Consider the following 288,358-nt stretch of genomic DNA (forward strand, 5'->3'; position numbering starts at 1 on the left):
TCCAGCTCCAGCTCCAGCTCCAGCGCAGCCAGCTGAGACTGGACAAAGCCAGAAAACAAAGAGCAAATGGAGAAATGGCCTCTTCAGCATCTTTCAAGTATGTTTGACAGAACCAGTCACAGCTCTGCGTTTCAATTATGTTGCAACTTTTGTGGTTGACAGTGTTTTCTTATCATATTCATTTTCTTTTTACTCCACAGAAAAAGAAGAAGCCAGAGGAGACCCCCCCAGCTCCATTAGAGAGGTAAGACACTGCATACTGAATATCTTTTGAAACTTTCTACGGCCATTTTAGCATCATTCATGGTCACATAACAGTGAAGCTCAAGAAAATACCAAACCGGGTTTCTCTTTGTCATTAGCGACACCTCCTCGGACCGCCAAACTCCAACCGGACTGGCCAAGGAGTCATCTTGCGGGTTTTTCAGATGCTGCTGGGTATGTGTCACATAAGTAACCAGATATTTAACAGCCATGACTAAATGAGAACACAAATCATGAAGACCACTGTCCTCTTTGTGTTTTACTGAACCATGAAAATTTGTCTTTCCTTCAAACAGAGAAGAAATCGGGTTGCTCCAGCTCCTGAACCCAAACCAGAACCAGAACCCAAACCTTTCGTACAGAAGGAACCTCAAGGATGGTAATTAAACTGTCAAAGACTGTTTTCTTGTTTATATTAAATTCTCATGTCATCATTATCCCTCTGACGGCTTGTTTCTTCTTTCAGTAGCAGGGCTGTCAAAGCAGACACGAAAAAGAAAGACTGCACGGGGGGATTCAGCTCTGTATCACGTCCAGTAGAGTTCGTGCCCCTTGACGTTCCCGACTACGACTCCTATCTGATGGAGCCTTTTGAGATTATGGACGAGTCGGTGCCGTCTGACTTCACCACCATCATGGAGCAGTTCTTACTGCAAAAAATACTCGAGGACTCCTTTAACACGTAAGTACAAAACTACCTCCATACTTTTAACTCTCATTCTTAGATTCCCAAAGCTCCGCATTTAAGGCCAATAATTAGTTAGTTCAATTATTACATGTTTTACTGACTGTTGTTAACTGTGTTTTTTATCGCTCTGTAGGAAGAAAACCAACACCAGGGATGCCAAGAATTGCTCAAAGGGTACCATCGCCAAATTTGGGTCAGTACATTACAAGAACCATAGCAAGACGAGAATTCATCAAATCACTGTTAGAGAATAGGAGCTCTGTAGTGATGAAGTTGACACAGGCACTGACCCGTTTCATTTCTTATTTCAGATTTCCAAACATCGGGCAGACATGCTACCTCAACTCCAGCCTGCAGAGCCTCCTGATCCTAAAAGACTTCTTGGCAAGCATCAGGTCTACGGAGCCGATCTGGAGCTCAGTCCCTGCAGCTCAGCTACTGAGGTACAACAACCATGTCACACTCATGTTTCATCTCAAACCTAGAAAACCAAATGAACAAACGTTTCTTAACAGCAAAAACTGTATTGTGTTTGCTTTCCAGACAACTGTGCCTGATAAAAGATATGCACGCATCCCCTAACGCAACAGACAAACACCAACTCCTGCGCAAGTTTAAGGAGACAGTGGCGCTTCAGGCTCCCGATTTCAAGGATCATCAACAGAAAGTGAGTCATCTGACCTTGTTTTGTTATTTTACCCTGTCATGATGGTGTGCTCAGTTTATAAACTCCTCTGTGTGTTTCTTTTCAATTCAGGATGCTCACGAGTTCCTGACATCAGTCCTGAACCAGATTCAGGATCTGTCCCCTCTGTTAAAGGAGGAGGCAGCACGGTTAGGGACATCATACACCTGCCCCGTGGAAGAGAACTTAGTGTTCTGGATGGAGAACACCAGGACATGCAAGACGTAAGACTACACTGTTCAACACACATTTACTCTGTTAGAGAGTCACATACAAAGATGCATTTTTTGTATTTTAAATGTATTGTTCCTTTAACATGCAGGTGTGGAGACCAAACTACAGGACGTGAAAAGTTCACCAATATTTCACTGGGCGTGATTCCTGAGGGCTCCATTGAGGAAATGCTGCAGGCCTACCAGAGGGTAAGATCCACCAGTCCTCATTCACTCACATCGTCAGTGATCTCAGGCCTCGTGACCCACACACCACTTCGATTTGTGTGTGGGCATGTGGTGTTATTGCAGTTTCTAACACCTGTCTCGTTCTTTTCTGGGATGTCCTGTAGGAGGAAGACTTAGAGTGCAGCTGCGAATGTGGAGGGAGGATTTCTAGCCGAAAATCCCGCCTGGACACCCTGCCAGGGTAAGAGACACTATTCATCATAAAATAACCTTCCCACAAAAGACGCTCCCAAACAGCGGTCCCATAATAATCGAGCAATCTTCGTAACTGCCTACTCCTTTTTAAACATTCAGCCTTTTTCTTGTCTTGCTACAGAGTCTTCATCATGCAACTGAAGCGCTTCCACGGCATGGAGAAGGTGTCTGATCCCGTCCAGATTCAGAGGGACGTGGTGGTGTCCTCTAACGAAGTAAGGAAACACAGAACGTACCAGATAACTAACCGAAACGTCAGGATGGTGTGTGAAAGTAAACTTTTGTTTTATGTGTGTTCATCAATCTAACCGTCATTTATTTCTTCTCAGGGTGGAGGCTGCTACAGTCTGGTCAGCGCCATCAGCCACTTCGGCAGCATACAAGGAGGTAAGAAAATCACACAGTGACACTTCAGTTGGAACTTAACACATATTTTTTTGCTGAACAGATCGTTGGGTTTATACAGAAACTAATTATTATATATTATTATATTGATTTTTGTTGTTTTCCTGGACTATTTTAGTGACTAGTAGCCTTTGCCTTGAGCTTCAATAATGTCTTGCTTTCAATTTCTTAGACTTAACTGTTTTAACAAACTCATGAATCATGAATGAATCAAATTTTGCGTTGTTCTGGTTCCGACAAACACCGCAATCACTATTTTGTCAGTCTGTCTTCGTAACTTGAAGCATATGTCTTAAGATATGAACAAGGATCTCTCTTCTTGTAGGACACTACATCGCTGACGCTGTTCATCCGGACAACTGCCCGGAGAAGCCCACTGACCGCTGGATCACACTAAGCGACTTAAACGTCACTGAGACTGTGGGCTCATCTGTGTGTAAACAGCTAAAGAAGTCGGCATTCATACTCTTTTATAAGAGACAAGTAAGTATACGACACCATCACATCTTGAACTGAGGTTCAGAAGGATAGAAAGAGAGGCACAGTGTTTACTGGAAGTGTTTTCTTCTTTGTCTTTAGGTCTAGAGCTAGATGGATACGGGGGGAGTGGAAGTGATTAGCAAGAGGAGCCCCAGGATCCCTCTGATGACGAAGGAGCAGCCGCTCTCGCTCTTGTCATCAATCCAAACTTCAGGAGGAGGGACCTGAAGGAGCCCCAGAAAAGACACCTTTATTCCTGGCATCCTTGTGGCCAGCAGAGCAGCCACAGGGACAGGGTAAGTAGGTTGTTAATTCTCTCATCTTCAAGGGAGACTCCAGGACCTGAATCCACCAGGACCTGAATCCACCATGTGGAGCGGAGGACCACCTGGAGGACACTGCAAGCCCACTGCCACCACCATCGCACCCCCTGAGGGGAACACACACCGATGGCCAGGAGCAGCTGCAGGCCCCACCCCCCCACCCTCAGGAGGAAGGGTCCCACCAGAGAGCCTGGTTCCTCCCAAGGTTTCTTCCTCTTAGAGGGAGTTTTTCCTTGCCACTGTTGCCCCATAAAAGCTGGACGATGAACGACCCAACCCATTGATTTGTTAAAAGAAAATTCATGAATTAATTTGAAATCTAATTTTTAAAAATCGAATTATACATATTCAATAGGGACGCACTGAATATTCGGCCACCGAAAAAGTGCATTTTCGGTTTTTGGCCGAAAGACTTTTATCACCGAAACAACGCGGCCGAGACAGGATGTTGTGATAACGCAAGCAACAATCGCAGCCAGCACAGGCATGTCTGCTGTGTGGATGTATTTCAATATATAAAGTATTATATAAATATTATATAAAGACCCACTGATAGCAATTTGCAAAACATGTTATACTGAAATTTTAAGAGGGGTGCATCTGCAAAGAATTTCTCCATGTGGGGTTTAATTTATCACATGAAATCCAGACATCTAAGCAAGAAAGTTTCCTGGTGATGATGCCAAGGCAGGGGTGCACAGTACGTCGATCGCAATCGACCGCAGGCAGCGCGGGTAGATCGCGTGTCATTGGAAAAATGAATGGGCTAATTAATACTTGAAAACTGTGTGTATATTTTTAACTCACCTGTAATGGGAACTGTCAGTGGGAGCAGTGATGCTGCGCTTTATTCTGGAGAATAGCTGGCAGATCAGGAGTAAGTTTAGTGGTCGAGATGTGAAGGACATCACAGAGATGGCTGTCGGCCATTCTGGTTCTCAATCTGCTCTTGTTCAGAGTTAACGGAAAGAATGTCTGCTCACATATGTATGTTGATCAGAACAGACTCATCATTTTTTTTGCATGACGTCTCATCAGAGGAAACTTGGCTCTGTCCAAGCTCCGGTAGAAAGCAGGTAGCTGATGTTGATTCTTCGGGGAATCATAACACTGCATTTCGATCAGTTCATGTCCCCTTGAGACTCCTGAGATCAAGCAGTTCCTCCGTAATGCAAAAATGCATCTGCGCTCTCATCACATGTCATAGAGTGGGATGAAACAAGATGGCGCCGCGGATGGACGCCTCGGTACTGTTGTACTCAGGGCTCGACAGTGCGAGCACCTCGTCGCAAATGCTAGTAAAAAATAGTTCAGTGCGAATTGTGAAATGCAATTAGTAGCACGTGTGCGACTACCGAATTTTACCGTTCAATAAATGTTTTATGATGTGTTTACACGTAGACAAATGTTCATCTTTATTTATTTTTACTTTATATTTGCAACATACCCTCAGTTCGGCGGCATAAATCCACAGCCACGCACAACTTCAACAACAATCAACAATCAAGACTACCGTGTTTCTTAAAGACACAGCGCTATTTTTCTAAAGGTGCAGTGCACCAATTTTTCTTGATAAAAATAAAAGCAAAGATGGATAGGGCTTTTAACACTGTAGCAACAATTAATATGACAATTAATGTGAAAGTACAGGTTTAATGCTGACTGGCAGAAAACATTCCCGTAGGGAAGCAAGCAGCTGGAAAGTCCGTTTATGTCACAGGCGAACTTCAAACAAGATAATTTAGTGAAACACAGTAAATCACATAGGCATTGTGAACCCTGCCTGTTGGATGAATGTTCAATGTGATAACACAGGCCAAATAAGCTTAGGTCTGTTGTCAGTACTTGTTACAGTATTATTCTCTGCACTTTTTGGAGAATTTTACTTGCTGTTTTGATACTGTCTCAGTTACACTGTGCACATTTGCACCTATAAATAACTGACAATACATGAGTTGTTATAGTATTATTCTCTCTGCACTCTTTAGAGAATATAACCAAAACTTAAAAAGCTATGAATTTAATTGTTTTGCTTATAAATGCCTCCTTGTTGACCTCATATCACTTTATTAAAGAAAAACACATTATTTGGTAACTTTTCATCGTGCCCCTAAAATTGTTTGTGTGCTACTAGATTTTTCAACTTAGTAGCACACGTGCTACTTGGGAAAATGCTAAGCGTCAAGCCCTGGTTGTACTAGAGAGAAAAGTTGCCGTAGTCAAATTCCTTGTATGTGTACATACTTGGCCATTAAAGCTGATTCTGATTCTGATTCTGAGTAAAAATCGAGAGAACAAGCTTTATCTGACACTTGATGTTTTAAGTTAGCCGACAATTCTTCAATTCACCGCAACTGTGTCTTTGGACATGCTAACACTGCTGAAATCCTGCATTTTCTCCGGGGACATTATTCCCACGACTTTAGTGAGGTACTGTTTTATGAAGTCGCCATCTGAGAAAGGTTTCCCATGTAGGGCGATGAGTTGCGCTACTTAATAGCTGGCTATTGTGACATTTTCATGACTTTTGTTAGCACTGAAAAAAATGCTGTTGCTGGGCTCACAGGCTAGCTGTGATTTGCCCCACATTCTCTTCCTGCTCGGCGCTAGTGTGGGACGTGAAGGTCTGATGTTTAGTTTCGTGATGTCTTCTTGCATTGTACGCTTTTACCACGGCAGCAGTTTCGTTGTAAATCAAACAGACACATTTTCCCTTGGTTTCTATGAAGAAATGTTAATTTATCTACCGAGTCTGAAATTTTCGGCATTTACTTGCGATCTTGTGTCTCTTCATTTCCGCCATTTCTGGTGACCCTGAGCATTTTTTTTTTTTCATTGATTGCTGGCTTTGTAGATACGCTGCCTTGTTCAAGACAGTGGCTCCACCTGGTGTTAAGACTAAGAAGTGCAACACACTTACACGCAAATATTATGTGCGGGCAGTAATCTATTGTATTTTTAGACTTTGATACGGGCCAGTGACAAACGGATGGCAGGCCGCAGTTGGCCCGCGGGCCATAGTTTGGACATCGCTGTTTTAGATGTTAGTCTAATAATTTATCTGCTCTGCCTCCAAAACAAACAATTTGTAAATTGTTTTGTTTTTTCACGTCACCTTATTTTCGGTTTTTGGTTTCGGCCAAAAACTTTCATTTCGGTGCGTCCCTAATATTCAATAAACCAAATTTACCAAAAACCAAACTAAATTAAACTAAATTTATATTTTCGGGTCAGAGGTCCTCAGCTTTTTCGGCTTGCTCTCTGGGGAAGGTCTTTATATGGAAGGAACAAAAAATAAAGACCTAACAATTAAAAATGTTGTTTTGAGATCATTTACTGTTTTGAATGTTCAGACATTTTAGGCTTTCTACAACTTTACAGGAAGAAAATATAATGTTTTAGACAAACGTCTCTTCTATTTTGATTATAAACAAAATATTCACAGTTTTGTTTTGGTTTAACTATGGGTCCTGCTTCAGTGGTAACGGTATTAATAAAGATATTCAACTTTACTTAGAGAAGACTTCCCCGATGCAAGACGTCAGAAGGACTGTATTTCTACACATGCATCCCAAGTGTTTATGTAATAATTCTCATGGTCAGAAACAGAAGACAAATGTTCTGCACTGCTGCTTTAAATTGGGTCTCTGTAATTGAGAGAGGCATCTAGTTTTCCACAGAGAGACATGAGTCTGAGGTAAATTCCCAAGGACAATTTGTGGCGTTTATTAAAAGCCAGACATCAACAACAAGCTACCTTGTATACTCTTCCTGCTACATGTGATTAACAAGCACCCTAACCCTGATCCAAAAATGTTTACATTCTCTATAATGTGCACCCCCTTATATTGCAATGATTATCTCAAAGGAGCCTTTAAGCAGGTGATTGGGCCTACCTCCCACTTTTGCATCATGCCTGGGAGGATAACCAGGAAGAGGTGAGTACTGACTTCATTTTAATTTGCTGAGCATGCGATGATGTCAATTTTGGTCAAATTGTCAAAAGAAAATTGTTTTAAACTAATAAACGAAATACTGGTGAGAAACTGTCAACGGTCCTGATTAAGACTTTTTTTTCACACACAGAGGATGACCTGTTCATCACAGAAACACCATCTTTTCATAGATCCCAAGTCATAGGGATATGTGGCAAACTTTCTGGTGTGACAGAGGCTTTATTAAAAGCCACTGACAAACGTGGACACTTTCTAAAGTCTTACGGTCGCAGCTTCCATTTCCTCAATATGTTGAGGAAATATGCTCATAAGCTATGGCGTACACAATAACAGGAGGTTTTTCTTCCCAACGCAGACCCTAACGCCGTAACCTGACATGCACATCCCCAGAAATGTACCTATGTGTAAGAGCTGTGATTGGTCCGCTTGGTTGTAGCGTATCGAGGAAAGGTTACCTGAGGGGGTTTGGTGATACAAACATTAGTTTGACTAGTCTTTGGCAAAATTTGGCGACCTGACTGCCAAATAAACACAGCACCAGCTAGCATTTAGGTGGCGTTTAAACAGAGCGAGCCAGACTGGTGGCCACACATTTATAAACGGCCTGGTGTCGGTTACGTGCGTAGGTTACGGCATCTATGTCCCACAGAGGCATAAACTCCACTTCAGCCTACGCCTGGAACTGGCAACTTTAACATAGCCCTTCAATGCATAGCTATGTCATCTGTTTGGAGCATGCCTAACTACATCGCAGACATTAATTGCATCAGTTTAGCTATTTGTTGTTAGTTTTTCACAAATTTCTTGAGAAAACTGGCAGGAACCCACGTGTTCTTCATACATTATATATAGCATGCAACTGGATCTGTGCTCTATAAAAGCTCATCAAAAATATTGTTTTCTCTCTATGCAACATCTTGACCTGGGGCTACACTCTGCCTTCCACTCTTCCTTTATAACAAATATTTGTCAACCCCCCCTCCCTTTTCATTATTTCCATAGTTTGGAATCTAGAGGATAGGAATCTAGAGGATAGTCAGCAGGATCCCCCTGACAAAGACAGAAGCTGCTATTTCCAACTGTATCTTATTGATTCTATTTGATGAGCACACATGTAGGTCCTGAGCAGGATGCTGCCGCCTGGGGACAAACACTCACACAGAGAGATAGAGAAGAGTCAGAGCGAGATATGAGAGTCTATATGTCCGTTCATGCACAAACACGATGCACAACAGGAACACACTGAGCCTTAATTTCCATGTAATTGGATATAGGCCTCTCCTGCAGATTAGCTTTACAGTAATTAGTCTTCTCATGTGGAGGGAACACAGCCAGCGTCTCTACATTGCATTATTAAGCCTCCCCCTTATTAACACTGGTAAACAATAAGGAGAACCACAACAAACACACACAACACGCGCTCGTCACACAGTCAAACTGCTCTTTCTATATTTATTTATTTTTTATTATTAGGGATAATCTGCAGTTTCCTCTCACGCCACAGGTATGCAGTTTGTTTGGGGATTAAAATAGCTTGCGAAAGAGACAAGGTATACAATGGCAGCAGGTCTGCTTGTGGTTCGAGCTGTTCTCTGTCATTGGAAGCGTTGTTCCAGAGATAAGCTCTTGGCTATTATAGCCCAGGCCTGCATCCAGCCTGTCTGCCTTATCTGGTCCTGCTATAATAACCAAGCCACATCGTCAGCCTGGACATGGATAAGGGTGTGAGTACGACAATGAATGTGTGTATATGTGTGTGTTCAACCAGTATAGCATTGAAACTATTTATAATGTTGTTTTTTCCACTACCTACAATATTGATCATTTCAATGCCTACAGCAGTTCCTGTTTTCTTTAAGTTACAACTGCTGGAAAAATAAAATTTGGTTTGGTGTGAACTGGGACACAGTGCTCTGGTAGCCACGGGTTTTTGATATCAACAATTACCCATAATGTCTCTGACATTTGTCTGACTTTTAGAGCATGAAATGCTCATAAGATAAATATAAACTCTGATGAGGTGGACCCAACAAACGGTAACCCAGTCACAAGACAACAAGAGTGTCAGCATTACACTAGGGAGCAGCTAGAACAGTGTGTTTATGGCAAATAAAGAAAAAAATGAAACACTTGGGTAAAGTTAGAGAGGTAGTACTGAGTCATTTTGAAGATGTCACCCAGCATGGCAAAACTGATTCCTCAAAAAAGTTCAAAATGGAGAGGCCACTTAGAACTAATGTGACTGAAGCAGACACTGCACTGTAGTGATTAAATTACATTGCATCAAATGTATGAGATCGATTACAGCGTTTAGAACAAGTTCAGTCTGCTGACTCATCATCATAAAAGGTATTATTTACTGCAGAAGTAAAAATGTTCTCCAAGTTTTTCTAATCTCAGCCTGGCCTGGTGATGGGGATGAGGCTCAGCCATCATGGTGTCCCGGATACATTCAAGACTTACCAACCTACTCATCCATCACACACTATGGGCCTGTTCAGACTTTAATTTAACATTAAGATCAGATCTGGGCAATCCGAAAGCAAATGACCAGAGTGAAATACAAGTGTGAATGCCCCCATTGAGGTTGCATTTGAGAGATCCAATCTCTGACCACATTTTGAGGAGGTCTCGGTTGTGTTTGTGTGAACACACAATGCGTCTTGAGTCACATTAAAGACCTCCTACTCAACAGGGATAACCAGTACTGCTGAGGTCTAATAATAGTAGAATCATGCAGTGTGCAGTTTAATAGGCTACTGAGCAGTACAGCCTCCAGGGATCATGAGTTGGGTTTTAACTTTTAAATTTGCAAATTATAGCAACAAGGCAACATATGCTAGCATGTGTCTGTGTGTTTCTTTAATCTTTGTGCAAAGTTTTTCCTCTGCTCCACTTTCAATTAGAAGTCCTGTCTAATCAGTTTGCAGCTGGAGTCGCTCATAATTGCCAAACACGGGACTTGTAAAATGGAAGCTGCAAAAACAGATGTCCTCATGAATTAGTGAGGCACCCATGAAAAATTAACAGACGACCTAGGACATAAAGCCAGGGGGGCTTATGCTCATTTAATTCTTCCTTCAACATGCAATATGCTGCCTCCAGTCATTGTTTTCACTGTCTGTCCCCGTCCAGCTGCAGCAGGCCTGCTTTTAGATGTGACAAATTAATAGTGACAGAAATGTGTCTGTGGAATAAATAACAACATAGGCTCTGGGGTAACTGGCTCTATCAGACTCACTGCTAAATGGCACAAAAGTAGTTTTGGACAAGTTATCTGGAGAAGTGCTTGTTAACTATTTGACTACTTGTCTTACATCCCTCAACTCCACATAGTTCACTCCACCTGTACATCTACAAAGCCTTATTCAACTCATTTAGTCTGTACACTGTGGCAGAAATACACCATTCAGGCATAACATTATGACCACTGACAGGAGAAGTAAATAACGTTGACAATCTTGTGACAATTCATTGTTCTGCTAGGAAACTTTTGGACCTGGCATTTTTTTTTATGGGATGTTACTTAGACATGTAGCACCCACCTAAACCAGACCAGTCACCCCACCCCATAGCAATGATACTCCTTGATGGTAGCAGCCATCCCCAGCAGGATGCAGAACGACCCAGACACACAACACTTTAGGAGCAACTCAAAAAAACATGAACAGCACAAGGTGTTGACCTGGCCTCCAAATTCACTGGATCCCAAACTGATCAAGTATCTGTGGAATGATCCACAGAGGCCCCTGCCCTCAACCCTCAGAACCCAAAGGATCCCCACTAACAACATTCTGTTACCAGACACCACAGGACACCCTCAGAAGGCCCGTGTCCATTCTCTGATGAGTCACAACTATTTTGGAGGCACAAGGGAGACCTGCACAATATAAGGAAGGTGGTCATAATGAAACTATTTTACTTAAAACTAAAACTTAATGTTGTCATTGGAAATTTATGGTCAGTATATCACAATATTTTACCTCTAGTTTGCACATGGCTTCGCTTTTGTGCAACCATCATTAAATCCAATAAGCTTTCAGGCCTGACGGTGCTCTCACAGCTGCAGCTTCTGTCACATTATGGATCTCCCTCACAAGTGGACTAATCCTGTTTGACAATCACACTGTATTTGTGTGTGTTACATCCCCAGCTTGACCAAGTCGAATTTAGGGACAAACACATGAAAACCAAGGAAGTCAAGTCAGGATGTTAGTGCAAACTTAAAACACTAAAATAAAAGTAACAGAAAACTGCCCAAAGCACACACAGTGGGGAAGGATTGGACCACGCAGCTGTGCCAAGTAAATGAAAGCAACACAACAACACAAGACCTGACTATCAAACGTCTCAAAGTTGAAAGCAACAAACGAAAGGCCCCAACTAAAACAAGGTGTACTCAAAAATACATGACGGAGCGCATAAGTCTACACATCTCAATAACCAACAAGGCAGGTAACAGAAATAAAAGTAAGCAGTCGAGAAATAAAGCAGTAGAGAAGCAGAAAGAAGAGCAAGCAGCAGGAGCAGAGAGGAGAGAGTGGATCCTCCGGCTGAGTCCCTTTTCATGTAGGACCATGGTTGGGATTGGACAATCTGGCGCCGAATCAACCAATCATCAGGCACCGCCAGACTTCCCAGGTGGAAATCAATTGCGGAATTAACCCTACAGAAACAGACAGGGGAGGGGAGAGAGACAGAGAGAGTGAGAGAGAGAGAGAGCGAGCATACGTTGCCCCATGCCGAGCGCACCACAGTGGGCAAAACCAGTCGAGTGAGACCACAACGATATCTCTAACGAGTGGATGCAGGAACTGACGTGATTTTTTTATTTATTTATTTTTTAAATCCATCCAGGGAGTATCTGTATTGATTAATGGGTGGATGGATTTAAATCAGATCTTTTCTTTAATCCAGTCGTAACTGTTACAGGGGGAGACCAGTAGAAGTCCAGAGACAGATAAAATACCTCTAAATCTGAAAGCTCAGACACTGGAGGTTTGAAGCTTCTCTTGGGAAACGTTGCTGCATCCAGTCGACACAATTTCTTTCTGTGACACTTCTCAGTGCCCGAGCACATATATGACAGAACCAATGCACTTCAGTTGAAAGCCAACAGCCTTGTGGATGACCCCACACAGCCCTCACACACACTCTTCATCCTCCTTCCATCTAGGATAGGGTAGCAGAGCACTCAGGCCCACGCAACCAGACTGTGTAACCGTTTCATCTCTTGAACTCCCTGAAACTGGACTGAACACACACAAAGCACACCCCCACTCACAATCAAATCATAACCTAAGCTCAGCCCTTTGCCCGTATCTTTGCACACACGAAACTGCCAATCAGTCAAAATGTTTAAAATCACCCTAAAATGTCTCACACCTAATTTAATGTCTTTGAATACACATATTTTATGTTTTCTCCATGTTCAATGTCACAGTCAATAGATTTCCTTTCAGAGTGCCTTTCAGAATCACCAGTAAAAAAGGCTTATAGAAAACTACTACTACTATTGAGTTGTATTAAATCTCCATTTTAAACAGTTCAAAGGAGGCCAGTGTTGTTGGTGTCACAACACATTTGAGCTCTGAAGGCTAAAAGCCTTGTTCTCAAGCCAAAACAGCTCAGCAGCTTCAGTAAATGCAGTGGCACGTCATGTCTGTATTTGATGATTCTATTGGGTGTCTCACGCGATTAGCTAGCTTAAATCTTATTAAAGTATATCTGAAAGGCATTTAAAATGTGTGTGTATATGTGTTGTGTACATGTTAGTCAGGAGGTTCAGAAGGGAGTTTTATTTTGATGCGTCTGCACGTGTATTCAAGATACATTTAGAGGCTTTAATGCCTTGAGAAATGAAAACTGAACACATGAACTGTACATGCATGTACAGGCACATGGGATATAGTTACTGTATGTCAGCCCAAAGTCATAATAATCCTCCCATATGTGATTACTGCACATGTAAGTCAGATATCATAGACGTGTGGTGCTCTAAAAGCCTCAGGCCTGAGCCTTTCCACCGGTCATTTCACCTGGATGCAGGGAGTTGCTCTAATTCAGTACCATTCGCGTTGGGTCATATGATCTGGATCACAGTCTCCATTACACATCATTCTAAGGGTGGGCTTGAGGTCAGGGCTCTGTGCAGGCCACTAACGGGACAATAAATAAAACTAAAAACATTTCTTTATGAAACGCCTCTGACGGCTTTGTGCACAGGAACATTCCTACACTGACACAGAGGAGAAACCACACAGACACACTACTGTTCAAAATGTCATGTTGTGTTCTTAAGATAATATTTTTGGGGGACGGAGCTAATTTGGAATAATCTGAACCTGTGATAATAACTAAAGGTTTTTAACGTGTGCAAAACCCTATTCACTGGTTATTAAGTACTACATGAGGATGTCATGTGATTTAGAAAATAACACCCCCCTTGTCTGAGTTTCATGTGACGTATTCGCACATAAAATACGATGTGAGAGAATTAAGGAACTACCTGGCAGTATTTACATCAGCTACACTTGTACCGATGTGATGAACACATTAATGGACTGCTAAATAAAATCCAACACATCTAAATATGCTGCCACCTAATCATCCTTCACTTCATTGGATGAACCTGCATGCATCTTGACTTTACACCCACACAACTGTCTCAACTTTAACTTATACATAGCCTTCCTAACGAGTTGGCTGTGGCTCAGCAGGTAGAGTGGGTTATCCACAAACCAGAGGGTTAGCAGTTAGCAAAAGATGCTACAGATTTACCTTGAGCAAGACCATGGACACTATTAAGATGGACGGTGGAACTGCTCCTCAAAAGTGAAGCCAAACCAAGCAGAGCTCCCCCTGGTGACTGGCTGCAGTAATAGCGTGGTGTAGCCTCAATAAGTAGTTCCCAGACAGATCAATGAGGTCAAGCTGGACTGATGGAACATCAGCTGCAAAGTGCGATTATTGGGTTGGAGATAATAACTCTCTGGCACAGACAGGAACGTATTTCTTCTAAGAGGACGTTTTACCACTGGGAATGGGCACCTGAAAAATGGCTCTGGCATATTAGAAATAATGCCATAATGCTATGACACGGACAAAATGAAAAAGAAGAGTAAATCTTGCTGTTGTATCATGTAACAACCTTGTTATTATGAATCTTATCGTATAGGAGCCCTGCCTATAATTTCCTGGCTTTCAAATACAGTCTTTGTTGTCTGCACATACTCTGGCTTCAGCGTAGTGACGCACGGGTTTTTGCAATTTCTTCCAACATTAACCCACATGCAGCAATTTAACACTCCACGGGACGGCGGCCAAATGTTCTGTGCTGCTCTTATGACCTGTTCAGGCAGCGACGAGCTTATGGTCTATTTTAAGCAAAAATCGTGACCCAAAATCAAGTTATTTTGGGGCCTAAACCCAATCTAACACTCATTCATGAATTTCTATAACCGCTTGTCCTCTGGAGGGTTGTGGGGTGGGGGTTGGCGCCTATCCCAGCAGGGTACACCCTGGACAGGTTGCCAGTCTATCGCAGGACTAACACCAGAAGAAGGTGAAGGGATGGTGAAGGGCAGCCCTGGCTGGGTGGGATGAAGAACAAGGACAGGGGGCACAGGTCCAGGTCAGCCAGGATGAAACCCAACGAGTCCGGTTGTTCTTGTTTCTGCTTCTTCTGTTGTTCCTGTTACTTTGGAAACCAGTATAGGCATCAGATTGATAGGAGGGTCAGAGAGGGTTAACCCAGAAAGAGGAGGTGCAAGGCCACCGCATGCAGGTTAAATCAGGTGTATGTGGAGGAATGACACTGTTTGTACAATAAGTCTAAGCCTGGGGCTGCAGGAAATGCAATTATTGACTTCAGAGACAACACTGAGCATAAAAGCGATGTTATCACAGCAAGGCCGTTCAGCCTGAAGAGCCTCACAGAGATCTTGGATTAGTGTTTGACTGTCATCTTAAATGTGATAATAACACTGAGACTATCGACAGACAGGGACAACAGAGAATCCATTCGAGGAGGAGGCTGAACTCTTCTAACACTAGTAAGAGCGTTTTAAGTCACTTTTATTGTTTGCTTATCAAACGTATTTTTCTTTTATCTGTTGGTTCAATTGATTATCCATTAGGGACAAGAAACTGAACATCATCAACATCTGCTCCAAGATCACTGGAGTCACACAAAGAGACTTGAGTTTCCTCTGAGAGAATCAGGTCAAATAGAAGGCAAAGAGTGTTATCAGCCAGCCTCACCTTGTTCTGTCATGCGAGTTCATGATGATGCCTTCAGGCCCCCACAGAAGAACTAATAATGACCCTGCAGCACCTTCTCAGCAGCTGTCCTAAGGCCCTGGCTGATGGGCGCTACCACTGGCTCCACGACCAGGTGCTTAAGGCAGTTGAGCAATCAGATCCAGCAAACTGAACTCTGAGAATAATTTCATCTTCGTCCTCAAAGCTGGGGAGAATCCCTCCACAATGTCAGACAAGACAAAGTGTCTGTACCTCGCTCCGCCCCAACATGGTCATCTGTTTGGACTCCACCAAGCATGTGATCATGTGGAAACTTGTGGGGATATGGAGAGAAAATACGGTGGAGGCAAGTATCAGGAACTTGTGGAAGAGTGCAGAAGCGGAGGCTGGCGGGCTCGCTGCGACCCCATCAAGGTTGGCTGCCAAGTCTTCTTGGGTTGCTCTCTCTGAAAGGTGTTGGGAGCGACCTGAGCAGAAAAAAGGGGAGCATTATTGATGCTCTGGATTATAAGAGGAGAACCTTGGCTTGTTGCTGCTGGGATGCAAGCCTGGATCTGATCAACCCTGATTGGGTCACCTGGGTGAGGAGTCCGAAACCCCTGATGACACCAGGAACATCACAGATGATGCATCTCAGTAGGGCTGCAACAACGAATCGATAAAATTCGATTATTAAAAGAGTTGGTAATGAATTTCATTATCGATTCGTTGTGTCGCACGATTATTATGCCACGGAGATGTTTGTTGCATAAAAAAAAGTTGAGTTGAGCGCGGAGCGGACGTAGAGGAAAGACCATCGGAGAGACCGTTGTTTTGAAACATGGCGGAGGCGGAGAAATCAGTACAACCTAAGTCATCCAAGGTGCAGTACGCCGAAATTAAACTACAAATGAGACCTGGAAGTGGAATCCAGTGTTCAGCCTGGTTTGTAATGTGTTGCTGCACCGGGTATGGTACAGTTGTACGGCGCAGGCGAAGCGGGGAGATTTTTTTTGTCACGTAGCGTTTGTTAGCGATATGGATTTATGCCTTTTGGATTCGAGACTTCTCCTGTCACATGAACCTCGTTGTCAACTTGGGAAATGGGCAAGATGTAAGTTTAATGATTGCTGGCTTTGTAACGTGAAGTTGGAGAGAAACTTAGCCACGTTTGCTAGTAGTATGCTTCATCATGAAGTAGCAAGGCGTCTCACGGCATATTACAAAATATAATAACAGATAATAAAACGTTCGTGGCTTGTAGCCTTCACCAGCATCCACATTACGGAGATGGAGGAAGTCAAAAAAAAGAGACGGATGCAACAAGAGTGACACCTGCTGAACTAATCGATGAAAACAAAGGAGGCGCCGCCGTGTGGCGTAAACTGGTACTGCCCCATGTAAAACACTGGCTGTTACAGCTTGAATGAAGTGATTTCGTTGATTAGCTGAAACATGCTGAACAATCCTTATGAGGCGAACTGCAGACTCTACCGATTTTTTAAAAATGATTGAATGAATAATTTTTTAAATGATTACTTTAACAGCTCAGAGATGTTCAAGGAGCAACCTGTTTATGCACTTTCTGCTCTGTCAGCTCTGTTTTTGAATAAAGGGTTGGAAATTAATGCTTTTTCTTTTGTCCGATTCATCGGTTAATCGAAAAAATAATCGACAGATTAATCGATTATTAAAATAATAATAATAATAATCGTTTTTTCGATTTTTCTGTATGTTGCAAACGTATTGAGAAATTGACAATAAAGAAATCTTGAATCTTGAATCTTGAAATAATCGTTAGTTGCAGCCCTACATCTCAGCGTATCAAACAGATTCCCTTATGTATTTCAACTTCTTACTTCATTAGTTTTCATCTTACTGTCCTTTACTGATATCTGTATGTCTGTCTGTGACTTGTTAGGTTGACTTGTTACTTACTGGATGTGGTGTGATTGTGGACAGATTATGCTGCGAATAAATCACCCTCCCTCAGTTCAATAAAACTGTTAAAATCTAAAAAGTAGCATATTTGAAATAAAAATATTTGTGGGGTCTTCAGGGGTTTAATGGGCCACAGAGCACGTAATGCCTCTTTGAAAAGCTCATTTGGTGTTTGGGTGGTACGACTCTGTGGGAAAGGTTAGGCTTCAGTGGACTGTGCAGCTGCTGCTGGTCATCGGCCTCCTCCATCACCCACGGCCACAGAAACACGACAACCAGTTGAAGAAATCAGCGAAATGTCATCAGAGAGCCAGTCCATTAATGGCTATTGTCAGGCCTTTGGAGGACGAGGGACAAGTGGAGACTAATGCCGGGTGATGGTCTAATTAACGGCATGAGGTTAATGTGTCCGGATGGATACTAAATGATGTTACAGGCCACTTTTTTTTTTTTTTTTTCCTCACTCTACTTCACTGCACCACTGAAAGCACTGCAGCTGAAAAAAAAAATGAACCTCTGGAGCGAGGAAATTCAAAGTGAAGTCATCGAAGTCCGAACAGTTATTACACCACGAGTCAGGAGTTCGTGAGCGGTAAGAGAATACGTGGGCGTGTTTGACACAGCGGTCATGACAGGCGCTGCTGTCCTAAACAGAGCGCTGTGAAATCTCTAAAGGTCAAACTGCCCTCATCTCCCAGCTGAGTCTGTCACGAATAGACGGTGAGACAGTGATGAGAGTGTCAAATAAATCGTTTCAACGGCGTCTTTAGTCAGCCAAAGTTACTTTCAGGTTTTTCTGAAAGCTGCATGGGAGTAGTGAGCCAAGTGTTAATGTATAATATGGTGTAATTTATTATTTTAAAGCATCTGAAGCAGGTACAGGGGGTTATTAGTGGAGCAAAAGAATTGGCGAATGTGCTGTGTGCGGATATGAAAATACCTGAATGAAGTGTAAGTGAGCTTTGTGAATGTGTGCATGTATCTGGAAATCTGTATTGAGATTTGTCAATGACACAGATTTTTTTTCATCAGATCAATAAAGAATCAGTAAAGTCGACTGAGGAGGTTTGGAGATACAGACATTTGTATGACTCGTGTTTCGAAATTACGGCAAAAGTTTCAGTCTCCGTTGTTGAAAGTAAAGCAGGACTGGCAAAAAATATGAAAAGAATGATTGGATAGGGTATGTGCATGAGGACTGCCCCGTGTCTGACCGATGGGGGGGGGGGGATTCCTAAAGGGATTTCCTAATTCCTAAAGGTTAATAATTAAAAAAACAGTTAATAATTGGTTACACAGAACTTTATTACATTAATTTTAACACCCTATACAACAATATACACACATACACCCTATACACACACCGTACCAACAAAAACAGCCTACTTGTATCAAAAACTGCCTTGTATAAACAGCCTACTTGCTGCACAGTCTGCAACTTTTGTTAGGGCACCTCATTTTGCGGGGCTTCCTAAAAAAAGATTCTAAAGCCCTATCATATGGAAAGGCCTCAAGACAGGGTCCATTGATAGAGATCCTCAGGCAAGTTGCCAGGTGTTCTCCTTGGAGTTTGTTCCTGAGGTCTGTTTTTACCTGAAGATAAAGCAAAATGCTATCAATAAAAAATGCACCAATATAAAGGCATTGGGGATTTCAATGTATTGTAATTACCCTGTTCATTGTTGAAAAATCCCGTTCACAGTTTACAGAGGAAACCAGAGCAATGCTTGCAAGAAGGCTGCTATAGTGTTTTGACCTCGACAACCCAACTAGGCTAGCCTACATTTTACCGCAAACTTGCGACTAGTTAACTTTCTAAAGAAGGCGCAATCGCTGGTTTGCTAAGGGTCGGGACCTACAGTAACATCAACACACTGAAACTTTTGTATTCAGAATATAAAATATTTTATAGCACTTTTTAATCTGTGATTGTGTGTTAAAAGTGTTCACGAGATACCAACCTTTCGCCAGCCGTCTTCTCTGCACCAAATAGGCCACGTCTTCCACGGATGATCCAGACAGACGTGGTGTGCACGGAGGGGAGGGGCTGTGTGTGTGTGTGTGTGTGTGAGAGAGAGAGAGAGAGAGACGTGTGAGTGACAGAGAGACGAAGAGAGAGCAAGGAAAGGAAATGCAGCTGAACGAATATGCTGCGTGTTTTAAATAGCGTAAAAAAAGAATAACGAAACGCAGTATGTGACGGTCGGTGTTGAATCTTTTTTCTTTTTTTTTTGGTCGGTGTTGATTCGTCTATGTGTGGGAAACACTGACATTATTTAACCTGTGTGCTGAAGTTACCAAATATGGTCCCTCGCCACATAAAGGGTTAACCTTTAAGACTTATGGATTATACATAAACTCCTACTCAGTATATTCACATCACTCCAGTATGACAATCGTATGAACTCATCTTCGTATTGTTTTTAAACCAGTTTCTAAACCTCCATGAATATATAATATGCTTATAAACTCACTTATCTTACTTAACCTGTCTTTAAACCAAAATATCTGTTATATCTACCTCACAGTATTCTCATACAAATGATAATAAATTAACACAGAGCTCGGATATTGGGATATTTAAATTAAAGTGTCTGAGAGATTAGCGTTGGCTATGGTATTAGCATGCTAATGGAGTTAGCCGTATCAGCACGTATTTGTCAGTTAGCCAGCTAACCAGAGCTAGCTACACTCAGCTAGTTCATGTTGCTAAACTATTTATTAATTTCATCTTATCTTCCACAGTCTGTTTCGAAAAACAACGAAATATACCTCTGGTAACTTATCTCCCTCATGCTAATTTTACAAAGACAGTTACTAGCTTTTACCGAACGTATTTCTATGACGGCCCGCCATCTTGCTCACTTAGCGTCAGGCAACCGTTACTTAATCATAGACACATCCAACGGCTATGTTTAATTTTCCCGCTAAAGCTCTACAGAGATATTCAACTGTTGTCTGTTATTAAGAGTTGATTATTGTCAGCTTACCTGTAGAAAACATTAAATAGACACTGTTAGCATCAGGAGCGCTCTCTGTAGAGTTACTCATCAGTACTGACGACTTCTTCACACTCAACTAGCGTCAGTTACTGATGTGAGACTTGGAGCGTCCTAACACATCGACTGTAGATAAATATGGACGCCACAGAAAGTAGCGCTCCCCCTGGTGGCTGGCTGCAGTATAGGTCATAAGGCTCCACCCCTCCAAACTAAAACATTAAAATGCACATCAAGTAAATGTTTGTCAAGGATGTTTTTTGACATTTTAGTTAATATAATGTTGATGTATAGTTCAAGTGTCAATTTTTTGGATACGTTTTTTTATGCTATAGAAACAGGATGTTGCATAATGGTAAATACTAGTTGCCACGCCAACCGCTCCATAAAGCTGTTCCGTGGGCCCGTGAGAGAAAAAAAATATTTTTTAAAAAAAAAATAAGTATAACCCAACATTTCCTTGTAACTGTAACTCGAGCAGAGCGTAGTATTTTAACAAAAAGACGAGTGAGTCTGGTGGAAGTGTGGTTGGGTCATCAATATTATGGCTCCACTCTCGGACTGTACTGCGCAGACTCTGGCTCCAAACTCGCAAGATGGCGCCGCCCATATCTCCAGGAAAATAGCGTCAGTTTGGCCAATGCAAGCAAGTGGCAAGACGTTGTTTATATTTATATACAGTCTATGGCTTAACAGGGTAACACTCACTCAGAACATCTTAGGAGTCTATGCTATTTTCCTTGTTTTCAGACTTCAGCTTTAACTCAATAAAAGAAGTTCCTCTACGTTCTCAACAAGAACAGAGTTGGATGAACAAGGTCATCAAAGGCCTGTTGAACAGGTAGAGGAGAACATGCTCAGTGTCTCTTTCGCCTCCCCTCCCTCTCCATCCCCTCCGAAGCAAGCTGAGAGGGCAGCTCACCAGGCCCTGGAACAACAAGAGGTCCTGTCAACATCAGCCTGAGGGTGCTGAAAGTTTCTGACCTCTCCTTGAGAGTGACCTTTAAAAGTGCCATTATGTTTTCCTTCCCAATCATCTAAATAGGGCCCCGGGTCTTGTTAGTCCATAATAACTGCCTAGGGACATTACCAAGATGGATGCCAAGTGGCGAGACGTGCCTTTAATGACTTTGACCTGGTTCTTGGCCCAATCTGTCACCTCATGTACTGCGAACATTAACATCACAGGCCGTACTATTGGCGAACAAATTTTTATTGGAATTTTGGCATAAACGTTCTCCTGGACTCAGGCACAATCTGATTTTGGTGGTCAAATGTGGAGGTCACCTCACCCTCATGCCTGCCCCACTCTTGTGAATGCGATCAATACCTGAAGAGCACCTTGAAATTTCCTCTTCAAATTTGCCACAGGTATCCACTCAGACAAGGTCTGGTCAAGGTCAAAGGTCACTTGACCCCATAAACCATGTGTATGGGCTTAACCCTCCTGTTATGGTGCGGGTCAAATTGACAATAAAAATTGTTAAAAGTATTTTTTCTGGTATGAAACTTCTTCTTGGTTTAATTAGTGTAGTCAACATATGACATGGATGTTTATATTATACAGATGCATGTTTTTTTATGAAAAACAAGTAAATTATCTTCATTAAGCCATAATCTGTGAGAGGTACAGAACACCATTGCACTAAATATTAACTGCAATGCTTGGTAATTGAGTTATTAATGAGATAAGCAGTGTTTCATGAGATTTTTCTGTTTCTGACACTTTTAGATAATTAAACATGCCCAGAGAAACGAATATAACAGGAGGGTTAACTGAACTTGGCTCTGGTTGTCTGCCACCCACGCCATGACAGCAATACTCAGCGTCACTTTATTTTTGGACAGGACTGAGTTTGCTATTTTCACCTGCTTCCTGCCTTTTTGTTTTTTATTGAATTTGCACACAAGGTCCAGTAATTAACAGAAATAATAGAATCCTCTAAGCACTGATGCCTCACAGGAAGAAGGTTCTGGGTTCGACTCCCATCGGTCGACTGGGGCCTTTCTGTGTGGAGTTTGCATGTTCTCCCTGTGTGGGTTCTCTCCAGGTACTCCAGCTTCCTGGAGCCGTCCAAAGACATGCTGGTTAGGTTCATTGGTGATTCTAAATTGGCCGTAGGTGTGAGTGTGAATGGTTGTCTGTCTCTCTGTGTCAGCCCTGAGATAGACTGGAGACCTGTCCAGGATGTACCCCGCCTCTCGCCCGATGATAGCTGGGATAGGCTCCAGCCCCCCCGAGACCCTTCACAGGACAAGCGGTTACAGAAAATGAATGAATGAATGAAATCCACAACTCTTAATATATCATACGTTGTGCAAATCAAACGTGAGAAAACAAGTGGTGCTGTTTTATTATATAGATATGCTTTTATTAGAAATAAGACACATTCATTTTGTGCTCTGAAAACTGTACATTAACAAAGAGGCGACCCCAGTAAAATAAAAAGGGAAGTGGTGGTGGTGGTGGGGGGAGGGGGAGGGGGAGGGTATGTGTGTGGATCAGTGGTCGAAGGGGTTTGGAGGTCAGGTCAGGTCAGGGGTCGGCGGTCAGGGTTTTTGACAAATACAGAGCTGCAGGAGTGACTGGCGGTGATATCAAAACACACACTGTTACATTGCGATACAGAACACTCGTATAGTCCAGTACCCTGAAAGGACAGGGGGGTGGGGGTTGGGGGGGGTGGGGAAGGGGAAGGGGGGGTGTGAGGATAATCATGTATTAGAATAATCATGTTCATATTTATAATAATGATAACAACTATCCCCAAGCACAGTAAGAAAGATATTTATAGGCTAAAATCCATTCTGTAGAACTCTGTTGAAATAATTACAATGCTGTACATCAGGACTCCAAGTGAGCCTTGTGCTTTCTCTGTGTGCAACCACCGTACCTCACACCTGCCACCTCTGCCTGTAATATCACCTTTAATCATCATATATTTATAGATCTATTCATTTACCCATCTTCCATTATTCAACATACGCAGATACAGGTACCGTTTTTATCCTTAGCGTCTCTGAAACACAGCATTTACTGCACCAAGCCTGCTCGTACGTCGACAAACTTGACCCACGTGTTTGTTTCTGTGTCCACGGTTGACGGCCGATCAGAGCGCAGAGCTCGGCAGCCAGCGTCTTTTTGAGGTGTCTGTCAGTGAGAAGGCAACCTGCCATTTTGGCTCAGGGTGATCAGGTCTTCATTTTTCTGCCCCAACTCAACCCCTCCCCCGTTTGTTTAGTCACTGCAGGGGCACCCTTGCCCCGCTGGGATCGAGGGGGGCGGGGGATGGGGGGGAGGTTGGTGATATGAAGTTGCAGCCAAAGTGATTGGGGTGAGTTGCTGAGGAGGGGGGGAGGGGAGGAGGGAGCAGCACGGAGCGGCACATGGATGTATGTCTGGAGTTCTGCCTCCTTGAACACTTTTAACTTTTTCCTCCCGCGGCTGATTTTGAGAAAGAAAGAAAGAAATCCAGAGGCCTCTTGAGCTGAGCCGCGTGAAATATCAGCGTTCGTCGGGGAAAGAGAGAGAGCGGGACAACAACGCAACAATACTCTGAACAATGAAAAACAAAAAAAGGAGACATAATCATGATTATTACACGGTAACCATTTAATACAGGGGTAAACACTGGCATGGATACCTATGCTGTTTAATACATGACCGTATGATGCACACGTAGTAGCTCAACGCGCCACCATGGCGACCAGTCTCCCGTGTGAGTCAGCAGACCATATACAAGAAGATGACGGCATTTTGCTGACATCGAAACATCAAACGAAACGACACAGAAAGGGGGGGACACGATGTTCCCGGTCTCTCTCCTCGCGTCACTGCGGCGGGCTTGATCCAGTCTTTGAGTAGAAGTTCAGAGCAGGGCAGTGTGTGTGTGTGTTTGTTTGCGTGTGTGTGTGTTTGCGTGGCGAGTCTGAGAGCAAGAAAAAAAAAAAAAACAGGGAGGAGGTTGTGGGGTGTGAGGTAGGAATCACACCTCCGTCTGCAGGTCCATGATCTCCTGGCCCACCAGAGGAATGGTAGCGCTGTTCTTTTCCCACTCCACCGTTTGCAGCTCCAGGGGGGAGGCCGCCACCGTCTCCAGGTCCTTTCTCACCCAGGACGGTGGGGAGTGGGTCTTCCGGATGCCCTCCCACGCCCTCTTACTCGGGGTCTGCTGCTTGTCCTAAAGGGAACGGTAGAGAAGGAAAAAGCTCGTTTGTCTCAGACTTTTGTTTTGTTAAATCTTTGTCTTACAAGTTTCTGAAGAGATGTTTCGATCATCTAAAACATAGATATGGTGGAGAGAAGATCACTCTCATGTCTGTTGAGATCTTTGTAATTAGCTTAGCTCTGCAAAAGCTATGTTTTACACATTTACTACTATTAACTAAATGGAATACATTAACGGTTTACTAATTATTCTCTGAGCATGAAATGCACAATTTACGTTGAAAAAAATTTTTTTTTTCTTTCTTTTAGGTTCTAGAGGTCTCACCAAAATATGAATAAAACAAGATTTTTTAAAGTACTGCATTTAGTTTGACTTGACGCACACAGAGTGAACTTTGGAATGGACATAAATGGGAGGATAGGAGGACACTGTAAAAACCTAATTTCAGACATCTGGGTCTTACTGAGACGTGCATAGTTCTGGTTACTGATCAGGTTGTTTCATGTGAGCGCAAACTGTAGCCGCCTGCATCCACGCACCAAAGGGCTAAGTCCACACAGAGCTGACAGAACCAAATTTTAGTTATGCAGGAAGTTACGAACTTGAATTATTTGGCCTCAGTGAAACTCTTGCCCCAGTTTCACTCATCAAACTAAGCTAAGTTAATCACTCCAGCTGTCAGCTTAAAGGACCAGTGTGTTGGTGTTGGTGAATTTTGCAACCCCTCCGCTTTTAAACGTGTAGGAACTACGGCAGTCATGAGTTTGATGTTAAAACGTGAAAGTCCCTCCTTAGAGGGACTGTCAAAGAAGGGACCGAGAAGCGACGTCAGCCCAGCCGTTTTAAAAAATTACAGTCCCTCAAATGGCTACTTGAGTCAAAATCCCTTGACGTTAATCTTCAAATGGCTACGATTACAGCAGAAATAAAAGTGATTACATGTCTGGTACAAAGGGTTACGGTTCATGTCAACTCTACAGGAGGTGAATTTTAGTTTCTACTTCCTGCTTCACTTCCAACAATGGCGACTGAAACTTTCGCCGGAAATACTAAAGTGGACCAATCACAGCTCTTGCAGTCTGTGTCGCCGTAACGCGTAGTTACATTTCAGGTGCACGTCAGGCTGTGGCGTTAGGGTCTGGGTTGTCGTCATAGCTACGGCGTCAAATTGACGCAGGAGCCTAAACCTCCTATAAGGCTTAAAGTTTACCACACAAGCTTCAAAACTGCTCATCAGGAAACTTTGGGTGATGCCATGGAGTGTTTGTCCATCTTTATATACAGTCCATGAAGAGGACCTACTCTCTATGTGGCTTAAATGGCTAATTTGAGGAGTTTCAGTTGCTGGATAGTCTGCAGAACTTCCACACACTGGTCCCTTAGCACACAGCCTTCTAACAGAGTTCTAATCTGTTTTTCAGCAAGAAAGCAAACTTCAAAACCTCTTAGAACCCCATAAATAGCTGTAGGCTTGGGGATTCAGTGTAAAGTAGATATACTGCGTGCACAAACTAACTATATGTACTAACAAGCACTGGGATGCATGTACAGTTGTGGCTAAAGTTCATACACCAAACACATCTTGTGCCACCGGTGGAGAAGCAGACCTCTCCGCCTCTTCCACGGTTACATGATCATTATATCAGAATGTTTGCTGGTGCGCTCGCGTCTGACCAGTGAAGTTGGACTTTGACCTGACTCCGAAGCTGTGAAACAAACAAGAGCTCGGAGGCTTTGGAAGATGAAAGGAGATGGAAATAATCAGCTGTCATGAGATGAATGCAGCTACAAAGCCGACATGGGTTCTCTTCTGTGCCTGAATTTGTTCGACGATAGCTACAAACCAACCCAAGTACGTAGCTAGCTGATATCTCTGCTAAGAAAACCACTGAGTAAAATCTTTACCCCTACATAGCTAATAACAATACCTTGAAACCCAACCTGGAGAGTTATCGTTGGAGATTTTGGAGGCTTGGGTGGTATGAAACCAATAACAACCAATGAGACAAGCAACTGGGTTGGATGCATAATGTAGGATGTACATTATGTATTATGTATGAAATAAAGGCTCTTTAATTCTCCGATTCTCTGGCTCTGTAGCCACCATCAATAAGGTTACTGGGTAAGTCGCCTTAAATTTCATCTTAAGACAAGCTAAATGTTTAACAGTATGGTACAGTTTACTTTAAGGCATGTTTAAGGTTTATGTTTTGAGGAGCACTGAGGATAGCGTTAATGTAAGACTTTTAAATGGGAAATTAGGGTTTTCTAATCCAAGAGGTGTTACAAGATTATAGTCTTGGTCGTCTGGAGCAAAACCAATGGAGTTCTGTGATTCCCCAACATCATATGTAACACAAAAACAGTTAATTTACGTATGAATCAATGTATTTTGGCATAAATTGAGTTTGCTTTAATGACTTTTGTTCCAAATGAGCTCTGTCCCATATCTCCTATACCATCTATGCTACCTTCGCTAACCAAGGTACCATAGAAAAGCAAGCCCTGTCACTTTTTCAGCATTTTGGAATCGTCTTTGCTAGTGACTAGATCAACATTTGCAGTGACAATTTATTTTCCTCAAAGTATGTAATTGTAGTTCATTTGTTGAACCGCAAACGCCCCTGCATGCTACTGCGGTTTGTTCTGGGGCCGACACTGTGAGCAGATTAAATATGCAGCACGCCGTAAACCGGCAACTCCAACCGAGTGTTGTGCTCAACTAGGGGAGGAAAGCGGGAACATTACGATAGTTGGGGAGGGGGAGGGGCAAAACAGAATAAAGTTAAACTCTTTACACTCATGTTGGTCTTGTCGCTGCTGGCTGAGGACACGCTCCATCTTTTGGCAGCTTTGGCATCAACAGGTGGAGATTCTCTATCCTTGTCTGCATTGTGAATCTTCCTGTTCAGGTCCTGAAACATGTCCTGGTGGCGTTTCCGGGTGTGCATTATTTTCTACACAGGGACATTGCACGTTACGGACAGGGTAAACAGCACAGGCTACCATCAATCCTCCTACTTTACCCCTTTCACATTGAATGCCTCTAACACTACATGCTACACGCAAATTTGAAAAAGAAATGTATGCTAGCATCTAGAGGTCTGAGCTAAGAGACATAGCAGCTTTTTTTGGCAAACTCTAAAAACCTCTGTAGGAATCAAAGAGACTAAAATTACCTCAAAGTCAAGCTCTGCATAGCGTGATTTTCGTCTCTGGGGGGGGGAGATGAGACAGAGAGATTAAAGATGTGCCTTGATATCGTGTGCCTTGTGAGCAGAAATGCTCAAGAGTTTCTTAATTATTTCATTGTGTATCTCCACATCAGCCAGCTTCGAGAAAAAGCGTGTTCCTAGGACTCAGTGGAGAGGAGTGAGTCATGAGGGAGGAGACGAGATTTGCTGCTGGTCATTCTGACCCCGTTGGCACAAGTTTGGAGTTAACAGATTGTGACCGAACGACCTTTAAGCCCTTCGTCACGGAGCGGCGAAGGAAAACCTGACCTTCAGGCCGCTCGGTTGCCGTGGCAGCTGCCGCCTCGCACGGCATCGTGGAAGTGTGTTTTGCCCCGAAGTGAAAAGACACCAGCAGGCAGATGTCTGGGCCGCTGTGCGCCGATCGCCGTGTCGTCTCATTCTGTCTGCGCTAGGAGCTGAGTGAAAACTAACCTTTTCAAAGATGCTGTCCCTATTACACGGGGCCAGAAACTACTGTGATGCAACGTTTGTTGTTGGTAATAATAAGGCGGGAGGAGGTGGTGGGGGGCTTGGTGATGTTATGTTTAGCGTATGACATGAGCAATGAAGAAATGTAGGCCAGCAGTGCTTCTCTGTGGAGTCCTAATGAATCTTTTTCCTCATATCCAGTTTATTCATGTACGCCTCCCTGCTTGATCATAGCGGTTATTAATCCCGTCGTCTAATGCTGCCTCGGTCTAACATCGTCCGTTATCTTACTGCGTGGATGGCTGCGGTCCATGCAAAATAAATAGACAGCAAGATGTCATGATATGAGGCAGAAACACAGCAGCAAATTGATGTCCCTGTATTGAGAGAGTGACAATAAAGAGGAGCTATGACTTAAAGAGAGCGATGTTTACCACGGTGATACCACTACCATAAATTCTCAAACAAAAACCTGAGATTACCTGAATTACAACATCACACCTGAGGAATTCGGCATAATGTCCAATTCCAGAGCACTAAATCCATCAGAGCAGCAAGAGTCGTGTTGTTCTCACCACCCTGCTGTTTAACAGAAATAGTCTTTCATTCAGTAATTTATTTTTTCTGCACTGTTGATAAAAGCCACCACGTCCTGCAGATGTTTTACATTAAAAGCCTTCCAGCCTATAAGCTGCTTAAAGTTCAAGAAGAAACTGCAAGTATTTATTTATTTTTTTAAATAAATTACTCATTTGGAACGGGATTTTAATTACAAACTCTAAATCGTGTTCTGCTGGGACTGGCAGCTGAATTGGTATTAACAGCAAATACCAGCAGGAGCAGGAGATACGTACAGGAGCAGGTTGGAAAATGGACGATAATCAGGTCAACTGAAAATAAAAGGCCAGTCTCTGCTAGAAACCACACCAGACGTTTGAGAATTTATGATAAGTAGCACAAAGCACAACTCTGCATGCATGTCTCGTTTTTAAATGTGAGATATGAGGCTTATAATGCATTTCAGTAACAGTAATATGCTAATCGGTTTCTTTCGGCCTTACCTCCAGTGAGCTCATGGACAGTGTGGAGACGGTCTCACTCTTGGACATCACGCCGGAGTTTCCAGACTCTCCTCCGTCGCACATGCTGTTGACCACCTGGGAGTCTCTGGGCATGTTCTGCAGGTTGTGTGCAGGCGAGTCTCTGTCAGAGCATGACACACTGACCTGGTCAGCAGGCAGGCTCTTCAGCCCAAAGCCAGGCACTGGCTCTCCACTGGGAGGGTTAGCCAGGTGGATGAGCCTAGTCTGAGGCAGCTGCTCAATGCTGATGTTATACTTGGCCGCCTGCTCGTCTTTCCCCTTGGCTGGTTTCAGGGTGCCCGTGCTGTTTGTGGGTAGAATGACATACCCCGCGCCTTTGCCAGGGCCTTCGTTGCTGCTGCCTTCGCCATTCCCCCGGGGCAGATCTCCATCCAGCTGCTTGAAGAGTTCGCCGTCGCAGATGTAGATGGACTTGGCGCCAGGCAGCTCGGTGCTGATTCCCTTGGCGGCACCTTTCTCCCTGCGCAGCGTCAAAGTATGGCTGGTGTAGTCGGCCACGTTCTGGAGGTGAACCTTGGCCATGCTGGCCGGCATGGTGTTGAAGTTCGAGCCCTTCTGAAGGGTGAGGGTCCCAGATGAGGCCTTCTCCTCCCCCTGGAGGGATGAGCGCTTCATTGTGCCTGGATCAGAGAGACAGAGAAGTCATGTGAAGTGAAGCGTCAAACCCACCGCAGAAATCTACACCGATCAGCCACAATATTATGACCAGACAGGAGACGTGAAGAACATTGACCATCTTGTGACAATTCAGTGTTCTGCTGGGAAACTTCTGGACCTGGCATTCATTCATGTGGATGTTACCAGACCAGGCACCCCCCACCCCATAGCAATGACACTCCTTGATGGCAGCAGCCATCCCCAGCAGGATGCAGCCTGACACAGGCACACACACAAAAATGCTTTAGGAACAACTCAAGGAGCACAAGGTGTTGACCTGGCCTCCAAATTCACTAGATCCCAAACTGATCAAGTATCTGTCAGAGGCCCCTCCCCTCAAAGGCCCCCAAACTTCTGTTGCCAGTCACCACAGGACACCCTCAGAAGGCCCATGTCCATTCTCTGATGAGTCTCAACTGTTTTGGAGGCACAAGGGAGACCTACACAATATTAGGAAGGTGGTCTTACACACACAAAGTAGTCTTTAAAGATCTGCATGAGTTAAACTTTGATGACTGGTCAGACAAATCTCCAACAGTGAGCTCTTGTTGTGAGAAAAATATCTAAAACTTTGCAGATGGCATGGATGACATTAGGGCTCGTTGCTCAGACTCATTTCACCACAACAACTGTTGGCTTATGGCAGCATGCGGATCCCATAGCATGTTCAATCTGTGAAACAACCACAAACAACGCTCCAACTAAATATCCAACCCTTGTTTTCTCAGGTTCCTCCTCTTATTTGACATACACAAAGACAAAAAAAACAATAATCTCTCTCTCTGTTATTTTCTTGCCGTCTGTCTATGTTTCAATAGCTCTCCTGCTCTAGATGCTTTTCTTGATATCCTGTCTCGAGAGATAATCAGATTGTCACTCCCAGCAGATTTGAGAACAGAGCCAGGATCTGATGCAGCACTGTCGAGAGGGACTTAATTATACAGCAGCGGCAGGAGAGAAGGAGCAGGAGAGACTCAGACAGCCCTATTTGTCAGCGTATAACTGTTCAGCGCACGTTCATCCCAGTCCCACCAAAACCGAGTTATGCCCTAGTAACGTGCTGCATCTCCTGTCAAACCAGCTCCTTCAGCGAAAAGAGGCTGCTGTGATGCTGACTGTATGATCCAACAGCAGAGAAACATTCCTCACATCTGTTCTGACGATGCTGAGGAATCTGAAGCAGTCAAAATACAGACAGGACGCACAAAGAGTCAGAATCTGCAGCTTCTGAGCAAACACAAAATCAGACAACCTACCTGATCTGCAAGCCATATCCACGTCTTTCTCAAAGTCAGTCTGAGGACATAAAATGAGAAATATTATATTATGTGTGCACATGCTGCCAGTTTGTAATAGTGATTGCCGAGAGGTGAAAATAAACGCATATGGCTGTTCATACCATGAGCTGAGCGTGGCCATTCTGGAAAGATCCTCCTGAGTCTCCGTTAGTATCTTCCTGCCGGTCAACCACACGACACTTGACTGCTTCCTGAACCTGCACAAAACCATGAGAGCACAGATACTGATACTGACTGAGTGGCCAATGTTCATTCATTCATTCATCTTCTAACCACTTGGCCTGTGAAGGGTCGCGGGGGGGCTGGAGCCTATCCCAGCTGTCATTGGACAAGAGGTGGGGTACACCCTGGACAGGTCACCAGTCTATCACAGGGCTAACCCATGGTCAACGTTGACAATGGGTTGCGTTGTCTCAAATGTATTAGACCTGCCTACAAGGTGGCCGATAGCCGAGACATTCTTTTTGGACATCCACGCTTCCTTTGGGGTGAAGTATTTTGATTTTAATGACCAACCAGATCATAGATGTGTAGTGATGCCACTGCGACAAACTTGTTACACCGATTTGCCACTTTTTTTTTTTCTGGTATGATGAACATTGTAGGCGGCACAGTGTCGTGGTGGTTAGCACTGATGCCTCACAGCAAGAAGGTTTCGGGTTCGACTCCAGGCCGACCTTCTGTGTGGAGTTTGCATGTTCTCCCTGTGTCTGCGTGGGTTCTCTCCAGGTACTCCAGCTTCCTCCCACCGTCCAAAGACATGCTGGTTAGGTTCATTGGTGATTCTAAATTGGCCGTAGGTGTGAGTGTGAATGGTTGTCTGTCTCTCTGTGTTAGCCCTGTGATAGACTGGAGACCTGTCCCACCTCTCGTCCAGTCACAGCTGGGATAGTCTCCAGCCCCCCCAAGTTCTAGGTCTCTAATCCTTTAAGTTATGACACTTTGTCCAGCAGTTGTCAAGATATATTGCTGGGGACCAAAGTATTTAACATACCAAGCAACTGACATAGCTACTTCTTACACTGTGGGTAAAAATTTGATTCAGGTCTCTGCCAAGTTCTTTTAAACTGAATTCCACATCGTGATACTAAGAATCTCAATGGGAACGGCTACACAGCATTTACAGCCTTGAACAGATCCCAGAGGAGGTAAGTCGTTAAGGGTTGACATAAAGTACCTCTCTGCGTAGGATGCAGTGGACCATGACTATGACAAAGCCTTCCAGTGAATCAAATACAGCAAAAAGGATCTGGAAAAGCGCAGAACGCCGGTCGGTGATGGCCAGGACAGCTGACATCCATGTGAGGGCCAGAAGTGGCAAAACCACACAGGAGCTCCACAGTGACGCCCTGCAGGACGGGAGGGGAACCACAGTCAAAGGAGAGCACCAAAAAAACCTTCAACATAACACAGAGGGCAGGAGTACGACTATGCTGTAAGACATAATTCTTTCATTAGCTAGGGTTATTAGATGTTTTGACATCTAAGGCATTCTTCTACACAAAAACTACATTACTTTATAGCTTAAAATCAGCCCTCTTAATGCCCATCATTAACCCTGTTAGCATAGTGTTAGCAACCTTCAAGTCTTACCATGCATAAGTAACGTAAACGTCACAACGAATAACTATGTTACTATCACGGACAGGAAAAAACATACATCCATTATCTGCAGATATATATGTTTGTAGTTCACATATATTACATGCATGTATGTTTAAAGATGGTTCAGTCAAACCATAGAGGATCTAGCGCCACAGGAAAGAGAGGGAGGGAGCGAGGGTGAGCAGTGAGGAAAAAAAAACAAAGTGTAATGAGGCTGAAACAGAATGCAAAGACAAACAGGAGAGGTAGAGCAGAGGAAGTCAGACAGCGAGAAAGAAAGAGAGAGTCTGTCATTCCAGCCATTTGTGCCCCCACTCTCCTTTCTTACTTTTTACTCATTCATTCCATTCGTTCTAATGTGGGTGTTAAGGATCCTGCAGTTATATTTCAATCAAATCCTCTAGCTAAACACATTTTAAGGGTTTTATTCACAGAATATACCAGAGGTGGAAAAAGTACGCAAGAAGTAAAACATCGTACGCAGTTTTTTCTCCAGCTGATTTAACGTTGCTGTTCTTTTCTTTTTACAGTGTAAAATTGTTTTTTTTGTCAACAAAACAAGCAGAAAGAGACGGCTTACGGCCACAGCGCTGCTAGAAAACTTCCAGTGTTTATGATTGTTGCAGATCACTGACGAAAGCTTAAAAACACCAGCGACGAAAAAACAACCCAGCAAAGTAAAAACGAATTAGTTGCTGAGTGAGAACAATTAACACGTTTGTGTGGAAAAAAAACTCTCCACTTGAAAAAAGGACTTACAACACTACTCATAAATCAAATCAAACGTGTTTAATCCTTTTGTTTGTTCTTCTGTTTACTGCCGGGACTGAAAGAGAAACAAATAAAACGGAGACGCGGCGCTTCATATTAGATTAGAGCCAGAAGTGCCAGGAAACACAATTTTCTGCCTTGAACTGTCTCTACATCATCATCATCCAGTAATTATGACTAATGTCTAAAGCACGTGGGCACGCGCCTCCTGCAACACGCTGCTTATTAAGCCACGATGACACAATCACTATAAAGATTTAATGCAGCAATTCACTGCTGTCTATCAAGCTGCAAAGACAATTTTCTCATCAACAGGACAAAGAGAGTTTCATGAATCTATTTTTAATCAAAAACCTTTGAAGGAAATCACTTACATTTTATAATATAGTCTGTTGTGACGCTGTTTTGTTCAATGCATCGCATTTTCTAAAGCGTTTTTATCTAGTGTGCATTTAATTAGCTATTCTGCTGAGTAAAATGTGAATCATACATATTTACCTCCAGAATATAAAAGAATAAAGTGTAACAAAAAAAGAAATTCTGCAGTACTTAACTGAAAGTAGTACTTTCCACCTCTGGTATTGGGCTATCATTGGGCCTACACTATTTGGGTTTTCAGCGGTTGTTGGGAAGAATAGTGATGAAATCAAGACGGGATGAGCTTGGCAACTACGAAAGGAACTTGCACCGTATAGAACCAGAAGGAACTATATTAAACCATTTAAAACGTTGCCTGATGTATTAGGATTTACCCATTAAATCTAGAAAGTGAGTCTGTAGTCAGCACAGGAAGTATGTAGGGATAATATCCAGGAATAGGTGGTGCAATCAGTATTTATATGAGATAATATAAGATTTTTCAGTTCTATTAGAGCTACTCAAAGAAACTGTATTAGTCAATTTTTTAGAAACTGTTGCATGTTATACAGTAGATCTACCCAGAATATAAAGATACAGATACACAATAAAAAACATATAATAGACATCCAGAGTTAAGAGTCAAGACAGGCTGACGCTGGCAACGAGAGAAGCCACAAGACCGTGATTAATTAAACCAGATACATATTTTGCATACTGTACATATTCAGTCAGTCAGTCAGTACTGGTAACACATATAATGTATATGAATAAGAGTAACTGCGATAGAGTCAAGATACGTACGACACATCTGTTTCTTCAAGGGTTTTTCTTAATTTTTTTGTATTTTACACTGTAAAAAATGCTACATAAATGGAATTATCTAGTCAGACAAAAGGGTAAAGAAAACATATATGATATTAATTATAGGCTTTATAGTAGGCTTTACTTGCCTTGATCAAAGCTTTGCAGTATCTGAAGACCAACTGATCAATGGTTCCTAGGGTTCAAGTAGCAGAAAACTCCAAAATAAACACAAGCACTGGACATTAGGCCAGTGGAAATCTGCACTTTATCTTGAGGGACGGATGCGTCCACATGCAAGATTTTAATTCCCATCTTTTGCATCTTTGTGAAACTCAGAGAAGGTTAACTGGCAAATCACTAAGTCGGAAATGTTTGGCTTAGAAGCAAAGTAATAGGAAGTTGCATCAGATAACCTGGCCTAACCCCAGCTGAGATGAGTCCTGAACGAGTTGAGTAAGTGAAAAGCTGAACAACAAACACATATAAGAACTCCTTCAAGACTGTTGGAACGTATCCAGGAGTCACCTGAAGAATGAGTCGAGAAAGTTTGCTAAGCTTTTATCAAAGCAAAAGCAGAAATAAATCACTATGTGTATTTTTAATCACTTACTTGGTTGCAGATAAAGACAGAATCTATTTCTCTTTTCTATCGACATTAAAAATACAAATAAAACCCCTTGAACGAGCAGGTCTGCCCATACTTTTTAAAAGTACTGTCACAGTGCCAAACCCCGTTGTGAATATACTGTGTACCACAGTGCTAGATAGTGGTTGATTAGGTTTTACCAACAGCAATAGTGTGGTCGTATTGTACTTCATTCGCGACATGCTTCTGTCTGTTGGACAGATGTTGATGTTGTCAACATGATAGCATCCCGACCTTGCAAGATGCAGCAGGAAAACTTTACAGGTGTGTGGTTGAAATCTAAACGAAGGACTCTGAAGATGGTCCGACTACTAACTGAGCTATTCAGTGTTTTTTTTTTTGTGCAGGCAGCAAAACAAATAGATAAATAAAGAACTAACTTCTACAGCTCTAATGAGATTATCTGAGATTAACACAGTACTGCAGCAGCTAGAAGTAGAAAACGATGGCCCAGATTGAATACAATGGTAATTAAAGCCAGGTACCCACAGATCACGGCTAAGCACACTAAAACCGACACAGTAAATGTGTATTCCTCTAGTCTGTGAAGTCCTCCAGGTCCTGGTATATCCAGTAGCGCTAAAGAACGACAGCTGGACTTCAAGAGTTTTTTTAAGACGTTTTATCACTTATCAAAGTAGCTTCTTCAGTTCTAAAGGAACTGGTGGGGAGTTGGCGTTTAAATAGGCACATATGTGGGTGTTACCCATCAGAAAATCACTGAGTTGGATGAGTGGCGAAACGTCTTCAAGAAACTCTACAAGTTCAATTGCCTTTTTTACTTTTAAACACTTTTCTATATTCCTCTAGTCCTTACTGCATACATCATATGTGTTCTAACCCTTTATGTGACTCTTTGTAACATAGACTGTATATAAATATGGACAACACATCCCCACTTCCTTGCACTGGCTAAACTGACGCTATTTTCCCGGGGATACGGGCGGCGGCATCTTGCGACTTTGTAGCCAGAGTTTGATCAGAGTGGAGCCATGTGGAGCCACGATATCGATGACCTGACCACACTTCCAACAGACTCACTCGCATTTTTATTTAATTAATACTACGCTCTGCTCTACCTCCACCAGTTGCAAAGAAATGTTGGATTATTCACTGTACTTGTTTTTTAAATATTAAATTTTTTTTACAACTCTCACGGTGTAGTCGCCGTTAACGAAAACAAAACTTACCCTTGAGCATGCATCAGCATATTAACTACCTAAAATGACGGAAACCATCCTTGAAAAAAGTACCTGACCGTATTTTAATGTTTAGTTTGGCCCAAGTCCCATCCACTAACATGGAGGGGGCGGAGCTTATGACCTATACTGCAGCCAGACACCAGGGGGAGCTCTACTTGCTTTGACTTCACTTTTGAGGAGCAGTTCTGCCGTCCATCTTTATACAGTCTATGCTTTGTATCCTAAGACACAGACACAGCCACACATCCACTCTCATTCACTCACCAAGGACATATGTAAAATTATTTACACAGATACAGTTGTTGTTTTTTTCTCAAAAGCTTGCAGAGTCTTTTAAGACTAGAGAGTAAAATGCTCCCTGCCAGGGCATCAATGAGAAGAAAATATGACAGTGGGATAAAGGACAGAGAACCAATCAAGTGAGGGAGAGGAACAGTAGAGGAGAGAACAGAGGTAAGAAGAAGAGTTAAGGAAAAATAATTAGCGGGACTAACATGGCGTTACTGGTAGCTGTGGTGGAAACGTCAGCCGAAGAGATAACTCCGCACTTGGCACATTTGAGCGTCATATTGTACAGTGGCACTGTCATCTGACTGCAAAGTCAAATTAACACGCTGTAACATTCACAAACAGATACAAATGCACCTACACACAGACTCACGCCAATGCATGTGCTCACATGAGCGCATACAAAACAGTCATCCGTACACAGAGTCACAGTGTTCTCGCACAATCTCTCTCTCAGGGCTATGGTCCGGCTAGGAGCTCGGTGTGCGTTCATTTTGGGGTTCACCTGTGTGTGACTTGGGGGGGACAGGGGGAGTGAGGACAATATTTAGTGATTGTGAAGTATTTCCTACAACAAATGGTGTCTGATTCTCCTGACGCGTGACTGGTTTGACGGCTTGAAGGAACTGTAACTTATCTGCTTTGATGATGATGTACGTGCTGGTTGAGCATCACCACCGGTCATCTATATTCAATGCCAAGCTCTAATTACACAGGTTTACACGCACATTTCAAAAAGCTCCACTCTCACAAATTCACATACACATGTGGGGATTTCAATATGTGCCATTTAAGTCAGCATTCACAACTAGTCGTGATTAAAGTGTTAGTGATAAAATACATGCATTCAGTTTATGACAAGAGTTACTATATCACTAGGCATTAAGTCTTTAGTAAACTGTGCTCTCTCTCTGTGAGACGGCCAATCTGTCCAAAATAAAACTGCAGAGTTGATACTAAACCCAAGGTCCTTAAAGTAAAAGACCTGATCTTTTCACATGTTCCACACAGGCACCGAGAGTGACTAAGAGTTGCTCGATGTGAGAATATTCGTGCCAAGGTAAAAGCCGGTTTGGAACTCTATTCGTCGAGACAATAACGCATTTACCAAAGTAACTGCTGAGATATCACGATGGGGCAATGACTCCGGCCAGGCGTTCTATTCCAGATCAGTTTGACTGATGCGGTTTTGGATCAAAATCTGAATTCTTTATCTACCCTGTCTACCTTTTATAGAGCTACCACAAGACGTCAGCAATTACAAATATGCTGTTATCATGAGTAATAGAACAAAAAGTCGAAATACTTAGAAAATATAGATCCTGCCTGGTACAACTATGACTGGCGCTTCTCTTATTTTTGGTTACGTTCCATTTAATTGCAGTTCACTTATTTTAGATCAGGTTAAAGTGTGTTTTTAAGAAATACAATGACTAAATATTCAGTTTTGAGCACTTTTAAAACTGAATGAAAGCTTAAATGCTACTAAAACATTTTTTACAGTGCTGGAAAGAGGACGCACTAGATTCTGGCTACATTTTGAGTTCTGGCAACTATGGCGCAATGATTTGACTGCTGTATTTTTTAATATCCTGATTTGCATCATAGACTGTATAAATATAGACAATGTGTCGCCACTTCCTTGCATTGGTCAAACTGACGCTATTTTACCGGGGATATGGGCACCGCCATCTTTAGTTTGACCCAAGTCCCATCCACTAACATGGAGGAGGCGGAGCTTATGACCTATACTGCAGGCAGCCACCAGGGGGAGCTCTACTTGCTTTGGCTTCACTGTTGAGGAGCTGTACCGCCGTCCATCTTTATACAGTCTATGGTTTGCATGCATAACAGGCATCTTCTCCTTAACCAAAGTAGCTGACACACAGGGTTAAATATTGTTGAGGGCCAATTTTATTAAAAGAAAACTTCCAGAGATGGATCTTAGAGAGGATGGCACTAGTGGGCTCCGCACTTTGTAACTGCTGAAATTGAAGTGAAGGCACTATAACTCCCAGAGTGTTTATCTTGATTCAGCCTTTATGCATTCTGAAAGGCAGTCTCAAGCAAAGAAATGTATGTGTGTGTGTATATATATATATATAGGGAGCCTGACAACAAAGCCCAGTGTTTACTATTGATTTTCTAGATCGGTGAAGCATTTTCTGTTTTCAAATTCCATTATCGCTCCAAGAAATATCACAGTGGGATGCCGCATTGTCTGTGCCAGAGAAATAAAAAAACAAACAAACAAACAAAAAGCTAAAATGCGTCTAATGATGATTATCAAACCACTAAAGGATACAGTATTGACTGTTTGCATATTTTTCTATAGGTATATACTTAATCCAAAAAGCACCAGGTGATTTCTTGCTAAACTAAATCAGTTTAAATTCCCCAAACCTCCACACACACACCATTTACAATTCTATATATCTCTCCACCACTGCTGCAAGACAAAGACCGACGACAACGCCAGAGATATTGACAAGTAATAACAAACTAATCTGTTACCGTACGGGCCTCCTGCTAAACAACAATTAGAGCCGAGGAGCTGAGGGAATCGATTTTTGTAGCCTCTGGACAACCGGATTAAAAATCACATAATGGAAGAAATTCAATTTCAAGTAAAAGGGCAATACAGCTGCTAAATGTACTGCTGCGGGCAGTGATATTAAAAAGCAATCAACACGTTTTGAAATACACCATTTCCCCGGACTTAAGGATCAAGAGGCAAAAGGTGGGAAGGGGGTGGGTGGGGGTTGAGGGGTTGCAAGATGCATCAAGCTAAGTTAATGGATAAATATCCAATATGGACAAACATCACACCGAAAAGGTCTCCTTCGGGTTAAAATAAACTTTCACCAATAAACTTTGAAAGATATCAAATGGAACGCTGGGCTAAGGTAAACAGATAAAACACTTAACACCTGAAACCCACTATGGCAGCTTGTACATACACAGGCTTCTTGATGATTGAATCCAGTGCTGGTTTTATTTGGCCTCCCTTGTCTGTTTCAATTTTCTCACAGAATTAGCTTTTAATTTTTGAGCGAAATGAAACGCAGCGGCGAGAATGGACTCTGAGCCAACCTGCCTTGTGGAGGTGCTGCTGTGCATTTAACTAGACTGCGCATAAATGAATCTTCTTCCTTATTAAAAAATGATGTTGCATTTGCACCCTTGAGGAACACACGTGGATAGAGGTTGGTGTGGCGTCAGGAAATGTCTAAAACTCTAAGGTCTAAGGCTCTAAAAGTTTAGACTAAAGTCTTTTCCTTTGTTTTCAAAACACAGATAAAGGAGATATTTAGATCCAGCGGAGCGCCGCGTATATCCGTATAGTGGGAGTGACTGGGGCACCGAAACGGGGCCTCTAAATAACACATTATCTACCACGAAACTCATTCATTTCGCCAATATTTTGTTATGATACGCTAATGCTGTTCCCCGTTGAGTCAGGAGTTACCCGTTATCATCATCCGGGGTCTTTAGATTAATTACTATTGATATAAATTACAGGTAAACAAGCTGACCATCACGGGTGCTTGCGGCGCTCAGAGATGACATCATCCAGGTCAGAGGTTAGTAGGTCAATCTACAGACCTCGGATGATGATAACAGCTAACTCTGGACTCAACGGGGAATAGCACTAACGTATCATAACAAGATATTGGTGAAATGAACGAGTTTCGTGGCAGTGTTATTTAGACGCTGCATTTCGGTGCCCCAGTCACTCCCACTATATGGATATACGCGGTGCTCCGCTGGACCTAAATATCTCCCGAAGGACTTCAAATAACACCAAAGTTATATAGGTGAGTAAACGTCCAAAATAAGTAAATAAGGTCCGGGTTGTAAAAAACGGTAGTTCCCCTTTAAGTTGTTTGATTCAAAGCAGGAAAAAACAGTCATATCATAACCTTCTAATTTGCACTGCTGTGGGTATTTATGAGTTACAGGCCACTGCCTTCGCCTATTGCACTGATGACGTATCTACAGCATTCTTGCAGGAAGTAATCACACACGGGGTGATGGCCCCCATGTGTGTTTACTGACAGGACCCAATGGCCGGAGGTCAAACCACCAAGCGCTTGTCATATGCCATGACCCCTGCTAACTCCCGGTGAACCGACTCCTTCCTTTCAAAGCTAGTTTATAAAGGTCTTAAAATCCCGCTGGCACTGGGGGACAATTTACCCAACGAGCAGACGATTCTCCAAATGTGGAAATTCACAGAGAGGCAAGCAAAGCAGCTCAGAAAGGATGCCGTGGTGGAATAGCCGCTCTGTAATATGCTTGAGATTGTATGATCCGTTAGACCTGTCTGACAATACCCGTCACTGTTGTCAGTTCTGCTGTTGTACCATTGATGTCAGTCGGGTCTGTTTTCGACACCATCATGCCAGATGTGAGTAATCGTTTCAAAGCTTTTGCCAAGGCAGAGACTAAGCTTGTTGTGATGGTACTATCTCTGTTGCGCTGCTCCGTCCCAAAAATTGGGACACACATTCAACACACATAGAATACATCAATGGCCGTCTGTCAGCGACTCTAAAAGCGGCGTACAGTAAATGACAGTTTGGAGATACGACGAGTATGACCGTTAACAAATTTGAAGCCAGGCAAGGTAGTGTAAAGACGATCGTTGGTGCTGTAAGTCAAAGTGTTGGACCATTGTTTCTGGAAGTGTCCAGTGTCGGATCATTACTTTTTGTTGGGTTAAGGCACCAAAAATCTTTGATAAGAGTTTAAGAAGGGGTCAGGGTTTGTGCCCTGTCACCATGATTAACATACACTGATCAGCCACAACATTAAAACCACCTTCCTAATATTGTGTAGGTCTTCCTTGCACCTTTAAAACAGTTGTGACTCATCAGAGAATGGACATGGACCTTCTGAGGGTGTCCTGTGGTGTCTGGCAACAGGATGTTATTAGTGGGGAGGCCTTCAAAGAGTGTCATTGCTATGGGGTGGGGGTACCTGGTCTGGTCTAGGTGGGTGCTACATGTCTAAGTAACATCCACATGAATGAATGTCAAGTCCAAAAGTTTCCCAGCAGAACACTGGACTGTCACAAGATGGTGAATGTTATTCACTTTTCCTGTCAGTGGTCATAATGCTGTGGCTGATCGGTGTATGTTACAATGCAAACAAGCATCTCCACCTTTTTTTCTTGCCTACAATGGTCTCGAGTCCTGCTTCCACCAGGAGATTTTACAGTGCATGCACGACCGCAGGAGATCACATTCAGCTTTTTAATAAAATTACAACTACTATTGTTTTTCTGATGATGTCTGGTTATAGGATGGATATAGAGTAAAGTTTTCAAGAGTTGAAAGGTGATTCAAGTCAAACTGATGGATTAGCGGTCACTGCGGCCATAAATGCTCACTCCAGTGCAACCTTTAATATCAACACGTGACATAATAATCTAAATACGGCCATGTCATAGCACGTAGAAGGGCAATGGTTAACCCTGTCACTGTCGCTGATGGTCTGCCTCATGTGAATGTTCTCCTTGATACTTCTCAGGCCTGACACTGACTCAACACATCCTCGTACATAAATGAGGAAAGGTGGATTAACAATAACTAACATGAAATAAACTTGCAGGAAGGCGAGGTAGTGAAATGAAAAACCACATTCAGAGGTGTGGTGTGCAGAGATATTAATTATTTTACTATTATGCTCATTTTCAGTCAAGCACCTGAAACATGGTTAACGAACCCAACACTAGTACTTCAGGTGACTAAAACTACTAGTTTGGTTTAGTAGCCGGTGGTTTGGGATATAACAATAGACCCTTTCACACCATGTGGTACAAGGGACACGTCTCCCATCACCAAGAAGCTCATCAGTTTTTATTTTCTTGGCTACCTCTCTCGGACGGGAGATTTTATATGTACTGTTTGACCTTTTAGTCTGGTCTACAAATGAGTACATCTGTGAGCTAATGCTCTTACTTGGTCTTCTTACTTAGTGGGGACCACCTGGATAATGGAGTCACGCTTTAGATGGCCGGGCAAGAACAGGCCATATAGGCTGTTTGTGAACACCAGACCAAATGGTGAATGGTTGCAGAAGTCGGTTTGAGAGGCAAACTGGACTGGGAGGTCGTTCTGGTCCTATAGGGCAGCGTTCAATGACAATAACTCAAATTTTCACCGAATAGACTGGAACAGTAACATTTTTCTTTTTTAAATCTCATTTTTATATGATTATTAAACAGGAAGTTAGTCAGCTGGGGGAGTCTAGGATGCACACACACATTAAACTGGATCGGCTTTAAAGGGACTCTAGTGAACATGCTGTACGGGCCGAAACGTGTAAACGTGTGAAGGAATCTAATGGGACCTCTTAGCTTAAGTGTACAGTGAACAAGTTTCACAGGAATGAAGGGTGAGGTGTCTTGGTATGTGGCATTTATTTAGATGTCCTTGATATATATATATATATATATATTGGGATTGTTGTTTGTGTGTCACTTTTAAATTACCGATTGAATTGAATATACTGTATATCAATGTTGGACAGCCAGAGAACGATCAATGAGTACATTCACATTCAAAAGCCGGAGATCATCTTTGTGATGGTTTCTTTCCAATTAGTGCCACTTGTCATATAAATACATGGTTAAAAGCTCAATTACACCTAGCAAGAGGACCTGCAATTGAGATAACTCTGTCAAAAGTAAATAGCTAAAATAGATATTATTTTTCTTACATTCATATTCAGAGGAGGAAAGGTTAATAAATTTAACCTGCAATCTTACCGGTTCTTCTTTAAGAGTTAATCACTTGCAGAATACAAAAAGCAAAGACGCAATCATGACTACCACACTGGCACACATGCATACCATTTAAAGTTAATAATAATAAAAAAATATTAATATTACTGTGCTGCAACTAGAATGTGTTACTGAGAAGTGATGGGTTCTCTAAAAGCATTCCAGAAATTGTCGTAATCGGAGGCAGTACTGTGTTATTTTCTAGCCAGCTAACAGGAGGAAGCATAAATTGATAGATAGTGAAATAGTAAAGGGAATAGGCAGGAAGTAAGAGTAAGCCAATCGGAAGGGGCTTGCTAGAGGATTCGGCAGGTTTGGCGATGGGTAGGGCTGGTAGCCATACATTAAGAAGAGGGTGGGATGGGCAGGTATTTTTTTACCCAATCACTGATGACATGGGAGGGGGCTTCTGAGACTGATGTGTTCCTGATTGGAGAGCCCTGAGTGAGAGAGAGGGGATTCTGTGCAAACTCAAACATGACATTTCAGACAGCAAAAACAGGTACAGTTGAACAGAGAGATCATTGAAGAAAGCAAACATCTTTTCAGAGAGAGAAAGAAAATAACATTTGAATGCACCAACAATGCCGATGGAGACAGAACAGCCTGCAGGGTAAAGGGGAGCAGAGGGCTTGTGTGATAAATGGATTTTTGGCAGCCATACCTACACCAAGTGACAAATGCTGCAAATTCTATGTACTCTTTGAATATGCATATTCGTTTAAAAACACTATAGAAGTGTGCCATGTGCAAAGCATGTTTCTGGGTTGTTGTAGCTGTTGTAGTTATAATAAATTAACACTCCAGCACATTGTAAATCATGTTTGTTTACGTAACAAAGTTATTATAACTTAAGTTCGGCAACTAGACGATTGTATTTCCCGCACTTACCTATAAAAGTGTATCCTAACCCTCTTTTCATCCCATCCCCACGACCCCATTTCATCAATTTTCATCCTATCCCCTCTGACCTTTTCATCCCATCCCCTCAACCCCATTTCATCCATTTCATCCCATCCCCTCCTACTCTTTTCATCCCGTACACTCGACCCCTTTTCATCCCATCCCCTCGACCCCTTTTCATCTCATACCCTTCGATCCTTCTCATCCCTTATTTGCATAAATTAAGGCGTGATAACTTGTTAGTGAAACAGCTAATGAGCCGCTGAGAGGACCGATCCAATTTTTGGTAAAAATTTAAAGAATCTGCACCTTCGAGCAAATCCAAAATGCCACATTAACTCATTAAATCCTGTTAGCAAGAAAGATAATCACTTAAATCCAAGAGTTTTCCCAGAGTCCAAGAGTACAACTGTTGTTAAATGCATTTAACCTAGTGATAGTTAGATATATAGATAGAAATAAACCCTGCTAAATTTCTAGCCCAGTGCAAGTAATTCAAAGTTGTACAGATCTTGGTCTTATTCTGGGTATTTCTCAAGGAGGGAACCCTTTATTAAAGTTTCTAGTTGAAGTTAATTTAAAGCATGTCAAAGTCGCCCTGCAATAATCCAACTCTGCTAACTCCTGATGTTCTCCTCTTTTAGAGGGCAGTCACGCGTAAGTGGGTGTTGCATTATTAGACACAAATCAAATGGTACCTGAAACATTTTACAGATGTGTCAAACCTTAACTAATACAGTAGGCAGAAGCAGTCAATGCAGAGAGCTCTGATATGTAAGAGAAAAAAACGAGGGGAGGTATACTGGAAAGTAAATTTCCCCTAAGCCTCTGGTATTTTCTGCAACAATACCAAATAATGTGCTGGAGTGTTTCTTAAAGATAATTTAAATATTACCTGCATGCTATACAGCTAAAATCGGGTTAACTCTACATATACTTTTTTTATTTCTGTAACTCTGGACATGGGTTTTATTGGTTATGATGGTTGTGCTCTCAAAAGTAATTGATGAAAATAGTCAATGACAATCCGACAAGCTTAAAATATCAGCATTCACTTGGATGAATCAATGCTATCATAACCAAAAGAAGCCATGGCTAGACTAGTGAAGTAATTCTATTTTTTTAAATGTGTTTAAAGCCTTGCTTCCCTTTACTAGAATCAACCAAACAGGAGAAAAAAAGGACATGGATGGATTTACAGAATTTTACATCGAGAGCAACACCTGCAAACGAAGAGCAGCTGGAGGAAAATGCAACACTTTTGAAACTTAAAAGGAAGCAATGAGATGAGTCATCGTCTTGCTCAGTCTGTGCAGGACCAGTAACCAGATGGCCTTCAATGTGTGTTTTTTCTTTTTGTTCTTTGTACCAATTTTCTGACCCGCATTTAGTTCAAAGTCAGAAGCAGTGATTGTAAAAATAGAACAGGCTACGATTGAACATTCATTTCCTTTTGGTGTCTTGTTTCAGAATAATAGTTCAAATTTAGAGTCATCTTAAACCAATTTGCCAATACGTCGAATGATGGCCTGGTGTAATTTCAGGCCAGGAGCCAATCACTACAGTAGCCTCAGCCCCTGTCTGAGCCATCAGCTGGTTAGAGGTCACTGTGTAAAATGGATGTGTGGTATAAGGCATACCCCGCCCTCTCCTTTAGTTTCATATCAGTAATGCCGTCTTTGGACACCAGTTTGTTAAAAACGAGAATCCCAATAACCATGTTAACCTGTCAAAGAGAGAAGAGGGACAAGATTAAAGAGGAGCAAATACAAGTTTGTTTTCTTCTGAACATGCAGCACTACTCTGGTGATGATGTGGATGGATGGCGAACCGGTGACGACGACGACGATGATGATGTTCACCCTGACGCTAAGACGACTGCGGCATGCACATCAGTGAGTCACTGTACTTACGGTAAGCTCTGCACTGCATTTTAAATATTAGTGACTGGCAGCAAATAAAGCACGAGATGTAAAAAAATAAAATAAAATACTTGAAACGATGGATTGCTGTAGACCAGGGGTGTCAAACTCATTTTAGTTTGAGACCGGATAGTGTATTAACCTATGAATAACTCCAAATGTTGTCCTTGCTTTTAGTGCAAAGAAGTGCAAGTATGTTATGACATTTAATGAACAATCGGACATTTCTTAAGAAAAAGTGGAATTTCTGTTTAGTTCTAGCTCTCAGTTTTGTGTTATGGACTCAACTCTTACTAAAACTACGTGAACCCTAGGAATAGCAGTTAATTGTATTGGAAAAATTGCAGTCAACGTCTTCATTGTAATTTTAACTGTTTGCAAATTCATCCGGCGGACCAGATTAGACCCATTGGCGGGCTGCTTTTTGCCCGCGGGCCATATGTTTGACACCTGTCCTGCAGACTGTAGTAAGTTCCACAAATTTACTAGTTTGCGGATTCGCAGTCGCATTAAAAAAATAACTCGTACAATCCGCTGTGGTGGTGCTGGAGCAGAGTGAACTGGGCCCCAAATGTGAATACCGAAAACAGTGATAGCTCTTTATTAGAGAACCAGCTTGGGCTAAAGATGAATCTGTGACTAATGGATTTCATTAGCAAATTAAGGACACTGTGTCAGTGCAGCGTGTATTCTGCCAGGATTTACTGTACGTCTGTGATTTAGCTCTGATTCAGGCTGAATGCGAGGAGAGTTAGATGACAATTAAATAGGAAATAACCTCTACATGATTTTTATGGTTTATATAAGGCTGCCTTAATCAAACAGTATCCGTGCGTTGGTCGAACATTTATGATGCTATATGAAACCTCTCCAGGAGTATATCTGAGTATCAGTGCTGCGAGGTGTGTTGTTTAACAACTTGGGAGCCTGTTTTTAATATTATTCAATGGACACTTACCAAAGCATTTAAAAGACCATTATCTAATGTTTGCTCCAGTGCAGATTCTTAACCGCCTCCTTAAGGGGACAGAATTATGGCTGTTTCCTAATAATGAGTTTAACCCTTTAAAACCGAACATGTTGCCGGCGGCACGTTTGGGCAAGTGCACTTTGGATTACCATAATTATATCACAGTTTGCACTATTGGAAAAATTCCAACACTGAGACGTTGCTCTTTAGAGCCAATCTGGTGTCATTACGGTAATTTCACTTGCACCTCCAGTAAATTGTAAAATACTGCCTGATATTGAAAGTTGCAGGTATTCTGGAAAATTGTGCAAATGCACTTACTCACAGGACATTTTCTGACCTTTTTATAGTCCAAATAAGTAAAAAAGAGGCTTAGGTGTTGAAGGGTTAAAGGGGAACTACTGTTTTTTACAACCTGGACCATATTTTTGGCATAAAATACAAATTTTTAGTCACACATATAACTTTTGTGTAATTTTTAGTCTTTTGGGAGATATTTAGATCTGCGTATATCCATATAGTGGGAGTGACTGGGGCACTGAAACGGAGCCTCTAAATAACGCATTATCTGCCGCGAAGCTCGTTATCGTATGTTAGTGCTATTCCCCGTTGAGTCTGGAGTTACCTGTTATCATCATCAGGGGTTTGTAGGTCAATCTACAGACTGCTAGTTTTCAGGCAACATGGTTTAATATTTTTCCGATTCTGAGGTTGTGGACGAACCACAGCAGTAGCAAATTACAGGTAAACAAGCCGAGAGCAGAGATGACATCATCCAGGTCAGAAGACATCATGATAACAGGTAACTCCGGACTCAACGGGGAATAGCACTAGCGTATGATATCAAAATATTGGTGAAATGAACGAGTTTCGCGGCAGATAATGCGTTATTTAGAGGCTGCATTTCTGTGCCCCATTCACTCCCACTATATGGATATACGCAGATCTAAATATCTTCTGAAAGACTACAAATTACACAAAAGTTATATAGGTGTGTAAACAATTGTATTTTATGTCAGAAATAAGGTTCAGGTTGTAAAAAACGGTAGTTCCCCTTTAACATTTTCCATCCAATCAAAGGCTACTTTTTAAGTAATTACTGACAGCCTGTGTTGTAAAAGACAGGCTGCCTTAATGAATTATTATTATTAATTGCACTGTGATATCAATATTATTAACAGCTACTTAAAAGCATAGCGCCCAGACATTAACGCAAAGTTAGAAGTGCAAAAAAAAGCAAAAGAAGTTGGGAAGTCTAAAAGAAGTAAATGAAAACAATTAAAAAGGAAAACTTGGGGGAAGTGGTGTTTAATGAGAAAATGAAAAAAAGCTGCAAGAAAAAAGGGATGAGTGAGGAAGAGACGGAGGAAGTGGAGACAGAAAAGAAGAGTGAAGAAGAAAATGAGGTAGGTTAACGAGAAGAAAATCACAAAGCAAATGGGGAAGAAAGCAATATATTGAATAGAAATGGAAGGGTAAAAAAAGAGAAGGAAGCGGGTGGGAAAATAACGAAAAAGGAAATATCAGCGAGGGGAAGGAAAGAAAGAAGGCAAGGTAGAAAATTAAGTAAATAGGAAAAACGGGAAGAAGCGAGTAAGGGAATGAGGGCTAGGAAAGAAGGGAGAAGGGAAAGGGAAAAGGAATGAGGCAACATATACAACATGAGCAAGGAAAGTAAGGGACGGGGGAGAAAATAGAGACATAGGGAAGGAAATAAGCGAGGAAGGGACGGAGACAAGAGAGAGAAAAGAGAGGTAAGGTAAAAAGATGAATTGGGAGTTGAAAAGAGAAAGAGGCAGGGGATGAATGTATGAGATGTGGGCTGTTAGTGGACTTTGTATCGCTCTTATTTATTTATACCATGACAATGGTGCACTATTTTTGCACTATTTATATAACGGCATCTTACATAATTGTATTGTAGTGACAGTGATGGTGAAACTAACACAACTACATTTAGAAAACCTCTGATGGATACACATCTGCTTTTCAGAAGGGACACTTACACGACGGAGGGGGGGAGGAGGGGAGGCGTTTTTTTTTTTTGGCTATTTTGGATTTAGTGCAGAGCTTTTGAAAGCAAGCAAACACAGACTAAAGAGGAAAGAAGAAATACCAAGACTACAGCCGCGGCAGGTCCGACAAATGCATAGAGAAGACCTCCTTCCAGAGACAGCCAGCAGCTACGGGAGGAAAAAAAGCAGGAAAATACAGATGTTGAGAGATATAATTAGAAAAAAAGAAAGAAATAGATAGTGGGGGAGGGGATGTGAGGTGAGGAAAAAGGGGAGTATCGTGGAGGGTTGTAAAGAGGAGGGATGGAACGAGGTGAGAAGAAGAAGAGGAGTGTGACAATAATGAGGATGGTAAAAGATGGATGAGACAGAGGAACAGATAGGTTAATTATACTGCAAACATAAACCTGCGGCCATTTGTAATATCCCGGCATGAATAGTTAAAGAGGAGGAGGTATACAATGATCAAGAGGAAAAGGGAAAATACTTACTAGCTTGGTGTTCCATATCCCTTTGCCTTGGTGAATCCCACAGAGATCGCCACAACTAGAGCAGGGAGACCTGGGAAGAAAATATAAACTGATGTTAACACGAGGGGAAGAGAGAAAGAACAAGAAAGAGAGAGAGAGAGAGAGCAGATGGACGGAAAAAAAAGATAAATTTAAAAAACGACTGATAACAGAGTGAAGGCCCACCCCAGCCAAGGCACAGGAAACGCTTGCGTATGATACGATTTCTGAGGCGACCCGTCACCGCCATGTATGACTGCCACGCCTCCGTCAGCACCCAGCAGAACGAGGACAGGAAGAAGAAATGGAGGAAGGCAGCGATCAGAGTACATAAGACCTGGGATGTCAGAAAAAAACAAAAAAGGAAAAGAAAACGAGTGAGAATAGGGTTATTAAAGTGCATCGCTGCAGCCACGTGGCAGAGATCGGTTCTTACTTTATTCCTCGTCTGCGTCTGTCCGATGAGAATAAGGGCATTGGAAGAGATGATGGAGAGGCAGAAGTTGATGAGGATCACTGAGCGCTCCGACCGAATGTACCTGCAGAAAGATGAGAGAAACCTTTACTATGACTGAAACTAGCAGTTGGACCAGCAGCCAAGCTTCAGTTTTAAGCCTTTCTCCAGATGCTACCAGTGACTTGGCTTCAGAGAACCATGCATTTTTTCATATTTCAGGTGTTATACGACAGTCGTTGTCGTAGGACTTCAAGTGCAACACAGAGCCACGTCATAGGCAGAAGTTCTCAGATGTAGACAACTTCGTCTCATGGTGCAGAGCGAACCATCTTCTGATCAATACAGCTAAAACCAAGGAGATGGTAGTGGATTTCTGTAGGTCATGGGCCCCACCTGCATCCAGTAACCATCAACTGGTAGAGGTGGTTCAGACCTATAAGCACCTGGGTCTACATCTGGATCACAAACAGGACTGGTTGACTAACATAGACTCAGTATACAAAAAAGATCAGAGCCGTCTCTATTTCCTCCGGAGGCTAAGGTTGTTTATTATCTGCAGGAAGCTGTTGGACATGTTCTACCAGACTATCGCTGCCAGTGTCCTCTTCTACGCTGTGGTGTGCTGGGGAGGCAGCACTATGAAGAAGGTTCACCTCACAGATGGACAAGCTGATACAGAAGGTGGACTCTTTGGTAGAAGCAGAGCTGGAATCCCTGACATCAGTGGCAGATGGAAGGACCTTGATCAAACTCCGGTCCATCATGAACAATGTCCAACACCCTCTACAGGACATCATTTGTCCCTCAGGCCATACGACTCTACAATGTCACCCTGTGGTCATGTTGCAAGCTTCTGTAGAGCCAGGCATCAGTCACCTTAGACATGAACTCTAGCATTCACCCAGGCAGTCAGTTTGCAGCCAACTTCTGTTTGTAGGGTTTGTGCATTTTTTATTTTAAAGACATATTTTAGCTTTAGCTAGCTAGCACAGTTAAATTCGTTAAACCTTAAGCTCAGTATTTAATCTTGCATACATTTGTCCATAGAAAGCCACGTCTCAACAGCATTATGTTTAGTATTCATGTATATAAACTGTACAGGCTGCTGCTAATTGTCGCTAAAGCCAATATTAGCGTCATTACGGTAATTTGATGACGGACTGACAAAAAAAGCGTGCTCTGAGGTGCCAGCAGCTTTGAAATTTTGATGTCAACTTATTTATATCTGGAGACCAAACTATTAAGAGTTGTTGTTTATATTCTTAATGTTGCTAGGCTTTTTCTTAAGGAAATCAAATTCAATGTTTTATAAGACTTTTTAACATCAAACCAGAGCCTCAGGAGGTAGAATCATGTTGTTGTTGTTTTTTTTGCCTTGTATTAATCAGAGCTACATTATCTCACCTCCAGACAGACACATAGATGATGATGAGTAGCAGCAATGTCAGCGAAGACACTCCACAGCCCACGATCAGCGTCACAGACGGGAGCTGTGTCTTATCCATGTTCTGAAAATAAATGGAAACAAGTAAAATAATTACACACACCAGTATGTTTATCATAAGGGGGGAAAAAAATCAAACCCATCGCTGCAAATGAAGTCGGTGAGAACTTTGGTTGTGGTCTTGCAGATCTGTGGTGTGTGCATGTCTTTGACAAGAGCTGTCAGGACATGAAAAAAAAAATCCCTGTTGGCTTTATTTGTTGAGAGCTCACCTCCTAACTGGGTCATTCGTGGGTCAAAAGCAGTGGACTACATTTACGTCACCGTCGTTTCTGTCTCTTTTCCTCAAACATTCAGTCAAACTCAAGGGAACATTGCTGCCACTATAACAACAAGTACCTCTGTACACCTCGAATTATTGCAAGGGTGGAGGTTCCCCAGTAGTGTCTTATACTGGAGGTGCCCCACTTCACCTGAAATACCACACATATATTCCAATCAGGCATAACATTATGACCACCTTCCTTATATTGTGTAGGACTCCCTTGTGGTGACTCATCAGAGAATGGACATGCGCCATCTGAGGGTGTCCTGTGGTGTCTGGTAACAGAATGTTGTTAGTGGGGGGCCTTTGAGGGGAGGGGCCTCTGTGGATCATCCCACAGAAACTTGATCAGTTTGGGATCTAGTGAATTTGGAGGCCAGGTCAACACCTTGTGATGTTCTTCATGATTATTTTTTTTTTTAGTTGTTCCTAAAGCGTTTTTGTGTGTGTGTCTGTGTCAGGCTGCATCCTGCTGGGGATGGCTGCTGCCATCAAGGAGTGTCATTGCTATGGGGTGGGGGTGCCTGGTCTGGTCTAGGTGGGTGCTACGTGTCTAAGTAACATCCACACCAATGAATGCCAGGTCCAGAAGTTTCCCAGCAGAACAATGAATTGTCACAAGATGGTTCACTTCTCCTGTCAGTGGTCATAATGTTATGGCTGGTCGGTGTAAGTGATCCACTGTATATTCCGATCCACAGACCTATATGGCAAAATCATTACCCGTTTTACATCGTTATTGCTGTTAAACCTGAGAGTGTGATGAGGTTGTTTGCTAAATGTGTTTTTCTGACCCATCCATCCACCCCAACATTCATCCACTTGGACATCTTGGGCTTCATCTTTTCCAGCAACTGATGTTGCCCCCGTCTAGTGCAACACGGTGAATCTAAGCAGTGACATCATGCCGTTCATGTCTTGCAGCAAGGTGAAGAGTTTAACAACTAGTGTTTAACCACTAGCATTTAACACACTCTCTCTCTCTCTGTAGAAAAACACCCACTCAACAAACCCACTGCAGACTTGTTTATTATGTCTCGTCGACTATAATTTTTGTGGTTCTGGGGACAATGAAACAGGCCACCAAACAACAAGACTGATAATTTGACTAGAGACTCACAGATATGTGATTGTAGTCTGTGAATTTAAGAAGGTAGCCAACTAGGTAGCTTGTTGTAAAAAATGTATTTAAGGTGGTAAGTGGAGATGTAAAGGTTAGCAGGATGACTTCACACACCTACAGACCCACCAGAGAAAGCCCAGAATTGGCTTTGAGGGGTTGGGAAATTCGCTGTTATCGCATGTGAGGCTTTTATTTATACCCTGACAAGAACAGCATTACACACATATACACTCACACTCACACACACACACACACACACACACACACCGGTATCTGGTATCTATGGCCTGAGAGAGGTTGACAGGCAGCTGCTTTTTGGCCTCGCCTCCCGAGCAAGGAGACTTGAAGGTGATGTGCAATACTTTGAATCAGCAGAAACACACACACACACACAGACCTAGTGATGCATACAAAGTCAACATCACCCAGTAAACCTGCACACCTCAAAGAACTGACATCCTGGTTTGATTTTTAAATAAATAAATAAATAAAAATCTAAGGTGGCTAAGGTTTTGGTAAGAGTCAGCATGTCATCGCCTTGCAATGAAGAACGTGGGTATATAATATACATATACAGATAATATAACTGATAAGGCCGTGTCCTGGTGCAGCATTCTGCAGGGAGGACAGGGTTAAATTATAGCAGCTGTATGTGGAGCCGTAACAGCTCATCCTTAAAGCTATTTTGCGTCCAGGTGAAGAAAGTTAAGGTGAGAAGAGGGGGTAGTAGTAATCAAATAAGCTTTGTCTCTTTTGTGGGTGGAGGAGGGTGGGTGGACATGAGGGGACCGGGACATGAGGGAGTCCCTTCCACCCACCCACCTCCCCCTTTCCCACACCTCTAGCAGGAGATAATTGGCTGAGTTTATAGCCTGTCTTGTCTCCAGGTCTGATGTGTGTGCTGGGGCCAAGTTAATTAAATCCCTCTGATTAATCTGCACTGCAGTGAGTTCCTTCTCTAAAAGCAAAGGGTGGGGGATAAAAAAAAAAAAGATTACGAGTGCAGCGGCATGGAAAGGCGTCCGCTGAGACAGACAAACTTTTACTTCCTCTTCAGCCAATGATGGAGCTTGGCTGGAAGTCTCACGCAGCGTCCAAAAGAGAACATTACTATCCACGAGAAAGTGACCAGACTGCATTATTCCACATGAGCAGAGACGGTTACGGCCACTGAGGAGGTCCACGGGACGTCACTCCTCCAAGAAATCTAACACATGATTCTGCTGCCAATAACAGCAACGTGATGTGCCAGATTAAAAAAGCCGCAGTGGGATAAATTTACAGAGCAGTTAAGAAAATTGTTTTTGATCTATATTCTTATCAAAAAAAAAAGTCATTTGTGCCCTCTAATAAGAAGCTGTATATACTGTATAATGAATCAAATCAAATAATAGCTAGGTCTGATTCATATCGTCCTACCTTGACGATTCATCATAGAAAATAGCAAATGAATATTTAACTGCAAGCTGACAAATGCAACCAAACTATTCACAATGAGCAATGTTCAGAGCACACATCAGGAGAAGTCAAAAAATCAGAGTAGCAGAGGTCGATTTGTGAGCGAATGGGAAAATTATACATTAGCATTTCCTGATCTTGTGGAGTCAGATTAAGGCTTTACTCACAATAGGCAGGATTGTGAAAGACAGTTGTCTCCAATCCCTTCCCCCCTGCTGGCCTGTTCTCTACCAGTGGAGTTTCACATCATCACGATTCAACTGGCACAATCCTAGCACAATAGAGTCCATGATACCATTTACCTTGTCGCTTATCAGCGTCCTAGTTTCACGCTTGTGCACGATTAGTGACGACACCACGTGCAAGCCTTGCCGGAGTCCAACTGAACTGTGTCCACCAAACCTAACATCCAGACATTTGTCATATGTCCGCAATGGTTTACCTCGAGTTGTTGCATATGGCTTTACTTTTGTGCAGCTCTTCTCTGTCGTTACACTTTTTCAGTCCAGTCCAATTCAGGCCTGACTGCGCTCTCAAGGCTGCAGCTTCTGCCGCGTTTTGGATCTCCCTCACAACTGGACTCGTTGCACAACCTTGTGAGATTTGGGTGTGAAACCAATATTGCGAGACCGCAGCCAGATGACTAATTCCTTCTATTAAGAGATGCCCATTTAAAAGCTAATTTACTTATGTGCCACCTGTATCAATAAAAGATGGGAAAACATCTTATTCAATTCGTTTCAATTCAATTTTATTTACATAGCATCAACAACTCGACGAATTGTCTCAAGACGCTTTGCAAAACCTGGCCTGAAATACCCAGAGCAAGCATGAAGGCGGGTAATGTAATAAGCAGAATTGCAGCATATAGCACAAGGAAGTAAACAAACACAGTCAGCCTGCTAGAAATATGAAACTATGCACACAACATTGCCCGACTGACTGGCAAAAAACATTCTTATTTTTCATATGAAAGAGTCACATCTGTCTCATATCAGAGCGACTCAGAACCACCGTCACCAAAAGCAAAAGCGAGCATTCAGGTCCAGGACCGGATGATACTCGTAAGGATGCCCGACCACAGAACACAGCCATCACACGACTCAAACGAACTAGACTTTGGGTACAGATCGCAGAGCGTGAATACAGTATGGCATAAGTCCGGATGTGATTAGCCTAGCTTTGCATAAAGACTGCATACAAGAGCAACCGCTTCTATGGCTGCTCTTTCTGGGAGTTAACAGGAGAAAGGTGGGTCCAGCACTGCTTGCTAGCGTTGCCAGCACCCTCTTCTACGCTGTGGTGTGCTGGGGAGGCAGAACTAAGAAGGAGGACACCTCACGGGTGGAGAAACTGATCCAGAAGGCGGGCTCTGTGGTAGGGCAAGAGCTGGAGTCCCTGACATCAGTGGCAGTTGCAAGGACCTTGAACAAAATCCATCTAATAGCAGAAATATTCCTGAAAATATCCCAGAAAAAAACAAAAACAAAACTAGAAACTGACAGATGTGAAGTTGTAAATTAGTGAGATTTAATAGTGACGGGATTTGGAAAGAGACAGGCTAGTTGATTCGCCTTGTTTCTACACTGTATTTGTGCTAAGCTAAGCTAACTGCTGACTATGTTTTGCCTGTGAAATCAAGCAACGGTGTATTTTTTTAGGTGTAAACGAGGTTTTATATAATTCAGCAGATCCACAGAGGTGCCCCCGCATAAATTAAAAATGACTGCATAAATGACAGAATGCAGCCCTGTTTAAACATCTGTTCCTACACTGGTGTGGGTTAAAAGGCCAAGAAGGCCTGTTACTGCAGCTACAGGCTCCTGACAGCACATTCAATGAGAAGAAAAGGCTAATGCGGGCTTAGATATCCACAACGATTCAAGCACATTCATTCTTCCACTTTCCCTTCACCACTCGCAGGTCTAGCAGTGTAAGTAAACCGGGTTCAGGGGGCTTTTGCCTCTGAACGCAGGGCATCACTTCCCCCCCGTGTTTTATCCTCTAAATGTCTGCAACGAAGCCAGACTAAACAAAATGGACACACGAGGTGGCAGTGAGCGAGTAAATGATGTAGCAAGGCGAGGGGGAGAGAGGGAGAGCTAAATGATAATGCTGCATCAGAGCATGAAAAATGGTGTGAGGAAATGACAGAGGGGTAGAGAGTAGCGAGGGATAGGAGGACGACAGAGGCAAAGGGAAAGACGGACAGGAAAACAGACGTCCGGGTGTTTGTCATGCTGGGGCTGTAGGAGGCTAGCTGCAGACAGAGTGGCTGGGCCATTTAGAAGCTACTATGTGCTGCAGCAGGAATAATTAGCATGGTGGCCATGGCTGTCTCGCAAAATAATAGAACTGGGGGGGAGGGAAGGCAGAAGCAGGAAGGAGAATAGCTGCCTTTTCCTCCGTTTCTGGCAGGAGAGGCAGCCACAATTTAGCTTCCCTCAGGGGGCATGAAGCTTCCAGGCTGCAACAGAGCAGCAAACAGGCTGTCGTCTGTACAGGTGGAGGCAGGCTGCAGGGAGGATGGCGTGCAGAGGAGGTCCCCTTTATTAATTCACTCACAGTTATTTGTTGATATTCACGTGACTACACCACGACTAAGACGGTATTTATGCCAGCAGCAGTATGAGGCGCCATACACCGTAGGCAGAGCAGTGCTAAGCTAAACGCTAATGCTACTGCAGGGTGGCAACATGCTCACCATGATAATGTGAGGTTTACCAACGTCATGTTAGCATGGCAACGCTTGCTAATTAAAGTACTGAGCAAATGGACCACATTTCATAGCAACCTATTGAATACATCAAGACATTTAATTCAAAACCACAAATTGCACCAAAGAAATGTCAGAAGATTACTGACGCCACCAGTCAAGCAGAGGCTTCGCCCTCTGTTAATCTTTGCTTGTCAGTAGCTGGCCATAAGAAAAGCGCTATCGGGGCTGAACCAGGCATTTTTAAAATGATCAAATTGAGCACAAAGCCAGCCCCAGTCTTCTGATTTTGTTTTTCACTTGCCCTAAACAAAAGCCAAACTTAATTTCCAGGGCCTTTCCCTTTAAGCACAAAGGGTAATGTCTGCACAAAGGGTCATGTTTATGTGCCAAAAACCAGTGACATTGTTTTATACTGATGTCCACTTAACTTTTCCAAAGACAGTGTGCTAATCTGTCTTGGTCAAAGAAAAGTAAAGAGTCCAGTCTCCCTCCTAGCCTCATCACTGCTGAGTTTTGTCCACATCAAAAGCTAGTTACCAGCAATGAGCCAGGTTAAAAAAGTGGAGCTAGCCTAAAAAGCAGAGGAATCCCTACAACGCTACGGAGGCAGCAACTGGAAAACGAAGGCAGCCAAACAGCGGTTAGTAAATTGTGTGAGAGAGGTAGTAATTGTGAAGCAGAACATCCACAGTAGATGCTTAAGAGTTCCATTGGTCTTTTACAGCTATTAATACCTTCACATTAAGCTGCACATCATAAAGGTATTTTCCTAATGCACTGCAGAGCTATTCAGCTGTCAACCATATCGGCCTACATGAGATTTATTGACATGCAATCAGGATGTACCTAATAAAAAGTAAAAGTCTATACTAAAGTGGTGGACCAAGAGAAAAAGACCAACTTTGCCATCCTTAAGGCTCATTTAAGGTACGCCGTAACCTATGTATGTAGCCAACGCTGGTACGAGCCATTTATACTTGTGCGCTCATCAGTCTGGCTCACTCTGTTAAAACGCCACCCAAACACTAGTCAACTCTGAACCTCCTCAGTTAACCTTTCCTCGAAGTGTTCCATCTTTATTGATCCAAAACAATCTAAAAATTGCAGAGATGGAGAAGCAGCCGGAAATACTAAAGCGGAAACACGCTACTACCAAGCGGACCAATCACAGCTCTTGTGGTCTGTGTCGCCTCTGGGGAGGTCAAATTGGCGCAGAAGCCTAAACCGGCTATTAGAGTCATACTGAACAACAAATACGGGTGGCTATAACTCAGTAAGTAGATCAGGTTGTCCACAAACCTAAGGTTAGAGGTTTGATTCCTTGTACATGGACCACATGCGTTGCGTAAGAGTATGTGCTCTTATGTGAACAAATGATTGGATGTGTCATTGTGACTGTAAAATGCTTGGAGCACCAACAGGTAGAAAACCACGATATCATAAAACAAGACCGTTTACCATTCTGCTTCCACAAGTTTAGATGTTTGTTTCTTTTTTTCTTCAGCTGCAAGCTAAAGCACAACTTAGCGGAGCGTAACCTCCGTTATCCGCCTGTCAACATTTATATGGAACGCTATTTTCCTGCCCAGTAACATTTCTTTAATAGCAGTGATTCTTTTCTAAATGGATTATTTCATCAATAAAATGCCATAAAGAGAAAAAGAAATGTCTGAACCTGGTTTTGCAAAGCCCAAGGTGATCCGTCCAACAATTGCGGATTTACACCGACATGTGACCTGAAACCCTTTTAAAAAAGTAAACAAACAAATGACAGTATTTTATTCTGTGTATAAATGAAAGATCAGGGACTGATTGTTGCTCTACTGCCTTTACCCACAGACACACAAGTTCATTCTGGCAGAGTTCGATGCCCCTGCTGCTGATGCTAGTAGAAGTGTGCAGCGTGTCAGCTTGTGGCCCGTCAAGGTGTGACCTCCTGCCTCCTGCTCGCCCTCAGCACAGACCCTGCCTCGATGACTGAACGCCAGCTCTGGGACGGATCAGTTTGGGCTGTGATTAAGGGTCATTGTGAATTTGGACTGATCTACTGATTTGGGGGTTGATTTATCACGCCTACATATCGTACAATGTCAAATATCCACCACAGTACAACAATGTCTGGCATTTTGATGGCTTTTGCAACACCAGTGCGTGACTTCAGGGGACGCTCCATAGTCTAACCAACTTTTAGCAGACGATAGCTCAGTGTGGCACCACCGCTACCTTATCGTATATTTATCTACTCCACCTGGAACGTTTTAGCAGTGCACCAGTTGTTATCTGTCATCTGTTTTAGCATACGACCCATTCTGCTGACTCTATACAATCAACCAGCCTCCATGTGGAGCACATACGTACTGTATGTAAGCATAAATGTCCTGCTCTTTGTACTCAGCACTAACGAAATTAGAAAACACATACATGCACTTCTAAAGCTAATGAACATTATATTCTGCGTTGCAGTTTATGTATTCAATGCATACATCAGAGTCCTTTATTATTAACAATATGCATCATTTATGTTCTTTAACTGCATTGTTATCCAATAAAAATACTATTTTTTGCATATATTTTGTTTTTTTCTCAAAAATCATAGCCTAAAACCGCTGTACTTACTATCTACCATTGCACCGCTTGTACCCCTCAGCGTCTTCACTTGCATACCTTCACCAGTTCACTCCAAACCACACAAGCATTCAAACATTCTTGAATCAAGGTGGCACAGCCAAGCCGTTCTATCATTTCTCCCCTACCCCCCCCCCCCCCCCACCACCACCCCCCGCTGCCCCGGCCTAGCCTCATCCTCTGGGCCATGCAGGGCGGCAGAATGAATAGCACACTGCCTCCTATGTCTTTAAGAAAGCCTCAGTGCCCATGCTGTTACCAGGGCAACTAGTGTACAAACTGCTTCCGAGGCAATTTCCAGTCTAATAATAACTAATCGCGCTGAATGAAAATTCCCCACAAAGACGCTGCCCTGTCCCCAATGAAACTGGGGCACGTTTGAGTCACTGGGATTCTGCTGTGGTTTATTATTATTTATTTTTTAGATTTTTTTTTTTGGTCATTATTTCACACACTGCTGGCTCTCTTGTGTCCAGCTGCAGCCACGGTGTAAGGGCATTGTATTCCGTATCCTGCGGAATACCTCCAAAATTGGTCTTTTCCCTTTCGTACATTGTGCAGATTATTGAATTGCCATGCAGCACCTTCTCCGCGGGGCCTGGTAACCATGGAGACACCATCGACAGTCCATGTTAAAATATGCTAATATGAACATCAATTGTTGGGTGTTCACGTGAAATAGGAGAAATAGAAGGGAGGGGGGGTGCATGCAGGTATGATCATCGGCTACAGCCTTAACACCATTTTAAATCCCACTCACCATGTGATGTGTGCGAATATCAGTGCATCTGACAGTTTAATGCACAGGTTAGCACAGTGGTGCCCTTCCTGTGAGCATTTCCTCTTGGAACACACACACACACACACACATGTAAAGACTCCCCTCCCACAATAAAATCCTTTCCCTTGTCAAACCTATAATAACCTTTTTGCAGCATGGCTTTGGCATGTCGAGACATAGAGAAGGAAAGGAAGGAGGGGGTGGAGGGGGTGGAGAGGGAGGATCTGTTGATATGTAATGACAATGACGCCCTTTGGAGAAAAAAAAAAAAAAGGCTGATGCATTCACATAAAAAAAAAAAAAAACACAAAAAACACAGCGTCTCCGATACCCTTAGCGTCAAGGAAGTCAAGGGAGGTTGTCGGGACTTACCATTTCGGGATTTAGCCGTGCTAAAATGGCGAAGGTGGACAGTCTGTCACACACGCATTTGGTTCTGAATGAGTCGACTAGCACGGCTTTGCAGCCCCTGGCAGACCAGGATCCCAGCAGAGAGGAGCTGCACGGGAGAAAAACACACGCACACGCACAGACACGCACCGACACACACAGACACAGGGCAGGCAGACAGACACAGAAAGAGAGAGAGAGAGAGAGAAAGAAAAGCGATGCGGTGAATATTCAGACTTCCCCGGCAAAAAAACAAAAAAGGCAAAAAGGAAAGCGGTTCAAATCCCACCGCGTTACACCTGCTATTTAATCCACTTTACATCTCCGCCGGCTGCGGCAGGCGAGGGCGCAGCGAGGGGAGAGGACGCGGTGATGAGGCGGCTGTGAGGCGGCGTGCTGCAGGTCTCTGCCTGGATACATTATAGCAACACACTGCAAACACCGAGAGCAGCCCCACACATTTATATTATTATTATTATTATTATTATTATTTTTATTATTGAGGAGCTATTTATTGTATTTATTATATAGTTAACCTACTATAATTAGTTTATCGTATATATTATTAATACTTGTGTTCGCTAATTAAACTATAATTACGGATGCAAGGTGTTCGTAAGGTGAAGATGATAAAAACAGCCTCTGGTCAAGTTTTTTTTTTTAAATTATTATTATTATTATTTTTTCTGTTAAATGCTAAACGAATCCAATCCCAACTAAATGGATCATATCCACACAGAAAACAGATGTGTAACGCTAACGATGGCTGCATTTTCACAAGTTGTCCGAACATATCTGAGCAAACAAAAAAAAAGAAAAAAAAGAAAAAAAAAGAAACTGTTCAACTATAGGCTATAGTATAATCTAAAAAAGTGGGCGTGTCTTGGAAATCCTAGGGAACCAGTCAGCGTGCTGCCTCAAGTCACCTGCTTTCCAGCGGTGGATGGACATGGCTGTATAAGGTATATGTGATTTTGGAATTTCATTTGGATTGACTGCCAGGGTCATAACATGTTTTTTTAAAAATATATTTATCTCTATTTATTTCAATTCTTCACTGAAAAAACTTTTAAAGTAAGTAGCCTTTTTTCGATAGTGGCTAACGCACAAATACATAAAAACAGTAGTACAGATAAGCTAAATGAACATATAATGTGTTAAAATCGATCTGAGGCGTTAGCTAACATTAGCGCAGAGTTATGTGGGTGTGTCTCGACAACCAGAATGTACAGCCAAGATGGCGGCCACCATGCCTGCACGCTTTGGGCTTCATAGCCGCTCTACAGAAATCCTGTGGGTAACATCACGGTGGGCTTGTCCACTCAGATCATTTGGACGGGCTTTACGTGGCGATGGACAGAAGAGTCACAGTCATACACGTCATCTGAGCACCGCAGATTTGAATTAGTTTACGACAAAATGGCGACACAGGTATTTTTCTCTTTGTATCAGTTGAAACTCAACCCATAATGAAATTCAAATGGAGTGTTACCAGACTCGTATCCTACGCCAGGCTATTGTTCATATGTAATTTAGCATTTTCCAAAGGATGAATTAGCTTGACATTTGTTTAACACTTTATTTCCTATCAAAAATGTACATCAACATGTGTGTTAATTTATTGTATAACAATCACAGTTATTTCACAGTGTATGCATTATCATATTACTAGATGGAGTAGCCTAGAGGCATTGCTCATTTTTCAACAGCCAATCAAGCAAATGTTGTCACAATGCAGCTGAAAACAACGCAGCAATACATTAAAAAATCATTTTGTACACGTTTGTTGATGTAATCAAAGCAGTCGGACGTACTGTGGCTTCAGGGTTTGATAACGTGACACCTCTGACAATCAGACATCGCGTTCGTCTGGGCTCCTGACTCGGACCGACCTTACATTAGTCTGCTTCAGTGCGCCGAGAAAATAAGCAGATAAGTCAAACTGATGAAAACAGGGCTGAGTGTTATGAATCAAACAACAGGCAACAACGGGCAGTTGACCCAAAGTCTCCTCGTACAAAATTTACTTCCACTTGATTAAGTTGAATCTAGAATCGAGTTGATTGAGCAGCAGTACGCAGTACTCGGGCCATGGAACCCAAATTCATTTGTCAGGCACTGACAATAGTGGGCACTTGAAATGTCAATCATCAAAGGTTTATTTTTATTTCTTTTGAAAGAAGCTCTGGGAAATCTATAGTCTTATGTATTCTAATCAAATAAGGAATAAAGAATGAGCCAGTTAATTATGTTAATTTTGTAGATGCATGTGTCTGACTCACAAACGTCTTTCTGTACCTGTCCTCAAAGAGGTCTGAGTCGTCATCGCTTCGTTCTCCCCATAATAGGTTAGGTTTTGAACATTGGAGAGTGTTTTAGGAAACTAATGCGTGAAAATGTGACTTTAACCACTGACTGATTGTCAGAACATAATCTGAAAGAATAAAAAAAACACTGTTCTGCCTCATATTAGACACCATTAAGTCCAATTTAACACCCAAAGCAGTATTGCCAAATATACGATAATTATCGTATTTATACGATAGTTTCGGGGCCTATACGATATAAACGGGTAAATATACGATAGTTTGCCATTTGACTGACAATGAATAAAGTAGTTGTTTCATTCAAATGGATGTAGAATGCATGTAGAATAGCTTTGACTTTAAATGCACTGTCCTAGCGTGTGATTTTTTTCAAGTTGTTTAGCACGTACGATAGTTTGCAGCAACATACGATCATTTCAAAGCAACATATTTCTTGGTTTCCCATCCAACACCACTGCCCCAATGACCAGCAGTCCTCCGACTCAAGTCATGAAGCGAACGGCTGCATTAACCTCCTAATAGGTCCTCAGGGCTCAAAAAATTAGTTCCAGGGTGCTAGCTGACCACTAAAACACTTTGTCTTTTTTATTATTATTATTTCCCCAGACACCCACAAACCAACCAGTCCTCTAGAGACGACATTATCAAGACGCTCGTGGTCTGACGGAAGATTTTTTTAATAATTTATAAAATGGTTGCAGTCACTTTTTTTAAGCAGAGCTGCCAAATATCTAAATTAAAAAGACATTAGAAGGTATTGTAATAGAATACAACATGGGCTTCATGATTAATTGTGCAATAATTTTTCCACTCAATAAATGAATCAATTATTAAAGAGAAATAACTACTGAGACAGTAAATGATGGTTGCAACCTTGCGGTGTCGTTTCTGTGTGTTAATTACTTGAAACACAAACTTCGCAAAGAGTGAGCTCAATGAAAAGGGGTCTTTGAAGTTTCACACTGAAATACAAATCTTCAAAAATAAGATAACAGTAATGAATAGCATTCTGTCAAAAGGAACACTAGTTGTCTGTGTGGAAGACTCTCAAGGTGTTCCATTAATTTGTCATCCGTTGTGTATAATGCCCCCAAGAACAGCAACAATACCAGCAACTTCCCAGCAGGTTTGTCATGGTTTTGAATCTTGACTAGTTCCTGTGTACCTGTTCTTCTTCATGTTTCCTGTTGTTGTCTCGTAAACCCTCTCCACGTGTGTCTATATAGTCCTGCCTTTACCTTTGTTATCTGTCGCCTCGTCTGCAATCCTTCCCCATGTCCTGCAATGCTTGTCTTTGATTTGTTTGTCTTTAGTTCCCTGTTTTTTGTAAGTTTTCATTAAATACATTCTGCTTCCAACTCCTTCCTCATCCCTGTGTCTTGCGTTTGGGTCCCACCTCACTGGAAATCGTGAAAATATTAGAATATTTAAGGCGCACAAACACTCATCTAAGTTTATACTCAGAAGTATTTTCTTTGTGTGTGTGTGTTAGAACCCGGGAGGTGACTCGGTGCTGACATTAGCACATCACCTCAAACAGAAATCCAATATATTACACCTCACTGCTGTTTCTCTGCTACGGCTGACGGGATTAAGCCTCTCGGCGAGCCACACTGTGGCCTGAAGACAGTCTTGCCCTGCCATCTAATCGGATAGTTTAGGTGCTGGTCCAGCAGTCCTGCACGGGAAAAAGTCCTCTGCCAAGATCGAGGCCGCGTGGATAAAGCCAGCACAGAAGAGACGAAATAACGTAGAAAACACCAGCTTTTACACCGGAGTTTAGCATAGATTGCCTAGGATGTAAAATGACATCATTTCCGCCCCCTTCCTCAGTCCTCACAACCTATCATGAAGCAACGTCACCTGAAACTGGCTCTGCTCAACACCCGCTCACTTAACAATAAAGGTCTCATTCTGAACGAATTCATAACTGACAATAACCTGGATTTCCTCTGCATCACTGAAACTTGGCACAAACCTCTGGACTACTTTTCTCTCAACCAGACCACACCGACCGGATACACCTACATGGACAAACCCCGATCTGAGGGGCGGGGAGGTGGTGTAGCAGCATTCTACAGGAAGGACATTAAAACATCCACCATCTCCATCCCTGCTGCTCGCTCCTTTGAACACCTCACATTCAAACTCTCTGGTCCCACTCCTCTGGTCACTGCCATCATCTACCGCCCTCCCAAACCAAACCCCTCCTTCCTCTCTGACTTTTCTGACTTCCTCACCCAGTTATCGGCCATCTCACCTTCCGTTCTTCTTCTGGGGGACTTCAACATCCACATTGACACTGACTGCAAATCTGCCACTGAATTCCTGGAACTGCTACACTGCTTCGACTTCACTCAACACGTCAACTTTGCCACCCACAGCCGTGGTCACATCCTGGACCTGGTCTGCTCCACTGGTCTCACCTTACATCACCTCTCCAGCGTCAACCTCAACATCTCTGACCACTTGGCAATTATCATGGACATCAACATCCCCATTCCCACCGCTAAGGACAAACGGACAATATCTTTCAGAAACCTCAAATCCATCTCCCCTTCAGCCCTTTCTGCCTCTCTTGCTAGTAAAATATCTGCTTCCCCCCCTCCGTTAACTGACAATCCCTCTGACCTCACCAAATTCTACAACGTAACACTCTCCTCCTGTCTCAACCAGCTAGCCCCCATCAAAACTAAAACTGTCTCCTTCACCCACTCTGCCCCCTGGTACACTCCTGAACTACACAAAATGAAATCACAAAAACGACAGCTTGAAAGACTTCACAAGAAAACCGGTTTAACTGTCCATCTACAAGCCTATACAGATTACCTTCAGCAGTACAAGGATGCTCTCAGTACTGCCCGATCCACCTACTACTCTCACCTCATTCACTCTGGCTCCACCAACCCCAAGGCTCTGTTTTCTACAGTAAATAAACTCCTCAAGCCCAGCGACAATACCTCCAACTCATTCACCACTGACAAATGCAACTCCTTTCTCTCATTCTTCCAAACAAAAATCGACACCATTTACAACAACTTGTCCTCCTCTCCTGCCCCCACGGCCTGCACTCCCACTCCCTCACCTGCTCCTCCCCTCCTCACCTCTCAGCCTCTGTCTCAGTTCTCCCCCGTGTCACCAGGGGAGCTGCCCAAAATTATGATAGGCATGAAAACCTCTACATGTGTTCTGGATCCCATCCCATCTCACCTCATTAAGGACTCTTTACCAGCCATCTCCACACTCATCACAGAAATCATCAACTCCTCCCTCAGGTCTGGCTCAGTCCCCCGTTCACTCAAACTGGCTGCTATCACCCCCATCCTCAAAAAACCTGGACTCAACCCTGACATCTTGTCGAACTTCCGGCCCATCTCCAATCTCCCCTTTCTGTCCAAAATACTGGAGCGTATTGTCGCCACACAACTCAAAGCCCACCTCTGCTCAAATGACCTGTTCGAACCATTTCAATCCGGTTTCCGTTCCCAACACAGCACCGAAACAGCCCTCCTGAAAGTCACCAATGACATCCTCCTCTCCGCAGACTCCGGCCAGCTCACCATCCTCATCCTCCTGGACCTCACTGCAGCTTTCGACACCATAAATCACACCATTCTCCTCTCCCGCCTTGAGTCCTCCCTCGGCATCACTGGCACTGCACTCTCCTGGCTCAAATCATACCTCTCAGACCGACAACAATTCATCCACATCAACAACTGCACCTCCTCCACTGTTCCTCTGTCCCAAGGTGTCCCCCAGGGATCGGTGCTTGGTCCTCTCCTCTTCATACTTTACCTGCTCCCCCTTGGCAACATCATTCGCCACCACGGTCTCCATTTCCACTGTTATGCTGATGACGTCCAGCTTTATATCTCCACCAACTCCATCACTCCCGCCACTCTTTCCACTCTCTCCAATTGCCTCGCTGACATCAAATCCTGGATGCAGATCAACTTCCTCAAACTAAATTGTGACAAATCAGACCTAATCATTATCGGCCCCAAATCCCTCAACAACACCACAGACAGTTTCCGCCTCACCATCGACAACTCCACCTTGTCTCCATCCCCCAACAGCCGCAACCTCGGAGTCATCTTTGACAGTAACCTCTCCTTTGATCATCACATCAATCAAATCACCAGAACTGCCTTCTTCCACCTCAAGAACATTGCCCGACTCCGTCCATCACTCTCCTTCTCTGCTGCTGAAACCCTCATTCACGCCTTCATCACTTCCAGAATTGACTACTGCAACAGCATCCTCTATGGCACACCATCCAAAACTTTAAATAAACTTCAGTACATCCAAAATTCTGCTGCACGTCTGCTCACCCACACCCGCTCCCGTGATCACATCACTCCTGTCCTCCAGAAACTCCACTGGCTCCCAGTTCCACAGCGTATTCAGTTCAAAATCCTCCTCCTCACACACAAAGCCCTCCATAACCAGGCCCCTTCCTATCTCACTGACCTGCTCCATCGCCACAATCCATCCCGCAGCCTCCGTTCATGTGACGCAAACCTCCTTACTCCACCACTCAAGACCAAGCATCGAACCTGGGGCGACAGAGCCTTCTCTGCAGCTGCCCCCTCCCTCTGGAACTCTCTCCCCAAACACATCCGCGACTGTACCGACCTTCCTACCTTCAAATCTCTGACAAAAACACACCTTTTTAAAATTGCTTTTAATGTTTAGCTCAGTTTATTGTGTTTTTAATGTTATATTTCACATTGTTTTGCTAATTTGATGTCCTTTTTATGTAAAGTGTCTTTGAGTATCTTGAAAAGCGCTTTTAAATAAAATGTATTATAGTCAATGTCCTGTGAATTCAAGCAACTGGTGAGCTAGCTGGCACGTGATGCAGATTAAATTGTCCTGAATGTAAACGGCAGCAGAGCCTGTGCAGTCTGTTCCTCTATTCAGAAACACTCCATGCCTACTGATCTCCATCCCCTCCTTCTACAATTGTATTACAGTAATTGATGAAAACTCAAGCCCGCTGATCACTTCCAACATCTCTGATGAGCTGAGGCAGCTCCTCGACATCAGCACGGACTCCGTAAACTGACTGAGACAGCAAGGGGTTGATTTGTATGGTCAGAAGGAAAGTTAGCAGTTAGCAGACTGCAGTCTGGTAAACAATGTTTAGCCAATGAGGCTTTCTCTGAAGAATAAAAATGAAAAAAGAAAAGAAAAAAATCACCCGTCTTGGAGTAAATGTCTGAAGTAATGAAAGATCTATTTGTTTCTGACTAAAGAGCGCTGGGCCAAAGTTTTAGGAACTTTAGATTCCTACAATCAGACGTCAAATTGGTCCCGAATTCATTCTTCAACTGAGCGACGGGCCTTCTTAAACAAAAACAAGAACAAGAATTCCCGCATTAAATCCGTAGACTGTATATAAATATGGACAATGTTTCGCCACTTCCACTTCCTCCTGAGTGGAGCCACGATATCGATGACCCGACCACACTTCCTCCAGACTTACTCGCGTTTTCATTTAATTAATACGACGCTCTGCTCTACCTCCACCAGTTACAAGGAAATGTTGGATTATACTTTGTACATGGCAACTGGTGGTTGCCGTTATGTCACATCCTGTTTCTATTACGTCAAATAATTAACTAAAACAAAACTTATCCAAAAAACTGACACTTGAACATGCATCAACATTATATTAACTACCTAAAATGACAGAAACCATCCTAGAATAAAAAATACACTGCAGCCAGACACCAGGGGGAGCTCTACTTGCTTTGGCTTCACTTTTGAGGAGCAGTTCTGCCATCTTTCTTTATACAGTCTATGGGATAATCAGACAGGCTGACTCCCACTGACACTTAAAACTCCATATCCATACCCAAATCTGGATCGGTTGACAGTTTTGCTCTTATGACAGAACTGGGCTGTTGTCTGCAAGCACCACTCATAACAGGGAATGGACGTATGATGGAAGTTGACTGATGGAGGTCTTGAAAAAGAGGGATCAACATCGCAAATACTGACTCTTAGCATAAACTTAATGTAAATGTCAATAAAAGCCTTTGACACTTAAGAAATGCTTGTAACTACACTTCAGTACACCACCTGACAAAAAAAAGACCCAAAAACCCTGAAGCAGCAAAGTTTGTGGGAAACAATCCTTGTGTCATTCTCCAAACTTCCGGCCACGGCAGTACGCTGCACACTGAGTAATGACCTACCATAAAGCTACCCAACAGGACAATATGCAGCATGTGGTGCAGCATGTGGTGTGTTGCTGTAAGAGTGTAAAACTGTCAGATGCTCTTCACACCAACATTAGACCAAAGCCATGAACATTCGTTTGTGTATTTATAGTACATCAGATAAGACGTACTGTAAACAAAAGTAAGTAACAATGTCAGAGTGAGTGACGCTGACAGAAAGAGGTTGCTGGTGTTCTTCTTATTGATTTCAGGAGAGAGAGGAAGTTCCCAGGCAGCTTCACGGCTCTTATCAAGATGACAAGGACGGCTCCTCAGATTTCAATTTCTCAACCAAATATTAACTCATTAATCATAGCTGCTGTCCAAGACAGATTTTAATTTTGCATAGGACATGTCTCCCTCAGCCCCCAGCCCCCAACCCTCCACAGAACCACCACAAGATTGGATTATTTGTCCTTTATTCGTTCCTGTCCTTGTCTCTCCTACTGTGTTGTCTCCCATGCCTGTCAACTTTCTTGACATCTAGAAGGCGACGGTTGTCACAGATAAAACTGCTTGAGACGCAGTTTTCAACTGATATTAGACAAATATATACCATCATGTGTCAAATAAAATCTAGGATTCACATAAGGTCTAATATTCACTCATTATTCAGTGACATGCAGTACACGCCACATGTACACCGATCAGCCATAACATTAAAACTGCTGACAGGAGAAGTAAATAACACTGACCATCTTGTGACAATTCAATGTTCTGCTGGGAAACTTTAAAATCTAATGCTTTAATTTAAGAAGTTCTCTTTTTAATATATAAATATTGTATTTATGCATTGATGATTTATGTTTAAATATTGAGAAGTAAATTTAAATCAAATTTTTTTATTTTATTTCTTCAGGAATCACACTCAACTCTCTGCTGTTCGGGTTATCTTTTTAATATATAAATATTGTATTCATGTTCCTTGTTTAAATATTGAAAAATAAACGAAAATCTAATCATTTTATTTTATTTTATTTTATTTCTCCAGAAAGAACCAGCACTCAAGTCTCTGTTCTTTGGGTTCTCTTTTTTAATATATAAATATTGTATTTATGCTCCTTGATTAAATATTGAAAAATAAAGTAAAATCAAATAATTTTATTTAATTTTATTTTTCCTGCGACAGACTGGCGACCTGTCCAGGGTGTACCCCACCTCTCGCCCGATGACAGCTGGGATAGGCTCCAGCAGACCCCTGCGACCCTTAACAGGAATAAGCGGGTACAGAAGATGAATGAATGAATGCATCATTTTATTTTATTTTATTTTATTTTATTTTATTTTATTTTATTTTATTTTATTCCTCCAGAAAGAACCAGCACTCAACTCTCTGCTCTTTGGGTTCTCTTTTTAATATGCAAATATCGTATTTATGCTCCTTGTTTAAATATTAAATCTAATCCTTTATTTTATTTTATTTCATTTGAACCAAATCAACTCTGTCCCTCACTTTTCTGCTAAGCTCCAGGTCTATAACTTCTTTTAATCCCTAGGCTGAGTTGCGCTGAATGTTCTGCTCTCCGTTTCTGTAACACAAGTGTGCGCACCCATCTAAATGCAAATGTCCAAACCTGCATCGCAATAAGGCTGCAAAATGTTTGCCTCTCCTCCTCCCTCTCCCTCGCTCGGCGGCTGCACTCTCAACATGTTCGCACCCACATTTTTTCGCCTTAAACAAATAGGGTGGTTAAGAAGAGGGCACAAATGAGGAGCGCTTTGAATCTGCTCAAAGAAGCATTAAACTCGAACTGTTCTTCTTCTCGCTGCTCTCTCCCTTTCTCTCTCCCTCAGTAGACTCTGAACTGGTCTCTGTCGTACACATTGATGTGGGTGCGTGGGTTGGCTGGCAGAGGGGGAGGAAAGTGGTGAGCGACACTTTTAATTTTCCACATGCTGCATCAGTGTCGTAGCGGTGATAGCGCTGGGGTTAGTGTTGTACCAGACGAGAACTGCCAAGCTGTCCGGCGCACTCAGCACCTTTCACTAGAGAGCAGCTCACTGATTTTGTCGAGATTAAAAACGCCGCAGCCAGCCGGGTAACTTCCAGAGAGAACACGGCGTCTTAAAATGTCCACTTAGAGGACTTAGAGGAACTGTCTGGTGCTACAATACAAGTGGGTACGCCGGTGTTTAGATCTGGCAGACCATTTGAGAAGCAGATCAAACTAATACTGCACTTTTGGAAATTTAAACAATTCACAAAAGATGGGAGTAAATGGGGTCAATGTCTGAAGTAATGTAAGTTCTATTTGTTTCTGACTAAACAGCGCTGGGCCAAAGTTTTAGGAACTTTAGATTCCTGCAATCAGACGTCAGATTGGTCCTGAATTCATTCTTCAACTGGGCAATGGGCCTTCTTAAGCAACAACAAGAACAAGGAGTCGTGCAGATTACCCATAGACTGTATATAAATATGGACAATGCGTCGCCACTTCCTTGCATTGGCCAAACAGACGCCATTTTCCCAGGGATACGGCGGGCACCGTCATACGAGTTTGGAGCCAGAGTCTGTTATTCAACAGATTGAACATGCATCAACATTATTTTAACTACCAAAAATGACAGAAAGCATCCTTAAAAATATTATTTGTTGTGTACTTTAGTGTTATAGTTTGGCCCAAGTCCCATCCACTAACATGGAGGAGGTAGAGCAGCAGGGTGCAGACAAGTTAAGCAAGCGGGTCTTACCTGTCGCTCTCGTCCCAGGAAATACACGTCTGGTTGGTGGTGCCCTAATGGACGGAGAACAGAGAACACACCGGTATGATCACAGTGAAAGAGTACGTGTTGTCGGTCAGCAGCTTGATATCTGGACGTGGCCTTAAAAGTGAAAAGGGAACCGCGTCACTCACGTTGTAAAGATGAGAGAACTCGACCACAACGGGAGCGGTGAGGGAAGAAGCGGGGCTGGGCTTGATGGTCACTGACAAGACTTTGGAGTTCAGGACGGTGCTGTTTCTAAAAAAGAAAAAAAAAACATTTTCACAGGTCATATACAAATCCTACTTCCTATGATACTGTGACCAAGCAATTTCCCTTATGGATGAATAAAGTCTGTCTAAGTCTAAGTCTAGAAGCAGCAGAGGAATCCAAAATCAACAAAAGGATCACCAACGTTATTATTAACTCCAAACATCTGTTCCAAATCATCTGCCATCAGGACAATGAATTGCTATGCCACATTTACTGGTAATCTATCTTGGGGTGGTCGAGACATTTCAGCGATTACCAGATACATTAGGGTTCGATCAGCTGGGACCATAACACATCTGTTAACCGTCACCTCCATCCAATAGCTGCTCAGATATCTATTCTGGATCACAGCAGTGGAACGAATGAACCAGAGTGCTCAAAAAGTGCGGACTTGAGCTTTCTAGAGTTAAAATAATAACAATAATAAAAACAAATCCACTACCCTCCTCAGTAACACCAACTTTTACTTTTCTACAGTGAATGCTAGTTGAATCCACCCATTCTTTCCATTGCATGCATCACCAAATCTCCTCTGTTTTCCCAACACTCTCTTTTTCTGTCTCTACATGGCTTTCTTTCAAGCGGATGGGCCCCCCCAATATAAGTTGGGTTTTGCTAAAAGGGTTAGGGTTAGGGTTCTTGTCGAAGGCTTTGTGTTTGAATCCAGTCGGTCGATTAGTGGCCTTTCCGGTACTCCGGCTTCCTCCAACCGTCCAAAGAGGTTCATTGGTTTGTTCTAAATTGGCCGTAGGTTTCTGTGTTAGCCCTGTGATAGACTGGCGACCTGTCCAGAGTGTACCCCGCCTCTTGCCCACTGACAGCTGGGATAGGCTCCAGCCCTCCCCCCGACCCTCCATCAGAGGACAATCGGTTACAGAAAATGAATGAATAAATGAAGGGATTGAGCTGAGCCGAATCAACTGACAAACTTGCCCTTGTCACAATTAGTATTGCAAAATAATTTGCAATAATAGCTCCAGGGAACAATGTGACTGCCAGCGACGACATCCATAGATGACACAAGGCAATACAAAAAGGCAACACGTTGCAGAAGGCTTCGCTGACATTGCTCGTCGTTTAGTAAAGGTCATGCAGCTGTCACCAAATGATAAACCCTTTAAATGCTGACAGCTCGTGTCCAGTGCTCTTAGAAGTCAGGCCTGAGCTACATGAACCATGACTGCTTAATTAACTGTGTAATTCGTAACAGATTAGCGGCTCGGCTCTCCCCGAGGAACTTGCCGGAATCTTTTCCAGAGCAAACATACAATCCTAAAACATAAGGCCGTCACAGCACCCGAAGCGGCTTATTTTATAATATTTTGGGGCATTTTATTTTGCACTCTTGCTGCCTGCTTAGTATGCATTGTAATTTCATCTTTTTTTATAGGTGCTATCAATCATGTGGAATGAGCCTATCGGGTGGGAAAAAGTGAATTGCCACTGGAGGTAGTGACACTGAAAGCTTCCAGTCGGCCGAGCATGCTCAGCGGCCCATGCTCCGCTCCCTGGTTACTCCCATCATCACTGTATCTTCTATGCGCAGTTGTCCTCTCGCCAATCCAAAACACAATCAGTCAACTTAAACCTTTGTGTCACCTAGTCTCCTGCCTCGAACTCGTCTCATTTTCCACGAGAGGAGCGTCAAATGCAGACAAGGAGAAGACACGAGGATGAAAGGGAAAAACACAAAGAGCGAAGAGGAGCTAAAGGAATTCAGCAGAACGGCAGCGATCCACGTATTCATGTGGGTCGATTAGACTGGAGAAAGCGAGGGTCTGCTTCATTTCCCTGTTTTCATGTGTCACCAGTTCATTATGTGCGTTCGCCACATTATCATAATGGAACCACTGTAACCACAGCCATAGATAACAGGCTCTTACATATAATTACACAGAGCTATGCTGTGTTAAAATATATGTTAATCATCGTGCTAGCAGCAACGGCAACTTCTTCCAAGAAAATCCTTCTACTGTAGGAGATGAAAGACGAACACGAGGACACCCACTGTTGGTTTACTACTGCTTCTGCATTAAATCCTTGTTTTCATTTAGCTGGGAATATTCATTCCAGCAGCTGATGTAAAATGGCCTGACTGTACCGTGATAATCCACAACACCCACTTTGTAGCGCATCCAGAAACACGGTTTGACTACTTCAGTGGCTACAGTGTACTGTATGTCAGCATGTCTCTGGTTGTGTGTAGTATTTTGATCCATTGGCGTGCAGTGGAGGAGGTTTATGGCTTGTCAGATCATACAATGGTAACTGCAATCCTTCTGAGATTGTGACCTGGAAAGGGACTTTGGTTCTTGTCAAGTACACTAAGCTGATCAGGCATACCATTGTGACCACCTTCCTATGTCTGTGAAGGTTCTCAGTCATCCAGGTCATGGTATATCCAACAGAGGTTCAAAAAAGGCAACTGGACTTGTAGAGTTTTTTGAGAAAAACTCTACAAGTCCAGTTGCCTTTTTTGAACCTTTGTTGGACCACCTTCCTAATATTGTGTAGGTCTCCAAAACAGTCGTGACTCATCGGAGAATGGACATGGGCCTTCTGAGGGTGTCCTGTGGTGTCTGGCAACAAGATGTTGTTAGTGGGGGGCCTTTTTTTTTTTGAGTTGTTCCTAAAGCGTTTTTTGGCTGCATCCTGCTGGGGATGGCTGCTGTCATCAAGGAGTGTCATTGCTATGGGGTGGGGGTGCCTGTAGCACCGCATTATGTAATAACACCGCATTATGTGACAATGTAATAAATTTGCACGCCATTATGTAATAACTGCCGCATTTTGTAATGATTTGTCACATTATGTAATAAACTTCTTGAACGCAATAAGTAATACATTTTGCCGCATTATGTAATACGTTATTACATATTGCGGTTGTTACTGCATAATGCGGGTGTTGTGTTTTTTTTTTTTGCAAAATGTAACAATTGGTGCATTATGTAATAACCAAGCAAAATTGACATTAAAATAGCAAAACAATGTGTATTTTACTCAAAATTAATGCTTACAAATAAGTATTAATATAACGAGGCAATTAAGTATTTAATCAACTAAATGAAAAACTATTCAGCTGCAACATACAGCCTAACACACTGATCACACAATGGAACTGCAGAATAATAAAGTGAATTTTAACACTGTTCTTTACCTACAGTAAAACAGGCCATGACTCACATTTCACACACATATAGCCAAACTAGCAGTATATGGAGGGAACTGCCTATCAGAATTCTGTTTGATTTATGCTGTTCAGGCACTTAGCCTAAGCCACTACTTGACATTGCTCCTCGTGCAAGGTACTGATTGGGACTCATGGTGTCTATTCTGGCTAGGCTAGGCCTGCTAGTGGAAAGGCAATGTTTAAACGTAAGTTATTATCTATGATTTTTTTATTTATTTATTGTACTACAAACTAAGCAGGATTTAGACTGAGATACTGTGTCCTCAATGAACTTGAAAAGAAAACCTTTTATGCTAGTACTGTATGTGTTAGCTTAGCTTATGTTTGGCTATGTCAACACCAGCTAACTAATATAATATAATATCTGACAGTCTCTGTTTCCTTCTCTCTCACACATTTGAATCTATTGATAGGAATAATGCAAAAATATTTTTAAAAGGTCCATGTTTATTGAGTTTATTGAGTCATTTATGCGTAAGTTGACAGGATGCTACGCTACCTTTTTGAATATTTGAGCATTTTAAAGAATTAGCAGTAGGCTAACAGACTAGTAGCCTAGACTAAAGCATCAGTATTACTATAGACATTCATAGTGCTCCACTTTGCTCAAAATGGCTGGTTTTGTTAGCTGTATATAAATCCATATAATCGCAACAAATGCTAAGAACATACTAAGGCTAACTTGCTGTGTTAGCCTCAAAATATATTATCGTTATTATTATTAATAATAATAATAATAATAATAATAATATTATTATTGTTATTTTTATGTTCGTCTACTATTGTTATTTTCTTCTATTATTGTGTTAAATGTTCCAAATGTAAAGCACTTTGAGCTGCATTCTATGCATTATTATTATTATTATTATTAACAAAACAGAAATCATAAGTTAATAGGGCACATTCCCACATTGGTAATGCCATATTAGAGTTTATTAAGAATTAGCATTACCATGGAATATACTGAATATTCAGTAGAACATTCCCTATTTAATTATGACTTCCTCCCCCCACAGATCTTCTATTTACCACTCTGCTGACCTGCACCCTTTGGGTCTCATCTGATGGGTACGGGCAGCAGCAGACTATGAGTGAGGATGTCTACAAGGTCATTGTTAGTAAGCTAAGGGGAGAGTTCAATGTACCTGTAGCTGAACGGACAAGAGCTCAAAAAAATGCTTTAGTGAGGCTGTGTAATAGTTCTAGAACACTGTTCAATTTTACGTTTCCACTTTATTATCCACTACAGTTCCATTGTGTGTGTGACGTGTTAGGCTGTATGCTGTGGCTGGATTGTTTTTCATTTAGTTGATTGAGATATTAGGCCTATTATCAAAGATTGCCATAATATTTGCTGTTCATTACACATTGTTCATCCATGATGTCTGTACCTCTACAGGATGGTATCTGTTCTTTGTCTAAACAAGGCATTATTGGGCATTTAGAGAATAAATCATTTGAAATAATGAACTGTTCGACATCAGTCATTTGTTCTGCAACTATTTTTTGTCTCTTACTCTGGGTTTGCATAATATAGGCTATCCTACATTTTTGTGTCAGAATAATACTTAGTACCATTTTGTGACACTGCCAGTGCTACATTAATGCAGGTACTATTACTGTAGGTGGAAATATGCATTATGAAGGAATGTTAAGGTTACATGGAACATGACATTTATTGAATAGGCGAGACTACATGGTGCTGCTGTGCACAGCCCATGTTTAATTATTTGGTGCTGTATGTCTTTTCTTTACTGCTGCTTGAGCATAGACAGAGATTTAGTTGACAATTTTATAAATTGGTTAACTATCAGAAGCACTTACCTCCAAACTTGATCTCATGACTAATCTGACTGCAAATATTAATTGAAAAGAACCCCTTGTGCATTTAAATGAGCACAACCAAAGTTAAAAGGTGGATTGTTACAATGTAAGCTGAGCAATAGTTGACATACTGTCCTCTTAATTTTCATTTTTGAGTAAAATACACATTATCATGCTGTTTTTAATCAATGAAAATGTCAATTTCGGTTGGTTTTTACATAATACACCAATTGTTACATTTTGCTAAAAAAAAAATGGCAACACCCGCATTATGTAGTAACAACCGCAATATGTAATAACTTATTACATAATGCAGCAAAATGTATTACATATTGCGTTCAAGAAGTTTATTACATAATGCGGCAGATTATTACAAAATGCGGCAATTATTACATAATGGTGTGCAAATTTATTACATTATTACATAATGTGGTGTTATTACATAATGCGGTGTTACAGTGCCTGGTCTGCTCTAGGTGGGTGCTACATGTCTAAGTAACATCCACACCAATAAATGCCAGGTCCAAAAGTTTCCCAGCAGAACTTTGAATTGTCATAAGATGGTCAACGTTCTCCCATCAGTGGTTTTAATGTTGTGGCTGATGGGTGTAAGAGGATGCAACACTATTTTTCTGAGGTCTAATGGACATAGGGTAGGTACTTAAACAGGTTTTACTTGCTCCCAATTCCTCCATTTCATTCTGGCCATTAAAAGATCCCCTCCTAATGCACTCTCAGTGTAAGGACCAGTTTACTGCACATTGGAGCTTCTTCTTAAGACGTATTGTTAGACCCTGTTAGACATAAAGTGCCGTTCCAAACAGAAACACTGGAAGGCGGAATTAAAAACCTGTCCTCACAAGGACACTGGAGAGGTGATAACGTTTAAAAGGAGAGATGACGGGGCATATTTTGGGCCCAGTCCTTCCCTTTTCTTTTCCATTCTCTACGCATAGCGTTGCACTGGGTTATACTTAATGAAATGTTCCACAAACAGCCGCATAAAAAGTGAAGAAAATAAAAGATGAGCGGGCTCCTTTCTCATCTCCACACAGCCGGCAAATCACAGCATGACGCAGAGAGAATGTCAGCGGCTTCAAAAAGGTATGAGGTACAGAGAATGGTCAACGCAGGCACACCTTATCCTATCCAAAAAGTATGAGGGTGCTATCAGGCCATACAACAAAAAGTATAAAAGTGAGCATAAATCCCACTGATGAGATATGTGAAAAAATTCACATACGTACCTCCCTCTGGGACAGAAATGTCATCCAAAATGTATCTGAAGCTATTATGAGGTTTCAGATTAGGGGAGAAGGAGGCAACTTTGGGCTAAAAAGACTTTGGAAGTTATTCACTCAAGCTGACAAACTGAAAGAGACTTGGAAATGTTTAGTATACCCATCCACAAAGCCTCCAAGTGATGGAGGGAAAAGGCAGGGGAATGCCAAATCAGTGTCAACCCACTCATCACTGGGATGGCATGAATGTGTATAAGTCCATTGTAAACCATAAAATAGCTTGTTGAGATATTTAAGACTGACTGATCAACCGACCAACTTCACCCTCCCTAGATCTATAAGAGTAATGGATGAAACACATTCGGTTATATATAATCTCTCTACAAATTACTCCGCTTTCGGGACCTAACCATAACTATACATTTGAGATCACACCAGCCATAACGGCCATCACCATGTTAATGTTCCCTCCCATGAGGAATCGCCAGAGGACACTCCAACCACACCCATCTCCAAACTTCATTTTGACCAAACCTGCACACCTGTAAAGTTGACTGCATCTCACACAGAGACACACAAGCCTAACACCTGACAAGGTGCATGCAATATCCCTGTTCTTTTAAGAGCTCCATGCATATAAATTAATTACAAACTAAGTATCCTAGACCTAAAGCCAGATCTGGTGGGACACATAAAACATTCGCTTTACAATACCAACCAACCTTGGTGCTTGTGTCCAAACATTTTACGACTCACTTTGACATTCTGATGTTGGTGGAGTTTCAAGAAGAAACCCTGCTTTAGCAGACAACGAAGCTTCTAATCCATGGGTGTCCAAACTACGGCCTGCGTGCCAACTACGGCCCGGAGTCCATTTTTAATTGGCCTGCAGTAAATTCTAAACATATAAAGAAATATAACCCACAAATAGAACTTGCGCTTGGCTGTAGCGTACTATTTAGTTTTAACAGAAGGCGGCGCTAGCATCTTTAGCGCTGCAGCTTCTCCACAAAACAAGATTAATCGAAGAAGACTTTTGCTACAGGTGACCAAAAATGGCAGAACCAACGAAATGCAAGATTGTAAGTGAATGCAGAACATTTCAGACACGGGAAACGAGGGGAAGTGTGTCTGTTTGATATGAAACGAAACTGATGCTGTGAAGAAAGAGTTTAATATACGACAACACCGTGAAACCAAACGTCAGACCTACACTGGTGCAGAACGAGAGCAGAAAGTTAAGCTAATGGCAGCTAGTCTGAAGCTATACTATAATTTTTTATCCATGCCAACAAAACACAGGAAAATGACCAACAGCTACCTCTGTGATGTCCTTCACATCTCAACCACCAAACTTCCTCCTGCCCTGCCAACCACCTTCAGTCCCACTGGAGTTCAACAATGAGTTAAAAATATATAATCCACAATATTCAGGTGTTAATAAGTCCAATTACTTACTTGAATAACAAGCTTGAAATATACCATTTCCACCCTTCCCCAACCCATCATCCTGACTAAGAAGCAATCTGAAACTACTACCACAATGGCCATCACTCACATGTATTTATTTGCCAATAAATACCTCACCTGAGTGGCCCAGCCCTTGGTATACTTGTCCCTATGTGGGCCTCAGTGAAAAAACAAAGTTTGCCACCCCTGTTCTAATCTGTCAGATGCAGCCACGAAGCCTTCAGCGGTCTTACCTCTGCAGAGTCAGAATGCTGCCCAGGTTCCTGTACAAAACGATGCCGGTTACGAACGTCGAGGAGTCTTCGGAATCTGTGATGGGGAGGAAGCAGAGGTACGGACACACTGAGCAGGAAGGTCAAAGTCAAATAAGGCAGCCGTGTCGAGAGGTGTGTTCACAGAGACTGACTGTTTCATTCTCTGTCAGTACAGTGGCCTTCCTTCCATTGAGGAGAATGCAGGTCAGCCATGCGGCTTCCACTCCTCCAGCCCCCGAGAGCTCTTTACATTGGAGGTGGCCTACATGACTACTCAGCTATAAACGTTGCCTCTTACACTGCTGTACAGTCACACACACACGGACAGACAGTGCACTTTCACCACATAACTCTGGCACATGCTGACATTTACACGGACAGATATGAAAAGCTAAAAGGAAATTCTCTTTCACAGCGTTATACACTGATCAGGCATAACATTATGACCACCTTCTGAATATTGTGTAGGTCTCTCTTGTGCCTCCAAAACAGTTGGGACTCATCAGAGAATGGACATGGACCTTCTGAGGATGTCCTGTGGTGTCTGGCAGCAGAAAGTTGTTAGTGGGGGGGGCTTTGAGGGGAGGGGCCTCTGTGGATCATCCCACAGATACTTAATCAGTTTGGGATCTAGTGAATGTGAAGGCCAGGTCAACGTTTTTGTGTGCGTGCCTGTGTCAGGCTGCATCCTGCTGGGGATGGCTGCTGCCATCAAGGAGTGTCATTGCTATGGGGTGGGGGTGCCTGGTCTGGTCTAGGTGGGTGCTACATGTCTAAGTAACATCCACACCAATGAATGCCAGGTCCAAAAGTTTCCCAGCAGAACGTTGAATTGTCAAAAGATGGTCAGTGTTATTTACTTCTCCTGTCAGTGGTTTTAATGTTGTGGCAGATCAGTGTAAACCAGGAAATAACAGAGATAGCCCAAAGCTAGCATCACAACAAGTACTACCACTACTTCTGAAGCTGTTCCAACCTGGTATGTGCCCTGGGTGATCTGATTACAAATGCGCAGTTCAAGTGTCATCAAACCCAAGATCCAATGTCTTTGACCATGCTTGGAGTTCATCTGACACGGCAACTTATTTTCAGGTCATCTGGCTGCCTCAGTCTCTTGAGCAGCACCTGAGCAACAAGCACTGTCATTTGAAATCAGCCAATCACAAAACAGCTACACTTCTTATCTATGGGGTTATATTGATGTGTGCATATGTACATTTGGCTCCAGCGCTCTGTAGGTGAGCTCCCCCTGTTGGAGATAAAGGAGGGCGTAAGCAGGGTTGTGCCAGCATGGGAAGAATCTTGTCAAAATCAGACTGCTGGACTACATGAAGGCACAGATAGGCCCGGGGCGAGGAGAAGCCTTCTCTTTCTGGCTGCAATGTCAAAAAGCAAAAATAAATAAATAAATAAAAAAACTACTCCATCTGCACAGCCATCTGAAGACATCCAGCTCTTCTGCTCCAGCACACTGCATAGCAGCCTGAGAGCACACAGCAGTGTGCCAGGCAGCAGGCAGAGGCTGTAGCTCCCGGGCAACAGCTGAGCTCCCATGGGCATCAGGGGGGAACCGAGCAAGACATGTGCATGTGTGAGGGGGATGAAGTATTATGTGTCCCGCTCATGCACTCCTTGGCTTGCCCGTCCAATATGCTCAGCCAGATTGTCCGTGCCCAACAAGAGCTAGCCTGGGGGGGGCTTTAACCAGTGATTCAATAAGTTATGTGTCTGTGTGCGGGAGCTGAAGCAAGTTCAGAGCCAAGTATCTGTCCATAAACATTTGCTTATTTGATGTATGTGCAGAATATTTGTTTGCAAATGTTGAAGCGTGAATACGCACATGTGTGCAGTCGCATGCAAGCTTCGTTACACGCGTGCCTGGGTACGTGAAGTGGTGAAGAAAGGCTAAACGTCAAGTGCAAACTCTGAAACACACTCTATGGCTCAGACTATTTCCTGCACCTTCACCAAAACATGCTCAGCACACCTTAGTTTGCAGGTAGAGTTTCAGGAATATATTAAGGGGCTGCTCTGAAGTGGTTAGTGGTGACAGGAAGCGAACTAGAAAAGCTGTTAACAGTGAATGTGCACTTGCGCTTACTTAATATATTCCTCTCAACAGAAGCACGCTCGTCAAGAATGGAGTAAACATCATACAAATTTAACTACCTACTTTCTGCTCCATCAGATATTGTTATCACATGAACGCACCTTTTGCTGTTCTGTGCTCACACTGACCTTTTAATAGTTTTGCACAACAAGAGAATTTGAGGTCAAGTGCCTACAAAATAAAGAATGTTTATTTTTTTCATTGCAATAACATTATAACCACCTTTCTAACATTGTGTAGCTCTCCCTTGCACCTTGAAAACAGCTCTGACTCATCAGAGAATAGACATGGGCCTTCTGAGGGTGCCCTGTGGGGGCCTTTGGGTCCTGTGGTTTGAGGGGAGGGGCCTTTGTGGATCATCCCACAGATGCTTGATCAGTTTGGGATCTAGTGAATTTGGAGGGCCAGGTCAAGACCTTGTGCTGTCCGTCATGTTGTTCCTAAAGCGTTTTTGTGTGTGCCTGTGTCAGGCTGCATTCTGCTGGGTATGGCTGCCTGATGGGGTGGGAGTGCCGGTCTGGTCTAGGTTTCTCAGTAACATCTGCATGAATGCCAGGTCCAAACGTTTCCCAGCAAAACTTTGAATTGTCACAACATGGTCAATACTTTTTACTTCACCTGTCAGTGGTCATAATGTTGTGGCTAATCGGTGCATGTTCCTTCCTATGCACTTGTATGTGTTAAAACACAACACTTCAGAGTGAGTAAAAAAAAAAAACAGTGTCTGTTGGCTTCCTGCTTGTGGAGAATTCAAAGTGTGTCCCACAGTTTACTCGTTACCCCTTTAATACTGAGAGCCCTCCACTGCTGTGAGTGTGACTCCATGTGGAGAGGCGCTGTAGTGAATGGCAAGTGCAGAGAGACTCCATGTTGTGGACCTGATTAATGTGACAATTAACCCTCTAGGGTTTCTCAGTTTGTACTTGTTTGTTATCTGTTTGTTACATTTTAATTAAATTTTACCTTTTAACTATGTACATTAATATGAGGCATTGCAGCAGCTCATCCTGATAAAAAAACAAACATGTTACTGTCTTGTGTTTTCTAGTATTTAAACTCAAGTTCTGAAAGGATATGAAACCTGTCTTTCCTTTTTACATTTCCAAGAAACTGTTTAGCTAGTTTAGCCAAGTAACAGTATAAGAGAATACATGCCGTTAAGCTTTAGCCTGGAAATCTGAAACCTGAAAGTTTGGACTGGAGCGCCTCTGTTGGGAACTGATTATACGCCAGCAGCAAAGATCTGCCAGGCCAGTGAAATTCTTTGGACGGCGATGGAAAGAAGAGCGACGCCAACGCAGTCATACACGTTGTCTTGGCACCAAAATGGCTCCCAAGTAAGTGTTGAAGAAAAATATTCAATGTGCTTGTTTCAAAGTTTGCTATAGTGGGGTGTTTATTGGTTACAGACACAGAGTGTGGGTCTGGGAAGGTGAGTCGACCCAGAACACTGGCAACGCAACACATTTATACAGATCGACCAAAGGATAGGGGTGCAGTTATGGATGGGGTATGGATTCATATGTAAATGGTAAGGTCTTGAAAGAGAGTCTCAAAAGGCCATGAGACTCCAGGTCAGGTAACAATAGCAAAAGGTAACAAGAACAAAGGGCTAAAACTCCAGGGGGTAGAAGACAGCCCAGACATTACTAAGTTACTTTGTGACCCTCTGGGCAACAGCAACAGTGAATCAAAGCATGTGTATTCTTCATTCGAAACGGATGGGGTCAAAGAATAATGAGCCAAAATTGGTATTCTTCAACAATCCACATAAGCAAACAGTTTAGAGTCAGCTATTGCATCTGAAAGACGTTGGCATTTGTCAAGAGTGCCTTAATTGCTTAATGTCACATGCTTTGTTGCTCTGATTGGTTGTAAAACTATCCAATTTGCGTGTGGAGGTATTGTTTTTTTTCTGCAAATACACCCCATAAATCAAATCCAAACGCCTAGTTAAGCTTACTTTCAAATACGGATGTGTAACAGGAAAGGAGAAATGCTATATTTATACAAAACGCAGCCTTGTTCGATTCAGAATACATACCATACAGGCCTATGCTGCAGCCTTAGCATTGGCTAATGTTAGCTGCAGAACAACTAGCAGAAATCATGTGTTTTCTTTAATACTACTACTACAGTTTATGAAGGTCGGGGTAAAGTCTGAGTCATATGTTCACAGACACATCTACGCAAGTTAAAAATATTTGAATCTAAGTGAGTTTGCACTTACCCTGAACTTTGGAGTTAAAAGCATGCAGTCAAGCATCAGTAAGGCCTTATGTTTCATCAGTAACTGACTGTATATATCCTCAAATGCATCGTACAGTATTTTAAAATACTTTAAATAAAGACTGGATTTCAACCAACATATTCGGTTAAACATGTCTGATTCAGTTTAACTTAGAGTTTAATTAGCCGTGGTTGTTGTCGTGAGCAGGCAAATCCAATTCTGCCCCAATGCTTCCGTTTTATGTTCAGAAAACGCAATCCTCTCTGTTCTTCTGCAGCCTACAGAGCTGGTGCATTTTCTTTGGGCTTATGTGAGAACACGTCCATAGAAATGTGACAATGGACCAATCAATCAGCGTGAACAAGGCATCAAACAGGCGTTTTAATGCGAGCGGGTCCAAGCTGTATGCGCAAAGAGCCGCTGGTATGACATTGCCACCGTGGAGACACTTCTCCCAGCTGGGTAGGGAACTGTCTCTAATTGCTCGTGATTGGCTCCTGTTGACTCCTGATTAGGAGTGACGGCCTCATTAGCATGGTAGCGGGTACGGAGTCAGCTTTAATGGTCGAAAACATTGCGGCTGACAAATAACCCTACTGCTTCGGAAAACTGTGCACCTAGCACCTGCCTGCAGACAGAAGTCAAGCTCAGCTGGTTCTGTCAGCAATAACTGTTAAGAGTGACACAGGGCCTGGATCCAGCATGAAGCCATTTTACTCAGATCCACCAATAGACCAGAGAGGTGGCCAGTAGTATTGCTTTTCCTGGGGAAGCTCGAGCAAATTACAACAGCTTATCGTGTCAACTCTACTGCCAGAGGTTTCGGGTTATGGCTTTGAAATGTCTGCCATCATTGCAATAAAACCAAAGTTTGATGTTGGTGCTGAAAAGTTTGATTTCGGTGGTGAAAAATAGGCAGATTGGTAAGCAGTAATTTAGACAAGATGCCAGAGTCAAAAACTAGCTGAGCTTGAAGTTAATTGTCGCTCGATTTACGCCTTCATCTACATTCCAGACCTCAGCAGTGCTCACGAGCCTTTGGGGACCGACTTTTACAGAACTTCCCAGTGACGCCGACGCTGCCAGAGAAAATGACAATTCAGCCACGGCAGCTATTGGCACCGCTGATGTCAGTTCACATGAACATTTGCAAGAGTAAGACAGAGCAAGACAGGATCCGACTGAACACAATCCCCCGTTGTTTTGCAAACTGCGCCCGCTGGGTTCTTAAATAACAAGCGCAAACATCAGCAACTAATTTGAAAGAACACGTCGAGCTGAAGCCTTCCACCTGTCTTTGGCAATATCTGCGAGTGAATGATGATGACTGGAAATCATTAACAAAAGGTAAGACCATGAGCCAACACCACATCAGAGTCGACTGTTATGAGATGAAAGTCAAATCGACACCGATTAGTCCAAACTCGACCTGAATACATATGCTGAGAACAGACAGCTCATGTGCTACATGCTGTGTGCTGCAGATATGTATAGCCTGTATAAAAACAGGCAGCAACTCAGCACCATCAATAGCATTTAATAGTACTCCACAGCCTGTTGTAAGATGGGATAGTGTAGCCATGTACTGCAGCTAAAAATCAAATAACTTTAGACGATAGTTGATGTGCAGCCTCCTTCTCTCTGTTACCACAGGACGTTTGGTGAAGTTGTTAACTGACTGCCTTCCAGAGGATTTGGATCGTTCCTCTGCTAGCGTTAGCAGATGCCTTTTCAGATGAGTGTGCATTGCAGTAGTACTTTTGTTGTACTCTACGACTGACTTACATATCTTGCATTTTCCTGTTAAAAATGTAAAATTCACAATTTACAAGCAAAGTAAGTGCAGCCTGATTTAATTCAGAACACTCATAGGCCTATGCTGCAGCCTTAGCTTAAGGTGGCTAATGTTAGCTACTCAGCAGCTAGCAGAAATCGGGTGTTTTCTTCAATACTACTAGAGTTTGCTACTAAAATAAAGACATCATCTGTAGTGAAGTATTTCCACACACTTGATGAACCACTGCTAGTTTGCTGCAACGACCCACTCAGCTCCTCACCTGTCTTCTAGGAGGAGGAGTCCATGTTGTTGAAGCTGACAAAATGATGAGTCGACTAGTCTGTACAGCCCCTAGAGTCAACAGTCTTGAGTTTCCAGTACACAGTAATTAATTTAGCTTTGGAAGTGGTAATGTTTGGGAGCTAGGGATGGATGGCGAGGAGGAGGTTATATAGATATATGGTTATGCTTAATTTAAAATGAGTACAAATGGAGCGGAACAGAGTTTGCATGTTCCCCCTGCGCCTGAGTGGGTTCTCTCCGGGTACTCCGTCTTCCTCCCACCGTCCAAAGACATGCTCGTTAGGTTAATTGGTGATTCTAAATTGGCTGTAGATATGCATGTGAGTGTGAATAGTTGTTTGTCTTTCCTGTTTTAGTCCCGTGATAGACTGGCGACCCACGCCTGTAGCGCAGTGATAGCTGAGATAGGCTCAGACCATGGCTTTAAGACCATGGTGTCAAACATGTAAATGCTGCTGTCATCAAACTGTCATCATTTTATGAAACTTATCCTGGCCTTGTTGACGTGCCTTTTTTGTCGTACAGCTGCTGAACAGCGGACGACGTAAAACGATTTTTTGTTATTCTCTCTGCATGTTTTATTTGCAACATTAAATACAAGCTTCTCCGCGTGTACGTGTCTGAGCAGGGTGCTTGGCTTTGCAGATTAATGGCAGTAAACACTGTTTTATAAATCAACTGCTGTTCTCTGTTTCTGCTTTTTTGTTTTGACGGCCCCCTCCCAGCCACACACACACACAGATTCAAGCAAATGCGGGAAGACAGGCCTGCAGCAAGCAGTATTTGAGGAATATGTTCCAGAGATTGCATTAATTTAATATCCACAGAGGCATGCAGCTCTCACCTGGTTTGCCAGTGGACAGGATGTTCTTAGGAATGGTGACTCTGTCCTCAGAGCTTCGAGCCCAGTCCACCATGCCCCTCCAGCCCTTCATAGGGAAGTTGATGTCGGCATGACCCGCCACTGGACGCTTGTGGATGCTCAAAACTGTAACAGAAAGAAACGGACACATTACTCCAGAGTAATACACTTTACAGAGTGTTTTTAAATGTTGTTTACCATGCTGTCCCCACCAAGCTCGGTTGGAACAGTCACTTAAGGTCATTCTTGCAGGAGTTGCTGCTTTTCTTCACAACCTCTGCCAGTCAAATCCGTTTTCAGAGATTGGGTCATGCTAACTTTGCACTCACCACCTCACTGAAAGGGGAACTACTGTTTTTTACAACCTGCATAAAATACGATTGTTTACTCACCCATATAACTATTAGATATTTAGATCTGCGTATATCCGTATAGTGGGAGTGAATGGGGCACCGAAACACGGCCTAAATATCACATTATTTGCTGCGATACTCGTTCATTTCACCAATATTTTGTTATGATACTATAAGTGCTATAGTGCTATTCCCAGTTGAGTCCGGAGTTATCTGTTATCATCATCCGGGGTCTGTAGATTGACCTACAAACCCCAGACGATGTCTTCTGACCTGGATGATGTTTACCTGTAATGTGCTACTGCTAGTTTTTTGCAACATGGCTGAATATTTTTCCAATTCTGAGGTTGTGGACAAGACTCACTAGAATAGCATTAACATAACATAACAAAATATTGGTGAAATGAACGAGTTTTGCGGCAGATAATGCGTTATTTAGAGGCTGTGTTTCGGTGCCCCAGTCACTCCCACTATATGGATATACGCGGATCTAAATATCTCCTGAAAGACTACAAATAACACAAAAGTTATATGGGTGAGTAAATGATCGTGTTTTATGCCAGAAATAAGGTCCAGGTTGTAAAAAAGAGTAGTTTCCCTTTAATAACTTCAGCAGATCTAACTGCTTCTCCCTTCTTTCTTTCTGTTTTCCAGATGACACTGGCCAAACTGTTGTGCATGCATAAAAACAAAAAAACAGTGAATGGAGGTGTAATAAGTGCAGGCTTGAAAAAAAAATAATGTTACTGATTCTAATCTTGGTCCTATGGGAGTTAGGATAAAATAAAAGAATAGCTACACAATCAAACAGAAACCAGATCAATAGCAGTTCAAATCTGGCATCTTCCCACCTCCTATACAACTTGACCACTTTTAAGAGTTTGGAAGGGATGTATGTTGTGAGTTGATGGAGCGTTCTTTGCATGGCCTTGCTCATGTTTGAGGTGTGGGAGGCAAAGAGGAGGTCGGCCTCCCCAGGGGAGGCGCGCTGCTGCTGTGGGCGGCTACTTGGCTCCAGACAGCAAGGTGGCACCGCTATAAACAAGACCTCTCATATGGCCTCAATTCCCACATATTCTCCCTCGACTCAGCTCAAACTCTGCCTTGTTTTTATGTGTAGGTCACGGAGAGCAACGGAGCCGCTGTGATGACTATACCATGTTGTTTTTCCCCTTTGTAAAAATATAGAATACCCACAGTCTCTCTGGGCGATGGAGAGAGGCAGCGGGTGGTTGTGAATGTGGATTTAGAATCTCATGAGACACGTTCTAAAACCCTGCTGCCTTGGGGAGTGCTAATATCCACTGTGGGTTTTTATCTTCATGTAAATACCGGGGAACAGAAATAGAAATGCTATAGAAAGAGAGTTTTGCTGTGCCTCAGTACCATAACAGAGGGAAAATGGAGAGATTTACAGCATAGCATGATTAGCAAATCCCGATTTGAAAAACAAAAACTAGTCTTGAGTGCATATCTTCTCATCTCTGACTTCAGATCAGGTGCAGTTTAACTCCCTACGTCTAAATTGTTGCATGTGGCCATGTATACTAGGGGTTGCACAGACTAGTCAACTTCTCTGCGACTACTCACTGGTCACATGACAACAACATGGATGCTTCCTAGAAGACAGGTGAGGAGCCCAGTGGGTCACTGCAGTAAACTAGCAGCGGTTCATCAAGTGTGTGGAAACACTTCACTAAAAACGAAGCCCATACTACGGTGACATGTCAGTCCTGAAATGCAATGCACACTCATCTTAAAGGGCATCCGTTAAATGCTACTGATGGTGCTGAGTTGCTGCCTGTTTTTATACAGGCTATACATACTTGCAGCTCACAGTATGTAGCACATGAGCTGTCTGTTCTCAGAATATGTATTCAGGTCAAGAATATAGATTTCATTGCTGCTAAGCATCATTTTCTACTTTGACGTCATCAGCAACCAGTCGGTGTGATTTTCATCACATAACAGCCGACTTAAAAAATCTGAAGTCGTGCAACCCCCCATGTATACCATGTATAAAACATGCAAGACTGATATTTATAGCAGTAGGGCCGTACCTAGACCAAATAAGAGAAAGTATTAAAGTATATAAAATAAGCATGGTCATGATACACCAATGGACAGGACTATTATTTCATTATCTGACCTCTTAGAGTCACCTAAAGCCCAAACCGTTTGTATTTTCTATGCATTTTTGACAACCAAATTACAGATTACAGATCTGAGGGTGTCCTGTGGTGTCTGGAAGCAGGATGTTGTTAGTGGGGGGGGGCCTCTGTGGATCATCCCACAGATACTTGATCAGTTTGGGATCTAGTGAATTTGGAGGCCAGGGCAACACCTTGTGCTGTTCTTCATGTTTTTTTTTAGTTGTTCCTAAAGTGTTTTTGTGTGTGTGTCTGTGTCAGGCTGCATCCTGCTGGGGATGGCTGCTGCCATCAAGGAGCGTCATTGCTATGGGGTGGGGGTGCCTGGTCTGGTCTAGGTGGGTGCTACATGTCTAAGTAACATCCACACCAATGAATGCCAGGTCCAAAAGTTTCCCAGCAGAACATTGAATTGTCACAAGATGGTCAATGTTATTTACTTCTCCTGTCAGAGGTTTTAATGTTGTGGCTGATGGGTGTATGTGCTACCATGCGCCCCAACACTGACGCTGATAAGCCAAAATCAATAATAATATGATTGAAACTTGTCACTCTGCTAACAGGACATATAGATTTCAGCGTTGGTTTCTGGATCTGATTTCAGACACCATCGGGTCACCGTCCTCTCTCCTCTCTTTCATGGACAGATATCGTACTTATGGAGATCAATCTTCAGTGAAAGAAAAGCCGTGATAAGAGAGTTTCTTTAATGCGCGGTGATAGCCGTGGAGAACCCCTGCAGATGGAGAGAAGGCTGACCTAGGTTATCGGTGACTTCATACATGTCTTGAAAGTCTTTCATCCTCAGGCCAATGACATCCACAAAGTCCTCCAGCAGACGGAACAGCTCTTTGATGTTCGGCCCCAGCTGAGGAAACAGTGACAACGACAGAAAAAAAAAGGATTATAGATTTATCATAATCTGATCTGCTGTTCAAACCCTTCACGCAAAAAAAAGGGCCTCATTTTTTGTTTTTATGACAAGAACGTACAACATACGAAACGCAGAGGCAATAATAAACAAATAAAAAGACATAAGGGAAGACATAAATAAATAAAAAAGCCACCCAAAGACAAAACCTAGCACTGTCATTTCTTATAATATTCTTCAGCTTTGTGATTTCGTGGGATTTTTAAATTGAATGCATAGAACAGATCATTACAGGAAGACTGGTCTTATCATCCGGAGAGAGAGTCAGGGCTTATGTCAAGGAAATGGTTCAGTGGAGACCAGAGAATCTCAGATCTGTTTTTCAAAGGAAGAAGGGTAGAGATCAACATGGCGACCCCAGGGACTTGAGGAGGAGACCACCTCAGTAAGATATATTCTTTAGCAAGAAATAAAAGAATAGTTAGCAGATGTACAGTACAACGCATAGACTGTAAGTGACAGTGAAACCTGTTTTCTAATGTACCCTACTTGTCAATTCAGTGCCACAGTGGCTCATATTCCACACAGCTATGACCAGAATTATCATGTAAACTTTGTGCATCATGGTCTTCCTGCAAAACCTTAATTCTGGTTGAGCTTGAGCTTTCGCAGTCGAAGGTATTAACAGTCAAATACAGTCAAACAGTCAATAGCCGCATCTCCTTCACGTAACCACAGATTACATACAGTACTGGAAGGAACAAACTTCTAGGTTGGATTATTTAGCCGTGTACTTCTGCCTGCATTGTGATGCTCATGACAAACAGGCGGATGGCTGGATGGCGGCGGGAACAGTGATGCACAAGCGGATGAGTGCAGCAGATGGACGAGTGGGTGTTTGCATTGACTTGGTTACTCATTAGCTAGAGTTATTTCTGTCCCTTCGGCAGTCCTCGTCTCTTTCCTTCCTCTTCTGCCGCTGTCTGTCTGAAAAGACACAGGTGGGCTGCGGGTCCACCTGTGTCTTTGTCGCAGCGGTCCTGCAGCAGGCTCATTATTATTACTGTACATAAAGTTCAACGGAACATATAATTAGCGGTGAGGGGAACTGTGGGAGTTTTGTTATTTAGGAGGAGGGGGTGATACTAACCAGTTGTGCTTCCTCCCATCGTTCCCTGTTCTCCTCCATCAACAGATTGCTGACTGACTGCACAAAGTTCTGTAAAACAAAGAGAAAATTGTTTAATGTTCTACACCATTAAGTATTTTCAGACTAAGGATAGTTATAGTCTCTAGTTTTTTTTATTGTTCTGTGTGTGCATCAAAGTCTTATTTCTATAGTTTTGTGTTTTTGTGCAAAAAATGCATTCTTTGCACCTTCTAGCCTGATGATCGCTAACGTTAGTCAGTTCTTTTTTCCCTCCTACCCCTAAACTGTAAGTGCACCACTAAAAACATATATCAATCACCCTCATGTCCGCGCTGCTGGGGCTGTAGTACGCCCTCCTGAAGATCTCCGTCATGTTCTTCAACACGTCCACAATGGCCAGCAGATCGCCGCTGTAGCTGGTCCCGTCACTGGACGTCACCCTCAGCTTGGTCATCACCTCCGAAACGCCGTCTCCAACAAGGCCGCGTTGTGCTTTGGACAAATGTTCCCGAGTCTAGAAGTCAAGAAAAGAGTAGCTCCTGTTAATTTTCATGTCATTTCTTTACCGAAATCTACGTCCTAATTCTAGTTAAGGGCTTTGAGAAATTTGAGATCACACTGAGGCTTCTAGATATGTGAAAGAAGATTGATGCTCACTAAAGTTTGTATACTGCGATAGTCATTGGAAATACACTTCATGTAGGTGGGATTCTCCCAGTAGGCGATGCCCTCCTCATCCAGGGTGCAGCGGCGCAGGATAAGCCCTGTGGAATAAGAGTTCACCAAAGTATAAGTGGCTGTTTCTCACAGAAAACTTTTAATGGACGTGGGATATGTGTGAGCAAGCGCACCCATGGCATTGGGAGGACAGCGTACTGCTGCGGTATCCCCAGCTGGAGTCATCTTCCACACCACGTTGGAGAAGTTGTCCTCACCACAGATTTCGTGAGGTTCTGTTTTCGGAGGAGTAGATACACATGAGCAATACAGGAAGTCAAACATTGTTTTTAAGCAACGTGGACTGAAGTGTTCCCGTCCTCTGACCTGGGCATCTCTTTTCGTTACAGCGGCGGACCTCTTCTCGTTCTCCGGGACAAGGCTGCCCTCCAAAAAAGGGCCCATAGCAAACCCTGTTTCTCTGCTGACTTCCCCCTCCACAGGTTTTAGAACAACCCGACCACAGGGACCACGGCTGCCACTTGCCATCCACTGGGGGAACGGATGCAACACGAGAATGTCATATGTAAGAAAAATGAAACTTGTTAATGAAGACGACACTGACCTACACAAGTCTCGTCAACTTTCGGTCAAAGGTCAAAGTTTTATTCTCATTTCAACCACATTCCTCCAAGACTATGGAGCTACACAAAGACTTAGGACTAAGTACAATTTCTGACAGTTAAGTGAGTGATCGGAGTGATCGGAGAACCCTGATGGTAAAACCAGTCCTTCATGGTGTTGTGTGAAGGAGCATTACCGCCTTCCTTCCTTCCTGCTGCTGTGAGGCTGTACTACCAAGCCTGCTCCCCGTAGATCACACACACCGGACAACCTCAACACAATCACAACACATTTAAAATCTGTGCAATACATGCAATAGTGCAGGAGAAATAAGGGATTATCTTATCGTATCTGAAAAAGACCAGTGTTGCTCCATGACACATTGAGAAATATGAATGTGTGCACGGTTTTCGTACCTGGACACTCTCCAAGGAAGCAGTCGACGGTCTCCAGCCACTCTCCTCTGCACTCAGAGCCCCCGTACGAGGGGCCGTTACACTCCCTGGTTCTCTGCATGGTGCCATTTGAACAGGAGGTGGAGCAGGTGCTCCAGCTGGACCACTCGTTCCAGACTCCATCCACTGACGGCAATCAGGGTCAGCAACGTCAACATCGGCGATAGAAAGACAGAACGCTACGTCAGCTATCTGAGGCAGTTTACTGATTCAAAGAATCGTACAACTTAGTCCATGCCCACCATAATCCCCCACCCCCCATCCCCCCAAACCCTCTCTGCAGTTTCTTCTTCTTTACAATCTCAATGCAGTAACCAGGAGCCGGAAGATATGGAGCTGAAACTTGCGCAGATATGTCCCCACCTTGAATCTCACTCCCTAGGGGTTCTTCCATCCAAACATGAGAGGACCATCATCAGTCTCTTTTTTTTTAATCCTATACCCTCGACCCCTTTCATCCCTTCCTTTCTCATCTCATCCAATCCAATACCTTTCCCTCCTCTTTACCTGGTCAAAATAAATCTCCTCTTACCTACTGAGGTGTGGTCTTGTCAATGAAATATTATTAAATGAAGGGAACAAGACCACGCCTTGCATGTGCTTACCTACAAAGGTGTGTCCTAACCCTCTCTCTCTCTGTTCGTCTCAGTTTTAGACCCCCACCCTCCACATCCCTCTCTTTTCTTTTCCTTTCTTCCTCTTCCACCTTTCACTACAGGAACCAGGAGGACAACGAGCCAAAGCTTCCTGAGATGTGTCCCCTGGGTTCCTTTACCCTCATCCACCCTTCCATTCATTTCCCTCATGTCCTGTCTACCAATAAACTGCTTTGCATCAACTGAGGCGTCGTCTTGAACAGTTGTCGTGAACAACGTGTTGCATTTCTTGAGTGCACTTGAGCGCTCCATATCCACGTGGTGCTCCCAGCTTTCATATCTCCACTTGAACATTAGTTCTTGGGTTATGAAATGGACACGTTTAAGTGTGCTTCAAATAAATTAGTATTATTAATGCTGAAGAGGTGCTTCTGGATCCAAATGGTAACGCAGCAAGGTATCATGAATGAACAAGATGTCACGACTGTTTTAAAAGGTATTCCTGATGGTCCTACAGTTTACGTACTCAAACCACAGACTGTATAAAGATGGACGGTGGAACAGCTCCTCTAAAGTGAAGCCAAAGAAAGTAGTGCTCCCCCTGGTGGCTGGTTGCAGTATAGGTCATAAGCTCCACCCAAACAGGGTTGTTACAGTCACGAATTTTGGGTTACAACATTCAAAACCTGGCAGACATGGGAAGATCTACAAAAAGTATATTAAATTTAAAGAATAGAAAAAGAGAAAAGTTGAATCCTACTACTTTCCCACCCTCCCGCTATTGGCTAATCGCTGTGTGAAGTGGGTGTGATTGTCAAATTGTTGGTGTAGGTAACAACAATCGCTGGACGCGGCCAATAACCCACAAGTATTGCCCCTGTAAAAGCCATGACTGGCAGTATTCTGTAATGCACTGTGAAAACCTCGGAGCAGGAACAGTAGAGCTAAGTGGTGCCTTGAGATTTTTCCTCACCTGGACAAACAGCTATGTTGCAGAATTTGGTCTGTTTCTCAGGGCCCTCACAGGCATCTCCCCCAAACTGTGGGGGGGCGCAGGTTCGCGTTCGGGACCTGTAACCTCGGCCACAGGTCGATGAACACAAACTCCACGGTGACCACTCGTCCCACGCGCCATGAACTGCAATCAGAGCAGCTAGGGTATGATTTATAGACACACAAACACGTATAACCCTTCAACGCACGTCAACAACACAATAAAACCACTGTAAGCCAGTTATGAGTTAGTCTGCTGTTTTTATTTTTTTCCAGGGATCATCTGTTTGTTAAGTTAATACTGGGTTGAGGAGCCTCCCTGCCTGCCTGCTTGTGCGAAAGCCTGAGGAACATCTTGAGAGAGTAAACTGTAGGCAAAGCTCTATCTGTGAGGCGGGCATAGAAATCATTCTTGGTGCAACGGGTTAGATAAAGTCAGGTGGGTCTTGTGTGGGTGAAGCTGGGTCCAGGAGAGGGCTGGGCGAGCGCAGGGAGGTGGCAGGAGGGGGTGAATGGGGTTGGCGGGGTGGGGCACCGGCTTACCTGGACAAACAGCAGAGTTGTTGCAAGGTCTCTGCTCTCTCAGTGGCCCACTACACTGGGTGCTGTAGGAGGAGGACACACAGAAACGAGTGCGACTCTGCCAGCCCTCCCCACATGTGGCAGAACACACACTCCACGCTGACCACTCCTCACCTGAAGCTGAGTCTACTGAGGAGGAAGGATGGGTAAAAGGATGGGAGGATAGGGGAGAAATAGGAGGAAAAGGAAAGGAGAGGGCCATAACTAATTATCATGCAGGATGCTGCCGCTCTGGCCAACAGAGGAAGGGCTGTGGTGTGCGTAAAAGGTAGATTCAAGCTGTGCCGCATTTTAGGAGCCGCCTCCGTCAAAGGCCTAATGCAGCGATTCCCAATGGATAAAGATGTTCAGTTCAAAAGGTTCCTTCAAATGCGTCATGGGCATGATTCGTTGCAGACACATCCACTGCAACCAGAACCTGCATCACCCTGTACGGAAAGAATCAACCTTCTAACGCGTCTTTCAACTTTGTACACCGCGTGCTTCAAAGGAGGCGGCCCCTGAAATGGACCCCAGCTTTGGGTCTGCTTGTCCTTCGTCATCTGTGAGGTTTCTGATGGCATATCCTTCACATTGACTTCCAGGGGAAGTGAATGCCACTGGCTCAGGATATGTCAGTCATCTCTCCACTGGCCACGACTGCCGATCTGATGGGTCGTCGGTGGACCAATAAGGGAAACTTGGGCAGTCTCAGCTGGGGGTAGCAGGACGAGGAGGAACTAAACAGGAAGTCGGGAATCGTTCAGCAAGTTAAAGTGATACTTCGCCAAAAATCTGACAGGAAGTTGGAGGGTTGTGCACTTTGACTTTTTCCAAAAACCAATAGCCGTGGTCAGCTTGGATTCTATTTAGTCCTATGGATTTGTGTAATACGATTCATTTACAATTTTGTTGCAGGTCAATGTTCCTAAGAATGGCTTCTTGGAAACACTGGCATGAATTCAGACTAGGCAAACCACAAACTGTCTGCAGCCATCCTTTCTAGGAAAGCCTAAAAATTTGCTTGTTTTTGCAAGAGAGGGATAAAAACACTGATACCTCTGATTAGCCTAGCTTAGCACTGACCCTGGAGACTGTAATGTGTCCTTTGAAGGACAGTTAGACACTCTTTTCAGACCATTGTGCCTTTGCAAGTCAAACACTGGGCAGAGGAATAATTATTTGTGAAGAAATAGGTCCAGCAGGTACTCTTCGTTGTGTGCAGCCTAAACAAATGAGACGCAGACTACTTCCAAGGCTGCATGCTAATCTAAAGCGAACCAAACTCCAGCTCCACACTTACCGTACAGACATTACACTTACATCTATCTAATCATCTAATTCTTGGAAAGAGATTGCATAGTTGGACAGAGGATTTGGTTGCTACTGCTGCTGATTTTGGGTAGAGTATCACTTTAACGGAGAGGGAGGACTCCATATATATATATATTGTGTTTTACAGACAGGGCGCAGTGTCCTGTTATAACCTCACATAAAATACAGTTCCACTATGTTCAGGTAGGGTCCATGTTGGAATCAGTCCACTGTGGACGAGGCACTATCATGGGAGATTTTGATAGATGTGCATATTTTAAGTGAGTGCGTCTGTCTAGGTTGCGGGTGTCCTATTTTTTTAATATATTTTTTTAATACTTTATATGTTGTACGAGTGGTCACCCAAGCTGCCACAGTGACTGATGCGAGGGATCCCTCTGCGTCCCGTTGTCTTACCTGTCTGAGGGCTCTGCTGTCCGCCGCGGGCCTTGTCTACGTCGTCGCGCTTGCGGCTGTCCACTGAGCGAAGCGATTGGCTGCGAGAGAGGTGGCGACCTTTGCCTAAAGGAGGGTGAGGCAAGGCCGGGGGGAGGAGGAGGGGGAAGGGGAGTGGGGGGGTCGGGGGTTAGCAACCAGAGCTCCGTCATTAATAGCTTATATTTGGGACACAACCGTGACGTGATTGGTCACCCAGAATAGCATCAGCCAAACTTGGGACTTGTGTTGTGGTGTTTGTGTTAATGTGCTGTGCATTTTTTTTTTGTGTTATATAATGCTGTTTATCTGAGTCTTCAAATGTCTCTGACGGCCTGAATAGCTTGTAAAAACACATAAACACATCCACAGTTATGACTTCCCGCTGTTCAGGAAGAAATGTCTAGTGCTGCACAAATTAAGCAATCTTTAAGAAGTGAAACAATTCGGCGAAGGCGCAAACACTTCTTGGTGAACAGCCTCTACATAATAGTTGTTGATTTCCCGTGTCCCTTTAGCCATTGTGGGTTTTAACGATTTTGGCAAACTGTGCATGCATGGTCTTCAAAAAGGTTGACCATGTTTTTTTTTTTTTTTTTTCTCATCGATCAAAGTCCCCTTTCCAACATGCACTCCTTAAGTCAATACACTGACTTATAGAGGATGGATACGCCAGCAGATGAACAAGATGTAAGAAAAGGAAAGCCAAAGAAAGAGAAAATAGCTGTAAAAAAAGACACTTTGGACACATCACACACACTCGTTTCTTTTTTTTTTTTTTTTAAACCACAGAGCTGAAAAACAGATCCGTCACTGACTGACAGACATGGATGAGGAGCTCACCGGTGCAGGACTGCGAGTTGCAGGGACGGCCCTCCTCCACTACACCCTCGCACAGGAATGACTCCTCCGGGGGTGACTGACAGGTCCGAGTCCGTGATTGGATCCCGCCTCCGCATTCACTGCTGCACTGAGCCCACTGGCCCCACACACTCCAGCCCCCTAGAAAGACACACACAAACAATAACGGTAAGTTAGATAGGGCTGCGTTACTGTCAGCAATTGTGTGAAACATAAGTTCATTTTCGGCTGAAAGAAAAACAAAAGCAGCGTTTTTACTAATGATGATTGCTGGGCTGTGCATTGTGTTTACATGAATGAAAGAAATAAAAAAAAATATATATATTATTTGCCCTCAGTGGGTTAAACGATGTAGCGCCATCGTCTGCAACCGCACATTGTTCAAACCTGCACATTTCCATATTTAAATTGAACCAAATATCTCAAGGCTTGTTTAGCTGTATAGTTTAAATAAAGAGCAGCATCAACCTAATACAACAATGCAAAGATTAGATATTGTCAGAGTTTAAAAAGATGATTCTACCAAAAATAAAAACTACAATAGTGGAGTTATACCATATTCACCAGCAAGCCTTTACTTCTGTTATCGTTGCTGACCACAGCTGTTTTTGTTTTTGTTTGCTATAACATAATGTACAGTGTGCAAAGTTTCTATTTTAATCTGATTTTAGTGTTGGCATTACCACATACGGTATTTGATGCCATTCAACACAATATGTTTAACGGCTGTCTGGGGGATCATAGGTTATGTGTGTCGTGGTCAATATACTCAATACAGTCAAGTTTAATTTTGCAGAGAGTATGATGGTACAGTGTGTTGGTGGTTAGCACTGATGCCTCACAGCAAGGAGGTTCTGGTACCGACTGGGGCCTTTCTGTGTGGATGTTGCATGTTGTCCTGCTTCCTCCCACCATCCAAAGACATGCTCATTACATGCATTTCAGATACGGTGGAAATATGAATGTTTCTTCACAGAAAACCAGGGGAAGTGTGTCTGTTTGAAATGAAATGAATCTGTTGCCCGCCTTTAGGAGTATAATATACGACGACACCATGAAACCAAACATCAAACACCTACACTGGTGCAGAACGAGAGCAGAAAGTTAAGCTAATGGCAGCTAGCCTGAAGCTATACAACTGGTTTTATCCATGCTAACAAAACACAGGAAAATGACACAACAGCCAGATCTGAGGTCCTCAGCTCATTGCCCAACATGAGAAACCTTTCTCAGATGGTGACCGTTGCAGATGTCTAGAAACACAAGTTGTGTGTTGATTAGATGTGATGAGATTTTCCACAGAAACCTCACAGCCATAAACTCTTTGTCAGGAAGTTGACGATAACTTTACTTTGTATTATAGAAAAGCAAACTGAGAACCAGAATGACCAACAGCTACCTCTGTGATGTCCTTCACATCTCAACCACCAAACTTCCTCCTGCCCTGCCAACCATCCTCCCACTAGAGATCAACAATGAGTTAAAAATTTATAACCCACGGTATTCAGGTGTTAATATGTCCAATTTCTTATTGAGCTTGCTAGTTTTCCCTTTCAAAGCAAATGCACAGCGGATGAGACAAGCAACAACCTGCAACACCGCTCCTGCAAAGAACCCAACAGACTGATGGTATCTAGCAGTGAAAGAGGATCTGAGGGGAGATTTTTCCTCTAAAACAGAGGTGTGATGAATGCCATTGTCATTGTGAGACTCCCTGTTCGACCATTCTGATTTAATGCGCTCCATTAAGATGTGTGCTGATAGAGGAGGAGCGAGTGAAGTGCTGCCAAATCTCTCTCCCTCTCTGTCTCTCTCTCTCTCCCGCTCTCTGTGTCCTGCATGCTCATAAATGTTTAATAGCACAGACAGATGCCTTTCAGCCCCCACAGGCGACAACAAATATGTATTAATCTGCATGAATAGAACATGAAGTTGGCCAGCATCCAGACACACACGTTTTTTTTAATTACTCGCAAGTCAGTGTCCTTTGGGGTGAGTCCCGGGATGTGGGAGGGCGCCGTGGAGAGCCCTTGAGTCAGTCAAGAGAGTCAGACATGCACACACAAACACACATCCACAGTTCCTTTCTACAGCTGTGCGTAATCCCGCATGTGTCGGTGCGATGAGTCAAACTTTATGGATAGAAGGAGACGGATCGTTGCGCAAAAAGAAGCGCAAATCTGTAAATGATTTCCCTTTCCTTTTAGAGATGGAATTAACGGGACCCGGCGACCACGGTCAGTATCTGTTTGTTGTCAGCAGGCTGGCCGAGTGTCGTCCGAGTGTTTACTTATGGCCGTGAAATTGGATTTGCCCACGTCACTGCGACCGCGCTCATTCAGCACATAACCAGTACAGAGCAGGAAGAAACCACAGGATCATGGTATGTTCTGGAAGACCGGTCTCCAACAAAAGGACACAACACTGGACCTGTAATGTAGTAATCCCAGCATAAAGCTATGTCTGCTAAGGTGAATTCCAATCAGAGGATTAAATACTGCTTGCATACACCGATCAGGTGTAACATTATGACCACCTTTCTAATATTGTGCAGGTCTCCCTTGTGGTGACTCTTCAGAGAATGGACATGGGCCTTCTGAGGGTGTCCTGTGGTGTCTGGCAACACAATGTTGTCTCATCACAGCTGCTATAATGACTGAATATAAGAGGCATCATAGACAGGTTGGAGAATTATGCATTCAGGTAGGAGTGGATACCTGCAGACCAGGAAGACTGAGCTGGTTGACAAGGACCACAAATGAGTAGTAATGCAGCTCCACAGGTCAGAAACACACAGCTCTGGGCCATGTATGAAACCAGTGAAGTAACATAATGGTGACTGGGCCTATGATAAATTGTAAATTGCACTGACAGTGTTAAACTGGTTGCCTGTGGTGACGTCACCCTGCAAAATCCCCAAAGCGTGCACGGTTAGTGAAGTGCATTAAATCACTCGCAGCCGAGAGGGCAGGCGGAACAATTGCAGCAGACTCGCTTGTCGGCTCACCTGTGCATGAAGCGGTTTTTAAACCCTCTGATAGACCTGCAAGTAAATATCACCTGACGGAATGGGGAAAAAACAAACAAACAAACAAAAAAAAAAAATAGGAGGGGCGACCAAACAGCTCTCCTGGTTGGGAGGGCTCCCTGTGAACTGATTCTGTACATCCCACTGCAGTGATGCAGGTTTGATTTCCTCCCTCCTGCCCCATTATTTCCTGTTTTTCTCCAGTACCACGCATCAAATGAAGTCATAAAAGGCCAATGAAAATGTACTGGTTTGTTACGGAGGGGTCAGGTAACGGACAGGTAGCATGACGTCATCTTCAAGGTTGTCACTTCAGTGTGTCACGGCTAATTTGCACATAGATTTGTAGAAAAGGCTGCACTGTCTTGAAATGTCAAGAGACTAAGACGCATTGTATTGAATTAGTATTACCTGCGTGTGTACACCAGGTGATTTAGAAATGACCCCCTTTGAGATCTGATAGTTTTGAGCTTGTTTTTTCTTTGCGTCTCTTCTGTGAATGGGTCTCCGTGCTGTGTATGCATGCCAACACAGCTTCCAAAAGCAAAGAGGGAAACAAAAAAATAAATAAAAACCAACCGCAAATCACAGAGACACTGGTTTGAAGCTGACGTGTAACTAGTAACTTCCATAGAAAAAGGGGAGGTCTTCTGCAGTGTACTTTTTACCTGACAAATTACAGAGAAGTACGCCAGTATTACATATAACTGGGGGTCTCTAGGAGACAATAATCCTCTGAGAAAATGTGACTTTAAGCACCAAATATAGATTAATATAGATTAATATGGCCCAACAAATGCAATGATAAATGTGACCAAGTCAGTTAAGGTCACTGACTGTGGTACGGGAGGGCGGGGTTCGACTCCCACCAAGGGTGTGGAGCAAGTACAGCAGGGGGCGGGGCTTGAATTCCACCCAAGAGACGTAGATAGAATGGGAAGGTCGGGGGTTCGAGTCCCGCCCAGGAACGGATCCGGAGACAACGTCCGAGATCTCTGTCCAGAGGAGTGCACTACCAGGAACAGCTAAAGCCCGATTCACACGGGATTACCTGGACAATGCCAGCCACCCTCTGCACACGACCTTCAGCAGCCAGAGAAGCACCTTCAGTGAGAGGCTGCTCCTCCCAAAGTGCAGGACAAATAGACTGAGGAACTCCTTTGTCCCCCGTGCCATCAAATTGTTTAACCACCACTCAGGACAAAAAGGAAAGGGACTGAATGACGGGTGGGGCAGCCAGTTTTCCTGATTTCCTGTTTTCCTTATATCCTGATTCTCCGACCCTTCCAACTAATCTGCAATAACATGAGTGCAATAACAATATGCAGCTAGTATTTTTCTATTTATGCAATAGCCATGTATGTACAGTCACAATAATAATAATTATTATTATTATTATTCTCTGGGTGTTGGGTAAATGGGGTTAATTTACTGCTTTCTATTCGTGTACATGTATGTCTGACAGTGCTGTATGCGATGGAGATGTCAATTTCCCTGTGAGAACCTCCCAAAGGGATCAATAAAGTTGTCTATCTATCTATCTATCTATCTATCTATCTATCTATCTCTACCTGGGGACGTCATGTGATTCAGAAATGACTCCCCCTACGTCATGTGATGCATTTGCACAGGACAAGCAAACTCTGTGTATAGTTATGTGCTACTTTCACTCCTCTGAGTGTGAGAGGACATTTTACACTTTTTGACAGCTTCTAATGGATGATAAAAAATGTATGTAATATATACTTTGATACTACTACGAACGACCTGGCAGTATTTAAATCAGCCCCACCTTTGCCGATGAACATATTAATGCTTGATTTAATGACTTCATCTGCCTAAATGGGTTAATGGGTCCACGACATCTCCGCTTTGCACCCTAACATCTGTCCAAACGTTGATTTACAGCACATCCTTCATGATTTTTAAGTGACAAGAGGCAGAAAAAAGGCGGGACGCAAACAAAAGTCTTGGAAAATGTGAACACCCACCCCCCCAAAATCACAGAGATGTCGATTTGCACTGGATTAGTTTTATCACAGGACCTCTGTGTTACGAGTAACAAATCACAGACGTGACCGACGGGATTAAGATCACAGACGGCCTCAGCAATTATTACAAATTACCAGAGGTCTCCAGATAAAACTAGACCTGTGCGAATAGGGCTTACGCTCCCAGACCTCTGGTAGAGGGCCTGAGCTGAGTGGATGATATAGAGTGTTGAGTTTCTAAAGATCATTCAGCACCATCCATTACTTTGAGATCAGTTTTGCTAGTTTCCTGGAAATACTCAAATATTTTTTGCAAACCAATTCAGGGGTTGAACATTTTCAATTCTCCTTTGTGTTTTCGTCCTTGCCGTTTGCTTTCCCTAAATAAGGTCACCACTAGAGCCCTTCTTTCAAATTCTGATGGGTGTTTTTCTAAGTAGGCGCGTATACCGTGTATTGCAGTAAACATTAGTTTAATTAAATAATACAGAGTAGTCATGCCAAGTGTTTTTTTTTGTTTTTTTTTTTGTTTTGTTTTTTTTACCGCTTCTGTTTTTTGGGAACTAGCGTGAGCCCGATGCATCGGTATAACCTTCAGCTGCTCTCCTGAATCATCCTGGCTTTATTGTGAACAAATACGCTTTATGAATACAGAGAAAGATTAAGAGCAGTTTGGAGCAAAGGACAGAAGCTCCCTCTGTCAAATGAAGGCTTTGGCGAGGCGAGAAAGGGACGGAGGCGGGTCCATTTACAGATAAGATTCATTCTTCTGCAGAATGAAAAAAAAAAAAAGGATAGAACTTTTTTCATTTTATTTCCTGCCCAATAATCAGGGTCGACGAGGGAGGGAGGGAGGGGGTGAGGGGGAGGCGAGACGATGTGGGAGGGAGTGATGCGGTGTTGTCTTTCTCCCTCTGCAAGGACATTTCATTATGTTCTTAATAATTCAGAGGGGGGTCTTTTGTCAGAACACCCCTGGTAGCAGGAGCGGCCGCAGCAGATTCCAAGGAGCCACAATAAGCCTTAAACCCTTCCTCCTTCAACGCCCACCCCCCCACCCCCACAAAAAAACCCTCCCGATTTACTTCGACCTTCAGATTTCTTCAAAACACACATTTTCCCCTTCAATTACCCCTGTATGAGCTGCACAAGTGGCTTCACGGCTCACTGAGTGCATACATGTGTGTGTCATGCATATTTTTTTTCCGTCAGTAATGAACTTTCTGAAAGTCACCTTTGCCTCCTATTCGGAGTACGGGGTGAGAGGATGGAAATCTCCTCTTACAGCTCCTCTTCTGCACCACTGAAATTGTCAATAGCTGCCACTAACCGCGCACTCACGGGCACATACCTCTTATAGATAGGGTTACTGCAGATTTATTGATTCAAGTGTGTGTGTGCGCGTGTGTGTGTGTGCGCAAGGAGCAGCGATGGGACCCGGGAACGGGTGAAATATGACGTTGACAGCTGTTGTGGAAACAAGCAGGCACTTTAGGAGGGGAGGACGGGAGGGAGGGAGGCGTTAAGAGAGACGGAGACAAGAGGATGAGAGGGAAAATAATCACGAAAACATGAAACGCAGGCAGAAAACGGGGTGACTGGTTCACACAAAGCCGCACAGCCGAATGAAGGATAAGGAGGCGAGTGCTGACACCCAGAGGACAGAAGCAGTCAACTGCACGGCGGAGATAACGGGCGGTGAAAGGAGAGAGAGCGGAGGGAGAGAGGGGGGAGGGGGATGGAGAGAGATGAAGGCAGACAGGAACAGAAAGAGAAGGGGGGGGAAAAAACGTTAGGACAGATAAGAGGAGGGGGGAGATGAGAAGAGGGGTAAAAAAAAATGGTTGGCTTATGTCAAACGGAAGGGAATGTGGAGGAATCCGCGTGAAAGAAGGAATTATGTTTGATTTATTTTTTAGTAGCAGGAAATCATGTTCACTGCAGGATGCTTTTATGGAGACAGTTTGTTGTGTGCTCTGAATGGCTTATGTGAGAAATGCAAAATTTCAGTGTAACTGCTAATACACAATGTATTCTAATAAATTAGGGCTCCTTGTGTTTTGTACACTTGTGGCTGACAGACCTTGTACGGAAATCAGCCTCTTCTAAGTTTCGCTGATGTCGTGGCATAGACTGTAAATAAAGATGGACGGTGGAACAGCTCCTTAAAAGTGAAGCCAAAGCAAGTAGAGCTCCCCCTGGTGGCTGGCTGCAGTATAGGTCATAAGCTCCACCCCCTCCATATTAGTGGATGCGACTAAAATACTAAAATGCACCTCAAATAATTTTTTTTCAAGGATTGTTTCTGTCATTTTAGGTAGTTAATATAATTTTTTGGATTAGTTTAGTTTTAGTTGGTTATTTGACGCTATAGAAACAGGATGTGACATAATGGCGACCACCAGTTGCCATGCCAATCCTGTAGGACTGTAAGAATTAAATAAGTAGCTTACAGTGTATAATCCAACTTTTCTTCGTAACTGGTGGCGAGCGCTTTATTAATTAAACGAAAACGCGAGTGAGTCTGGAGGAACTGTGGTCAGGTCAATGATATCACAGCTCCACGTGGCTCCACTCTCAGACCGTACTGATCAGACTCTGGCTCCAAAGTCGTATTCCCGGGAAAATAGCGTCAGTTTGGCCAACGCAAGGAAGTGGGGACGCATTGTCCATATTTATATACAGTCTATGGTTGTGCTTTTATGTGAACACAGGCAAGGTCTTTGTGTCATGGTGTCGTCGGTCACATCTTCATCTTTACGTTAGCAAAGAACACGACTGTTGACTTCAGGTAACGCCTTCCTTTGTCCATCATCAACTGTTATACGGTGGTTCCAAAAACACATGGTAAATAATTACAATTTCTGCTTATTTAAAGACGCATGGAGATAAAATAAGGTTTCAAATAAGATTTGATCTGTTTCAGCCTGTGATTATAAATATAATAGTTGAGAAACACTAAAACAGAGAATGAAGAGAATCAATTAGAGGCGAAAGTATAATGTTCAAGATCCACAAATGAACTAATTACTATAGATTTCAGGAGTTTCCTCCACTGCTCAAAATATTGTGACCATAAGTAGATGTATATGTTTAACCAGCTGTATTGACATTAATACCAAGTACCCTATATTTAGTATCATTATGTGTCATCTAAAGTAATGAACTAAACGATGAATGAATTAGATACGAAGCGGCTACAAAACAGCTGCGACAAACTATGAACACGCTGGATTAAACATTAAAATTACTTTCGGTCGGATATCGTTCACGTTACTCATGAAATATATTTCATGCAGTCAGAAGGAATGAGTCATTTCCTAAAGTGTTCACTGAACATGTCCATGTATTCATGTTCTCCATGATAACGTGAAGCACTTAGTGTTTAAGTGAGGGAGGGAGTTGTCTTCTGAGTGAGTTTCTGCTCTTCAGTGGAGAGAACAGGTAGCTGTGCTAATGCTAAAGCTAATGTGGCCATTAATTTGACTTACTGAAGGAAATCACTCTGTTGGATCACTGCAGACGAGAGGGACAAGGACAATAACTTCACCATAAACCAGAAAATGTATGTAGGACCAAAAGGGACAGAGGTTCTTTGACCAAGCACCTAATCCCTAAATTGCTCCACAGGCTCTACCCAGGTGGTTGCTGCTCCCCACTGCTCTGCGCATACATGCATTTAACCCATCCAGTGATTGGGTCAGAGAAATAATAAAGTATGATTCTATTTGCTTCTAACCGTGGTAGTTGTAACCAATGGTGGTGCCATTTTACCAAAGCTAAATTTGCACCGGTCCAGCAGAAAGACATTGACAAAGACATGGGTTGAGGTCTTTGTCAGCTACTTTATGCATGTCCTCTGAAAGCCACTTGTTTGGGGGAGTTGTTTTCATCCCTTAGGGTTCCAGCTGTAAGGACTAAATCTTCCGTTGGCTCCGTGGCTGCAGGCCTGTTAAACTCTGTCATATTTTTTATTCTTTAACTGGCCTCTGGACTTGTTTCAGGCCGGCTGGACTGCAGGGAAATGCTTCTTCTTCTGTCCTCCCGAGGGAAGCTTAAAACATTTGTCGTTTCACTGGTCGATGACGCTTTGTGTTTTTATTGTTAATTTATGCATACATTTTTATGCATCATATTTATAAAATACCCCCAAACATCTCAACAGGTTGGATACATTACCTGTATTCAAGATCCTAGATATAAATAACCAATAAATACAATTAATCCCATCGACCTGTGTATTCCTGTAGAGTGGGAGGCTTAACCTGTGGGTGAACCCACTGCAGAGCACCTGGCACCTGATCACCTCCCCTGCTGGGTCTTTTGTGACATTAAGCAGACAGTTAACCACGTACCATGCCAGCATACAGCCTGTGGATGTAACCCGTGTCTGTTAGATTCAGAGTTCATTTGGCACGGCTGCATATTTTCATGCAAAATAAACAAAATGCAAATGGCCAACAGTGGAACAGTGGTGGAACTCGACTGTTATCCGGTGCAAGGCATTAGTCCTTTCAGTTCCCTTGAATATCTTGGGCTTGACTGGGTCGCCAGCTTCAAGTTTGAAAATGCTACTATTTTTTTATTTGAATCATCATTTATATGACTTAATGAAGCATTGTAAGTAAATTCAGTGTCATGGAAACAAGGTAATATATCACTTTGTCACAACAAGAAGCCTAGAGCTGCAACTTCTGACTATATTCATATAGATTATATATGCTTGTTTCTTGATTAACTGATAAACCGTTTTTAAAATGACAGAAACCTTTCCAAACAGTAAAATATGCAAGTGCACCAAGTAACACAGACAGAAAACAGGAACTGCTGTTACATATTTAACAATATTATTGCTTGCAGAATCACACAAGCAGTGAATTAGCAATTAAATGAACCGTAATGTATTCATACACTAACTGCTGCAGGTAAACAAACTGTTTAACCATATGATCGGTGGAGGAAACACACCGGAAGCATCGCTCAGGAGCAGGGAAACAACTTTGTCTGGATGCACAGTTACAAGTAAGCAAGAGTCAGTCTTTAAAGCAGAAGCAATGATCTACACCACTTTACGCTAATGTGTCAAATCACACATGTGATCATTTCAAAGGTTGCTCATAGTGCTGAACACTGAATTGTGAGCTCAATCTACAGCTCACTGTTTAGACCATAGACTGTATAAAGATGGACGGCGGAATAGCTTCTCAAAAGTGAAGTCAAAGCAAGTAGAGCTCCTCCTGGTGGCTGGCTGCAAAATAGGCCATAAGCTCCGCCCTCTCCATGTTAGTGGATGCGACTTGGGCCAAACTAAAACACTAAAATACATGTCGAATACATTTTTTTCAAGGATAGTTTCTGTCATTTTAGGTAGTAAATATGATGTTGATGCATGTTCAAGTGTCAATTTTTTGGATAAGTTTAGCTACGTGACATAATGGCGACTACAAGTTGCTGTGCTGACCCCCCGTAAAGAGTTGTAAAAAAAATTGCAGCTCCGCATGGCTCCACTCTTAGACCGTACTGCTCAGACTCTGGCTCCAAACTCGCAAGATGGCGCCGCCCGTATCCCCGGGAAAACAGCGTCAGTTTGCCCAATGCGAGGAAGTGGCGACGCATTGTCCGTATTTATATACAGTCTATGGTGTAGCCGTCCAGCCTCGCCTTTCCTCTGTTCTAGTTCTCTCTCAGAGGCTATAATGACACTAGTCATGGAGTCCTTTTTTCAAACAGCAGGCAGCTGTTTCTTAGAAGAAAAAGCTCTGAAGAGCCACTGTAGACTACCTGCTCAGTAGCACATAGGGGAGCACTCAGAGGGGTTCAAGAGTTCAAGATTTTACCTTCAAGCATGCGAAAAAAAAGCAATTGCATGTTATGTTGTGTTCGCTACTTATTTCTCTCACACTTAATTTTACTTTTCTTTATCATTTATTTCACTTCTATTAATGCAGTCAGTGAAGGATCAAGGGGAAACTATGAAAACAAGACCTTGGTTCTACAAAATGGAGAATGTCCTTCAGACCTGGTCATCAGGGCAGGATCCAACACATGTCTTAACCTTTCTCGGTCTACACTGACCCAGCTAACAAGAAATAGGAGTTCTCATCCTGTGTTCTCCACTATTTTATTCCTCTCAGGGAGAAACAAAAAGCTGGTGAAACAGCATTTAGAGCATCCCGGGGCTCTAAATCTCGCAACTGAAGGCTGAAAATCTTTTAGGTGGGTTAACAGTTCCTCTAGGCAAGTTCTCTGGGAGTCACTTCTCTGGTCAGAAGAACTGAAACAATATCCGACTTGTGACTAGCTGCAAATCAGGAAAGAACACCGGCTGAATATCAACACACACGCGAGCCCTTCTCAGGTATGCAACAGGGGAGGCTGCTCAGCCTGTGGAGTTAATGGCTTTTTGGGGGATTCAAACATTAATGTCTGGTAATGGTTTTGTTCACACATGAAGAGACAGCTATGATAAGAGCCACGGTGCTCACACCGGCACTTACGGTGAAGCTGATGGGGAACAGTATTATGCAGAAATGTCATGAAAGGAAAAAAAAAAGGAAAAAGGTGTTCGTTGTTGCGTCACAGGGTGCCACGGTTACTACCTCACTAGTATCATTTTGCCAGAATGTGTGTATACTTCTATATGATAATATAACTCAAATAAATCAATTAAAACTGCACCCAGAGTGTTGTGTAGGTCTCCCTTGTTCCTCCAAAACAGTTGTGACTCATCAGAGAATGGACATGGGCCTTCTGAGGGTGTCCTGTGGTGTCTGGCAACAGGATGTTGTTAGTGGGGGTTGCCTTTGGGTCATGGATCATCCCACAGATATTTGATCAGTTTGGGATCTAGTGAATTTGGAGGCCAGGTCAACACCTTGTGCTGTTCTTCTGCCTGGTCTGGTCTCTTCTAGGTGGGTGCTACATGTCTAAGTAACATCCACACCAATGAATGCCAGGTCCAAAAGTTTCCCAGAAGAGCAGTGAATTGTCACAAAATGGTCAATGTTATTTAGTCCTGTCGGTGGTCATAATGTTGTGGCTGATCGGTGTATATGTGTGTGCAGAAAACATGGTGGATATATGACTTTTCATAAAGTTCATCACTGCTTCTCACATCCGATGTGTTTCTCTAGTTTCCGTCTCTCCAGTGAAGTGGAAGCCTCTTGCTCCATGCTCCATGTGCTGCGTCATTTATTCACAAAGTCTGTTCCCACTGTCACATTTCGCTTTCATCGATTCACTGACTTTCCCACCTCAACCAAGTGTAAAAACAATTTTGTGATATTTCTATATATACTCAACATTTTATTTTTTTCTGCATTTGCATCTTTTCATGCACAAGTGGACGGTGCGCACACGTGTCTCCGTACACAGATAGGGTGACGGAGCGTGTCAGTGAAGCTGCAGCCGCTTCGTGCCCTCCGTGTGCGTGTGTGTGCGGCAGTAGGTCACCCGTGTTTTGGCACCACTCAGAGCCCGAGACACAATCGCTGCAGCTACACGCTCAAAAAGCGGAAGAAAATAGACTTGAAGCACGAAGACGTGAACCCGTACGGTGTGAGGATAGTGAGAGATGTGTAGACCGGACTGTGCAGACAACGGGACGGATGCGTATCTGATGCATATCTGATGTGTCACACGTGTGAGACGGACGACTGACGTGGTGTGATGGACCAAAATGTGGAAATGTCACACACAGTGCCTCTGATCTATGGATGGGTGTGTGTTGTTGCAGGATGTGAACACTGTAAGCAGTTGGAGAATTATTATTTTTTTATACATACACCAATCAGCCATAACATTATGACCACTGACAGGAGACGTAAATAAAATTGACCATCTTGCGACAATTCAATGTTCTGCTGGGAAACTTCTGGACCTGGCATTCATCGGTGTGGATGTTACTTAGACATGTAGCACCCACCTAGACCAGACCAGGCACCCCCACCCCATAACAATGACCAGCAGGATGCAGCCTGACACAGACACACACACAGAAACGCTTTAGGAACAACTAAAAAAAACATGAAGAACAGCACAAGGTGTTGACCTGGCCTCCAAATTCACGAGATCCCAACTTGGTCAAATATCTGAGGGATGATCCACAGAGGCCCCTCCCCTCAAAGCCCCCCCACTAACAACATTCTGTTGCCAGACACCACAGGACACCCTCAGAAGGCCCATGTCCATTCTCTGATGAGTCACAACTGTTCTGGAGACCTTCACAATATTAGGAAGGTGGTCATAATGCTGTGTCTGATCGGTGTATATTAACTGAACTATCTTATGTGAGATTCTCTTCTATGTGAATCAGAAACTCACGGACAATGCAAAAAGACAGAACGAGAGGGACGAATATTTTCCGGGACGTGGTCCTGAAAGTTTTGCAGAGATGGTCAGAGCTACGACTTTGACAGAAATGTGACTCAGATGGCTAATCAAATATGCAACCGTCGTGTCAAACCGCCAGCGCGGTCCAATGGAGTGTGTGCCAGAAATGCACTCTATTTAAAAAATACACTTCGCTCTTTTTTAAATATGGCAAACAGACGCTCACACAAACCGATCGGCCGGCCGTTAATCCCTCACTCCAGACCCGGCGCGCTCCCCGTGGCATCTCTTTAACCCTCTCAGCCGCGGAGCACAAACCATTACACCCCTCGTCTTCCAACGGCGGCGCCATCCGCGAAGCTCTCTCTCTCTCTCTTTGCCCAAACCCTTTGTCTATGAATACATATCACACGGGCCACTCTTTGGTTTCAGGTGCAGGTCAGCCAACCAGACATTTCAATTCCGAAGATGGATGCCCCATTTCAGAGGGAACGATAAGAAAAGGCTCAAAAGGTCTTTCACCGCGGGGATCAGATGCTTTTCTTACTTTTTCCCAGCCTGACTGACAGCTCACTGAAATAAGGCTTTTAACATTTTTTTTTTTCCTTTCCTGCTCGACACACATCCATCATTGGGAGGAGGGGGCACAACTGCTGATAAAGCCGGCGCGCTCAGACGCCGATGTTTGTTTGCTTGTCAAACAACGCGATGCAATTATTCTGGAAGTCTCCACCGGCAGTGCTGTGAATCCAGCCCTGCTTTTTTTTTTTTTTTTTTTTTGTATGCCTCTTGTTGATCTCCACAAAAGTTGAAGAACTGCTGAGTGCAGAGCTGGATGCTGTTTACAGGTTGCCTCCCTCCCCAGTACCCCGGACGCGCAATGCATCAGGCTAAAGTGTTCCTATGGGAACTGGCACAACTAGCGGATCCTCTTTCCTCTGTGGACTTGAGTGGATTCCCTGCCCCCTCAAACTCCCCCTCCACATGCTTATTAGGACTAAAAAAATCGCCCCCGCTGTGCTCTGCTGTGTCCACAGCTCTCTGCAGCTCACTTCATTCACTCCACGGCCCGATGAATGCGTCATTGTTTTTCTTCAACTTACTTCGGGAGCGCATTAAAACCGGTCCATTTAAAAACCCCTATGACACGCAACAGTATATGAAACATGTTCAGAGGCATCCAGGGATCGCTAACCTGTGAGATCCGCTGGCACAGACACAAACAGATGCACACACACACACAGATCTCTGAGCAATGCGGTTTATTCTTCCCACGCTTTCCACCACTCTCATACATCAGAAGCCCTCGTATCCCCACACACAGTGTGGGATGGTGACTGCATTGTGACTCAGAGACAGAGACGCAAAGTGAGAGAAACATAAAGAGAGATGGATGAAGGGAGGAGGTGGCGAAGGGATGCTGCAGGGTTCATCGTGGTGGGCCGTGAAGGGAAGGGCCTCGCAGGTCACCGTGGGTGATGCGGCGGTGGATGTCTGGAAATGGAAGCTCTCGGCCTACACCTCCGCCCCTGGTGAGGACGCGCGCGAACTCACTTCTCGACACAATAAGTTTTTATGTAGGTCCTGAGAGTCTTTTGACGCCAGCAGTTCCAATTTAGGAGACTCTTTTCTGACGGTGAGCTTCAAAAGACCACAGTGAAAACGCCAGACACTCCAACGTGATAAATGAATCAGAGAACGCTCTGCATTATTTCTAGGTCCAAAGGAAGCACATTAGCGGCACTGACCGCATTAACTGCAAAATGTCAGACACTCGTCAGAGGTTTGTTCAAGTAAATCCACTTGCAGCCATTGTTGCGGTGAGTCACAAACATGGCTGTGGCTCAAATTTCTAGCACGACATTGCTCACTAAGTGGCATTATAGTGGGGAACATGGCTAGAAGTACATGAACGTGTCACTGGTTGAAGTGCTATTCTAAGAGGGGATTGTTTTTTTCAGTGTCAAGTCACTGCTAGACAAGGAACACAAGTACACAAGTCTCCAATCAGCAAAAGTAGAGTGAAAAATAAAGGCTGTCGAGCCTCGGAAGACGAGGAGCATCTCTAAACCATTCCTCAGGAAGAGGGAACAAGATCAAAATGAGGTGAGCCAAGACGTAGCAGTACTTTAGAGTGAATGATGGAGGAAAAAAAAGTCTAATTTATTGATGAATCAAAGTTTGCAATTTACATACTCTTAACCTCTCTCAGTTCGCCGTGTCAAATTCGGTGAACGCTCCCAACGCCATGTAAACTCGCTCTGTGTAGCCTGAAATATTTGATAATTAGAGTAAAAAGACATGAAAATGTAAGCCATCAGTCAGGAGTCGGCAGACAAAAACAGAAACAAATTTAGCAGCGTGAGTAGCAGCATTAAGACGCGACAAAAGAGATGAAAACATACGACCGCTGCCAACGCTGTGACAAAAATAAAGAGAGAAATAAATGGCCTGACATGACGTTAGCAGCCAAAATGTAGAGCTGTCTGCCACGATGCAATGTGACAAACACAGAAATGGGCAACTGATGGAACTAAATTACAGATGTTTATTGTGTTTTCACTCAACTGGTTGTTATGACAGAGATTTTTCAAGAGGCAGCTGCTGGAGTCCAGTTGTTCGGAACCAGTCTAAAAGCAGTTTTTACTCCTCTCATCTGAAACCGATGAAATTTATGTAAAAAAAGGTGTTCCACTGTGCTCCCAATACTAATAATATAATGCACAAATAACAAGGCGCGTAAACAGCAAGTAAAGTGCTTTATACTACTCAGCAAAAGCACACGGTTTCTAACAAGCATACACAAACAACAAAACAAGCTTAAACGAGATAAATAAAATCAATAGAGGTTGTTAGCATTAAATTATAAATGGACCAATCTCTGAGTGGGTATTTAAAAGGTTTTTAAAATAAGGTGCTGACTCAGCTGACCTTACTGAGGTGGCGTTTCCCGCAAGACTTTGGAGGAAATTCCACAGGTAAAACAGTAAAAGCATGGTCCATGTAAACAGAATTATCTTGAATGTATGTCGGCCAAAATGAGGGATTTATGCTTCCCTAGTTTTGGTTTCTGAAGCAGGTGATGTTGAAATAAATGCAGCCAACTGCAGGGAAATAATGAGTTATAATTCTCCAGTTGGGAAAAGATAAATGTGTGGACAGCTCGAGCTATGAGGCAAAAAAAATGAAGACTGAACCAGTTTCTTAATGTGAAGTTTAGCACCAAGGCTTCTAGCCTGTTCTACTGTTGGACATTTGGTCTGGGCCACTTATCAAGATTTTATTTTTTCTATATTGAGCTGCAAAAAAATTCTTTTTCAAACTGACCAAATGGAAGCACATCCAAGCTGAACAAAATGGGACCAAGTATTGAACCTGGTGGGACGCCATTAATGGTCAAATGGGAAAGTGGCGAACCATTGGTAGGAACTTCCATTGACAGCATCCCAATGCATGAATCTGTACAATAAATGTTAGGATAGATGGTGTCGGAGGTGGCAGACCAGCCTAACAACATTAAGTGACAGTCAGAAGCTGCTTTCATAAGAATCATGTCAGTAACCTTGAGCAAACTGGGAATAATCAGACTGAAACGGTTTGAGAATCTATTATCATCCATTATCTCCAGTACTTGTTTAACAACAAGGCTTTGACAATGATTTTAGAGACAAGGGTGCTCTGGAGGTTGGTCTTTAATTATTAGGAAGTACAAGATAAACACCAGCTGAAGACAGACTTGTTTGAAATAATCTAGGAACACACCCGCCGGCTCATTTAGAGAGAAGACAGGAGGCAGCGACTTGTATTTCCTCTTTTTAAAACAAAACAACAAAAAAAAAACAGGCAGACTGAGCTCACAGGAGGAGGACTCGAGGATACATGCATGTGTGACACGATATCAAACAGACTGAGAGAGACATCAGAGAACGTAGAAACATCAAAACAAGTTGAAGGAGTAGAATTTGCCAATCAATCAACGTTAAAAAGGTTATTGTGCGGTTTAGAACATGTGTCTGATTTTTAAATTCTACATTATAAGCAGTCAGCCAGTCTCGTGTGAAGGAAGGTGGATTTAGAACTTTATCCTCTTTCATTTATGAAGGACTAAATGTTTCCTACCAGAACGTACCACTCGCTGAGCCTGTGACGGAACTGGATGTACCGCAAGTCTCTGTAATGTATGAAATAATACCAGAGGAACCTTCCAGAAATACACTGAGCTCTTAATGATGATTGACCCGTTTTAAATCGGAGGCATATGCCATCATTACAGTTCAACGTAGATATCTCCGTGTGCAGCAGAACAATTTTTCATGTGTTGCTGCATGCTTTAAATATAATTCTTCTAACTGCAGCTGGAGCCGCCAGGCCTTCGGTTGCTATTAAAGGGCATTTAACGCACATGAACTGCTGGCTTGTGGTACTTAAAACTCTAGTGCCACATGGGGACTCACCAAGTTTAAGCCTGTGGGAAGCCCTGGGTGGACATGAATTTCGACATTTTAGCAAATTGAAATCTGAAAAAAAAAGGCCTCTGAAATCGAGTGTTCATTTAGTTCAAAGTAAACAACTCTTTGCAACGACAGAATCTCTCCACGAAGAGAGAATGAGACAAAACAAGGAAAACAATGCAATCGCTCTGAAGACAGAATACATTTAAGATGGCCTTTGAGTGTTTTAATTCAGTTTTCATACATTCTGCCATTATCTTTTTCAGAGGCTGGAATTTAATGTGACAAAACAGAAAATGAAAAGCAGACGGGGAATCCTTTCTGCCAGTTTTATGGCAGGAAATCAACAATTTAGATTCTGGCATCAGGCACTGCAAGTTGACAAGATGGAGACAAAGGCAAGTGTGTTGTGAGCACTGACAGACACACAAACTGACAGACACATAAAGTTGGTAAAGTCAAACTGAAATTGTATCTAGGAAATCCCCAACACCAAGTGGATGTTGAAAATATGGGTTTAAATGTGATGGGATTATGATATTCTTCACATGACAAATTAAGTAATAGACTGTATGAAGTAGACTACACACAGCAAGGGACACGCCCCTACAGCTGCTGTCAATCAAATGAAGACACGCCCCCATAACAGCTGTCAATCAAACACAGACAGGGACACGCCCCCACAGCTGCTGTCAATCAAACACACACATGGATAGCCTCTATAGCTGCTGTCAATCAAATGGGGACATGCCCTCCCACTGCTACTGTCAATCAAACACAGACTAGGACACACCTTTATAGCTGCTGTCAATCACATGAAAACACTCCCCCACAGCTGCTGTCAATCAAACACAGAGACACGCCCCCAAGCTGCTGTCAATCAAACACAGACAGGACACACCCCTACAGCTACTGTCAGTCAAACACAGATTAGGACACAACTGTATAGCTGCTGTCAATCAAACAAAGACACGCCCCCACTGCTGCTGTCAATCAAACACAGACAGGGACACGCCTCTATAGCTGCTGTCAAACATATGGGGACACGCCCTGACAGCTACTGACAATCAAACGCAAGCAGGGTTGCGCCCCCACAGCTACTGTCCATGGCTGCTGTCAATCAAATGGGGACACGCCCTCCACTCCTACTGTAAATCAAACACAGAATTGGACACACCTGTATAGCTGCTGTCAATCAAATGGGGACACCACGCCCTCCACTCCTACTGTCAATCAAACACGGAATGGACACACCTGTATAGCTGCTGTCAATCAAATGGCGACACCACGCCCTCCACTCCTACTGTCAATCAAACACAGAATCGACACACCTGTATAGCTGCTGTCAATCAAATGAAAACACACCCCCACAGGTACTGTCAATCAAACACAGAATCAGACACGCCTCCACATCTGATGTCAATCAAACACAGACAAGGACACGCCCCCACAGGCGCTGTCAATCAAATATAGAATCGGACACGCCCCCACAGCTGCTGTCAATCAAACACAGACAGGGACACGCCCCCAGAGCTGCTGTCAATCAAACACAGAGACACGCCCCTACAGCTGCTGTCAATCAAACACATACATGGATAGCCTCTTTAGCTGCTGTCAATCAATTGGGGATAGTTTTGACAGGAAATTAACAAATGTGATGTCACTTGCACCCAACGAAACACAATCCTCTAAACTCATGAACTCTGGTGTTTCACATCTGCACATCAGACTTTAACAACTCTGTTACTTTATTTTTAAGTGAAACCGTTAAAGGTATACTGCTGTACGTCTGCACCACACTGTACATCTGCAAACCACACAGCACCACCTTATCCTCAATTGACTGATGGCCGTGGGAGTAAAAACTTCCAGTGGTCGATATGTTTTACACAATTAGATGTAGGAGATATTCATGGTGTCCTCGAAACGACCTGTCAGTCATTTGTTGTACAGTAAATTTTCCAAGCCCACGCAAATCCATCCATGAACTAGTAGAGATTTAAGGATATGATGTTCCAGTTCATCCCAAAGTGTTGTTATGCTCTGAGCTGACTTTTCTTCACAGAGTCGACTGTGCATGGGGGCATTGCTATATTGAAAAAGGGGAAGGTAGCAACACAAACTGCTGACACAAAGGCGGAAGCACGTGCTTTTTTGGTTAAGCAAATTTGTGATTTCCTGAAATTATTATAGATTTTATTTCAGTGCAAGCAGTTGTCTCTCAGACTCATAACTCACCTTCCTTTTTATTAACCTCCTCCGATGAGCTGAGGCCAAGCGCAGGCGACTGACGTTGGCTGATGTCAGCAATCCTAGAGCTACGTTCAGGGATGGAAGTTTTAACCTTCAACAATCCAACTATCAAAGCATTAAAACTACATTTATCTCCTAAACTGAAAGCAGAAGTACGACACGACACTCTTAACAGCCCAGATAAAGATAATTCATTAGCGATATATCTGCCACACTACGTTGAGACGAGAGCTAAAATCTGGAGAAGAGAGGGGAATTTGATTTAGCTGAGGCAGAGTGAAAAGATTTACTCTCAGCGGAGCATCGGGGTTCCTGAGCTGCGCTAACCGAATGAGATTCTGTAAAAAACCTGAAAATTATTAATTGTAATTTTTGATTGAAATCAGATTGAGCAGTGTGATCTTCAGCGGGGAAAGCAATGACAAGATAAGAAGTCCATCAAACACGTAATGAGAAACTGAAAAGGCACAGCCTAATCATGTTGTGACGCTTTGATGGGAAATAAACGAGTAAATAAAGCCATTTAACTTGTGAAGAATGGAGGACGCGGCTCCAAGAAGCTGATTATGAACTCGCTGCATTGTTTAAAGTTGATAAACAGGCATATTATTCCTGATATCATTATTTGTAATTGAGACCGTGTGGTATTACAGAAGCGCAGCCGGGTTTGACTCAGATTCTGATCATGTATTTCTAATGTCTTTATTCTTGAATCTAAATCTCTACTGTCTCTAGTAACATCTGTATTTCTTGGTTGTAATAGGAACTAAACTGTCAAACTAAAACTCACCCAAAATATTATATTATAAGAGCATCGTAAATTTTGGGTCATGTCTTTTTGTATAAAAAGTGCCCACAGCTCCTCCACTGTGTATTAGACTCATGCTGCTAATGACAATGCTAACATGTAGCCTGCAATAGCCAGACACAATTATCAATCAGACGATGAGTCTGGTAATACTTCATCTGGACTCTGCACGCAACTGGATAGTCTGGCAACCAATCAGAGCAATTTTGTTGTTGTTGTTTTTCTGATTGGCCCAGCAGATCTTTGCAATTCATTAATACACAGGATTAGGTGTTACAATCCCTTGTGCCAAAATCCCAGGCAAAACACATTTAGAGGCCCTGTCCAACTGAGAAACCCTAATAAACCTACAGTCATGTGGTATGACGCTTAACCTACAATCTAAATAAACTAAGTAAATGCTGCTGGCTTGTATGGCCCGCTCAGCAGCAGACGCTAACTCAAACCTTGTGAAATATAAGCTAACCAAATGCTGCTGGCTAGCTTAACCTACAATCTAAATGAACTAAGTAAATGCTGCTGGCTTGTAGGCCCAACAGAGCAGCAGAGGATAATTCGATAATTCGAGCTAACCTAATGCTGCTGGCTTGTATGGCCCACTCAGCAGCTAACCCCCCTCCACACTGCCACTCATCATTCAATGTCTATCAACAACTAATATTTCAATCATTAGCCTAGTCCTTTTATGAACCAAGAGCCAAACAAACAAATCTACCATGGTTCGCCCCGTTGATGCGGACTGAACCACGTAACAAGCATAATCAGTTCCCATCAGAAATGATGGAGCGACTCCAGAATAAATTTTATCTGCCGGGGAAGTCGGGCTGACTTCCAGGCTAGCTAACATTCTGATCAGAGATGTCCCGAGCAGGTTTTTTTGCCTCCCAATCCGATAGCGATCTTTTAATATCCAGTATCAGCCGATCTGAGGCCCGATCTGTTCTTGAATGAACTAAATGTCCTTCCCTGGAGGTTCATAAAGACTCGTATTATCTTGCTTATTCTCCTAGATCACGTGTGCACCGTGTGACTGTATTAAGTCCAATAAATAGGACTGTTAAAGTCAGTGAGGAGACGGTAGCTCGTACCTTGGCTCCAGAAAACCTGTGTTCTCTACTGCAGAAAAGGCCTGGTCAACCAACACCATAAACTCCCTAACCCAGTTTGTAGTATTGAAAGATCAGAATCAGAATGTCCTTTATTGTCATTGTTGTGGAAAACAATGAAATTGCAAAGCTAGACCCGTCAGTGCCACAAACAAACTCTATAAGAAGCAGCGTAAAAGAGTAAAGTAACACAAAGTTGAATAAATACAACATACTCTCATCCAACATACGTTCATACATGCATGTCGTGTTGGAACTGCACATGTCCCATTTTTGCACATTGCTATTTGCAATGCTCTATGTGGATGTTGCATAGAACAGTGTTTATACTGTGGGTAAAAACTGTCCCGGAACCTTTTAGTCCTTGTTTTAATTGCCCTGAATCTTTTGCCAGCAGTTCAAATAGGGAGTGACCAGAGTGTGAGGGCTCTTTGCAGATATTGTGTGCTCTTTTAAAGCAACGGGAACTGTGCAGTTCCTCAAGTGTGAGCAGAGGGGACGATCTTCTGGGCCGTGCTGATGACCCTCTGGAGCGTACAGCTGCTGCACCATACGCACATTCAGTATGTTAGTATGCTCTCCGTGCAGCAGTGGTAAAAGGACACCAGCAGTCTCTGTGCTAACACATCGCCCAAACATCCACATTGCACAATTTGCAAATATGGCCTGGGGTAAACCTGATCCAATCTGATCATTTTAAAAATGCCTTAATCTGCCTTGATTCTGATTGGGACATCCCTAACTTTGATGAAGGTATAATGTTAACCATGCTAATCAGCTTGCTTTGGCATGGTGGCGTGCTAGTTTTAGCTAATTATCCCTTTACAGAAAATGCAACTGGGATAAGGATTGTTTTGCACATCTGCACATATGAGGTCAATTTCAAGTTTGTCCGATGGTGCGAAGTGAAAGTAACTGAAACTATCCTCCTATACAAACTCACTGTGGTGATTTCTGCAAAACAAACAAACAGAACTACTCTTTAATCACTTTGAGGGTTCATGCATGCACAATTCATGTGTCTCTTGTGTGTTCACAACTCAGAACGCATTTTAAAAACTGCTTGTAAAATAAAAAAAAAACTCACAGTACAAATCAGGAAGTCAAATATTAAAGAAGACATAGACCACAAGGCGTGATTTGTCTCTCATCTGCTTGTTCATCGCCGTGGATACTGCGAATACAAATGACTCCTGAGCTTTAGCCTCACGCCGGATGACAGCTCACTGATAAGAATGACAAAAGACTAACAACGCTCCCCCCGTATATCGAGCTGCTATTTATCAAGTTAAATATTGTAACTGTAATAGGTGAATCCTCCCAAGGATAAACGCTGCATTCTAATATTACTGTTCCCTGCACTTGCACGAAAACGCCCTCAGGCAGACATCAATGTAAGGTGTAGGGATTTAGACAAGAGTTAAAATGGTTTTAGGTGTTGCCTATTTCCATCTAGAATAAACCATAAAACAATCAACTTCACGTAAAATATTTCATCCATATGCTGTTGTATTTGCAATTTAGACATAAGAGAAGAGGCAACAGATGATTGCACCTCTGCACCTAAAGAGGACCGTAGACCAATCATGTTAAGCGCTAGACATCCTAAGCTCTGTTATCTAATCGTTGTTTAAGAAATTTAGACTCACCTGTCGTTATTAGATAATCCTGTTAATTTACCTGAGCATTACACTGATCAGCCACAACATTAAGACCACTGACAGGCGTACTCGTACTCTAACAGGGTCTAGCAATACGTCTTAAGAAGAAGCTCCAATGTGCAGTAAACTGGTCCTTACACTCAGAGTGCATTAGGAGGGGATCTTTTAATGGCCAGAATGAAATGGAGGAATTGGGAGCAAGCAAAACCTGTTTAAGTACCTACCCTGTGTCCATTAGACCTCAGAAAAATAGTGTTGCATCCTCTTACACCCATCAGCCACAGCATTTAAACCACTCATGAGAGAACATTGACCATCTTGTGACAATTCAAAGTTCTGCTGGGAAACTTTTGGACCTGGCATTCATTCATGTGGATGTTACTTAGACATGTAGCACCCACCTAGACCAGACACTCCTTGATGGCAGCAGCCATCCCCAGCAGGATGCAGGCTGACACAGACACACACACAAAAACGCTTTAGGAACAACTAAAAAAAAAAACATGAAGAACAGCACAAGGTGTTGACCTGGCCTCCAAATTCACTAGATCCCAAACTGATCAACTATCTGTGGGATGCTCCACAGAGGCCCCTCCCCTCAACCCATAGGACCCAAAGGCGCAACTGTCGCAACTGTTTTGGAGGGACAACAGAGACCTATTAGGAAGTTGGTCATAATGTTATGCCTGATCGGTGTAATTTGTCAGCCATGGGTGAAATTAGAAAAAATAAAAATAACAAACTAGAGCCGAAACCTTAATCAGCATTCACGTGATTGGCCGAGAGCTGATCACCTGATTGCAGTGACACAAGGCAGGTCAGCACCGGGGGAAATGAATTCATTTTCCATCACCTCCTCCACATTGTTGTTACAAAATGCTCTCAATTTGTGAGCAACTTTCAAAAGTACAACACCAAAGAGAACGCTTCTGGTCACAAGGGCTAAGGCCACACACACTGTTGCTGATATTTCAGAGAATCCAATTAAAACCTCGGCGCAGCTGGGCGGGCAACACCTCACACAGCAGCTCCAACAAAACAAGACCCGGGGTCGCTTAGATTTAACAATGTCACCGCGATTTAAGATGAAATTTAGCTTGAAACGGCGCATTAAAGAAAGTGGAGTGATTTGGTGTGTGTGTGCTGCAGTATATCAGTATTTCTCTTTGTGTGTGTGTGTGTGTGTGTGTGTGTTATTAGAAGAGTTCAAGCAACATGTCTGCACTAATGAGTTCTTTCCCTGGACCTGGCAGGCTTTGGCCAGGATTATTGTGGGTGTGGGTGTGCGTTCTGACAGTGTGTCACCTCTGGGTGTCATTCCAGGTGACATCGCCAAGGAGAGCAGCCTTTACAGCCGTCCCGCAGAGCCACCGCCTGCTCTTAACAAGGACACACAGACACGCAAGACGCAACCACACACACACATATATGCAGACAGTTTTTTTTTTTTTTCGTATGCAGCTCCGGCGCACGGCAGCGGTAAACTCGTACACTGCGGTGAGCTCAGAGGTAATTCGTCTTCATTGTCCAAGTCATCAAATCTGAAGGAATACGGTGAGACAGCCGGACTAGCATTAAATGTCCCCACAGCCGAGGAGACGGGCGACAAGAATCCACACTCATATTCTCTATTTTCTCCCTCTCACACTGACACACACATGCAATTTCACCCTTCAAAGATACAACACACTCTCTCAATAATGGAGTATTTCTCGGAGGGGGGGAGAGGGTGAAAAGGGGTTTCAAGTCTCTTAGTCTCTACTGGATTTTCTTTTAAAAAAATAGTGTGATGAAGTGTAAAATAGAGAAGAGAAAATGGAGAAGGAGTAGCTGTGGTCACAAGCTGCCTGTCAGAAAACAGAAGGATCCCTATCGCTTTCCGACATCATCAGCCGGCTATTCTCCTGCAGTCACACATGACTGATGAGGGAGGCAAAAGAAGTTCAGCTTGTCTTTTCTCTAATCCTCACACTTTTCCGTATGGCAGGAAATTAATGGTCTCTCGCTTAGGACGCTTTTACCCACGCGCACACGCACACACACACATTTCTGTGCCGCTCAGCCCGGAGCCGAGCTTTTATCATCTCCTAGTAAGTATCAGCGGTAAAATTGCTTAATTAAAGCATGAATGTTTAATAAACCCTCGGGCTCCACGAGGAGGAACCTGAGACAGGTCCGTCTACTGGCGGGGGCAGCCTCCGGGAAGGAGGCAGACGATTCCTCAAGTCGCTTCCCGCTGACTTTAACCCGGGAGGTGGAGCTTGTAAAGGTCAGAAACTGCCCTGAACCTTAAAATGCCGCGTTGTTCGCTCCACTGGTATAACCTCCCACGGCCTTTATGTGCAGACTTAGTCAACTGGCAGATCGCACTTGCAACAAACCATGCTAGCAGCTCGAGGCCGAATGAGCTAAATGATTACGTGCTCAGTATGAAAATGCTAACATGCTAATGTTGAGCTGGTATAGCTGCGTTCATCACCTTAAGCCCTATTTGGATGAGACTAGTTTTACTGGGAACCTCTAGTAATTTGTAATAATTGCAGCAGCCGTCTGTGATCTTAATCCCGTGCGAATAAATCACGTCCTCATTTACATGTCCTGTATTTCTCATAACACAGAGGTCCTGTGATAAAACTAATCCAGTGTGAATCAGCATATCTGTGATTTGGGAGCGTGTTTTGATTTATTTATTTATATTATTTAGGAGTTTTGTTTGAGTATTTACCACCTGTTTCCTGTTAGGACTGAAAGTCCAGTTTTGAAATTTTTAAAATTTTGATCTGCACCAATCAGGCATAACATTATGACCACTGACAGGAGAAGTGAATAACATCGACCATTTTGTGACAATACATTGTTCTGCTGGGAAACTTCTGGACCTGGCATTCATTGGTGTGGATGTTACTTAGACATGTAGCACCCACCTAGACCAGACCAGACCAGACACCCCCACCCCATAGCAATGACACTCCTTGATGGCAGCAGCCATCCCCAGCAGGATGCAGCCTGACACAGGCACACACACAAAACACTTTAGGAACAACTAAAAAAACATGAAGAACAGCACAAGGTGTTGACCTGGCCTCCAAATTCACTAGAACTGATCAAGTATCTGTAGTCCCATCCACAGAGGTCCCGCCTCTCAAAGGCCCCCCACTAACAACATCCTGTTGCCAGACACCACAGGACACCCTCAAAAGGCCCATGTCCATTCTCTGATGAGTCACCACAAGGGAGACCTGCACAATATTGGGAAGGTGGTCATAATGTTATGTCTGATCGGTGTATATACAATCTCCAATTTTTGGCAGTTAATCAGTGAAAACATAAACGGTGCACTTGAAGAAGAGTAACAGCAGAACGAGTCACTAGCACTCTCTCCCATAAGGCAGAAATAGTGGCTGCCTCATCTCGCAGCAAGACTAGATACGTTACACACATGTGTGATATACATTACCAAGACTATGGAAAGTTAGGACATATGATAAAAGCGTGTACAAACATGATATTAGTGACAAACAGAGATAGCCAGTAGCACAACACGGTTTGTGGCTCAGCTTGTTGCAACCTCAACTCACATCTCTCCCATTTATTTGAAAAGGACATGTGCAATGTAGCTCATACCATGGACACATTTTATCATTGCAACCACACTAAACACACGAGTGTCATGCAGTCTGCTACATATAACCATGGACTGTCTGGAACAGATTCTCTCTGCCATCCTTATTAGAGACATTCAAGTCTGTGAAGCCATGCAGCTTGTTTGGCATTTTTTACCTGCCCCTTTCATATCTATACATGAATGGATAGAGAAGAGTGTCAAGCGTTGCAACGATACAAGAAGATGGGCCCTTTAAATCGTCCGTAATGTTAAAATAAAATACACAATTACAGAAAAAAGAAGCTTCTTTTTAGTTTATTTTTCTTTTACCTCTCTCTTTCTTCTCATTCATGTGAGACAGACTTTTGCATTAGAGTTCAAACCGAAACCACTTAAGAGGTGACCCTCGCTAGAAAGCCTTCCATTTCACAGGGCCTGACACCAGAAAATGACAGCAGCTGATGTATTAGATCCAATTAAAAAGCCCAAAGTCCAATTAAAAATCCTTTGCAGCCGTGTAAGGCAACCCTCACCAGCACCGTCACCGCCTCCGTTTGGCCAAGACGGTGAGAATAAGTGCTAAAATAGACACGGGTAAAAAAAAATAAAAAAATAAAAGAGACACATGCGCTGGTAGTTAATTTGTTAAAGTGCTGAAGTGAGTTTCCCATTAATGCTTAAATCCGCAGACTGATCAACGTTCATCTGTGACGGCAAATGTGTGCACGGTGTCTATATTCTGCTTCGGCTCCCTCAAAAAGCATCAGTTAAATCAATATTAGGTTAAATCTTTAAACAAGAGCAAAGCGAGAATATCATCCAATACTGATTAAAGTCTTAAAAGATGTGATTATACCACATGACAAGTTTATTTAGGCGCTAATAGCTTAATATATCAGCAGATGAGGCAATTTAATTCTGCACGTCGCTGTTATGTTGCATTCAAATGCTGCTGGAAACATCGGGGCCGATGGCTAAATTAAGATTAAATGTAATGATTTTGTATTCATAACATATATAAAATATGTCAGGCTATATAGCTATCAAGATCATACGTAAACAGACGACAAAAAAAGCTTGTGGCAATAACCGTAGCTCACCCAAGAGATAATAAAAAAATAAAATAAAATAATGAACCTGCAGCTGAGAAAACAGCATAAATCCCAAAAGCATAAAAAACAAAAAAAAACAAGAAAATAAAATCAGCAAGCATGAACATAAAACATGCAGCATCACATTAGTCTTACGCGACGCCCACGCATTTATCCGTCGCACATAAACCCTCCGAACAAATGGCAGCTTTTATTACGCGGGGTTTGGAGCCCTGATGCAGACGGCCCGCCTACATCTTGGGACTCTGTACTTTCTGCCAGGAGGTAGAAGCTTGAACTCAGTGCGGAGGATGTGAGCGGGGTCTGACATACATTTAATAGACGGGCCAAATTGGGATTTCGGCTGAAATAAGAAAGCGGTGGCGCCGTAGAGGATAGAGGAGTCTCTCTCTCTCTCTCTGTCTCGCTAGACATAATGTCGCACAGTGTTAAACGGGTCATTGCTGAGCATACTGTAACCCCTTATGGGTTTGCTGGGTAACTTTACTGTTCAACGAAGGCAGCTGCTGAGCCTTTCATCACAGCACACCTCAGTGCAAAAATAACGCCGGCTAACTTGCCTATAAAATGACTCACAATCTGTCAAACAATCTGTTGATCTTTGTGCCACCTCCTCAGCCGGGTATCAAAGCACAGAAAGCTGTATGCTTTCTGTGATGTCTAACCCCACGGTTGTGGCTGCAGGCTAGCCCGTTTCACACCGCCACCATCTCCTGTGTCTCTGCAGCAGCGTATATATATATATCGAGATCAAGCAGCTCGCAATGCTCAGCAGTTAAAGCTGTAATGATGTTAAATGTTTGACACGGCTCCAGTCTTCTGAAAAATGTTACCCATGGTGCAGAACATGGTTGCAGAACAGAAGTTCCTTATCCAACTTTTTTTTTGTTCGTTTAGCTGTAACTGTTCTTCAGTTGCACATTTGTGCTGCTGGGAGCTAATACTTTGGCTCGGGTCATTTTTTACCACCATGCCCTGTACAATCAAGCCTGCAGACTTTTCAAAATCGTCACTTCCCTGGTGACTATGAATGCAAACTGTTCAGACCAGCTCTTCCTAAATTTCCAGGTGTATTTAGGTTTGGACACAGTCTGCCAAGGCGTTTTGACAGCAGCTAAGCTAGGCCGATTGTTACAGTCGATCCCCTGGAACATGCCACACGCATTAGTGTCCTTGAGCAAGACACTAACCCCCTAGTTGTAAAAGTAAAAATAAGCAGAAAAAAGGCAAAGAAAAAGCACTATATAAAAACAACACCATTTACCATCTAGCTAGCTAAATTGCTCAGCATTCGACTGGTCTGCCTCCGTGCTTAGAGTGCAGCTGCGTACATGCGTCTTGCAGGGACAGATGGGTTAGTGCATTTACTGCGTGCGAAGTCAAGAATATGGATTGGTGTAATATGGTTAATGATAAAGTTTGAGGGCTGTGCAAATTGCATAGTCTTTGTTTCTTTAGCAGAAGTGGAAGGCAGTGGGAGACAGCCTCTTGCTTGTATCGCAATGAAATTCAGATTCTGCTCAAGGTTTCTTCCCGTTAAAAGGAAGCCTCAGTGTTTGCTCTGAGCCGTTTCAGGTTAGTTCTGTAAAGTGCAGTGGTGGGCCGTCAAACTTTATCAGAATCACTGACTTATATTTTACTATTTTCCCATTAATCTTATGACATTTTTCTCTATAGCCTATGCTTTTCTTTTTATGGCTTGTCTGTCTCTCAGCCGCGGTGCTTCTGGGGGTGTAACTTTGCATTAGAGCTTTTATCCAGTCATATTTCAGCCGTCAAATCTGGCTGGGCCTTCACAATTAAAACTGCAGGCGGCCCGAAATCACATTTTGAGATCGGATTCTTAGGCCTTTCTCTGTTGCCTACAGTAGCGTCAGCGTTTTCGCGTCCTCTGATCAGAGGGTCTATCGATTTGGTTGCAGATCTTCTTAGAAAGCCACTTTCACGGCGGAGTTTGCAGAAAGAGTCGAATATTGTGAGGAAATGCCGCCCAATCCTGGAGATAGTTAGCCTGACCCAGACGGGCCAGGGATGTGTCCGCCACTTTCAAGGTCAGCAATTATAAGCGCTATGAGGAGAACTCTAAATTGTTTCTTGAATTCTGGTGAGTAAAATGAATTATATTTACATCTTTTCTTTGCCATTTTCTTGAGTCGACATTGATGCTTCTGCCGGATTTGACGTATGTGGCGCTGGTGCGCAGCCGACTTTTTAAATTGTTCTAAGTGAGTTTCTTGCTTTAGTAATGGCATTCATCTCGCTTTATGAGATACCTGTCTACGATGCAATGTCTTGTTTTATTGCGTATCCGTATGATGTTGATGATTTCTACAGCAGTGGCGCTAGCTAGCTAGCCTGACCCAGCGGGGGAAAGGAATTGTCCACCACTTTCAGGTCAGTAACTATGAACACTATGTGGAGAACTCTAAATAGTTTCTTAAGTTCTGGGAAGTAAAATGAATTATATTTACATCTTTTATGTATATTTTTGCCATTTTATTTAGTTAGACATTGATGCTTCTGCTAGATTTTCTTGAAGCCTGCCTTGATATTCCGTTTCTTGAAGTTTCCTGCTTTAGTAATGACATTCATCTCACTATATGAGATACCCGTCTACGATGCATCGTCCTGTTTTATTGCGTATCCGTATGATGCTGATGGTTTCTACAGCAGTGGCATCATAACGACCGCATTAAGAGCTGTTTTGAATAAGGTTGGAGGCATTCAAGGCCTAGGTGGAAAATATTCGGCCCGTCACTGGTAAAGTGAGACGATTTCTATTGTTATTGATGAAGCCGACATACCAGAGACACCTGGCGTCAATGGGAATGTTTAACCAGACTGACTCATAAATAAATGTGGTGCTCTAATAACCTGACTAATCGTTAAGAGCTAAATAATTTGCTAAATGTCTTCCCTGCCCCACCTCAATATGAAATGCTCCCTGCATGCAGATCGACCTCAACACCAGCACAGAGCATCTTCCTGCCATCTCTCTTCGGTTTATTCCTGCCCACACAGGCGCCCCCAGTAGCGAACACCACACCTTGCTCCCTACACATGCTCTCTCTATCTCTCTCTCTCTCTTGTGCACACACATAAAATCAGCTTTATTCTCTCCCTCAGTCAGCCACCCACACTCAGTCACGAGGGACCGTGCGTGGTTGCACCAGTGTATGTGCCATTTTCTGGTGTGACATTTCGCCGTTTGTGTGTGTGTGCGTGTGCGTGTGTGTGCGCGCACAGGCATGCCAGCATCCACGCATAAGAGAGCTAATGCATTAGCCTTGCTTTAGGATCCCTCACTGCTCCTTATGGAGGCGGGCTGGAAATCCCTTAGTTTAGCAACAATGTGCTCCAGCCGCGCAGAGGCTTGCAGGGAGAGACGCAGCGCTCACATTCATCTTCCTCAGCCACAGCCGACTGCCAGCAGCTGGAGGAAAAAGAAAGGTGCAAGTCAGGAGGTTTATGAGGGTTTTCTTCGTTACTTCGTCTCCGCTTTGGACGGCCCGTTCGTTTATTGCTTCTTGAGCTGTCCAGCACATTCAGTATATATCGGGCAGCACTGATGAGGCTGTGACTGACATCAGGGAACTGATGTATCTCAAGACAGGGTTTACATACAATGTTAATACTTTAATTAACTCCGCCATGGTTTTGTAATGAATCGGAAATATTTTTGCACGTTTCAAACAACGTTGTGCTTGCGTTGTTTGTCCTATTGCTCCTGAAAGCATCTCTGTGTGCCATACACTGTATAAATAGTTTTTTATAGTTGGGACAGCATTAGAATCACACATGAAGCTAAAAAATCTAAATAAAAAGCTCCGTGGTCCTGGAGGAACGTCCTCTCATCTCACTATGTACTGCGCCTGCTATGTATGACCTTCGGCCTTTATTACAAGTGTGATTTCCCTAATGACAAGGGTCCAGAAATGAATCCATCATCATCAGGACTATTAACCAAGCAGCTGTCCCATTAACTGACCTCAATGAATGATGGATACCTGTGTGAACATCTTTGATAAGGAGCTCACACATCCAGGAGAAGGACAGAGTTATAACAGGGGGTCATACGAGGTCATCAGACACCACCACCTGCTAATGAGAATGATTAACGTCGTATTCGTCCCATCCCAACAGGTGCAACAAATGTAATAGGAAAACTGTTGGGATGTTTTTGTTGCACGCTACTTACACATATAGTTAAGTGGGGGTCCACGATCCTGTATTTTCAGTGTAGTCTACCTTGTTTGAAGCTTCATGTAACCAGATGGGAAAGAAGTTGCAGCCACCAGATGGCACTGCTCTTTTGTGGGTACCCCTGTCGTGTGTCTTTTGCACCAAATATGTAGTATTAATTATTTTTGAGGCATCAGATGCGTGCAGGTTATTAGTTTTGCTCTTAAACATGACCGTTTTTGTTAGACGTCAACAGATTTGTGAAGAGTTGATTCTACGTGTTTGATTTACTGGTAATGATTTGTTTTGACTCATGGAATATCACTGCTGTTCAGTCTGTGTTTTTTTTAAATGATGGACCGAGCAGTTACGATGTAATCAAAAATGTTGGTTTGCACATGCTGTAGCATTTGGACCTGACATGTAAATGTGTGCTCTGCTTTATGAGGAAGAGCCACTACAGTTACATCTGCACAGTGTTTGATGGAGATTCAGTTTTTATGTTGTACTCTGGAATGAGTCCTGTTTTGCTATAGGTTTGACGCTTTAAGCATCATGTCGACTAGTCACTGATCATGTGACAAAAACAACATGGACGCCTCTGTGAAGACAGGTGAGGAGCCCAGTGGGTCGTTGCAGCAAACTAGCAGCGGTTCATCAAATGTGTGGAAATACTTCACTAAAGATGAAGCCCATACTACCGTGACATGTCAGTCCTGAAATTCAACTAAAGTACTACTGCAATGCATCTGCCGTTATTAGACCTTTAGCTACAGTACATGGAAAAGGCTTCAAAGAAATACCCAGCCACACTATCCCATCTTTTAATAAGCTGTGGAGTAGCATCACATGATACTGATGGTGCTGAGTTGCTGCCTGTTTTTATACAGGCTATACATATCTGCAGCTCACAATATGTAGCACATGAGCCGTCTGTTCTCAGAATATGTATTCAGGTCAAGAATATAGGTTTCATTGCTGCAAAGCATTATTTTCTACTGTGTTTTTATTAGTGACTTTCATCACCTAACCCCTATTTTGCATCTGCACCGAAGGCTGTAATAGAGACACTAGGAATCCTCAGAGTATTACGACCCAGGGCACATTTGCCAGTTTCAATTTGTAATCCAAAATAAAGAACCCAAAGTATTTTTGTGTCCTGTGTCTGGTTAATTTCGCCAGGTTGCATATACATGAGATCAAATACTGTATTTTACAGTAGACCGGCTGCATACTAGGCAGGGGTGGTCATCAGCGTATATATGTGTGTGTGTGTATACTATGTCAAGCAGATGATTGATCACTAATTGGCTCAATGGTGAAGCACGAACACACACACACAAAACAACAAACACACACGGTGGTCGCTACCAGCGCTCTAGCCTTGCCATGGCAGGGACTTTTACAACACACACACACACATCAGTTAGTCATATCTTGTCAACAGCTGAGTCACTGTCACCGCTATGCGTGTGACACTCCAGTCAGGGGTTTGAGAAAACCGGAAACAACAACAAAAAGAGAGCCGAGAGAGAAAACAAAAAAAAGAATATTGGCTCCATCGTGTTAGAGATATGTTCCCCAGGGCTGAACGTGATGATGGCATAAATATATACACACAGTGTGGTGAGTTGGCAGTTCTTGTCAAAGGCAGACTAGACAAGATCATCTTTTATTTTTTTTAGTTTCTTCAAGCACCAGTAACTATCGCAAACCGTCTCCAGACAACAGTGATGGACAAAACAGACAGACAGCACAGACAGTTCCCTCCAACACTTCACTCTCTACATGTGCTTATCCTGCATCCTGTCATGTCAAACCTAACCCCAGACTAAAGTTGTGTCTTTGCATAGTATGCATTTTTTATTTTTCTAAATATTTATTACCTACAGATAATTAGCCAAAACTTGTTCTGCTATAAGAATTAAAACACATCATATGGCCATGTCATAAGTCCAGATCTTCATAATAATGTCTATATGGATATGTCTGCCAGTAACTCACTCAGTCCTGAGAAGGACAACAGATTAGCAGATCAAATCTAATGTTACAATACACCGATAAGGCACAACATTATGACCACCTTCCTAATATTGTGTCCGTCTCCCTTGTGCCTCTAAAACAGTTACCCATAGACAGAATAAAGATGGAAACAGATGCAAACAGCTCCTCTAAAGTGAAGCCAAAGCAAATAGAGCTCCACCTGGTGGCTGGCTGCAGTATAGGTCATAAGCTCCACCCCCCTCTGAGTTAGTGGACAGGACTTGGGCCGAACTGTTTTAGTTATCTGACGCTATAGAAACATAGTACAGTTTATAATCCAACTTTTCTTTGTAACCGGTGGAGGTAGAGCAGAGCGTAGAATTAATTAAACTATAATGTGAGTGAGTCTGGCTGAAGTGATGTCGGGTCATCGATATCCCGACTTCACTCCGACTCTGGCTCCAAAGTTGCAAGATGGCGCAATGCAAGGAAGTAGGGACGCGTTGTCCATATTTATACAGTCAGTGGTTGTGACTCATCAGAGGACGGACATGGGTGGGGGGGCCTTTGAGGGGAGGGGCCTCTGTGGATCATCCCACAGATACTTGATCAGTTTGGGATCTAGTGAATTTGGAGGCCAGGTCAACACCTTGTGCTGTTCTCCATGTTTTTTGAGTTGGGGCAGGTTGCATCCTGCTGGGGATGGCTGCTGCCATCAAGGAGTGTCATTGCTATGGGGTGGGGGTGCCTGGTCTGGTCTAGGTGGGTGCTACATGTCTAAGTAACACCCACACCAATGAATGCCAGGTCCAAAAGTTTCCCAGCAGAACACTGGATTATCACAAGATGGTCAATGTTATTTACTTCTCCTCTCAGTGGTCCTAATGCCTAGCAGTCACTGGAAATTGAGGAAGGTCACACAGTGCACATGTGATTGCAGGAGAGAGTGGTTTGTGATTGAAGTTTCGCTTCTTGACACCATTTGTAGCAATTTTGTAAATAACCCAAGTCTCGTTTGTGTCTTGCGGCGTATTCCATCTAGAAATGCCAAGATCGAGCCACTGAATTTGGGCAGTATTTGACATTCATTTTTATGTGATCTATCCTCTACGTCCCATGCTGTGTTACAGATATTCCACATTGAAATCCCAGGCTGATTTCAGATGTGGAGATTCGCAGCGAGGTGACAATGCCATCGGCGGAGCTTCCTTCCTTCCTTCACATGTCTCATTTCAGAGTGCTTTCAGTCTGTGTCACCGTGTCCTTGTTTGGTTATTTTTCAAGCTTCTCTGCTTCACAATAAATACTTCACACTTCAAAACGACTGCAAAGCTGCAAGCGAGAGCGCCGGACGCGAGAGGCCGAGGTCACGACTCAAACGATCCCGTGGCATTGTGGGTAAGCTGTATTCGTCATCCCCTCACCTTCAGCTCACTTTCCTGGCGCTTTCTCGGTCGTGTCTCTTTTGTTAAAATTGAGTCATGTGCTTTCTCAACTCCACACATCTCCCTGATCCATCCTTTAATCACTCACAGCCTCCCCTGCTGTCCACTGAGGGATAACAAATGAATCCTTTCATGCTCCGCGCCGCACATCGTGTCACAAACTCAGGCCGCATCCTCACACATGCAACCACGCTTTGGAGGTCCACCAACATGGGTTATCACGGACAGTATTTCTGCATCACATCAAAACAGTTTTTGTCTACTACGTGGACCGCTTTCTGATTGGACGCTGCCACAGATGGATATTTGGAGTCCTTCACCTTCACTTCACTTCACTTGGCTCTTCTTCCGTCGTGTCCCTTTTGTTCGAACTGAGTCATGCGCTTTCTCATCTCTTCACATCTCCGTGAAACAACCTTTAATCACTCACTGACTCCCCTGCTGTCCACCGAGGGCTAACGGATGAATCCTTCCCTGCTCCGTGCCGCGCATCGTGACACGAGTCGCGCACCGTCCACACACATGCACAAGCTACGCTACACGCCGCGCAGCCGAATTGGATTTTTACGGACAGTATCTCTCGCACAACGTTTGGTGTGTATGCCCCTGAAAAGACCCCCCCCCCCCCCCCCCCCCCCCACCATTATTTCGTCCCAAACCTTTTAACTTTCACCATTTGAATGTCGAATCGTTCCAGAAATAGCCCTGAAATCACCGGTCCTCTCATCTTAAAGGTCAAAGACTTCTCACACGGCGCAGGAGCTGAGTCCACACAGTAAGCTGTGGACGGGTGATACATGGACCGCTGCTGCACTGTTTTAGTGTATTAACCACCACTTTCCTGCTTAATGGTTAAATTGTGAAGATATTTGCTTTTATGTCTTCAAGGACACCAAGACTCTCCACTGAAAGCAGAGGGATATTTTTTTAAAGCACGTAGACAACGTTGCTTCCTTTAAATCTGACCCAAGGCTCACGTCAGAATCAGTGCGGGTTAAAAGCTTCCCATTGATCCCTATTGACATAGTAAAGCAGACATCTGCATAGCCAGAGGACGAACACACTCCCCTGAACACGTCCGAATTTGGAAATTAAAATCAAGAATGGCGATATTGACTTCATCTAGCTGCAGGTCAATATGTTCATTTACCCTTACACCCGATATTCGCAAAGGGCTGCGTCTGGCTGCTTTGAAAACTCAATGTATTGATGAGGAGGATGCACAAATAATAACATCCCCCTTTTGCACGGGTTAATATTTCCGTCAATGGTAAACTTCTTAACGGTGATTAATGGATTCTCGATAATCGTTGCCGTGCCTGTCAGGAATTCTAGAGGAAGGACAGGCGGTGAAGACATTCACTGTGACATGAGAAACCCGAGTCGATACACAACGTGTTTCATATTGTTCCGACAGCGTACGTTTTAAGTTTGAAACAGAAAAGAAAAGCGCTGCAGGAGAAATCCCCGTCGAATGAGCCGGTTTCAGGCCATTAGTGTCCCCGCACCAGACACGCAGAATAGAACGGAGGTGTGGAGATGACAAAGACGTCCATTACTGTTCGCCTGAATCTGTACTGAACTGCTGCCGGTGTCTGCTGTAGATTTGGTGATTGATGGCTGCCTTCCCCTGCAGGATAAGCAGCTCAACCACCATACAGGCAGAAAATAAAAAAATAAAAGAATAAAGCCACCACCGGCGTAGCAAGCTGTCTGGGTACATCCGTGAAGAATAGATCCTATAGAAAACGCAGCCATATATCTTCTGTCATCATGATAAAAGTTAGCAATTACGGATCTTGTATCAACCAACAATAACACTGGTGGGGGGGATGAACCATTTGCGACTGAGGGTGTTTGAGGTGAGGCATGGGGTGCAACATCATTTCCCAAAAAGTAAATAAAAAATATCTGGATCTCTGTACAAAACAGACACACAGAAGAATTATGAAAGACCTACGTCCCCATGACCGGACTAGAATGAGATTTAGAAGACTCGAAAAACGTCAAGTCTTCGTCAGTGACTCATTAAAATGAAGAGGAAGCATGTGTGGTTGTGGTTCAATGACCACGTTGGAAAAGGTTATGGTTAGATAAGATTCTGGCAACTATTATTTAATTTAACTCCAAGACAAACATTAATTGCATCTGTGCTTTCCTAGATGATCGTCATCCACCCACAGAGAGACTTCCTACACCCTTGACCTTCTGCCTCAATGCATAATAGTTGGCCTACGCTACCTGCCGCAACAGCACTGGATGCAAAATGTAAACTTGCAACACTTGGCCTGGAGAAACTGTCTGCAGTGAATACACCAGAAAACAACTGGGAAGGTTTAATATAAATGTTTCCGTTTAAATCAATCTTTTCTTTGTTGTCTCATTAAAAAGCTTCCACAGGGCAAATATAAGCAAATAAGTCTTCTCTTTTGTTTGCAGTTGTGTTTTGGTTAACTTGTATGCTGAGGACAAGCAGGGGCCATACGAGGATAAGGCCAAAAATCACATCTGGCTCAGCAAACAGACTTCCTTCATGTCCAATGATCAGCTGCGATGAGGATGGAAAAAATCTCCAACACCTTCTGCTTGACGGCCACAGAACAAAAGCAATCCTCTGCCCTGGACACTTTTAAATATGCACTCTTGCACATAAAGTTGGAATAAAATATGTTTAACCTCATCTGTGTGTTTTGCATAAGAGGAATGGAAGACGAACTTAGAACTTTTGCATATTGTAAAACTGTGGAATTGAATAAAGTTGCTCCCAAACCAGCAATAAGCAGTCAAACCCCTCGCCTAGCCCCCCCGTCAGCTGGACATAGCGAGCAGAGCTTGAGCGCTGACAGCAGCTCTAACCCCTCCATCTGCTGCCGGGCGGGACCTCCCCGTTCCTCTGCAGAGAGACGGGAGGGATTGACGGAGGAGGCCGGGATCTGTGAACTATCTGGTTCCTGAAAAGTCCCGAGACCAAACAGGTCCAGCTGTGCGTTGCTTGACCCGAAAAACAACCATCTATCCTCATCAAGTGGGCCCACCTCAAACGACTCCCCCCTCTGAGCGCTTGTCAGCCTCTTCGCTCTTCTTTACTCTCCCCTCCCGCCCTCTCTCGTTTCTGTATCTATTGTCTTTCCTCCATTCATCACTCACAACCATCGCCCTTCCACTCCTCTATTCGCCGCACAGCGGGCCATAACCGCTTGCCTCCCCGACCTATTTCCACACAGAATCCATTACGTCTCCCCAGCCTCTCTTTATCTTCATCCACCAATTCAATCCATCCAGTCGCCCATCCAGCCAAATATTCTCTGACTGTTTGCCTCTTCCATTTCGGCTCATCACAGGCCTCCATGGCCGCGCTTTCACTCACCCTGAACCTGGGATTATCATCTAGGAGACGCCTCGCCTGTGTGGGCTGAAGCACGCCGAGGGAGAAAAGCCATAATGTGTCCTTCGCTTTTTATCTCGACATAAGCCAACAGTGGATGGTATATTTCTTTTTTATTTTTCACACCTTGAGGCACAAACAGCCCACACCCCGCTGTTGTGCACCATAAGCGGGATTACATAAGTGTGATAACTGGCGATGAGGAGGCTGCGACGGCGAGGGGATATTAGCCGCTCTGGAGACTGGAGGAGGATGAGGCAGGAGATACCCACCGCAACATCTTCTCTGCTTGGTTGGCTTCCCACGACTGGCTCGGTATCAGCCCACTATCAGCCCGGAGGGGGGGGGGGGGAGATGGGGAGGCAGCGATGGTGGCTCAGAGGAGACAGAGGAGGAGGACGACTGAGACAGTGAGACCACAGGCTGATTAGGGGAGGCGACTGAGAGGAGGAGAGGAGAGATAGATGGTGGAAAGGTTAGGGGGAGAAAGGGGAGCCGAGAAAATGCTCCAACCCCCTGGCCACGGTCCTGACGAAGCCAGGATAGAGATGTCAGGCCACATCCTGTCTGCCGAGGGAGAGGGAGGGGAGCTGGGATCAAGCGGCAGACAATTAGACTTCAAGCCACAGGCCCTTACCCCATCGTATTTCTGCCGTTCTCTCCATCTATCTTCCTCTTTTGTCTCTATTTACACTACCCCCTCCCCTCCACCCCCTCCACTCCGCTCTGCTCTGAGCATCCCCACAGCTATCCAATATCAGTACTTGATTCTCCTCTGTTTCCAAAAGCTTCCCGGAGGCCGATCGAATGTCGCTTCCTGGACCTCGGAGGGACAGAACGCGGTGCCGACCTTGCAAGGTCACAGATCTTGCTTCCATCAGACGAAATCTTAAACCCTCCATTCGCCTCTTTCTGTCCCTCTTTCTACCCTCCAGAGCCAAAACACTCCACTTGTTTTTTTTTTTGTTTTTTTTGAGCCAATGTCACGCGGCTGCCCTCGCTTTTCACAAATCACACACGGGCTTGATTGCTGCCGAAGACACCATTTCTCTGTCATTTTGCTGAGAGCATGCTAAATGCCAAAGCTGACCTTATGAGGTCAGACAAAACAAAAAAATCCATCTATTTTGTATCTTATTCAAAGCAAAGCCAGACTTACCTAGCGTTTTCCAGACAAGCAGAGATAATTGTTAATCTTAGCAATTAAGCGTTTTTGGGAACTGTGCAGTGGATGAATGAAAAATGGTGCAATTATTTGGTGGAGAAACAAACAACTTTTTGGAGTTAAACAGCCATAAAAGTGTTTCTACTCACCATTTATCTCAGCATCTTTTCCACTCTCTTTCACACTGGGTAAACAGTTTTCCAGGTAAACTCCATTGTGATAACAGCTGTCCCCCTCGCTGAGCTGCGGTGGCGGGTCCCAGCACAAACATGGAGTCTGCATGATGCCGCACGGCCTGTTGGACGTGCTGGAGGCCAAACAGTCCTCCAGCCACTGGCACAGCATCTGACAGGCCGCCATGCTTGGGTTGCGCTTCCCCACCACCAGGTACTCGGTTTTGAAATCCCCGTCGCCGCCGGTAACGGGCGCGCCTGCCCGAGGAGGTCCCTTCCTCATTTGTAGAAACTGCTTCCCGGCCTCGAGGAAGGCCACCGGGGCGGAGGCGTCGCACAGCCTCACGACCTCGTCGAAACTCTCCATGCCCAGGTAGGTGCGTGTGGTCTCTAGGAAGGAGTCATACTGGAATGTGCGGAGCTGCGAGGGCACGCAGTCCTCGATGGGTTTGGTCACCTTGAGGAAGATGGTGTAGCGCCGTGGATCTGGGTTCTGTAAGGTCCAGGAACAAGGCACAGTGGGGAACACCGACGAAGACAGGAAGAAGCCGAAGAAGCGGTTTTGGACTAAGGTGGAGCAGGTATCCGACTCGGGGCCAGAAGGTGCTGCGTGACACCAACTCCTCATCAACAGAAGAGGGGCAAAACAAAAGAATAGCACTGGGAGTGGCCACCTTGCTTGGCCAGGAATCAGGAAAATAACGCTTGACATGGTTTGCAGATGAAGGGAAGGGGACGGTATCGTAGGTTGACGCCTTGTTTCTGGCTTCGAATGAGTCCACTTCCAGCTCTCTAGGTTAACGAAGGAAGAGGAGGAAGAGGAGGAGGAGGAGGAGGAAGAGGAGGAGGGGGAGGAGTAAGAGGAGGGGGAGCACAGGTCTTTTCAAAGATCCAGAAACCGGTCCATGGCTGTGCCAGTCAACCCAGAGATTCAGGAGAACCTGCGAAATGAAAAAGAACACGATATAAGCCGGACGTCATATCTGATGGTACAGTGGAATGGAATTACACCGATGCAATCTATCTCCACGAGGAGAAATCTTTTTATCAGCCGTTATTGTTTGTGCTGTAAACCGAGAATCATCGCTGTGACGTGGGTTGTGGAGAACGACAAGCTGAGAAGAGAAGCCAGATCAGAGGAGGGAGCTCGAGGTTTACTTGAGTTTTTCTTCCTCGCAGAAGTGCAGATTGGTCTCCTCCTGAGAGACAACTGCTTTCCTCGCATGTCTGCTCCCATATTTCATCTGCCAGCACGTTAATTTGTCCAATTATAAGACTATTAATTACAAAGAAGAAGAAAAAAAACGCAACACCTGCAGTCATCCTTTACTCCAATGCCATGATCAGTACTTGTCTTTGTCTTTTTTGCCTTTAAGAGTCAAAGCAATTTGCTGATGTTTTGCTTTTAAAGAGGTAATCAAACTATAATTGTGCAGTTTTTCACTTCTGGACCACTTCTTTTTTTTTTTTTTTACATAGAACATGCAGGGACTCTTGTTATAATCAATGTTACTGCATTAAAATGCTATGATGTGGAAAGCAGTTTTTGAATGGTAAACAGTATAATTCAAATTGATAATCTTGCTTTCCTCTTGGAGTGAAAATTGTATAGTTTCAGCTGAGCGCACCGATTGATTAGAAATGCGTGCCGTTGAGGGAAATTGTCATCCATTGTTTAAGTTATTGCACGGAAAACAAAAGGCAGAATGTTTTTTGTGCAAATCTGAATGAAAGAACACAACATTAAGAGAAGCCAAGTGTGTAACTTTCATTTATATACATCACAGAAACACGTACAACGGGTACAAGTTTAGAGAAAGTTATTTAAATGTGTTGACATAAAAAAAAGGCCCTGAGCCAAAGCAGATTAAAGAGTATGGTCAAGATGAGTTGCTCAGCTAACAATAGTATGCATACACTGATCAGCCACAACATTAAAACCACTGACGGGAGAAGTGAATAACATTGACCATCTTGTGATAATTCAATGTTCTGCTGGGAAACTTTTGGACCTGGCATTCATTGGTGTGGACGTTACTTAGACATGTAGCACCCACCTAGACCAGACCAGGCACCCCCACCCCATAGCAATGACACTCCTTGATGGCAGCAGCCATCCCCAGCAGGATGCAGCCTGACATAGACACACACACACAAAAACGGTTTAAGAACAACTAAAAAAAAAACATGAAGAACAGCACAAGGTGTTGACCTGGCCTCCAAATTCACTAGATCCCAAAATTGTCGAGTATCTGTGGGATGAGGATGCCACAGAGGCCCCTCCCCTCAACCTATAGGACCCAATGGCCCCGACTAACAACATTCTGTTGCCAGACACCACAGGACACTCTGAGAAGGCCCATGTCCATTCTCTGATGAATCACAACTGTTTTGGAGGTGCAACGGAGACCTGTTGCAGGTTTGGGTTATAACCACCACGGGTACCTGCACAAACAGTATAAAGTTACAGTACAAAGTAGCGGGGATGGTATTTAGCATGTACACTAAAATCCAAGTTGATGCCATATCCGGAATATGACCAAAACTGTAATAAGCACCATAGACACATTGGACACTGGTGCTCATCTAAACACAATCCATGTTCACATGACTACATCACGGTGTTGCTGAACTGTAACTACACGACACAACATGATACAGTCTGTCTGGATGCATAAATAAAATAATAAGTAATTGTATAGGAGTTCTTTATTGAGTGAACACGTATAATTACAAATTACGAACAGACTTGGACACAGCTGACCAGGTTTTGAGATCAGGTCACTGGTATCGGAGCCACACTCAGTATACCAGCAAAACCCCCGACAGATTGAAACTGATACAGAGTAAGACAAAGTTGAACTGTGCATCCCAGATGGTAAACAGATAAACTCTGGACTTACAACATGATGTCAGCACAAACATTCGTTGTACACCTACCTCGATATGCGCTGCTGAAACACTATACTCTCTTATGCACTAGGGACACTGTCACTTCAGACTCTCATTGCACTCCTGCTGTATTTGTACCAGACACGCTTGAACATCCTGACCTCTGTGCCGGTGAGGACACACCTGCATCCTCACGACCTTCTACAGAGGAGCGGTGGAGAGTGTTCTAACCTATTGTACGTCCTCAAGGTACTCCAGCTCAACGGCGGCAGACAAAAGGGCCGTGCAAAGGGTAGTGAGGGGAGCAGAAAGAGTGATCGGAGTCTCGCAGCCTCCTGTTCAAGAACTTTGCCAGAGCCGGTGCAAGAACAGAGCACGGAGTATCATCAGAGACCCCTCTCACCCTCTCAGTAAACTCTTTGAACTGCTGCGATCAGACAAAGTACCGGAGCATCAAAAGCAGGACCAACAGACTGCTCAACAGTGTTCTCCCACAAGCTGTTAGACTGGTGCTGATCTGAACCAGGAAGGGCACAGTGCACCTTGCACTTTACTTATTTAAGCCTTTTATAACTGAGTCTTCTACCTATTTTGCTAAGTCTGCACAGATCTCAGTTACAGTTGTATGTATGACAAAATGAGAATAAAGCTTGATTTTATTTGATTTGATATAATCTGGAAATGTGCTGCTCTCTACTTCAGACATGTTTAATTACGTATAACTATATATGGACAGTTTTTTGCACTACTGTCAAGTCCACAGGTTCTTTTTACTTTTGCACTTCATAGTTTACTGTATGTACGTAATTCCGTATTCTGCACACTGGTTAAACAATGGATTACTTTATTTGCATTACTGTCAATACTACATATCACTCTTGCACTGCTGAATTTGTTCATTTGGTTTTATGCACTATGCACCATGCCTGCTTTTATACATAGCTGCTGCGTATTTTAACACCATTCTGAGCCAATGCAGTGCAGTTTTGTTCTGTGCACACTTGTTGTATAACTGAAAGACAATGAAGTCTGTCTATTAAAAGCTTGTTTAATTAAAGTTTATATTCAGGCACTAAACAGTAATTGTAACAGATTTATAGACAGTTAATGCTAAAGACAGTTTCTCAGGCGGAAAAAGGCTCCAACAACTGTTCCAACCAGCCTCAAACTGAAAAAAACAATGACGGAACTGTGGACCAGTGGATCACCGACCAGTGTCTTCATATAGATTTAATACGGAGAGACCAGGCCAGCCTCCGAGTGCAGCGTAGCAAAAGAAACCAGCACGGAGCAGCCTCCCCCCCGGTTCAATCAAAATGATCTGTGGGCCCATGTGTGCCCGTGGGGAGGCTTGGAGGTGGGATGCCATTAAAGATAAGTTGTTAGAAGCCCATAATGACGAGTCGTCAGAAGCAATAAAACACAATCCAAACAGAAAATCCAAAAAGTGCAGTCTTGTCTCTGCAGAATAAAGTTTCTCTCCAAGTAAATGTTAATCAAACTGTACATATGGCCTTGTCAACAGGAGTTTGTTTTTTAATTTAACAGTATAATTTTAACTTCAAGCAGCTCCAGAGGCTCTCGCATCTTAAATAACATCAGTAAATTAATATTATGTTCAGATTTTTTAGTTTGTTTGTTTGTTTTAGATAAAAATACACAGGCTACTTCATAAAACTTCATCAAAATGGACAATTTTCAATAGTCTTCTTTATGTTACGTATGACAACTGTATGCCAGTCGCCTTCTCTTAAAGCAGGAAACACGCCTTGAGCAGATTAGAAGCTAAAAATATCAACACATGAGGGGAATATTAGTTCTGGCAGTGAAATTGAAGCAACAGAAAATGAAAAAAATAAGAAAAAAAAAACACGCTTAAAAGGCAGATAACCTCAAAATCCTGAAATACCAGTAGTTTTTGTTTATAGCCATTCTTGGTAATTTAATATGGAGTGAAATTAGTCTCAGAATTGTCACAAACAAAGACGTTCCATGATCCACAGGTGAATGATGAGATTCACAACGATTTGTGTGCATGAGATAATAATATTTATTCAGACTGCTTTGCGTGTATTTGTAAAATTATTTTGCACAGTTGCAAATGAATATTTTCATAATTAAAAAATATTTGTGAGCGCACAAATTCACACACACTACACATTTGTCAATCTCATGTTTCACTTGTGGATCATGGAACACCCATTTGTTACCATTTTGAGACTAATTTCACTCCGTAATATATACTCAGCCACTGGTCTGCTCTGAAACCTGCAGTCTGGAGGGACTCTCACTACAACTTTTAACCATTTCCTCAACTTTCTGGCTTCTTTTTGTCAAGTATATGCAGTTTGACATTGATGAATCATCTGTGAAACGTTGCCAGTGTTTATGATCTACAGCACATTTGGGTAGTCCTTGCAAACAGCCTTCGTAAAACTGGTCCCAAAGAACCAGGCCGGGTCTGACTTTGCCGATCTGTCTTGTTCGGTCCTGTACATCCTGACACAAAACTGACAAAGGAATTCAGGGGTAAGGTCAGAATCCTGCTCTGTATTACCTGACGTGGTGGCTGGCCTCTGCACTGCAGATGTGGCAAGACTCACGATTTTGTGGACCTATTCTTTGACAAGGTTCCTGGGAAATATTCAAAGATTCACTGACAATTTAAACTCGAAAACCTGTGTGAAAACAAGTCAAGCGTTCATCCGAAGTCACAAAGGGGTGTGTATGTGTGTGTTCTTGTCCAGCTATCTTTCTGAGGACCAGTTTTGAGTTGTACACCATCGGAGTGAGGACATTTCTGCAAAGTGAGGACACGGCTGGTCCTGGTCCTGGTCCTGGTGCTTAGGGTTAGGGATAGCTGTCTGGACATTGAGTTCCAAGGGAATATAAAACTCTCTTAACAACAACAGAACAACTGCTTTGTGAAGCTGGGATGAGTCTGGGTTTAATTCAGGGGTGTCAGTTCTCAAGCCACGATGCTATGGCAAAGTCACAATATCTAATATTACTTACTCCTGACAGGCCTTTCTTCAGGTACAGTGGTTTCGTCAGTTACATCCTGTCTCATTTTATTTTGGCTAGCCTCACGTCTCATCTTATTTCACCCGACTTCACGCTGCCTCGGCCTGGCAGCTCTCTAACTTCACCTCATAGCAAAAAAAAAGGCACCTGGGAAAACTATGTGGGTCTGTTTCACCAGACAAACCTGACAGTAATGAAATGGATGGAGCTTTAAGAGAGGATAAAGACCTGCTCTTTATTGACAGCTCTGGTTCTTCTCTCTCCAGGCCCCCCACATTTCACCGAGCCCACACCGTATCCTCCCCTCCTCCTAACCTGCCCATGAGGGGAGTCTGATCACCCAACATGCAGCTCTCTACTGGAGCTTCCTGTTCATCTCAAGACTCCCCTCATTACTAACACCCCGCCACACTCCAACCCTGAAACACACACACACAAGCACACACACAAACACAATCCCCATCCTCTATTGATCTTTGTGTTTGAGAAGCTAACAGATACAGAGCAGCTATTAACACACTTTCATCTACTCGGCAGCAGAGAATAAGATGTGCCAGGGAAAGAAAGTATCTGAGCCAGAGCTGCAAAGTGTCAGTCTGCTGAATAAAATGCGACATGACGGCTCGATGTTCGCCGTCAATTAATCGATAAAGTTACACTAATTGTTTGAATTTCTAAAAATGGCGGGAGGAGGGTTTATAAAAGTCTATGAGGGTTTTTTTCTTTTTTTAAACAGAGCACATTTAGCCAAGATGACGCAGAGATGGGGCATCTCGAGAGTGTATGGTCAGAGCATCTGTCTTTAGGTAGTAGGATACGAGATACTCAGTAGTCATTACGTGGAACATGGTCCAGAAAGCGGCGGTTCAACCCATCCCTTGTGAGCGTCCCATAGTGTGGTGATTCAGCATTGCACTGCCACAAAATTGGGGAACCCGCCTGAGACATGGTAGGCAGGACTAAGAAAAAATGTCACAGCAGGGGCCGGTATGTCTTTGAATATTTTCTTTTAAAAGCTTATTTCCAGTGGGTATGAATGAGGACTTTCTATTAATGAGTTTTTATAATTCTTTTACTTGGTTTTATAGTGTTTTGGATTATTTTCTGGGGTTTTTTTGCATTGATATTATACATTTTATGTTTTTATTATGCAACTTATATTTTATTTTTCACATTCATTACTTTTTTGCATACATACAGCACACCTTTGTATCTTTTTTGCGCCCTGTTTGTACTGTGCTAATTGTATTTATTGTGTTGATATATCTTTTCTTTGCCATTTATCTCTACTGGGCATTCCCCTTTTTTGACAGTTTGGTTCCATAGTAGGCTCGGAAACCACATGATAAAATACCTGTCTGGTACATACTGTGTATGTATGTGGATGTATGTGACTAGTTGGCCCGATGCCACATTACCATGCCCACCTTACAGGTGACCCATTGGCTTAAACGTATATGTGCATGTACATGATTGGTTGTTTCCATTTTAAACTTTTATACATTGTTTAAAATGTCATTGTTTTGACCCTCCTATGGGCAAACTTCCAATAAAAAGAAGGCTACATCTTTAAAACCTACAACTCTACCTGCTCTGCACCAACAAGGTCAACAAGTAGACAGAGACACAGCTAGAGACAAGCTGAAGTGCAGTTAATGGCAATTAAACACTTACATTCATCGGATTGCCAGACACATGATTCATGTAATGCTCAAATCTGTGTCTACTGGATGTTAACCTTTTTGCTTCAGCTTTGGCCACTTATGGTGTTATCAAATGTTAAGTTTTTCATCTTGTCATGCTGCCCCTAGTGGCCAAAAACAGTAATACATGGAACTTTCACTTAAAATGACCTTTAAAGCTGATTAATATCAAACGCTGAGTCAGACCCCAGTAACGATTAAAATTAAACAGCACAATTGATTTCTTCCGCCTTTCCTATCCTACAAAACCTAATGACAAATATTTATAACTTATAACAACAAAAAACTGGTAGGTGTAGACTTTATATACAGAGCCGATAGCGTACATTCATATTCAGAGTGAGTGTTCATGACTGAGTAGGAATTTTAGCATTCTGTAGCGTGGAATAATTCATCCCTTTCAGCCTGTGGCTTTAACAGCAAGCAATTAAAAGAACAAAGGTGCTGCATTAGCCAGCAACCTAGGAGCCTGGATCCATGTAAACATGCCGAACACGCTGGCTCTGTGAGCTGCTCGGAACAATGGCTCAATCACGGGGAAGCAACAGTCCCTCGGAGAGAGACGAAGAGGGAGGGAGAGATAGAGACAGAGACAAAGAGAGCACTGATGAGTAAATGATAGAGTCGCACGGAGCATCACTTCTCACATCAGCAGCAGAGGGATTACAGGCTGATTAGCAGAGTAACACACAGACCTAACACACACTGTCATATAAGCTACAAGGCAAAAAGCCGCAGGGCTGCGAGACGCAGACGGATTCCCTCTCCTCCGAAGCGCAGATTGTGTAAAATTGCTCCGCTGTGTCATCAAATTCTTTCACATGCAAAATAACGTGGCAGGGACATCGTTGACTCCCGTTTCTGGTGGTTGGATACTGATCATGGCGGCTATTCAGTTCATGCACACGAGGCTCTGGTGGGCAATCAGGAGCGCGAGAAATGGCAGAAACGGGAAAAGAGGGAATGATTGAAAGGTTACAGCTGTACGGCAACTCCCATTTCGGAAACTCGACTCCATCTTATTCATGTCAAAGCTCCTCTATCCCTATCATAGCACCCTATTTATCTTTCCTATGTATATAGTGTATATATTTAGATTTTTTAAACTATTTTACACCTATTTTTAGTGTTTTGTTATTTTATTATGTGCAACGGAGCTGCTATGACCAAGCAGTTTCCCTTGTGGATCAATAAAGTCTGTCCAACTTTGGAGGAGGATGCAAGACGGTGAAGTGATGTGTCTATTTAAAATCACATTTGTCCCAATAGGTGACCAGTTTTCACAACAGTCACGTGACCGACATGACTCCCTCTACATCAGAACGACATGAGAAGTATGTATAGATTAGTTAAACGCGGCAGTGTGCCTAGGAAAATATCCAAATAGTGCTTTGCTTTCTTATCCAACATGTTCCTTCTTAAATTAAACGTATTAAGGATGATTGTTTTCCCCGCTCATAAATCGTGTTGAGGTGAAAAGTAGGTCTGCAGTTGCTCCACTGGGAGCTGATTATGGTCCGGCAAAGATCTGCGGAGCCAATCGAAACATTTGGGCAAATAATGAAATCTAAAATTGTAACCGGACTCATATTCTGGTAAGAATTGACTCCGTCTAAATTATTCCTACTCCTTTTGTTCTTATCGATCTATGGTTAAACCCAGTGAAGCTGTGTAGAGGTGAATTTCTGTCGAGGACAATATTTATGCAGTTTGTACACGCAGTTAACGCCTCAGCCACTTTTAATGCTCTTTTAAATTTTCAGTTTTTCATGGCAACCTTGAGAAATTCAGATTCGAAAACCTTTATCAAACTGAATTACAAAAACTGAGCAGTCCTCTTAATTATTAGTGTCTCAAAGCGATATGGTTGGAGTATTTTCAAAGGACAGAATTGCCTTCTTAGAAAGTAATAAAAGACAAGCACAAGTCAAATCATCAATCATATCTCACCACGGGGTGCAGTCGTTATTGAGAAATTACCCCCTAGTGCATCTAAATGTCGACAACAAGTGCTTTCTGAAGGAAACGTAATTGTGTTTTCTATTAATGAGGCAAACAGGATTGTCATTTTAAGCTGAACACAAATAAAACTTATAAACTAAAAAACTTTTAGGCAGTTTAAATACAGAGTTTAAATAAAGGGCTGTAACATGATTTTAAACGGATGTGTTTGGAGCATAATCTTAACCCTTTTACCCATAGTGGTCATGACATTAAACAGCTACGCAAAGGCCATTTAGTTTAATGAGCATAGGAGTTGTCGTAACAGTTGCACATCAGTCATTCGTCCCGTGCACTGACCAGTCATTGCGAGAACTAAAAAAGCAAAATTCTCAAAATCCAAGATGGCCGCCAGGACTCCAGAAATGTAGAGTAGGCGGTTTAGGCTTTTGCGTCAATCTCACGCCGTAGCTACGGCAACAACCCAGACCCTACGCAGACCCTAACGCCGTAGCCTGACGTGCACCTCCACAGAAATGTAACTACGAGCCCTGGCAACACAGACCGCAAGAGCTGTGATTGGTCCGCTTGGTAGTAGCGCGTTTCCGCTTTAGTATTTCTGGCTGCTTCTCCATCACCGCAATTTTTGAATTGACTGTTTTGGATCAATAAAGACGGAACACATTGAGGAAAGGTTAACTGAGGAGGTTCAGAGACACAAACATTTGTTTGAGTCGTCTTCTGCGACATTTCGGCGAAAGTGTCAGTCACCATTTTTGAAAATGAAGCAGGAAGTAGAAACAAGAATTACCCCAACTGGCAAAAAAGACACAGAGTCGTCTAGCGTTTGGGTGGAGTTATTACAGAGCGAGCCAGACTGACGAGGGCACAAGTATAAATGACTGGCGTAGGCTACGTATGTAGGTTACGGCACAGTTAAACATCTGTGCACTAAATTGGACGTCATGTTTTGCTGGCTGTGACTGAAAACTACAATTCAAACTATTGTTGTGGCTGTTGTTTTCAATAATACTCTCTCTGCAGTGTTTTGGTATGCACGTCAATTGATATGATTTGCAGTTGTTAAAATTATATATGAAATATTTTATATCTGACAAATGCAGAAAGTGTGGAATTTACACGGTGAATGATAAACCAAGACTTGTCAACTGAAATGCTGAGTCTCAGCTCAGAAGATGAATGTCTAAGAAAAAATCTGGTTCTGAAAAGTTTGCAGCTTCAACTTCACAACAACAGACAATTGTTGCTGCAGACAGTTTGGTCTCACTGGAGGAAGAAGACGACATTAATGATGACTGAATCGTCCACTCAGAAGAAGTCCTGATATTGTTCATGCTGGCTGACTGGAATGGAGCAAAGAAGAGGCCACCGCTCTCTGTGAGCTATTCTTGCCGTGTCAGCTAGGAATTACACTGAAGACAGTTCTGAATGCTGTCTAAATCCAGGATTGCGCATTCTGTTTGCATGACAACTGTTTTCAATCCATCCAGTGCCAGACACTTTAATCCACAACCAAAATGCGGACAAATGAATTCCAGGGTTACCCTGAGCTGGGAAGGTCAACATAGAAACAAGCTGGGGGGAAACACAGCGGGACATTTTCTCCGCAAACTGCTGCTGTTTCCGTTCAGCTGCACCCCGGTGACTGCGACAACAAAACCTGTGACAACTTGCAAGGCTCCAAAATTAAACAGATAATCATCTGTCTCTGCTGATGAATGTGTTTACCGTGGTAAATGTCAAAGCCCTTCTAATAAGCTGAGGGACGGCATCACACAAACACACAAACACACACATTTGGTTACCATTATTCAAAAACATGTTTCATTACTGCTCCCACAGAGCTCAACGGGAAGTCTTACAGTGAAATAGGGTATGTTTAATTGATGAGAACAGACTAGTAGTAGACTGTTTGAGGCACAATTCAAAATTCAAAGGGTCCTTCTCCGTGACAAAGATGCCTCTGTCCACTTACAGTATATCTTCTCTTCCCTCCCAGATCCCAGGGAGCTTGTGCTGTGTGTGTGTGCTCTTGTACAGTGGACCAGTTTGAATTAGTATTATTATTATTATTATTATAATTTTATTTAAAAATTGCAGATAATATCTTGTGAGCAATTTTCACACGGGCCAGACTGGACCGCGGGTTAGACACTTAGTTGAGATGGTCAGGGTAAGGGTAAGGGGCTAGGGAATGTGTTTGTTTGCAAGTGCAAAAATCTGCAGTGCAGTCCGTCTTGTCCCACCTTAACAATTAATAACAACTGCTGAGTCATTATTAGTTATTGGGCTCTTTAATCGACATTTTGGAAGAATTAAGTTTTCAGATCTCTGTCTGGCCTTTGATGAGGAAATGGAAATGTACTATCTTTCAAAACTGTGGAGGACAGACACAGTGGTGGAGCTGTTACTGACTGAATGCTAGAAGGTAGAGATTAAAAAAACATAGCCAGCAGCTTTTGCTTAAGTACTGAAATACTGTATATTTTACATATAAGATACACGTCCCTGCAATGCTTCAACAAATTATGGCAAGCTGATGTGTATTGCTTGAAAGCTGCACAACAGGATTAAGAGGAAAATGCCGACCGGTTAAAATAAGATTCTGGGGAGGACTGTGTCAACTGGAGAAGGATCAGCAGCAGTCAAACATAAAGTATTTCCTCTGTGACTGGCCTTTGCAGCTACTAAAAAAAGCATTATATATATATATATATATATATATATATATATAAATATATATATACTGTATATAAAAAGGTGTTCTATTAATTAACCAGAGACTGGGCCATGGGACCAGGGAAACATGACAATCTGAGATCCGAGATGGGGTGTCAAAAATAGAGAGTATTTATATTCTTGGGAACAAAACAGATCCATCTGCGTTACATTAATGGCAGTCAGTCTTTTAGTCTGATAAAGGAGCAACGCACCAACCAGGGGAACATGAATATCCATAGTAAAGTTAGTGGCAATGTGGTCTGTCTTTTTTGTCAAGGTATCTATCGGACAGACAAACCAACCAACAGACTGACACAGTTATCTTCATGCTGGGCTGCTCTAGTAGTAGCAGAGAAAAAAATAAACTGTGATGCTGTCAGTCTGCATCCGTCAAAGCCCACAGTGGAGGGAGCAGACAGCAAACAGACATCTGCATTGTTTACAGCACTGTAACACTTGAGCTACTAAAGCACCACAAGTGTAACTGAACATGTCTATTAATAGGGTTGACAGTTCAGACCGTGTAGTGTATGAACTGAGCACAGCTCTTTCCTTGGGTATGAAATGGATGACGCACACACAGAGAAATGATGCCATAGACGACAAACAATGACCTGAGTCCACAGTCAAATACAACTGGATATCAGTCTTCTTTCATTTTCCTTTCGGTTGTTCCCTTCAGGGGTCACCACGGCGAATCATCTACTTCCATCTCTCTCACACCAACTACCTTCACTACATCCAGAAACCTCCTCAATGGTCTTCCTCTTGACCTACCTGGCGACCTAGTGGCTCTATCCTCAGCATCCTTCAACCTGGATCTTCACCATCCCTCCTCTGAACAACCATCTCAACCTGGCCTCTCTAGCCTTATCCCAGAAACATCTCACATGAGCGTGTCCCTCTAATGTGGGACAGTTTCTTCCCTCAAGCCATCAGACTCTTGAACTCGTTGAAACTGGACTGAACAAAAACAAATAAGACATGTTCATCCACAACCGTTGAAGTTTGTCTTTGCACTGTCTTCACCGATTGCACTGTTTTGTATCGTCTGCATAAACCTGCACATGCACACTTTATGCTCAGTCCCTTGTATTGTACTCAGTCCTATGTCTTCATGTGGCTCCATGGTCCTGGAGGAACATCCACTCATCTCACTATGTACTGCACCTGCTATAAATGGTTGAAATGACAATAAGACCTAATGTACTCATTCCTGATCCTATCCATACTGGTCACGTCCAGAAGAAACCTCAACATTTTCAGCTCTGCTACCTTCCCCCTGTCTTTTCCTCAAAGCCACCATCTCCAAACCGTACACCATCGCTGGTCTCACCACCGTCCACCATCGCTGGTCTCACCACTGTCCTGTAAACCTCTCCTGTCATTCTTGCCACAATTGGATTTCAATGAGATGAGAATTTACGACACATGTAACCACCCCGGATTACACCGGATTGCCACACGTGGTGAAAACAACTAAAGTGGTTTTACAAACACATTAATGGGCCGGTGATGGCAAACAGATCCTCTGCTTTGTTGGGTTCTCACTCCTAGCACTCGTGGCTGCAGTCACAGTGGTGCTCTGCCCACAGCCAAGAGAAAAAGCAAAGCAAGATTAGAGTCATGATGCATGTAACCGTGTGTGTGTGTGGGTGTGTGTGTGTGTGTGTGTGTGTGTTTGTGTGTGTTATCTCTCCCTCCTAATACCCATATCTCGCAGTAGGGATGTTACTGATGGCAATGAGATGGTCGTTTTTTTCCACTAGTGCCATAAGTCTCTGCATAATGGCCGCTTTGTTCTACGGCGTAATCGCATTAATATGAAAGGCAATTGCTTTGGATAGCAAATCAAATCAAAGCCAGATCGCATTCAGATGAAAATGAGTTAATCAGAAAAGCTATGTGTTTGCACAAAGGACAGGGGATTAAAGCTGAAAGAGAACATCGTACGCAACTGACTGCTCTCAAATGTCATTTCAGCTCTGTTCCCATCCAGCTGTAAAATACATTTTACGCAACGCTTTGTAAGTTTACGAAATGTAAATTCCCCGTGCTTGCATCAGCTGGATTAAAGAGAGTTTCTTTAGTCCTTCTTCTAATACAAAAAAAAATTAAATAAAATATGCAACAACACACAGGAGTTTGGAGCAGGGTTGATATTTGAAACATTTGCTGGGATTGATTTGTATTAGAGTTCAGCACAGAGCTGTTTTTGTAAGCCGCCTGCGAACACAGACAATTATATTAAGACTGCCACAGCCATGGATAATTAAACCATGTAGTGAGTACTATAATGCTTATTTACTGTTCACTTGTTGTACAGTAAATTACTGGTTGTACTGGTTTACCAATGGAGGTGCCAAAGCCAGTAACAACAGTATATGTGAATAAAGTCCCAATTCAGGACCAACAAGATCAGAGTCAAGTTCTAACTCAACCATGTCCTTTTTCTTCATTTTGAATCTTTGTATTTGAGAGGATTCTGTATAAAGCCATGTCAAACCAAAGTGAAGTCAGTAGCCATGTGGTGGTAGTCAAAGAACTTTTTCTTTCTGACTTGAGGTTGAGTAATAATAGTCCAAAGCTGCAGAGCTATTCAGGTATCTGGGAGTCATCTCACAAAAACAAAATAATAACTCTCGATTGTGATGAAAACGCCAAGCTAACTGCTCCCAGCAACCACCGCTGCCGCTTTCATGTGCACTGATAATGACATGGCATGAATGTCACCCACTAATGATTGGTTGGGGTAAACAAAGAAATGTCTGACACACAAATGTCAAGCTGAATAATCGGAGGACAAAATGGCTGATGTCTGATTTTCAGGTTATACCACGGAGCACTGACGCTGTTCTGGAGGCTCGCGTTGGTCCAACACTTTACGAAGAGACTGACTTTGTTTTTTCTTTACTTTTTCACATATGCTGATTAGCCATAACATTATGACCACCTTCCTAATATTGTGTAGGTCTCCATTGTACCTCCAAGACAGTTGTAACTCACAAATACTTGATCAGTTTGGGATCTAGTGAATTTGGAGGCCAGGTCAACACCTTGTGCTGGTCTTCATGTTTTTTTTTTTTAGTTGTTCCTAAAGTGTTTTTGTGTGTGTGCCTGTGTCAGGCTGCATCCTGCTGGGGATGGCTGCTGCCATCAAGGAGTGTCATTGCTATGGGGTGGGGGTGCCTGGTCTGGTCTAGGTGGGTGCTACATGTCTAAGTAACATCCACACCAATGAATGCCAGGTCCAAAAGTTTCCCAGCAGAACAATGAATTGTCACAAGATGGTCAATGTTATTTACTTCTGTCAGTGGTCATAATGTTGTGGCTGATGGGTGTATGAGTGTGTGTGTGTGTGTGTGTGTGAACGGTAAGCTGAGCACCTAGTATTTTAGTATTAGCTAACTACATTTAACAATGTAGCAGCTCATTGTTTGTACTGATGATTCACTAAAGGGACATTTCATTTAACGTTGGAAATGCTCCAATGGGCACTCATGTAAAATCTGTGAGAGGAATAAAAATGAGCTCAGGCTGCCAGTTACAAACCTCTCAGCTATGCCATTTGAATTCTGAAATAGCTTACACATAAAAAGATATCAACAAGTGCTCAAGCCTTTTTAGTGACACTGACTCTATTCAGCTTTTCTAATTCAAAAGTAACTCAGTTTTACTACTACTACTACTACTACTACTACCTTGAATGTTGTCATATGTTAATTTATGTCTTTCATGGCTGCTTCCACATCAATAGAGAGCAGAGTCCTGATGCAGGTTAAGTGCTGTTGAGTGGATGAGCAGCATAAAATTACACCGTCATTAACGATGTATGCGAGTAGAATTACATGATGAGGCAGTTAATCATTTACACACACACACACCAATAGACAGAGCAGTATTTTCATGTCCAGAGCAATCTATTTGTTTCTGGGTGTCCATAACGCACATGCACACATACATACAAAGGGCAGCCATGACTCAGTTTAATAGCCATTTGTGAAAACGACCTCAGAGGATGACGTGGTGACACATCATCCGCACATGACCTCGCAGTCTGACAAAAACTCGCACAGATGACTCTCCATATAACCCGGACAACACCCGGCTCTACATTTCTACCGTCTATGAACATAAGATGTAGTCAGTTTTAATTAATTAATTTCATTATGTAAAGTTTTACAGTTTTAATCATCAACAGAAAATGTCAGACAATGGCCTCAACCATAATCTTCATCCCACTTAAACTATAATCCACTTTTTTTTTTTTAATAATCCACTTTTATTTTTGGCTTATGAACTACTTTGGCAGGTGGTCATAATGTTTTGCCTGACTGGTGTACAAATTTAAGGTTTCTTACTTGGTCAGCACTACTAATTTTTATACCCCTTCTTTAGTCGATATAATCTGGAAGGCCAACCTTTGCGATTTACCTGTCGACCGCAATCAAAGTATTGGGCGCTCATGCTCTAGATGCTGTTTGCACATACCTGGAATGATGTGTTTCTTTGCAGAATTATCTGATATGAACATTGCGTCATGTGTTAGGGAAGAAGGTAAGTCTAAAGTCTAAAGTCTAAAATGCAGGACATGCACAAGGACTGGAGTGGGACAACAAAAGTCTGTTTAGTAAGCTTGTAGAACAGGTGGATAAAAGACAGAAGTAAGTCCTATGTGAGACAATACCAGATGGGTACAAACATGAGGAGCTTTAAAACAACTGCTGGGGCCCTCATGGCAGGCCAACGAGGTGTTCAAATTCAGGCATGCGCCAAGGGTTATATTCCACTGATATGTCCAAATAAGACCTCATCAACAAAAACTGTATGTGCTGTTGGTCCATAGTGACCAGTTCAGGACCACAAATGCTGGACGAATGCAAGGACTGGGGCAGAATAACACATTCAGAGGAGACATCCAGGGAAGGACAACAGATAAAGTGACAGCAAACAAAGGGAAAGACAGAACTAGGCTGATAGGATAGTAAGGAACACACAGGGAACCTAATGAGAAGAGGACCAAAGCTCAATACCACGAAGGAACAGAAAAGGTTCAAAACTCAGTGTCATGACACATTGTGTTTGGCAAAAGGGTTTGACTGCAACAAGATCTAGATCTGCTGGTGGCAGCTGACATTATGACTGACAAAATCCACAAAATTAGGAATTACAATCCAAATTACAAGAGAATGGCCGGGCTTAACAAAAGTGCCCTAGGCCCATTAAAGGTGACATCAGATACCCATTTCCCCAAGTTGATATGTGTCTTTCATGACTTGATAGAGTCTCTGTTACATGTTTTGGTTATAATTTGTCAATGACTGTGTTAATATATCATTTGTGTCATTCAAAAAAAATCACATGTGTCAGTATTGGCCTTCAAAAACCCATTTCCTGTTTTAGTCTATCCATCAAAGCACAAAAGATACAGCCAAGAGAGTGAGAAAAGCTAATAGCAGAATCAGCAGACTGTGTGTTTGTGGGAGATTCACACGTCAAAACGCAGCATAAAAAAAACAAAAAAAACCCGCGAGAACAAAACTGTGTGTTGAGCGAGCAGACATCCCGGCTAAATTCCTCCTCAGACTATTTCAGCCGCTAAAATCTGATTTCACAGGTTGTGTTCCTGGGGTTTTTCGATGATGCCGTCTATTTTGGGTCGGGAATGACTCACTGTAATTCGCTGACTGATGAGAGAGGAAGCCTGGCGCCACACACACACACACACACAATGATCCCAAAAAACATGTTGAGGACCAGGTTTTGTCAGTCACACATTTGTGACTTACTGTACTTATTTTCCAACCTTCCCTTTAACTGCCACAAACCTAACCTCTCCTTAAATAGTAAGCTTCATTCATTCATTCATCTTCTGTAACCGCTTGTCCTGTGAAGGGGCCCAACTGTCATTGGGCGAGAGGCGGGGTACACCCTGGACAGGTCTCCAGTCTATCACAGGACAACCGTTCACACCTACGGCCAATTTAGAATCACCAATGAACCTAACCAGCATGTCTTTGGACGGTGGGAGGAAGCCGGAGTACCTGGAGAGAACCCACGCAGACACAGGGAGAACGTGCAAACTCCACACAGAAAGAAACTAAAATTACACTTTAAATATAAGTTCTTCACACGCTGTTTTGTGCAACTCCCTGAAAGAGAGCGCAAATCTAGCGTGACCCCGCATAGCAGCAGCCACGTTAATCAGAAACATGGCAGGTTGGAATTAACTAGAAAATTATACTTTAAAATTGTAGATCTAATATTCCTTTCAGCCTACCAAGCTGGAATTCAGCACTGAGCTTTCAAGCGTGCAAGGAAACCTTGTAATCTCAATCAAAAATGCAGCATAATGGCACAAACACACACACTTCACCGCTCCCTTTGTGCAGCCCCTGAACTGGATCTATTTCACTGACATGCACCACAGATCCACTGCAAATGCGGCGAGGCATCTGTGTGTGTGTGTGTGTGTGTGTGTGAGTGTGTGAGAGAGTGTGAGTTCAGAAGGAACAACACTAACCTATTCTGCTCAAGCACAGCGATAAGGACTCTGAATCCAGGCTATTACTGTAAGACCAAACACAGAAAACCAAACAAACACGCGGCCCGTGTAGTGGAGCTTTAGACAAGAGCTCCACTGATCATCAGCGATGGCGCTGCAGAGACTTGTCGTGCCGTGGTGAAAGCTGCTGCAAAGGTTGAAACCAATGAAAAACAACAAAACAAGCAACCAGGACACTTTGCATTGGGAGCAAGAGGAGGAAGGCATGTGGAAATTAATTTCTGCAACAACCTTTTGCTCCTTTCTTTCCGTTAAAAACGAGCAATCTGTTATACAAAGCACCAACAAAAATGCATTTAATGCTTCATTGCACTGCACAAACACCCACACATAATCACATGTAGGTTTACTTGGCTGCACCAACTACTACACACTAAGTATGTTCATCCTCTACCTGGAAATAATAGTACCACTTGAGGTGAAAGGATCGAGAGGGCTGTCAAGATGTTAAAGCAGCAGTGGTGAGAAGTTCATAAGTTCTATGTCAAATCTTTGCAACATCGTCACTTCGATGTTCAATCTGAGTTGCTGACACGACGCTAGTATACCGCCCCCTACTGTTCATGGGTGGATGCACGTGTTATCCAAAATTATGCCAAGAAGCCAACACATGTACGCAAACACGGACTTAAAAACAGCTCCTACAGTAGGTGGCCCCCTCCTCGACGACCGATGAGCCCTGCACCTTGAAATGTCACTTTGCAACCAAACAAAACAAAATTAAGAAAATATCTTCACCACTTTAATAACAGCACACACTTCAAATACAAAAGCACTGCACAAAATACAACAAAAATATGGCCTGAACACGCTTGGGGGCATGACCAAGTGCAGTTGAAATGCCTGGATGTGTTCTTGCCCTGCACATTTAATCGAGGACACACTGGGAGGTAACTTGCGTAAAGTCGTATTATGTCAAATCCGGTTCCAGTCACAGAACGACCGTCCTGTGTTCTCCTCCAGAGTAAGAATGGAACTTGTCAAGTCGAGGCTCCTCAGGCTAACCCTATGTGCCAAAATGTTTCACTGCATCAGACCAGAAGCCGAATTCAGATGCCTCTGTGAGATGCACTGGAGCAAGCCTGATCTACAGATACTTGATCAGTTTGGGATGTAGTGAATTTGGAGGCCAGGTCAACACCTTGTGCTGTTCTTCATGTTTTTTTTTTGTTGTTCCTAAAGTGTTTTTGTGTGTGTGCCTGTGTCAGGCTGCATCCTGCTGGGGATGGCTGCTGTCATCAAGGAGTGTCATTGCTATGGGGTGGGGGTGCCTGGTCTGGTCTAGGTGGGTGCTACATGTCTAAGTAACATCAACACCAATGAATGCCAGGTCCAGAAGTTTCCCAGCAGGACACCGAAATGTCTCAAGATGTCCAATGTTATTTACTTCTCCTGTCAGTGGTTTTAATGTTGTGGCTGATCAGTGTAAACGTGTTGGTTTGCATACAGCTATAGAAATTCTCCAGCAGTGTATACAGAACAACAGCTGTTGACTTGAAGATGTTCGTGTAACTTTGGAGGTTTTCATCAGAGCTGCATAGACTCTGACTCTGGGAATGAAGGGAGAAGCCAGCTAGTCAGTACAGACCTGCACTGTCCTGTGGTCATCTCTCAGCTGGTGTGTGTGTGTGTGTGTGTGGGTGAGTGTGTGTGTGGAGTTTTCCCAGGGTTGAAGGGCTCCATTGAGACGGCCTCTCCTCCTTTCTCCTCATTGCCATGCAAAGGGGACCAGCTGCCTACACTCGGCCGTGACGGCTGAAATATTTACCACTCTGTTTACCGGGGACGTCCTAACTGACAGGCCCACCCCTTCACAACTTCGTCCCCCAGCTGCTCTTTCTCTTTCCCTAAAACTTCATCCCTCCCTTCTCTCCCGCTCCCGCCGGTCCCCCCGTCTGAGCTCCCCTATCGCTAGCGCTTGGCTCCGAGCGCCTTAACGCCGGTCCTGTCGATAATGGACTCTTTGAGTGACAGATTTTAATCCTGTCCCATTCTAATGATATTTGCGCTCCCCCAGTGTGTCACCCACTATCAAAATGTCACAGGCAGATTTACAAGTGCATGAGCTGCCAAACAAAGCTTATTTTAGTCAGGGGCTTAAGGGCGGAGGGGGGAAAAAATCCATATAGTATACTACAAATCAATAGGGGAAATTTACGGCCGGCACCTGTAGACTTAAGATTCCAAGCGGCTCGCATCCGCACAAAAGAATAAACGACTTGGATGGATTTGATCCGCGGGCATGAGTGTGCGCTCCTCTTCATTCTGTCTTTTGTGCATAAAAGGAGGACACTGTTGTGATCGTCGGGCATGAAAACCCAGCACACCAACTAAAGCCCTCTTCCTGCTTGTTGATGTGCTTCAGCTGACCATTCCTTTCAACTGAGCAAATTTCTATTTTCTCTGAACTGCCGACATCTGTAGATTTCCATAAAATCCGACTGAACGCTGTGGCTTTAGTAGCACTGAAATAAATTGAAGGTGAAGGTAATTAATTTGCACATTTTCCAATAGTCACGACATCGTAACTTGAATTATCTTGCATTCCAAGATTAATAAAGTGAATTTAATGAGAAAATATAAATGTGCAGCAAAGATTTTTGTATTTAAACTGTTTTGAATTTAGAGGAAAGTAATGAAAGCGCTATTTAAAACTTATCTGAGCCACATTTGACCTGAGTGACATGTTCTTCCATTACCAAGAAGACACACACTGTTGTTTCTTTGGACGTAAACTTGTTGAGCAGCTGAAAATTATGAAGCCTTACAAAATATATATATATATTCATATAGTCTTCAGTATTGATTAACGATTTGCTGACAATAATAGAGTTTTGAGCATTTTCTGTGACCCTGTTTGGTTTCTTATGTTCCCGAGTTCTCATCTAGGTTTTTGTCCTATCCTGTTTTCATAGTTGTGTGTTTGGATATCCTGCCTTTTTTGTTTCCTTAAGTATGTTGGCATTAACCTGAACTTTTATTATTTCATACAGTTTTGTGCCATGGTTCTGAGTTTTGAATATTTCCCTTGAACATGTTTTTATTTTGTACATTTCTCCCTTGGTGTTTCGTGTCTTGTGTTATTTCCTGTGTTCCCTCTCTTTGATTGTTGAATTGGTTTCTCCTTGTGTGCTCCGCCCTCATTAGTTTCACCTGTCACCCCTCTGCCCAGGTGAACATATAGTCCTGCTATTCCCTTTGTTATCTGTTGCATTGTCTGCAATCTTTCTCTCGTTCTGCTCTGTGATGTTTGGACTCGTGCTTCTTCGTTTTTTGGTTCTTATCTGTTTTTTGAATTTGTGTTCTTGGATTACCCTGCAGGCGCATTTAGCTCCCTGTTTTCATTAAATACATTTTGTTTCCTACTCCTGCCTCACCCCTGTGTCCTGCATTTGGGTCACCAGAAACCTGACGCCAATGCACAAATAAAAATACATAAACAGTATATGTTTAATAAAGGTAAACAGAATTGGCTTTGGCCCTAAATGTGATCTGAAAAATAAGAGAGAGTAGTTTTTAGTTAGCCCTGGGTGGAGTCTGGAAGGCTTCTCGTCAGAACGTGGACATCAGCTCTATCAAGTTCCAAGCAGCATCAAAGACTCGGGGCAGTCGACATCTATTTATCACATTTTTATTTTAAATGCATGGTTCAAACTGAAGGAAATCTATGAGGAAGTAATATGTTTTATCAAAGCTGCTCACAGTGGTTTCAGCACTCAAACTGTAAACATCAAAAGGTTTAAGGCTGAGATTCTGAACAGTGTCCTCGGGGAAACGACACCCTTTGACTGTGTTGACACATTTCCACCGTCTAAAATGCCAACCGACAGACAGTCGGGAGTCCAAAAAAAATCCCCACGTGTCCTCCCTGTAATTACCACTAGGAGGCTGAAATGAATGCCTCGCCCTCAGCAGGCGCCTCAGTTTCACTGTAAACCTGTCATGACACGAGACTCTCTGCATCTCTTTCTCTTCCTTCCTTGTCATCTCTTTCTCCATTGCCTCTATCTATCTCCGCGCAGTTGCCGTCCACGCCGCGCTCGTTTTTAAATGCCCATGGGGTGTTGGTATGATTCCTCAGCGCAGAAGTGAAAAAAAACACGACGCGCCTTTAGGGCACAATTACCCAATGCCTGCCACTATTACTGCAGTTCCTCTGCAATCATTCCCTGAGGGAAAGGGGCTGTGGAGCCCACACAGCACCTCCCTCCCCCCGAGAGTAATGGATTTATGATATCCCCCCTCTCCATATGGAGCCATCGGCCACATATACATAAACAACCCTCATACACCCTTTGAGCATTTCACTTCACTGCAGCCATATGCTCATAACTCTTCCTGACTTCTTCAGCCCAACTTGTCTGAAACCATATATGCATTTTTTTATTTTTTTTTGCTCCCGGGTCATGCACACAGTTTTTACTCGTCAGCGCGGAGGATTAAGAGTGACACAGTATGTCAGTGTTATACGGGTTCCAGAAAACTCCACACTTGGATCTTAACACTGTTGCGCATCAGTGTATTAAGTTAGATGCGTTCCAGGATTTAATTTCGAACCGAGTCTTGTAATTCACCGTTAACCTGTCACATCTACCTCAAATAACAGTTACTTACAGCCCTCCTGAAGCGTTTAGTTAATTCCCTCAGAACTCCCTCGGCTCTTTCCTGCTTGCTAAAAATATTTTTTGAGAAATGCTGTCGTTCCATAACCTGTAACCATCAATGCTCACATAGAGTAAAGCCACGTATGTAGATATAATGCACGATGGATGCCATGTACAGTGGGGCAGTCAATTTCTTAACTGATGTGAAAATTGATTATGGCCAATATTGTTTACTACCACTGCTCAGATGTGAATTACAGCTGGTATTTTTTCATTTATATGATGGTAAACAGAAAACATGTGGGGGTTTGACTGTCAAATAATAGGAAACTATTTCAATATATGAACTTAAAGGGGTAAAGGGAATAATGTAGGGCGTATTCCCCTTTTTCCAAATACTATTTTCAAACAATGAGCCACTTATTAAAGAAACTAACGACCAGACCTCGGTGTTTCCCACAAAATCACAAAATTTCATGAGGCGCTGGCTTTTTAAAAAAGTATATATAGTATGAAGCAGTTTTGTAACAGTCTGTCTTTAAATTACCGTAATAACGCAGATATTGGATATAGCGGCAGTCTGTGCAGTTCATCTACAGGAATATTAGACTAAATGAGACTTGGCATTTTATGCACAAATGTATGTTAAATTAAATAAAGAGTCAGCGGATATATCTAATTTATAGTCAACAGTTGACTTTCAATATAACTTTCCTAGCTAGTGCTTAATAAAGTTTAGCTAGTTAACGTCACGTCTGGAATCGTGTTGACCAACTCTCTTAAAATAATTCTAAATCTCCACGGTCTAAAAAATCAAGAACACAAACATCAGGTTTTAAAAAGTGGCGGTAACGTCAATTTTTAGTAGTGAACAACACAAATAGCTGCACATGCTACGTGAGTTGTCCATGACGTTTTTTCCGTTAGGTTAAATTCAGCACAGAGCAGGTGAGCGGCTGATGTGGGGGGAGGGGCAGAGTGATGCTTTCAGGAGCAATATGAAAAACAACGCAAGCACAACGTTGTTTGAAAAATGCAAAAAATATTTCGTCATGAGATTAGACCCTGGCAGGCCGCCATAGACTTGACGTATGGGAAACCCTGAGACCTTATTTTGAGTTTTTGAATATTTAGTGTGACACTGTTTGCTTTTCCTTATGTTTCCTGTTTCTAATTTCTTCCTTGGTGTCTTCTGTCCTTCTTTACTTTGCCCCCGTTGATGTTTACTAGGGTTTCGATTCAGTTCCTCGTGCTTCCCTTTATCCCTGCTTTCATTTTTTGCATAACCTGCCTACCCTGCAGTGCTTTTTGTTCCGGTTTTAGCACATTTTCATTCAAGTTCTTTTGTTTCCTGCTCCTGCCGCCCCTTGTAATAACGTATAACGTATAGTCCTTCCTAGCATGCTTTAATATGATGTGTTAATTTTTGACACAGGAAAAATAAAAAGAAGACACAACTTTTCAAAAAACAACAATACATTTTGAGAACTGCCTCTTCTTTTCGAGACTGGGCACATGAGATGGAAGAGCCGTCACAGCTGATACTCTACTTGAGTGGTGCAAATTCGTGAACAATCGAATAATGCAGTCAGGAAAAGATTAGAGCAAACCTGGGCAGTTTCCCAAATTTAGCCTGGATGGTGCTCGAGCCCGAATGTCTGCAGTGAATTATTGAATCCTGAGTGAGGAATGAAGGGGCTTTTGTCCATGCGTGATGTGTTCCATTGAGAGAGTGTGTGTCCCTGGTGGCTGGCCACAGTGTACATGGCTGATTACACTCACTGACAGGCCTGCTTCATCACTGTACACTCAGCCCATGGCAGCTACCTGCTCCCCTCTTTTATTCACCAAACATTTTCCATCTACAGCGAGCGGTGACTCTATTTCCTCACCCAAACTTCCTGTTCTACATTAGAATTTTATTTTATTTTGGTCTGTGTTTTATTCCCACTAGCCCTACATTAAAGTAATGGGCTGTGGCATTTTCATTTAAATTACGGTCTGTTTTGCTGCTCTCCTACTGCTGGAAAGTTTAGTTCAGTTCAAAACTTCTAACATTTGGTGCTCTGAAAATGATTCTTTTACCAAAAAAATATAAAATCACTGGGTGCACAGCAAGTGAAGCATGCTGTGTTTCCAATTTCTTTGGCAGAAATGAAAGACTTGGGTAGTTAGTATGAGCGCTGGCTGCACAGACAATGAAAACAGTGCCAGCTGCAGAAACTCAAACTTCATCAACATTAACAAAAAAACAACAAAAAAAAAAACTAATCTGCTCTTCCAAGCACAGGCAGAGATGAAGCTTTCAGATATCCCAGACAGAAAGGGCAGATGGTGGAGAGGGTGAATTAAAGGCCAACAACAAAAATCACTTCTAACACATTTAGCCTCTTCATTAGACACCCGGGAGGGCGGGGAGGTGGGAATACAGATACTTGACTCGGTGTTTGTCTGTTGTCAGTTTTCGTCTACTGCTCTTTCTTTGACCCTGAGCCAAAGCCAAACAACGGCTCCGTATCAAACGGCCTCCTGACAGGCAGCTTTGTATTCTGTCCAACAGAAATCCAAAGCGTCTAAACTTGTGTTTCTTTGCAGCCTGGGGAGCTAACAGACCTGATGTTAGTTAAGGTTAAAAGCAGGTTGGCACTGCCTGTGTCAACAAATCCCTGTAAACCTTTACGGAGCCAGTCATAAAAGAAGGCCTCTCTCAACAGATCCATTAGCACCTGCAAACACAAAAAGCAGATCTGTGCTCGCTGAAAAATAGCGACTCGCCAATCGGTGGGAATACCAGCTGCTAAGACTAGCAATTTCACAACAAAACGAATTCAGAAACCCGCCTTTTTTTAAGTCACTTTCACTTTGTAGTTGTTTTTGGTTTTACCAGCCGGCTCTCAACGGCTGCGCTTCCAGCTGCGGGCAGGTGTTTTCTCAGAAAAGCCTTCGTTAAATCCACCAATACACGTCCCGCTCAGCAGCAAAGAGCAGACACGCACGGGTTAGAGACCGGCTGATGGATGTAGTTAGACATACAGAAGATAAAGAGACAAACATTTGCTTCAAAACATTTAAAACCAAAAGCAGTAAAACAAATATTGCATTCGTTGGATGGAGACTTAATTCAGCGTTAATGCTGCCTGGAGGATTTGTTAAAAGGCAACAGCTGACAATAAACGGCGCTTTAAATAGTTGATATGCCATTGTTTAAATTAAGTTCAGCTGGTTACATATACACCGATCAGCCATAACATTATGACCTAATATTGTGCCTCCAAAACAGTTGTGACTCATCAGAGAATGGACCTGGATGTCCTGTGGTGTCTGGCAACACAGTGTTGTTAGTGGGGGCCTTTGAGGGGAGGGGCCTCTGTGGATCATCCCACAGATACTTGATCAGTTTGGGATCTAGTGAATTTGGAGGCCAGGTCAACACCTTGTGCTGTTCTTCATGTCTGTGCCAGGCTGCATCCTGCTGGGGATGGCTGCTATGGGGTGGGGGTGCCTGGTCTGGTCTAAGTGGGTGCTACAAGTCTAAGTAACATGAACAGGAATGAATCCCAAGTCCTAAGGTTTCCCAGCAGAACACTGAATTGTCACAAGATGGTCATAATGATCTGTGTATTTATATACACTTATATATATATATATATATTACAGTGTATTTCCATCAAAACAAGCTTACATGTTAGAGCTTATTTATCCATCTTATTTTATTCATCATGTTGGTTGTCACCACATATACCCTGCTGGCTGGCAGACATGAAAACATCTGGCCTCATCCTAGACTAGCAGCAAGATGCTGAGGCAAAGTCAGTGTGACCTTTATGCTCCATTACTGACAGTCACTATTAAATTCACTCGTTTTTTTTCCTCAAACGTGCATATTTTAGGGAGGTTTACATGAACTGTTAAGGAAAAAAATGGAGAAAAATAAAATGGCAGTACCAGCCATCAGAATGAAGCACATTTGTCAGAATCGAGTGTTCTGATGGCGCAGGATGGAGTGAGTGAATGATCTGGGAAGACTGGAGAAAACAAAATTGGGAGAAGAAGGGGGAGAGATAACACTAAGCGCCACAGATTTTGACCGGTGACAGAGGCTATCACTGTCAGGGGCTGGAAACTGACCCGCAACATCCATCACAGGCAGAAGAGAGGAGGAGTGGAGAGTTAGGAGGGAAGAGCTGGAAGAGGATGAAAGGGCAGGAAAGGACGAGAGCGCCGAGTTAAAGAGAGGAATTAAAAGAAAAGAGCACAGGAGATGAAATTTGAGAAGAGATCGCAGGGGGGCAGATGATGAAAGTGAGAGAGCGAGAGAGAGAGCTGGATGAATAAAAAGAGATCTAAAAAGAAGAATGGAGGAGAAGAGAATGGAAGAAAGATTTTTAACAGGACAGGAGAGGAAAGGAGAGAAGATGAGGAATTTGCGGTGAGATATTTTGCAAATAAAAAAAAGGGCACAAGTTGATGTAGAAGAAATGAAACACGAAGAGAAAGCAGGGTATGTAAATAAATGAAGAAATGAAATATGACTGGCCAGGTACAGTATTTGGTCCTGGAGGGGAAAAAGGGAAATCGCTATCGCCGGCTTGTTTCCTTAATTCTCTTTCTTCGTCCATCATTAGCTCCACATGAAAGAGCGTAACAGCAAATTAACAAGTGCTCAAGTAGACAAAATATGCCGAGCTCAGTATCCAGCTGCAACGTCCTCTAAGTGGAGAAAAACAACATTGTAGATGTAATGAGGTGGAACATGGAGGGGTCACAAATAAATGCTTCACTTCAGCGGGGCTGTTGCACAACACAGCTGACAACGGCAGATTGGAAAGTCAGCACTCCAGGGCCACGTTTTTTGTTTTCCTTTTTTGGAGGGAAAAAACTTTACAAAGACGTTTCTCCGCCGAAGAAAAATTGCCACCAGGTGTATTTTGGTCATGTGGAAGCGGAGAAATCCCAAGCTTCGCACTGACAAACATCTGCTTTAGGGCTACGGGAGAAGCACGGTGACCATGGCCTACAAAAACTCCAACTTGCTTTGAGTGAACCACCTACATACACCAATCAGGCATAACATTATGACCACCTTCCTAATATTGTGTAGGTCTCCCTTGTCCCTCCAAAACAGTTGTGACTCATCAGAGAACGGACATGGGCCTTCTGAGGGTGTCCTGTGGTGTCTGGCAACAGAATGTTGTTAGTGGGGACCTTGGAGGGGAGGGGCCTCTGTGGATCATCCCACAGATACTTGATCAGTTTGGGATCTAGTGAATTTGGAGGCCAGGTCAACACCTTGTGCTGTTCTTTATGTTTTTTGAGTTGGGGCAGGCTGCATCCTGCTGGGGATGGCTGCTGCCATCAAGGAGTGTCATTGCTATGGGGTGGAGGTGCCTGGTCTGGTGTAGGTGGGTGCTACATGTCCAAGTAACATCCACATAAATGAATCCAAAAGGTCCAAAAGGTCCAATCCAGGTCCAAAAGTTTCCCAGGATGGTTCTTCCCTTCTCCTGTCTGTGGTCATAATGTTGTGGCTGATTGGTGTACGTGTACAGCAACTAAACTGAGTTTTCGTTGTTCCTATGCAACTAAGACTAAAAATTTGACTTCTTGCTCCGAGACTTAAAACCAACGACTGAATTCGACAGACCTGACTTGAACCTGTGCTCACAGACGTGAACCTGAATTTGAATTTTAACGATTTGATAACAACTTGTCACGACTCAAGGCTGGACTTGCACCTGTCCCAAAGGCCTTCACAACAGCACACCAGCGCAGTGGAGAAGCCACCTTTCTCCTTTTACATTAGGGATTTTCAGATTTCCACTGCACAAGAGAGGAGAAACATCCAAGGTGTGTGAGTTTGTTCAACTGATGTTTAATTCATTTTGTTTGTCTCCCGAGCTACCGTGGAAATGACCTTTTTTTTTTTCTTCAAAGTCAGATGACAACAGTTTGTCCCTTTCCCCCCTTGTCTGATTGAAAACTCCCAAAGGGGGGTCTGAAGCAGGGCAAAGCCTCGCTGCAGGTGAAATTGTCCAGTAATAAACTCTCAGATCAAACATACGATGTTAGAAACTTTAAATAAATACGTCGACAGCATGTGGTAAGAATACATCAGCAGCGGTCCACGATTTTAGCATCAGCTCAAGGCATCTGCAAACAGATTTTACTCGATGTGCTGCACAACACCGACATGAAGAAGAATAGCAGCGGTGAAAGTGATCCCACATCTGGAGAAGTGCGCTGTTCTGCGGGGAGAGTGGTAATAACCCTGATTAGTTCCAGTGTTGATGGCTGCTTATGGAGCTTCCAGGGGAGAGTTGAATAGAGATGGAAATCAGGGCTCAGCCACGGATGATTATCTAGCCACTCCAGATCAAAGATTTCCCTCGGTCTCATCACGGAGGATAAAGAAAAGATAATTTCGCCCCGCGCTATGAAACTACCTGTGCCTGTTTTATTAAGCCACGCCGTGAAGAGCAGCAGAGCTGTCAACATTTAGACAAACAGACATCGAACAGGCCCAGCATGCATCTGCATATGTGCAGACTGATGCACATATGGTCATCAGTTTATGTGGCTACACAGTCTACACGGCGGAATTGATCTGTCAAACAAAAGTCCTTTAAAAGGAATTGTTTGTGTACAGGGGTGTGGTTATTCCATGCATAGGTTATGCATGAATGTTAAGTTCCAGGAGTTTAAAAAAGTGCATAAATTACAGCATAACGTGTTCATATGAACTCATATTTTCAGCCAAAAAGAGGGTCATGTCACCGCTGAGAGAGCTGTGGAGGAAGCAGAGTGCACCATCTGTGAATGCTCAAGTAAGGTGTCTATGTACAGTATGTGCGTGGGGGGGAAATGCCATGAACAGTCCTACGTGCATGTGGCTAATTTCTGTGGCATTTCTTCAGCTCGCAGCATGTCACAGTGGGAGCTGGCACGGTCGCGAAGAGGAGCTTGTCTTGGGATTTTATTCTATGTTCATGTAAAAAGATGCACTTTAATGATGAAGTCGCACTTGAAGGAACAAAATAAATAAGTATACATTTTAAGACTGGATTCCACACAGCCTGAAGGTCTGCACTGGAGAAAGATAAAACTGATGAATACATCAGCTGATCTCACTGTGTTTCACAATCTCACAGTGCAAACAGGGGCCTGTGAATCCCGACACTCCTTCAGGTGTGACCGACGGAAATACTGAAATACTGTCAAATGTATTTTTGGGGTTTCAAATCAAACCACTGGCGAATAAAGATTACATAATATAAAGTCTAATACTATTTTACATGCTGCATAAGAGCTCAATATTAACACTGTGACACCACATATATACTGTATATGTACTTGCAAGATTTTTGGTAAACGGCGTTAAATTAAATAACAGAAAGCAAAGGTCACATGTCTTAAATATTCTTAGGTGTATGCATATTTTACTTTATGCAAATGCAGACACATAGCTCGTGAGGTGGCTGGGTGTTTTTCGTCATTACAGGCTTTGAGAGGAGCACACTGAGGTGTGATGGTGTTCCCTCTGCTTCTCTCACACTTGCTAACATGGAGACAAAAATAGGAAACAGGCAAGAGAATCCTGCTAATTGCAGATCTTGACTCAGCCATGCAACGAAGATACTAACAAAACTGCTACTACACAAGGATTCCACTGATATGGGCTTCTAATCAAAAGTCAGATACGTCAGATACGTCAAACTCAAACTATCATATAATGGTTTTCTTCACAGTACAAAAAGCTAACTCATTTTATTTTTTTTATTTTTTTTTAACAACTATGGAAAGATTTGCCCTGAAATGCCTTCTGGGAAAAGACCAGAGATATTGAAAGTCACATGAAGGCTGTACCTTAGTCTGCCAACAACTTTATTTTAACCTAGCAAAGTGTTAAAATGTAAAGGAACATCCAGATAATCCGTCTAAAAATGTAAAATATTCTGCTGACTTTTAAGGCGGGATCTGCCCAAGACAACGTGAACATGGAGCTATTAACAGGACAAGATGCTGCAATGTCAGCAATAGCGCAGCATCGCACGGCACTTGAAATGCAATTAAAATTAGTTCTAACTTTAATAAAACAAGTTTTTATAGTTGAATAACTCAGTGCTATTTATTCAGTTCAAACATAGAAAGGAAGCTTTAACCTTAAACCATACTGATGTGCACAGAGTAGACGCATAAAGACACACAATTAAGATGAGGACAACCTCAGAATGGGCTTATAAATAAATGTCAGGCAGCAAATTGATCTGCGCATATAAAGAGACGACCATCCAGCCAGAGCATACAAATCAAAGCGATGAGTCGTAAATTAGCTACTGGTGCGCATTGCGAAAAAGTCTCAGGAGAGGATTTTTTATTTTTTTGCTTTTGGTAAATAAAAGAATATCTTCATTCAGTTTGAAATAGGAAGCAGTTAATATATTAAGTATTCACCAAAAGAGGCCGGCTCTACTGGTTGATGTGATGTTAACATCTATGGAGGTTATACCGGAGTCGGTTCCTGTTTCCAGGGAGCGGTGTTTACTTTCTTTTGACAGGATTCAAGGACAGCCTGCTTCAGCTGAGACTGAACTCTTTCATAACTAACAACTACAGCTGCTGAGTAAGTGCCTCTAATTATAGCTGAGATGTAGCTGAGCATTGTATGCTGGTGCCATCTATATTATGACTAACATCCATAACAAACTAAAGTGGGCCGAGTACGGAACCCTGTGGTACACCTGTCAAAATATTACATCGGGCATAGACGCCATAATTTATCCCTAATCCCTGTGTATTTTTTCGTACTGCTTCATTTGTCGTACAGCCCAGCTGTTTCTTAACCATTCAGTGTTGTTGAATATTATTAATACTCATGGTTTTGTGCTTCAATAAAGGTGGCACCTCAGATAACCTCAATCAGTTTCATGAACACTACGATGAGTCTGAGTGGTCAAATCATCTTGCTCTTTGTTCAGGTAACTCAATACACTCAGGCCTCCTTTGTTCAGAAGGGTCAACGGAGTTGAAAGCCTTGAACAAATCAATATCCAGTGCTGCACAACATGTTTTCCTAACCAGAGACTTAATTATACCACTCACTGCCTCTAAATCTTAGTTGTGTTAGTGATATTGTCATGCTGGTTTGGTTAACTTACACGCTTGTCTATAGTTGTAATTGTCCAACACAGCTAATTGTTTTATCATTTTATTTTGTATTCTACAAGAATTCATCACAGCAATTGTTAATTGAATTGAATGTAAATGTAGTGAGGTTTATACTGCAGTTTTACAAGAACAGTCACCGAATACTGTACTTAAATTGTACTTCTACAAGTTTTTCAAGATGGTTTTACATATTCAAACACTTCAAGTTAAAGTTTGAGACTACTATTCCAAAATGAAAACTGCTATTTTACATTTTCCACCATTCGTTTACTCCAGTGAAGGTCGATCATGGTAATAATTCAGGAAAAGTCTATAAAAACAATGAAATAATGTTTTTCTCTGTAGGGTAAAGCTGTTTTTCCATAAAACTTTATCAAAGAGGTTTATCTGTAATAATTCGGTAAAAAACTGTATAATTAATTAGATTTTTGTTTGGCTGCCAATCATTTGACCTTTTTTTTTTTTTTTTAACAGTTTTTTCTTTTCAGAGTGCACTTAAAGGAATTTAGAAATAGTTCAACTGTCTCATTAAGGAGTGGTTCATTTCCAAAAGGAACAACAAAATGATTAAATGCTTGTAGGTTTGTGCAAAAACATAGCTTTAGATTGTAAAAGTACAGTAAATCCATATTGTAAACCTGCTGTATAATTGACATTCACAAAGCTTAAGAAAATCTAGTTGTGAAATGGGATTAGAAGAACGTTGGCAACCTGTAGACTGGTGACAGGATATCAAGTGTTCATCTTCACAAGGTGTGCATTTTCACGCTTAAATCCATCCTTTATCAAGCCGCCAGCTTTAGGTTCAGTTTATGCTTGGCTGCTCTCTTGACAATTGTTTCAATACACAGACATAGCACCTTGCCCTGCTTTTATACCCTAGCAACAGGAATGATTAAGTGTTTCTTCCACACCGTGGGCTCTCACAAGACTGCTGTCATTTCATTCATGAATGAGCGAATGAGAAATAAACCAAGGTAACATGTATGGTATCACCACTTTAGAAGTACATGTATATTTCTCTTCTTGGCAAGTTTCACCCCGACAACCAAACATCCACCAAATGACGGTCAATACACGTGGCATTACAAAATTGTATGCAACAGCAGCAATTGTACCCACCCTACCTAGTTTGAGTCCACTTGGGACCTTTCTTCTATAGTCACTCTGTCGTCGACCATCACAAATTACTTTTGCAAAAAATATCTTATTTATAGGACCAACAATCTATGATGAAACATGACAACAAAAAATATGTGGTTAGGGCCATGGGCAAGGTGATAGCTCATTGGTTAATTGGATAAAGCTGCAATTTTATATTAACAATTCATGTATATAATTTATTTATATATTAAACCCTTCCATTTATCAGAGCATAATCTTTGCACAATGTCATTTTCCCATTAACAAGAATTAAAATGAAAACCGACATGGATTAATGCAAAATTTAAGAAATGGCTGATGCTATTGCTTTTGCAATTGGTCAATAGGGCACACATTGTTGAAGATGTCACTGTTTGAAATTCTGCACAATATTAATTTGGTGCTTTGTACATGTTTCAAGTAAGCCCGGGGGGCTGAGGTGTGGATGTAGCCATAGAGGCTCTTTGTGTTAAACCTTATTGGCTGTTACATGGTTGTCAGCCTAAGGTCCTGTCTCACTGCGCACATTGGCCAAGCCTCATTAAGCACCATCCCAAGCTCCTCATTTTGTCCTTAATTAGGGGAACCAATGGTTTTGCTGGATCTGGTCAACGTCCAAGTCACTCCAAGCAAATATATCCTCCCCGTAGTATTGTTGAGACATGTTTCACCTTTTAAAGAGTCTGCGTTTCAAAGTGTGTGACGAGCCTGTCTGTGCTGAGCGTTTTCTCCGTGTGTGTGTTTACTCCACAGCTTGACGGCACGACACACGAAACGTTCGGTGGAGCTCACAGAAAGCAGAAAAGCGCAGTCTGTCCACGTCACACACAGCCCAGTGTCCACAGTCCCTCTCTATCTCACCTTTAATCCATCTTACATCGTCCCAGTGGCTGTCTCCTCATCACCCTCTTATTCATCTCCTCTCTTTCAATGACCGCCTCTGTTTCCCCCCCTCCACGGTCTCGTTTTCATCCCTCTGATGTCATAAATTCAGACATGAGGTTCCCTGATCGCTCAGAGCCCTGGACACTGCGGCCTTTGAAAGAGGAGTGATCAGAAGATGAGAAGATGGAGGGAGGGCGAGCGAGCTGACAGTGTGGGTATTTTCCGAATCTGCGGGAGGATGTAAGATGCAGAAACAAAGGAGGACATCTAGGTTAAAAAAAAAAGAGGCATGCATGAATGCCCCTGAAAAGGCCTGTGTTGTATCGCTGGCTTGTCTCATCCCTGTGACTCCGAGCCAGCCGTGCCTGTCAGGGCACTACTGTTTAGTCTATTTCTGTTCTCTGCTCTCTTTCTTGTGGATAAAACAGTTGACTGCTAATATCCGTACCTCGGGGGGGGGGGTATGATGGGGGCTTCTCAGACGCTGAACCTGGCACTATCCCAGAAATGCATATGCTGTCATAGGATCAGACAAGTCATGTACTCTTGGCTCTCCTCAGAGTCTCTTAGCAGGCCTCGCAGGGATTTAAGGGCGCTGTGACAAACAAATAAAATAAAATAAAATAAATACCTGCGGTGCTGTTGTTTCTTTTTTTTTTTTGTTTTGATTTAATGTGTATTGTATAGCACACATGATGTTTATTCGGGGCCTTCATTTAAACAGTTTAATTATTAATGAGGGGGCAAAGATTAGTTCAAACCGCTGGACCGCAACCGTGACATTTTGGGTTGATACGAACATAATTAATTTGCGAGATTAAGAAGTGGCAGTGGCAGGGCTCCAGAGCAGTTTTACGGTATTTTCTAAGATGGAAGGGGTCGCTTGATGGGAGGAAAAAAAAAAAAGCCTGTGGCGGAGAGTGAGATTGTGTATGTGGAAGACGAGTCAATCGGGTGAGAAAAGGGGTTGGGATTTAACAGGACAACACCATTAAAATGTGAATTTCGCTCGTCTGAGTTCTAATAGAGAGTTTTGGCTCTTTGAAGCGTATAATCTGAATGCAGAAATGGTGATGTCGTTACCGTGTCTTAATTAAGCTTTCATGGATGCACCACCCCATATTTAAGCAGACATGCAAGCAGGCAAACCTCCCGTGTTAAAGCATACTTGCAGAAAATTTATATTTAGAATGTTTTGATGTCAAGAGCTAAACCCAAAACAGTTTGCATTAAAGTATTGCTTTTTTGGTACACTTTCACCCATTGAGATTTCAACTTTTTGTTCAAATAAGACAAATAAGACAGTGCTTTACCTCTTAGTCTAACTGCTATAGACAAACAATGATCAGTATGGTATATAAAACAACAGACCTCATGGCTTAAATGTAATCCCATGCATGGGCTGATGTGTTTCATAGCGCCCCCACTAGTATGATCTGCGCACTTGAAAACTGGATAAAGATGACACATGCTGTGACATTTTTTTTTTAAATCAATGAAGATAAACACACACGTCAATAGCATGAGAAACAAGTTGCATGAAAACAACACCCCACTGCGCCGTTCTCCTTCTTCCAGTCGTCGTCATTTGTATTTATTTATTTATTTTTTTAAATATGCCCACGCTGCATGCCACAGATTGGAGATTAAGTCCAACCGCAGCACAGACAGAGTTTGGGGAGGCTCCTCGCAACAGAAGGGAACAGCGAATGACGACCCATCTTGCGGTGAACGAGGCTGCTGGCCACCACCAACCAGACTGACTGAAAGTGCGCCACAGCCATAAGCTCAGCGCGTTCATCTGCCTACTCCACTGCAAAGACATCAGCTGCTACTGTACGCGACTCTCCTCACACGAGCATCACCGGGCATGGTTTCGCCCTGCCTTACCCCGAGGCGTGAATCGAGCACGTTATTTGTGCGTTTCAGGGAAGATTTATAAAGATAAAGTTGATTAAAGACAACAGCTTCAAGACCATATAACTCTATATAGCACCAAAATGGGAACGCATAAGATGAAGAATTGCGTCAAGATCCTTATTAAAATACTAAAGTACGCAAACTGGTCTTCATCAAAATAAGGCAAACTCCGGTAAGCCATGCGCCAGGCTTCCTTTCTCCGGATGCGCACCGCTTTTTCTTGTTTGGAGAAGCGTAACACCAAACTCCATTCAAACAACGTGCGCATAAATGCAGCCCGTTTCCCTGGCACAGCTTTACGCAGCTCAGTTAAGAGACAACTTCAGCAATAGCGCGTTTAACCAATTTAAGTTAATAGCAATGACACAAATTCTGCTCGGTGCTGGGTGTGACAGCCTATGCCGATTTAAAGAGTTGCACTCATTCTCTAAACCTCTTTAAAAAAAAAAAACGTTCTTGTGCGCGTTTAACCTTTGGGAGTGGACGGGGAATTCTTAAACCGCGTTATTTCGCGAGCAGAGCTTGGCGACTGAGGGTCCGCCAGCGAAGCGAGCCCCGCTCTTCCGTCCTCGCGGGCTGAGCGGGAGGGAGACTCGGCCACCGGGCGCGAGTCCCCGAGCACAAACCGGGCTGGGTGTGCGAGACTTGAAAACACTGCGCTCCTCAACCGGAGTGAACGATGAACGGCAACGTAAGGGGAGGACACATCTTCAGGGAATTGTCAACTTGATTTTTTTTAATGTATTTTCTTTGCTTACTATGTCCCCAAACCGCCCCAATTACCACAATCAAAACGGCACAAATAACTAGACGTGCTGACATGTGTAGCCTGAACTTGAAGGTGAAGCATGGTAGCCAAGTGTAATTACGACAAATTAAAATATAACAACAGATATTAATAAACATAATAATTACCTTGAGTGAGTTAGCAGTCCCTTTGATGCATAATGTCAGCGGTCAGAGCTCAGTTCGTTCCCGGGGCATTCACCAATTCCAAAAGGGGTAAGTCCTAGGATAAGTCCACAAAACGCATTATTATAAATGAAACTGTCGTCTAATGTTGAGGTAAATATAAATAAGTGTCACGCTGCTGGGATGAAGAGGTGGAGGAAAACTCGGGAGAGGAGTTCTGGGTGTCTGGTTAGTTCCGACTGCGCTTCCAGTGCGTAAAAGCGGTTCAGAAAGAAAAAAAAATAATCAAGAAAAATCCCTATTGCAGGCTGTTTCCCCGGCTGATGTTTCTTACATTGTTCCAAAAAGAAACGTCCTCCGCTCTTCTTTAATTCTGGAAGCAAAATCCTCTTTCCTCAGTTGTGTTTTTTTCTTTTTTTCTTTTACGCTTTTGTTGTTGTTGTTTTTAATCCCACAGACTCTTTTTGAAAAAAACTTATTATCATCCAAAATCTGAAACGCGCTCCTCCGCGGCAGCTCGCGCAGTCTTTCCCCCAGGTGAACGCGAGGCTTTAACGAAGCGGCAAATCAAGAGGGCTCGTGCGCGTCTCGAGAAACCGTCGTCCCCGGCTCGCGGCTCCTGGTGCGTCCTTGTCCGTATCTCTCTCTCTGTGGGTGCGCGCCTGTGTGTGTGTGTGTGTGTGTGTGTGTCCGCGCGCAGCAGCAACAGCCGGATTCCTTATTTGGAAGCCCGGGGCTCGCGCGACTTGTCAAGAGAGTCCAACTACACCAAAAATGACTTCCAGGCAGCTCTTTTCAAAATAAAACCCCTAATCGGATGAGGCGTCGTCGTTTCTTTAACCAACATTGGAAAGAATTAGCCATAAAGCCCAAATATTAGAGAAAAAAAGCAATGCAGAATAAAAGTAATGGTCAATTTAAAAAAACAACAACTTATCCTACCTTACATTATATTTTTAAATGTTTTCTTACTTTTATCTTAGACTGTATTTCAATTCATGCATTTTAAGTAGCAAGTGTTCGTCTTTGCAAATAAAAGTGTAAATGTGCATAAATGTTGGAAAATCATAAAAAGGAATTTGCCAGCAGTAATCATATTCTTTTTTGCAATATCCACACTGTTGTGTCTAGAAGTTTCGTCTGCATTTTAAATGTGTAAATGGGATAAATAATAGAATAAAAAAGCTGTTGTAAGTTGCAGTTTTAACTGAAGCTGAAAACAAATAAACACAAACAAAACAAAAAACAAAAAAACAAACACAGCAGACAAGTGGAGCCTCCCTTGGGAATGCTCTTATTGTGAAGGGTAATTTTTCCTGTCAGATTCAGCCTTTACTGCCTTCAAAGCGGTCAGGGGGGGTTCCTCTGAGCAGAAAATCCACCCATCAGCCCCCTCTTCTGGAGTCAAACAGCGTCAATTGGATGTACCGAGGCGTCAAGGCCGTGGCACCAGCATATATTATACAAATGCTAAGAATAAATAGCCGCTGCACACACATTGTATTTATTTATTTATTTATTTTTACACAATATAGAAATCATTCAGTGCTGCGCCGGCTTATGTTGCAGACACATCATCAGCTGGTTTGTCCAATTTTCTCTAAATTATGTTTTCTAGACAGGGCGATTCAGTCAATTAGGCACGTGTTGAGCTGAAGCTACTAAAGACAAATGTCTAGAATGAAATGTATATGGGGGTGTTGAAGGAGGAGAACATATATCTATGTCATTCTTTAATATATATATGTTGCTCAGAGCGGCACAGTGGCCTGGTGGTTAGCGCTGATGCCTCACAGCAAGAAGGTTCTGGGTTCTAATCCATCATGGCCGACTGTGTGGGTTCTCTCTGGCTACTCCAGGTTCCTCCCACCGTCCAAAGACGTGCTGGTTAGGTTCATTGGTGATTCTAAATTGGCCGTAGGTGTGAGTGTCCAGGGTGTACCCGACTCTCGCTCAATGACAGCTGGGATAGTAGCTGGGATAGGACTTTGCAAATTCATGCTGAGGGCCAGATTAGACCCTCTGGCGGGCCGCTTTTGGCCCACGGGCCGTATGTTTGACACCTGTGTCTTACAACACGCATTACCTTAGAGTCTAGACCTTTAATATTTAGAACAGTACTATACAGTATATCCACAACAAATACCTTCGGGACTCAGGGTCTAGAGAACATATAATTTTGCCTTAAAGATATAATACATTCAGTAAATTAAAATACAAATACTTTTTGACCCAGTGGCTTAAGGGATAAGGCATCAGCTTGTGGGTTCGAATCCCATCTGGGTTGCATATGAATTTCTTTCTAGAACTAGGTAAGGTAAAGTGCTTCATTTGTCATTATACAATGAATCATACAACAAAAATTACATGGTCAGATGGAGGGTTAGTCCTAAGAGACCAAAGAACAGCTTCTACCCTCAAGCTGTGAGATCTCTCACACCTTCAACCTCTCCTTCATAGACCCCTATATTTATTCCCCAGTCCACCTACGCTCAATAGGCACATTTGCACTACCATGGATACCATATGCACTTTTGTTTACGGTCTTGAAATACTGCTTTTCCTCACTGTACCAATTACTGGGTGCTTTTATTGTATATATTGTATTTTATCTTCATGGTGCTATAGTTTCTATTTTTATTGCTCATGAACCAAAGAGCCGCCAAACTGTATTTTCTTGTTTTTTACCGGGCAACGACAATAAAACTTCTTATTCTTAGTTAAGCAACCATTCTTTGTCGGTTTTACAGCATCTTTTCATCAAATGGTTGTGTGCCTCTCTGCAAGATAGTGTGTCTTGCGAGATGGTGTCATTTCACAGCAGTCTAGGCCAGAGCCAAATCTCCACCTACAGACAGAGAAGACTACAAAAAAATGTACAGGGTAAATTATAAATATTTATATGGGAGAGGAAAAAAAAAAAAAAGGCCTTTGCATGTCTACTGTGTTAAGACACTTCATATGTCAAGCAGCTGATTAATTAGCACATGCCTAATGCCAGCAATGAGGCTGGCATCATTGTTCCTTCACTGTGTACATTCAGTGATTATATAAAGATATGGGGATTAAGAAAACAACGTGCGTGGACACGTCACAGCCGTGAAATCAAAACATCTGACTATGCCCTACGTTCTTCTAAACAGAGTCTTCATTGACCGTAATGCAACTCAGCCGATGACCGTTGAGTCAGAAGTTCAGATTAATAGCAGATAAGGCAGCCTCGAGCTAGAAGAAGGCTTTGTTAGTGGATGGGACTTGGGCCGAACTAAAACACTAAAATACAGTCAAATATATTTTTTTCAAGGATGGTTTCTGTTATTTTGTGTAGTTAATATAATGTTGACGCATGTTCAAGTGTCAATTTCTTGGATAAGTTTCATTTTAGTTAGTTATTTGACGCTACAGAAACCGGATGTGGCACTGGCTACCAGCTGCCATGCCAACTGTTCCGCAAAGCGGTCCCGTAGGAAATTAAGCACAGCGTATAATCCGACATTTCTTTGTAACTGGTGGAGGTAGAGCAGAGCGTAGTATTAATTAAAGGAAAAATGCGAGTGAGTCTGGAGGAAGTGTGGATGGGTCAGCAAAATCGCAGCTCCGCTCTCGGACCGTACTCCGCAAACTCTGGCTCCAAACACTCAAGACGGCGCCGCCCCTAACCCCGGGAAAATAGAGTCGGTTTGGCCAATGCAGGGAAGTGGGGGCGCATTGTCCATATTTATATACAGTCTACGGTTGAGGCAAAAGTTCAGATGTGTTACGTTAATAGCAGCTAATGCAGCATCAAGCTAAAGAGAACGATGAGAAGCTGTATAGACCATTTTACCGTTTACGTCACGACGCTCCATGGAAAAGGTCTGTTTATCAGATTTACACAACTGTTTTATTTCTCACCACATATGGTCTAGTACTCCCTACCACATTTTAACACTGTGTGGTTCTCCCTTTAATAACACAAGTGTTGGAGTTGTGACCTGTGCTCAAACACCACATTGTTATAATCCATTACTCTTCATTGTCTTCATTGGTAGTGCACTGAAGTGTAACTGGTATGTTCTGTCATTTCAGACTGAAAGTATTTAGGCCACTCAAAATAGAGGCTTGATATTTTGTGCTTTGTGTGTCCAATCTATGCCATTCTTCTGGATCTGGAGAGTTTCTTTGTCCAGTTTTTACGGAGGCATTTTAAATCAAGCATTGATTGTTAAAGCTGTGATTTCTGACTGTCTGCTGCAGCGTCCTCCGAGCTCCAGCAGAAGGTTGTCACATATTGTGAGAGTCACGGCTGGAAGAGGTGCACGAACAGAAAAATGTTGTTCTTCTGATAAACTCAGTGTTGACAGTATGTGGGAATGACATCCACTCATACGTCAATTTTCTGCCATTTTCCCCCAGAGGTTATTTTGGCAGCAGGCTAAGCAACGTTGTCCAGATATCCCCCTTCCTAGATATGTTTTCCAGCTCTTCCTGGATGATCCTGAGAGGGTTTCCACACGAGAGGAGAAATACAGTATAATCTCACCAGCATATTCTTGGACACAGTCAGAGTCTTCCATCTGTTGGTGTGGCCAACCGGATGCAGAAACGCCTCAGCTTGAAACTTCCAAATGTCTGAGGTAGCGGTTCGAAGGCTCCGGCATCAATTCCTGGTTTACCATCTCCTGGTTTTCACAATCTCATTCCTTCAGTCAGTTCCCAAAAATGACAACCATAGGTGAGGGTTAGAGCATAGATCCTTCTTCCCAATACTGCTGATGCAGCGCTTGGGGTTATTCCACATCAATAATTCAGTCAAATTCGGAGAGTATTGATGCATTTGACCCACTGTGCAATTTGGGGGTTAGGTGTTTGCTCAAGGAACCTCAACCGCTACGTCACAGCTCATCCATGCAAGCAGGGTTCAAACCCCACTGGATTTCAAGTCCAACGCCTTAACCATTCGCCAAGCTGCGATGGCCAAGCGGCTAATTGACCCGATCTGCTGCATTTAACCTTGATTTGGTTCGTGTTTACAGGGCGACCGAGTGATCGAGACAAAGTTCCGACACACCCCCGACACTGCGTGCTTTGAAATTTGTATTTCAGGAAATAATCAAATCAAAAATGCAGCATCAGCATCGAGCATGGGCTTTGGCATCTTCTGTGCATGAACAACATATTGAGTTTGATCGAGAAATGGGCAATGCCTAGAAAACAGCTATTTACTGTATGTATGGGAGCCACATTGCTGCTGCCAGACGCCTCAGAATGAGAAAACGCACTCTGGAGGCACACGGCGACCTTTGCAACTGTGCCAATTGGTCACGGTCTGAGGAAGCCACCTTGTGCCAAGAGTAGAAATCCTAAGGTCCCTAAACCCCGATGAAGGCCACGAGCCAAATCACTTCAGGTTTAATAATGTTGTCCCATATACAACAGGCGTTGCTGGAGTCTTGACTTTCCAAAGTCCCTAAACCAGACACTTTCCTCCTCCTTGCTACAACTGGAAATCCCTTCAGTGAAATTTGACTCATTGCTTTTCAAGATTTCACTTTCCTACAATGTGAACATTCTGGGTTTGAACAGCCTCGTACAAATGTTTGAAAAGAAAAGGTTTAAGTAAAAAGACTTAATAATAGCTGACAGTCCCTCGAGCTATTCAAGCCTGCGTGTACTGACTTCCACCACTTCGACTTTATAACCAGTTAGCGTAATTTTGGCCACATTCTTCATCCTACTGAATAAGATGGGGTGCAAATAACATGCAGCGATTTGAATCTCACCTTGAACAGAAGTGTAATCACTGACGTAAGGGGGAGTCATCATTACATCATGCGCTGCCATACGGGGGTGGAAATGGAGACAACACATCACTCTGCCGAAGACTGGTGCACTGTTTGAAGACCACAGACAGCAGCTTGTTGGTCCTAAACCACAAAAAAATAACAATTATTACGAGAATGATCAAATCTGTGATTAGTTAGGGTAGAACATTTTGATGTGTGGAAGGCAGCCAGTCAGGATCAGGGCCAAGGGTATGTTGATTTTAGTAGTAATGGTAGTATCGGTCGGTATTTTCTATCGTATTTTGGCTGTCACTTAGTTTTTAGTTCCACCTATCTCGCTTTCTTTTCATTTAATTTAGGAAAAGCAACTTAAAAACACAACAACAGTTAGGTGTCATCGTGATGTGGTTTAGACAGAGCTAGAATCCATTCTTTGACATCCAAAAAGACAAAAATAAAAGCAGGGAGATATTGAAATGGCATTCATTCTGCAGCATGAGCCCAAACCTGCAACCGGACTCTTATTTTGTATTAACTTAACCCTTAAACAGGCGCCGTGCATACTCTTTAAGCATCCTGTAAGTAGGGTTAAGGGAGGCTTTCATTCATCAATTTATCTTTTATCAATAGTTTGGCCTGTCATTAGCATTTGGGTCACTTGATCTGGTTGAGTTCACCTGGCCTCGTTCAATCGGGCTTGATAGAATCCATCATGGCTGCAGGACAAGTAATTACGTAATGGAAACCATACGAAGCAATATTACTTGGGGGAAACGTGCACAAACTACTGCCAATGACCCTACTGTGAATCTGAGGAAGCAAAGGCAGTAGTGAACGGGTAGGTGACCGGCCAGAGATTCCCACTTACGGAAATCTTCCTACTGGAATATCCAGGAGAGAGCAGCCAGGGATCAGCACCATGGAGAGCGCCACACACACAATGCAGCCCGCTCTCCTTTTCCTTTTCCCACTTTACCCTGCGATGTTCCCACAGACAGCCCAACACCCGAATACCACATCCAACAGTATTAATACCGCAAGCATACTGGGTTTAAAACATCTCATAAATCTTGCCGTCAAACAGATTAACTTGTGTCACTTGTTTAGACCTTTTCTCAGGACGGACAGACTGCGTGCAGGCCGCTTTAGACGCGGCGGATCACGTTTTAGACGAGGGGAACTTAAGTTAATCAAGTCTTATGGCTTCCTATATGTTGCGTATTCATAAAATACCGCAGTATCAATTTACCATGCCGTGTAAACTGTTAAAGTGTCCACCCCAAAGTCATTTCATCAAACCTGCTCATCCATTTTTAGCCACACGGGTGAAGTTACAAGCTGTCCATTCTGGTTAGTTAATTGTGGCTGATTATTTTTTATTTTCAGACTTTCATGACCCTTCAATCTGACATTTGTGTTCCCTGCAGGAAGATTTGGATGGAACCTGTCACTTACATGAACACATTTTTTGCAGAACTCACATCAGCCTCACCGGCCCTTTTGTGTTAGCGCTAATTGGCACTAGCCACAATGCAAGGTAGTTTGTCTACAATCCCACAGAGTTGATAGCATAAAACAAGAAGTTAAGAAAAATAACCCAACGAAGGCACCGGAGCAAAGGTCACTGGGTCGTGAAAATAATTGAAAATCTGTGCTCTTATCTTTTGGGGAAGATGAGTATCCAGAGCGAATGTGACAGCCTCCGAATCTAAACACAATATAGCCACAGCACGGCTAAAATCAGAGCCAAAGCAGCATTTGATTTGTTCATGGCAGAGAGTTTAAGCTGTCCCGCGATGTGGCCAATATACAGCTCTGGCTCTCAATCCATATGTGCCACGCACAAACGGGGGTTAGCGTAGCAGTAGATGGTGCCCACTTCAGCACTTCAACCTTAAATCCTCATGGACAAACAGCGGGGGAAATGCAGACTTGACTGTCACTAAGTCTCCCATTCTCATACGAGCTGCAGGAGATGTGTGTATTCAGGCATTGCCCTTCATATCCCCCCAAATCACACACACACACACACACACACACTTTGTTAGCTTAGCCACAGGGCTCAGCTGCACAGATGGGAAACCCCTCTGATGTGAAACCCGGAGAGATCTGAGAGGCTTCTAGAGGTGAAAGCACAAACAAAGGCATCTTCCCCTCCGTTGCTGTCATTGTCTCCACATCAGTCATACACAAACAGGCATTGCGGAAGTGCATATATCCATTTCAAGAACACCTGACGGGGCTACACATCAGCGAGCTGTTAAAAGGACGAATATTTCAAGTTGGGCTTGAACCATATGAACGAAACACTGCCGATTCCAAACCTTTAGTATTGTTGTGTCTGATCACGTTTGCAAACACATTTTAGGTAATTTCCTCTTCCAAGCCGCAGAATACTACCACTATGTTTCCCGAAATGCTTGCCAACAAATCCTCTTTCTGCTGCAGCCATGAAGCAATCCAGTCCCTGGCACAATCAAAGTCTTACGCAGCCTCGTCATGAACTGCATCTACGGGAGGCTGAGAGTGCATTTTTCTGGGGCCCTTTGTGTCGGAATTATGTACAGTCCAAGAGCACAGGGATGAGTATGAGGGAAAAGCAGCTGTGTTAGCAGCTGAACTAATAAAAGAGCATTTAAAACGAAACACCCCATCACCTAATGCCTCACGCTGATGTGTGGAGGAATTAACGACTGCTAAGTTTCCAGGAATTCATTAATGCTTGGCATGAATGGATATAGCTATGCAGCATCATTTTAAGTCGCACGAAAAGCCGAGATATAAATGTTGCCTGTCGCCTCATTTTCGCAGAGAAAATGAAGCTGTAATTCTGCTTTAATTGCCAGCATGCTTCACGTTGTGACATGATTTTATGATCTCATTGCGGTGACGCAGTGCTGTGTTTGTGCCTGCGGGTATATAGTTGAGGTCCTACTTGTCAAAAGGATCATGCTTTGATCTGTTGCTTTTGGTGGCTTCAGGTCACAGCGTGTCAATAAGTTGTACGCTAGTTTTATTATTACCAAACTTTAGGAATATTCACAATTAAAGTGGGACATCAGCAAAGATACAACATGCTGAAAGTCAGCAGGGCCCAATGAGATTCATTCAGGTTAGTCAAGTCATAGCTGTAGAGCAGCAGAAACAGAAATCTCTCTTTCCAACATTATGGTGACGATTGACCTTCAAATGCTGAAGTGTGAATGTAGACAATTGTTTCTATATTGCTTAATATTCTTTAGTATAGTATGAATCTACAACATACATTTACTAAACTGATCTCAGGATCTCTTTGCAGGTAGAGTTGTGGATCGCGTATATTGTTAACCCTTTGACTTCCACACTAAGAAACACATTTTATCCATCCAGCTTTGAGTAGCTGTGTGTGTGTATGTGTCAAACTGCGTACTGCACACTGAGTATTTTCACATATAATTATCAAAATGTACACACAATTGTACAGATTCATATGATACAAATATTGAGGCTGTATGATGTGTACTTTTTGAGCATTGACCATTTGTTCAACAACAGTGCTTAGATGGGTTTTATGTTTTTTTTTTGAAGGGAGCCAGATCTTGTGGATCTGTTCCTTTGGAAGACCCGTTCAAAAGACTGGCTCATATTGACATTTATTTATATTATATATATTTTTAAGAAGACAGCCTGGGAGTAATTTATTTTATCCTCGAAATAAGCACTGTGGTAGGGTAAGATATGGATCAAAATCATTCAAACTTAGACATCCCACATATACAGATTCTCTTTGTGTGATATCTGAGTCTATCTATCCTAGATAGACAGATGCTTTACTTATTGTGTGAGAAATTCGGTAAACACCTTTGCACTGACCGGGAATCGAACCCAGATCCACTGCTATGTTCACCACTATACCAGTTCTGTCACCAGCAAGACCGTTTTGCTACGGCGACTCGGTTCCTGTCGTTCGTTTTAAAGAGCCGGTCAATAGATTCGGTTCATTAGCGAGCGTCACACTCATCCCTTATCCAGGTCTGACACTCAAAAAGCATAAAAGCCACATCTTAGATATTCACATGTGTAATGTGTTCGCAAGTAGGTCCGTGTAGTTTACAAACTGAATGACTAATGGTTAGAAATGGATACACAATGAGAAATTAGCGACTTAAGCTAAGCTGTTTACACTGACTGCTGGCGACACTGGCAACTCAACCGAGCGGTCAACCAACATTTTATTGACTGCTTTATGCCATTCGACTAAAATATTCTTTCTTACCTCCACCTTCGCACAGAGGCCTACTCCATGACAGTTTTAAGCAGGAGGGCAGCATTCACTTCCGGATTTTTCAACAACTTTCTGAACAGCAGCGCCACCCACTGGATATAATTGATAATTGATTTAAAACGACATTGATGTTACTCAATGAGATGAATGAGAAAAACCAGCCAAAGATTGTTTTTTTTGTTACACCCTCCTCCCCATTGTGGAGATTCAGAGAGGGAGTTGTACAAAACAGTGCAAAAACAGATCAGATGTGACAGATCAACATTATGATCACCTTTCTAATATTGTGTAGGTCTCCCTTGTGGTGACTCATCAGAGAATGGACATGGGACTTCTGAGGGTGTCCTGTGGTGTCTGGCAACAGACTATTGTTAGTGGGGGGACCTTTGAGGGGAGGGGCCTCTGTGGATCATCCCACGAATACTTGATCAGTTTGGGATCTAGTTTAATTTGGAGGCCAGGTCAACACCTTGTGCTGTTCTTCATGTTTTTTTGAGTTGCTCCTAAAGCGTTTTTGTGTGTGTGTCTGTGTCAGGCTGCATCCTGCTGGGGATGGCTGCTGCCATCAAGGAGTGTCATTGCTATAGGGTGGGGGTGTCTAATCTCTGGTCTAGGTGGGTGCTACATGTCTAAGTAACATGCACACCAATGAATGCCAGGTCCAAAATATTCCCAGCAGAACATTGTATTGTCACAAGATGGTCAATGTTATTCACTTCTCCTGTCAGTGGTTTTAATGTTGTACCTTGAGCAACGTGCATGCAGCTTTCCAAAAAAGCATAATTTTTAGATGACTCATTTCAAACATTTGTTTTCGGAGTCAGACTGAATGTAACCACAGAAACAATCTGCCTGGAGTGACCATTTAACTGACTGCATAACGGATCACCATCTGGGGTATTTTGTTCTCTGCTCTAATCAGTCTTCATATTTGTCCATTACACATTAGTTTGTTTATGAGTGCGAGGCTGCAGATAGCTCTCTGTTCAAGTTGGAGCAACCGAGGGCACACGAGTAACTCACCAAGTCGTGTTTCGTGTTATCATTGCGCAATTTGCAACCAAAAACTTCAAATGCACACCCATGACACCGTGGGGAGTATATACAGATGGATGAAACCTCCATGGCGGCACAGTGGGGTGGTGGTTAGCACTGATGCCTCACAGCAAGGTTCTGGGTTTGCCTTTTTGTGGGGAGTTTGTATGTTCTCTCTGTGTCTGCGTGCGTTCTCTCCTGGTACGCCGGCTTCCTCCCCTCTTGCCCATAGACTGTATAAAGATGGACGGCAGAACTGCTCCTCAAAAGTGAAGCCAAAGCAAGTAGAGCTCCCCCTGGAGGCTGGCTGCAGTATACGTCATAAGCTCCACCCCCTCCATGTTAGTGGATGGCAGTTGGCACAAACTCAAACACTAAAATACATGTCATGTGGTCCAGTGTACATATAATTCAGCATTTCCTTGTAATTGGTGGAGGTAGAGCAGAGCGTAGTATTAAGTAAACAAAAACTTGAGTGAGTCTGGCGGACGTGTGGTCAGGTCATCGATAATGTGGCTCCGCGTGGCTCTCAGACTTGTACTGTGGCTCCAAAGTTGCAAAATCACGCTGGCCATATCCATGGCAAAATAGTGTCAGTTTGGTCAACGCAAGGAAGTGGAGGACATTGTCCATATTTATATACAGTCTATGCTCTCACCCAGTGACAGCTGAGAGAGGCTCCAGCCGACTCAGCGATCCTCCAGTGGACAAGCCGTTACAGAAAAATTAAAGAATGAAACCTCCATAAAGTCACGCACAGGATTCCTGAAGAGTAGTATTGAAGCTCAGTGTAGTTAGTGCAGTATATTTCTGGTGCGACTTCAACTGCTACCAAGATGCATGTAGTAGGAAAATAAATTATCGTCGGGGGAACATCAGGAAACAAGAAACAACCAATGGCATACATATGCATATAAACCAAGAGGGCATCATGTGGCATGAGGGCAACCAATCATATACCTCCACATACATATATAGCAGCCAGGGTGCACATAAAAGTGTGGGTTTGGTTCTATTATCAAGCGGTTTCTGGTCCATCACTGAACTAGACTGACAAAAGAGAGAGCAATGGTAAAGAGAGGATATGTCAACACAATAAAAACAGTAAAAACTGTATAAACAGGGCAAATAAAAGATACAAAAGTGTAAAAATTGTGAAAAAGAAATAAAATAAAAGCTATATAGAAAACATAAAACGTATCATATAAATACATAGATAAAAAAGATCATCTAAAACACTATAAAACCACCCAGTAAAAGAATTATAAAAACTCATTCGTACCCTCTGGAAATAAGCTTTTAAAAGAGAAAATCACAAATGTTTCTCTTTTTTTTCTGATAAATTTGACGTTAACATCTCTTTGGCTGGGGCTTAATAGCTTCTATGCCTGTAAAAAAAATTAAATAAAGTAAATAAAAATAAAGAAGAGATGCAGAGGAGCCCGAGAAGTTGCCATCTGCATGACACACAAAGTGGTGGCACAGGTTAACGACGCTATAGCAAATGAGATATCTGGCACGTACGCTGACCTTTTAATTGCTGTGACAGATTTTACTCACCACATGGAGAAAATTAAACGCTGCCGTCTCCAGAATGACAATCAAAGGAACAAATCCAATTCCACAGCTCAGATCAGACGCGTCCATGAATTTGTGCAAGTTTCCCAAATCCTGCAGTAAAATGTCCAATTCATTGCAGCGCTACTCCTCCCAGTACTTTCCTGAGACATGTCGCGTCTTGGGACATACTGTACTGCACTGTTGTCCTCCTGTCTCTGCCTCTATCCTGTGTGTCTCATCTCCCTTTTCATTTAGCTGTTCCAGGTGGCTAATTGCCATGTACACATTCAGTCAGGCTCAAAAAAACTCAACCATCGTATGTGTTTTTGGAAAGCTTTCGGGGAGCTCGTCCTCCAGAATACGCCCTTCGCATGTCGCTCCGTGTGACCCTGTGTTTCCCCTGAATCTCGACAACAGAGGGAAAGTTAGCATGACTCATAGAGCCGCTGCAGCCGTATTAACGGTAAGTATGCCAAGGTTGAAATACACCAGAACTATTCCTACGTGCTCTAGAAATGCGTTTATTCCACAAACACAGTCGAGTGTCCAACTCATTTTAGCTCATGGGACCACATACAGCCCAATTTGATATCAAACGGGCCGGACCAGTAAGATAACAGAATAATAACCTATAGTGCCAGTTTTTTTTCCATTTGTTTTGGTGCAAAGAAGAAGTGAATTAGGAGAATGTTTACATTTAATAAACTATCCTTTAAAGAAAAATAAGTGCAATCTGGACACATTGCTGTCTGCTGTTTAGTCCTGGGTCTCAGTGTTGTGTTCTGTCCACTTCTCTTTCTAAAACAGTGGACAAATTATTTAAAAATTGCCTTGCCTCCTATGCAGTTTTCGCCCTTTGCAAATTCATGCTGCGGGCCAGATTTGACCTTATAGCGGGCCGCTTTTGGCCTGCAATCCGCATGTTTGACGCCTGTGCATTAGGATGTTAGAAGCATGGTTGCAGCATAAAGGAAGTGCATCATCTCAACCTCCACACCTTCGCGCAGCCGTCACCCTTCCCTGTATGAATTATGCTGAACAAAAGGAATTGTATGTAAATCGTGCAGCGAAGAAGAACGTAATATGAATGTTACTAGGCAGCATATTCTGGCAGGTGTGAACTCTCAGCGGAGGATAAAACTCCCTGACGGACCGGTGACTTTTTCTTGCTAGCATGAGACCATTAAGGATGCAAATTTTCAGCTCCTGCACGGCGTGCTGTTAGCTCACGTCCGAGCAGGAGCTACTGTCCCCTCCGCTCCCAGATTTCATTGCAAGGTTCCGACAGGCTGAACACATCCCGGAGCGATCTTTGTACCTAACACGCAAAGATGAAATTGATATAGATTTTCTTTTGTGGCCTGGTCTTAAAGCAAACATTTCCTTTTAAAGGCGTTCGGCTATCGAACGTCGGCCTTTTCATGCTGGCTGGACTTCTCTTTTCTAGGTCCGGTAATGTGGACGAGCAGGTTGTGCTGCAGGGCTCTGGAGGCTGCAGAGCCCTGTCATCTGCGCCGCACGCCATTATCAGACATGACTAATTCAGCACGTGGCCAAAAGACTCTAAATGTGTAATTAAATATTTAATAAGGCCACTGACTATCCACCCACCTCCCACTAGCCATTTTCTGTACATATATAGATATATATATATTTATTTTTTTATGCTGAAAGGCACTGAGAGCTTAGCTTACCTGAACACAGTGTGGCTCTCAGGGTTGGCTGGCTCTTGTCATCTCTGAGATCTGCCCCCTGGTCAAATCTGACAGGGCTCCTGTGGGATTTAATAAATGCATGTGAACTTTATACAGAGAAATGCCACTATGTGAATTCTCCATGTACACAAGTAAAGTTTTTTTTTCTTTCTTTCTGTTTCTGTTTTGGCTAAAATGTTTGTTTTTTGCGTCAACTCTCGCCGTTATCTCATCTCTGGACGCAACCCCGTGTCATCTGGCTTTGCGCGGCTCACGCTGGATAACACTGTCAGGGACATTAAACCCCAATTTGAGTGTGACCTTTTCAGCTGCTTTTATCTAATGGAGTCAGGAAAACACAGCCTCGTTGTTCATTGTGAGGATTTCTTTCGCGGGCCCCCTCATGCAGCTATTCATAAATTTTGCTTTTGTTTAATTCCCTGCAAAACCGTCCAAACCTCACCCAAACCCTAATAACCTTTCCAATTTGGATCCAGCCAACGCCCACCCGCGTCTTTAATCACGTGGTGCTATTTTTAAAAGGCCGACTTTTGCACAAAGGCTTCTTTATTTTAAGTGATACGCTGATCCTCTGCGCCTGGATAAATTTGTGGGTTTCGCTGTGTTTGTCCCAGTGTGCTGAGCTGGGTGCTGGGAGCTGGGAGCTGGGACCTGGCCCCGGTCCAGTTTCGCTGCTGCTGGGGTGCTAACTGCGCGGGGGAGGCTGGAACCATCCAAGCCAGAGAAATCATCGCTGCTCGCATCTCATCCCCCGGTGCCGTGTTTCTGCTGAGAGGAGGAAGAAAGGGCGTCAGAGGATGTGAATGCGTGTCAGCTTATGGAGCGCGCGGCGAATAATGGGATTGTGCCAGCGTATGCATGTGTGCGGAAAGATTGCGCATATCTGCAGTCATGCACCGAAGGGAGTCTATACATTAACGCAACTGCAAGGAAATTGCCATATGTACAATGTAAAGAACAGGGTGGGGTGGGCGGTTCATAGGCGGCTGCAGAGGTTAATAATTCCATCAACATGATAGCATCAGCCAAGATGAAAGCAGAAGATATTTGCCGTGATGTTATTTCAAGTTTACGTGGGGGAAAATGTTTTAGAAATTGGTTCTCTCCATTATCTGCTTTGATACTTTTCATGCGGCGTTATACTGCACCCACATAAACTGTTGACACCATAATGCAGGATACTGGATATGTTAAAAAGCTTACAGTAGAAAGCTCAATTTTCCTCCACAGACGCCACCGTAATGTGGAAACGTGGGCAGAGCGAGCGGCGTGTAAATATTTTAAGACCTCTACAAGTTGGGCGACGGTGCATCGAAAAGGGTAGAGATTACGGGGTCGTCGTTTTAGCGCCCGCTCGGCAGATTTAATGGCTGGATACTCGTTTTACAGGCAATCCTGAAAAATAGAAAGTGGAACAGGAAATTATCTACTGAGTGTGTGTGTGTGTGTTAATTTTCTGCATTGTGTGATCGTTTCTGTGCGCGTTTCAAGCAACAAGTAGAAATTGTATCGTGAGAGCGATCCAAGAACGAGGATTAATGCTTTGGCAGGCGTTCGTTTTAAAAGCGTCGGCATGTAAATCCAGCCATTACGTTTTGAGACACAAAGAATGAATTTAGCGTTTCTATTCTGGACTATGACGAAGCTCCTTACACTTCCCCTTTGATCATTTGGTTAATAAATTAGTTTAGACATACTGTAATCATGCACCATATAAAGGTGATATTGATTGAAATGCATTGGCCCCTTTGTAAAGTCTGGGCCTCAAGATAAGGTATAATGTTTTTATATGGACTTGTGGAAACACCAACGTGACAATGTCTAAGTCTGTCTGTCATGACATTGTGTTTTGTTCCTCTTTTATTTTGTTAGCGGTTTTCTCTTCGCATTTAAGTTTTACTTCCTGTCTCCGTCTGTTTCCGCCTTCATGATTGCGCTCACCTGTCTTGTGCACTCACCCTTGTGCCTCCAAGCTGTGAGTCATCAGAGAATGGACATGGGCCTTCTGAGGGTGACCTGTGGTGTCACCCTCAGAAGTGGGGGGGCCTTTGAGGGAAGGGGCCTCTGTGGATCATCCCACGGATACTTGATCAGTTTGGGATCTAGTGAATTTGGAGGCCAGGTCAACACCTTGTGCTGTTCTTCATGTTTTTTTTTTTAGTTGTTCCTAAAGCGTTTTTGTGTATGTGCCTGGCTACATCCGGCCTGGGATGGCTGCTGCCATCAAGGAGTGTCATTGCTATGGGGTGAGGGGTGCCTGGTCTGGTCTAGGTGGGTGCTACATGTCTAAGTAACATCCACACCAATGAATACCAGGTCCAAAAGTTTTCCAGCAGAACATTAAATTGTCACAAGGTGGTCAGTGTTATTCACATCTTCTTTCAGTGGTTTTAATGTTATGCCAGATCGAGATATATATTTTCATACATGCAGATGCAGAGAGGGCAATATATTTAGGAAAGCAGAGACAGTTTTGAACAAAATAAATGCCAATAAACAGCAAGAACCCAGTGTAACCGAAGCACAAGATGGTCAATGTTATTTACTTCTCCTGTCAGTGGTTTTAATGTTGTGGCTGATCAGTGTTTATATAGTCCTGTCTGTTTCCTCTGTTTAGTTATGTACTTGTTTCTCCTGATTGCTGGTTTCTGAGTTGTGTCTAACTTTTGTTCTTTTTTTTATTTTCTTTGTTTGGATCACCCTGCTTCACACGTTTTGTTCCAGAGTCTAACTTTTCATTAAAGTTCTTTTGTTTTCCCTCTCCTGCCTCCCATCATGTCAGCATTTGGGTCCTCGCCACGTCTGTAGCTCCGAGCCCATTGACTCACACTGAAGAAGTGAATCTGGACACTGTGTTTTTAATGCACACAGACAGAAGGAAATAAGTGAATTAGTTGAGGTCTATTTTCAGGGACAGACGTGGAATCATGGGATACTACAATGTCTCCAAAACAAAGTTACATTTATTCAAATGATCACAAACCCGTAGGCTCACGATGAATCAGGGTCTTTTGTACCGCTTGAGCCTTGATGATCTATGAGAATATACACTCTTTTTGAAAATGAATTGATGTGATGGGATGCCCAAATAAGTCTCTGATCCCCATTTCCAATGCAGCCTTCCAATGAATGTTTAATAGCCATAGCCATTTTTTGGACTGGTACTGGCTCCATCACAACCTTTCTGCACGTTGTTATTTATCCCAATACCTGCTGGGTCACATTAGGTGGGCTGTTTATGTCCTTGAGAGTTTAACCTCTTTGGATTATTACCCTGTCTGCTTCCAGTCCGGATACCGCAACACCACCGTTAAATAGACGATAATGTTCCAAGGTGCTTTGAAGGTCTCCGGGGATGCAAAGGATTTCACTCTCATTTCAAAGCTCCCTCTTTTCTCTACAAGACCCTGGATTATATATGTGGACAATTTAAACGCTCCTCACTGTGTTACGTGTGGCGTCCTTCTCTTTACCTTTTCAAGTAAGATGTGAAATGATTCATTCAGTGTAGTTCGCTATTGAAGTCATGGTCGGAAGGTTGATGCCACCATTTCCTCAAGTGATTCTCAGGCTTTTTTAATGACTTAAAATTGTCAGAATGAACATGTTGAAGTCTACTTCATCTAACGTGTGACACTTACTCTGACATCTGAAGAAACAGGAAGTAACACGTTCAGTAGCGTCTGTCTTGATGGAACCTTATTTGGCAGTAATGGCCAAAGTTATATCTCTCCGGCAAATTTTAGGTTTAAGGTTCCACATGTGGACAGACGTTTCAATGGCTGGAGGAGAATGTCTTTAGAAGGAATTTGCTGGCCTTTATTTTTGTAATATTTACAAGTGGTGTGGTGGTTAGCACTGATGCCTCACAGCAAGAAGGCTCCGGGTTCGAAGTTCTCATGTTCTCCCTGTGTCTGCGTGGGTTCTCTCTGGGTACTCCAGCTTCCTTCCACCGTCCAGAGACATGCTCATTCGGTTCATTGGTGATTCTTGTGGTGAAGGTCCTCTTCATCACTTGATTTAGAACATAACTAATCACACAACAGCACTCAATTTAACTAGACGCCATAAAATGAATAAGCCAGACACAAAGCTGAAATGTGGGATATATTTTTATTGTGTGTTTCTCTTGGTGTGGCCTCTCAGCTGCTACTGAGAAGAGCCTGTCCTGGGAAGAGAAACGCATAGTAAGGCTTGTGGAGTGTTTCAGTGAAATAATTTGGATATTTGTAAATCTGGTGCAATGTGTCTTACCTTTGCTGTCTCCTCAGGGGTTCGGCCTAAAAGAGTCCGCCGGAGGTCTGAACACCTTCTTAAAGGTCCCGGGAGAGACCATTGTGATAATTGGAGAGGGGAGACAGCAAATGCTTGTCAACTGTAAGGGTCTGTTATGGTCAATGTTAACTGAGTAAGGGTTTTGTGAGATTGGTACTAGTAGAAATATTTGGGGGAAATATATATGTTTTTATGTATGTTATTTAACCCAATATTGTATGGCGGACCTGGGGAGGGAGCTTACCTGCTCAGTGGTAGGGCTGGAGTCATAATTAATGGCAGCTTATAAAAGGGAGCCCGTGCACACAGGCGGGGTGTGTGTATGATTGGCAGGGCTGTGACCCAGACCTCAGGCCACAGAAGGGGCTTAATTTTCTTTTGTAATGTTTTCTTTTTAAGTCTTTTTGTTTTGTCATGCATTCTTTTGGGTGAAATAAACACTTGGTTGGTTTGCACCTCATCGCGGACTCGAGTTTTCCTGTTTTCATCCAACCGCTACCGGGCCATCCTAACAATTGGTGTCAAGAAGCTGGGGCCTACACCGCAGGAACGAGCTGAGGATGACAAGAGACAAAGAGAGGAAAAAACAGGAACAGCAAGAAAAGCCTGATGAAGGGGCAAGTGTGCCAGCTGATCAGGGAGCTATGGCAGCCGTCAAACCAGGGGAGCAGCTAGAGGAGCTGGCAGATATGGTAAAGTCCCTCATTCGGTCACAAACAGCCAGGGACCAAGTGATGGAAAAAGATGTTTCCCGTCAAGAACAGCGTTGGAAGAGCATGCAGCACCAATTTCAGCAAATACAGATACAGGTCAATGAAATGCGAGAAGACTACAGGCGTAAGCTGGAAGGAGAGCAACCTGTTACAGCTGAGGCCTTTGACCCACGGGAAGGGACAAGTCGGACAAACAATTCTGTCACCTCTCAGAGGGAAACGACATGGCATAGAGAACCGAAGCTGCTCCCCCTATCTCCAGAGGATGACATTGAACATTTTTTGACAACGTTTGAAAGAATGGCTCAAGTTTGTCGGTGGCCAAAAGATGAGTGGGCTCTTCGTCTCATTCCTCTGCTCACAGGAAAGGCACGTAGTGCTTATGTGTTGATGGACATTGCAGACTCGGAAGATTATGACAAGGTGAAGGCAGCAATCCTGCAGAAGTATGAAATCACAGTAGAAACATATCGAAGAAGATTTCGAGCTTGTGATATTCTTCCTGGGGAGACTCCGCGAGAGTTGTATGTACGCCTGAAGGATATGTTTGCCAAGTGGGTTAAACCTGAGAAGTCCACGGTAAAAGAAATATCAGAGACAATGATTCTGGAACAGTTTCTAAGGATGGTGCACCCAGAGCTTGAAGTATGGCTTCGTGAACATGACCCTCAAACAGCCGAGAAAGCTGCTCAACTGGCCGAGATCTTCATGGCAGCACGAAGAGGAACTAGGCACAGCAGCTTTGGCCGGGACGCCACCTATGGACAAAGAAGTAAGTCCGCTGGGGGTGAACGGGGCTCTGCTCAGGATCAGAGAAGAGGTTTCTCCAGTAGTAGGCACTCCACATCTACTAATAACAATAAGTCAAACTCTACTAAACACTCTCCCTTTAGATCATCCAACCAAGATATAAGGTGTTATTTGTGTAATGGCTTAGGGCACACTCAGTACTCCTGTCCACTTGCAAATCGGACAAAGCCATCCCTCTTGTGTACAGTCCCCAGACCAACTAACCAACACATAACCCAAGAGGGAGCTCGTACGGCTCCAGTGCTAGTTAATGGGCAGCGTGCTACAGCATTATTAGACACAGGGGGATTTCAGTCAGTAGTGCTTGCTAGTCTGGTGCCTAGAGAAAAGTGGAGTGAGGACAAGACCTGTATAGGCTGTATTCATGGAGATGAGCATGTGTACCCGACAGCTGAAGTATACCTAACAGTGGGAGGCCAATCTTTTCTTATGTCAGTAGCTTTAGCTACAAAGTTACCATATGCAGTCATTTTGGGTAATGATGTCCCCATTTTACTGGATCTAGTTCAGCAAGCAGATAATGTAAAACCTAAAACATTACATTCAGTAGAAACTGAGGTTCAGGTTCTAGGTCTTGAAGGCAAGGGGGCTACATTAACTGAAGCTGAAGGGGTTCTGGCTGCATCCGAGGCTAAATTATGTAATATGGTGACCACTAGGGCTCAGAGTGCAGGGGAGGTTCTCAGGGAGCTGCCATTCTTTGATCAAGACTTAGAAACGGGTCCAGTCAAACCTCCAAAGTCTAAAGCTCAGAGAAGGAGAGAAAAATGGAGAGGGTCAATCAGGACAGAAGAGCTCTCAAAGCCAAGCCAACCGGTAGACATAGAACTTCCACCAGATGTAGGTGAACTACAGAGGGAGGATCCAACTTTAAGTCAGTGGTTTGAGAAAGTGACAGAGATTGAAGGTGTCAAGCAGGGCAGCCCAGGTTGTTTAGAAGATGCTACTTATGTGGTGAAAGGGGGAATTCTTTACCAGTGCAAGGGGAATGTTGAGGCCTTAGCAGTACCACAGCAATTTAGAGAGAAAGTGATGTATCTAGGACACTCAGTTCCCTGGGCTGGACACATGGCCTTTCAGAAAACTTTGTGTAGGGTGGCTAGTCGGTTTGTTTGGCCAGGAATGTATAGCCAGATTTCACAGTTCTGTAGTTCATGTGAAGAATGTCAGCTGACTTCAGGAAGGAAAGTTGTCAGGGCGCAGCTACAGCCTTTGCCAATTATTGAAACACCTTTTGAGAGAATAGGCATGGATGTAGTGGGGCCCTTAGAGAGGAGTTCTGCAGGCCATCGGTACATCTTGGTAATTTGTGATTATGCAACCCGCTATCCTGAAGCCTTTCCTTTGAGGTCAGTAAAGGCTAGAAATGTGGCTAACTGTCTATTACAGCTTTTCTCCAGAGTAGGAATCCCTCGGGAGGTCCTAACAGATTGTGGGACAAACTTTATGTCCAAGCTGTTGCAACAAGTCTATCAGTTATTAGGAGTGAAGGGAATTAAGACCACCCCTTATCACCCCCAAACGGACGGACTTGTTGAAAGATACAACCAGACATTGAAAAACATGCTGCGTAAGTTTGTTTCCCATACAGGAGCGGACTGGGACCAGTGGCTTCCCTACTTGTTGTTTGCCTATAGAGAGGTGCCACAGGCTTCAACAGGTTTCTCACCATTTGAGCTACTGTATGGACGCCAGATCAGGGGGCCGTTGGACCTACTGAAAGACCACTGGGAAAATCCAGAATCAACAGGAGAGAATGTGGTCGCATATGTCGTCAAGATGAGACAGAGGTTGGAGGAAATGACTGCACTTGCCCAGGAGTCCATGAGGACAGCACAACAGACCCAAAAGAGATGGTATGACCAGAAAGCTAGAGAGAGGGTCCTGGAACCAGGCCAGCAGGTATTGTTGTTGCTTCCAACTTCTGACAGCAAGCTGCTGACTAAATGGCATGGACCTTATGAGATCACCAGACGGGTCGGTAAGGTCACGTATGAACTTTTCATGCCAGATAGAGTTAAGAAACATCAGAAATTTCATGTTAACTTGTTGAAGAAGTTCCAGGTTCGCCAGGAGCCCGTCCACCATCAGCTGTTGGTGCGTGCAGTCAAGGATGAGGAGGTGACGGAGAAGTTTTTTCCTGGAACTGAGGAGGTGGATGACACAGTTGACCTTTCTCATTTATCAGCCTCAAAGCAGGAGGATGTTGCAACTCTTCTGGACCCAGAGCTTTTCAAGGAGGTGCCAGGTTTCACGGACTTGGTCCAGCACAAAATCCGTCTCAAGGGGGATGCTCCAGTGCGGCAGAAGAGCTACAGGATTCCGGAGCGGTTGGTGCCAGTACTGAGAAAAGAAATCAAGCTGATGTTGGAACTCGGGATAATTGAAGTATCCTGCAGTGAATAGTGCAGTCCTGTTGTGTTAGTGCCGAAGAAAGATGGCTCACTGAGGTTTTGCATTGACTTTCGATATCTGAATGCTGTGTCTCTATTTGATCCATATCCTATGCCCAGGATTGATGACCTTTTGGAGAAAGTTGGACGGGCAAAGTACATCACCACCTTGGATTTGTGTAAAGGCTACTGGCAGGTAGCACTGGCACCAGAAGCTCGAGAGCTGACTGCTTTCAAGACACCATTTGGTATGTACCAATTTAGAGTGATGCCATTCGGGCTGCAGGGGGCACCAGCCACCTTTCAGAGACTAATGGATCATGTGTTGAGAGATGTGTCGGTGTTTTCGGCTGCATATTTGGATGATGTGGTCATTTTCAGCCAGACATGGGAAGAGCACATGGCCCACTTGCAGCAGGTGTTGCAGTGCATCAGAGCTGCTGGACTGACCATCAACCCCAATAAGTGTGCTGTTGCCCAGAGGGAAGTGGAATACCTGGGCTATGTGATTGGGTTTGGCAAGATCAGGCCTCAAGTGGGAAAGGTGGAAGCCATCCACTCGTTTCCTGTTCCCACCACCAAGCGGAAGGTAAAGAGCTTCCTGGGCCTGGTTGGGTGGTACAGGAAGTTCATTCCCCACTTTGCAGAGCGCTCAGCTGTGTTAAACAACCTCCTCAAAGGATCAGCACCCGGTAAGGTAAAATGGACTGAGGAGTGTGACACTGTATTCACAGAGCTTAAAGACGCCATCTGCACCTTGTCAGTTCTGCACTGCCCAGACTTTGACAAACCTTTCACCCTGCAAACGGATGCATCTGGAGTTGGCCTTGGAGCAGTGTTGTTGCAGGACGTGAATGCAGAAATGAAGCCTGTTGTGTTTTTGAGCCGCAGGTTGCTGGATAGAGAAACCAGATACGCTACAGTGGAGAAAGAGTGTTTGGCAATGAAGTGGGCCGTTGAAGCACTCCGATACTACCTGCTAGGTCGGCACTTCTACCTGGAAACGGATCACAGAGCTCTACATTGGCTGCATCGGATGCAGGATGCTAACACACGGATTGCTGGATGGTACCTTGCCCTGCAACCCTACAGTTTCACAGTCCGCTACAGGGCAGGGAAGGTCAACACTGTGGCTGACTTTTTGTCTCGGATCCCTGAAACCTGAGGTAATAGGGCCTCTTGGAGAGGGGGGAGGAAATGTGGTGAAGGTCCTCTTCATCACTTGATTTAGAACATAACTAATCACACAACAGCACTCAATTTAACTAGACGCCATAAAATGAATAAGCCAGACACAAAGCTGAAATGTGGGATATATTTTTATTGTGTGTTTCTCTTGGTGTGGCCTCTCAGCTGCTACCAAGAAGAGCCTGTCCTGGGAAGAGAAACGCATAGTAAGGCTTGTGGAGTGTTTCAGTGAAATAATTTGGATATTTGTAAATCTGGTGCAATGTGTCTTACCTTTGCTGTCTCCTCAGGGGTTCGGCCTAAAAGAGTCCGCCGGAGGTCTGAACACCTTCTTAAAGGTCCCGGGAGAGACCATTGTGATAATTGGAGAGGGGGGACAGCAAATGCTTGTCAACTGTAAGGGTCTGTTATGGTCAATGTTAACTGAGTAAGGGTTTTGTGAGATTGGTACTAGTAGAAATATTTGGGGGAAATATATATGTTTTTATGTATGTTATTTAACCCAATATTGTATGGCGGACCTGGGGAGGGAGCTTACCTGCTCAGTGGTGGGGCTGGAGTCATAATTAATGGCAGCTTATAAAAGGGAGCCCGTGCACACAGGCGGGGTGTGTGTATGATTGGCAGGGCTGTGACCCAGACCTCAGGCCACAGAAGGGGCTTAATTTTCTTTTTAAGTCTTTTTGTTTTGTCATGCATTCTTTTGGGTGAAATAAACACTTGGTTGGTTTGCACCTCATCGCGGACTCGAGTTTTCCTGTTTTCATCCAACCGCTACCGGGCCATCCTAACAATTCTAAATTGGCCGTAGGTGTGAGTGTGAATGGTTGTCTGTCTCTCAGCGACCTGTCCAGGGTGTACCCCACCTCTTGCCCAGTGATAGTTGGGATAGGCTCATAGGACAAGCGGTTACAGAAAATGAACGAATGAATGTATGCAAGTGGTTGTACCGAGCATACATTTTACAAGCTGTAGTTTATAGCACGTTTGAATTCCTTGAATCCCTTCAAATTGTGAGTTGGCGCCAACGTACCTAAGACTTGTCACAGCACTGTCACCCAAACACCCGTTTGCTGGTTTTCATGCTTTGTCTCTCATCTGATCACCATTGTATTCATTTAGACAGGCTTCATTGTCATTCAGGTATGCAACAAGTGTGCACAGAACGAAATTTTGTTGCATTGGCTCAGCACGGTGTTAAAATAATTATTCAGCAGTAGTTTAGCTGTGTATAAAAGAGGGTACAGTGATTACAAATACTCGTTAACAGTATAACAGTATACAGTATAACGTACTGAGTAGTGCATAAAACCAAATGAACAAACTCAGAACAACTTAATAGCAGAGTCTGATCATTCATATTGAACCTGCTGGTCCTGCACCGAATGCTGTAGAACCTCTTTCCAGAGGCCAACAGGGAGAACAGTCCATGGTGGGAGTGTTAGGATTCACTGATGTTTATGGTTTGAGACAAGCAACGCTTCGAAGCAATATCCTGAATGGAGGGAAGAGAAGTCCCAATGATCTTCTCCGCTGTCCTTACCACAGTTCACGCCAACATTGTTCAGCCTCCACACCAGACAGAGGTGCAGCCGGTCAGAATGCTCTCTGAGGGGCTATAGAAGTCCAAAGTCAGCATTGATCATACTACCGAAGATTGATGCCAGTACTAGGGTCCAAATGTGCTGGTGTCTTTCAGTTTCTGCAGGAAAAAAGTAAAAAAAATAAAGTAATAAAGCAATATATATATGCTGTGGAAATCTGGTCTGGATGGAGATTGCCCAGAGGTCAGAATTACTGTTTACTTCTCCCCCCTCCCCTCCTTTGACATATGCTGAGTTTATCAGTCAGCTGACTCCAGGCTTTTCCCCCATTTGATATTTTCCTCCTTGAAAATCCAAGGAGCAGACTCGAACATGGGCAGTACTTCAACCTCCCCTCCCCCCCTTCCTCCAGCTGGGGTCACCAAATATTTGCTTCATGTGTTCAAGTCAGAACGCCTGGAGGTACATACTGCTCACTCAGGGATAACATGCTGGAAAATGACCCACATTCACTAGAACACACACTGCTAAATATTAGCCTGTGTACACACTGACGACGCACATCCAAACAGCACAAGAGCTCCTACGCCCAGTTAGATACAGCCCCCCTGCAGCTATAGAGCACAGAAAAACGTTTGATTCCAGCTGCCATGTCATCCAGTGCACAGTCTGACAATCTGGTAAAACATTTGCTCAAAATCAAACTTTTCACATAACTGGAGTGACACTGTAATGTTCTGATGTTACAGGGAAATACAAAACGATTTACAGAAACACACACATCTGTGAGGATACTCACTGACATAATGCAATCCCTAGCCACTTAACCAAAAGCTTGTTACCTACTCTGCGAGAAGCGAGAAATTTGTTCTTGTTCTTGCTCTTGCTCACCTCAAGAACAAGAACAAATTTCTCGCTCAAAGTTCATTTTGGCCAGGTCATTTATATTTCATAAGAAGCTAAAGTGCCGAACTCCAAGGAAGTCCTCATTGGGCCCTCCCACTGCAGCATACGTTACACCTGCAAAGCATTGTGGGAGATGCGGGAGATGGGCAACAAGAGACACTTTTATTATTATTTTCACACACAGTATCACGATGTCTGCGCAGGAGAGATTAGCGGCCACACTGCGAATGCTAGCATCTGGGAGCTTACAGAGTGGCCACTAGCATTTCCGCTTTTCCGCATTAACCACACCCACTCCAATTTCTGACCAATCACAGAATAGTTGCCAGACACCTCACGAGAAAAAAGTTCTGCCCGGTTGATGTGCTGAGAAAAAAAAAAGACTTTATTTTGTTCTTGCAGTCCCAGGAGCGAGAACAAACTTCTCGTTTCGTGTATGTAATAGTCTTTACCCTAACCATCTCAAATAAGTACCTAACCCTAAACCTAGCCATAATCTCATTGCAGCCTTTACTCTAAAACCAAGTCTTAGCCCTCAAACATCCTTGTAAAGAAGTGAGGACTGGCCAGTATGTCCTCACTTTGCACAAATGTCCTCACTCCAATGGTGTAAAACTCAGACTGGGTCCTCAGAAAGATAGCTGTACAAGAACACACACACACAACTACAGACACAAAAATAATTCAGACAAGTGGTAAACTTGCATCCTGGTTTAATTACAAGTAGAAAAGAAGACACCGTCAGGGTTCTGTATTCTGCCCCCTCCCCTCCCCCGCTAATCCCTGGGCTGCTCCCTCTCTCTTTTACTCACCTGCAACCCATCTGCTGATCAAGCCTGCATAAAAGACCCGGTCTCTCTGTCCAGCTTCACCACCTTGTTCTGTCTCATTTCGTGATGATTACGTGACAGTGCATTTCAGATTTGTTTGAATTTTCACATTTTTATGTCCATCACCCAAGTCATGATATAAGAAAAAAGAAACTGAAACAAGGGCAACTAAACTTGTTGGATTCTTGAAGATGTTTCAAGTAGCTTTTTCACTTCTAAATGACTGGTGGGGAGTTGGGGTTTTATTAGGGACATCTGTGGACAAAAATCACATGCCTAGGGTCTGTAATGACCAGATACTCACCTGTAATTGGAGAAATGTTTTGATCTCGTCTTCTTTCTCCAGAAGATAGAGTACTCTAAGGATCCATTAATGGCTAGATACTCCACTGTCTTTCATATCTCAATCCACCTCCCCTGTTTAGAGAGTGGGTTTCCAATTGATCATAGTTGGCTTTCTTTACTCTTCTGTCAAATAATCTGCCTTTTCTGGCTAAAATGTGGACTTGTCCTTCAGGTTCAGGGGGACTGCTGAATCCTATACTGAGAAGCGGGTTGTAATTCATGCAGTGCAGTGCTGTGCAGTGCAGTGCAGTGACGAATGTGTAGACTTGTACATTGGGAAGACAAAGCAAGCCAATCACAAATACGTGGCTCAAGGCATGAGGGCCAGCTCTTTAGAGATGTAGACTGGGTAAACTACATGGCTGGAATCAAAACAGATTCCTGGAAATTACAGGTGGTCAGCTTTGTGTTTTGGATATCACTGACACTATTAGGCATTTTGCTGGATATGTACAGTATGTATTCATCCAGTTGACATTAAGGAAATTTAAAAATATAGTCAGATAACTGGGGCTGCGCAGGTTTCTCTGAACCTCTTTTGTCGCAGTTGCACCCCAAGGAGAAACTCGTCTGATATGAGAAGAATCTTGTCAACATCTTAACGTGTTCTTTCACAGCGATGAATGATATAATATGCGATGGTTGAGCTATAGGGTACAGAGACACAAGAATGCAATTGTTCTGCATGTTCAACCTTGTGGCATTCAATTCACACTTGTTCAAAGTGACAGGAAAATGTTACAGGTTATACTCTATTTGGATTCCTGTGGTGACTAACTCATTTGCTAACAAATATCATTTATCAGATATTGATATTGAGTGGGACGGAAAACACTATAAAGCTGATGACAGTAATTTTCCTCCAGAACATGATGCTTTATGCTGGTAAAGAGATGAATCATCCAGGAAATGCCTGCGTCATTTTCTTTACGACCACTGCAATACTTACTTTGGTTGTCGTGGTTACATGGTGGGCTGTCATTGATTGTTAAAAGTGTGCCCTGTCTCTCTCGGCTATTGTCGGCAGTGCTGAAACATTGAAAATAATGAAGGAAAGCCTAAAAGCATCTTCAGGCTTTTCCAGTGCTGATCGGCCATAGGCTGCTTAGGCTACAACGTTGGGCTTGTTACTCAGGACACCTTTAAAGGTCTTGCCCTCGTAGTTTGGACCCATTTTGTTAGCACATAAACATTCAAACAGCATATTAGACAGGCACTCATAATCTTCTGCCTTATACATAGTGTAAACTCTGCAGAATATCCAGCCAAAGCAGTAGGTGTTTCATCCAATTGCATCTGTCTTGACTAAAAATCCTGGCCTGTTGGAGTATTTGCTTTTTTGGCGCAAGATCAATGAGCACATTTGGACACTAATCATTCTATCCTACCCTGATTGAGTAAATGCTCCCAGATACTGGATCTGTCACGTAAATGGCTCTGCTGCGACTTTGGCCCTGTTTCACTCCATTTTCAGGGTAAGCACTAACTTGGTTCATCGTGTGATCTTCGGTCATGCAAACAGCTAAGAATCACATTGCTTTCTCGATGCAGTACCCCAAGTATTATAACATTTATTCTAGATAATCTGAGATGATCTACAAGTTGCATGACCTTCACAAGTTTTATTTTGCATCTATATCCTTTCTCAAAACTTTGATGGAAAGTCTTTAATCTCTGGTGTCAGTTATGATGATCATTATCATGATCACGATCCTGCAGCACATCATATTTGTTTTAAATACTGTTGCCTTCATTATCCAAGTCCGGTGTTGTGCATGAGGCCAGTTCAGATCGGAGGAAATTAATGGGGCATTTTATAATTTGAGGTGTCATTGTAACATTATGCAGTTAAGTGCAAATAACTGCATAATATCAGGCACATGTTGTCATGTGTGTAATGTTGTGTACATTTTTAGCCTTGCATGCAATTGGTTAGACCTACAATCAGTCATAGAAATTTTGCTTTAAAAGTTGAGTGCAGAAACATGTGAACCTATATACATATGGATTCGAATTTAATTAAGACAGACAGTGTTCCAGTGTACACAATCTCTATTGCCATCAGGATATGTACAGATATTGCAGCAGGATATTTAAAGTATAAAACTATTGTTAACAGAAACTACGGCAATTACAGCAGGATATATACAAACTAAATGGCTAATGACTATAGGAGTTGATGGTTAGGGCTCAGGATGGGGTTAGGTCACTCTTTCTTTAAATACACAAAAACTACAAAATGGTAGCGTAGTTGTCTTTACAATACACCTATTACAACCTGCACGACCACAGGCTTTCTATGTCAGTCGATGGTGGAGACATGCTGTATAGTGTTTGGAAAAATCTTATTTTAAATATCAATTACACAGAGAAATCTGTATTCAGCAAAATAAGTCATGTCAGGGGAATAGTGACGTAATCCAGAGGTGATTAATCAATGCCAATGCAGACAGTGAGATAAACTCTATTAGATTTGCCATCTAACCGTCTAAAAGGGCTGATCTGATCAGTTCAATATCAACCGTTTTGTGGTTTCACGCAGTGAATCTCATCATATTACATCACCTGGTGCAGAGGACAGCGGCTTGTAAAGTGTCACCGCCACGTTGCTGCAGGTTTTTGTCAGCTGAAACAGTGGAAAGCGGCGCCTTTTGGACGTTCTAATGAAATAAATGTCCAAACCGTGTGTAGCGGGGAATAACATTTCACAGCCGAGAAGTTAATTTCACTGTTCCCAAAGTGGTGAATTTGATACATCACAGTAAGTAATCCTTCTCTTAAGCGCAAAATGTGTGAAAAGTAGTTCTGCTGCAGGGTATTTAGCGGAGAACTTCTATGTTGTGACTGTGTGAATGAAAATTTAAATGCTAAAATGATTTCATGGCTTTAGGCTATCTCCAGGCTCCTTTCAGCATATGCCTGACAGCAGCCAACCAGAAAATGCACCTGCCTTATGTTCTTCCAATGATAAACTGTTCCATGCATTTCCATACGATTGTTCATTTCCCTAGCAGAAAATATATGCTGCACTAAATCATTCCCCTGTTAATCCACTATATATATATATATATACACAGTGGATTAACATAAATATATTTCCTAATATAATACAAACTAATTTCCTAATATCCAATCTGTTGACTTTGCAACAGTATGTAGTTGCTCATTAGTTTACTTTCTGTTGAAAAACTAAAAAATGTGATTGCTGTTTCTTTAATATAACCTGATTGTCTCGACTTATATATGTAAGAATGAGAATAGAAGAAAAAGTGACAAAATCTGCAAGGTTTGATTACTTTTATACAATAAAATACAGTAAGAAAATAATTTGGCACCCATTCTTTAAGAACCCGTCTTTAGAACACCTGCAGGCTGTGATGTTAGTGCACTGACTGACTGTTTCTCTTACAGTATTGATATAAGCAGTCTGAAGGAGGAAGCTGGTGCTCTGGGGTCACCTGAATTTGTCCTCGGGAAAAAGCATAAAGCTGTTAAGGCACAGAAAGTGCTTTTCTGAGATCTCTGCAACTGCATTAATACATTATGGAATCGATAGCTACAGGTACCAAATGAGTACTGCATCGATCTGTATTGGGAGATGGATTTTTGCGGTATCGATCTGGACATCTTTATGTGACAGGAGAAACTCTCTTGAATCTCGCCACTGTTTTTCCGATCCTTGGTGGTGCTTTTCTTCCTCCTCCTGCTGTTCCTGTCCTCTTCTTTCATTTTGATGCACTCCCACTAATCTGCGGGATTAATTTATTCCGCATCTTACCTGTATTCTTTGATTACAGCTGAAAGCCTGGGCGCAGAGAACTGGCTGGGATTATCTCCCGGCAGAGCGTTTGATGTTCCCCTCTTAATGAGGCTGGCAGCGTAGAGCCGCCGCGCTTAAAACTTTTCCCGCTTTTATGTCGATGTAACGTTGCAGCCGTCTTAAAAGCGGCTATTACGGACGCGTCGCAGAACATTCAGCCGTGTCCACTCCTGCGTCAATTTAGGGTCGCACCCGGGTCAAATTGAGTTTCTGCTCAGTTATTTTGATAGCTTGAAGCGGTGATGAATATCAGCGAGGATAAAGTATCCACGCACGCAGAAAAAAAGCTTAGTTTGTTGACTGATTAGAATACTGTGTATGCCTGAAAATTAAAATTACCATATCAAGAGAGCCGAAAACCACAGCAATAGGAATTTGTTGTGACAGATGAAGGACGCGCTGCCCACCTACAGTGTTTTCTTGAGGAAAAGGAGGCCTATTAGATCTTTGCCGAACCATAATCGGCGTAGGACCCATGCCGATTAAAGATCTCTCAAATTATTTGGACAGGCTTTATGTGGTGATGTACAGAAGAGTAACAGGGATACAGCAATGCACATCATCTGAAAGCCGTTGGGTTGAAATCTTTCACAACAGCGACCTGTTTAGAGTCTGCTATCATGTCCGTTGTAAAAGATATCAACAGGAAACAACTCAAACGGACAAACAATTAACAGGAATTTGTCGAGAACGCTTGAATCGCTTGCTATAACATACTGCTCTGATTGGTTGTAGGACTATCTCATTGCACGCGGAGATATTTTATTTCTTCTCTGTATCGGTTAATGAGATGAAATCCAAACGGAGTGTTGCCAGAGCAACCCTGATTTCCTGGCGTGGGTGTTCTGAGTCTTCATCAACCATCACCAACACGTAAGAGACATAGACTGTATAAAACATGGACAATGCATCTCCACTTCCTTCCACTGGTCAAAGTGACGCTAGAATCTCTGTGGGTACGGGCACCGCCATCTTCAGAGTTTGGAGCCAGAGTCTGTGCAGTACTGTCCGAGAGTGGAGCCACGTTATCGGTGACCCGCCCACACTTCTTCTAAGTTCACTTTGCTTTTGATTTGTTTGATTAATACTGGACTCTGCTCTACCTCCACCAGGTACAAAGAAATGTTGGATTATACACCATACTAATTTATTTTTATTTATTTATTTATCCTATATGTGGCCGCTACATAGAGCAGCTGTCAGTGGCAAATCATCATGATGTCACATCCTGTTTCTATAGCGTCAAATAACTAAACTTCTCAAAAAACTACACTTGAGCATACATTATATTAACTACCTAAAATGACAAAAAAACATCCTTGAAAAAGAAAATGAATTCAACGTGAATTTTGGTATTTTAGTTCGGCCCAAGTCTCATCCACTAACATGGAGGGGGTGGAGCTTATGTGACATATACCGCAGCCGGCCACCAGGGGGAGCTCTACTTGCTTTGGCTTCACTTTTGAGGAGCTGTCCCATCATCCATCTGTTTTACAGTTTATGGGCAGGACAGTAAACACACAACTCTTACTTCTCTGCCCACAGGGAGACTGTCCCAACCCCAATACTCCCAACAGGTAAGAATTACTATCTCTGACTATAGGGGATCATAGGTAACTACTGAACTGATACACATGTAAATAAAGTACAGGAGCTGATAAAGAAATAATTATATGATAAACTTAATCCGACACAGTGACAGTGATCATTCCATTCTATTTTTTACCTTTAATCAAAACTACCATCTTTTCATAGCTTTTTTTTTGTCTAAACCTGTATATAAAACCTTTAAAAATAAATAAAAAAATTAATAATAATACATTTTTTCACTACAGTCCTGTTTAATTTAATCGTTTTGTTTAATATTGAATTTCCCCTCTGGTCCAAGGTTGAGGCAGATGTTTGAGTGTTATTTCAGAGTATACTGAAATAATGACAAAATTAAAACTTTTTTTTTATTATTTATTATTTTATTTTTTTGCACATATGCTCCAAAAACTCACTGTCAGATAAGTAACAGCTCCAGATTCCAGATCATCAGAGAGCCCCGATGGTTTTCAACCACCCTGACAAACCAATCCAAGGCAGCCCAGCTGCTCTGGAAGCACCAATAAGCCACGGTTCACTAAGTGACCCTCCAAACGACCAGTCATGCAAGGCTGAGTGTGTGAACGGCATGAAATTAGCTGGCTGGAAGAATGCTGTACACGCAAGCGGAGAGAGAACTCACACATCCTCGTCCCCGCGACATTCTGCTTCGTTTCCCCGTCCTCGTCTTTACACAAACACGCGAAACAAAGCTCGGATGTAATCTTGTTTCATGACTTAGAAAATGAAAAATTGTTCTGCTGGAACCATATTGATCCAGTTTTTTTTTTCAAAAAACTTTTTAATGTGTTTCTATAAATGCTTTTCTCATCAGATTCTAATGCCAAGTCAAGCACTCATAAAAAAAAAAAGAAAAAAAAAATCAGCAATTTATTCCACTGTGATTACTTAAATGGGAATAAATTATGGCAGCAAGATTTCTCTCAGATGAATTATATGTCTGGACGCAATACAGCTGACTAAACTTTAGAGAAAAATTAAAAACAAAACAAAAGAACCACTGGAAGGCAGCAAAGTTGGAGTCCCTCATGGACTGTCTCTGATTTTAAAACCGCGATCGATTCTGTCATGTCTGAGTCGGCGGCTGATAAAGGCACCCGCCGATTTATCACCTTTCATAATGCTGAAAACCAAAACACATGTTGTAAGAGAAAAAAAAATAAAAAAGTGTCTCAGCCCTCTTCATAAAGCCCAGGAGTGACGGGAAATCCATTTCTGTCGTATGCAATTACCAGCATGCTGATTCGGGGGAAAACGCTCCTGCTTTATATTTCATCAAGGCCATTGAGGAGCTGAGGTGGCGCTCAATACTGGCCTCCAAAGAAACACACACACATACACAGTACAGATTACTGCTATATGTACAGACACATGTAGAATTGCTCTACAAGGCTAAAAAAAAAAAAATTCAATTGAAGAGAAGACAAACTGCAAATTGTGGAGAAAAGGAAAGTGAAGTGAAGAAGAGGGACAAACATTAGAAAGGGGGAAAAGAAAGGGGTCAAAAGGAGTCAAGAGAGGAGGAAGTAAGAGGGAAAAAGAACGAAAAATAAAATACAATGAATGAGAGAGAAACCGAATAAAAATAAAGGGGAGGAAAAGTAAATAGCCAAAAAATAAGAGAAGAAAAAACTGAGCGACAGAAGATAAAAAGAGAAAGGGGAAGAAAAGGAAAAAAAAATGAAGAAATTAAGGCGAGAAGAAAAATTCAAACAGAAGAGGAGAAACGTCGAGAATAAAGGTCATGGCGGGGAAGGGAAAACAAAGAGAACACATAAAAGGAGGAACAATTTGAAAGGAGTGAAGAAAATAAATTAAAACAGCGGGGAACAAAAGGGAAAGAAAATAATTTAAGATAAAGTAAGAAAGAGCGAAAAGGAAACCCCGAAGAGAAGAAATGGAAGGAGAGAAGGAAACCATAATGGTGAAGGAAATATCTTGTGCTTTTAACACACAGAGAATTCATACACCAATCAGCCACATCATTATGACAGGGCAAGTAAATAACATTGACTATCTTCTGGACCTGACATTCATTCATTGGTGTGGATGTTACTTAGACATGTAGCACCCACCTAGACCAGACCAGACCAGGCACCCCCACCCCATAGCAATGACACTCCTTGAGGGCAGCAGCCATCCCCAGCAGGATGCATTCTGACACAGGCACACACAAAAAACGCTTTAGGAACAACTCAAAAAAACATGAGGAACAGCACAAGGTGTTGACCTGGCCTTCAAGATTTACTGGAAGGGTTTCCTCCTCATGCACAGTCTCGTTTCTTTAGTAACAATCCCAAATATTTTCATATGTTTTTTTTTCCCCATTTTCTCACATGATTAAATCTTTGTTTTGCAGTAATAGAATCCTGTAGATTTAATTTTCCGTTATAATCCAGATCAGCTGTTATTTTTTCGTCAGTAAATTTCATTTTTGCGTTGTTAAAAAAACGTCTCTCCTAGTTGAATTACCGTTTTTTGCGGTTTTCCAAACAACCGCTCCGCTCAACTGAACTGTGTTGTTTGTAAAAATGAATTCAGGGAATTTGCATTCAGCTGACGGTTCAACTTCATATTCTCAGAACGGGTGTCAAGGGCCCGTTCGGTGGTTCCACTCCAATTCCAGCTCAAAGGGTAATAATCTTATCTATCTAACCCAGCCTCCTGCATAACAATCCATCAACTTTGATGTATAGTTTGTAGTTTATAGAACTCGCAGAGCAGCCCAGTGTTCTTAAATTCATGCAGTGAAATAATGAGGAGCAGGAGGAGGAGGAGGAGGAGGACTGGGTAATACTCTTGCTCTGTTTAAATGTGCAAGCTGCAGTGGAGTCATTACTGGTACCGGGCGGGAATATCAGGGACAGCCCTTGACTGGTTCTCCTCGTATATATTAGACAGAAGGTTTTACGTTACTGTGAATAATTTTAAATCATCTGTGTAAAATATGAAATATGGTGTTCCTCAGGGGTCGGGTTTAGGACCACGTTTATTTTCTTTATATATGCTTCCTTTTTCTTCTCCTTCCACTTTTATGTGGACCCAGCTACCCAGATCTAGCTGCCTTTTAACTCGTCAGACATGCGAGTTCATGTTCATCCCTGAGTTCATTACACAACTGCCTATGTGACATCAAAAACTGGACGAACAACAACTTCCTGCGAATGATTATTATTAGACAACAACATCAGTACTGCTGTGAATAACCTCGCCGTCTGGATTGATTCTGATCTAAGTTTTGAGTCCCATATTACAGAGACAGTTCGAACTTGTTTTTACCATCTGAGGAACATTTCCCATATCCGGCCCATTTTATCTTCTAAAAGCACAGAGACTATTTTACATGCTTTTATTTCATCACGTCTGGATTACTGCAACAGCCTTTTTACCTGTCTGAGCACTGAAGCAATTTCACTGCTTCAGGTGGTCCAAAATTCAGCTGCCAGGGTTTTAACCAGAACCAGGAAAATGGATCACATCACTCCAGTTTTAGCAGATCTCCACTGGCTCTCAGTATGTTTTAGAATCTAATTTTAAGGTCTTATTGATTGCTTTTAAATCTTTTCATGGCCCAGCCCCAGGCATCATCGCTGACCTTTTAGCGCCACACAGGTCGTCACGCACCTTGAGATCCTCGGGCAGAGGTCTACGGTCTGTCTCAGGGGGCCCGGCTGAAAACAAAAGGTGACAGGACGTTCGCAGTAAGGGCCCCCACAGCTGTGGGACGAGCTGACTGAGGAAATCATGTCAGCCGACTCTGGGGTCGCTTTTAAATCTCTGCTTAAAACATATTTTTATCTGAGAGCCTTTCTTGGTTTTACTTGAGTTCTGAGTGAGTTTTACTTAAGTTCTTAACCGTATGACGTTGTATTTTATTGTTTTTTCTGTTTCTTAACCTTGTTTCATACGCCTGTTTTAAAATGACGAATCAGTTTTTTGTGAAGCACATTGTAATGTTGATTTGAAAAGTGCTATACAAATAAAGATTATTATTAGGCATGAATACATATGAGTACATCATTCCATTAAACTTTAAGGAAGCTTGTAGTACATTTTGGAAAGCACGATTACCTTACTATGGCTTTATACGGAGTTTTATAAATAATCCTGCAATATGCGGCAATGCATCTTCTTCACATCTCATCTAAGCTCGCCGCCCCTAGCGTGGATCTGCACCCTGTACCACCTGTCTAACCTGTTAATGTATTGTCACATACTGTCAGAGCTCACTGTGTGAGCCACTGACAGTCATTCCAAGGTGAGACTTTCTCCTTTACTGTCATCCAACATCAGATTCCAATTTTTTAACCACTTCAACCAGTGCTACGTCTATGTCGGCCGCCTCCAACCTTTCTTTTGCACAGCGGACCAGTTTCAATCGAGATAATTTGTATGAACAAATGATATTTGTAAAAAAAATGATTACAGAGAATGTCTTTAATCTTAACAGGTAAAATTACTGTCGCTTTAAAATTTCAAATTTTAACCCAAACTGTCATATGTACTAAAATGCCTTGAAACCCCCACCTGTGTGTGCATGGAACTGCAATAACCTAAGGAATAAACACAGAGGCTTGGCCATTTGAGTGAAACAACTGCTTTATTCATTGTCAGTCAGATGGCAAACCATTGTGTATTTGCCCTTTTCTATCATATAGGCCCTGAAACTATCATATGAATACAATAATTATCGTATATAGCAACACCGGCAGAGGTGGACCTTGCAGACCACATTTGACCTGAGACCTTTATCTTCTCTGATTGGCTGGGTGAAAACCACATGCTTCTACACATCACTGAGAGGCACCGGGACACAATTAAGAATGTGTATGGAAGTTACCATAAAGGGTTAAAGACACAGTAAATCAAGTCAGAGAACCCGTGCTTGCGTGTGTGCATACTGTAAGTGCTCTCCTCTACGTGTCTTACGTGGAGGTGGCGGTGCTTTCAATTGTTTTAAATGGGTAAAACTCTGCCGTCTTCAATAATGAACAAGCTTCTTCCTTTCCAACTTTTGTTAAATGTAAAACAAAAATGAAAACTTTATGAGCGTTTCACGCATGAGAAGCTCGCTAATAATAAATAAGTGCAAAGTGAGCGTCGTGCTGTCCTGCTGTTTCTCCTCAGTCTGAGAAGAAACTTCTTAGTTAAACATTAGAAGATCAACATTAGGCAATCAGAGCAACAGTGACTCTTGTCATGTCTTTTCTTTCTCTTAATGTATTCCCCCAGAATGGCTTTTCTGCGGGGTGGAGGGGTGTTTCAGGGTGGAAAGCTAGGTTGGTGAACACACTGAGCTACTAAGTTTGAGATTTTTTAAATTTAAATGAATGCAGTTTTTTAAAAGCCTATGCATCCACGACATTGCAAATGAAGCTTCTCTAATATAACCTGAACCTAATGCACGTTTAAGTGAGGGATTGTATGCAGTGATTAATATGTAAGTTAAAAGGTCCCAGTCCACAGAACACAGGAACAAGATGTCATGCATGTTGAAATAAAGTATTAATGTCGTGGATATAATTTCAAATTATTTTGTGCTGCTCTGCACAACACAGACAATTGGCCAGCTGCAAAATGCCCATGTCGTTAGGCACTTAACTGTGATGCTTACGGGACATGGCATGCATTTTATTCTCAACAGGCCCAATGTAGGCTTACCTCATCTAGTCCAAAACATCTCACAGCACAGTCTTCTGAATTGGATTCAGAGTAAATATGATATGGTGGATGTGCATAGAGAGGCCAAATTCCTTGCCAGACTTAAATAAAATAATAAAACAAACTGTCCCAAGGCTCAGTGTAACTGTGTTTTCCTGGAAAACGAATCCTCAGTACAGCCTTGGTGTTGGGCTTAGGGTTAGCACCATGGCTGCTCCAGGTCTGGAACACCCCCATATCTCTAAAGTTCCTCTTGAGATTCAAAGTTGTAGCACTTTGTCTGATTTGAAGCTCAGGTCCATAATGTTTGTGTAAACCTAATGTAAGGTACTACGCACTGGGTTCTTTTATGCAAAGTACACTCGTGTGTTATTTCACTGTTCCTACACTGCCTGGCCCAAACAAAAGTCGCCACCTGGATTTAATTAATCAAATAGGTACGAGTCTCCTATTGGATAATTACTGCATGGGTGATTATCTTTCAGCTGGCAACAAGTTATTTAACCCCAACTGATGCAATGAGTAGCTTCTCATTTCTGCACGAAAAGTCACTTCCACCCAACTATGAAAATGTTAACGTAGAGCGGCCTTATTCAATATAGGCTATAGTGGTGATCTTAACATTTACACATTATAACTGGTTAACTATTTACCCAGGGGTTATGTATGCAGTACACTGCACGTCATATCTTGGTTGGAAACATGCACGAGAAGATATACATACGTATATATATATATATATATATATAGCATCATCATATTACACTCTTCTCCTACTTTTGTAAAACCCAGAGCTATCCTTCCAGCGTTGTTCTAACAATTTTGCCTACTTGGACACCTAAACTCTGCAGACTCTCTCAGCTGTTTATCGTTAGATGCACGATAAAATCCATATTGCTGTTCCTGTCGGTGACTGTGGTTCGTCTGCTGTCGAAGCCCCCTGCTGCTCTTGTCAAAAACTGAGAGATCTGGAGAGAACTGAAAAAGAAGCCCTGGGTGCATGTAACAAAGTCACAGAGACTCATTACTCAACTCTGTATTTCCCTCATCACTACATTGTTTAGCATATTTTTATTCTCGTTGTTGTTCTCAGTTCATATGTGCATTTTCTAAATGATAAGAAACGACAATGGTCTACTTTCACATGGCGAACAGATGGGTTTGCCTTTCAGGTTTTTTTTTATGTCACTATGTCATGGCAGTTCTATTTTGCCTTTTTTATTTCAGTCTCCTCAAACTCAAGGCCGACATCACAGCAATGATACTGGCCTGTGACAGCAAGCAAGTTAATTAAAGTCAGTACCTAATTCTGTACCGTGATGGTTTCCCATACACGATACTGTCCCGGTTATTGTAGTCAATCTCTGTTTCCATATATATATATCTATATATATATATATAGATATATATACTTTTTTTTAGAAGAATGCCACAAAAACTGTACTGCTTTTCCAAAGTTCTGAGCATCACTCTATCCCATCAACCACCATTATTAAGCCGTACAACTCCGCTACAAAATCCCGACAGATAAATTTGTTCTTTTGCTGGTTCAGTAGTTAGTGGTGGCACTATAACATTTTTTGATGCACGTTTTTAAAAATCACATTAAAAAAAATGCATGAAAATAAAAAGAGGTGATGAGGTGCTGTTTTGTGCATTAGTTAATGCACTTAATGAGAGACAGAAACACCGTTTAACATTTAACTCGTGACCGATCAGTCGTTTAAGGGTGATATTTCCACTGGAGTTGAGACGTTTGCGAACGAACCGAGTCTACTGACCGGCTCTTTTAAATGAACAGTGGGAAGTCACAGTTGCGAGCCCAACTTTTTTATTTTTTCCGTGTTTCTCACATGTGCACATACAAACTCATCCTTTCCATTGTTGCCTATTTGACAAGCAAATATCACATGATGTCATTTGAGTTTTCACACTGCCTTTACATGAGTGCCTCAGTACACATTGGTCTCAATAAGGGAAAGGTTTATATTGAATTTCCCACAGGATAAATAAAGTATATTGGTGGGATGTCTATGTTTGAATGATTCTAATCCAAATCTTACAGTATCGTTCCTCTCAGTGATATGTTCCCGGATAAAATGAGTTACCCCAAATATCAAAATGAGCCAGCCTTTTGAACGGCTCTTTGAAAGGAGCGGAGCCACAAGATCCGGCTCTCTTCGAAGAGCCATGAATCCCATCTCTTAATTTCCATTTGGGGTGTAATGATACATACACCAACTCCATGGTTCGGTTCAGTCCAGTTTGGGATCGTGGCAAGGCCTCAGCAACGCAAATGCAAACACTAGATTCATTTTTAATTGTGGAAAATATAATAACAATCAATTCAGTTAACTTTAACTTTATTTAGGTTATGAATTGCCTTTGCATAACTAAACAAGTGAATAAAATTTATCTTGGTGACAAAATAAAATATTTTTCTCAAAAAAAAAAAAAAAATCTGCTTTGTAAGGAAATAACTCCAACTCAGAGTAAAATGCAAATTAAAAAAATAAATAATCACGGTGTGCCATGAGAGTATCGTGGTACGTATCGTGGGCTGGGTATCGCGGTTTTTCGATTCAGTTTGAGTATCGTTACACCTCTAATTTCCAGATACTACCATTTGCATTGGCTGTAAACGTACTATATATCACCGCTCGTTGCCTGTATGATCCTTGGTGTATTCACAATATAATCACTGCATTACTGTGACTTTGTCAGTTTGAAACATAACCAGTACTGTCTGACTTACAACTTGTCCAATTAAAGAGAGTTTCAAGGTTGCTGATTTTGTTTGTCTGGGCTTTCCAAATTGTTGTTGGACCACATAGATCAAATTCTTAAAGATTTTGTCATCAGACCCAATCATTTGCCCAGAGATTAGGTATTTTAGGGTGCCTCCCACAATAACTGTGATACATTGACCCAGTGGCATCGATAGGTAAGCTTTGGTTTTAATGACAAAACACTCTCTGATTAATGCTACAGCCCGACGAAATCTATACAAAGAGGAAGATGAATTGGACAGGTCAGTAAGAGACACCGTTTCCTGTGAGAGTCAGCATTGTTTTCAGTATTTACATTCATATTTGACCTTGAGCTCACCGCTCTCACCGTGTAAAGCAGTTTACACTTTACTGCTGCTAAAGGAAATTAAAATTCAACACTAAAAAGAAGAAGAAGATTTTTTTCTTTCTTTCCGGCCTCTTTTGTAACCTCCATGGCTGCAGTGTTTTGTTCCTTGTTAACGCGTTTCATCCCACGCTCTTACACTACCCAACATTCCTTGTGGCCGTAATACAATTAAGAAACCTCTGAGATCAGTTTGTGCCAAACGATTCTGAATGTAGTGATAAGTGAATAAATGAAGAGAACAGATATCAGTGTGTACTTAATTATTTAGTGCAAGTTGATGGAATGTCTCCCATCAGACTGGAGACTCTTGGAGGTTTATCTATGCAGAGATAACCCTCCTCATGCTGCCGAGGTAATATTGAAGTCCATCAGTCCACTGTTGCTCATCTATTTCAAAGTTGCCATGGCTTCCCAATAAATCCTGTGACTCACCAGCCGAGCCTGAACACCTTCTCTCCCGCTCTGTCCTCCTGTTTTAAATGTCACTTGCAAATGCTTTGAAGGGTGACTTAAAAATCCATTTCCAACTTCACATCCTTGTTTGCAGTCCATCCATCTTGCCGGCATTCTTGTGTTTTTGCGTATCGATTTGCTGCTACCTACTGTCATGCCCTGAACCGGAGGAGACCTCGAGAGGAGGGAAAGCGGTAATGGAGTCGTCTCCTCCTCGTTATCCCCAGTGTCCGATCAGGACAGGAGGCAGCCGCGACTCTCACCTGACCTTCACCTCCTCTTCAGAAACGAGAGATGACAGGCTGCTCCGTTGGCCCAGTGCACACCACGGTAATGCATTGCGCAGTGATGGACGGGTGTTTTGTTTTCTGTGTCTCAAATCCAGGTTGCACTCTCTGCTAACATCTGGCATATACAGGCAAACGTCCGCAAGAATAACACAGATGGAGGACGATGGCGACCATGTTTCAGACACAGAAGGCACATAATGGAATCCTTCACTGTTCACGTTAGATCATGTGAGATTTTATTAATTTCAAAAATTCCATGTTACAACGGGATAAAAAACACTCTGCAGTAGGTAGTACCTGAAATGACATGACAAGTCTTATACATTATGTACAGTGTAGTATGGGCTGCATGACTTCAGATTTTTCAAAGTTGACTGAATACATATGCTGACAACAGACAGCTCATGTGCTACATACTGTGATCTGCAGATACGTATAGCCTGTATAAAAACAGGCAGCACCTCAGCACCATCAGTAGCATTTTATAGTACCTCTAGCCGGGTATTTATCTGAAGCCGTCTCCGTGTACTGCAGCTAAAAGTCTAATTATTTTTTTCAAATAGTTGATGTCCAGCCTCCTTCTCTCTGTTACCACAGGACGTTTGGTGAAGTTGTTAACTGACTGCTGTCCAGAGGATTTGGACCGTTCCTATGCTAGCCTTAGCGTTAGCCTTTTCAGATGCATTGCAGTAGTACTTTAGTTGTATTTCAGGACTGACATGTCACGGTAGTATGGGCTTCAAGAAATACTTCATCGTGAAGTATTTCTTTTTCTGCAACGACCCACTGGGCTCCTCACCTGTCTTCTCGGAGGCGTCCATGTTGTTATTGTCACGTGATCAGTGACTAGTCGACGTGATGCTTAAAGCGTCGTGGCACAGCAGTGTAGTCATGCTACTAGACTGATTCAGACTTGGTGATAATACTCACGTTGCTGTGATTAACCACTGTTTCATTCTTTCATTCTTTGAGAATAAAGAGTATGCAAATTCTGCCTCCACAATAGAGACAATGGTGATGGAGAAATGGACCTACCAGTCTCTTTCTCCAGTCAGTCACAATCTATATTGTCTCTACCCTTATTTGTAGTCGACTACTATTACCTGGTGACCTTGAGGAATTTGTAATAGTTGCAAAGTTCATCTGTGCACTCAATCCCGTGTAAATTGGTCTCGTGTCAGTTATAATTTGTCAAATAAAAAAATGACACAGTAGATTAACGATCTCATTTTTTTTTACCACATCCATATTTTCTCCGAACGCACAGGTTCTGTGATTATACCGGTCCTGCACAAATTGGCATCTCTGTGATTTGGGGCTTGTTTTTGTTTTTTTCGAGGAGTTTTGTTTCCTCCGCGGCTTTCTTTCTGTCTCACGCTCGAGAGTTATGGAAGCTACGTTGGCAATTATAAATGAAAGTTTGGACGGTGTTTTGGGCGCACATTCAGGAGGATGTCACCATACAGCACAGAGACTAATTTACAGAAAAAAAACAAGCTCAAAACCATGAGAAGAGTAAAATCTCTGAGGACGATGAGATGGATGACATGCACTGCAGCACATTTTGATGTATTTGAGTTTAACTATTGATGCATCACATCGGTAAAGGTGGAACTAATTTACTGGTAGCTCATGAATTCTCTCCTGGGATCAATACAGTCTCATCACGCCATGTTTTATTTTTTAAAATATATTTTTTTATTTCCAACCAAGATCTGCAAAGTAACTAAAGCTGTTAATAAGTGTAGTAGAGCCCTGACATTATTCTGTATCCAGAGAACCAGAAGATTCATATCAAACACATGGGGGTTCATTTCTAATAATACTAGTCCTGTGCACAAAGAAGTTTTATCAGAATGTGTATTAAATCTGTTTTAACTTCACAAATAAATAAGAAGTTAATTGCATTTTGTGTTTTTCACATGCTAAACTGATCTGAAACTATTTGACAATGGAGCATACAGAAGGTTTTGAAAATATAACTCAAAATGCATTTTAAAAAAAGCTTTATACAGTAATCCCGCCTTCCTAATCCTGTTTGGTTTCTTTGCGGTTCCTGTTTTGATTTCGTACGCTTCCTTCCTGGTGTTTCTAGTCATGCTTTACTTTACTTTGTGTTTTCCCCTTTGATTGGTTTCTCCTTGTGTGCTGTGCCCTCATTAGTTTTACCTGTGCCCATGTGTGCATAGTCGTGCCTTTCCCTTTGTCAAGTCATCTGTCAAGTCACCCCCGTGAAGCCGCCTCCGTTGAGTGTTCTCTGTTTTGTTACCTGCTCGTTGTTGTTATCCTTGTGTTTTCTACCGCATTTGGTTTCTGGAGCACCCTGCCTACCCACCCTTTTTCGGAGATTTTTTATTTATTTTTAATTCACTCTCCTTTTACAAAACATTTTACGAACAACCTGATATTTCAGCACATTCTTGCCATCTACAGTTTAGTTCTGGGTCTCAGTGTTGTGTCACGTCCGCAACTGTTACTGAAACAGTGCAACTCCTAGTGGACAAATTAGGAATGGCAGTTATTTTTATTTAAAAATTGCAGTTAACGTCTCCTATGTCATTTTTGCACCATGCAGATTCATCCCATGGCTTCGTCGGACGCTCTGGCAGGCCAGACATCTCTGATCTAAGTTAAGTTAAATTGCTGTGCTGCTGATAAACAAACCCCACCCAGCTGGTGGCTAACTACTTATTCTGATATACAGTTGTCCCTCGCTATAACGCGGTTCACCTTTCGCGGCCTCGCAGTTTCGCAGATTTTTTTAGTGCGATTTTGCATGCTTTTGTTTGTTTTCTTTTACAGCGCATTGTTTTCTGCGTCCTGATTGGCTAAGGGAGAGCCCGCGCGTCGTCTTCTGCATCCTGATTGGCTAAGGCTAACATATACAGTATCTTTGATCGCTGGCAGTGTGACTGAAGTGCGGTATGTTTGCAAGTTTTCTCCCCGACAAAACCCACAATGTCGACGAAACGTTCTGCACCGACAAAAGCACCTGTGGTCACACCCAAAAGGCAGAGAAAGACGCTAACCATCGCACAAAAAGTTGGACTTCTGGACATGCTAAAGGAAGGTAAAAGTTACGCGGGTGTTGGGCGCCATTACGGAATAAATTAATCCAGTTCACTTCGCGGATTTTGCCTATTGCAGGTTATTTTTAGAACGTAACTCCCGCGATTAACAAGGGACCACTGTATGTTTAGACTGTTATTTGATGCAGACCTTCACATGTCCATTGAAGCGTCTTCTGCTGCGACTCCAAGACATGTCGGCCTCACCTGGCACAAAACTAAATGGGCGAACGGTGACAACATTCAGACAAGGGGACTGAGAGAGGAGTCGACAGCCACAGGGAGAAACTAACGTGGGCCCCTACATACACGGTATAGGACCCCCCAGGTTCGCTTGCAGCGGTCTGCACACATCCTGCACACAGACATTTTAGCCATTAAATGAAACATGGCATCTCGTTCGGCCCGTCTCGGTGTGGGAGAATGTGGCCTGACAGCCGCAAAAACTCAACATCTGTTATCCTTCCAGTGAGCAAAGTGTCTGCAAGACAACACAGTATGCAATAACAAAAAAAAAAAAAAAAAGTGATGGAGTAGATTACAATACTGACTGGCTCCAAGCCGAACGTGAAGCTAGATCGATGCCGCTCTCCTGATGGGGGTGAAACAGGAACAGCAAGATTGTAAGCAGCAATTGGATGCAGATCTTTCCATAATACTTTTTTTGTAGATACGTGGAATAAGTAGAATATCTGCAGAATAAAATCTCAAAGGATGCAGCAGAAACCCCCAGTTGAGATTCATCTGTCACAATCTTATCCCAGAGATCAAGAAGGATCTTTGGCATCTGAGTATATGTAGCTTTCTGCAAGCTTTAAACGGTGTAGAATGGATAACGCAGCAGTGATGGCAGGTTTTTTGTATTTGTATCAGGAAAATAACAGGTTTGTGAACAAGTACAACTGCATTTTATTTCCCCCCACAGGTCAGCAGTGTAATTAGGCTGGTTTCAGGCTTTCTGTGGTTTTGCTTTATTTCACGGAGTCATATTGTGACTCTTGTAGGTGTTTCAACAGCGCTCGCATCCCAGCGCAGAATCAGTGGGAAGAAAATAGACTTAATGACTGCAGTTATGTGTTTTAAAGCTCGAGTGGAGCGGACAGGGTTGATGCAGACGATGGATTTGATTAACACCAACAGAAATCTCCTCCATCAAACAGTTCAAACAGTTCTTTTCTCCATTTAAAAACCGTTCGTTCATTTGTGAAACAATAAGTTCTGATATTTCTTATACCTTCTGGTATCACGCAGTTTGGATTTCACTATGGGGCATGTTTCCACTGATACAGAGCATGCCATTTGATGTTGTCCGTCACCACATAAGGCCCCACCCAAAACCATTTGACTGGCCTGGCAGATCTTTGCTGGAGCAGAATCATTTCCAGACCGACCTCCCGCCACAAAAATGATCCGTTATAGCATCTTGTGTAACTCTGCAGCTACAAAAATGTGTCTTTAGCCATTCGCAAAAAAATCATATATCTATAACAACTTCCCTCACAGTGATAGAGCAACTAGTATGTTACCTAAGAGGTCAAATCCGGGGCAGAAAAAGTCAAAATATCCTGTTACAGCTCATAAGGCTTAAATGCTGTAAGCACAAGGTGATAACCAAAGGCAAGTCTGATTTGAAAAGTAGGGGTGGCAAACTCCTTGGTGTGCAAACGCTATGAATTGGGTTTTAGTCTGAGCATGCAAAACAAATGTGACATGCAAAACTGTTTTAGTTTGGTAATAAGTGCAGTGTGGTATCACCACTAGGGATCAAGTGTTTTTGCCCCCAGATCCGATACCGACCTTTTAATATTCAGTATCAACCGATCAGAGTTCTGATCCGATCTTAGATAAGCAAAATTACCTCTCCCGGAGATTCATAAAGGCTTTTCTTATCCTCCTCTTGTCCTCTTTGATGCGATTCAGTCCAATGAATATTTCTATCAAAGTTAATGTAGTGTGGAGAGGGTAGCTCGTACCTTGGCTCCAGATAAACCTGTGTTCTCTACTCCAGAAATACCATAAACTCCTTAACCCTCTCTGGGATATTTTTCTCTTTAACACCGTCTCCAGGAAACTTTTCTCTTCTCTGAAACGCAATATTTTTTTTTTTGTTTTGTTTTTTGGTGGCAATCAATTTGGTAGTAGTGAATGACGATCATCTGCTACCACCTCGCCAAACATCCGCGCTGCACAATTAGTCATTTTCCAGATTTAAGTTCTTGCACAAAGCAGACATGTTTAGTCACATGACCTTTGTTCATCTTCTTCTTCCATTTTTTGGCTTCTCTGCTCAAGACAACCACCATTAAAACAGAAGACCAAGAAGACAGCCTGACACTTCATGGACATGGTTCTGGTTTATGGCAGACCTAAAATAAATAACTACAAAAGATCGAGCTTGGCCAAAGCCTGGTAACGATCCCATCATATTAAAAAATACCGATCGGGACATCCCTGGTTAACACTGTGGTTACTTTTTTAATCTGGATTGAGGAGAACATGGTTTTCTGATGTCTTACATATGCATTCAGATCATTTTCAGTTGTTGCATTCAAGAGGACGTGCATTTATTTGATATTTTATGCAGGATACATACATATTCATTAATGCATATTTCATTCCACAGCAAAGTCTTCGGTCTTCAGTACACCCAACTGTGGTTATTAGGAGACCCATGACCCGACTGCAGAGCCTTCACACACTCCATTTAGCCGCGGACCTCGTGGAGCCCCCTCGGAGTGCTGTTTTTGTCCCCGGGGAAACATGTCCACAGCGTTATCAGAGAACAGTTTATATTCCACTGTGCGGGGTCATGCAGCCACTCTGGCTGTGTTAGTTTGGATCTTCAGGTAGTTCTAGGCAGACACAGAGAGACAACCAGAAATGTTTCTTTTTATTCATTCAAGAGTCTCATTCTAGCTGCATTAAATATGACATGTGCATTTTAATGTCTGTATTCATTCTGAACTGCCTCTTGTCATGTCTAGACAGCTACTATTAAATATAGTAAAGAGACGTGTTAGGTCACATAAAACGAAAAGATGAAGTGCTATCTTTTTATTTTATAGTCTTCACTCTACAGGGTGGGATGGATGGTGAGTGCATCCTCTTCACCAGATAATTTGGGTCCTTATTAAGCCGACTGAGGGGGTTCACTTAGAGCTTGGTTTAAATGTCTCGTCTCTGCCATTGCTCGGCTTCTCCAGGTGCCTCCAGGATGATTATTGTATGAGTGATCTCTCCACTTGCCACCATCTGGGTGGGAGGACCATGAGCACGCAGCCATCTCACCCCACCACCACCTCCACAGCCATCTGCAGAGTCGCGCAGCAAGCCGTGCGTGAGCTTTGATAACACGGGCACGGAGCAGCTGAAAGCCACGCACTGTAAGTAACAAGGAGTGAGTTCAGTACAGAGGCTTGACGTGCCATGAGCTTATTAATGCACTTAACTGAATTATTATCATTCTGGAAATTCCTTTGTGTTTTTTTTTTTTTTTCTCAAAGCACAGCATGAGGTATAATTTTGATTAATTCTATTTTTATGCTGTATTATAGAGCACGTAGAGTGAAAATGTTAACCAAGTATGTGAAGTATAACCGGGCTGCTTTAAAGGGTTTGCACTCTTCAGAATTGTATACATTCCTGCACAAAAATGACTCAAAACATGATCGGATTTGTACGCAAGTCCTAAAAGGAGACAAAAGGACCCCAATCAAACAAAAGAAACAAAACTTTTATGTTTTTCTATTTGTTTACTGGGAAAAATTAGCCAATATTACATATCTGTGAGGGGAGAAAGTAAATTAGTAAGTTAATTTCAAGGTCAAATCAGAGTCCGTCTGTTCAGAAGTGTTCTCGATAAATGCGATGACACTCATAATACTCATCAAGTAACATTCAGTCCTCCGTTTTGTTAAAACAAATCACGGATGTGTCGCAGTCTGATCTTCACACGTGTGAAGGCTTTCTGAGGAGATCAGGAAATAGCTGGTGTTGATCATCAGAATGGAAATGTGTTGGTTTGGAATCTACAAATCCACAGTCAGGCTGTTTGTGAACAAAGATTTACGACGAGTGTTGCTCTGACTGTCAAAGATCACACAAAAAGCACAAAGAATAGTCTGAGAGGTCACAGAGGAACCCAGGGTAACATCTAAGAAACTAAAGGCTTTTCTCATATTGGTCTACGGTTAATGTTCATGAATCCACCATCAGGAGAACACTGAACAACCATGGTGTGATGGACAAAGACACTGCTCTCCAAATGAGAACATTTCTGCCCATCTGCAGTTTGGTGACAATCATATGGACAAGTCATAAGACCATTGGAAGGATATTTTGTGTTTGGATGACACCAAAGGGTCATGCTGGAAGACAACGGCCTCAAGCACGCAAGTCGTTCTACAGAGGAGCGGTTAAAGAAGAACAAAATAAATGTTTTGGAACAGCCAAAGTCTTGACCTTAATCCAGTAGAAATGTTGTGGAAGGACCTGGAGCAAGCAGTCCATGTGAGGAAACCCACCAACATCTCAGAACTGAAGCGGTTCTGTTCTGAGGAATGAGTTCCTCCAAGCTGCTCTGGATGGCAGATCAGCACTTACCGCAAACATTTAGTTGCTGTTATTTCTGTAGATACCGAAAACCAGGGTTCACGCACTTTTGGACCTTTCAGATGTGTACAAATGATCCATTTTCTTCAATAAACAAATACTAAATTATAGTAGTATTATAGTATAAATTACAGTATTTCTGTAGTGTAGGATTTCTGTAGTATAATATTCCAGTTTCATTTGTTTGATTGGGTTCTCTTTGACTACTGTCAGGACTTGTGTGAAAATCTGCTGATGTTTTGGGTAATTTTTTCTGCAGAAATGTTGAAAACTCTGAGGGCCGCAATTACTTTTAAGCGGCACTGTATGCTTGTGAATGAAGAGCTGCATGTGAAATATCCCAGCTTGTAGAGTTTTGTGAATATTGCCTTATAGCATACAGTCAGTTCATAGTAGTGGCATACAATAGCATAGAAAAAGCAGGAGTAATACAGTGAAGTTTTTCTAATCCTAATTTTCCGTGCCTAAATCTAACACGACAGTGAGTGCATACAAAAATATACACTGCATATGGAGGGGGAAATAATAAAATGATGGAACAAAAACTGCAGACACCTGGCTGAAAGTCCAGCAACTGACTTATGCCTCCATTCTCCATTCACTGCTCCTCAACTATTTGTCTCTGTGCACTGCCTTGCTGCAAGGATACGCTTGGCCTTCCTTTCCAGGAGCGATCCTCCTGAGAGTCACAGCATTTCACGGTATTCGAGACTGAGCACTTGAAGAGACTTGGTAAATAAAAAAAATAAAAAAATAAAATAAAAAGAAAGGCTCCCAATTTTCTGGACGGACTGACCTTCATGTCTCGAAGTAATGATAGATTGAACTTTATTTGCTTCTGCAGTCATTGTCGTAATATGGATTATGGGCAGGCTGCCATATACCTACACCTCAGCACAGCACCTGACGGTCTCAAACACTTTAAGGAGGTTTGAACTTTGACTAAGTTCACTAGTTTTGTGAAAAAAAAATAAAAAATCCGTTGAGCTACTTGAAGCTGGTTAAGTTACTGACAATAGTGTGAAAAGCTTTCGTTTAAAGCTACTGGAATTCACCGTCAACGTCTTGAATGAGTAGGAACTCACATGCACAGACTTCCTTACTGTAGAAACATTCACACCTACACTACAAACACAGGCTCCAGTTGATTGTGAGAACTTTGTCAGGCAGAATTCAGAGAAATCAGACGCTTAAGTGCCTCACTCACGCTAATTCCTGCAAAACCGTTTTAACTCTTCACGTTCAGGTCTCATTGTAATTCCCGTGCGCTGATGAGCGAGCTCCGAGGGCCCGTTAAACGGCTAAAATGAAGACAAAATGAACAGAATATCCAGCCAGTCAGCTTTAAAATTTCTGATAGATACCGCGGCGACACAGAAGTGCAATCTAGCGTGTGTGGATATTCATGAATTGCGGTCCTGCGGGGAATACTGATGCATGCCTCGTGTTTTTGCTCTTAAATCAGCCAATTCCGTGAGGATGAACAACGGCGGAGCAGAGTGAAGTGAAAAGCACAGTTAACCTGAGGGATTGTCTTTGTTATGGACACAGCGGGCCAGTGAGCTATAGATCTGCGGGAGTAAAATGAGCAGCGTACGTATGGGTGTGTGTGTGTGTGTGTGTGTGTGTGTGGTGACACTGAGGAGGCCTGTCAGACTTGTCCTCTGTCAGCAGATGGAGGCATGCATAATTCAGTCGGGAGGCAGTTTCATGCTGTTTCTCTTCCTGTCTCATCACTGCTCCCCAAGACAGACAAAGCAGAATTTGGGCACAGTGGAGACGTGGGGCGAGTCGTCTTCCCTCACTGGACCAGCAGTTGTCTGGTACACTGCAAAAGAGGTCAAACTGAAGACTTCGGTTTACCAAAAAATGCATGAGGCAGGTTGTGCACAGAAGTGAGACGTCTTCATATACACGTTAGGGTGTGCATGCTATAAAACCACAAGTGGTCAATAATTTAATGCAGCAAGAGCATAAGAAGACTTACCTCAATGCAGCACCTCTGCATTTACAGTAAGTGAACCTTTTTCTTGGTTTATGTCCCACTACTGGACCAGAAATTACAGCAAGTAACTGGAAGACAGAGATAAACATAATGAAGTAAATACAGCAACTATTTCAGAAGATAATGGGAAAATAAAATATATATTAATATGTATGCACTGCTCAGAGAAATTAATCAGAGTACAGCAAGTCACAGTGCTGTGGTGGTTAGCACTGATGACTCACAGCAATTAGGTTTTGGGTTCGATTCCATCCTTTCTGTGTGTAGTCTGCATGTTCTCCCTGTGTCTGCGTGGGTTCTCTCCAGGTACTCCACCTTCCTCCCACCGTCCAAAGACACGCTGGTTAGGTTCATTGGTGATTCTAAATTGTCCGTAGGTGTGAGTGTGAATGGTTGTCTGTCTCTCTGTGTTAGCCCTGTGATACACTGGAGACCTGTCCAGGGTGTACCCCGCCTCTCGCCCAATGACAGCTGGGATAGGCTCCAGCCCCCCAGGACCCTTCACAGGACAAGCGGTTACAGTGCCATTACTGGTAGAAGATGATGCTCGGACCCTACAGGACCTGTACCTGGACACTGTACTTTCCATTGTCAAAAGGTTTACTGTGTGTCCCAGGCACAGTCTCAAGAGCATGGAGGAGATTCCAGGAGATGAGCAGTCACTCTGGGAAGGCTGGACAGGGACGTAGAACGACCTCAACCCATCAGCAGCGCCAGTATCTGCTCCTTTGTGCATGGAGGATCAGGATGAGCACTGCCAGAGCCCTACAGAATTACCTCCAGCAGGCCATTGGTGTGAATGTCTCTGACCAGACAATCAGAAACAGACTTCATGAGGGTGGAACTCAATTGGTACATCAATTGGTGTGTGCCATAGAGCAACTTCTCCCTGAGCACATGTGACAGACAGGAAAGGGTCTGGAGAATGTGTGGGGGGAGGCATATCCATGGAGGGACAGACCTCTACAGGCTAGACAACAGCACCCTGACTGCTATTAGGTATTTGGATGAAATCCTTGGACCCATTGTCAGACCCTACTGTAGTGGGTCCTGGGTTCCTCCTGGTGCAAGACAATGCCCAGCCTCATATGGTGAGGATGAAGGAATTGAGTCTGTCCAGGAGCTCAGTGATGCCCTGTTCCACATCTGGGAGAAGATACCCTGGAACACCATCCGTCGTCTCATTAGGAGCATGCCCCTGACGGCCAGTCATGCATACATGCACATAGGGGCCATACAAACTACTGAGCACCATTTTGAGTTGCTGCAATGAAATTTCAGCAAAATGGAAAATTATCTCACATTTGTGTCTCTTGTCAGACTTGTGTTTCCTTCCCAGGCCTTCCTTCAGTCCACCTTGGAGCTCCTTGGACGTCCTGTGCGGCGCTGAACTGTGCGGTGTCTGGAGCATCTGTCCCGCTAAACGCCCGTCTGTTCCCGTCTGTGCTGCCACTCCCCGCCGCTGCTCCTCTCAGCTCTGGTGTTTGTTTTGTAGGCATATGCTGCCCTGATTCTGCAGACTGTTCTCTTGGTTATGATCGATATTTGCACTGTTTCTGCGAGTTATTCACAAGCTCTGTCTTCAGTTGCCTCGGGCAGATTTTAATGTCAAGTACAACATTTGTGTTAGTCGGAGTCTTAACAGGCGGAGTGGATTGTTGAGATCCTGTTCTCTGAGATAACATTACTTCAAGGTGAAGCGTTTTTTTTCTCAGACGGTTCGTTGAGTGTATCAAGAAATACACTCGGATGTGGTTATCCCTCATATTTGTAGCTGCCATAAATACAGACCAGATGTATACCGATCATCCACAACATTACAACCAGTAAAACTAAATAACATTGACCATTTTGTGACCATTCAATGTTCAGCTGGGAAACTTTTGGACCTGGGATTCATTGGTGTGGATGTTCCTTAGACATGTAGCACCCACCTAGACCAGACCAGACACCCTCACCCCATAACAATGACACTCCTTGATGGCAGCAGCCATCCCCAGCAGGATGCAGCCTGACACAGACACACACACAAAAACACTTTAGGAACAACTAAAAAAAAAACATGAAGAACAGCACAAGGTGTTGACCTGGCCTCCAAATTCACTGGATCCCAAACTGATCAAGTATCTGTGGGATGATCCACAGAGGTCCCTCCCATCAAAGGCCCCCTCTAACAACATTGTGTTGCCAGACACCACAGGACACCCTCAGAAGGCCCATGTCCATTCTCTGATGAGTCACAACTGTTTTGGACGCACAAGGGAGGCATACACAATATTAGGAAGATGGTCGTTCTTCTTATTATAGTATAATATGACAGTAGCATCTTTTACCTGGACATTACATGTGAAGGAAGTCCTGTTTGCCCCCTCCTTTGAATGCTAGAATTAGTTTGTTGCCACAGGCCCATTATATGCGACTAAGAATGTGAACTGCGTGCATTTAACCTGACAGACTGTCATTGAGATACATGCATTAGGCTACTCTGAGATTATAACTTTGAGATCTAATTGCATTTTCCAAGATTGTGCATGGTTTCCACCCAACTACCCCAAAACCCATGAGTTATTACTGACTGACTCTAAGATCAGTCAGAGCCCGATCTGCACACTTACACATACACAGTTACATTACAAGCCACTTCTACAGTCTGTGGATGGGACGTTAGGGACCGAATGACTGCAGACAACAACAGAGAATGAAGCATGAATAGGAAAAATTTAAGCCGAGATAAAATTGTCAATACACTGTTTCAGTCTGTGCAACAGCTTCACGTTGTGGGGTGGAATTTATTATACAGCCTCTAAAGGCAACTCTGTTTTTGTAGCTTTAAAGGATGAGCGCCCTTTTTTAATGTCTACCTTCAAACAACAGTCAGGTCTCCATCATGAAATACACTTTGCTTGCTTCTAACACTCCTAATATACTTCAGGTGCAAGTTACAAAAACACTGCATCCACAGCCCTCATTTTATATTAAAAATAGTTCCACCCCAGCTGCAAATCAAGTGAAAGCTTTTCAAAGTGAGTGTCTTTATGATTTGAAATTTCGCCCCTTGTCTCCTTGGAAACAAATTAACAGATCAAATCAGACCACTGAAGCATCGCGCCGGCTTCAGATAAACGTCAGAGGATCTTTTTTTTGCACAGAATGAGGACTGCGGAGTTTGTCGCTTACATCGAAAATGCATTAGGGATGGGATGTCAACGAGCAAAAATACGTATTATTTTAAACCCTTCCGCCCTTGGCTATTCTCTGAAAGTTCCACCTGAAAAACGTCCCCAGTGGCTCCACGAATGTAACACCGAAATGAACAACCTTGGGCTTGTGTGGGTAGGACTCACTTGGGAGAAATTTGAAAGACGAGTTGATATTATACTGCAAGATAATCAGAGCTGTGAATTAGAGAGTAAATAACAGCTCTGTTATTATTATTAATATTATTATGATAATGCTACTGAGCCTATTCTGAAATTTCTCAACTGAATGCAACAGAAATGAAGCACAACGACGCTGCATCCATTACAACCTCTTTGCCTCTTTGCTGTGAGTGTGCTGCACTATATTCTTCTGAACATTTTGGTGGAAAAACAAAAGTTGTGACCCATCAGAGAATGGACATGGGCCTTCTGAGGGTCCTGTGGTGTTGTTGGGGGGGGGGGGGGGGGGCTTTGAGGGGAGGTGCCTCTGTGGATCATCCCACAGATACTTGACAAGTTTGGGATCTAGTGAATTTGGAGGCCAGGTCAACACCTTGTGCTGTTTTTCATGTTTTTTTTTTTAGTTGTTCCTAAAGTGTTTTTGTGTGTGTGTCTGTGTCAGGCTGCATCCTGCTGGGGATGGCTGCTGCCATCAAGGAGTGTCATTGCTATGGGGTGGGGGTGCCTGGTCTGGTCTAGGTGGGTGCTACATGTCTAAGTAACATCCACACCAATGAATGCCAGGTCCAAAAGTTTCCCAGCAGAACACGGAGTTGTCACAAGATGGTCAATGTTATATACTTCTCCTGTCAGTGATTTTAATGCTATGCCAGATCAAAATATATAATATATTTAGGAAGAGGGCAATATATTTAGGAAAGTATAGACAGTTTTGAACATAAAAAAATGCTAATCAACAGCAAGAACCCAGTGTAATCGAAGCACAAGATGGTCAATGTTATTTGCTTCTCCTGTCAGTGGTTTTAATGTTGTGGCTGATCTGTGTTCCTGCCAAGAGCTCCCTATTCATATAATTTGTTTTGGTCTCCACCAGCCGCTGACAAAGTATGCTGGAAATGCGTTTTTGTAGTTTGCGTCCACAAAATCAAATCAGTAATTTAAAGAAAAATGGAAAAACAACAAGAAAAACAACAGCGATAAAAACCATACGCCACCAGAATACAGTGTCCATGACATTCACAGGTCTGTCCCTGCGTTGCTTACTCATCCATTCTGGCTATTAAACATTGTAAGTTTTCATCATCATAATTGTAGTTGATGGGCAGCTTGTTTCACCCGTTGACGGGATGAAGATTGAGTAAAGACAGGAGGATCCTCCATCAGCGCAGAGATGAACAACACTGACTGGCTGGAATCCAAAGAAGTCATTAACGGCTCGATTACCACATACATCAGTCTCACTCTGGACAGGACAGCTGGCCACGGTCTCTGTAGTTTTTTTTTTTTTTTTTTTTCACGCACCGTACTGATCAGACAGTGGGACGGTTTGAAGGTCACTTTGGTGTCAGTGAGGCAGATGCCTCCGTGGACGTGGTGGCCCTCAGAGAGATACAGTATACCCACCGGTTTGCGGTTAAAAGAGCTGCAGCAGTCAGAGCAGAGCAGGGTTCAGCTGCGCGACATGGAGCCGCGCAGAGCTGAGGGGAATTTCAATGTCTGAGTTAAAGTGGACGGGTCAAACGTGAGCCCTCCGCTTGAACGTTCAAAATGAAACCAAGGTCTTTGAGGAAATGCAGGTAGATACAGGGGATCTGTCAGGAATAATATCATAACATATTTGTTAGATTTGTATTGTATTACAAAAAACAGACTTAAGAGTCTTTCTACTGGTGAAGACCTGAACCACAACGTGAAACCACCAACCCAATCACGTAGAAACAGCATGCCAGTCCAGGCACCTTGTTGTGTCTCTGGCCTGTTCCCTTGTATTTCCTGTGTTCTGGCCTCCCTAATTAGGAGGCGTGTCTTTCAGAGTGGCTGGGCGGGGCTTCCTGCAGACACACCTGATCTCCATCTCCGAATGCAATTTGGATTTTCCCTGACTTGAGGGTTATGCATTTTTTGTTCATTTAAGTTGAATTAAAGTTCCTTTGTTTTCTGCTCATTCATTAATTTTCTGTAACCGCTCGTCCTCTGGAGGGTCGTGGAGAAGTCTGGAGCCTATTCCAAGAGGCGGGGTACACCCTGGACAGGTCGCCAGTCTATCGCAGGGCTAAGACAGAGATACAGATTACAACTGAACCTAACCAGCATGTCTTTGGACGATGGGAGGAAGCCGGAGTACCTGGAGAGAACCCACGCAGATGCAGGGAGAACATGCAAACTCCACACAGAAAGGCCCCAGTTGGCCAATGGGTTAGAACCCAGAACCTTCTTGCTGTGATGCATCAGTGCTAATGTGACTTGTGTCATTTTATGGTGTTAAAGAACATGTGAGATGGTTAGGGAGCTAGGGACAGAAGGTAGGCGATGGTACACGATGACATGACTCGTTACTGGGGATGCACCAATACCAGCTTTAGATATTGCATCTACTTGTACTCATAATCATGCAGGTGCTCCGATACCACTTCAGGTTTCAGGATAATGCCAAAAACACGATTAAGGCCATGAGTGATGCTGGATTCTCGAGCGTGCAGTGTGTCGCACACACACCCTCCAGCTGGCTATTAATGAGGACCTTTAGGCACAGAAAAGCGTAGCTGATTCTGTGGCAGTTAAACGTTCCGCCTTAGCCTAATTCCACCTGGAAGATATTCAGGTGCAGCTCCACCAGCCAATAAAAACACTCCAAAAGCATGTACCGACCTGGTGGAATAGCATCTGCTACTGTACATGCTGTAGTTTCTCGTAGAGCAGCATAGGGCTCTGGGGATATTCTCATCCGAGCAATTTCACCACTCTCCTAGAAATGACTCTAGTAGCCCTGGCTCCGTTCGAAGAATTATCCCCAAAAGTAATGATGCACTGATGCAGACGTCATTCTTGCTGAGATGGTGCTCGTCCATGCCATGTTTAAGAAAAAGCATATAATCAAATATTCAGTTGTAAGTAACTTCAGTTTACAGCTGTAGTCACAGAATAAACAAAATCTGATGAAAAGGAAGCACATTTTATTTTAAGAAAGTCATTTTAAGAAGTGTAACGGCATTATTAAAGTACTCATATTAGTATTCAGTATTGGCAAGTACTTGTAGTATTGGTGCATCCCTACTTGTTACACATGTGCTTCTCGATGATACCACTGTAGCATCGACTCTCAAAGCGTTTCAGTTGCTCTGCGTGCCTTCTTTCCAGGCACAAATCCACAATGGCAATCACCAGGAAGCAGAAAGGGAGTGGCACAGATCTGGAGTGAGAACGGTCAGACTTGGCTCAGACCCGTTGTCCAGCTGGGCTCGCTGTCAGTCTTAAGCTCCAGCTTGGTTCCGAGCCCAGCGGTGAGACCTTAAGCCAAACTGGCTTAAGGCCGAGTGGCTTACCGCCTGCGCCGCCAAACAACTGCTGTTGTCTGCAGTCGTGTAATGCTACCACTACAACTACTAGCAGACAGGCTGCTGTCTCTGTCTCTGCTTCGCTGACAGCTGGAGGACGTGGTTTGTCTCTCAGGACACACGATTCTACAACGCCTCCCTGTGAGGACACAACTGGACTGTGGTCGCTCTGGTGCTAGTTTCATACATGTACTCATATACTGTTATTAAACTGATGTATTGTACACACTAGTATGCATTTTATATTACCACATATCTTCATATTCATCTATCTATCTATCTATCTATCTATCTATCTATCCATCTATCACATCTGTGTGAACAGGGCACACAACTTTAATGATAATAGCGACAAATTATAGTTTTGTCTTTTTCTGATTCAGATATCTACACTTCTTCTGGAAAAAACTGTCTTACAATTTAAACCCCATGCCTGACAAACTCAAGATTCTCTGGTCTCCACTGAACCGTTTTCTTGATAGAAGCCCTGACTCTCTCTGGATGTTAAAGGGGAACTACTGTTTTTTACAACCTGGACCTTATTTCTGGCATAAAATACGATTGTTTACTCACCCATATAACTTTTGTGTAATTTGTAGTCAGTCGGGAGATATTTAGATCACCCGGGGTTTGTAGATTGCTATGGTTAGTCCACAACCTCAGAACTGGAAGAATATTCAGCTATGTTGCAAAAAACTAGCAGTAGCAAATTACAGGTAAACAAGCCGACCGTCGCGGGTGTGTGCGGCGCTCAGAGATGACATCATCCAGGGTCTGTAGGTCAATCTTCAGACCCCGGATGATGATAACAGGTAACTCCGGACTCAACGGGGAATAGCACTAGCGTATCATAACAAAATATTGGTGAAATGAACGAGTTTCGCGGCAGATAATGCATTATTTAGAGGTTGCATTTCGGTGCCCCATTCACTCCCACTATATGGATATACACAGATCTAAATATCTCCCGAACGAATACAAATTACACCAAAGTTATATGGGTGAGTAAACAATCGTATTTTATGCCAGAAATAAGGTGCAGGTTGTAAAAAACAGTAGTTCCCCTTTAAGACCTGTCTTTCTGTAATGCATTCAATTTCTGTTTTCTACAGAAAAAAAAAAAAAAGAAATTCCACAAAATCACAATTAGGTACAGAAAAATAATCTAAGTTTAAGTTTTAATTACTTAACAGTACAGCAAACAAAGGTTTAATACAAGGTACCAATTAAAATACAAACCATTTACATAAAAGCTTCAGAATATTTAGTTACAGTGTGTTACGAGCAATACACCTGTTTGTATTGTAGTAATTTACATGATGCTCTCTTGTGGGAAATAGTAATCTGTTGTGCATGGTTGTTGTTTTATGCACAATGTGTATTTTGCAGAGATGAGATTAAATCACAAGTATCTCTTATGCATTCTTACTCATCCTGCACAGTTCATAGTCATACTACTATTATAATAGGGGCGTATATAAAAAAGTGTAATGTCCAAAATGTATGTTCTCATGTGGACATTTAATTATTTATTTTTTTTACTCCTATATATTATGTATGTATGTTTTTTTTTTTTTTTGCTCCAGCACACATAGGCTGACTAACAATGAAATCCCTCTCTGGCCACCCCCAACTACAAATCCCAGAAATCCTTGCCAGGGCTTAATCTGGTCATATGACCAGGAAGCAGGAGCAGGTGGTTTGTGGTCATATGATGTTGTTAGCCGAGGCTGAGGAGCAGCAACATCTCAGCTGAATCACAGCCCACATCACTCCCTACGCTGAAAGGTAAAGCTGGAGGAATCCCTCCTTTTCACCCCGTGTTTTTCTGTCTTTAGTCATGATGCTGCAGCCTCACACAAAGGCAGCAGGAGGAGGAGGAGGAGAGGGAGAGGGAGAGGTGGTGGAGGCAAGGCAAGGATGAGGGGGATGAGGGGGATGGGAGGCCATCAGACATACCTCTCCGTTCCTTGCTCTAGACAACAAGGAGGCACAGATGCTCGTGTGAATATATCTGCTGTGAACACATTGTGCCCGATGGTTGTGTGTGAGGAGGGTTTGTCTTCGGATGAACGTCATATTGTTGGAGATGTGCAGAGATCTGATAAAGAGGAGAGGATGTGAGTGTGCTCCACTTCCTCTTTTGCTAATAAAAGAGCTATTTGTGGTTCCTCCTGGCAAGAGGAATGTCTGGATGTTCCCTGTTTCCTGATCCTGGTCCCCACTACTCTTCTTTTCATCCAGCACAAATCTTGGGAAAGGTGTTTTTTTTTTTTTTTTTTTAAAGAAGTTCTGATTTTGTCTTTTCAGTCTTATCAGTTTTTTTGTTTGTTTAATGGGCCAAGACAAGTAGGTGAATCGGGGCAGGGAGAGGTTTCTTCTGGAAGGTCAGCTGGGAATGTGGTTGCACCCGAATTTATTTTGTAGGTCAGATTAATTAGAGTATTGAGGAGTCAGTGATATCATACCCCGGTGCTGCAAAATTCTGACAAAATTGGAACAGATTAAATTTCACACCACACCCAACCAGCCTGTTGTGAATTTGGGTGATGAGGTCACTCTGTGTCTAAAACCACCGAGCTCTTTGCCACGCCCATTTCTTATTGTGCCTAGGCCCCTGTGGTACGGTTTAAGCTTGGGTTAATTATTTTAAGAAGGATTTGGTTTAAAGGAAAGTATTCAGAAAGATGCCCAATATTATTATTGGATCTGCCGTCTTGCCAAGAGTTAGATTCATCATTCTGATGCCCGTATGGTAAGCATGGAGCTGCACAGCCAGCAGTTTGCTAGCTTAGCAGGATGGAAAGGCGACCGTGACGTTCACATAACTACGAATGTGTTTCCATTTTAATTATTTTATTTTAAATCCAGTGTTGGAAGCTATGACTTTTGTAATCGAGTTGCAAAACGTGTTTGCAGAATTATCTGCATAAAAATGATTCAAAACATCAGCAAGTTTTTCACACATGTCCAAAGAGAATAGAATAAAACTTTGGAACAGTCTGAACACTGAACTTAAACAATGTCCAAGCATGAATCATTTCAAATACAAGTATAAACGGTTTATTTTCTCAAAATAAAGGGAGGAAGAGACTTAACATTCACCAGCCATCTGTTTTTGGAATCCCATTGCTGTTGTTATTGTTGCTTTTGCTGTTACTGCTGTTATTATTGTCTTTGTATGTCATTAGTGTTATCATCATTGTCAGCATTACTTTTAATATAATTATTACAGACGTAATACTATTGACATGGGTCAGTTAACATGGGGGTAGGACCATGTAAGTATTTACTTCTCCCTACTCCAACCTGCAAAAAACATGTGGAACCATTTGAACCAGCATTATATTTCAGTTTAATTGGGTTCTCTTTGTCTACCGTCTGTCTTTGTCTACACTCCAGTTTTGAGTCAATTTTACGCAGAAAAGTAGAAAATTATTATCTTAATCTGTAAAATACTTTCAAGCGGCACCGTATTTATGTCTAAACAGAATCCAGTGGTAGGAAGCCTCTGCTCTGAGGTTGTAATTTTTGTACCATTCATTCGTTCATCTTCTGTAACCGCTTGTCCTGTGAAGGGTCACGGGGGGGCTGGAGCCTATCCCAGCTGTCACTGGGCGAAAGGCGGGGTACACCCTGGACAGGTCTCCAGTCTATCACAGGGCTAACACAGAGAGACAGACAACCATTCACACTCACACATACGGCCAATTTAGAATCACCAATGAACCTAACCAGCATGTCTTGGGACGGTGGGAGGAAGCCGGAGTACCTGGAGAGAACCCACGCAGACACAGGGAGAACATGCAAACAGTCAGCCTGGATTCAAACCCGGAACCTTCTTGCTGTGAGGCATCAGTGCTAACCAAACAAGTTATTTTTATGCTAGGAGTACCTAAAAAGAAGTTGTCATTAGAATGGATTAAAATGAACAATCGTTAAGAAAACAATCTGACCTCTAGTTCCATTTATTACATAAACTTTCTATGCAGGAAACGTGTTGATCATGTGCCATGATCACTGCTTCTCGTCCATATGCGCTTGAAAGTTTCAGAGTCCACTTTGTAACTGAATGTTCACAAGTGGAACGTATACTGTGCATTAAAAAAGAAATCTTAATCAGCCACTGATGTAGAATTGATAATTGATGTGAAATTACAGCACGGTAGCGGTGTTACTGTTTGGCCCGAGACCTCTTCTCTCTATATACACAGTATATACTGTACACCTTCTGATGGTGATTGGTGAAGTGATGATTACTTCCCCAATCATGCCCGTACTTAAAGACGGCACATGTGGGTGACTGGCTATAGGAGGTGCTGGTTTGTTGCGGCAGAAAACAACACTAGTAGAGAAGAGAGACAGCAAGGGAAGCAAATGTGTGAGTGAAGCTTTTAACTTTTGCCGCAACTCAGGGAATAAACAGTTAATTCAAGACAAGGTAACGACGCAATTAACCATCTGCCTCTCAGCTTGAGACATACAGTGCTTTCAGAATTTTCCACATTATTGCATAAAAATAACTCGAAACATCAGCGTATTTTCACACGAGTATGACAGAGGTAGTGATTAAGGGGAGCCAGTAACACTTTTAAATATGGACAATAGTACAATATCCCGACAGTCCTGACAGGAGACAACGAGAACTGAATCAAACAAATTAAGCAGTTCATGTGAGGAAACCCACCAGCATCTGAAAAATTAAGCGGTTCTGTACTAAGGAATGAGGTGAAATCCCTACCAGCCGTAGGGAGCTGTAGGTGACAGATCAGCAGTTACCAAAAACATTTAGTTACTGTTATTGCAAGGAGGTCACAGCAGATACTGAAAACAAGGGTTCAATTACTTTTACACCTCACAGATATGAACAAACTATTATTTTTCTTGAATAAACGGTCCAGCTGGTCAATGTTATTTACTTCTCCTGTCAGTGGTTTTAATGTTGTGGCTGCTCGGTGCATACTGAAAGGCCTATGGAGCGCTTCTCTACTCTTTAGAAAGAGGCTGCGTCAACCACTGTACAAAAAAACACTGCTTGTCATGTGAAGACAGACTAATGTTAAAACAACAGGAAACTAAAAATTTGGATATTCTTTGTGGGTAGTAGTGGCAGATTCCTGTTGTCGTATCAACACGAGTACGGTACATCTGATGTAAACTGAGATGACAGCTTGCAAGGCTGGTATGATGTAAAGTGTGTAGTACTAGTTACACTCTGGCTTTAGGCTGTGTCAGCATTGCTTGAGATCCATAACCTCCGTTGCATTTGTGTATAATTTCAACATTTTTGCATAGAAGTTACTCAAAACATCAGCGTATTTACACATACACGAGGTATTGCTTAAGGAGAGCCAGTAACGCTTTTAAATAGGGACAATTGTACAATATCCCGACAGTCCTGACAGTCGACAACGAGAACAAATTCAGAAGTTCATGTGAGGAAACCCACCAGCATCTCAAAACTGAAGGAATGGGCTAAATTGCCTACCAGCCGCTGTAGGTGACAGATCAGCAGTTACTGAAAACATTTAGTCACTGTTATAGCTGCGCAAGGGGGTCACAGCAGATACTGAAAACAAGGGTTCAATTACTTTTACACCTCACAGATATGAACAAACTATTATTTTTCTTGAATGAACGGTCCAGCTGGTCAATGTCATTTACTTCTCCTGTCAGTAGTTTTAATTTTGTGGCTGATCGGTGCATACAGACAGGCAGGGAGACCGTAGTGGCAGACTCCTGTTGTCGCCTCAACATGAGCGCGGTGCATCCGATCTAAACTGAGATGACAGTTTGCAAGGCTGGTATGATGTAAAGTGTGTAGCACTCGTCACACCCAGACTTTCGGCTGCGTCAGCACGGCTTTAGATCCATAACCTCCATTGCATTTGTGTACAATGTTTACACATGGCTCCCATTCAGGACCGCCATCTGCCGTGGTATCCGTACAAATATACGGTCATCCTTTTGGCAAACAGTTACAGTCACGCTGAATAAATAATTGGCTTTGGCTTGGCATTGTGCGGTGATTTCTGCAGCAATAACTGTAAAAGCAGTTTTGTTTCCCCACAGGTCATTGAACAGGTGACGGCTAACATATCCCCGCTGCATTTATATTTCCCCACTATAGATGCTTGTGTAGGACACACACACACACACACACACAATGCAAAAACTCAACTTATGAAAAACAAGAAAAAAGTTTTAAAATGAGGAATATATCACTGAAAATAAGCAGGATTATCTGACAATAGAACAGGAAAATTTGATTTGCCAAGATTTATTTTTATTTTTTTAAATGAGTAAATATATCTAGCCTCAAAGAACACACAGATGTCTCAAAACTGGTGTTTTCAGACTAAAAACAAGTAGATTTGTGTCGATGCGGGGAAAATATGAACAGAACAGATAGTAGTGACTTTACAGTAAGTACCATCATTGCTCTGTACTGTTGCAAGACGGACAATAAAACAATGACTTTACATTTAGTCATTATCTGTTCAGGGTCAGATCAGATGCTTGAAATAAGAAATTCTAACTTTAACAAAGCAGTTTTGCTGCTAAGAACAAGTATACACATCTCAATAACAACTTATAATAGCCTATTAAGATAATTAGGGAACAATTATCTTGGCTCTAACACAAAAACTGCCTGGTAGACACAAAAACAAGCACATTTTGCTTTGCTTTAAGATATTTCATCAGCGTTTAAATTTCTGTTCTTGCAGTGCATTTATTACAGTGGATATAAAAAGCCCAACGCCCCTGTGAAAACAGCAGGATTTTTTTTGTGTGATGTAAAAACACTGAAAACCAATGTGACGCATGGCGAGGAACACATCCTGCAAATTGCATGGGAGGCTGAAGCTTCTCGCTCCGCTTGTTACTGCCGTTTTCATTGCTGCGACTGCCGCGGTTGTTATTCACAAGTGAGGGGAAGATATAATGTGAGATCAACAGATGGCTTAATGCACCGGACGGACGGGCCGTGGCGGCGGCGGTGAGGAGGAGGAGGAGGCTGAGCCTGAATGCAAAAGTGTGCTACGAGCTAAAACCATAATCTCTGGGAAGCGAGTAAAGGAGTGAGGGTACAGGGGGGCCTAGATTTGTTTCCTTAATCGTGGTACAGGCGTCCGATGGGGATTCCCTCTGGGCACCACCCTTTAGAGATTTCCCAGGCACGTTCAGTTATTCTGACTGTTCCCTGGAGATGCCTCGAGTTCCCTGGGAGGACATGGAGCATGTTAGTGGTGAGAACGATGCCTGCTGCTGCCATGACCCAGACCTGGAGAAGTGGTGGAAGGCTGAGAGATGAATGTCTGATACCGAGATCTTCCCATGAGATCCTTTAAGTCCTGCAAGCTGCAACTTGGAGCCACCACAGATCAGACTTGTTCTGGGTCTTCCTCCTCCACTCTATCACTGGGCTGTAGGTGCTCATCAGTGCTTCCCACGAGCATCCCAAAATCCTTGCTGTTTGTCTTTGTCATTGGACCATAACAATTTGACCCATGTCCCGTTTTTTTCCACATGGATTACTCTTGTTCTTATGCATATTATTAACATCAGTCATCCCATTAATCAGACTTCCATGTGAACAACAAACTCCTGGTGAGGTGTGGATTTATTTATTTATTTTTTTTTATTTTTTTTTTTACAAAAGAAACACAAACACAAGTGTGAAATTTTGCTGAGCGCAGTTCAAGCTTACCGCAGCACGAAGCTATTTTTGACACCAAGCGTTCTTCTAAGACCAAAGCAAAATATCCAACGCTGCACGCAGAATATCTCGGAGCCAAAAAGTCGAGTTAGCTAAAAGATACAAACAGTTTAGATTTTTAAAGTTCCCACGGCCTTTTTCTTGCAGCACCAGCTACTCCTCGTTGTTGTGTGTCGTGCGTTTTGGGCCTTTAAACCTTTGGCCTCGTGACGCACAAGGATTGCAAACGTGTTCCGCTTTCCAGTCAGATATCAGGTGCTGTAGCTCGGCTAATAGCTCAAGTAGGTGACTCGAATGCTGGATGGTAACTGAGACCTTTCAGTGAGGACGGGGAGGAAAGGAAAAGGAGTCCCCTTTCTGGATTTAATTTGTGGATTTAGTGAGACAAGAGGCCTTGCCGTCAGAGATAACAAGGCCGGGCTCTGTGATGTGTGAATAATGGCCGGACAGAGGTTTAGACATCATTAGAATAATCAGTCCCGATGTGGACGGAGATGCGCGGCCGTATAGGGGAGGCCTACCGATGCCTGATAGTGTACTAATTACAATGCTGCTGGTGCACTGTTCTCCTATTCTGACGAACCAGATGTACCGTGGTCCGACCTCTGTTAGGGAGCTGTTTTAATATTCCTCTGCTCTTTGTTTCGAGCTGTTCATTTATCTTTTGTTCTTTCTTCATTAGACTTACATTTACCCTGTGTGGACCGAGCCGCACTGTAGGAGAATTCAGTTTGACAGTTCTGTTTGAGCTACTCTCTTTAAATAACATCAGATTTTACTTTTTTTTTTCTCCAGATTTCTGTTTCACATTTGCATCTTCTCCATTTTGCCGATGCAAATCAGTTGAGCATTTGGGAACAATTCTGCTGTGACTTATTTCCGCTGGAGTGCATTCGGCATGTTTGAGGTTTTATTGTATTCCGCTACTCATCTCGCTGTCTGCCGGATTGGAAACCTCATTGATCATATCAGATTGGTTAAGTAATTGATTGTTACTGGTTATTAACCTCCCAGAACTTTGGACCCACTTGCCAGCCACTGAGAACAGCCTGTAATCAGTCACAAATGGCAGGCTCTAATGAAATTAGTTCCTGGTTCTGCCTCACAACTTTGTTTGTTCCACAAAGTATTGGCAAGGGCATAGAGATGCCATGGTTTACCCTCCCCAGAGAACGGAGTGATAGAACAACAGAATGCAGATAATGAGCTTCTGTGTCTGTGTTGTCTCTTTGTAATTACTCATGTGTCTGACCAAAATATAAAGATGAGGACATGAAAAAAGTTCTCCTTACCGGAGTTTGTCTACCATCAAGACGGTCATGGTAGGACACTAGACGGGAACTGTGTCGGTTTAAAGTTTAATTAGGAGACTCTTCTAGGAGCCATTTGATAAGGTTGACTCTGAAACACTGCATGTAAAAGTACTGTTTTGCAGCAGTACTTGTATATATTTTGGGAAATGTCAGTGTGTGTAACAGTATCAATAGTGCCAGTTTGTAGATGTAGACACTTGGCTCCAGTTGACTACAACTCGAGAAGCATCTCATTCTCTCTAATAAGTCCAGTTTTTCTTTATTGTGTCATTATGGCCTCATTATGAGGGGATGTGTCTATATAACTGGTGTAGCCAGGTTACTCAGACAAACCAGGTTACACTGGTAATCAGCACTGTAGTAATAATAGTCAAATTTGTATATCAAAAAAAGTTTAAGAAATATCAACTTGTAGAGTTTTTTTAAGAAGACTTTTCGCCATGCATCCAAGTAGCTTCTTCAGTTCTAAGGGACTGGTGGGAAGGTTTAAATAGGAACATCTGTGGGTGTAACCCATCAGAAACTTGCTTGACTTGTTTCTGTTAACGACCAGAAAGTGGCATGACCATTAACAGCTAGATACTTACTTGGCATTGGGGGAGGGGGAGTTCCTGTCCTCTTCCCCTATGAATGGTGCTCCAATGCTCCATTATCAGTCGGAGGCTCCAGTATCAAGGTGTGAATGGGGTTGAAACTTGTTGAGGACTGAAGTTAGGACCGGTCGTTAACAGAAACAAGTCAAGCTAGTTTCTGATCAGATACACCCATAGATGTTCCTATTTAAACCTCAACTTCCCACCAGCGCCTCAGAACTGAAGGAGCTGCTTGAATGAGCGTCGAAAAGTCTTCCAGTTGCAAGTCCGGCTGCCTTTCTAAAACGCTTTTTGGATATACCATGACCGGGATGACTGAGAACCTTCACAGAGAGTCAGATTTGTACTTTACCGCAACCATATTTTGGAAGAATGTACGCAGAATTTATCTCACTTTAGAACAATGTAATTAAGTGAACTTCACATTAAAGTGAAATAAACATGTTCAGAAGCAGGACGACGTTGTGCTTGAATTTAACCGCTGAAAGTTCGATGGGAAGAAACGGATATGTTTAAGACTTCTACAGACGGCTTTGAGTAAAATGTCTGAATTCACGACTGCAATGAGTCCTTTTAATAAAGCAAAGTACATTTTCATGTTTTTACTCACATTTACTTCACCTTCATTGATCTGAATGCTGACTCCCAAAAAAATTACCCATCCATTTATTCACTTTTAGAAAAACTGGATGGATTTTTCCTTCATAGCTTACAAACTGCTAATTGACATTCAGCCTAATAACACTGGAGTGCATGGCTGCCATTGTAACAGTGATTTCATTTCTACAAAGTACTCTTTCATGTGTACTTTCCAACATTTTTGTCCACATGCGTGTGCACCTCATCTACCACGCTCTGCGGAGCCAGTTTCATTCCAATATAATCGATCATGTTTGCTTTTAGAGCATTCCGCAGATTAGCTCGAGCTTATCAGTCGGCCAAAGCGGCCTGATTGTTTCCCAAAGCATGACCAGATCGCTGCCTGCCATTGTGTTTGGAAATGCCTCCGATTATCTTGTCATAACCAGAGAGTGAAATCCATTTCCTCGAGAGTCAGCTTTTGCGGGGGCTTGACCAAGATGCATCTTATCATCTAGTTCCAACAATTCGGCTTCATGACATGTGAAATCTGTATGTTAGGGAATATTAGGAGGATGTCCAGTTGGCATTACTAGAATGTGTTAGGCGGATAGAAGTATGCCTGACAGTGGCTTTGGAGTGACTCACATGTGGTGATTTAAGGAGGGTTTTAATGCTGGTGTGTGTTTGTGCACGCCGAGGTCTGTTCCACACAATTGGGATTGTGTAGCCATGGTGACGGCTGTGAGGGACTGTGAGAAAGCAATCTCCAGGAAGTCATAGCCGCAGGGTGAAGCATATGTAGCATGAGGATGGCACCAGAAGGCCGCATCATGGATGTCCAGTTGGCCATCTGTTGTGGTCCTGCAGACAGGGCCAGGAAGCCAACTCCCCCCCCCCATCCATCCCTCCACCCACCCACACACACACACACCAGAAGCCACACAGGAAGAATGGCATTTTCAAATGCCAGGGCCCGGGACAGCACTCGCTTTCCCCCGGGAAATCCTCGGCACATCCCAGACACTAAGCTTCAGATGCTCTCAGTGGGACATCCAGAAAACATCCTCAAGTGGAGCGATGACTCCGTGCGGTGCATTTGTTGGTGTGCAGAAAGAGACCGCGAGAGTGGAAGTGGCCACAGCATGGTTCACTCATCGGCCAAAGATCATTACTCTTCCTTATCTGGGGCCAAGTCCTCGGGCTGTTCCACACCACTCCAAATAGGGAAATCATTACCAGACCGGGTCACTGGAGGCCTGTCCACCGGGCCCAAGGAGACCCACTGGCATTCCACTGCTGGTGTGATGTGTTAGTGTTATTTCTAAATGAAAATAAATGCACTGCTTTTGTATGTTTTGTGAGCTAGAGTGGTGGCGTGTGGTCTCATGTTTCAGCTTGAGCAGCTCTACGATAAAATAGTAAAATAATTAAAATATGACTTGCTTTCTGTCATCCAAGCGACGAGGGATGAAGGCAGATTTCACATGTTGGTGACCATTTTTCCCTGATTCAGTGTGGAAATGGGTGTTTGATAGAAGCGCAATGTGAAACTCCAATGTGTTAAGCTCCAAATTGCGTAGTTTTAACTTGTATTGATTGCTCTTTTGTTTTGCATGACAGCACATTATGATATGACATGATTGTTGTTGTGCTTGGCTACTATTATTGCCACTGAACTTGGTACACATATGATAGAGAAGATATATATAAAAAAACTTGACTTATTGGGTTTCTTGGAGATGTTTCTCCACTCATCCAAGTAGCTTCTTCAGTTCTAAGTGTTTTTTTAGGAACAATTGTTGGTGGTGCCCATCTGAAACTCACTAGGATCTGTAACAACCAGATATTCACCTGTAATTGGAGGAATTTTGATCCTGTTTTATTTCCCTAATGAATGATGCTCCTAACAACCCATTTATGTAATCAATGGCAGTTTGCAAATACAGGGGACCATCTAAAAAAGCGGATGCTAGTCATGTGAGTTTCAGGTGGACAAGAGATTGTCCTCAGAACTCAAGAAGCTACTTGGCTGAGTGGCAAAACCCGTCGAGTTGCCCTTATTCTGGCTTTGTTTTTTTTTTTTGGATATACCATGACCTGGATGCCTGACATGTCCCCAGAGGATATCACCTGATACATGACTTTTCCTTAAATAAGTCTGTGTGATATAATATTTATTTGAGGGTTCCATATTCACTTATTTTCTATGGCTTTCGGGTGTATATTTAAATATTTCTTTGTTTTTTTTTTTAGCTGCTGAGCTGGCTGTACAAACCAGCAGCATTTATTTAGTTCATATTTCATAACACATTGACTGTAGGTTTGAAATGACATGCTGCATACTGCCGTTGACTGGTCGGTTTTTCATTTGGACTGGGCCTCTAAATGTGTTCAGCGTGGGATCTTGGCACAAGGGATTTTAACATCTTATCCTGCGTATTAACCAATGAATGATAAAAAGACAAACCAATCTGATAATCTGAAACGAAGACGCCTCTCTTCTAGCGCTATGTGGCTCTGACAGAAATGTTACGCAACCTAATTTAAGGTCATTGTCATTGGGTGTGTCCTGTGGTTTCTTCTGCATTGGCACACCCAGAGTACAGATGGCCTTCTGGTCAAATTAACTTTATAAAAAAGGATGTAATGTGCTGATCTCCTGTCTAATATCTTGATCTTGACTTTTAGGGCCTGTTTAGACCTCGCATTAAAGGGGAATTACCGTTTTTTACGACCTTGACCTTATTTCTGGCATAAAATACGATCGTTTACTCACCCATATAACTTTGGTGTCATTTGGAGTCGTTCAGACTATATTTAGATCTGTGTATATCCATATAATGGTGGTGACTGGGGCACCGAAATGAAACATTATCTATTCGCAGATGTGCAGCAGTTTGTTGTTTGGCCAGCTGTTCCTCTCTCGTCCATCATAAACAAAGTCGTCATCCACAACCTCAGAATTGGAAAAATATCCAGCCATGTTGCAAAAAACTAGCAGTAGCAAATTACAGGTAAACCTCGCGCGGCGCTCAGAGATGACATCATCCAGGTCAGAGGTTAGTAGGTCAAGCTACAGACCCCGGATGATGATAACAGGTAACTCCGGACTTAATGGGGAATTGCACTAGCGTATCATAACAAAATATTGGTGAAATGAACGTGTTTCGCGGCAGATAAAGCGTTATTTAGAGGCTGCGTTTCGGTGCCCCAGTCACTACCATTATATGGATATACATGGAACTAAATATCGTCTGAATGACTCCAAATGACACACCAAGTTATATGGGTGAGTAAACGATTGTATTTTATGCCAGAAATAAGGTCCAGGTTGTAAAAAACGGTAGTTCCCCTTTAAGATCCAATCTGGGCGTTCACACCTGTCCTTTACGCTGGTCACATGCGATCACATAGCCCAGATAGGATCTTAATGCAAGGTCTGAACAGACCCTATAAATCTATAGACCCTATCAAGAAGAACTCCTTTTAGTGTAATATTTCCTCTCCTTCGTCTTGTTTTCACCCAGCACAGCTCATTGAGGAAGTGACTGAAGCTTCACCTTAAGTTTTATATTACTGCGTCATGGCTTCACATCCTGTGTCTGACGTCTTTGTGATTCTGTTGAACCAAAAATATGTCCATGACATATGAGTTGTGTTATTATGCTTCTGCCTTCTGGTTATTTTCTTTTTTTTTTTTTTTTAAGGGCCACCATTCTAAAAATACAATCAGCTGAGATAGCTGTTGAATGGCCTGACTTGAGGTATTACTGCAGGTACGTGGGCGCGTGTTGCACAACCCTGAGGTAACATAATAACTACTTTTTTCAAAGGTCAGATGAAAAGGAGGCCAGATAAAGTCCGCTGCACGCTTGCCTGTCCTTTAAAGAAAGGCCACAGCCAGATTGGGAGTGAGTGCGAGAGAGGCTAAAGGAAAAGAGAGCAGAACAGTTCTTAAGCACAGATTAGTGGAAGGAGTTTGTGGAATAATGAACAGTTTCCCCTTAGGAGCATCACCTGCTCCTGCGCCGCATTCGTATGCATGCAAGGCAGCGACGTGTGGCAGAAAACTCTCATCCTGCCATTGACAATCCAATCAAATAAGTGCAGCGAGGACAACCTTTCTGGTCCTTTCAAACAAATGAAAGCAGCGTAGCGCTTTAGCCCTCTGACTCAAGGTCACCTTTCGCTAAAGCATTCCTGTCTCATGGTGACTTTCCGTGAAGTGTTATTGATACTCGCCAAGCTGGACGGTGTGCACTGTGTCTGGTCACCTGCCTCGCTAATAAACATTCTGTCGGGCCCTTTCAGACACCAAACAAAAAGCTATGGTTGTGATGGTCTTGTGTCATCTGCATCATGCAAGCATGTCTTTCCATGTGTTACTGGACCAAACTGATAAAAATTCTCACAATTGAAAGAAATGGGCATTATGCACCTATTAGTTTACGATTTTTTTATAGTCAACTGTTATGTGATAAAAGTCAAGTCAACATTGCTGATGACGTTACTAATGGAAACACAGTAGAAAGTAATGCTTTGCAACAATGAAATCTATATTCTTGACCTGAATATGCTGAGAACAGGCAGCTCATGTGCTACATACTGTGAGATGCATATATGTATAGCCTGTATAAAAACAGGCAGCACCTCAGCACCATCAGTAGTAGTTAATAGTACTCCACAACATGTTGTTAGGTATTTCTCTGAAATATTCTCCATGTGGTGCAACTAAACATCAAATAACTTCAGACAAATTCACCAGTAAATAGTTGATGTGCAGCCTCCTTCTCTCTGTTACCACAGGTGGTGAAGTTTGGTGAAGTTGTTAACTGACTGCTGTACAGACGATTTGCACCGTTCCTCTGCTAGCGTTAGCAGATGTCTTTTCAGATGCATTGCAGTAGTACTTTAGTTGTATTTCAGGACATGTCACGGTAGTATGGGCTTCATCTTTAGTGAAGTAATTCCACACACTTGATGAACCGCTGCTAGTTTGCTGCATGTTGTTATTGTTGACATGATGCTTAAAGCTGCTTAGTGCATGATGGCACAGCAGCGAAGTCGACAAACTGACTTTTAAAGGTACACTACGCCAAAATCCTTGCACAGCTCCGGCACTTTTCCCGGTACTCAATGGTGGCGGTGATCCTCCCATAGCAGCCAACGTTCTCCTGTTATTTTATCCTACGGTTACCATGCCAGGTGCTTGAATTTCACCGACAGTTTTCCTGTAACACAACCCAGATGCAGCGCGTCATAAAATCAATGTAGCAAGTTTAGGGCCTAAGATCTTACTTTAAACCGTTTGTCCCACAAGGAATAACAACAAGATCTTGGAATTCAGTAAAAATAAATCTGAAAGAAGACTTCACCTGTCAGATTAAGAGAGTACAACCCCATTTCATCCTTGACGTTTTATTAAACAGGCGTTTATATGAAGGTCATAAAACAATCCAGCCAGAACCACTTGATGAGAGCATTTCATAGATATCCAACAAAGGTTCAAAAAAGGCAACTGGACTTGTAGAGTTTTTTGAGAAGACATTTCACCACTCATCCGAGTAGCTTCTTCAGTTCTGGACTGAAGAAGCCCGGATGACTGAGAACCTTCACAGACAGCATTTCATAGAGATCTTTCTTCCTTTTTTTAGTATATACTTAATGCTAAGTTGTTTCTTTTAGTACAGTGCATGAGTTTGATCATGTCTGACATGACCAGTGTCTGAGACACACAGTCGTGTCATGCAGATGGCATTCACTCTACCCCCATGTTTTCCAAAACTTATTTATATTTCATTGCCATTCCAGTTACGTTCTCCCTCCATACACAAAGGAAGACATCGTTTTCTTACACGAGCCAATAAAAAATTCACTTGAATTCTTTAAAATTATCTTTCTTTAATCTTTGACTCTTTTCGACCAGGTCTGTGCCTCATGCAATCATAGGACTGTCAGACAAGTTGAATGTTGAATATTTTTATCGCCACTTTTCCTGGTATGAAAATGGGAGGAAGTAAGGTTTTCTTTTTTAGATTTTTCTTCTTCAGTTATTTCCTAGTGTGCTATATACAGAGGCTGTGGATGCTGCCTGCAGAAATCAGTAGGCTCAGAGGAGGGTTATGGTCTTCTGTAGAAAGCCTGAGCTTGACTGTTGCTGGTGCGGAGGCATACACAAGCTTATGTTTCAGCATGTACCGTCTCTTGCCAAAATATTAGGTACACTAGTGAAAACACTCGCATTCTGATATGAAAGTCCTGCAATAAATCTGCCATCATGACCGCTGTGGTGTTTAGTTGATGTTGTAACAGTGTCAGAAAGGTGGCAGCTCAACTGGATGATCATTTTGGAGAATGTAGTTTGTGTTGCTGTTAAACTGGATTGAATTAAAAGTGTTTCTGTTATTTACCCGAATCATGTTTTGGTACAACACAATACAGTTAAATAGTGCTAACAACCGCAGCCTGAAAAGTAAGTAAAACACAGCTGAATCAACAGCTGTCTCAGTTATTTGTGCCTTAATTTTCACGGAGAAGATTTAGTGAATCCTGGCATTGTCATCTTGGAATATGCTCATGAACAGTATGTTAGAGAATAATTTCTCTTCCCTACTGCTGGGGTCAGTTATCTGCCCTATTTTCTTTCTGAGGAACATGCCAAGGCCATGGTCCCTCTTTTGGCGCCTTCAATCTCACTGTCTGGCTGTCTACAGACACAGCTGTAGAGTTAGATGATAATGCCCTCCGTCACTGTCTGACAATTTGTAATTCCTAGTTGGTGTGAGTCCTTATCTTCATGTTTATGTACAATAGCCGATTGGATATTAACACATCTCCCCTTTGTTGCCTCGGCCCACCTTTCTAGTATAAGAATCTGAGCTTTACTGTTTGACCCTCAGAACTGAGGTGGACTCATGCGCTTATGTTGTGATGACGAATCTTCTGTTCTCCTCGATCGAGCCTAAATAAACTCCTTCAAGCATAAGACATACAGGACTTTGGTACTTCTTCTTCTTCATCGGCATCACCACAAATTCCTCCCTAACAAGTATAATCAGGTAGTCAGCTGACCTCATTCTTTGGGCACATAATGTTGCTGAACCTAGACCTGAGCAACTGCAGCAACCCCAGATCATAGCACTGCCCCCACAGGCTTGTACAGTAGACACTAGGCATGATGGGTGCATCACTTCATCTGCCTCTCTTCTTACCCTGATGGTTCCCCACTATCCTTCCAGTTTTTAATAATGCGTTGGACAGTTCTTAACCCAGTTTTAGTAGTTTCTACAATCTCCTTTGATGTTTTCTCTGCTTGATGCATGCCAATGATTTGACCCTTCTCAAACAGACTAACATCTTTTCCACGACCACAGGATGTGTCTTTACACATGGTTGTTTAAGAAATGAGAAGCTACTCATTGCATCATTTGGTTTTTTTTTGGCCAGGCAGTGTATGTATATCATCACAATCGTAGCACAGGTAGAAAACTGCAAGTAGAGGACTCATTTCTTAATTTACCTCAGTCTGTAATGGAGGCATCTCTACAGGACAATAATCAAAGGATCGCACCGACTAGCAGATGCTCAGATTTCACAGCTAGCAACCTCATGAGACCTGATCTGATCAGATCCGATTGTCTGTGTACATCAGGTGCAACACAGTATACACCACGTTGAAACTGCTTTGTCACTTTAATGTCTCTCATCCATCCAGGGATTATGATATTTCACTAAGATGTCCTGTTTTTTTTTCTTTCTTTACCTGCCGAGCCTCGTACTGTGGTAGGTCAATATACTTAAATAAATATATACTGTAACTTCCTTCAAGGCTGAACTATTACTCTAAACAGCAGCTAAATGGAATTGATTCACTGTCACTCAGAGCAGCAGAGTCCATCTCCCCACAGTGCAAGTTGTGCTCTGAAAGTCTTTGGTTTAATTTGAGCCACGGTGTCACTGTGTATCGATATGTTTTTGCTGGTCCCTTGTTTGAACGCGTCTTATTGACGAGCTGCAACGCTGGAATTTGTGGCGACTTTTTTTTTCTTCCTGTCGCTGTCTTTTCCTCGTCGCGGCTGAGAAACCTCGGTCGCCGCAGAGCCAGGGGCCCCGAATCGCTCGGCGTCGCCTCCTCAGCTGAAGGTGTCTCTTCCAGCTTATTAGCTCTCGGACGGAGCGGTCGTCGCCATGGTTTCCAAACCCAATTAAAGAGGTTGTTCCAATTAGGTAGCGGTAAGAGCTGGACCGTGATAGGTAGGGAGCGCTGAAGACCCCGGCCTCACCCAGTAGGCCAGGAAACCTCTCTCTGCTCTTTAAGCTGTCGGAGTGCTGCTGCACTTTTGTGTCTTAATTCACCGTGTGGGGACAGTCATTTTAACGGCGCTTCATTCTGCCCACATGTCAGAGTTGCTGCCAAATCGACCTTCCAGAGATATGGACTGTGTCACAAGATGTGATAAAAACCACTGCAGCCGTTTATGTGTAGACTACCGTAGCGTTCATTTACTTACACCTTGCCTGTTATCCGCATGCAATCAATAGAATACAGCATCAGTAACATGCCCTTGGAGATGCTCCCATCAACGAGTGTGTGAGCTAATAAGAGCAGAGCAGTGTTATTTTTTATTTATTTATTTTTTTTTACCCAGGCTCCTCCTGGAGTTTTTCCTCCTAAGGCCAAAGCTGTGACAGAGAACAAACACAGATAACACATCTTCTGTGTTCCATCAAAACCTCCCCTCCAACTGTTTACTCTATCCCGGGAAATCCACAAGCGTCGGAGAGGAAGAGAAAGCCTTGTCGCAGTTCGCCGCGTCTCGCCTGTGTGGTGACATGGTGCTTTCTGCAGAGTGAGGGAGATAAAGATGGTGTCACGCTGCCGACGGCTCCTCTTTATTACTGTACGCCACTGTTTAACTAGTTTGCTTTGGTGCTAGGAAACGGGCTTAAATGAGTTGGTAAAAAAAACTCATGAACGTCTCAACGTTGCTCACAGCTTTCTTAAAATAGCCTAAATGAGACGGTAGACCTCTGAGGTTTTTTTTTTTTCCCTGCATGGTGGTTAGCAGTGATGCCTCAGAGCAAGAAGGTTCCGGGTTTGAATCCATGGGCTGACTGGGCCTTTCTGTGTGGAGTTTGCATGTTCTCCCTGTGTCTGTGTGGGTTCTCTCCAGGTTCTCCAGCTTCCTCCCACCGTCCAAAGACATGCTGGTTAGGTTCATTGGTGATTCTAAATTGGCCGTAGGTGTGAGTGTGAATAGTTGTCTGTCTCTCTGTGTTAGCCCTGTGATAGACTGGAGACCTGTCCAGGGTGTACCCCGCCTCTGGCCTGATGACAGCTGGGATAGGGTCCAGCCCCTGTGACCCTTCACAGGACGAGCAGTTACAGAGATGAATGAATGAATGACTGAATGAATGAATCCATCCCAGGGGCTTTGACTTGCCAGTGTTGCTTCATGCATTTCCCTTTATATATAAGAGAGAATGTGAGGAAGACCCATGCACTTCCCTGTAAAAACAAAACACCAAAACTCAATATTTTTACATAAACTTATTTTTCGAATGTAACTAAATATAAGGGGGCTTTGGGTAGTATGGGTTTAGGGGAGGGATCCTCTGTGGATCATCCCACAGATGCTTGATCGGTTTGGGATCTAGTGAATTTGGAGGCCAGGTCAACACCTTGTGCTGTTCTTCATGTTTTTTTTTTAGTTGTTCCTAAAGCGTTTTTGTGTGTGTGTCTGTGTCAGGCTGCATCTGCTGGGGATGGCTGCTGCCATCAAGGAGTGTCATTGCTATGGGGTGGGGGGTGCCTGGTCTGGTCTTGGTGTGTGCTACATGTCTAAGTAACATCCACATGAATGAATGCCAGGTCCAGAAGTTTCCCTGCAGAACATTGTATTGTCACAAGATGATCAATGTTATTTACTTCCCGTGGTCAGTGGTTTTAATGTTGTGGCTGATCGGTGTATGCCAATAAGACTTTATTTCTGCATTTTAGCACCAACATCACACCGTGAACATATCAGAGCACAAACTCTCTCTTGAGTTTATTAAATACCTTCTGCTTCATGGAGCAGCTGGATCCACATCATATCTGAAGAGGTGCTGGGATCTTTTATATTAATGTCAAAAATGTTATTCTCTCATGTCAACTGTTTCACTGAGGAGATTTGTTTTCCCATTTCTCACAGCAGGCTATTTACAGCAGTGGCATTACTGTGCGCAAATGAGTTTCCATGACTACATAGGGATCATGAAAATATGGCAACAGGTAGACTCATAGACATGACTATCAAAACACAGTTTATTTATTCTGATAATTATTATTACGAGTTACTTATTGTGTATTGCATTGTGGGACTAGCATATTGGCCCAAGTTAGACATCATTGTTAAAAATAAATATTAATCACGTCCTTTTTGGTGCGTGGGTGACTTGCGTGTTCGGAAACTTTATCGCAGGATACGTGATCGCTCAACTTTATCATTGCCTTTTTCTATTCACCATTTGTTTTGTCTCATTTCCTTTTCATTTTATCCTCTTCATGCAAAACACTGCTCTGAAAAAAAAACAGTTTCTAGTGTTTCTGAGTCATGCTTGTAATGGAGAGTGATGCAGTTTGCAGGCACATAATGGCCGCTATAAATGGTCACTGCGATATGTAATGGCTGTGTGCGGACCGCTGTTGTGACCCTGGTGGGTGACCTCACCAATTTGTCTTGTTGAAATTCTCTTCTTATTTATTGTTGTTTTCATAGTCACACCAGATAGCAGCAAACAATAGTGCATTAGACTGTCCTTGTGAAATAGGCGCTGTGTGGTGTGGAAGCTTGGCAACTTAGAGGCTCATCAACTGGACAAAGTATGGACAGATATGAACATCTGGATGATTTTTACAGAAGCATATCTGGCTATAATGATCATGTTAACTTAATTCCTTGGTTTAGACTGCGGCTGTGTTAATTTGGCAGCTCAACCAATTGGTTTAGGTTAGTGAGGTTGGTAAAAGTCTTTTCTAGCAACTGGTACTCAAAGCACTTGTGAAATATCTACGCATTCGCTCACACAAGCAAACACACATTCACGCACCTGTGCCATGGGAGCAACTGTTGGTTCAGTGGCTTGCTCAAGGGCACTCGTGGCGTGTGGCATGGTCTGTGGATTAACCCGCTAACCCTACGGTTCAATGACAACCTGAGTTTGTGGTTATCTGCATCTTATTTGGTGACAGGTACTACCCACCAGGGGTTGTACAGACTAGTCAACTAGTCGGTTTGTCAACTTCACTTCTGTGCCATGCCGCTTTAAGCATCATGTTGAGTAATCACTGATCACGTGACAATAACAACATGGACGCCTCTCCTAGAAGACAGGTGAGGAGCCCAGTGGGTCGTTGCAGAAAAACTAGCAGCGGTTCATCAAGTGTGTGGAAATACTTCACTAAAGATGAAGCCCATACTACTGTGACATGTCAGTCCTGAAATACAACAAAAGTACTACTGCAATGCATCTGAAAAGGCTAACGCTAATGCTAGCAGAGGAACGTGTGGTTTCCTGCGGTTTGAAGGAGGCTGCACATCAACTATTTGATAAAGTTATTAGACCTTTAACTGCAGTCCATATCCTGTCTTTCAACACGCTGTGGAGAAATATTAAATGCTATTGATGATGCTGAGGTGCTGCCTGTTTTTATACAGACTATGCATATCTACAGCTCACAGTATGTAGCACATGAGCTGTCTATTCTCAGCATATGTATTCAGGTCAAGAATATAGATTTCATTGATGCAGAGCATTATTTTCAACTGTGTTTATATTAGTGACGTCATCAGAGACTAGTCTATGTCGGCCTGACTTTCATTGCATAACAGTGGACTTTAAAACAGTCTGAAGCCGTGCAACCCCCAGTATATACGCACTGACAACACTGATGACAGTATCTGTAAAATCGCTGGTGACAAATTTCCACTCCCGTGTCATTACTGTGCACTTAGCTTGGTGCTGGGGTCCTATCTCTGGCTCGACCTTTAAAACGTACTGATATCAAGTGTCTCACTCAGGGGCTGAAAAATGAAACCAACGTGAAAGTGTCGAAAATTGCAGTTTCTTCGATCACAACTTGAGGCTGGCTCCAAAAGGGGGCCAAAATTGTACAAATAAACATGCTTGCAGTCTGGTACAGTTGGTCTAATTAATCTAAAATGTTCATGACAACTGTATCGAGGTTGAAATATTATGTAGCTCACTCTTTTAAATGATATCACGTCTTTGATATGCATTAATAAGGGTAGTAGGTACTGCAGGTAGCTAGAGTTAGCAGTTAATCTTTTTTAATCTTACTAGTTTTTATCTACAGTGTGCATCGAGACAGTGAAGATTGCTGAAGATTGGATTTTATAAATCGGTAAAATGCATGTTCTTTCCTTTGGGCTTATCTTAGCAAGTCTAGGGTAACACGACATCCGTGCAGTGATTACTGCTGCGTATTTTGCTGTCTTGTTTTAAACAGACAGTGTTTTAGCTTTGGGACTTGTGCATTCAGTGGCATTTTTTTGTGTATATTACACTGTCAAAGAAAACCAACCTGCGGCAGTATTGAATCCTCCTGGCAGACACAGCCTCAGTTTGGAGAGCACATGTGATGGCTCAGCGTGGATGGCAGGTGCCACAGGAAGGTAAGCTGAGGCAGAGTTTAGTTATGGAATAGAATGGGGTGATTTATCTCAATAATGACTCCTTTTTGTGTGACAAGGCAATTTCACTGCCCAGAGGTGTTTTTTTTTTTTCTTCTTTCTTTCCCCTCCTCCGTGGGCTGAAGGTTGTTTTCAAAGGGAGGCAGTGCTGATGGAACGGTCTGAGATCAGACCGGGGATGAGGGAGGAGGCTTTAGTAAACACACATGAGCAATCCTTAAGTCTGGCTGTGTCAGCTGGAAAGGTGACAATGAAGAGAGAGGGGATGAAGCAGAGCCACTTTCCCGCTGGAGAGACGCTGATTTTTGAGTTCATCTTTCATTTCTTCTCTGAAGAGGTGTTGAGGGTTGAGCCTCAAAACACGCTGCCTTTTGATTTCCATTCGTCCCTTTGATCCTGTCATACAAATCTGCCGTGTGGCCGCATGTCTGCGAGTATGCACATCAAACGGCGTGCAATCAGACCAGCAATACTTCGGTTCTCTTCATGGCATCTGCAAGACTTTCACTTCAATCTCAAATTACAAGAAGGCTATGACTTATAAGTATGGACTCTGCAGTCTATGGAATAGTGAGGGGAAGTCCAGCACTTTTCAAAGATTCTGCTCTTTTGGTTCGGCTCCCATAGAAGAACCGGCTCTTATGGCTCCCAAACAGCTCCCAAACGGCTCCCAAGTGGCTCTTTATTTAGTTTCACTCAGAACCAGAGGTTGCGCTAGACTTTTTCGTTGTGTCATTTTGACTGACAGGGTCATAAAAATCCCGTCATAATCTATTTTTACCCGTCACTTTAATTTTTTTAAATGATAATAATGCAATTCAATACTATTTAATTTTCATTAAAATTTCATTAACTTTAAGTACTTTTTCAGTATTGACAGTATTGACTTTAAATGTTAGGAAAAACAAATGTCTATGGTTAGCCGAGCTCTGACATGTGCATCAGTATAATCAGTGTACTAGGAAATTGTGCCCTGATAAAAGTTCCGCGATGTTTAGAGACAAGAGCCAGTTAATAATGTCACTCGCCACCAAGTGGTCAGGGGTGTGAATTGCAATCTGTCAAAATGACCGTTGGATTTTTCCGTCACAGTTTTAAAAAAACGGTCAATAACGGAAAATATTCGATAAACGTGACCACTGCTCAGAACGTTATATTTTTATTTTTATTTAGTGATTATGAATGGTTTGTGTGTTGGTAAGCAATTTTCCATTCGCTGTTTTCGTTAAAATCTTTGAGCGCAGGTTGGCATTCAGAAATACTGCTAATATTGCTCATTTCTTCATACTTTCCCGATGTGCTTGCATTTAAATCTGGCTCCCTCCTTTCTCTGTGTGTACCTGGCCTTTACTACTACACTAGCTAATTTTTGGAGCGTCTGACCCCCTTCCCTTGTTAATGCAATGATATGATCCTAAACTGTCTTCACGTATGATTGGCTGCATGGGGTGCTTATCAAAATAAAATCCCGTCCCTGCCTTCCTGGATTCTCAGGAGTCACGGGAATCAATTATTTTTGTTCGCTACAAAGAATAGACTGTTCGTTCGCTAACGTCACATCACTACTATGCTACAGTTAGGTCAGCTGATGCTATTTCAGGGCCCAGTGCGGCACAGCTCTAGGATACTGAATCTCGTAGGATTCTTGGCAAAAATGAATGGCATGAAACATGAAGAACATAATGAGTGAATCGTGGTCAATTATTTTATAATAAACTTTCCCTGAAGGAGCATGAATATGTGTTCTCCAGGCTGGTTGAGAATGCATCTGATCATATTAGCCACAAGAACTGCTTTTACATTAGATGGAATTGGATTTCTAGTAGTAGTGTGTGGAGTGTGGCTGCTAGAAAAGCCATCTCTAAGAAGTGGCTAAAACCAGACCCGCCCTCTCTGGACGATTGGTACAAAATAATCCATTCAATTTAAAATAATGGAAGTTGCAGAAATGTGAAGATATTAAATTTTTTTGGTCATTTGTATGCTTTTATGTAAATTAAATTCACCCCATGCTCTGTTTCAACGTTGCAGAAACTGTTAAAAATAAAGAATTTTAGATGCTTACCTTTATTGAATGGCATTTCGTCAGTTGCCTTTTTTTATTCGAAAGGACCTAGTCAAGGAAATTATTGTTCACCAAAATGTCTATCGCTTAAATCGTTTATATTTATTATCTGAGAAACATGAGTGTCAATGCAGTGTCTGAGCCTTTTTGTCTTTACTCGATGCTTGGACTGATAGCTAGGTAATGAGTTGCGGTTGTTGGTGGTCTTTCCAGAGTATCTCAGCCGAACATCATGTTTAGTACATTCAGGGAATGAATCCCAATGACTTTACTGATCACTATAGATGAAGTAGGCTTATCTATAAGGCATTAAAGGTGGTTTAAGCTTCGGCATAGCCCAGACCATACACAGACCCTAAACCCCGGAGGCTGACGTGCACCTCCCCAGAAATAGAACTACACGTCACGGCGATGCAGACCACAAGAGCTGTGATTGGTCCGCTTTGTCTGATTGGTCCGGTAGTATTTCCGGTAGTATTAATGTCTGATTGCTTGGTTCATTAATGATGGAACACATCGAGGAAAGGTTAACTGAGGAGGTTCAGAGATACAAAATTTCTGCAAAAGTTTCAGTTGTCATTGTTGAAAGTGAAGCAGGAAGTAGAAACAAAAATGAACCCGGCTGGCAAAAAATACACAGCGCCAACTAGTGTTTGGGTGGTGTTGTTACAGAGCGAGCCAGACTGACGAGCGCACAAGTATAAATGGCTCGCACTGGCATAGGCTACGTTCGTAGGTTATGGCATCTAGTCCTGCAGTGGCATAAACTCTGCTTTAGTAAGCAGTGAATTAAAATGTTGCAGTCTTTATAAAGTCTTTTATATTAAAAAAAAAAAAATACAACCACATCTTTGTCTTCTTCTTATCTAATGTTATCTTGTTGGCTACTCCTGTTTCTCCACACTGTCGTTACAGAAACGTTGGATCTGCCCGAGGCCACGCGTAAACATTGAATAAGAACTGTTACTGACCACTATGGTATATGTGGGATAATTCCAACAGACATTTCTGGGTTGGTAAATGAATCATATTTAACACACTTATAGCCATTGACCTGAGTCGCTTAATCGTACAGTGTGTGTGAGATAATTAGATATGGGAGCCTGAGTCTGAGTCGGGGATCGGGGATGTTTTTGATGTCAGAATGAGCAGATTGGTCAAAACGAGCCCGGCTGATTGGGGCCAGTCTTGTCTTGAAGAAACAACATCGCGGCGTTAATGGCCATCATGTCTCACTGATTTGATTCCAGACCAGTGACAGTAATGTGGTTACTCCGAAACAGGCCTTGGGTCGATCTTTTACTTTTAAAATGTAATCTCATTGTGTAGCTGCTGCCTTTTAAATGAGCACACAAGCACTTTTTGGCTTTGCGGCTTCATGTGTGCAAAGAAATAAATTGCACACACGCAGTATGGTGAAGTGGGGATACACTGATATATGGGTCTGCCACAGGCTTTTATTAAATATCATATACTGACCGGTCAGTGTCCACTCTCTCAGAGTACCCTGTGCTAAGAAACAGGTGTGGTGCTTCACCCTGCCTTAATTAAAGGGCCCAACTGGTGGTCTGCCTAGTCAGATTGATTTCCTATCTCCCAAGAAGCCATCACTTCATTTAGGTATTAAACCAATAACTTAACAAAACAAAAATCTTTCCACAAACCTATTTTAGTCATGTTTGTTTGTCTGGTATATCACAGACAGGCTCTCATCTGCCATTCTACATGGGTTTAGTCAACAGAGAGGATCACTGAAAAGGTATTAATACACACTGATCAGGCATAATATTATGACCACCTTCCTTATATTGCGTAGGTCTCCCTTGTGCCTCCAAAACAAATGTGACTCATTCGTTTTAAAGAGCCGGTCAATAGATTCGGTTCGTTCGCTAACGTCACAACTCTAATGAACATTGGCCTTCTGAGGGTGTCCTGTGGTGTCTGGTAACAGAATGTTGTTAGTGGGGGGATCTTTGAGGGGAGGGGCCTCTGAGGATCATCCCAAACTGTGTATTTTATGATGATGATGAAGCCATACATCCAAAAACCCTTCAGTTTCTTATTATTTGTTCTGTGTACCATAAAACTATGAATTCCTCCTAGAAAACTGTTCAATTTTTTCCTCTAATATTAGAATATAATTGTGTCTGAAAGACCAAAATACCGAACGACCATAGATACTGTTTATATCCGTAGCATCATCCCAATTCAATATGAATCCAGCAGTAGGCTTTTTTGGCATTCATGTAAAACATATGCAAAACATATAATAAATATCTCTTTTGTTTTAAGTATTTTGCACTGTGCAAAGTTTCCTGCAGCACCTTGTGTACAGTGGCTTACTTTTGGACATCAGCATGTGACAGTCTGGCTATTTGCCATCACTAGATCTGAGCCTGTAAATCAAATCAAATCTCCTTTATGTGACTCAGGATGAAGATGGAGCTTATACAGAAGATGCTGAAATGACATCTTGACATCTTGGTGGAATAATTAATCACTAGCGTTAGCAACCTATGCTAAGGAGCTCTGAATTTGTGACTTAAATACAAGCAGCCACTGTGGTTCATTAGGGGAGCTTACAATTGTTAATGGTTGAGAACACTCTGTAGATGTGTGCTGTGCAGTGCGTGGCATTCCTCACTCAGCAGTGCACCCCAGTGCATCTCATAGCAGCGCCAGCTTTTAGAAGTCACTCCATCGTTTGGGAAATGCCTACTCCGAGATTTACTGGCAAAACACATTTGTCAATGCCAGCTTGTTTCCTGCAGGTGTTTTTCCATCCAACAGTTCTTTTGTATTGTTTTTTTTTTTTTTTATCAGTAAATTCACTTGGCAAAAAAACAAACTTTAGTGGAAATACACAAATTTAAATATTTTTTTTGGGCTCGGCTGAATTTGAAAAGGAAACAAAAGCAAAATGCAACAAAGAGGGAGACGGGCTTGGCGAAGGAAAGATGACTTCCCCATCCACTGAAACTTCACTGGAGAGATGAAGAATAAACGAAAACATTGTTTATGTGTGCAGCGATAAGGGAAACTTCCTCCCATGAACACATGAAACACACTGACATACTTTGTTTTAAACATTTTTAAGAAAAGCACACTTTTAATTTGATGCAACCTAGATAGATAGATAGCTACTTTATTTATCCTGTGGGAAATTGGGTGTCCAGTAGCTTCATTGCATAGAAACAGATATAAAAGACATTTAAGTTATATACAGTAATAATATGAATATATAATGCTGTGAAAAAAATATACAGTAGTATCAGCAATGACTACAGTCCAGTTGGTTCCTCACACGGAGGCGTTGTAGAGTCTTATGTCCTGAGGGACAAACGACCTCCTCAACCTGTCCGTAGAGCAGGACAGAGACAGCAGCCTGTCACTGAACGAGCTTCTCTGCCTGAGGGTGGTGGACATTGTTCATGATGGACAGGGACTCCAGCTCTGCCCCTACCACAGAGCCCTCCTTCTGGATCAGCTTGTCCAGTCACGAGGTGAACCTTCTTCTTAGTGCTCCCTCCCCAGCACACCACAGCGTAGAAGAGGGCTCTGGCAACGATAGTCTGGTAGAACATGTCCAGCAGCTTCCGGCAGATATTAAATGACCTTAGCCTCCTGAGGAAATAGAGACGGCTCTGATCTTTTTTGTATACTGAGTCTGTTAGCCGAGGTCCAGTTAGTGATCCAGATGTAGACCCAGGTACTTATAGGTCTGAACCACCTCTACACACTCCCCCATGAAATCTTTGGCCTCTCCATTTTTGGCTATTAAAAGAGCTTTGGGTGACTGCGTGGTGTTAGATTGCTCCTAAAGGCAGAGGTGGGTTGCAGAGGCAGAAAGGGTTCATGTGTTTTTGAGGCTTTTCCGCATCATCATCATCAAAACCGTTCTTGATCCGTGTGCTCGGAAAACAGTTGAACATAACGGCACCGAGTAATGAAAATATCACCGGTCACTTCCATGTACAAACAACGATATGAGCCGTCGCAAACATCCACACCAGTCACGCCCTCCCACGCACACATGCTCACACACAGGTTGGTCCTTGCTTGTTTGTGATAAATGCAGCGTTTGTGTCCAGGGCGTAGGCTTATTTCTGCTCAGTTGCCTGCTCAGGCTAAGCTAAGCCTTGTGTTGCTGATAATGACAGCTGTGAGAGGAGTAGGGGACTGAATGAAAACCAGTGGGGGTGGAGAGTAGCTGTGGATCCAGTCACTCTGCCCTGCCAGGCCTGTATTTACCATCCTTCTGTGTCCTGCAGCGTCACACAGGGGTGCACACGGCTCTGCCTCACTTCTACTCTGTTTACCAGTGTAAGGGCTTATTTTTCTCCACGAACGAGGCCTGCCTTTATTCTAAAGTGATATTTGATGTGCTGGAAAAATCTTTCACCACCTGGAAGGTTTAAACCCCCCGTATATTTGCTTTAATAAGAGATATTGTTTCCCTGAAGGCTTTAACTGCAGAAATATATATATATATATATATATATATATATATATATATATATATATATATATATATATATATATATATATATATAAACACTGTCGCCCATAAAGTTGGAATAATTTTGTTTTCAGACACATTCCTCTTTTTAATCCTATTCATACAAATCACATTGTCACAATCATTTCATGAGAAGATATAAAAAATTGTTTATTCCAACTTTATGGGCAACAGTGTATAAATATATATTTTCCTCCAAATTCACTAGAGCTCAAACTGATCAAGTATCTGTGGGATGATCCACAGAGGCCCCTCCCTTCAAAAGCCCCCCCCCCATACAAATAACATTCTGTTGCCAGACACCACAGGACACCCTCAGAAGGCCCATGTCCATTAGAGTTGTAATGCTAGCGAACGAACCAAATCTATTGACCAGCTCTTTAGAACTAATGATGGGAACCGAGTCACAGTTCCTAGACGTTTTTTTTTTTTTTTGTTGTTGTTGTTGTTTTTCTCAGTGTAAAAGCGTGATAAAATAAGTTATCCCCAGGCTGGCATTTTAAAAATAAATAAATATCAAAATGAGCCATTCGTTTGGACCGATCAAATATCTGTGGGATGATCCACAGACGCCCCTCCCCTCAAAGGCCCCCCCACTAACAACATTCTGTTGCCAGACACCACAGGACACCCTCAGAAGGCCCATGTCCATTAGAGGTTGTGACGTTAGCGAACAAACCGAATCTATTGACTGGCTCTTTAAAACGAATGACGGGAACAGAGTCACCGCTGTGAGACTTTTTTTTCCATTGTAAAGGTGTGATAAAAGTTATCACCAGGCTCATCTTAAAAATAAATAAATATAAAAATGAGCCAGTCTTTTGAACCAATCAAGTATCTGTGGGATGATCCACAGAGGCCCGTCCCCTCAAAGACCCCCCACTAACAACATTATGTTGCCAGACACCACAGGACACCCTCAGAAGGCCCATGTCCATTCTTTGATGAATCACAACGGTTTTGGAGGCATAAGGGAGACCTACACAAGGAAGGTGGTCATAATAGCTGTAAGATCAGTTCTCCTATGGACTAGAACTGGGCTGTAATACTTGTTAATTTCGTTGTTCATTAGCAGTGTGTTTCTTGTAATAAATCACACTGTAGATCGTCATAGATCGATGTATTTTCTTTGCATTTCTTTAACGACTCTTCACGAAGAGTTGCAGCTTTAAATCAAATCTGCAAATAAAAGCGCTCTGAAGATGGAACACCTGCTGATATTAGGTTAGAGTGTATAAAAATAAACAATAAAGCACTAAGAGGCTGTTGCTGCAAAAATATATATGTATATGTATTCAAATATACATATAAACAGTCAAAAACAGCTCCATCTGGCTCATTTACAATACCATTACCACAGTTATTAATATTGCATTGTGTGCCGGCTAGACATCTTCAGAAGTAGCAGCTGTCAGTACTTTCTCTCCTGCATTGTTCTTGATCACCTGAGCTCCACAGGTTGATGGAGGGTTAGCAGTTAGCTCCTCTGTGAGCACAGTTTCAACAAAAGAAGAAGAAGACTTTACAGATTATACGCTGCCAGCCGGTGTATATATATGTAAATGACTGTAAAGCCTACATGCGGCCTTGCTTTCATTCCTGGATGCTGTGTTGATTTTCCCACAGGGTCTACATTTAGTTGGCTGAGACTGAAGTAAACAGATTGGGCTGTGTTGTGTTATTGTAAAGTATGTGCATCATTATTTTTTGCAAAGGGCAGATCTGTTCAGTGGCTCCTCCTGAATTAGCTCGGATGAAGTGAAAACATTCAGTCACGTAAGGATACTGAAGTATGTTTAACGTATATTTAACGTTCAAGTATTTTCAATTCAGATAAGTAAATTTAAACATTTTTATTTTCAGTTCTCTATATTTTCCAGGAAATACAGGGGAATCGAAAAGCTGTCTCTCTCTCACCTTAAAATAAACAGTATAGATGCGCCGATCAGGCATAACATTATGACCACCTTCTTAATATTGTGTAGGTCTCCTTTGTGGTGACTCATCAGAGAATGGACATGGGCCTTCTGAGGGTGTCCTGTGGTGACTGGTGACAGAATGTTGTTAGTGGGAGGCCTTTGAGGGGAGGGGCCTCTGTGGATCATCCCATATGATATAAATTTATTTTTAAGATGAGCCGAGTGATAACTTTTATCACACCTTTACAATGAAAAAAAAAAAAAGTCTCACAGTTGTGACTCGGTTCCCGTCATTCGTTTTAAAGAGCCGGTCAATAGATTCGGTTCGTTTGCTAACGTCACAACTCTAATGGACATGGGCCTTCTGAGGGTGTCCTGTGGTGTCTGGCCACAGAATGTTGTTAGTGGGGGGCCTTTGAGGGGAGGGGCCTCTGTGGATCATCCCACAGATACTTGATCAGTTTGGGATGTAGTGAATTTGGAGGCCAGGTCAACACCTTGTGCTGTTCTTCATGTTTTAATTTAAAGCGTTTCTGTGTGTCAGGCTGGTGTCAGGCTCCATCCTGCTGGGGATGGCTGCTGCCATCAAGGAGTGTCATTGCTATGGGGTGGGGGTGCCTGGTCTGGTCTAGGTGGGTGCTACATGTCTAAGTAACATCCTCACCAATGAATGCCAGGTCCAAACGTTTCCCAGCAGAACACTGAACTGTCGCAAGATGGCCAATGTTATTCACTTCTCGTTGTTTTATCAGCCAATGTTGTGGCTGATAAAATCCACTGATGTAGTAGCAGCAATAGTTGCGCAATATAGCAACAGCTTGACATGTACATGGACAGCAGTGTAAATGGTAAAATCACCTGCAGTCGAGTCTTTGTGTGTAGCGGGTGTGTTACAGTCAAGTAGCGGACAGGGTTCAGCCTTTTGAGGTGTACACTGGGTGCAGGAGGTCTAGAGGAAAACCAAAGAGGAGGTTTGTGGATGTAGTGAAGGACGACATGACAGTAGGTGCAGATGATTCGCTGTGACAGAACCCCTGAAGGGAACAGGTGCAAGGAAAAAGAAAGAAGGAGAAGTGTATCTCCGCTTAAACGCTCACATGAAAGAAAGAAAATATATTTTACATCAGTGTTTGCTTTGTGTTTCACCCTGGCTTTATGATAATTCAAATTCAAACATGTCCGGATCAGAATATTTCTCACTAAGAGGACAAGAGGAAATTTAAGGTCAAGTTTGGTGTATATCCATGAGTTAAAACCAGAGTGAAAATGCCAGCTCTGATGACTCCAACATGGATGACGCTATCATGTGCATGAGTAATAGTGCAGTATTATATCTTTTATTTTTTGTTGTTTCGTCACCGCTCTAATGACCTCAATCTTTACTTGTTTGACAGAAATAAAAGTGAGGGGGTTTATGCTTCGACACAGCGGTGGAAGGAAGGGAGAGGTTTATTCAAACGCGTGAATGTGCATCTCGCGTGGAGGCGGCCCGTGTCCACACTTCAGAGGGGATGGATGCGAGGTGAAGTCACTGGGCTTGAAATCAAGCAGAGTGAAGATTGTTTATGGGCCGCCAAAAGCAATTAATCTCCCCTCTCAATGAAAATTAATCGGATTAAACCTCCTCGTGGCCCAGTGAATCTGCATGACGCTGAATCTCTTAGCTGCTCCGTCCTGCTCTGCGCCCACGACGCCCGTCCTATAGGCCGGATTCACTGGCCTCGCCGCAAAACAATGGGCAGCGCCGCTCCGCACTCCGGAGTGTAATCGCATTCTCCTGCTTGTCTGAATGCATGTCTTTCACGCTCGGAGAAGGAGCTTTGGCCACTTGTCCGGCATCGTATTCTGACCTTTGGTAGACGCGCTGGAGCGCTGAGAGAGATTTTGTTGATTTGAGTGTCGTCTGCGCGTCTCTGGCCTCAGGTGAAACACATGTTCGCGTGAGGATTTGACCTTTTTTTCCGCAGCGTTCAGATTAGTATTCCGTACCCTCCGCGCCTCTCCTCGTTTAAGTGGGTTAGGGGTTAACATTCTGAAGAGGCTGACGGAATATTCACTGGTTGTGTTTTCCAACTATCCCGATCGCCCTCCTCTACCGATCCACACCAGAGTGCAACGGTGCCTTTGGAGGAATACAAACATGTGTGTTGCATGGAGAGGCTTATTACTAACATGTTTATCGAGTCTGGTGCTGACCTTTTTCAGCCTCCAACGTTTAATGATGACTCAAATGTAGGATTGTGCAGCCCCTAGAGGCTAGGATGTTCATCACACGGCAGTGCAAAAAAAAATAAAAAAATGGACTGCAGAACAGAGCCGCTTACTGTTTTATTTATGTTTCCCCTCCAGACCTTAGGAATTAAATGACTTCCAAGCATTTGCTTTCGTTTGAAGAATAAAAGGAGTAGATATATATCAGCCTTGTCTCTGTATGTACAAAGCTGCATTTAGGATATGATTAGGCCACCTCAGTGTTTAAATTATTTGCTAAAGGTACTAAAACATATCATTATAGCCTCATCTATAATTTGATTGTATGTTTAAATTGACTGGTCTATTCTCTGCTCTCAAAACCAAACAATATTTATAGATGTCAGATAATTATGTTCATATGCTGATGCTTCATGTACATTGTTCTGGTAGAAGGTCTGATTTATAATCAGTGAGTGCAGCACTTCATTGTAGTTTTGGGTTCAATATTGTGAAATCGTTGGTAGTCGATCGAGTGCTTGTGTTCATGTGTTTGCAAATGAGTGCCCTTTCATATGTCGTTCATATATGCACTGATCAGCCACAACATTAAAACCACCGACCGGAGAAGTGAATAACATTTAAACCATCTTGTGACAGTTCAGTGTTCTGCTGGGAAACTTTAGGACCTGGCATTCATTGGTGTGGATGTTACTTAGACATGTAGCACCCACCTAGACCAGACCAGGCACCCCCACCCCATAGCAATGACACTCCTTGATGGCAGCAGCCATCCCCAGCAGGATGCAGTCTTACACAGATACAAAAACGTTTTAGGAGCAACTCTAAAACTCTAAAAACGCTGCAGCTCGAGTTTTAACCAGAACAAAGAAATCAGAGCATATCACCCCAGTTCTTAAGTCTTTACATTGGCTCCCAGTCAGCTACAGAATAGATTTTAAAGTTCTGCTACTGGTTTACAAATCACTGAATGGTTTAGGTCCAGAATACATGAATGACATGTTAGCAATGTATAAACCCAGTCGAGCTCTGAGATCGACTGACTCAGGTCAGATAGTGGAGCACAGAGTTAAAACCAAACACGGTGAAGCAGCATTTAGCTGTTACGCTGCACACAAATGGAACAAACTACCAGCAGAGCTGAAATCAGCCCCAACTGTAAGCACTTTTAAATCTAGGTTAAAAACATTTCTTTTTTCATGTGCATATGGCTGAGCCCTTTTAAATCATTTTAAATCGTAATCTTGGATTTACACTGTAAGTCCTCTTAATCGTTTTAATATATGTATATATATAATACACTTTTCTTTTTCTTTTTTTTCTTTTTCTTTGTTCTTGCTTTTAACTGTGTGTTCTAATTTGTTCTGTTTTTATGTAAAGCACATTGAGTTGCCTCTTGGTATGAAATGCGCTATATAAATAAAAATGCCTTGCCTTGCCTTGCCTTGCCTAAAAACCCACGACACAACGGCACAAGGTGTTGACCGGGCCTCCAATTTCACTGGATCCTAAACTGATCAAGTATCTGTGGGATGATCCACAGAGGCCCCTCCCCTCAAAGGCCCCCCCACTAACAACATTTTGTTGCCAGACACCACAGGACACCCTCAGAAGGACCATGTCCATTCTCTGATGAGTCACAACTGTTTTGGAGGCACAAGGGAGACCTACACAATATTAGGAAAGTGGTCATAACGTAATGCCTGATCGGTGTATCTGTGCTGTCTATTTTAAAGTGAGAGAGAAATGGCTTTTCAGTTCTTCTGTATGTCCTGGAAAACAGAACTGACAATGAAAATCTTAAAATTTTGAATTTGAATGGCATGTACGTAGCACGGTCGGACAAGGAGAAACAGTGTTTAGCGCCTCTGTATGTTTTTATTAACTTGTTGTGGAAGTGACACGAATCTTGAATCTCAGATTGTCAGTGACGTCCAATCAAATCGTGCCCGCGACTCTGTTTAACTTTGATTACTGTACATGTAGAAACCACATTTCCAGAGGCTTCGGAGTTTAAACGGAGGTGCAGGGGATTTTGGGACATGTTTGTGTGGTTTATAGCTGTCTCAGTGTATTACAGTCAGCGGTGTCGGATGCTGATTTCTTGTTCCTCCTCAGCTCTGCACAGATTTTAAGCCCTGCGACTTTATTTTTTAATCCGTATGCTGAATTAGGACTCTGCTAACACCCAGCAAGTGTCAGAAGTCCAACCAGTGGAAATCAATACTTCGGAATGTCTCTTCAACGAGGAAGTCCATAGTACTGTTTACACATTTTTTGTGACTGCCAGAGCAAAGTAGACATACAGTTTGTTCTCTTGTCTGATTCTGGTTATTATTTCCTCCCTAAGCTCCTGCAGTTGACACACCACCAACCATCAGGCAGAATGTCATATGGTTCCATTGACGGAGGCTCCTTTGGCAGTCGTAACCCTTTCGGAGGTCCTACGAGGCAGGGCTACCAGCCAGTAGGTAAGGACTAACGCGGATTTCTATCATGAAAATATCATCTTGTGCAGCTCTTCAAAATATATCATTTCGCAACACTAAGACACATTTCCGTGAACAAATAACATACTGCCAAGCTTCTGTCACTCTCCCATGCCCATGCCACAGATTTTCATTTGTCAAAAAAATCTGTAAAATATTCTACTTGTGGCTACCACCTCAGTGGAAATTTGAATGTAATGGTTGTAATGATTAGAGTGATTCTGTCAGCTGGAGTTTCTGCATAAAAATGGTATCTTAACATATAGATGGTAACATTTCATTCCCCACGAGTAATGGTAACTAAATGCTATTTGCTAAGAAGCAAAAAATATGGCACAACAAATACATACAGGGGTTGCACGACTTCAGATTTTTTTTAAAGTCGACGGTTATATGGTGAAAGTCACCAATAAAAACATGGTAGAAAGTAATGCTGTGCATCAATGAAATCTATATTCTTGACCTGAATACATATGCTGAGAACAGACAGCTCATGTGCTACAAACTGTGAGCTGCAGATATGTATAGCCTGTATAAAAGCATGCAGCACCTCAGCACCATCAATAGCATTTAATAGTACTCCACAGCGTGTTGGAAGATGGGATAGTGCAGCCCGGTTGGGATAGTGCAGCCCCCCCAAAAAAAAATCCTGTCCCGCAAAATCCCGAGAGAAAGACTCCCAAATCCCGTCCCGCTCCCTAAAGTTATCAGACTCTGTTGCCCAACTTGAATTGAGGGGTCCTTTGTTGCCTGTAACTGCTTCTTTCCAGAATCCATTTTGCCGTGTGTAGTCACTGAAGCTGACTGATTGACTTGTGAACAGGGCAGCTGCTTTGTCTTGCTCTGATAGGCTACCAATCAACAACAAACGTATTGTGGGTTGTAATTGGTTCTCTTTTCTAAAACGAAATGCCTCACAATCTTTGGGCGTACTCACCGCATTTTTAATTTAATCTCCGGCTCCGTCCCGCTCCCGCCCGCTCCCGTTGATTATTTGCTCTATCCCGCCCCTATCGCGTTACCAACAGTGAAATTGACTCCCGTACCGCGGGAATTGCGGGAATACCGTGACCCGCGGGAGTCCCAAAAAATTGTCACCCTCTACTGTACAACCCCTAATACATACAGTATCATCCCCTTGTAAAGTTGAACACCGAAGCCCACATCCAACGCATACAGAGCAACGTAAACATCTTTTTGTGGTTGTGTTTTCTGAGTTCAAGTGTAATATTCAACCTTTTGTTCAGTTTCCACCAACTTAATATAGAAAATAGAATATTTGGCTGAATGCTTCACCCTTTTCATCAGCTGTTCCTCTGACTGCTAACTTCCTCTGTCTGCCTGTCATGTCAAGGACAGTGGCTTTATCAGAGCTTTATTACTGCAAACGCTTTTCCAGTAATAAGGCTGCTGAATATGATTAAAAAAAATATAAACCCTTTTCATTTATTTAATCTATACAATATGCAGCTGGTTTCTTGTGAAAACAATCTCCGTCCTCATTATTATTTTCATATTTAGGACCGAGGCGCTGACTGTTGCAAGACGTTGCATAGATATTCCAAACTTCATAATTTGGTGAAGACAGGATAAAGAGTCAAAACATGTCAAAAATAGTATTAAATTTATATAGAACTTTTGCAGAAGCTTCATATCTTCAAACTTCTTCCAATAAAAAAAAGACAGCAGCACTCACTGAGGCGCGCGTTATTAATATCGGTTGATGTCAACACCAGTTTTATGAGAGTTCGCAGAAATCACAGTAGTCACCCACATTCCTACTTAGAAAGCAGGCAATCAGAGTCAGGTGTTCCAGTCATCACAGCACTTCATAAAGAAATGAATAATTCAAGCAATCAGCGCCGCATGTACGCGGGTAAAAAATACACACACTAATACGATTGCATGGAAACAGTCTGCACAAATAAAAGGTGCATAATATACAACAGCAGTTTTCTGTTCCTTCAAACGTGCCCATATAAATGAACTCCCTTTCCCCTGTTTGTATGTATTTACTCATGCGTGTCATGATCTTTGTGTTTGTGCAAGAGGTGCACACACACTCACTCATACACACACACACATAGGGAGATCATAGGTTTCCAAAAGGGTTAAGCAGTGCGAAAAGCTGCGTCATTGGATTTGATCCTCTCAGTGCTTTCATTAGACTTGTAATGGGGTAGTAGCAAGACAGAACCCCTGAGGCAAAAAATGTTCCCTGCCTAACTGGAGGTGTGTGTGTGTGTGTGTGTGTGTGTGTGTGTGTGTGGAAGGCCAATTTTTCATGGAATATTACATTTTGTCCTTGTGCGCCCTGCAACTTGTTGAGGGATAAAAACCTGTTAAAACATTCAAGGGTAAAGGTTACAGTTAGGTGAGGGTTAGGTTAAAGGCTGTTACTCCGCTTACCCCGTTCTCGCAGCTTGTTCTCTACACGTCAACACACTACTATTCTGTGATTGGTCAGAAATTGGAAGTGGGCGTGGTCAGTGCAGAAAAGCGGAAATGTTCGCGGCCACTCTGTGATCTCCCAGATGCTAATGTTCACAGCGTGACTGCTAATCTCTCCTGGGTGGAGTTCGGCACTTGAGTTTCTCGCGAGGTATAAATGACCTTGCCAAAATGAACCTTGTTCTTGCTCACCTCAAGAACGAGAACAAATTTCTCACTTCTACGACACCTACGAAAATGGGAAGTCCTTACGAGGATTCAAACTTGTGTTTATGGTGTGTGTGTGCGCTTGAGAGAGCAACATAGACAGATGGAGGCAGACTCTGTAGACACTGAGCTGAAGATGAATAGACGACGAGGACAATGAACCAACGATTCATGTTTGCGAGCAGGACAAGGAGATCTGTCGTATTTTTTTGCATGTTTGCATTCTTGAAAAGGACACACACACAAGCTACCTCACATCATAAAACACACAAAGAAATTCACCAAATGCTTGTTGCTCATTTCAAAGGATGTCTACTGATCTTTTAATGGAATATATTATCCCATACAGAGCCAATTATTTAAAACACAAGAATTACTGACCATTTACATAATTTATGTATCCAACATGTCTATGTGAGAGGGCATATGTGAAGCCTGGAAGGGAATGAAATAGTTTTCTGTGTACAACAAGCTGGCTGGTGTCAAGTGGGTGTTTGATTGGTTTTCATATTTGTTTGGCACACGATATCATGTAGATTTAAAGGTGTGTGAAGTGATTTTCTTAAGAGTGAACGTGTGTTTTTAAATGTTTCTTCAAACTGTGATCACTTACAAGTGAACACAAACTGTTCGGGGGCGATCCAGGCATCTTTTGTAGTTATTTATTTTAGGCCTGCCATAATCCAAAACCATGTCCCTGTGGCGTCAAATTGTCTTTGTCCTCTTCTGTTTTAATGGCTGGCTTGCTAACGTCAAAGCTGCCACAAGTTTAAGAGGAAGAAGAGGAACCAACATCACCTCACTAAACATAAACTTGGAAATTTGGAGATTGTGCAATGTGGATGTTTGGCGAGGTGGTAGTAGTTGATCATTGTTAAATACTACCAACTTGATCGCCACCAAACCCCTGCCTCCCCCCACCCCACCCAAAAAAACGGAATATGTGGAGTCCACTCAGCCAAGAAGAGAAAATACAAAATATTCCGGAGAGGGTTAGGGAGTTTATGGAGTTGGATCACCAGAACATTTCTGGAGTAGAGAGCACAAGTTTTCTGGAGCTAAAGTACAAGCTACCCTCTCCAGACTACATTAGCTTTGACAGTCCTTTTTATTGGACTTAATACAGTCACACAGTGCACACATGATCTAGGTGAATACAAAGACGATAAGAAAAGCCTTTATGAATCTTCAGGGGATTCAGTTTTGTTTGTTTAAGATCAGATTGGCCGACACTGAATATTAAAAGATCGGTATCAGATCGAACTTGATTGGGACTCACCTACTAAGAGGTTCACACCCCATACTGTGACCAATAATAATAATAATAATAATAATAATAATACATTTTATTTATAGGTGCCTTTCACGACACTCGAGGTCACCGTACAAAATTGTTTAAAATAAAACGGGAAATATTGCGTAGGTAAAAATAGGCTGAACGGGTGATGTTGTTAATATGAGAATGGAAAGAAAGAGTGGTGTCAAGGATGACACCCAGACTCTTAACCTGGGGAGAGGGGGAGACTGGGGAATTGTCAATTTGAATAGAGAAGTTATTTATATTGGATAGGGAGGTTTTGGTGCCAATGAGAAGAATTTCAGTTTTACTACTGTTGAGTTTGAGGAAGTTGGTGGAGAACCAGGTTCTGATTTCCTGAATACAGTCCAAGAGGTAAGTGGGTGGAAAGGTGGAGCTGGGTTTGGTGGACGAGTAGAGCTGGGTGTCATCCGCATAACAGTGGAAATTAATATTATACCTATGAAATATCTGGCCAAGGGGGATGAGGTAGATGATGAATAAAATAGGACCAAGAACAGAGCTTTGGGGAACACCAGAGAAAAGGGGGGATGGGCGGGATGTAAATGTGGGGTCACCTCCTGTTGACTGTTCCTGGTTTGTAAAAACCATTGGAAACCAAAGCACAATAGATGAAGATTAAATTATTAATTCAATGATTCACTTGAGCTTGGTTGTAGTTCTAGGTAAAACTAAGTTTCCATGTTGTTTAGAAGCTTTATATCAGATATGCTCAATCATTATGGCTATTTGCGTGTAGAGCTTGATTAAAATGTTGATTCTGATTGTTAATCTCCAAAGGCAATTGCTGCACACACGTCTGCAATGTGTTTCTTCTACGAAATAGCTCAAATCACTACGCAGAGGAAGCGGCTCCAGCCACCGCCTTTCTGTCGAATGCTCCCAATTTGGCCGGCCAGCTCCAGAATGAATGCGCCCTTATACTCGTTTGTGCTTTGTACAGTGCATTTATATCAGCGCATGCAGATGTGTGTTCATACCAATCACGTTTGACACTCCAGGGGAGTAGCTGGCACGAGTCATTATGTCGCAATTCAGCTACAAAGCAATGGAGGAAGGGAGGACGTGTCAGGGAGAAAACAAACATCACATATGCTTTTTGTCTGTGCACTCGAAAATACTGTACTAGTGTATGTGTGTGTGTGTGTGTGTGTGTGTGTGTTTGTGTGTGTTTTTTACTTCAGTCTGACAGTCATCTTCTCTCTCCCAGCACTCTCTATTGTGGGAAGACAGATGGGAGCCTCAGTCACCAGAAAAGAGCTCTTTGATCACAGTGAAGCTTGGGTACATTATGAGGGATATGAGCAGTGGCGGTGGTTGGTGTGTAGAAGGGGGGATGTGGGGGTTGGGGTGGCGTCGGCGGGGCAGAAGCCTGTCAGATTTGCAGTCTGTTGCCGAGCCTGATCTGAAGGGGAGCTCAGGAAATGATCAAAGCCCAGGTTAAGTCTCTAATAGAGCTGCCGTTTAGGCTAATCTCTCCGCTCGCTCTCCCGGCAGAAAAAAAAAAGAAAAAGAAGCTCTCAACCCTCCACCCCGCTCTCTGATAGGAGGCATGTCACCGCCGGCGCCACCGACAGCCTCATTCAGGATGACAGGACAACACGGTTTTCATATCAACACATATTGACAGGCCATATGTTGTTTTTAATAGCTGGTGCGCTGAAAATAAAAGCCTGAAACGGCGTTCTATATTTTCCGCTTGGCAGCTTACGCTCCCTGTCACAGTTGTCATTGTATGATAGTGTTACCTTGTGTGTTTCCAACATCAACACACAAAAGAACTTGAGTGTACTTGGTTATTTGGATAAACCCGTTTTTTTGTTTGTTTTTTTCTCTCTCACATGGGAGTTTGAAGTTGATCATTTTCAAAAAATGCTAACTGAAGTAGCGCTTACTCCAGTTACATAGCAGAACCGTACAGTTAGTTTAAACCAAGTCTTCAATGTCAGAAGCTGTTCGGTAGTCTGGTGGGGCCAGATTTTATGGACCGTGTTGTCTCGGAAGATAAAACCTGAAGATATTCAGAAACAACAGAAATAGAAATCCGGCGTTTGACTTGAGAAGGTGTAGATATCTCGAGAAGTTGCTGAAATAGCCCAAGTTGTTGTGTGGACGCTACTGTAAAGGTTTTCTTCCTTGTCAAAAAAGCAAAGACGATAATCCTCATCCTCGTCCTTGACAGCAGCATCCCACTTCTCACATCTCTCGTCACAGTTTAAGGAATCCCACCTGGTTAGCTGCAGCGGCACAGTGCCCGGTGTGGGACCTGACCCGTGGATGTGTCCACATCGTTCCGTTGCCTTCCCCCCGAGACACAGTTCCGCTTATTGAGCTTGAATGAAGCGAGAGGGTTGGACTGGGTGTGATGAGGCTGCGATTAGCACTTGTTCCTCCAGCTCCATGCTCTGCTGATGGGCAGAAAGTGGCCAAAGTGAGCCATGTGTTAAGCAGCCACGCACAGAGTAATGGACCAACTGAGACGCCATTGATTTTGAAGTCCAATCTTCCGTGGCCCCGACACCCTGATATGAGCACTTTTGTTGACTCACTTTGTCCTGACGATAGGCACACTAACACGTCTAGAAGCTGAATTTTTGACTGTGGAATTAGTTCACGTGCTAAGTAAATGAATATGCCAGTAAATAATCTGAAAAATAATTAATTTACATATACAGCGATCAGGCATAACATTATGTCCACCTTCCTAATATTGTGTAGATCTCCCTTGTGCCTCCAAAATGGTTGTGACTCATCAGAGAATGGACATGGGCCTTCTGAGGGTGTCCTGTGGTGTCTGGGAACACAATATTGTTAGTTGGGGGCCTTTGAGGGGAGGGGCTTATGTTTATCATCCCACAGATACTTGATCAGTTTGGGATCAAGTGAATTTGGAGGCCAGGTCAACACCTTGTGCTGTTCTTCATGTTTTTTTTAATTGTTCCTAAAGCGTTCTTCAGGCTGCATCCTGCTGGGGATGGCTGCTGCCATCAAGGAGTGTCGTTGGGGTGGGGGTGCCTGGTCTTTCTTGAAATCACTTCAAATACACTATATTACCAAAAGTATTCGCTCACCCATTCAAATGATCAGAATCAGGTGTTCTAATCACTTGGCCTGGCCCCAGGTGTATAAATTCAAGCACTCAGGCATGCAGACTGTGAAACAAGACATTTGTGAAAGAATGGGCCGCTCTCAGGAGCTCAGTGAATTCCAGCGTGGAACTGTCATAGGATGCCACTTGTGCAACAAATCCAGTCGTGAAATTTCCTCGCTCCTAAATATTCCACAGTCAACTGTCAGCTCTATTATAACAAAATGGAAGCGTTTGGGAAAAACAGCAACTCAGCCACGAAGTGGTAGGCCACGTAAAGTGACGGAGAGGGGTCAGCGGATGCTGAAGCGCATAGTGCAAAGAGGTCGCCGACTTTCTGCACAGTCAATTGCTACAGAGCTACAAACTTCATGTGACCTTCAGATTAGCCCAAGTACAGTACGCAGAGAGCTTCATGGAATGGGTTTCCATGGCCGAGCAGCTGCAGCCAAGCCACACATCACCAAGTGCAATGCAAGGCGTCGGATGCAATGGTGTAAAGCACGCCGCCACTGGCCTCTAGAGCAGTGGAGACGCGTTCTCTGGAGTGATGAATCAAGCTTTACCATCTGGCGATCTGATGGACGAGTCTGGGTTTGGAGGTTGCCAGGAGAACGGTACATTTCAGATTGCATTGTGCCAACTGTGAAATTTGGTGGAGGAGGAATTATGGTATGGGGTTGTTTTTCAGGAGCTGGGCTTGGCCCCTTAGTTCCAGTGAAAGGAACATTGAATGCTTCAGGATACCAAAACATTTTGGACAATTCCATGCTCCCAACCTTGTGGGAACAGTTTGGAGCGGGCCCCTTCCTCTTCCAACATGACTGTGCACCAGTGCACAAAGCAAGGTCCATAAAGACGTGGATGACAGAGTCTGGTGTGGATGAACTTGACTGGCCTGCACAGAGTCCTGACCTGAACCCGATAGAACACCTTTGGGATGAATTAGAGCGGAGACTGAGAGCCAGGCCTTCTCGACCAACATCAGTGTGTGACCTCACCAATGCGCTTTTGGAAGAATGGTCAAAAATTCCTATAAACACTCTCCTCAACCTTGTGGACAGTCTTCCCAGAAGAGTTGAAGCTGTAATAGCTGCAAAAGGTGGACCGACATCATATTGAATTCTATGAGTTGTGAATGGGATGGCACTTCAGTTCATAGAATGAGTAAAGGCAGGTGAGCGAATACTTTTGGTAATATAGTGTATGTCTTGATAGGATTCAAATCTGGGGGCTTAGATGGTCACTCAAGGGTGTCCCAGGAAGGAGCCGTGGGCTACGGTTTGCCTGATGTGGGATCGCCGTTTTGCTTGAATGTTCAGTGATTAATAATGTTCAGTTTATGCACTGACACTGTCATGTACTCCTTAAACCTGTCCTGGTATTTCACCCTGATTTGAAGACACACTGTCTAATATTTGCCAGTTCCATCAATAGCAAAGCTCCAACACAGCACAACAGGACGGATCCCCTTCCCTTCAATTGGCAGTTACGGTTTTGTCTCATCGCTAAATTAAACTCCAGAGCGTCTTCGTGCCAAGTCAAATCTTTTCCTGTATATACCTTGTGGTCAGATTTCTGGGAATTAAGTTTTTGCTTGTTCAGCTTTATTCTCAAGGTCTACATTGATACTTGTATTCATCTAGTCCTCATCCAGTCCTCATCCAGTCCTCCTTCAGGCCTTTAGCAGTAAAGCAGTGTTTTCTTTTCCTCAGCTGTTGTTTTTCTGTTGTCTGACTCTCCTTAGAGACTCTTTGCTCTTTCCTCCAGTCACGGTAAGGTTTTCTGCTGTACCAGGAGTTTTAAACTTGCGTATGTTGCCGCATATGGTGTCTTGGACTAAAAGTACCTTTGATTTTTTTTTTAAACCATCACCATTTTAAGGCAATCCCTTGAGACAGCTTCTTTACTGTATATTCACCATGTTTGTTACCCAGGCTGAATCCCTGCGTATGTGATATTTATATCTGTAAACACAGCCAAAGCTACTTTTTTGTAGCGACCCCTAAAGCTTAGTATCCCTGTGGCCATTCTAGTCAGTAATTTAAGACAATTGCTATGGGGTGGGGGTGTCTGGTCTGGTCTAGGTGGGTGCTACATGTCTAAGTAACATTCACATGAATGAATGCCAGGTCCAAAAGTTTCCTAGCAGAAGACTGAATTGTCACAAGATGGTCAATGTTATTTACTTCTCCTGTCAGTGGTTTTAATGTTGTGGCTGATTGGTGTGATTTATCAGGGTAAATTGGGTCTAATAAAGCAGAATACATCCTACAGGCATATTTTGTAAATTTGATGGGTTCAGGCTGATTTGCAGGTTAATCTGAAGTCCAGATTTAATTTGGTCTCTGTGTTTCTCATAACCTTCCACCTGAAAGAACGTATTTAGGACTGTCTTCTCTACAACAATGTGTTGTTGTAACAGAAAAGCAAACGACTCCACAGGCAGAATGACTCCTTGATGACAGAACATCATGCATCCACTTATACCTGCTTAAATGCGGATGTTAAAGGAATCTTTTAAGCTGTTTTCTCTCATTATAGTGCTCATAACGGCTGCGTTTATCATACATCAATTATAACTGTGACGTGGGAAAGGCCATGTTTTGTATCTAACACTGAACAGGTTGTCACTTTGAGGCACTTACCGTCGAGATGAATGATGAGTTTACTCCTCTGGGAATCATTTTATCGGCCTGACAGAACTGTAATCAGTGAATGATGTGTGTTTTTAAACAGACAGTATTCTCTGTATGCTGATGTTAAATGGTGACAAATGGTGAGAAATGAAATTACAGGAAAATTAAAGATAAAATGTTTTAATAAACACTTATTTTATCGAATTTGAATACCGACGCCTTCTCCTGCAGGTTTATGCTCAATCTCTTTTTTTGTCCTGATGTTTGTAATCTTTGTAAACCTTTCCTCGCAGTGTCTGCAAATGGCCCCGTCTCCCACTGAGCAGAGGAGTGAGGGACAATTATAAGGAAGCCTCCGCCAAACAAAGAGAAACACGGCGCTAAATTGCAGCGTCTGAACAGCGCGGCGTTAGTCCAACCGGAACAAAGCTTTCTGTGATAATGATTTAATGTTGGTCTGCATTTTCTGCACGTTCTGCCTGCAAGGGACGTAATAGCACATTAAACAGAGCAGAACGCCTCTAGATGGGTGTGTGGGGGTGATTCTACGCTGCAGTGTCTGCATATATCTGTGTGTGTGTGTGTTTTGGGGAGGTGGGGCAAGTCAACGTGAATCTCTTATGACTTCCTGTGGTTTGTTCACCCTTGATTGATTCAGCCGTCTTGCTTAATATAACCCTGATGACCGCGATGAAGTTGCTGTATGAGTTTCTAGAATTCCTGATGGAAGATTTGATTTGTATCTAAATTTCAGTCCAGTGTTAAATCTGTCTTAGCTTTTTTTTGCATTCTTTTTCTCATTTTGTCCTGAAGTAGTTTTACATCTACACTAATCAGCCACATTATTATGACCACTGACAGGAGAAGTGAATAACATCGACCATCTTGTGACAGTTCAATGTTCTGCTAGGAAACTTCTGGACCTGGCATTCATTCATGTGGATGTTACTTAGACATGTAGCACCCACCTAGACCAGACCAGGCACCCCCCACCCCATAGCAATGACACTCCTTGATGGCAGCAGCCATCCCCAGCAGGATGCAGCCTGACACAGGAACACACACAAAAACGCTTTAGGAACAACTAAAAAAAAAACATGAAGAACAGCACAAGGTGTTGACCTGGCCTCCAAATTCACTAGATCCCAAACTGATCAAGTATCTGTGGGATGATCCACAGGGGCCCCTCCCCTCACACATAGGACCCAAAGGTCCCCCACTAACAACATTGTGTTTCCAGACACCACAGGACACCCTCAGAAGGCCCGTGTCCATTCTCTATTGAGTCACGACTGTTTTGGAGGCACAAGGGAGACCTACACAATAATAGGACGGTGGTTATGATGTTATGCCTGATCAGTGCATCTATACAGTTTATTTTAAGGTGAGAGAGAAACGGCTTTTCAGTTCGTCTGTATGTGCTGGAAACACAAAGAATTGATGCTAAAAATCTTTAAATTTGAACTGAACTGAATTTAAAATACTTCAAAGTTAAATATACATTAAGCATACTTCATTATCCTGACGTGACTGAATACCTTCACTTCACCTCAGCTAATTCAGGAGGAGCTATTGAACAGAACCGTCCTTTCCAAAAATAATGATGCACATACTTTTTAATAACACAACACAGCCCAATCTGTTTACTTTAGTCTAAGCCAGCTAAAAGTAAAGTCTACATGCAGCCTTGCTTTCATTACTGGATGCTTTGCCCCTTTTAACACAGTCATTTATACATATACAGTGGGGAAAATAAGTATTTGATACACCGCCGATTTTGCAAGTTTCCCCCCTTATAAAGAATGGAGAGGTCTGTAATTTTCATCATAGGTGCACTTCAACTGTGAGAGACAGAATCTAAAATAAAAATCCAGAAAAATCACATTGTATGATTTTTAAATAATTAATTTGTATTTTATTGCATGAAATAAGTATTTGATCCCCTACCAACCCAGCAAGGATTCTGGCTCTCACAGACCTGTTAGTTTGTCTTTAAGAAGCCTTCCTATCCTCCACTCGTTACCTGTATTAATTGCACCAGTTTGAACTCGTTATCTGTATAAAAGACACCTGTCCACACACATAATTGATCACACTTCAACTGCTCCACTATGGCCAAGACCATAGAGCTGTTTAAGGACACCAGAGACAAAACTGTAGACCTGCGCAAGGCTGGGATAGGCTACAGGACAATAGGACAGCATCTTGGTGAGAAGGCAACAACTGTTGGTGCAATTATTAGAAAATGGAAGGGACTCAAGATGACTGCCACTAACAACGTCCTGATGCCAGACACCACAGTACACCCTCAGCAGACCCATGTCCATTTTCTGATGAGTCACAACTGTTTTGGAGGCACAAGGGAGATGTACACAATATTAGGAAAGTGGTCATAATGTTATGCCTGATCGGTGTATGTTCAACTTGAAATGTGCTGGGAGCAAGTTTTACATTAAACGCATCGATAGCTTGAATGAAACTGATGAATCTGCGCTACTTTCTCGTCGTTTTAAAGTTTTTTCCCACAACATGCCGTTATAAGAGCGTCACGGAGGGCGAGGAAACTGTGCCATCCGTCGCTTGTGAACACAATGTGGAAAAAAAAAAAAAGAGTTTATCAGGCCTCTGTACCATCTGCTGAGAAGCTGACCAAGATAAAGCAAGTGATTTATTCTGCACTCTGCAACAAACACTGAAAACTCTGAACGCTATGAAATACTGATAACACTGAGTACGGCAATACAAATGAAAAGCTGAGTATTCTGAATGTCGCTGAGTATTCAGAATAATGAAGAAAAAACAAAGAGACTTTTTGTTTCGCTGACCGTTTAATGGGGTATTTTTAATTTGCAATTTCGAGCACATTACGCGATTCACAGCGATCTTGCTTCCCATGATTTATACAGCTTATGATTTCAGACTCAGTCTGAGACAGGGAATATTAGCTCTAGGCCCTAATGCCCTGATTTCTGATTGGCTGGCAGGCTTTGACCTGTGACATCTCTGAAAGCAAAGCGTAAACCTAATATGTGACACATTTTACTGTTATCTGATTGGAAACGGCATCTGGCTTCTGCAGCGACAACCTTTCCAGCAACGGTTGGTAATACTACACCCATTTACTTGCTTATTCTGCAACTTAACAAGGTTATTTGTATATTACACTGCATTAAATGCGGACAATATTGCTCAAGGAAACTCTTTACCAAGAATGCGCTCATACATCTGCCGAGATGAGTGGATCAAATCCCCCCTTTAGGACAAAGGATCCAGTTTGACGGCTGACCTAGAATTAGTGCGAAATCTGAACTGTTTCCTCTATCTTACACGTCAGCACTAATTGTGTTTCTGTATTGAACAGCACGTAGCAGAACATTAATCTTTGTAGGAAATTGTCAGCATGAAGACAGCGAAGAGAAATCTACCTTTAACGATGACTATACATTCTAAAATGTTTCGATGACTAATGGCTTTATTTCTTTTCGGAGTAGAGCAGGAAGGAATTATTTTGGCGCTCGAGCTGTTGTTGCGATATTTAGTTGAAACACCGATGACCACCGTCCTAATATAGTGTAGGTCTCCCTTGTGCCTCATCAGGACATGGGCCTTCTGAGGGTGTCCTGTGGTGTCTGGCAACACAATGCATTTGAGGGGAGGGGCCTCTGTGGATCATCCCACAGATACTTGATCAGTTTGGGATCTAGTGAATTTGGAGGCCAGGTCAACACCTTGTGCTGTTCTTCATGTTTTTTTTTTTTTTAGTTGTTCCTAAAGTGTTTTTGTGTGTGTGTCTGTGTCAGGCTGCATCCTGCTGGGGATGGCTGCTGCCATCAAGGAGTGTCATTGCTATGGGGTGGGGGTGCCTGGTCTGGGCTAGGTGGGTGCTACATGTCTAAGTAACATCCACACCAATGAATGCCAGGTCCAGAAGTTTCCCAGCAGAACACTGTATTGTCACAAGATGGTTGATGTTATTTACTTCTCCTGTCAGTGGTCGTAATGTTGTGGCTGATTGGTGTATTGTCCTTTAGCCAGAAGAGACTCTAACGAGAGAAAAGCTTAAAGCTGTAATTAAATTATTTATTGGACCTGCTGTGGACAATAACGAAATGGTTTGACCCCTTTTTAAGGGGTTAGTAACCATGAGTTGAGTCTAGGCGCCGGTGATGGTGGTGGTGGTGGTGGAGCAGGGGGTGATGCTGAGGATCTGGATGGACATAATGTTGACCAGGGCTATTGATGAGCTCAGTATACGCACCCAGGGTCTGGTGGTAAATGGAGGTAAAGGAGGGTTGCATTGATGCAAAGCTGAAATGTCAGACGACAGCAGCAGAACCAGATTGGACCCTCTTTTGGTCCGATTTCGGTCCACGGGCCGTATGTTTGCCACCGTAGTTTTAAAATATCAGAAAGAGACAGAAAATAGATCACTGATGATCTCACTGAGCACTTAATTGTGCTGGAGATCTTTATTTTCTGAGGGTAAAGAGTTGAGGGTAACGTTTATTTCCCTTTTGAGAGAAGCAAGTCAACCAAGAAATAAAGGCAAAAATTAAAATACTTTCAATAGTAGATGCAAAAATTATAATATTGTCAGTATTCTCTCGTGTACTCCGCAGTTTAATTTACCATGGCAGCTGCTGAGATTGCCTTGTGTCACAGGCTGCGTGTGAATATTGGTCAAATTATAGAGGAAACAAAACTCAAACCTTGTCAGCTCCACCTGCAGCAGCAGCTGTTAGGAGCGGGACCGGTTCTTATTCTCTCAATCAGCCACTCACTGGCTAAATTGCAGATTTTTGGGAAGAGTAACAATCTGTCCTTCGACAGCGGAGAGACAGCCACTGACCCCAGGCATAATGAGATAGGAGCTCTTGATTAAGCTCCTCTCTGATTTGAGAGTATAATTGAACATGGTGCAGATAACGCGTTTGTGCCATTGACAAGCTCCTCTGTGGGGGCGCGACGGTAACTCTTCCCTGGTGTTTTTAGGGCTCTCGCTCATTACAGAAGGAGAAACCGGGGGCACTTTGTATTTATTATTCAGCTCTTTAACAAAATAAAAAAATAAAATCAGCCGCGTTGCCTAACTGATCACCTATAATCAGTTCACGGGGGGTTTTGATTAGCAACTGAAAAGATGCAAAGTGGGAATTTATCCTTTTCCCTTTCTCCTCATTACTCTACAGATACTTTGCTCTAATTCTGACAGCTATGATACCATGTGCACAATAAATACTGACCCATGGACAGTGTGTGGGCTCAGAACTCAAACTGTTCCCATTTATTCATTCATTCATTTTCTGTAACCACTTGTCCTGTGTAGGGTCATGGGATGGCTGGAGCCTATCCCAGCTGTCATCGGACGAGAGGCGGGGTACACCCTGGACAGGTCTCCAGTCTATCTCATTGCTAACACAGAGAGACAGACAACTATTCACACTCACACCTACGGCCAATTTAGAATAACCAATGAACCTAACCAGCATGTCTTTGGACGGTGGGAGGAAGCCGGAGTACCTGGAGAGAACCCACGCAGACACAGGGAGAACATGCAAACTGTGAGGGTGTACTGCGGCCGATTGCAGAATGACTGCTGGGATAGGCTCACTAAAGTTGCAGGATTAACGTACTTGGGGCAAAAACAGGCAGGTCCGTTGTTCAATCAACGTTAGCATGTCTAAGAAACACCGTTGTGTCGATTGCATGTGACAAGAGGGTTAACTTTTATTTGGGACGGTAACTTGTTTTGCATCCAGAAAAGCATCACTGTTCCCACTGGAGTACAACAAAAAGTTTAAAAAAATATATCCCACTGTATTCAGGTGTTAATAAGTCCAATTACACCTATTCGCTTTAGGAAAACTTACGGCGTCTATTCTCAAAGAGCCTTATGATCGAGTGCCAAAGCCAAGCAATGAGCAAAGGAGGAAGTCAGATGACGTGAATGAGAAAACCTTTCATCCTTTTGCCACTGTTAGGTGATAAGCCTCCTGTATTAGCATGCTAATCAACGTCCTTGATGAGCGCCATCATGGTGAATATTTTAGCATGTTGGGTTTATAATCTACAGTCCAAAGTTCCTGCCATCTTCACACTTTACTGTGTAATTTTTACCCTTCAAGTTCCAACACGCCTCCGTGGTGAGTTTAATATATGGTCCAGAATCTAAATTATGACTGTATCAGACACGCCGCTCAAACCACAGAGACTAA

The 288,358-nt window shown here is 42.9% G+C and overlaps 1 protein-coding gene across 1 annotated transcript; it reads right to left on the reverse strand.

Annotated features, from left to right (window-relative positions):
• Nucleotides 1–24,192: 24,192 nt before the first annotated feature.
• adgrb1a (adhesion G protein-coupled receptor B1a) lies at nucleotides 24,193–140,838 on the reverse strand (the record flags this gene model as incomplete). The annotated part of the gene is made up of 31 exons (XM_084557672.1): nucleotides 24,193–24,819; nucleotides 27,606–27,764; nucleotides 27,987–28,022; nucleotides 29,534–30,195; nucleotides 31,489–31,528; nucleotides 31,632–31,727; nucleotides 32,708–32,879; nucleotides 37,413–37,511; nucleotides 46,540–46,625; nucleotides 49,908–49,974; nucleotides 50,298–50,367; nucleotides 50,502–50,652; nucleotides 50,752–50,854; nucleotides 52,177–52,280; nucleotides 61,620–61,746; nucleotides 72,883–72,926; nucleotides 73,047–73,152; nucleotides 81,126–81,201; nucleotides 88,411–88,554; nucleotides 91,691–91,799; nucleotides 92,953–93,021; nucleotides 93,272–93,466; nucleotides 93,610–93,716; nucleotides 93,804–93,905; nucleotides 93,997–94,161; nucleotides 94,650–94,814; nucleotides 96,258–96,437; nucleotides 96,821–96,988; nucleotides 98,570–98,674; nucleotides 99,431–99,589; nucleotides 140,103–140,838. 31 exons carry the CDS (start codon nucleotides 140,836–140,838, stop codon nucleotides 24,625–24,627), a joined length of 4,797 nt encoding a protein of 1,598 aa, XP_084413798.1. The 3' UTR covers nucleotides 24,193–24,624.
• Nucleotides 140,839–288,358: the final 147,520 nt, after the last annotated feature.

The sequence above is a fragment of the Chelon labrosus genome (genome assembly GCF_963514085.1).
Source record: "Chelon labrosus genome assembly, chromosome: 12".
NCBI classification, from domain to species: Eukaryota; Metazoa; Chordata; class Actinopteri; order Mugiliformes; family Mugilidae; genus Chelon; species Chelon labrosus.